Raw genomic sequence first — 288,358 nt, forward strand, 5'->3', positions numbered from 1 at the left:
ACAAAGTTGGTTTTATGGTTTTGGCCTGACCAACTAGACAGATGGAATTGTCATACACTGATGGAGAAGGCTATAGGAAGAACTTGTGTAGGGGAGGAATATTGGAAGTTTGGTTTGGAAATATTAATTTTGTGCTGCTTATTAGAAATTCAAGTGAAGATGTTAAGTTGAGGAGGAAACTGGTCTTGCAAGGCGTGTCAGGCCATAAAAACTGTGAACAATGCACTGCCCTGGAGGGGGCGGGGGGGGGGGGGCGGAAAGTCACTCCTGGCCCCAGGACAGATCATTGGATATGGCCTGGGGACCCCCAACACCTGGGGACCTTCCTGTAAGCCCACAAAAGGGGGTGGAACCATATCTGCAAGACAAGACCCCAGAAGGTTATAAAAAGTGAAGCCCTCTGCGTGTTACTTCACTCTGATTTGGAAATTATTCCCAGAGTCCACTAGTGTTAATAAACAGGGTCCCTCCCTTTCTCTAGGAAGCGTGCTTGGTATTTCTTTGGTCTTCTGCAACAGTTAAACATCACAAAATTCCTAGATACTATCCTACTGAAGAGGTATCTCTAAAGCTGTTGAGCCAAGAAACACTTCGGTCAGCATGTGAGAAAACCTCCGGCCGGTATCACTCCCGGGACCATGCTGATCATCCTCACTGGGCTCCACAGAGGCTACAGGGTGGTTTTTCTGAGGCAGCTGAGCAGTGGCCAGCTACTTGTCACTACTCCTCTGTCTCTTAGTTGAGTTCCTCTGCGTGGAACACACCAGAAATTTGTCATTGTCACCTCCACCGAAATTGGTATCAGTGGTGTTAAAGTCCCCAAACATCTCACTGATGCTTACTTCAGGAAGAAGTCGCTTCCTAGCTGGTTTTGCTCAGTGGTTAAAGCATTGGCCCACAGAGTGAACGGTCTTGGGTTCAATTCCAGTCAAGGGCCCATATAGGGAATTTAATGAACAAACTGAACTATCAAGTGAAATAGAGACAGACTCATAGGTAGAGAGCAGGCAGACAGCTTTGGAGGTGGGTGGGAAGGGAGGGGTTAAGCAAAAAACAGAGAGAGAGAGAGAGAGAACTCATGGACATGGACAACAGTGTGGTGTGGTGGGGGGCTGTGTGGAAGAGGGCATAGAAGGGATAAATTGTGATGAAGAAAATTAAATTAAAAAAATATTACTCATATTTTTTTTACAGATGAGGAAACTGAGTCACAGAATTAGGTTGGTATAAATGCAGATACCAAGCGGGCAGATAGGTCTAGCGTACAGGTGCTACAAACTCTTAAACTGAAGATACATATTTGGAAATAGCCTAGAAGTATGGAGATGTTAGTTAAAAAGAAGGGCGAAGTCCTAGCTAGTTTGGCTCAGTGGATAGAGTGTCAGCCTGCAGACTGAAGGGTCCCAGGTTCGATTCTGGTCAAGGGCACATGCCCAGGTTGCTAGATCCTCAGTAGAGGGCATGTGGGAGGCAGCCTATCAATGATTCTCTCTCATCATTGATGTTTCTGTCTCTCTCTCCCTCTCCCTTCCTATCTGAAATCAATAAAATATTTAAAAAATAAAATAAAATAAAAACAAGGGCAAAGCAAGAGGACAGAGAACAGAACAGGGCTGATGACAGAATCTGGGGAATACCACCGTTCATGATTACCAGAGGAAGAAAAACCCTTAAACATCTTCAAGGTAAAAATCAGAGAGACATTCATAGGCCAAGGAACAAAAGATTATGTGTTTTTTAAAAGGATCTAGAGTAGTGGTTCTCAACCTTCCTAATGCCGCGACCCTTTAATACAGTTCCTCATGTTGTGATGACCCCCAATTTCATTGTTACAAACTGAACATAATTAAAGCATAGTGATTAATCACAAAAACAATATGTAATTATATATGTGTTTTCCGATGGTCTTAGGCGACCCCTGTGAAAGGGTCGTTTGACCCCCAAAGGGGTAGTGACCCACAGATTGAGAACCACTGATATAGAGCAATATAAATACAGCATTCTGACATGGAGAGAAATCCATATAAAAGTATAGCTAAGACCAGGGGTTCTGGAGTCAGCTCTTCTTAGGTGTGTGTTTTTTGGGAAGTCATGACTCTTGCTCTAACTGTCAGCATCTATAATAGGGTAACAGTATCTCACCTTGTTTAATGAGAGTGCATTTATAGCAATTATCACAGTATGGTCACATAGTTGTTATAAATGTTAGTTTAGAGTCAAGTAAGATAATATTTAAGGTTACTGACTTAAACCATTTGCCCAGCCATTGACCTACCTGTGAACCAAGAAATCAACAGTTCAATTCCCAGTTGCAGATTCGATACCCAGTGTGGTGTGTAGGAGGCAGCCAATCAATGATTCTCATCACTGATGTTTCCATCTCTCTCTTCCTCTCTGAAATCAATAAAAAAAATATATGTTTTTTAAAATGTATAATTTTAACTAGCATCTCCATACCTCTAGGCTGACTATTCACAAATATGTATCTATAGTTTAAGAGTTTGCAGCACCTGTACTCTAGACATGTCTGCCCACTTGGTATCTGCATTTACTAGTATACCAACCTCATTCTGCAATTCAGTTTCCTCATCTGTAAAATAAATATGAGTAATAATTTTTTTAATTAAAAAATATACATTTCCAAAAAAAGAATGGAACCATTTATGTTATCTCTAAGAAGATAGGCAGTATCCCTCATCTCAACACCAAGAAAAACAAGTATTTCTTTTAATAAACTAATGAAGGATGAATGTAAGGTGATTTTAAAATTTTAGCTTTATTACAATGGCTTGTTAAGGACAGAAAATGGATTGCAGTGGATTGAAGATAGAGCAGGTTTTTTAAAAAATATGTATTTTTATTATTTTCAGAGAGGAAGGAAGAGAGAGAGAGAAATATCAATGATGACAGAGAATCATTGATCAGCTGCCTCTTGCACTCCCCACACCAGGGATAGAGCCTGAAACAGGGAATCCAACCGTGACTTCCTGGTTCACAGGTCGACACTCAACCACTGAGCCATGTGGGCCAGGCTAGAGCAGTTTCTTAATGGAGCTGGGTTATAGTCAACTTGGACTGAAGAGAAGATCACATAACATTGGATGTGTTATTTAAACTTCCCCAGGGAGGGATGGGCTGAAAAAACCTCCAAAACTTCCTGAGCTTTGGTTTCTTTACCTATAAATGATAGTTAATCTCAGAATGTAGCTTAAGGATCATGAGAAATAAAATTTACATTTTTTCATGCAAGAGAGTGCTGTATAAATGTAAAGGTGTTTTGTTTGTTTTTTAATCCTCACTCAGCGAGGGAGAGAAAGGCGAGGGAAAGGGAATGAGAGAAACATCGATGTGAGAGAGAAACATTGATTGGTTGTCTCCCTCACACACCTTGACCAGAGATTGAAACCACAATTTAGCGATGCGCCCTGATCCGGAACTGAACCGGCAACCTTTTGGTGTATGAAATGATGCTCCTGGCCAGGGCTGTAAAGTTCTCTTATAAGATTTTTTCCCCAAGTTGAAACTGACTTTATTTTTCACTGTTCTTTTGGAAGATGCAAGTGGCATAAGGAAAGAGTCATTGGCAAAGTTAAGAATGAATCATACTTCTCTAATCCTGATGAAGACTGATATAGCAGATATTTTTTAAAAACATTTTTTAATTGATTTCATAGAGCAAAGTAGAGGGAGAGAGAAACATCAATGATGAGAGAGAATCACTAATTGGCTGCCTTCTGCATGCCCTCTATTGGGGATCAAGCCCCAGCCCAGGCATGTGCCCTTGACTGGGATCGAATCCAGGACCCTTCAGTCTGCAGGCCGACTCTCTGTCCACTGAGCAAATTGTCTAGGGATGTAGCAGATATTTAAACAAGGAATTTTTCTTCATAGCAGCACTCGAAATCCATAACTCTTTAATTGGACATCCGTTGGTGACACCCATTCCAGCCACACAGGTATTCTGACCAACCAGTGAAAATAAATTCCATAGCTGCTCATCAAGCTAAGGACAGCTACTTTTGTGGCCAAAAGTACTTGCCCTCAGTGTTTCGAATAATACAAGCCTGTGTGGTTGTGTCCAGCTACCTTCCTTCTGCAGAACCCTGGCCCTACTTCAACCTCAAGTTCTGGTCCTCAGTCCTTGTACTTAGTTCTTGTCACCACACAAGTCAAAGAGATGGGTCATCAGAACATTGCAACCCTTTTTTCCCCACTTGCACCCTATCGTAAGTGCATTAGTATGACCCATTGCATGCCCCACGCTTCATGCCCTGTGCTTAATTAATTTGCTTCTCGCATCTCAGTTTGACCTGTGAGGTGTGTGTGTGTGAGAGAGAGAGAGAGAGAGAGAGAGATCTTTTGTTCGATAGCTTGTCTGGTAGTGTACATGGAGGTAGTGCTATCTTTAAAGTTATTTTCCAGGTATTTAACCTTCTAAAATTCTCAAGGACACTTCCTTCTAGGACCACAGAGTTGGTAACAACCACCCAGATACCAGGAATCCTTTAAGAAGAGACTGACCACCAGCTGCTGCTTCTTTTTAGTCAGGTTACACTTCCACCTCACCCCGAGGAACCTATTCAAATGCCTACATTTCGGTGTCCTTAGTCAACCAACTTCCTGTCCCGGAAGCTTTTGTCTGCCCCAACTGGCTTCTTTATTTAACAAATTCCCTTTATCTCCCGCTTGAGGCAAAGCTCACTTGGCCCTGGGAGCAGGAAAAGCCCTCCCCCACTTCCCTACCTCTGTCTGGCAGTTGTCTGCCTTTACCTTGGGTTTGCAGTCACAGCCCTACTTTTTCCTGTAGACACCAACCTTTTCCCTGTAGACACCAACTTTTCTGAAGAATAGCACGATTATTCCGAACAGAATTAAACGTGTCCTTAACCAGGAGAATTGGGTGCTTGAAATTCACTAGCAAACTATTTATTCTTCCCACTTCTGAGCTTCGAATCCAAACTATGAAAGTCAGAAGACGCCGCAAGGCAACTCAATCCAGTGTGCTTGTTTCCTTCAAGTACAAACTGAAATGGAAATGCAAGCTGAAAATCAAGACCCAGTGATTTTTAAAAGCTAAAATACAGGGTGGGACAAAAGTAGGTTTACAATTGTTTGTATGGAAAATAATACAATAAGTAAGAATAAACTCTGTTTTAAGTAGTCACAACTGTAAATCTACTTTTGCCCCACCTTGTATAATAAGGTGGCTAAAATAAGACATTGGAAGTAACAACCTTTTGGGAGGAGCCTGGAGAGAGCAAGATTTTGAAGAGAAAAGATGGGAGAGGATGGCAAGTGAATTTAGAATTAATTTTATTTTTACCTTGTGTCCTATTGTACTAGTTTATATTCTGATAAGTCTGTGACCAAAAGAGAGAAGCTGAAAAGCTTTGTACTTCTCCTAATTCATTTTGGCAGCCTCTTCCAGCTTTTGTGGTGGCCTACTTACCCAGATGGTGAATTTGGCTCTAATATCTATTAGCTTAATTCTCCAAGAGCAACCTTCTCAGATATTAACTATAAATGTTTAAGTTTTTAAAAACAAAAAGACTAAAACTTGTGTTTTTAATTACTATTACCTCATAGTGCTTTAATAAATTAGCTAGTTAACAGAATAAAGTGCCAATCCAAAAATAGTGTGCAATTTCAAGTATGAATTTCAATTTCTATTAGTTATGAAAACATTTTTTCCATATTTTAAAACATCTGTCTACATGTTTAAAATGACAAAATGTTAGTAGCAACATAATTTTTGGTGGCAAGTAACCAAAACAGAAACAACTTAAGTTGTGTTACATCCGTGATATAATATACTCTTTTTAAAAAATATATATATTTTATTGATTTTTTACAGAGAGGAAGGGAGAGAGATAGAGAGTCATAAACACCGATGAGAGAGAAACATCGATCAGCTGTCTTCTGCACATCTCCTACTGGGGATGTGCCCGCAACCAAGGTACATGCCCTTGACCGGAATCGAACCCGGGACCTTTCAGTCCACAGGCCGTCGCTCTATCCACTGAGCCAAACCGGTTTCGGCATATGATATACTCTTTATACAAATTAATTTTAAATTTTTAAATTGATTTTAGAGAGTGAGAGGAAGACAGAGAAATGTTGATTTGTTGTTCCACTTATTTATGCATTCATTGGTTAATTCTTGTATGTGCCCTGCCACAACTTTGGCAAATCAGGATGATGCTCTTACCAACCGAGCTACCTGGCCAAGGCTGTACTATGATATATTCTTATGTAGAAAAAGCAGACTGTAGAACAAAATGCATGATATAATTCCATATTTGAATAGGGCGAAGTGTGCTGTAATTCTGTTTATGTCATGTGCATGCATGAAAGTGTCTGGAAAGACATCAATGTTAACATGATGCTAACAAAGTTAACCACAATGATTTTGTTTTAATATTTTATTAATGGTTGTCGGGTATTTTTTTTTTTTTTTTTAAGGGAATGACTAAGTCACACTGAGATGTTAGGAAGAACCAAAACTTAAAATCTTTCTCTTCTTTAGCTACCTGAATTCCATTCATTTCTTCATACCAGAAATGCTTTGGTAGAGAATATTCGAGGAAGAAACCATCTCAACCTTGGCTAATACATTTAGGGAAAATAGGGAATCTTGTTATTTTATAATGTAATTACCAATAGTTAGATTCTTTCAAACAAATATATTTCTAAATTCTAATATGCAAAGAAGTTGAAGATGTGATGCTAAAACAAAAAGTTTTGAAAAGAGTGTAAGGCCTGGGCACACAGTGTACTAACTAGTGTGTGACTCAGTTGATTGATCATCTTCTCATCCACCAAAAAGGTCACAGGTTCCATCAATGTCTCTCTCGCTCACATCAATGTTTCTCTCTCCCTCTCTTTTCTCTGAAATCAGTAAAGAAAAGAGACACAGAGAGAGAATATATGGTATAATCCTGTTATAATATATCCATTAAAATTCACATGTAAAACCACCCATATACAAAATAGCTGCAGGAAATGTTCATCACTGAATAGCTATTTTCACTAGAATCTCTTTATTATGTATTTTCCCTGTTGCTTAAATTGTTTTTAACAGCAGATTTTAGTGTTGCGATCAGAATGCCTGATTTTATAAAAAATAAATCAAAATGTTCTTTGATGATTATGGATTTTACTATCCTCTGCCTTGTTTTTTCCATCTTTACTCTATATGTACCTTTTGGGTATAAGAAACAATAAATGAATGGCACTTCCATAAATGGCACTTCCACGACGTGGCTCAATGGTTGAGTGTTGACCTATGAAACAAGAGGTCATGTTTTGATTCTGGATCCCCACTGTGGAGGTGTTCGAGAGGCAGCCAATCAATGATTCTCTCATCATTGATGTTTCTATTTCCCCCTCTTTTCCTCTCTGAAGTCAATAACAATATATTTAAAAACACACACAAACCAAAGTGTTAGAGCCCAGTACTAAAACATGCCATGGTACAATTTTTCACACACACACACACACACACACACACACTGGACAATTGGGGACACCACGAGGAAAATGACCATATAGAGTAAAGATTGAAAGGAAAAGTGGGCAAAAGACTGATTTCTGATGTTAATAGTTTGCTTTTGGAAATTAGCCATTTATGGAAGTGCCATTCATTTATTGTTTCTTATACCCAAAAGGTACATATAGAGTAAAGATGGAAAAAACAAGAATCAAATCTCCTTGAATTATAAGACTAAAAAGGGGTGACTTAGAAAATGGCATTTTCATTGTTCAATGAATGCTTTCTGTTTCAATTATCTTCTGGGTTCATAATATAGTCCATGGCACACAACTCAAAAATAAGACAGCTTATAGGAATAGCATGTTGTCCTTAGATAGACAGAAGTTAATTATCCCTGCCTTCTTCTTCTGGGAATTGTCTAGATAATTGGGTTGGGTGAGATTATAGAGGAACACTGGACAATTGGGGACACCACGAGGAAAATGACCAAGAAAACTGCTCTGGCTATTCTCTGCATCTCTGATGCTCCAGAGAGGTGGAGCTTTCTATGGAGCAAAAGGCAGAGTAGTGAATGAAAGTGCCCCCAACCCAATGAATTTGGGGCAAGCCTGGATGGGGAAAGGACAGTAAAAAGGGGATTATTAGCATACTTTATAAAGGGCTGCTTAGATCCTGAGAACATAGTTTACCTGAAAAAAGAAAAGTCTATTTCAAATTAGCCCTAGAATTTACTTATGTATTGGTCTCTGATCCTTTTCTCTTCAGTGTTAACATCAATACACTTATAGAGCCATACATAAAAATGACACATTAAATTGTGCCTAAACCCTAGTCGGGTAGTTGGTCTACAAATTGTCAAAAATAAAAGTATTTTGCCCTAACTGATTTGGCTCAATGGTTAGAGCGTCAGCAGATGGACTAAAGGGCGCAGTCAAGGGCACTTACCTCATACCTGGCAACCTATGGATGTTTCTATCTCTCCCCTTCAGCTCTCTCTAGGAATCAATGGAGAGGGTATCCTCAGGTGAGGATTAACCAAAAATAAATAAACAAACAAATAAAAGCACATTATTTTTTAAATGTTTAAAAATAAGCTTATGCCTGGCAGGTGTGGCTCAGTGGTTGAGTGTCGACCTATGAACCAAGAGGTCATGGTTCGATCCCCTGTCAGGGCACATGCCCTGGTTGCAGGATCAATCCCTAGTGTGGGTATGCAGGAGGCAGCTGATCAATGCTTCTCTCATTATTGATATCTCTATTTCTCTTTCCTCTCTGATATGAATAAAAATATTTATTTTTAAAAATAAGCTTCTTGCCCTGACTGGTTTGGCTCAATGGATAGAGCATCGGCCTGCGGACCAAAAGGTCCTGGGTTTGATTCTGGTCAAGGGCATATACCTTGGTTGTGGGCACATCCCCAGTAGCGGTTGTACAGGAGGCAGCTGATGGATGTTTCTCGCTCATCGATGTTTCTAACTCTCTATCCCTCTCCCTTCCTCTCTGTAAAAAAATCAATAAAATATATTTTTTTTTAAAAATAAGCTTCTTTCTGGCAGGGTATAATTACACTGAAGAGCAATCACAGAACTACTCATACGTTTCAAGTTGACATTCTAGTATCTGCCTCTCCCCTCTGCTGCCCTTCATTCAGCCCCTTCACAGACCCAGGAGCTCTGCTTATGACGTTCCAGATCTTCCAGATGTGTCACTCTTCTTACAACTGAAAACGACCACAAATTAGTTTCACACACAAGGAGGGAGTGTTTGTTCAGGTCTAATTAATCAGTCCTAGCATCATATCCTGGTGACCTTTCCTTTGCTCATTTCGAAGATAGCAATCTCCCCAAAGGCTAAAGAAGATTTCAGTTAAACTCCCCCTCCCCCCCCCCAATAAAAAATCCAATAAATACCCATGCTTAGCAAATTTTTACTTATTATTAGACCACTGGGTGAAATCAGGGTAGAGCCAACTAATGGTAAAATAGACGTTTTATTTATTTGTATGTAAACTTATAAACCAACCAGCCAAACTGGTACTATTGTCATGACAGCAAAATACAAAAAAACATCTTCTACAAATACTTGAGTAATAAACAAATTAAAGGTTGTAGTAAAACAGCAAAAAGGGCAGAGGAAATCAGTGAAGCATATTATAGCTTAACCATTCACCTGAACTGAGGATTTTAACAAGACTTCCAATCCCAGAAAACTTGAGTAATCCTTTATCACACACCTTTGTTCTTTTACTTTCTATTTTTGAAGTTAAGATTCTAGATCTAGAGTTATCCAAATACTAGATCTAGCATTATATCTAATTATCTATAGCCAGAGGCATCTTTTATCATTTTTCTAACAGCAGCAAGACTACAGAAGCTTTTTTACTTAGACTCCAATCATACCCAACCCCCACCCTCCGAATTGGCCCAGTAGGCATAATGAGAAGCAGCATATCAAGGCAGAGATACATAGAAAAATCCTAGGAGAGGTAATACAGCCACTACCCAAACTGAGATTGAGTAATATACCCATCATCACACTATGTTCATGGCTATATGTTCGTAAACTCAGGCTATATGCTCATGGAATAATCTGGGAATAAATCCGTGGGTTGCTGGGAACCATAATACTTAGGGGTTTGCAGAATTGCATCATAGGTTTCCCCAGCAATTTCCAAGGAGGCCTCCAAATCACTGACAGGATTTTGCTGGAACTGGATCTGGGGCTGCACGGCTTCCTCTCCATAACTGAGGAATTGGTTGTTCCAGGCCTGGTTGTTCCAAGCCTGATTATTCCAGGCTTGGGGACACCAGGTCTGACCATTCCAGGCAGGGTAGTTCCAAGATGGGCTGGTCCAGGAATGGTTGCTCCACATGGAAAGGTTTCCAGAAGCGTTCACCAGGCATCCCTGGTGACAGGAGGAGAGGCCCAGGTAGTCTGTAGTTGCTGAGCTCATCTGAAAGAGAAGGAGAGGTTAACTGAAAGGGTGCAGGAACATCAGAATCGTCTGCGGCTGGGGTTTTATGCTTCAGCAATAGACAAAACCAGAAAGCCACTGTTACCTGGGTCACACGGTGGCTGTTCTTTGGCCAGTTGTATTTCTGCCACCTCTTACATTTCATTCTCTGGTTCTGGAACCAGGTCTTAATCTGTAGAAAAGCGTAAAATAATAGTAATGCAGATATGCTAGGGATCAAAGAATATTGTTAACATTTTTCCCCCCTGACAATTAATTACAACTATCTAAAGCTCAGGAATAAAATTTGGATTTCTAGTGTCTTTTTAAAAATCATGAACCACTATTCTATGAATGAATTGCCAAGCCCCTCAAATCATTTGGCTGCTTTTTGTATTATAAACCTAAAGTGCAATGCACATGTAAGTGTCTATTCATCTCCCTTTGGCTTACCCATGACATTGGTTACAGTTAATGGTAATCTGTTTGTAATAAAAAGTGCCCCCATATGAGCACATTACATATTTCATGATAATAGTGATATTTTAATTCAGAATTATGAAACATACAATTATTTAGAAAATATCACATTGTATTGCAGCACACAATAAACTAAAATTTCCATGTTGTTTATAAACTTCAGTTAGAAAATGAGATCACAGAGGGACAAGAATATATATACCTGTTTTAAAATCATGGAATAGAGAACTTTCTAAGTATAGCACCAATGATTAAAAAAAAACAAAACACCATAAAATATTTCACTGAATATAATACCAATAAATGTATGAAAAATGATTAACCTCACTAGTAATCAAATGCACAGAGATGAAAAACAAAAGATGCAATTTTTACTTTAATAAGAACCAGTGTTGGTTAGGGACTTCCTAACCTGATTAAGGCAAAATTGGAAACATTCTCACAATTTTGGTTTGTGCAACAGGGAACAATGTTAAATAAATTGAGACACAGTCATACAGTAGACTGTTTAGTGAAAGATGGTTATGAAATATGTTACAAAAAATCCCATTTTCATGTTAAATTATTGGGGGCGGGAGTTTGCATAGAAACAGAGTGCATAGAAAGATGTTAGCAATGCTTATCTGCAAATTAGTTTTCTTTTTTTTTAATTTCTTATTGCAAAGACAACAACAAAACAGCCTCACCTGTTTGTAGCTAAGGTTCAGGATGCTAGAAAGTTCTTGCATCTGCTGGAGGCTGAGATACTTCTGTCTTTGAAATCTCTCATTGAGTACACAGAGCTGGGTCTGTGAGAAGACGGTTCGGATCTTCTGTTTCTTGACCTGGGCTTTCTCCTCCTTCCCTGTCCCGTTCTCTACAGAAGTGGGTGGTGTTGCGCTGGGACTGCTGGGACTGGGACTGGTGGAAGAATCAGGGCTGTTCTGAATAAGCTGGTCCATGGAGGAAGGAAGAGGAGAGACTGCTGGGAATAAAAATGACACTTTCCTCTAAAGCTTTTTAAATATTAAACTTGCAAATTTATTATTTTCTTTTTTTTTTTAAATTTCAGAGAGGAAGGGAGAGGGAGAGAGAAGTAGAAACAGCAATGATGAGAGAATCATCAATCGACTGCCTCCTGCACACCCCCATACCGGGGGATCAAGCCCACAACCCGGGCATGTGCCCCACCAGGGAATCGAACCGTGACCTCCAGGTTCATAGATCAATGTTCAACCACTGAGCAACACTGGCTGAGCACAAATTTATTATTTTCAAAGCACTTTTAAAATCCTCACAACCTCAGAGCTAAGTAGTAACAATTCCTAAGCAACCCGAATAATAACTTGCCAACCTTTGTACAATCCAGTACGTGTACCAGCGTCACCACTTTATATACCATGGACATGGCTAATAATAGTGGATATGGCCAACACAAAGGACATGGCTAATATTGCTGGGGAACAGAGTGGGACTCAAACCTCTTTGACATCACCCTGGCTATTCAAAAAAGTCAAAACAGATTAATTGACACCCACCTACAGTGTCCCCTGGTAACTTCTTTTTGTAATTTTAATTATTATCTACATAATTTTTAAAACTGATCATCAGCTCTTTCAAGCCAGCACTGAGCCATGGACATCTCAGGATAACCCGCACAGGCACCCCAAGACAGGGGGGCAAGAGGAAGCCCCACCAGGAAAAGTGAAAATAGGAGCTGAGACACCCTCTGCCAACACTAAGATTGCCCCCTCTCATGCCCCCCCCCCCCCCATAAACACACCATCCCTCTTTTGGGGAGGCAGCAAGAGCTGCGCCTTGAGGCTGGACATGGGCAACTTCTCCTGGGACTCAGGGTGTTGTACTCGGAAAAACAAAGATTACTGATGTTGTCCACAACACATCCCAACAACGAACTGGTACCCACCAAGACCTTAGTAAAGAAATGCATGGTGCTCATTACAGCACATCACACCGACAGTGGTATGGGTACCACTAGGTACCCGCCCCTGGGCCAAGTTAAGGAGGAAAATTAAAAAACAACAACAGCAAAACCGATCAGAGAGCCCTCTTCCTTGGCGCTGCCCACGGAGGTGGCAGCCATCTCCTGCTCGGCACCAAGGCTGCCCTCAGACCCCTCGTGAAACCCAAGATTGTCAAAAAGAGGACCAAGAAGTTCATCGAGGCACCAGTCAGAACGATATGTCAAAATGAAGCGAAAATGGCGGAAACCCAGAGGCATTGACAATAGGGTGCATAGAAGATGCAAGGGCCAGATCTTGATGCCCAACATTGGTTATGGGAGCAACAAGAAAACAAAGCACATGCTGCCCAGTGTCTTCCGGAAGTTTCTGGTCCGTAACATCAAGGAGCTTGAAGTGCTGCTGATGTGCAACAGATCTTACTGTGCTGAGACTGCTCACAACGTCTCCTCAAAGAACCGCAAAGCCACTGTGGAAAGAGCAGCCCAGCTGGCCATCAGAGTCCCCAATCCCAATGCCAGGCTGCACAGCGAAGAAAAGGAATAGATAGGTTGTGTACACATTGTATTTGCATTAACGAAATCACAAAATTCTGCCGGAAAAAACACACACAAAAAAAAACCCGATCAGAGAAAACTCAGAAGAAATATGGTAAAGGAGAAAGAATGCCAGAATCATCCGTCTTCTAGAGAGCAGTTCCAGCAGGCAAGCTCCTGTGCGGCTGCGCAGAAGGCTCTGTGCTGGAGGGCCAGGAGCTGGAGTGCCCGCTGAGGAAAAGCAAGGCCCAGGAAGGCAAATAAAGCCTTCCTCCTGTCTTAGCTCATGGAATCCAGGTGTTTATTTTAAAAAATATAAAATAAAAATATAAACCAATGATCCGACTCTGGAAATCCTAAAGTCAACAGTTTACTCACCATTTCTAAATACCAGGACTAACAGGACACGTGAGTTTCAAGGCTTCCATTTTGACCCCCAGACTTTGTCCTTTTTTAAAATGTATCTTTATTGTTGAAAGTATTACAGATGTCCTCTTTGTTTTTTCCCCCTCATTTACCCTCTCCACCCGACTTAGTCTTTATTACCTCTGAAACCTCATTTCCAAAATTATTCCTCCCTCACTCAGTTTATAGCTTTTAAATTATTATTTTTTAAATCCTCACTCAAAGACTCTTTTTCCTTCAGTGATGAGAGAGGGAGAGAGGGAGAGAGAGAAAGAGAGAGAGAGAGAGAGAGAGAGAGAGAGAGATGGATCAGTTGCCTCCTCGGGTACCCCAACCGGGGATCGAACCCGAGGTCCACCAGTACAGGGACGACGGTCTAACCACTGAACACACAAGGCAGGGCTAAGCTATTGTTTTGTACTATGTTAAAAGTGGCACTCTTGGGTAAAAGTTGGTTTAACTTTTTCATTTTTAACAAACTGATCTCTAAAAAAAAAATGGTACCGGCTTTAAGTATCCCCAGCATTCCCCATACAGGTTTTGAAGCCAAACTGGGTATCACTTACAAACTCTAGCCACTTTGACTATCAGCAGATTAAATTATCCACCATAAAGTGGAATGAACACTTCTTTGGGATTGAGGAGATGTGAGCATCGCACATGCTCACAGAGCTGTAGAAAGGGAAAAACATCTCAACAAGGTGGCATTTGTATAATTAGCCATGCCATTCCTGGCATTCCAGGAAGAGACGGACCTGGAAGGTGATGCTCACCACCAGACACCCTGCCCCCCACCCCAAGCTGTGCTGTTCCCACTTCTGATTTAGTAGTATTTACTGTTAATGTGTGTTCAGACTTAAGCATCAGTTTATTTACCACAACGTATTTGTTTTCACTGTGTCTGCGCACAGAAGTTCTGAAACATGCAGCATACAGTTGATCTGAGTTCCACGTCCCCAGTCTCAGCCCACAACCCGACACCTGGCACGCAGGTGAAAGGGCATGCGCCACTAAATTATAATGGAAGGAGAGGTGTTGCCAGGATTAATAGATAATGACACCTGCTTCTATAAATGGGCTGTAATTGCTCAAGAGGGAAAATGATGAGCCTTACCCACCACCCCCTTTCTTTCTTCCCTTCTCCCTTCAGGAACTCAGACTTTTGAGGATTCCGTTTTTTCTTACCAGCCTCTGTGTGGAGTGTCTCAGCAGATGACATTTGCAAGGATGCATAGTTTTCTTCAGGCTCATAAATCTCAGGCACTGGTGAAGGCTCCCTAGAATTGGATGATTCGGAGCAGGGCAGGCTTTGGGGATAAGCCGAATCCACACTCATGTTGCTGAGTTGAAGGAAAGAGGAAAAAACACCAAAGAGCTAGATTGTAAGAAAGACCCAGGCTTCCGTATGTAGCGAGAAGAGCTTAGAGAAATATGAAAATCTTCAGATGTAAAAGTATCAAAAAGATGGGAGGAGATGGGTCAGCTTTGCAGGGACAGGACCCGACCAGCCAATTTTGCAAGAAGATAAAAAATTTGGAGGCTCCCGATTTATAAAGGAGGCTCAACCAAATTTAGGCCCGCCCTCTTCTGGCAGCCCCACACCCACACACACCCTTGCGAATTCTCAGTTAATCCTGTCTGCCAGGCTCACCAAGGCCATTGTAATGCAAAAGGTAGCTGCAGAATAACCCAGACTGGGAGGGGAAGGAGAAAGCTGGGGCCACCGGTGCAATGAACCCAGCAATCATATATTTCTGGATTCATCACGTTTCCACCTTTTAAAATCAAAGATGCACCTCCAGTTCCTGAGGCTATCTCAGGTGAATGAAACTCCCACCAGGAGAATTAATTCCTTGATCTTTAGACGCCTAGAAATTGGGCTAGATATGCAGAAGCTTCAACTGGCTCCAGTTTCCTCTTTGACTCACCCTGAGGTCACAATAAAACACACATTGTGTGTTAAATGGATGGCAAAAATAGTACTTTGTTTTCAACTTCCACTGAAGTTGCTTCTTGTTTTTTAGCTTTCAGAAAGACGAGTTAGTCCTTCCAAATGGAGTGTTGTCTGGTTCTCACCGAAAGCCAGAGGAGAGAAGCTGCAAACGGCTAAGACTCTTTGGTGACCTGTTAGTAATTATGCGCGTACTATTACCAGGGAAGATTTTACCTTTGTGTACACGCGTTACTGGATAGAATCCTGGTTCAGCCACTTTAAAAAGGCTCAGTTTCCTCATCCATCAGTAGAGACAAAAGTACCTTCTCTGTGTTGCTGTAAGAATTAAAGAAAAGTGCTAAACGGTGGCTGCTAATAGAAATTGCAACAGGATCTTGTGCCCATGACCTTCAAGATTGAAATTACCTTTTGTAGTGATTTTTATTTAAATCCAGTGGCAAGGTGATAGAATGAAAGCACCACCTTTTAATTTTGCCCGGGGAATTACTCGGTGTAAAATAATGAAATGTATTGACCACCCCAATTGGAAGGAGTTAAAGAAGGACAGTCTGTAGGCAAATGATATTCCTATCGTGGACTTGCTGAAGTGTTTGTGATAGGTTCCTTTTAGAATCAATGGTTGCCCTCCTGTCTACCCCTTTCCCCCAAACAGTCATCATTTTCGGGTTTTCCCTCCCCTCCGCTGGCTCTTTCTTTAATCAGCTTTTTCTCCTCTGGCCTGGCAATCGGGTCATGTCCTTCAACCCACACTCCTTCCCCACACGGTGCTTTTTGATATGCCTTCCGAAGGGACAGTGTTTAGAGTTGGGTTCCAGCACTAGTATATTTATGACAACAATAATAACAGTCTACAGCAGAGGTTCTCAACCTGTGGGTCGCGACCCCTTCGGCGGTCGAGCAACCTTTTCACAGGGGTCGCCTAAGACCAACCTGCATATCAGATATTTACATTACGATTCATAACAGTAGCAACATTACAGTTATGAAGTAGCAACAAAAATACTTTTATGGTTGGGCCACAACATGAGGAACTGTATTTAAAGGGCCAGAAGGTTGAGAACCACTGGTCTACAGCGTTCAATTTTCCTCCCCATTTCCAAACTCAACATCCAAGAAATTTAAGATTTCTCCCCCTTTTCCAATCTCCCACCCCTACAATAAACCCTTAGCAAATCGCAAGCATATATTTCCCTAAAATACAACTCTTGACTAATTGTCCCATGCACTCTGCTACTTGGGTCTCCACCTACAGCTGCTGGCTCTGCGCCTGTGCAAGCCGGGTGGGTGTTGTTTTTTTTTTCACAATTCAAAGTTGCTAACTTGCGAACCTAAGACTATTGCCGGGTCCAAGCAAGGGGGCGGAAATTCTATGTAACCTTTTCTTTGTCTTCACAGACCACCATTCTGGAGCAGGAGGGTCTGGCATAGGGGAGTCAAGTACAGGGTGGGTAGAAAGACATGGTGCTTCAGGCAGATAGCCTCTGTCTCATTAGAAAAAGGATAGGATTTCTTTAAAAGAGAGAATGCGAGGTAATGGATGTTAACTAAACTTATTGTGGTAAATCATTTCGTGACATGTACATATATCAAATTATTATGTGGTAAGCCTTAAACTAATTCAATGTTATATGTCAGTTTACATCTCAATAAAACTGAGGGGAAAAAATAAATAAAGAGGAGCACCTGACTTCCTGGCTCTCAATTAGCAGTTTGGCAAATGAGAGCGATCAAGGCCACCAGGCTGAGTTTTCCCGCAGCTCTCTAAACTGCGGGTACCAGCAGCTTTAAAGTTCTTTGCTGATGGGGGTCTCTGCATGAAAGCCCGGGACAAATTCACCCCACCCCCCGGACCCGTGTTCCATTGTATCTAGTGGAAGAGCCTCCGGAATGAAAAACACAAAGGGAGGGGGTGGTAGCTAGAAGGCAGACTTACTACATTCTTTGCCCAGGAAAGCAATTTGAATAAAGCCGAGAATGCTTCAGAAGCTGTCGGAGACCTTGGTTTTGTTTGGGTAGACTGTATGGGTGGGGGAAGGGTGTGTTATAATGTGCTAGAGTCCAGGGCTGCAAATGTAAGTGATTCAATGAAACCCTTATTTTAGGTTTTATAGGCACACGTCGCAAATAATGTGGGTTCCATTCCAGACCACCACAATGAAACAAATGCCGCAATAACACGAGTTACACACATTTTTTGGTTTCTCAGTGCACATAAATGTTACATTTACTCGACTGTCACCTATTAAGTGTGCAATAATGTTACGTGTAAAATACAGTGTACATACATTAATTTAAAAATACATTTTGCTAACAATGTTAACCATCATCTGAGTGTTCAGCGAGTCATAATCTATTTTTTTAATTCTTTTAAAATTTTTTTTTTTTTTATTGAAGTAACATTGTTTACAACATTATACACGTTTCAGGTTTTCAACATTATAATTGAACATCTGTGTGTTCTACATCATGCTCACTATCAAAAGTCTAGTTTCCAGGCATCACCATACAATTGAGCCTCTTTATCCTATTTCTATCTTGTTTACATTATTTCACTCCACCTACTAAGCTCATTCAATATGTGACTAACAGTTCCTGGTTGATATGTATATATATATATATATATATATATATATATATATATATATATTGTAATCTAACAAACATCTATTGGCCAGGAAATATTTATTTATTTATTGCTCATTTTTTGAAATTACTAATATAGTAGAGAGACCAAGAAGAAGTGACCAGGAGTAAAAAAATACCCAGGAGTATAGTAGAGAGACCAAGAAGAAGTGACCAGAAGTAAGTCTTTAGTTGAATCTCCTCTTGTAATTATTTTGCACTGTTCTGATGTTCCTCCTACTAACCTGGTGGTTCTCTCTCATTTTCCTTTCTGGTTCTTCCTTATCCCCAGTATACTGGAAAGCTTATTTCTCAAACCTCTTTTCTATTTACATACACTACATTGGTGATCTCATTCTGCCATAGAACTTTAAATGCTTTTGACTTTCTATATGCTTCTGACTTTAAATGCTTTTGATTTTCTATATGGTTTGACATCTATATGCTTTTGACTTTCAAATGTGTATCTTTATCACAGAACTATTCCCCTATCTCAAGTTTCATACATCCAACTTCTTACTTTGTTGCAGAAGACCAAAGAAATACCAAGCATGCTTCCTAGAGAAAGGGAGGGACCCCGTTTATTAACACTAGTGGACTCTGGGAATGATTTCCAAATCAGAGTGAAGTAACAGGCAGAGGGCTTCACTTTTTATAACCTTCTGGGGGCTTTGTCTTGCAGATATGGTTCCACCCCCTTTTGTGGGCTTACAGGAAGGCCCCCAGGTGTTGGGGGTCCCCAGGCCATAACCAATGATCTGTCCTGCGGCCAGTGATAATGACCCCCCCCCCCCCCCGCCAGTGCATTGTTCACAGTTTTTATGGCCTAACAGGCCATGCAAGACCAGTTCCCTCCTCATTCCCCCCCACCCCCCACCCCCACCTTGTCCCATAAGCTTCTTTTAGCCTTGTGGAGCAAAGACCACGGGATGTTATGGTGAACAGGGGTGATGACCGCTCTTAGCTACTTCCTGCTGGAAAGGGACAATGATGAAGGGGTTAGCATCCTGCTTCTTCCTCTCAGAGGGGTTTGTAGGGAGTTCTTCTGGTTTCAGGCAGGCAGAGGTAAGCAGTGGTCTCAAACGCCTAGAATGTTCCTGCAGGAGGAATCAGGGGTAGGTGGTGTTTTCAGCCTTGGGGGTATAGTTGCATAGTTCATCTGGAAGGTAACCTGTTGGATGTTGGCCCTGCATACTGCTGAAACAAATAAGAGCAACATTAGTTAGCTGCACATTGGCTGTGACAGGTACTATCCAATTCAATACCCGACACCCCCCACACCACGTGCATTTGGTAGTAGAGTCATAACATGCCACAGGCTGATAAGTATAGCTAACAAAAATCTGGCTTGATTGGGTTTTCTCGTGGACTACTTGGTCTAGCATATTTGGGTAGCGAGTTTCTAAGCAAGGAGCAAAGGATGGCATGACAAGGTGTAGTCCAACAATTTATGATAAGGCCTTTGTTTCCTTGCTGTGTGGAGAGCAGTAATTTTATGGTGCTTTTTGTTATGCCCAGATTTCAAGATCCCCAATAGACCACCAGGGAGCCAGCCAAGTCCGATGCAAAAGCAGAGAGTCTTTTATTATTATTACAGACCCGGGACTGGCTCCCAGCCTCTACCGACGCAACAGCAAGACGAGAGTGACTGCCCGTGGGAAAAAAGGGGTTTTTAATAGGGGGTGGAGTGAGGGGAGGAGAGGTGACTGTGGTCCCTGCCGATTGGCCAGGTGCAAGTTGGGTCTTGTTACACAGGATGTGGTCATATCTATGGCGCGCATATCCTTTGATTGTTATTGGTTAGTTTAAAGAAATCCTGGGCATGGCTAGCAGAGGCTTGGACTTCCGGGAAGAAGGTGCTTTCCTGAGCACATGGCTGCCCAAAAAATGGAGGACACAGGGTAAGGTGGAGGGCGTAGTCCTCGCCCTTTCATTCCCCCCTTTGTCTTGGAACTTCCGGCTCAATCATGAGATGGACTGCATTTCTATTTCACCGTTGCTAGAGGCCCGTACTGGGTACACAGAACTATCAACTGAATCCATTTTTAGCTTTAATAACTTCTATTGAAATAGGATTTTTCTTCTTAAACTTCCTCCATGGCTATCAAAAAGCCAAATCAAGATTAATTTATCTATTGTCCTGATGTTTGCATAAACATAACAAGAATGGCAACTGACTACCTTTGCTGGAATTTCATAGTTGAATTTTAGCAACTCCACCTGAGCCCACGCTCTAGCTCTAAGTCTTTAGAGCTCAGACAGGGCTCCTTAAAACATGATATTCCAGTCAAAGTTTTTCGTTAATAAAACCACTATTAAGAACCAGTCTTATTGAATCTATGCAAAGAAATGTATTGCCATGATTTATTTAGCATTGCCAGATTTTGGAGGAATTACATAAGGAGAAAAACATACTGATCTGCCTTGTTAATTTCTTTTTATGGATTTATAACAAAACAGTAACTGTTGGCATAAAAACCTTTTTTTATACATAACCATGCCTCAGACCTTTTATTCTAAACAGGTTTTTTCCAGCTTTACTACCCCTGACATGGACATGGTTACACAGGCCTGCAAGACAGTATGCAGGCTGCCAACCGTTAACTGTCTCTCAACAGAGACCAAAACCTGATGGGCACCCTTCCCTACTGAGTTGGGCACCTGCCCTCTTGGCAGCTAGACATCTTTTACTTTTGGGGTTCACCCCACACAGTCCCCTTCCAGGATAGCTAACATACGTAGCTATAACAATATCCCTCAGTGTGGGAGACTGGACACTTGCCAGTTATTCCCAAAGACTACTAAGGACTGTAGACCATCATCGGTCCACAGCTACAGCTACATCTAAACCTGTAAGAGAATTGAAGGTTAATACAACATATCAATACAATGAAACATAATATTGGCATCATGGCCGCTTCAGGCAGCCAAATATTCTGCTACTAAATATGTGATACTAAAGTCTATTCCTGGGAGAAACCAAGATGGTGGCATAGGTAAACACTGGAGTTTGCTGCCTTGCACAACCACTTCAAAAATACAACTAAAAGATGGAACGGACATCACCCAGAACCACAGGAAGGCTGGCTGAGGGGAAATTCTTCAACTAGAAGGAAAGAGAACAGCATACCGAGGCTCAGAGGAGGCACAGTGCGGAAAATAAAAAGGTGCGGAGGTGCGCGCGGAGTGGGCTGGTGGCTGAGGGCGCGGTTGTCGTTTTCAATCGGGAGGGAGTCTCAGATTCTGAGCTTCAGTTCTGGGCGAGTCTCTAGGGACCCAGACTCAAACGGGAGAAGCGGGACTGTCTGGCATTGGTCGGAACGCGAGGGCAGCTTTCTCTTCGAGGTTTGCAGTGGTTGCTGGGACTCTGAGAGGCAGGTCCTCCAGGGACAGGACTGAGAGCAGCCATAACTGCTCCCTCCACCCGCCCTGTTGATCCCGTGCGACCCGCCCTGCCCAAGCCCCGAGAAGAGCCATTTGCCGGATAGCCTCAGGCAAAGGCTAGATTAGCACCTCCCCAGAGGACAGAAGTTTTCCCACTGCAGACACATCTGATTCGCACAGCCAGTTGGCCTGGAAGTCAAATCCCCCTAGTAGTTAAACAACCAAGGTTTAACTACAACAAGACTGCGCACAAAGACCACTAGGGGGTGCATCAAGAAAGCATAAAAATGCGGAGACAAAGAAACAGGAAAAAATTGTCAATGGAGGATATTGAGTTCAGAACCACACTTTTAAGGTCCCTCAAGAACTGTCTAGAAGCCACCGATAAACTTATTGAGATCTACAAGAAATCTAATGAGACCCTCGATGTTGTGATAAAGAACCAACTAGAAATTAAGCATACATGGACTGAAATAAAGAATATTATACAGACTCCCAACAGCAGACCAGAGGAGTGCAAGAATGAAGTCAAAGATTTGAAATGCAGCCGAAACCGGTTTGGCTCAGTGGATGGAGCATCGGCCTGTGGACTGAAGGGTCCCGGGTTCGATTCCGGTCAGGGGCATGTACCTGGGTTGCGGGCACATCCCCAGTGGGAGATGTGCAGGAGGCGGCTGATCGATGTTTCTCTCCCATCGATGTTTCTGGCTATCTATCTCTCTCCCTTCCTCTCTGTAAAAAATCAATAAAAAAATATATATATATAAAAAAAAGATTTGAAATGCAAAGAAGCAAAAAAACACCCAACCAGAAAAGCAAAATGAAAAAAGAATCTGAAAATATGAAGATAGTGTAAGGAGCCTCTGGGACAGCTTCAAGCGTACCAACATCCGAATTATAGGGGTGCCAGAAGATGAGAGTGAGCAAGATATTGAAAACTTATTTGAAGAAATAATAACAGAAAACTTCCCCTTCCTGGTGAAAGAAATAGACTTACAACTCCAGGATGCTCAAAGAACCCCAAACAAAAGGAATTCAAAGAGGACCACACCAAGACACATCATAATTAAAATGCCAAGAGCAAAAGACAAAAAGAGAATCTTAAAAGCAGCAAGAGAAAGAAACTCAGTTACCTACAAGGGAATACCCATACGACTGTCAGCTGATTTCTCAACAGAAACTTTGCAGGTCAGAAGGGAGTGGCAAGAAATATTCAGAGTGATGAATGCCAAGAACCTATAACCAAGATTACTTTATCCAGCAAAGCTATCATTCAGAATTGAAGGTCAGATAAAGAGCTTCATAGATAAGGAAAAGCTAAAGGAGTTCATCACCACCAAACCAGTGTTATATGAAATGCTGAAAGGTATCCTTTAAGAAGAGGAAGAAGAAGAAAAAGGTAAAGATACAAATTATGAACAACAAATATGCATCTATCAACAAGTGAATCTAAGAATCAAGTGAATAAATAATCTGAGGAACAGAATGAACTGGTGATTATAATAGAATCAGGGACATAGAAAGAGGATGGACTGACTATTCTTGGGGAGGAAAAGGGTGTGGGAGATGCGGGAAGAGACTGGACAAAAATCATGCACCTATGGATGAAAACAGTGGGTGGGGAGTGAGGGCGGAGGGTGAGGTGGGAACTGGAAGGAAGGGAGTTATGGGGGGGAAAAAAGAGGAACAAATATAATAATCTGAACAATAAAGATTTAATTTAATTAAAAAATAAAATAAAGTCTATTCCTGACCTTTCTATGAATTGTTCTCATCTTTTTGGAGCCATGTCCATGAAGATGCAGGCATTATCTAAGTCTATTCAATGTTACCAGCATCAGGCAGGTCAAGCATGCTGTAACTTGAGCTTGAGAGGGTTGCGTTGATCTCGATCGATGCTCCATTTGGTGATGACGTCTTTCCGGATCATGGATGGGTCCGCTGACTGGACGTGAGTGTGATGGACCCAGGTCACGACGCAGTCTACCTTGAGAGTGGTAGGGGTCATCAGCACTACAGTGTAGGGACCCTTCCAACATGGCTCAAGGGTCTCTTGGTGGCTGGAGACTCATCTCTTTCTTGCTGAACATTCCTCACCTTGGCCAAATTAGTTGGCTTCCTAGCAGCCATTCGGAGACCCCCCATTAGAGTCTGGCGGTAGACCAAAAGCCTCTCCTTACCTTCTGCCGTGTTGAAATCCCATTCAGGCCTAGTTAAGCGAAAAGAGACATCTATCTGGGCCTGGTTTGTGGATGGGTTTCCGTCTACACCAGGAACCATCTTCCGGGCCTCATTGAGGATCCTTTCTCTCTCTTCCGTCGTGAACAGAACCTGTAAAAGCTGTTGACAGTCTTCCCATGTGGACTGATGGGTGAAAAGAACAGAATCTAGCAAGTCAATAAGTCTACCCGGCTTCTCGGAGAACTTAGGGTTCTGTGCCTTCCAGTTATAGAGGTCGCTGGTTGCGAAAGGCCAATAGTAATGGGGCTGGTTGCCATCTGCATCCGGGGGTCCAGCGGCCCGTAAGGGCAGGGTCTTGATAGTGGAGTCGGGTGCTGCGGCAGACAGTTCCCACTGAGCTCTCTGCCGGGTGAGAGGCGGGCCTCCTACCGGAACCACGGCCACTCCCAGAACTCCGCCCCCAGGCATTCCCGGAACTCCGCCCCCAGCCATTCCCGGAACTGTGTCAGCTTCCCGCAACGGGGCAGGATCGAATCTCTCCAGCATACTGTGGAAATGATACAGGGGAGGAAAAATTAATTCTTCTCCAGTTCCCCCCTGCAAAACCGGGTAGGGGGTAGCTGGAGCTGACAGCAGGGTGGCTTTCTTCTCCTCCTTCTTCTCTGCTTCCTGCAAGGCAAGAATGGGTTCTGGCTCTGGAGGTCATGGAGGTAGGAAGGGCCTAAGCCAAGATGGTGGGTTTTCCACGAGGTCCTGCCAAGTAACAATGTAAGAGAGTTGACCAGGATGTCCCTCTTTGGGTTGGGAGATGACGTCCCTAACCCGGTGGATGGTGGGGAGATCAAAGTCCCCTCTGGCGGCCACCCGACATTAAAAGTCAGCCACTCCCTGGAACAAAAAGTCTGCCACTGGTCCTTCCGGACCTCCGCACTGAGGTAGCTGGCTCTTCCCTTTACCTCTTTAAAATGATTGACCATAATGCTTAAAGGAGTAGTTTGAGTCTGTCCCATAATGACCGTCCTGTAAGTCCACAAAATAAAACTGAAAAAACACAAACACAAACAACTAAGGGGCCCGAGAATACAGTGTTCCAACTCCATGGAAGCGAAACCAAAACAATCTTCCAACTCCATGGAAGCAAAAACCGAAATCTAGACGATGGCTGTGAGCCAACCAGCGGGAGCAACCCGCCTGTCTCAGATTGAGGGGTTTCTACAGACCTTCCGACTCCGCAGAAGCAAAGCTACACCCCTTCAGATGGAAGAACAGGGCGTCCCCTGACTCCTCCCGCCCGTGATCTCCCAGTGCGTCCACTTAGACCGTTGCGGGCGATTACAGATTTCAGAAGTGAGCTCACACAGGACAGATACAAAACACACAACGACACAGACACCTACAGCGATCAGTCAGACTCTTCGGATCGGGGATCCCTCGATGGTCTTGGGGATCCCGGATGAGCCCCCAAATGTTATGCCCAGATTTCAAGATCCCCAATAGACCACCAGGGAGCCAGCCAAGTCCGATGCAAAAGCAGAGAGTCTTATTATTATTACAGACCCGGGACTGGCTCCCAGCCTCTACCGACGCAACAGCGAGACTAGAGTGACCGCCCGTGGGAAAAAAGGGGTTTTTAATAGGGGGTGGAGTGAGGGGAGGAGAGGTGACTGTGGGCCCTGCCGATTGGCCAGGTGCAAGTTGGGTCTTGTTACACAGGATGTGGTCATATCTATGGCATGCACGTCCTGGGCATGGCTAGCAGAGGCTTGGGTTTCCGGGAAGAAGGTGCTTTCCTGAGCACATGGCTGCCCAAAAAATGGAGGACACAGGGTAAGATGGAGGGCGTAGTCCTTGCCCTTTCACTTTTGTGTCCCAGCAAGAGCAGATGAGTTCTCCTCCTGGTACTAGCCTTGGAATTTACTGGCACTCATAAAAAGACAAAATAAGAATTATTAGATAAAACCAGTGATTATCCAGAAATACTAGAGCATGTTACATTAGGAGATAAGAAAGAAAGATTAGTGTTATGGAGAATTCAGCAGGGTGTTATCTGAATTCCTTGGAGCAGGTTGCTTGGCCAGGTCTGCTGTCTTCTTGAGGGTGATCTCCAGGGGGTGTTTCTGGTCAGAGGTCACCTTCCACTCAGACTGAATGTCACTCGGCTGGTGGGCTGCCTTCACCCGGGAGTGGTGGATCCAGGTGTTTAGTCCTGCAACCTTAAGAGCTGAGGGGGTGGTTAATATGACTCGATAGGGTCCCTTCCAGGTAGGTTTGAGGGGCTCCTTTTCACAATCCTTTACCCAAACCTGGTCTCCAGGTTTATAAGGATGTACAGCTGTTCCTAGAGAGATGAGTAGTCAGTCAATAACCCACCTGTGGACCTCAAAGACAGTTTTTCCAAGTCCTGTAGTTGTTTCTGGATTTCTAAGTTCTCTATTTCCCCCAAATATCCCTTTGGAAGAATTAAGGGAGGGGGTCTACCATATAGAATTTCAAAGGGAGAGAAACCTACCCTGGCCCTTGGTGCACAGCATACCCGCAGGAGTACAAGAGGCAAGATATCTGTCCAGGGAAAGGTTGTCTCTTGGCATAGCTTAGCCATAGGCTGCTTTAGAGTCCAGTTCATGCACTCACCTTCCCTGAGGCCTGTAAGCTGTATATAGATTCCATTTAATTCCTAAAGCCTTGGCTACCTGTTGTACTATTTCTGCTAAAAAGGCGGGGCCATTATCGGACCCTGTGGTCAGAGGCATTCCATACCGTGGAATTATATCCTTCAGCAATGCCTTAGTAAATTCTCTCACCTTTTCAGTGCAAGTGGGATATGCCTCGACCATCCTGAAAAGGTGCAAGCACAGACTAGCAGGTATTTACTCCCTCTGCTAGGGCCTATTTCTGTAAAATCTACTTCTAAGTCCTCAAAAGGAGCTTTCCCACAGCACTGAATTCCTATCAGTCCCACAGGACTCTGTTTAGCATTGTTCTGAGTACAGAGGAGGCAACACTGAGAGACTGAAGTACACAAGGAGGGTAGATGGGCAATTAGGTAGTACCTGCCTAACAAAGCTTCTAGGGCAGCATTTCCTAAATGAGTGAGTTCATGCTGCTGGAGGACTACCTGATGGGCTAACTGTTCTGGGATATAGACCCTATGCTCTGGGAGTATCCACCAGCCTTCCATTGTTCTCTTGCTCCCTTCTTTCTGGGCCCATTTCTCTTCCTGAGGAGTGTATTTTGGGGGTTCAGTTAATTCGGGGGCCAAGATGATCCATGCCGGTGCTGCTTGTTCTTTAGCAGCCAGCTTGGCTGCACCGTCAAACATGCTGGTTTCCTTCTGATACTGAGTCTTTCCCTTCCTGGTGTTTTTATGGCCCCAAGAAGAAACTTTGAGCCCTGGCAGGTAGCTTATTTGGTTAGAGTGTTTGCCGGAAGCTGGTCCGTCCTGTTACACCAAGGTTTCGGGTTTGATCTCCCCTCAGGGCACATACAAAAAGCAACCAATGAATGCATAAAGAAGTGGAACAACAAGTCAATGTTTCTTTCTTTCTCTCTCTCTCTCTCTCTCCCTCAAGTAAATAAATAAAAAAAAGAAAAAAAACTTTTTACCCATTAGAAATCACTCCCTATCCTCAGCTCCTTCCTAATTTCCTCCCTTAGTTTCTGGGCCACCACTAAGCTACCTTCTTTCTCTCTAGAATTGCCTGTTCTGGAAATTTCATGTAAATGGAGTCATATAATATGTGGTCTATTGTGACTAGCTTCATATTCTTATGTTTTAAAGGTTCATCCACAGTATGTATCAGTACTTCATTCCTTTTTATGGCCAAATAATATTGCATTTATGGATGTGCCACTTTTGTCTATTCATTCATCTGTAATTGCTATAAGGGTTCCAATCTGGGGTTATTGTGAATAATGCTGCTATGAACATTTGTGAACAAGTTTTTGTGTGGACATATGTTTTTATTTTTCTTGAATAATAGACCTAGGAGTGGGGTTGCTGTGTCATATGGTAACTATAATAATAAAAGCACAATATGCTAATTAGACCTGATGTCCTTCTAGACAAAGCTGGACAAAGCCGGGGTTGTGAGGGAAGCCCGGGTCTCGGGTGCTGGCCGGCAGTCGGAGGTAAGGTTCCGGGTGCCAGAGGGAAGCTGATGCCGGCAGCCAGGGGAAGGAAGGCCTACTCTTGCACGAATTTCATGCATTGGGCCTCTAGTTTTATTTATAAACTCCTTTATTTTGTCTTGTTTCTTGTCCAAGACATATTCTTTTCAAAATATTCCTCACCTGATTTATACAAATGGTTCACAGATAAGTATAAATAGCTCCTAGCCATGTGAAAAAACTCAATCTCAATTTAAAAAAAAATGCAAACGTAAAGTACAGGATCCCTTTCTCACTTCAGATTGATAAGGATTGAATGTCTGATAATAAAACATTTTGGTATTTTGGTAAAAGTGTGTCTAAACTGGCACCCTTGTAGCTTGTTGGCTACTTAACTTTATTCCAGTCCTTGAGCGTTCAGCTAAAGACAAAGGTGCCAGTTCCAGATGAGAGAGAGAGAGAGAGAGAGAGATTTGAATTTAAGAATTTAATCTCTGAAATCTATCTTACCAATGAAGTCACAAAGCTGAGAGCAATTCAGGAAGGGAAAATTCACTTCGGAATAAAAATGGCAGGAACTACCTGCATTTGAAGGTTTGCTCCGTTCCAAATAAATCCTCGGTCAGAGCCAGAAATGGTTTTGGTGTCATGATCTTGAACAAAACAGGATGACAGGTTCTTGGGCCACTCACGCCTGCGCAGTGAGGGCGGTTCGGCTTGCGGGAGACGCAGCCTGGCAGAGCCCGGCTCGGTGCGGGGCTGTGGATGCACCGGTACCCTGCGCGGCCTCCGAGACCGCAGGGCCGGGGAGCGGGGAGGTCGCGCGCCTCGGGTTGCCCAGCGCGCTGTGTTCTCTGGCGGCCGCAGCCCTGGCTGGGACTGTGAAACCGCAGGACCACGACAGCGACACGCTTGGCAGGACTCGTATTTAGCGGTGCCACTGCAACCATGGTCCGCGTCAAGGGCACAGGTTTGTTGTTAGATGATTAGTTGGTGCTACTCTTTGGAAACGGACACCAAGAGGTTCTCCGTGGCGATAGGGGACGGTGCAAGGTCGTCGCGCAGCTCTGTGGCTCCAGGATGAGGCTGCCCTTCGCCTTTTTCTTGGGCAGAACGAGCTCTGGGCAGACCCGCTGGCTCAACCTCACCTGGAGCTATGCAGGTGGAACCTTGGCCAAATTTCTGCAGCAAACACTTGTGGTTTAAAAAAAAAAACACAAAACAAACGAGGGGCGGGGGGCACGTTTCAATTGGAATTTTATTTCAAGTCCAGTGGCTTTGGGAGGTGTGGAAGGAGGAAATCCTTTCAACCAAGGACCACATCTTCAGCCAGCCACCTAACAATTATTGTGCCAGGTATCTGTTGCCTCTCAGCTCCAAATTTACCCTTCAGTGGCGCTTGGTGGTAATGGATATAATTCCTTTAAATCATTTCTTTTTTAGAATGTTAAGCACAATGAAGAGTTCTCAGTGGATGGTACTGGACATCGTAGGAAGAAGGGATGTCTCCTGCTGGTTCACAGGTGAAGATGACAGAACCTTGGGTGGTGCCCTGCCCCAGCCATGCACCCCAGCAAGCTCCCTCACACACCTCACACAGGTGATGGGCCCAGGTCTCCCACCCATATTGGTGACCTGACTCCCTCTTAACACTCACATATTTGACTACCAGCTGTGGCTCACCTGAAGCGTTGCCTTCTGCTTGCCTGGGGAATGAATGCTCACCAGCTCTGGTTCGTGCAAGCCAGCCCATTTCTCTGCTCTCTAGTGGGATTGCCACTATGCCTTTTCTGTTAAGACCTGAACCTCTGCACTTGGGAGGTGGCCTCCCTCTGGTGGTCCTTATTTGGATACTCTTCCCAGCTCTTGGATGCTATATTGAGTTCACAGAGAGGAAGGGAGAGGGTGGGAGGGAGGGAGGGAGGAATAGAAACATCCATGATGACAATCATTGATAGGCTGCCTCCTGCATGCCCCCTACTGGGGATAGAGCCTGCAACCTGGGCATGTGCCCGGACTAGGAGTTGAACTGTAACCACTGAGCTACACTGGCTGGGCACATCTTTTATATTTTACTTACTCTTATTATAGCTTGATTTTTTTATAGTAAACATTCCATGTTTAAATCAATGTGTGATTCTGTTTTCAGATAGGAGTCAGACTGATACACTTAATAAACATCAATTATATGTCAGGCATGAACATGTAATGTTCTAGGCATGAACAATACAGATACTTGCTTTTATGGAACTTACATTCCACAGAGGTAGTGTTAACTAAGACCTAACTCACAAGGTAGACAGCCATGCAAAATCTTGAGGCAGAATATTTCAAGCAAAAAAGGACAAGTGTAAAGACCTAAGTGATAATGAACTTGATATGTATGAGAACTAGAAAGACCAATGGATCTAGACTTCAGTGAACAAGGAGAGCAACAAGAAATGAGGTTGACACAGCAAACCTTGTAAGTAGGTAACCACATCTTGTTGTCAGGCAGTTTTGAGAATGAATGAAAGGAATATACTAAAAGTTACACTAGGGTAATAGGAGCAAACTGGGACTTATATAGTCATCCAATATATAGGCCACAGTAGAGGAGTCTGGATACTATTTTTTAAAAAAATATATTATTATCAATTTCAGAGAGGAAGGAAAAGAGAGAGAAACATCAATGATGAGAGAGAATCATGGATCAGCTGCCTCCTGTATGCCCCACACTGAGGATCAAGCCCACAACCTGGGCACGTGCCCCAACCGGGAATTGAACCCGAGATCCTTCAGTCCACAGGTCGACGCTCTATCCATTGAGCCAAACCGGCCAGGGCTGGATACTATTTTAAGTGTGACAAGATGTAATTGGAAGGCTTTAGGCAGGGAGTGACATGATCTGATTTTTTATTATTTAAAAAAAAATATTTTTATCGATTTCAGAGAGGAAGGAAGAGGGAGAGATAGAAACATCAATGATGAGAGAAAAATCATTGATTGGCTGCCTCCTACATGCCCCCTACTGGGGACCGAGCCTGCAACCCCGGGCATGTGCCCTTGACCAGAATCAAACTTGGGACCCTCTGGTCTGCAGGCTGATGCTCTATCCACTGAGCCAAACTGGTTAGGGCATGATCTGATTTTTAAAAGCTCTCTCTAGTTACCTGGAGAATGAACTATAAGGAAGCAAAGGTGGGAAAAGGGAGTGAAGACAACAGTTATGAAGAATACTAGAGGCCCGGTGCACAAAATTTATGCACTCGGGGGAGGGGGGGTGTCCCTCAGCCTGGCCTGTGCCCTCTTGCAGTCCGGGAGCCCTTGGGGGATGTTGGACTGCCGTGAAAGTGGGAGAGGCTCCCGCCACCACTGCTGCACTCGCCAGCCATGAGCCTGGCTTCTGGTGCACTGACCACCAGGAGGCAGCTCCTGCATTGAGCATCTGCCCCCTGGTGGTCAGTGTGCATCACAGTGATTGGTCGTTCTGTCATTTGGTCAATTTGCATATTAGCCTTTTATTATATAGGACTAGAGGCCTGGTGCACAAAAATTTATGCACTCGGGGGGGTCCCTCAGCCTGGCCTGTGCCCTCTTGCAGTCTGGGACCCCTTAGGGGATGACCACCTGCTGGCTTAGGCCCACTCCCTGGGTAATTGGGCCTAAGCTGTCAGTCCGACATCACTCTGGCAGCCTGGGAACCCTCGAGGGATGTCCACTTGCCAGCGGGGAGCAGGCCTAAGCTGCAGTTGGACATCCTTAGTGCTGCTGAGGAGGCAGGAGAGGCTCCCACCACCACTGCTGTACTGGCAGCCATCAGCCTGGCTTGTGGCTGAGCAGAGCTCCCCCTGTGGGAACGCACTGACCACCAGGGGGCAGCTCCTGCATTGAGCATCTGCCCCCTGGTGGTCAGTGTGTGTCATAGTGACCAGTCATTCCCAGTCTTTCTGCTGTTAGGGTCAGTTTTCATATTACCCTTTTATTATATAGGATAGAGGCCTGATGCATGGGTGGGGGCCGGCTGGTTTGCCCTGAAGGGTGTCCCAGATCAGGGTGGGGGTCCCACTGGGGTGGCTGGCCAGCCTGGGTGAGGGGCTGATGGCTGTTTGTAGGCTGGTCAAGCCCCCCCCCCCCCAATGGGGACCCTCACCCCATGGAGGTTTGGCCAGCCTGGGTGAGGGGCTGATGGCTGTTTTCAGGCTGGCCACACCCCCTTTAGGGTGGGGTGGGGCCCCCACTGGGGTGCCTGGCCAATCTGGGTGAGGGGCTGAGGGTCATTTTCAGGCTGGCCAAGCCCCCCGGCGACGGAAGCTCCCAGCCTCTCCTTTTTTTCTTTTTTTTAATTCTGGGATTTATCTACCTTCTATAATATAAACTTTGGCCGAAACCGGTTTGGCTCAGTGGATAGAGCGTCGGCCTGCAGACTGAAAGGTCCCAGGTTCGATTCCGGTCAAGGGCATGTACCTGGGTTGCGGGCACATCCCCAGGAGGAGATGTGCAGGAGGCAGCTGATCGATGTTTCTCTCTCATCGATGTTTCTAACTCTCTATCCCTCTCCCTTCCTCTCTGTAAAAAATCAATAAAATATATTAAAAAAATATATATATATAAACTTTGTTGCCTTCAGTGGAGCTCAGAGCTGGCCGCGGCAGGCGGAGGCTTGGCTTCCTCCATCATTGGGGTAACCAAGCCTCCTGCTCACTTCAGCTCCGTGGTTGCTGGCTGCCATCTTGGTTGGGTTAATTTGCATATAGTCACTCTGATCAGCTGGTGGGCGTAGCTTAAGACATAGTGAAGGTACAGTCAATTTGCATGTTTGTCTTTTATTAGATTGGATGGTGTGCTCACTGAGGCTCTTTCCTGACAGTCAGGGGGCAGTTCATTTTTTCATTCGGTCTAATACACAGAGTGCCATACTGTAAAAATTATGTTGGGAGTAAGGAAGGCTGTACGGAGCTCATGCTTGGGCTGAGTGAAAATTAAAAGCAGCCATTCAAATTTTTAATAAGTGAATGGAAACAGGAATGGGGGTGTCCAGACTGCATAAATGAAGGCATGGAGGTGTCAATGGTGCTGTAGTGGGTGAGGCATTTTCTTATATAATTGGGAGCTAAGTCTTAGGAAACGCCGCAGGGACCTTGCATTAGAGTGGTTGTGCCCACTATGGGGTGTAGGATATTTTTTCCTATAGTTGATTGAAATCTACTGGAGGATTTTAAGGCGGATAGTGTCATATATATATCATATGGATGCCCTGACATCAGTGTAGGATGAATTTTAATGATCAAAGACAGAAGGAGAAATGAAGTAGGAAAGAAAGTGACAATTTGTTAACTATGCAAAGCAATGCACCAAGACATTTTAATTTCATGTGCGTAACAAACAAGGAGCAGTATCTTCATTTGTTCGAGGCTGTCTTATAAGAAACTGACTCTAGGTTACAACAGGTACTGAATGGCCAAACTAGGACTTAAAGTGGATTTTGTTGAGGAAGGACCAAAACAAAACAAAAAACCCAACATGTACATTCAGAATTTTTATTTCAAAACGAAGAACCACAGTAACATTAATAATATAAAACGTATTTGGAAATATTCACAATCTGGTCACTGAGAAATGGGAAAACTTCATACTGCCCACCCATGGTTTTTGAGGAGCCAGAAGTGGAGGTGCAGTTGGAGGAAAGTCACCTGTCCCAGCAAAGTCCCACGTCATAGCTCGGAGTTTTTATCCAAAGACTCAATGACCAGAGGGGATGGTAAGAACTGAGAACTAAAATATTGTCATAGGCAAGGATTTGGCTGAAGGGCCTCAAATGTATAAGCACCAAGGAGGGGGTGGGAGGTCAAGCAACATGAAAAAGGGAAAAGAGGGTGTCACCATTTATAAAAACACAGGGAACTAGACAGTGGAGGTGTCTGTGACCTATGGCAAGTGTAAATACCTTCATCTCATCTAACTCTGAAACCTTCCAGATTTACAAGCCTTAGTGTATTTCTCATCCCCTTGAAAAGAATGCCTCCCCCCGCCCCATGACTTCCTTCAAGCTCCCCTAGGAGGCCACATGTCCTGATTTCACACTCTCCTGCTCCCATTGTCTGAGTCTAGAGTGAGGCAGAGTTCTCTACATGTTAGGAAGAAAGCCACAGATGCAAATCCCACCCAGCAGAGGCAGTGCTACTTATATACCCAGGGATACACTTTAACACATTCCATCCAAAAGGGGGCTGTAGGAACACAGAGGAAACAAGTTACCAATAAACGACTTGCACCCAGAGCAAAGTGACAGTGCACATACATTCATACTCTCTCAAGTGTGGGCTACACTGCACATTTACTCATACCATCTCCAACGTGGTCTATGGGAAAGATTCAAGTGCCCTTAGGGCACTTGATATAATACTATGGTAACATGATAACAAGAGTAACTTGACATGGAAACAGACCAAAACAGGCACGGGCTGACCCTAAAGCAGTAACATACTTCAACTAGGTAACAGTCATTCAGGAAAAATCCTCTCCCAATGCTGAGGTTATAAATCCAAGTTAGCTATAAACACTCTCCTCTGAATTCTTTTAAAGCTATGGCTTAAAACTAAATAAAAAAAATCTAAACATCTAAAATTTCCTAAAGCACAAAATGCAGAAAAACCAAACCTTTACCAAGAACCAATATTTTAGGTTGCTCTCCCACCAGATGAATGGTAGGAAAACTTAAAAAAAAAAAAAAAAAAAAAAAAAGTGAGTCCACCCTAAGAGGAAGACGATTGATTTGAACAACCTTCCCTTCTCTGGACTCCATCCAAAATCAGAACCCATCAACCACCATTAACTACAATGCCCACCTTAGTAATAATCCTAGGTTTCAAGTAATACTACATATAATCTTAAACAAAGAAAACGTTCCAAAGGAAACCAGTAGCTTCTTTACATAGGCACATGACTTTTCTGAGAAATTGAACTTGAGAATTTCCATCTGAAGGACAGAAATTGTTAAAAGGCAATCTGCAAACCTCACATACCTCATCATATACCTTCCAATAACACATTACATTTCTGTGTAAATCTTCCCTTATTAAACTATAAACCTCTTCAGTATCAAATCTTCCACCCTATAAACTCTATAAGTACCTCCCTCTAACCTCAATTTCCTTATGTTTTCATTATTTGGTAAAATTACACTTAAAAAAATAAATACTTATGCAATAAAACCAGAAGATAAAATAAATAAAACTCAAATTAATTTGCTCTGCAGAGTTGTATGGAAGTGAGGAAGGTGCTCTTATGGAATTCCTCTCTGCCCTCCACACTCTCATGTCTATCTGTTTCCTGGTGAGTCTGAGGTTGGGGAACTCTTTCTCCCCTACATGCCCTCATGAAGCAATATTAGAACTTAAAGGAGGAAGAGCTGGCAAAGTTGTCAAATGCCAAGTAGCCAATCCCTCCTGAAATGAAGGTAGGTTCACTTGGTCTCTTCCAAACAGAAGAGAATGTCCAAGAAATAAAATGTTTAAAAAGCCACTGAAGATACAACTAACCCCAGCACTGGGGTCCTGTGAGTGCTCATGGAGTGTGGGGATGAGAAAGGAATCAAGTAGCAGCATTCAGAAACAGTCCTGGGTTACAACCTGATGAGGTCTCTCCCCATTCAGGGAGAGGTTACTTTTCACGTTGGGAGGGAGGTGGGAAGGAAGCACGGCTTAGACGTTGGTGGTATCCTTATCAGGCTGCATGCTATTCATCTCCATGGCGGCCTTCTCAGCTCTGCCAGCCATGTGTGCCTGCCCTTCAAAGCCTCGTGTAATGTCCTCAAAAGTCCTGCCGCGGGTCTCAGGGACTTTAAAGTAGGTGAAGACCAAGAAGATCACGAGGAAGCCGGTGAAGACAATAAACACATAGGGTCCTAAATATTTCTACAAAAGGATTAAAAAAAAAAAAGTGTTGATATGAAAATCGCGTCACTGGCAAACTTCAGTTTCCTCACATCCATATTTCCAATAGGCTTCAAGCCATAACCCTCTCATAGTTCATGAAAACAGTAAGGTTTCACCAGAGACTCACTTATTTTTTAAAAAAATATATTTTATTGCCCTAGCTGGTTTGGCTCAGTGGATAGAGTGTCGGCCTGCGGACTCAAGGGTCCCAGGTTCGATTCCGGTCAAGGGCATGTACCTGGGTTGCCGGCACATCCCCAGTAGGGGGTGTGCAGGAGGCAGCTGATAGACGTTTCTCTCTCATAGATGTTAAATCAAATATTTTATTGATTTTTTACAGAGAGGAAGGGAGAGGGATAGAGAGTTAGAAACATCTATGAGAGAGAAACGTCTATCAGCTGCCTCCTGCACGCCCCCTACTGGGGATGTGCTGGCAACCCAGTTACATGCCCTTGACCGGAATCAAACCTGGGACCCTTGAGTCCACAGGCCGACACTCTATCTGCTGAGCCAAACTGGTTAGGGCAGAGAGACTTACTTATGAATCCCATTGCTAACTTACTATATTTCTCCGCAACTTTTTTTAAAAAAATATATTTTATTGATTTTTTTACAGAGAGGAAGGGAGAGGGATAGAGAGTTAGAAACATCGATGAGAGAGAAACATTGATCAGTTGCCTCCTGCACACCCCCAACTGAGGATGTGTCTGCAACCAAGGTACATGCCCTTGACCAGAATCGAACCCAGGACCCTTCAGTCCGCAGGCTGATGCTCTATCCACTGAGCCAAACCGGTTAGGGCTCTCCGCAACTTTGTGTCACTCCTTTCCCTGTTCATTGAAATTAGCTGCTTCCTAATCCCTATTGAGTATTTTCGGATTTTCAGTTATCACTGTTAAAGTCTATGTTTATGAAAGACTCACAGAAATAGGAAATGATTATAGATGTCCATTACAAATTCCTTTATCCAAATCAGCTCCAGTTCATTTTATAATAGAACTCACTTCATTCATTAACATCCTATGCTTTGTGAGCCTTTAAGATCATGAAGCCAAAATGCTAATTCAAATGATGGATTTTTAAGTATTAGTTTGAAATCCTTTGAGGCTTGGCTTATTCCTATCATTCTGTTTCTATTACTATCATTTCAGACCAGTGGCCTTTTAACGGGTCCCAGTTTTGCACTCCTACTTCAGTCTTTTCTGCTCTCATTTCTTCTTTTTCTATGTATCATTAGAAATGGGGGGGGGGGGGGGGGGAGCTCAAGACACAGTTTAAAGCCTTTGAGATATAATCCTTCATTCATATTGTAACATGGCTTATGTGGGTTGATTTCAAGATGGGCAAGGTGAGTTGTGCTTTGATTTACTTACTGCAGCTGAAGGGAAGAGTAGTCCAACCAAAAAGTTGGAGGTCCAGTTGGAGCAGCCAGCCACTGCCATTGCAGCTGGGCGGGGTCCCTGGCTGAAGAGTTCGGCCACAATAAACCAGGGAATGGGGCCTGGGCCAATTTCAAAGAAGGCCACAAACACCAAGATAGCCCCAATGCAAACAAAGCTCATCCAGCTATAATTATCCTGTGTGAGAAAGGAACAGAGGAAAGTTAATGTTAAAGACAGCATGACCAGGCAGGATCTAGCTTCTCAGACTTGAGCACTGACTGACACTGAAAAGCCCCTTTATGTCCTGGGGTATAATGGACCTACCGGACTTAGAGTAAAAATTTGAGGTTTTTGAAACCCAGCTATATGATCACACATATATCATTTTTACTGAGATAATTTCATCAATTGTAAATGGAAATAGCCTCAAAATTACTTTAAGAATTAAATTGCATAATGTATTTTATAAGCTACATGTTATATAGGTGTAAGGATTATAGCAATTTAATTACCTATCGGTGGTGATCTACTTTTCTTAAAACTCTGGGCATGCTGCTTCTCCCAAATTTGACTTTATCAGTCTCCAGTCTCAACTGTTCACTGCCTTCCCAGAGAGTCAACATGACCTCTCCTTTCCCCCTCCCCGCCCTTTTCTTCATTCAAAGAGCACTCACCTTTAATAACAGGGAAATAGTCATGAGGATGGAACAACAAGCCATTCCTCCAAGGCCAATCATATGTAGAGTCCTCCTTCCTGCCCTTTCCACTAGAAACAGCTAAAAGAAGAATATAACATGACACTTCTGATTTCCTTTTCATGAAAACACTATGTAAGCTACCTGAATCTGCCTTAATAATAGCGGATAGTTGTTATAGTCACACTTCTTCTTTTCCAGTTCCAAATTTAATATATCCTATATAACCCTTACTATAACCTTCATCTCTCCCATCCATTCTAGATTTGTTTGAAAAAAGTGACTACTTACACCCCTCATTCAATATTTCTCCCCACCAAAGAGGAATTAAACAACAACAGAAGATTTAAATATATGGTAGGGAGCCCGGCCGGTGTGGCTCAACGGTTGAGCATCGACCCATGCATCAGATGGTCACCGGTTTGATTCCCAATCAGGGCACATGCCCGGGTTGCGGGCTCTATCCCCTGTGAAGGACGTGTAGGAGGCAGCCAATCGATGTTTCTCTCTCGCTGATGTTTCTATCTCTCTCTCTCCCTTCTCTCTCTCTCTCTCTCTGAAATCAATAAAAACATATTTTAAAAAAATAATAATGGTAGGGAGGTGGAAGTACTCACAACCCATCTTTGAACATTCGTAGCAAGAATTCCTCTCCCCGCTAACTCCTGTCTCCCAAAAATTATCAAACCATCCAACTTACAGATACTACAGTGAAGATGGTATTAACCACACCAGCACCAATGGTGGCATAGATTGGCTCTTTAACACCAGCATCTTTGAAGATTCCTGTTGAGTAATAGAATACCTACAAGGAAACAAAAGAAGGTGCAACTCTGAAACAGCAATTGTGCATGGCAGCTGAAAAATAGGACCAACGTACTATTTTGAGTATCAAGTGTGTTTTGCAAAATGCAACAAAATGGTTTTATCACATCAATCAAAGACTGATGAAAAACTGTCAGGGCATGAATCAGTATTTAAAGAGGTGGGACAAAAGTGTTCTTTATATTCAAATATTTTACCTGAAAATGGATAGAAGGTAATATCTTCTCTTTTCACAACCAAGACTCAAAAGCAGGAAGTTGGTATTTACATAGAATATAAGGGATACCTGCCAATTACTAGCTTCCCATTTTGCACCCTATCTCAACTATCATAGTCTCTATTCTAGTTGTAAAAAATAGATACAATGGTAAGGCCCCCTCAGTCTAAGTTGCTACTGTGCTTCCACATTTCTTGATTTTCTAATGGTTCCCCAGGGCTTTACATGGATTTTAGGATGTCAAATCCTAAAGAAAAGCCAAGGCATATAAATTCTCAGATATCTACTTTGGTTGTATGGCCTACATTGTCACTGATGATATCATATAAGGTAGATCAGAGTTAGAGAGGGCTGGAAATAAAAAATGAGTGGACAAAAAAATCTGTTGTATTATATAGTGAAAAAAGCCTAGAAGAAGACAAAAATTAACCATCTGTTCTAAGACAAAGTATAAAAATTTTTCATTTTTATTTACTTTCTCATTTTTCCACATGGAAAACATGTACTATAAATTTAAGAAATAAAACCAAATCAAAACTTGAATAAACAACATTTTCTGAGTAGCTGCTACATGCCAAACATTGTGAGGGGCTATGTAAGTAGGTGAGCTATTTACCTCTGGTCAGGTGTTTTAAGTGAAATATTGAAGGATATTTTGGACACAAAAATTGATACTCACAGCATTGATTCCAGAAAGTTGCTGAGAGAGCTGGAGCATGATGGAAATCATGATGGGCTGCTGGTAGTTCGGTGATCTGAAGAGCTCCAGCACAGTGGCTTGTTTTTCTTGTGACATCCGAACACTCTCATCTTTCATCTCCTGGATGTCCTGAGTCACGTCTTGGGTGCCCCACAACCGCTGGAGGACTGGGGAAGAGAAGGAGAGGAAAGGATAAAGGTAAGGTGCTATCCCAAATCCATGACAGCTAGGGAGAAGCCACCCAAGATGAGCCCCAGACATGGCTAATCAAAATCAGCATCCGTGTCTTAATTTACCTCCTCACCTCATTCTTTAGGGGTTGAAAGTTCCTAACTTAATAGTAATTAGGAAACTCTTCACTTGGGTTCTGAGATAACAAAAAATAGATCCAATATCCTCACCCTAAAACAAATCACAACCCTACGATCCTTACAGTAAACATGTGAAGGATACTCACTCTTTCTAGCACTGTCTTCTTCCTTTCTGTTAATCAGCAAGAATCTCGGACTTTCTGGGCAAAATGGAAGGGCTATGATTTGTAGGAAAGATGGAAGGATGGTGAAGCCCAACAGCACGGGCCAAAGATCTTCAGTTCCCAAGATGATATTCAGACCAAAGACCTAGAAACCAGACAAAGGCAATACTATAAATCCCATATTTAATAGGCCACAAATTAAATGAAATAAAGAAAAATTTCAGGAAATTATCCATTCTTTTACTATCCTGTTGCTTTTTCAGTTGTCTGTGAGCTATAATATCATCTGAAACTTACATATAATTGAATATGTGCCATTTTTGAGTACTTTACCTATGTTAACTCTTTTTAAATTAAATTTTCTTTTTAAAAAATATATTTTTATTGATTTAAGAGAGGAAGGGAGAGGGAGAGAGAGATAGAAACATCAACGATGAGAAGGAATCACCAATAGTCTGCCTCCTGCATGCCCCCCTACAGGGCGATCAAGCCCCCAACCTGGGTATGAACCCTGACCAGGAATCAAACCCATGATCTTCTGGTTCACAGGTCGATGCTCAACCACTGAGCCACTCTGGCCAGGCTATTAACTCTTTTTAAAAATTTCTTATTTTTTTACTTCATTTTTAGAGAGCGAGAAAAAGGGAGAGGGAGAGAGAAACATTGATGTAAGAATTGCATCCTGTACACCCCCTATTGGGGTTGGAGTCCACAACTCGTGCGTATGCCCTGGCAAGGAACCAAACCAGCAACCTTTCGGTGCACAGGACAATGCCCAACCGAGTCACACCAGCCAGGGCTATGTCAACTCTTAATGAGTCTTAGAAACTAACACTCGTTAAGTTCTAGCATACCTGGGCGACCAGAATCCCGATAACGATGCCCAGCTGGTTCAGAGTGCCAAAGGCTCCCCTCAGGGCAGTAGGAGATATCTCTCCAATGTACATGGGCACAAAACCTGTGCAGAGTCCGCAGAAGAGGCCAATGATCAACCGGCCCAGGATCAACATTGCAACTGACTCCGCTATTTTGCAGAATCCCATAAGGCAGCCACCAGTGATAGCCAATAGATTGACAATAAGCATTGAATTGCGCCTGAAAATTTAAACAAAAACAAGTTAGCAAAACAATCCCAACTTCCCCTTCTTTCCTTATTATTCAATTCCCCAAGCTCAAACATCTTAAAAAAATTTTTTTTAAATTTATTGATATTTAGGGAGAGAGAGATGGAGAAGGGAAGGGAGAATGAGTGAGATCAATTTGTTTCTCCACTTATTTATGCATTCATTGGCTCAATTTTATATGTGCCCTGACTGGGGATTGAACCCCCAATTTTGGCATTATCAGGACGACAGTCTAACCAACTGAATTACCTGGACAAAGCATACATCTTCTCTTTTTATTTAACTTTTCTATTTTCTATCATTAGAACATTTCTAGTTGGGATAACAGGATCAGTGGTCATTATACCTCTATATGCATAAAATTCACCTAGAGAACATGTTTTAAGATTCTCCTCTTTTAAGTTGTACCTGTAGCCTAGCATTTTAGCAGGCACTTTATTTTTTTAATTGAATTTATTGGGGTGATATTGGTTGACAAAATCATATGTTTCAGGTGTATAATTCTATAATATATCACCTGTATATTGTATTGTGTGTTCATCACCCCAAATCTCTTTCCATCTTCATTTATGCCCCCTATACCTTCTTCTACCTCCCCCTACCCCTCTTTCCCTCTGGTAATCACCATGCTATTGTCTGTGTCTGAGTTTTTTGTTTGTTTTGCTTAATCCCTTTTTCACCCAGCCCTGCAACCCCCATCACTTCCGACAGCTGTCAGTCTGCTCTCTGTATCTATGAGTTTGTCTCTTAGTTTATTTTATTCATTAGATTCCACATATACATGAAATCATGGTACTTGTCCTCTGACTGGCTTATTTCACTTAGCATGATGCTCTCCAGGTCCACCCATGCTGTTGCAAAGGGTAAGATTTTAGCAAGCACATTAGGCCAGTAGTTCTGAAAGTGGTCCATACATAGATTTTGCTAGAAATTAAAATTATCCCTCTCCATATTTATCAAATAATTAGGTTTGACTCTAGGGTGGGGGTCCAACAATCTGTGTTCTAAAAAGTCCTCGAGGTGATTTGGTGCAGGCTCAAGTTTGAGAACTACTGCCCTAGGCAAGTCTGCCCTAGCAGGTCTATGAACATACCCAAGAGATATTTTTGGACTAATGCTTCTTACTGCATTTAGTTATAATGCAGTTGCTTAGGTATATCACCAACATACTGATGATGATAGATTATTTCAGACCAAGTTTTTCCACATCACAAAAAAAAATAATGCAAACAGCAGCTTCAGCTCTCCTTTGGGTGGACTGTGGTGATGTCATTAACAGTTAGTGTTGGTAACCAGTATCAAATAATAAATTACTACATTTATGTACTAAAAATGTGGCAGATGGAGCCACTGAAACAGCTGATAGAAGACTGAAATAAAAGATTAACACTGAAAAGTTACTAAAGCTGTTGGGAAGAACCAGCACCATGAACTTCAACAATGAGTCTCAACTCAGGTGGCCACTGAAATTACTTTGGGAGCTTTGAAAAATACTGATGCACAGGTCCTGGCCTGGCACTTTTAAAAGCTTCCAAGGAGATACAGTAGAACACCCTCTCAAGAGAAAAATCTCATTGTTCATTCTCAATTTTACCTTTTTCTACATTCCTTTTCCTGTTCCCCCCTCCTTTATTGGTTCTCTTGCTAATAAAATAACAGGAAGAAGCCATGTTAGTTCTGGAAAACCCACGTTAAAATTTTAATGCTTTTAGTAGACAAAAATTTAATCCCTTCAAAAACAAAAATAAAATATTATCAAATAAAATAGGTTGCTTTCATTTATTAAAAACCTGAATTTGGCCAGGCCAGTGTGGCTCAGTAGTTGAGCGTCAATCTATGAGCCAGGTCACAGTTGATTCCTGGTCAGGGTACATGCCCAGGTTTTGGGCTCGATCCCTAGTAGGGGCATGCAGTAGGCAGCCAATGGATGATTTTCTCTCGTCATTGATGTTTCTATTTCTCTCTCCCTCTCCCTTCCTCTCTCTGAAACCAATAAAAACACATTAAAAAAACAACCTTGAATTCCATTTATGTTTCCAGAATATCTAATCAGCAAACTAAATGGTTCTTTCACTAATCATTACTGAAAGTATTCTACCCTCTAAGATATTTATTTTATTAAGCCAGTATAGGGTGAGAAGATACAATTTTCTTTTTTTTTTTTTTCCAGGAAAAAAAAAACATTTCACGTTAGTTATTTGGCCATGATTTAGTTATTTGCCAAAGATTAAGGATTAAAAAATATTTCCTCCCTATCCTGTCGTGTAAAATAATGAAGATATTTGCATAAAACCCCCCAAATTTTAAAGAAAAGCAAACAACTGACCTTTTAAATAAAGTATGTTTCTGAGACACTTCAATGAACTTTATTAGTAAACAGAATTTGTGTAAACTGGACTGCAAAGCCAATCATTCCCAAGGCCTACCTCTTGATGGCTGGGTGGAAGCTATGCAGGGCAGTAGAGCCCCAAGCAAGAGTAGTCAGTGTCGATTAGACTAGGTTTCCCTTGGTCAGAATTTGAGGTGCTCTCATTCAAATGTGTAATTACCATCACATCCTAATTCTCAATACCTGTCCTCAGTACAACCAGAATAGCCCCCCTCCCTTGTCCAGTTTCTGGTCAATACCTGCCAAAGCGGTTGACAAAGAGTCCAACGGAAAAGGATCCAATCATACCACCAACGGAGAAGATAGCCACAGACAAGGACCAGAGGGATGTTAGCAACACGTCACTGGGAACATTTTCTAAATGCTCTTCCAAAGTGTAATTGATAAAGTCCTTTATGATCTGCAAATTAAAATAATTGGTGGGAGGGAAGATTGTTACAGTTGGATGAGAAAAGAGACAAGTATTGGGGGTCTTCCCTTCCCTAAAATACAATATTACAATTACTGCTTTATAGGTAGAGAACCAAGGGAATAACTAGATGGGGATGGAAGAGAGGTAACAGATTGGAGTTAATGTTTCTCTGAAAAGAATTTTCATTTGTTCTGAAAATCCCAGTAGGTAGTAGTACTGATATTCAGTGAATATTCCATCCCTCTCCCAAGTGCCTTCTTTTTTCTTTGTAATTAACTCCTAAGGGATAATAAAGTTAGTATATCACCATAGGGTGAGAGAAAGAATGGGTACAGTACGGGATATAGGGAATAACTGAGTTTTTGTTTTAATGGTTCAAGTAGACTTCCTTACCAATAATATGTATTCATTATAATTCTAACTCTAGTTGCCTGGTACTCACCACCTCAGGGGCATTGATGACTCCAGTGTTGTAGCCAAACTGGAAAGAGCCTATTGTAGCAATGGTGATGGCAAAGATCAGAGGTGCGGTGACCTGGGGGTGGGTAGGGGAGGAAGAAACAGTACTTAAAACTCTTGAGAAAAAACCAAGATGGCGGCATAGGTAAACACCGGAGATTGCTGCCTCGAACAACCATTTCAAAAATACAACTAAAAGACGGAACGGACATCACCCAGAACCACAGGAAGGCTGGCTGAGGGGAAATTCTTCAACTAGAAGGAAAGACAACAGCATACAGAGGCTCAGAGGAGGCGCAGTGTGGAAAATACAAAGGTGCGGAGGTGCGCTCGAGGAGCGGGCTGGTGGCTGAGGGTGCGGTTGTCGTTTTCAATCGGGAGGGAGTCTCAGACTCTGAGCTCCAGATCCGGGCGAGTCTCTAGGGACTCAGACTCAAACGGGAGAAGCGGGACTGTCTGGCATCCCTCGGAACGTGAGGGCAGCTTTCTCTCCGAGGTTTGCAGCAGTTGCTGGGGTTCTGAGAAGCAGAGCCTCTGGGGACGGGACTGAGAGCGGCCATAACCGCTCCCTCCGCCCGCCCTGTTGATCCCGACCCGCCCCGCCCAAGCCCTGCACAGAGCCATTTGCTGGATAGCCTCAGGCGAAGGCTAGATTAGCACCTCTCCAGAGGACAGAAGTTTGCCCAAGGCAGACACAGCTGATTCTCACAGCCAGTCGGCCTGGAGGTCAAATCCCTCTAGTATTAACTACAACAAGACTGTGCACAAAGACCACTAGGGGGTGCACCAAGAAAGCGTACAAAATGTGGAGACAAAGAAACAGGACAAAACTATCAAGGGAGGATATTGAGTTCAGAACCACACTTTTAAGGTCTCTCAAGAACTGTCTAGAAGCCGCCAATAAACTTATTGAGATCTACAAGAAATCTAACGAGACCCTCGATGCTGTGATAAAGAACCAACTAGAAATTAAGCATCCACGGACTGAAATAAAGAATATTATACAGACACCCAACAGCAGACCAGAGGAGTGCAAGAATCAAGTCAAAGACTTGAAATGCGAAGAAGCAAAAAACACCCAACTAGAAAAGCAAAATGAAAAAAGAACCCGAAAATACGAAGATAGTGTAAGGAGCCTCTGGGACAGCTTCAAACATACCAACATCAGAATTATAGGGGTACCAGAAGATGTGAGAGAGCAAGATATTGAAAACCTATTTGAAGAAATAATGACAGAAAACTTCCCCCACCTGGTGAAAGAAATAGACTTACAGGTCCAGGAAACGCAGAGAACCCCAAACAAAAGGAATCCAAAGAGGACCACACCAAGACACATCATAATTAAAATGCCAAGAGCAAAAGACAATGAGAGAATCTTAAAAGCAGCAAGAGAAAGAAACTCAGTTACCTACAAAGGAATACCCATAAGACTGTCAGCGGATTTCTCAACAGAAACTTTGCAGGCCAGAAGGGAGTGGCAAGAAATATTCAAAGTGATGAATACCAAGAACCTACAACCAAGATTACTTTATCCAGCAAAGCTATCATTCAGAATTGAAGGTCAGATAAAGAGCTTCATAGATAAGAAAAAGCTAAAGGAGTTCATCACCACCAAACCAGTATTATATGAAATGCTGAAAGGTATCCTTTAAGAAGAGGAAGAAGAAGAAAAAGGTAAAGATACAAATTATGAACAACAAACATGCATATATCAACAAATGAATCTAAGAATCAAGTGAATAAATAATCTGAGGAACAGAATGAACTGTTGATTATAATAGAATCAGGGACATAGAAAGGGAATGGATTGACTATTCTTGGGTGGGGGCGGGGGAGGGGGGAAGGGGTGTTGGAGATTCAGGAAGGGACTGGACAAAAATCGTGCACCTATGGATGAGGACATTGGGTGGGGAGTAAGGGCAGAGGGTGGGGTGGGAGCTGGAAGGAGGGGAGTTATAGGGGGAAAAAAAGAGGAACAAATGTAATAATCTGAACAATAAAGATTTAATTTAAAAACAAAACAAACAAAAAAAAACTCTTGATAATTGCCTCTTATTAATTAAGGAGATGTATTACGACAGCTTGTCCTAGGAGTGGTATAAAAAGAACAAGCCTGGCTGGCATGGGCCTATGAACCAGGGGTCACAGGTTCAATTCCCAATCAGGGCACATGCCGGGGGCTGTGGGCTCCATTCTCAGTGTGGGGCATGCAGGAGGCAACTGATCTGATGATTCTCTCTCATCATTGATGTTTCCACCTCTTTCTTTCCCTCTCCCTTCCTCTCTGAAATCAATAAAAATGTATATATTTTAAAAAGAACAAAAACTTAATGAGATTTAGGTAATGAATAGGAACACAAAGGAACAGGCTATCACTGAAGGACCTTATCTAGAAATGTATGGACAAGCATTGTAAACTTAAGAAAGGCGGCAAGAAAATTTAGAAAGTAAACAGTGAAGAGGAACTGAGTTAGCCAGTTTGGAATTCAAAATATTGCCCCAGGTAACAGCAAACAGCAGTACCCGGAGGATGGAAAGAACTTAGCAGCGGTTCTCAACCTGTGGGTCGTGACCCCTTTGGGGAAAGAACGACCCTTTCACAGGGGTCGCCTAAGAACATCGGAAAACACATATATAATTACATATTGTTTACAGTAGCAAAATTACAGTTATGAAGTAGCAACGAAAATAATTTTATGGTTGGGGGTCACCACAACATAAGGAACTATATTAAAGGGTCGCGGCATTAGGAAGGTTGAGAACCACTGACTTAGGAAGACAGGGGTAAAGACATTTAGAATTCCTAAGAACAGATTATTTTGGAAACAGCTAGATCCAGTGCAGTCTCTCCTGTACCCTGGATTCCACAGAAGCCCCAGAGTGGTGGCGGTGCATATATGTTTATCACTGAACTGCTCTTTATCTCTCTTTGGGTCATATAATCTATGGTGTCTACTATACCCATTGTATCCTGGCCCCATTTGTAATTCTGCCAGTTTACTGTACTGCTATCCCCCACCCAGCAGGGGGAGAGCACAAGCTCACTCCCAACCCCACATACAGGAGACATTTCTTGGGGGAAGGGGACAGAAATCAACTCAGTCATCTCTCAGCTTCCCAGGAATAACTCAAGGGGTTGTTATCTTAAATTTCCACCTCAAAGTAGCTCAATATCTATGCCTGAGTCCATCTTCAACATCCCCCAAACATTTCTTAAAAACTCCTCTCTCCAGTCTAACAAGAGTGGCAGGCTGAGAATTTCAATTGCCCAAAATGACCTTGCCTCCCAGGCAACTAGGTATAAGGACTCCGGAGGACCCCTGCCACTGCATAGCTCTTTCTTTCTGATTAATTCTTTTCCCCTTAGTTAAAACCTCTTTTCCCCCTTTTCTTCTTCCTTCACATGTTTCATCTCTTATCTTCCTTTATTTTCAAATTTGTTTAACCTTAATGAAAATGCCTTTCTCCCTAAATATACTGCATACATAATACACAATAATATATAACTGTATCATGTGCTCACAATCATAACCACACTAGGGAGAACAGTGACAATTCTCTCTCCTTAGTACCCAGAAAATCCCATAGGTCATAGAACAGATGGCTGGACACCTGGCCTCCAAACAAATCTCAGGTCTTTTCAAGGCCCAATGCTTCCAGAGAAACCCTCATACTGCACCTGGCCCCACAGTGTAATCAACAGAACTGAGCATCCGCGGATCCCCTGTACACTCCATCAGCTCATCCTCAGTAGAGTGTGATTATGATAAATAAACCTGAGAAACAAACACAACTTCTCCAGGTGACTTTCCCTGAGACAGGAAGGTGATGGAGCTGGAATAAATCCTTTATAGGATCTGAGAATCAAGGGGAACTGGCGAAACTGTGGCACTGCAGGCAGAAGGAAAGGGCCTGAAGATGGCTAGATGACAGAATAAAATAGAACACCGCAATCACCATCATGGTTTGCCTTTCGGAGTGTACCCCAAACATGCAAAAATAACTGGTAATTGTATCATCCTTACCTTATGTGTCCCCATGGCCCTAATTTAATTCTTTTCGAATCTTCAAGAAAGATCTGGAGGGGGATTCCAGAGACACCTTTTTCAGCCAACAAAACCTTAAAAATGTCCTCCTCTGGCAGCAAGTCTCTCTTCAGGTCCTCAGGATTGCTCCACGTCTCAGCCTCACACTCACTCTTATGGTTAAAAGTGCACACCAGTCACCAATTTATAATCCTGGAAAGGGTGGAGCCAGGAAGGGAGGCGAGCCCCCAGCCCTTCCCCTGCTCCTCCCCCAAATAATCTCGTGATCTCGTAACATCAAATTCAGACCTCACCCTAGGCAGCACCTCCCTCTGCCCACTTTTAAAACCACATCCTTTTTCATACCCACTACGTCTTCTTGAGTCGTCCTTCCCTTTTCTAAAGCAGCTACAGCCTCTTAGTTTCACAGACAAAATGCTACCAGAAAAGCCTGCAGGGAAGGGCAAATTCACTTTATTTTTGCTCTCACAACTGCTCAGAATTGAATCAATCTGTCAGGAGACAAAATGCCTTTTCCCCTATATGTGTGTAAGTGCTGCATATGTAAGGCCAAGTGGAGTGGGTGTTATCTGAGAGTTAAGGTTGTTTGAAGGAGTGTAAGCAGAATTCACGATCCTATGAATTTATCAGCTGCTTTTTGATTGTTGACTGGGTCTACAATCTTGAAGGGGAGGAAAGGACAGTCTGGGAGAAGAAAACAGAGGGAAGAACTGAGCCAATTTATGTCTCTAGTTGTCCTCTAATTGGCATAATCGCCCCAGGTAGGACGGAAACCTGAATATCCAGAAGCTAGAGCTAGACCAACTCCCCTAAGCTGCAGGAAGGAGAAAACTAAATGCCTATAGGATAAGATCCAAACTTTTTTGTTTGTTTGTTTTGTTGTTTTTATATTTGGGGGATCCAAACTCTTTAATATTGCATCCACCAAACACCCACTTTTAATTCTACCCTTTCTGCAAGCTTTGCCTCTAGTCTCAGGTTTATAGCATGTAGTGATAGGACAATTATCAAATTCAGCTAAACAAGTATATGCTGATACTCTCCAAGGAACTGGGGATTCATGAGTATATAGGACAAAAGAGTCCTGGCCCTTAAGGAATTTATAATGTTTCTCTTCTTCTTCCACGTAAAAAAAGGGGAAAGAGCGTGGAGGGGACAAGACCAATTGATTTTTACACAACTGGAGATAATTATCAATATCTATTAATTATGCACTGAATTTTTTGAAAGAAACATGTGAGTTAAATATCTCATTACGTATTAAGTTTTACAAGAAAAATGAGCAGATCAGTAGAAAAAAACAGATAAATATATGAAGATAGGAAGGTGAAGGATAACAGAGAAAGAAGAGGCTCCAGTGTGAGAGTAAACAAAGCAAAACAAACTAGTTGTGGTTAAAGTGCCAGATAATATCAGGGATTTGAGGGGGTTGGGGAGAGAAATACCATTGGTCAAATTCCTAATGCCCATTACTTTGTAGCCCAGCAACCCCTTAAGTAGTGGGGGCAGGGGGTGGGAGGGGGAGAGGGAGTGGGTTGAGGAGAAGCATAGTTTTCTAGGTAAATCAAAGGAAATGTATATTCCTTTGGGGGTTTGGATTGAGGGCCTAGAATTCAAACTGAAACTACTGGACGTGAAACAAACCGCATTATCTCCTTTCCTTGAACCAGGATATTTTCTAAAGGGAGAGAACTGAGGACCAGTGAAAATCCATGTCTAAGGAAATGTTCCCTGAGGGTACACCTCCCCTCCCCCATCTCATCCTGTTTTCCAGGAAACATGGAGCCTAGAGGCCCCTTTAGTTACCACAGCAACTGAATTAGCAGGTGAAGGACAATGGATATCCCCTTTGGCAGCGCTAATAGAAATATAATTTGAGCCACTTACGTAATATTAAATTTTCTAGTAGCCACATTACAATTTTTAAAAGAAACAAGAGAAATTTATTTTAATAATTATTCCACTTGACCCAATATATTCAAAATAATATCATTTCAGCATGTAATCAATGCAAAATTAAGTTAATTCATTTTTTTCTGCCAAGTCTTCAAAAGACAGTGTATATTTTACATTTACAAAACATCTTCATTTTAGATTCTAAGTTTTCTATAGTTCAAGTAATCTGTTTTTCTATCAAAACAATAAAGTTGTGTTTAATGGAAAAAAAAATTTTTAATTGCTTCAATTTAAAATTAGTGATTCACTCCCTTCGTCCCACTGGCCATGTGAAAGTACTCAACAGCTACCCGAGGCTCATGGCTGGACCTTGCAGCTAACAGTAAGACCACCACACCACACTGCCCTCTTTCCCGTAGTCTTTCCTCCATTTTCTTTTTTTATCTTTGGCTTTATTATATGTCTTACAATGTCATTCTTTTTTTTTAAATATATTTTTATTGATTTCAGAGAGGAAGGGAGAGAGAGATAGAAACATCAATGATGAGAGAGAATCATTGATCAGCTGCTTCCTGCATGCCCCCTACTGGGGATAGAGCCTGAACCGAGTTACATGCCCTTGACCAGAATCAAACCCTGGACCCTTTAGTCCACAGGCTAAGGCTCTATCCACTGAGCAAAACCAGCTAGGGCTCACAACGTCATTCTTGACTCTAAGTCACTTGGTCTTTTCTTTCTCCTTCTCCCTAGACTTAGAATAATTATTCTTTAATGTTTTCCAAGAGCAAATGGCACCAGTGAAATTAAAAGTAGGCCTGTCCTAACCCTTTTATTTACTCAATGTAATTCAGAACACAGTGTTTGCCCCAGTAATTATTTTTCTCCAATATTTATTGAAAGAATAAGTGAAATAATTGTTAAGGCCCAGGATTATAACTGTCCCAAAATAACCTGTGTGTAACTGCAATGACATCTGTAGAATATTTTCTTCTTGGTAAAAAGGAGGGAAGGTGAAAGGAAGAGAGATATGAAAACTTTCTCTGGTGAAACTCAGTCTGAGGAAATCACCTTTAAAAATTCTACCTAGACAATTTTAGTAGGGAGAAAGACTACTTCTAGCAGTATCTATTTGAAAGGTTACAACTGGAATTCAACTGAAATCTAAAAAATCTAAAAGTGTGCTAATTATATTGAGACAAAGGTTTCTTAAACAAGTGGGATCTACTATTCAGAGGCTCAGAAACCAGTTCAGTACAGACATGCTGGGGTCCAATCCCAGCAGGTCCAGGTGTCCCCAAAGGTGTGGACAGAGTCGGCGAAGAAGGAATGACATGGAGGCAGCGTTCAGGTGATCATCATAGCCAGGTTCCTCAGCCAAGTTCTGTAGCCAGGTTCTCTTGCCATGTTCTCTCACTAGGTTCTCTAGCCAGGTTCTCCAGCCAGGTTTGGTCACCAGGTTCTGTCTTTTATTGTCTTGTTACATCTGTATTTATACCAGTTGATTTTAATCCTGTCAATTTCTATTCCAAAGGTTAGGGCATTTCTTATCTCCATTCCAGGGAGTAAAGATTATGTAGCTTAAGCGTGATTGTTCGTAGTTAAAGTGATTAACTACCCGCCTGGCACTTAGTTAAGGGATTTTATTCCCTCCCTAACTTCAGGGAAAAATCCCTACCTGGGGAAACAACCTTTCTTGGAGAGGTGACCTTGGTTAAAACACATAGCGCCAAGAAGGGGAGCAAACATATTAAGAACAGTATGCCATATACGCCAGGTCCCTTGAAACATATGCTGTGCAGATGTTTCTTCCCTGCAGCAACTGTGTCAAGCAGCAAGGATGGACCTGCTTCTGGCATTGACAGGTACAAGTTAGGTAATCTCCATCCTGGGCAACAGATAATAGTTGCTCAATACAATTATTTGATGATGCCATTGGTTGGTTGATTGGAGTCTTTGATGTACTTTGGGAGTAGGTCCCACTAGATTCCAAGCCCCACTCAGGAGTCAGCTCTGGTGATGCTCTAGACCAGTGATGACGAACCTATGACACGCATGTCAGGGTGACACGCGAACTCATTTTTTTGGTTGATTTTTCTTTGTTAAATGGCATTTAAATATATAAAATAAATATCAAAAATATAAGTCTTTGTTTTACTATGGTTGCAAATATCAAAAAATTTCTATATGTGACACGGCTCCAGAGTTAAGTTAGGGTTTTTCAAAATGCTGACACACTGAGCTCAAAAGGTTCGCCATCACTGCTCTAGACTCTAGAGGAGGTATGTTAAAGTAGGTCAGGAAGGTAAATGTCCTAAAACATGTAGCCTGTGTCATTTGATTCCTGGGACTTGTTCTTCCACTTTTACTGAAAACAGAAGAGGAGGAAATATGGTGAATAAATGATAAAATGGGGTAAGTTGGGGAGGAACGTTATGAAATTCCTACCTCATAGTTAATGTAGGGCTTCTCAGAATAAAGACAATGAACGGACTAACAGTCTGAAATCCTTTTGATCCAAAGATAAATATCTGCAGATGTAAATCTTAATCCTAGTGTCACAGTTACTCTGTGGGAGGGTGTCTGCTAGTGTGATAAAGGCAGGGAAAACTGCCTCTATCACAGAACAATGTAAATGGCATTTCAGGGCACACAAAAAGCTAGTAACATCCTAAAGTCTGCCAAGGGTAATTCCACTCATTGCTTGTATGTATTTGTAATATTTTCATAAGGAACGACTTTTGTTTCAGCATACTCTTTTTAATCTTTTATTAGTTTAGTTATAGGCAGAGTTCATATTGAATTTGAAAACACTTTAGAAAAGACACCTTCAGGGTGAAAGAAAAGAGAGAAATGTTGATTTTCCTGTCTACCTGGCTTTCAACTATTCATCACTCCAATTTACCCTGAGGGATGTATTCCCAGCTCCCAGACCCTTATCACTTTCTAAAGGGTCTTCTCTCCTCCAATTCCTCCAAAAATTAATACATCACACCCCAGTGTTAGATAAATTATCCTAAATTAAATTTTTAATTATATCAATCTTCAATGTAAAAAATCTTCAATCGTTTTTTTTTTAATACTCACCCGAGGACATTTTTCCATTGATTTTTTCTAGGGAGAGTGGGAGAGGGAACGACAGAGAGAAATATTGATGTGAGAGAAACACATCGATTGGTTGCCTCCTGCATGAACCCCAACCACGGCCCAGGCCTGGAAGGAACCTGCAACCGAGGTACATGCCCTTGACCAGAATCGAACCCGGGACTCTTTGGTCCACTGAGCTAAACTGACCAGGTCTTCAATAGTTATTAAATAAAATCTAGATCAGTCCTGCCCAGTAGTTGAAAATTTCCAGTAGCTACATTAAAAAATAATGAAAACAAACAAGTTGCTATTTATGTATTTACTTATGTTATCCTCACCAAAGGATATGTTTTATTGATTTTTAGAGAGAGGAAGAGGAAGAGAGAGAGAGAGAGAGAGAGACTGTTCAGTTGCTTCATGTACACGCCTGGACTGGCATCCAAAGCGCAAGTTAGGTATGTGCCCCGACCAGGAATTGAACCCTCAACTTTTTGGTCTACAGGACAGCACTCCAACCAACTGAGCCACCTAGCCAATGCACAAGTTGTTAATTTTAATTTTATTTAACCCAATATATCGCAAATATTTTCATTTCAGCATGTGATTAATATAAAAATTATTAATGAGATTTTTTTTCTCTCTCTTGGTACTAGACCTTCAAAATCCAATCTGTATTTTACACTTAACAGCACATTTTATTATTTATTTATTTATTTAAAAATATATTTTATTGATTTTTTACAGAGAGGAAGGGAGAGGGCTAGAGAGTTAGACACATCGACGAGAAAGAAACATCGATAAGCTGCCTCTTGCATACCCCCTCCTAGGGATGTGCCCGCAACCAAGGTACATGCCCTTGACTGGAATCGAACCCTGGACCCTTTAGTCCGCAGGCCGACGCTCTATCCACTGAGCCAAACCGGTTAGGGCTGCAGCACATTTTAATTGAGACATTAAATTTTCAAAAATAGAGTTGAAATGCTGTCCTATTAAAATAATAAAGCTTGTTTAACAAAAATATTTTATACTGCTTAAAATTTTTTTTTAATTTAAAATGTCTTTATTCATTTATATGGTAAATACTGTCTCCTCCTAAAAAACAATGACATTTGTCTTTCAATATGTCAAACTTCAAAATGTCATGTGTCTTTTTTTTATTTCATATGTTAACATGATCTAAGATGCAGGACACAAAAATCAATTTTAATAGGCATTATTAAATAATTTCCCGAATACGAAGAACTTTGGAAGATGGTTAAAATTAGAGATGAGTGTTAAATGTGGGCACATGAATGTTCCGTATACACCAATGAACTTAACAGAAGATGAGTTCCCACTGATCTCTGGTAACCAATTTGCTTTCTGTGACTCTTTAAATACCCAATTCCAAATCTTCCAGCTCCTGGAGAAGGGCTTTCTCTTTTTGAATTTTCTCCAACTGATTTTTTTCTAGCTGTTTTCCAGTTGCTGCTTGTTCTTTCAGTTGTTCGATTGCTTTCAGTTTCTTCTTTAGGTTCTTGATTTTTTTGTCTACCTCAGGGTCTCCAGAAATTGGCTGAGAGACCGTATTTTGAGCTGAGCTCTGTGATGTAGGTGTAGGTGACAAATCCAGACTCTTGACACTTCTTGCTTCCTGCTTTGCAGCTTTCTTAGCTTCATGTTTTCTTTGATTTTTAAGGGCTGTTTTTGATAATGGCTTATCATTTCCTGGTTGTGGTTTCATATTCCCTGCTTTAAATTTTTAAAATACAAACTCAAATGAATTAAAATATGATGAAATTAACAATTAAATTCTGTAGTCACACTAGCCACATTTCAAGTGCTCAATAGCCACATGTGGCAAGTGCCTTATCTATTGGACAGTGCAGATCTGGACTCCTTAGCATGATCTGGAGCACAGACTAAACACCCAAGAAGTATCTCTCCCCTTTGCCCAAGCCAAAGTGAACTATTTGTCAATTTTAAAAAAGGCTCCATTTCCTGTCTCACAGTCTTTGCTTTGCTATTGTCTCTCTTACAAATCTCTTTCATCCCTAGTTGTGAAAACAATTCCTATGATTCAACAGTCAATTAAAATCCCCCCAGGCAAAGAAAATCCATTTGAAGATTACAAATGACTTATGATACGCCATTCTATCTTGAGTTTTAGATATTTAGGCTGGAACTTCATAGAAGCATCATCTGGTGTGGTTGTTTTGTATGGCCCAGAATAGAATAGGGTTCTAATAGATGTTAGCTGAATGCATATAGCAAGGTTGCAAGATACAAGCTTGATATACAAAAGTCAATCACTTTCCCATATTGCTGGAGTCCAACCCCAGCGGGTCCAGGAGTCCCCAAAGGTGTGGACGGAATCGGCGAAGAAGGAATGACACAAAGACAGCCTTCAGTTGATCAGCAGCCTAGTCAGGACCTCTAGCCAGGATCTCCAGCCAAAGTTCTGGTAGGAGTTCTGGTTAGGAACTGATGAGGATCTGATGTTTATTGTCTTGTTACATCCATATTTATACCAGCCGATTTTAATCCTGTCAATTTCTATTACAAAGGTTAGGGCGTTTCTTATCTCCATTCCAGGGAGTAAAGATTATGTAGCTTAACTACCCGCCTGGCACTTAATTAAGGGGTTGTATCCCCTCCCTAACCTCAGGGAAAAATCCCCACCTGGGGAAATAACCTTTCTCAGAGAGGTGACCTTGGTTAAAACACATGGCACTAAGGAGAGCAAACATATTAAGAACAATATGCTATATATGCCAGGTCCCTTGAAACATACGCTGTGCAGATGTTTCTTTCCTGCAGCGACTGTGTCAAGCAGCAAGGATGGACCGGCTTCCGGCAAGGAACGGGGGGTGGGGGTGGGGGGGTGGGGGGGTGGGGGGGGGAGAGAGATAGAAACATTAATTATGAGAGAGACTCACAGATTGCTCCCTGCAAACCTCACACTGGGGATTGAGCCCGCCTGGGAATCAAACTGTCACATTGGCCAGGCAGTGATGACTTTTTAGATACAACAACAAAGGCACCATCCAAAAAAAGCACTGAAGAGCTATTAGAATGGCCAAAATCTAGAACACTGACAGAATCAAACACTGGTGAGGATGTGGTGTGACAGGAACTCTAATACATTGATAGTGGGATTGTAAACTAGTACAGCCATTTTGGAGGAGAGTTTGGTAGTTCCCTATAAAATTCAGCATACTGTTACTATATGATCCAGCAATCACACTCCTTGATATTTACCCAAAGGAGTTGAAAACTTACATCCACACAAAGATGTTTATAGCAGCTTTATTCATAACTGCCAAAACTGGGAAGCAACCAAGATACCTTCCAGTAGATGAGTGTATAAATAAACTGTGGTATACCCAGACAATGGGATATTATTTGATCCTAAAAAGAAATGGAGAGACTAACTTACAGGAGCCTGGAAGGGACCTGATGTACTTTTAACCTGGGGGAGAGGATATGCTTGTATATTTCCACAGGACACAGACTCACCTGTGTGGATTCCAGACCGTCTAGTCCTACCTTATGTCACACCACCCTCCGTCTCTGCCTCATCCTCCCCGGTATCATCCATATCAGCCGACCCAGAGGGCACAGCTGACTCCTCCCCGGACACCGACACCACCATCAAGCGAGGCCCTGATGGACCGTGTGATCCAGCCATTCAATGCGCTGACGCTTTGGGAAGCCCGTTGCCAATGACGCTGCCCGCTAGCCAGATCAACAAGGACAACCAAACCACCAACTTGAGGACAGCTGAAATCGCTTGACTGAAGAGGCCAGCAACCTTCTACAGGAACAAGGCTCCTTGTGCACTCCATCCACTATGTTTATAGCTATGCTCGCTATCTTTGCTTGTCAATCTTCTTCCAAGTCTTAACCCAATCCGAGAGGTGGCCACTGATTTACATGTGCTATCATTTAAAAAATAAAAAAGGGGGAATTTGCTGGAAGCCGGTCCATCCTTGCTGCTTGACACAGTCGCTGCAGGGAAGAAACATCTGCACAGCATATGTTTCAAGGGACATGACATATATGGCATACTGTTCTTAATATGTTTGCTCACCTTCTTGGCGCTATGTGTTTTAACCAAGGTCACCTCTACAAGAAAGGTTGTTTCCCCAGGTAGGAATTTTTCCCTGAAGTTAGGGAGGGAATAAAACCCCTTAAACTAAATGCCAGGCGGGTAGTTAATCACTTTAACTACAAACAATCACCCTTAAGCTACATAATCTTTACTCCCTGGAATGGAGATAAGAAATGCCCTAACCTTTGGAATAAAAATTGACAGGATTAAAATCAACTGGTATAAATACAGATGTAACAAGACAATAAAAGACAGAACTTGGCTGGAGATCCTGGTTAGAGAACCTAGCTAGGCTGCTGATCACCTGAACACTGCCCCTGTGTCATTCCTTCATCGCCGACTCTGTCCACACCTTTGGGAACCCCTGGACTTGCTGGGGATTGACCCCAACAAATTAGAATTTAGATATCTGAATATGTCATTTAATTTCTCTCTCATTTTCAGTATTTAAATTGGAGGCTGTAATATAAAGCTCATGGAATTATTGTAAGAATTTAAATGAGATAATGCAAGTAAAAAACAAACAAACCCTAGCTCAGCAGGCATGGCTTAGTGGTTGAACAGCTACCTATGAACTAGGAGGTCACATGCCCAGGTTATGGGCTCCATCCCCAGTGTGGAACATGCAAGAGGCAGCGGATCAATGATTCTCTCTCATCATTGATGTTTATTTCTCTCTCTCTCTCTCCTTTCCTCTCTAAAATCAATTAAATTTTTAGCCAAAACTGGTTTGGCTCAGTGGATAGAGCGTCGGCCTGCGGACTGAAAGGTCCCAGGTTCGATTCCGGTCAAGGGCATGTACCTGGGTTGCGGGCACTTCCCCAGTAGGAGATGTGCAGGAGGCAGCTGATCAGTGTTTCTCTCTCATCGATGTTTCTAACTCTCTATCTCTCTCCCTTCCTCTCTGTAAAAAAATCAATTAAAAAAAAAAATTTAAAAAAACCCTAAAGTCCTAGCAAATATTAATTCAGTCAGTTGGTCAGTCATTTATGCATTTTCATCAACTGTTTATTGAATTTTTCACTTACTGTATGCATGGTATAGTCCTAGGTGCAGGCAATGCAACTGTCACTAAGAGAAAGTCCTTATCCTCACAGAGCTTACATTTTAATATGAAAGGCCTATGTGATGGTTAATTTTATGTGTCAACTTGGATAGGGTTCTCCTATGACAGATACCTAAAAATGTGAAGGTGGCTTTGGAACTGAGAAATGGTTAGAGGCTGGAAGAGTTTTGAGGTGCATCTGATGATACTCAGATAAGACTTTAGCTTAGAATTGATGTTGAAATGAGATAAGACTTTTGGGGTCAATTGGGATGGAGGTGAATGTATTTTGCATGTGAGAAGACCATGAACTTTGAGGGGTGAGATCGTGGGGTGTTATGCACCAAATTGTGTCCTTCTAAAATCCATATGTGGAAGCCCAAACCTCCAGTTCCTTAGAATGTAACTGTATTTGGAGACAAGGCTGGGCTGGAGACAAGGATGTTAAAAAGGTTATTAAGGCCCAGTGGGCGTGGCTCAGTGGTTGAGTGTCAACCTATGAACCATGAGGTCATGGTTTGATTCCCGGTCAGGGCACATGCCTGGGTGGTAGGCTTGATCCCCAGTGGGGGGTATGCAGGAGGCAGCTGATCAATGATTCTCTCTCATTGATGTGCCTATCTCCCTTTCCCTCTCCCTTCCTCTCTGAAATCAATACAAATACATTTTATATTTTTTAAAAAAAGCTTAAGTTTAAACGAGGTCATAAGAAATGTCTAGTGTCCTTGTAAGTAGAGAAAGAGACACCAGGAATGTGCGCACAGAAAAAAAGGCCTTGTGAGGACACAGTGACAAGGTAGCTATCTGCAAGGAAAGAGCTCTCAGGAGAAACCAGCCCGGCTGGCAGCCTGATTTCAACTTCCAGCCTTCAGAACTGTGAGAAAATACATTTTTTTGTCATTTAAGCCAGCCAGCCTATGGTACTCTGATGTGGCAGCCCTGGCAGATCAATACAACAGACAACAAGCAAATAAATACATAATGTCAAGTAACAATAAGGGAACACTTTGAAAAATAATATTGTAAAGTAAAGTGGGGAAGGAGAATCATTTAAGGTACGGTGGTTAGGGTTGATCTCAGTAGAGATGAATTTGAACAGAAACCTGAATAACAAGAGGGAGCAAACTTTGAGAGCATTTGTGAGGACAGCATTTCAAACAGAAGGCATTTAAAATACAAAGACACCAAGAGAAGAATGTGTGCTTGGCATGGTGCCAACAGGTTGATATTTGCAGGCCTGGAGTGAACCAGGGGCAGAGTGGCAGGAGAAATGATGTTGGAGAGATACGTGCAAGTCTGACCATGCAGAGCATTGTAAGTGATGGCCAGCATCCTGGATTATATTTTAAATGTGACAGAAAGCCCAGAAGCTACAAAGCCATTTTAGGTTTGGGGGCAGAGTGACAAAAACACATTGATTTGTGTTTTTAAAAAAATATTTGCTGTTGAATGGAGAAGATACTGGAGTAGAGCAAGTGTGGAAACATAGAGACCAATTAGGAGGCTACTGGTCCAGGTGAGAAATGATGAGAGTAGGAATAGTGGAAGCAGTGAGTTGTTGGATTTAATATATATTTTCAAGATAGAACCAACAGGGCTAACTGAAAGTCTAGATGTTGGGTGTGAAAAAAAAATAAAGAAGCCAAGAATGACCTTAAGGGTTTTGGCCCCAGAAAATAGAGAACGGGAGTTGTCGTCGCTTCAATCAGGAAAGCATAGAGATGAGCAGGTTTGAGAGGTCAAATCAAGAGTTTTGTTTTATTTTAAAAAATATATTTTTATTTATTTCAGAGAGGAAGGAAGAGGGAGAGGGAGAGGGAGGGAGGGAGGGAGGGAGGAAGGGAGGGAGAGAGGGAGAAAGAGAGAGAGAGAGAGAGATATCAATGATGAGAGAGAATTATTGATTGGCTGCCTCCTGCATGCCCCACACTGGGGATCCAGCCTGCAACCCAGGTATGTGCCCTGACCAGGAATCGAACCATGACCTCCTGGTTCAAAGGTCAACACTCAACACTGAGCCATGCTGGCTAGGCAAAAGTTTTGTTTTAAACATGTTAAGTCTGAGATATTGTTAGGGTATGCACTAATAAGAGAACACTTCTATTTCACCCCTAGATTCTGGGAATGAAAAGATACAGAAGATATGTTTCTTGCCTTTAAGATCTCATGGAAGGTGATAGAGACATATAAACTGTGGGTGTTCTGTTTTTAAATTAATATACTTTATTTTGGGGGAGCAGTTTTAAATTTACAGAAAATTTGAGTGGAAAGTACAATTAGTTCCCATATACCACCTCAACTTCCCTATTGTTAACATCTTACATTAGTGTAGTGCATCTGTGACAACTGATGAACCTACGTTGACACATCATAGTCACCCAAATTCCATATTTTACATTAGGGTTCATTCTTGACAAATGTATAATGACAAGGATCCATCATTACAGTATCATGTAGGATAGTTTCACTGCCCTAAAAATCCTCTGTGCTCTGCCTATTCATCTCTCCTCCCCACCCCCAGTTCTCTAGTTGCCCCACCTCCTGGCAACAGTGTTTTCGCTGTTTCCATAGTTTTGTCTTTTGCAGAATGTCATACAGTTGGAATCGTGCGGCATGTATCCTTTTCAGATGGGCTTCTTTCAGTAATATGCCCTTAAGTGTCCTCTATGTCTTCCCATAGCTTTATATTTAGCACTGAATAATATTCCATTGTCTGACTAGACCAGAATTTATCTCTTCACCTATGGAAGGACATCTTGGTTGCTTCTAAGTTTTTGGCACTTATGAATAAAGCTGCTGTAAACATTTATGTGCCAGTTTTGTGTGGACATAGGTTTTCATCTCATTTGGGTAATTACCAAGGAGTATGATCCCTGGATCATAAACAAGTATTTTATTTTATATTTTATTGATTTCACAGAGAGAGAAAGGGGGTGGGGGTTGGGATGAGAGACGTGGATTGGTTGCCTCCCATACACAACCCACCCAGGGATTAAACCTGAAACCTTTCAGTGTAGACAAAATTCCAACCAACTGAGCCACACTGGCCAGGGCCATAAACAAGTATTTTAAATGGCAATACAAGTGCTAACAGGGAACAAAGACTATTGCTTTCAGGAAACAAAGAGCTTTCTCTGAGGTCCTTAAGTTTACTCTAGCAATGCTCTAAAACTGTAAATGTCTTCCTTCTCTGTGTGGTTATTAATTGAACCTTATCACCAAGACACCCTTTCCTGGCTCATTTCCAGAAAGACAGTTACTGAATACTGATAGCTGAAGTGGTCACGCTGACTCACATCCACCCTTTCAAAAAACCATAAGCGAGTGTCAATCTGTGGATTGAGGCAATGAGCAAAGCCACATTTCAATACAGTGTTTCACAATTAAAGGTCTGTGTTCTTTTAGCAGGTCTATGTTCTCTTCCCTAACTTTGGTGACCCTCCAGACCAGCAGAGCCAACTCCGAGAAGAAGAAGAAAAAAAATCCATCAAGTTGTCTAGGAAGAAAAAGGCTATTTGAAGCTCTAGGGTGGTGTTCATTAACATGGGGTTCTAAGATGGACTAGGCAGAAGCACAACCCCCTGAAAGTGGTGCAAATGTATTTCAATGTACCTTTCCTAGGGGGAGGGGGACCATAAGCTCTTACCACAGACTCAAAAAAGAGGACAGGACCCAGAAAACAGCCAAAGGAGCTGCCAAAACATGGGTGAGTAGAAAGGGGGAGAAGAATCTGACCCCTCTTGGGTCATCAGAAGAACTGTAGTGTGGAAACTACAGGTATTGTCTGCCTTCACAAAGCTTCTCCTCCCACTCTTAAGAGATGGTCTGGGCTGCAGGTGGAATCACAAAGAACAAGGCTTTTTCAAGCCGGAGGCTAATTCCCTCCTAGCAGGGGGCAGGATAAGAAAGCAGTCCTCTCAGAGTGCAGAAATGGTGCCACTTATTATTAGGGTGCTTTTGCAAGACCTACAGCCCATTCTCAGAACAGGGCATAATTTGAAGACACTAAAAATACTCCACGCTTACTCATTCAAGTGGCAATATTTTAGCATTTGCCTTTAGTACCTCAAAGAGGAAGAGATGTAAAGCAGTGGAGTTCAGCTCTCTTGAGCTAAACAAAGAACCATGTATTCTCCTTTTCAAAACTGTCCATCTACAAGTTTTATCCAAACCCCATTATGCACACAGTGTTTTAACCACTATATTTGTAATAAATTTTACAAATACAAATGATTTTACAAATATAATAATATTGCAGATTTGTAATAGTCTCCTCTATGTGCTTCACATACAAGTGATATGTGATCTTTCTGAATAGTAAAATGATAAAAAAAATCATCTCTCCTAATTTATACATCTTTCTCGAAAATAACCAAGGTCATTGGCTTTCCTATTTTCAGCCTCAGAATGAGTCACGAATATTTGGATGAAGCGGGCCCAGAAACCAAAGAATTTCTTTTAGTCGTGTGGACCCTGTAGGTTAGCTCCGCCTGCTTCAGGGGCTACGTAGTGCGGACGTGCTTTGTTGAGCATCAGCCAAATCTCCTAAGCGACCAGTTCCATCACTCAGAGCTGACCAAAGGCTCTGGTCTCTTCATTATTCTGCTGCCCCTTTCCCCTCCCCCATAATTATTTTCATGATAATGCTACCCAGGGATGCAGGCAATATCTTTATCTCCCTTCTCCTGTTTATCCTCATCCACTTTGGTTCTGGATCCTTATTTGACATGACTCTCATGATTTCATGGGTAAAACCCCAAGTGCTTCTTGTATGGCTGTATGCAAACTTACTGAATGACTATGTACCTGTTTCAAAAGTGTTGGCTTTGATGGCCTGACCATATAATTCTATAACTGTTTAGTGTTGAAATGTTGGGAAGTTACTCATTATAATCACAGTCTAAATTCAAATATTAGGTTCCAGGTAGACTTTTAAAATCCAATTTAATTTCAATTACATATAAATAGCTGTTTTTTTGGTAAATAGCTGTTTTAAGCTAATTATAAATAAACAAATTTATACATGTTTTTACAAAATTAAGAGGAAACAGAATAGCCATTAAATCTTGACAAATGGCCCTTTAAGAGCTTTGGGCCTTAGCTTTAAGGGGAAGCAGAGTTTGCTACCCAAGATACGCCTTTTGGGATATTAATTACTTTAAGATGGTTATTTAGAAAGACTCAGGAAAAACCTTTGCCCTCCCCACTTACTGCCTAAATGAGTTTAGAGGACCTGCACCAGAAAGGGAGCTATCATCCCAGATAACTATGGTTTAATATAAACTAGTGTGTGGTAGGCAGGGAGAAACCTAGCAAGGCCTGTTTGATCAAAGTCCTCTCTGTGTCTCATTGTTAAGATGGCCTAGCAAACATTTATTTACCAAACATTTGCTTTTCTATCTCCATGTGAATTGCCTTCCTCACCTTTGAAGTACCAAGCCATAACTGTCCCCCTTCTCCTTAGCTCAAGATGGCCTATAAACCTTAACTGCCCTATCGGTCCTGTGCCCCGTATTCTTTATTTTTGCTATACTTACATTTTGCTTTATTTAGTGTCAGGATATTTTTTTCTATAAACCTACATGCAAACATTATTAAAAAGATGGATTGTTTGTTTATATTGTTTAGGTTCTGCTTTAGTAATAATATAATCTGAACATTTTCCAATAAGACTAATTGTTTTGGGGTGTTTTTTTTGAGGATCTGGACAGATTGTTTTATTTATTTATTTATCCCTTTTATTGAATTTATTGGGATGACATTGGTTAACAAAATAATACAGCTTTCAAGTGCACAATTCCACAACACATCATCTGTACATTGTATTGTGTGTTCACCACCTGGTCAAGTCTCCATCACCATTTATTTCCCCTAATGGACCCCATATCCTTACAGAACCCCCACATGCATGTAATAAGTTTGGTTATTTTCTTCGGTTACTCTGTCTGATGTCAACTTAATCAAAGTAACTTCCCAACATTTGAACACTAAACAATTATAGGATTACTAGAGGCCCAGTACATGAAGTTCATGCACGGGGGGGGGGGGGGGGGTGGGGGGTGGGGGTGGGGGGGGGTTATCCCTCAGCCCGGCCTGTGCCCTCTCGCAGCCCAGGACCCCTTGGGGGATGTCCAACTGTCGGCCTAGACCTGATCCTTACAGGATTGGGCCTAAGCCGGCAGTTGGACATCCCTCTCACAGTCTGGGACCCCTCGGGGGATGAAGCAGTGCGCCAAGCAGCAGGCACTCAGGGAGGAGCCCAAATCAGGGCCAGCACGGTGCCACTCACGTTCATCCTGGCCCATTGCACCTACTGCCCCGTGGAGTCAGAGTCCGGAGAGGATCTCGCCATGGCAGCTGCGCTCGCCAGCCATGAGCCCAGCTCAGGGCTTCTGGCTGAGCAGCACTCCCCCTGTGGAAGTGCACTGACCATCAGGAGACAGCTCCTGCATTGAGCATCTGCCCAGTGGTGGTCAGTGCACATCATAGTGACTGGTTGTTTCACTGTAATGGTTGCTCAGGCTTTTATTATATAGATTAGAACAGCCAGAAGAACTGGAATCACAAAGAACAAGCCAGAGGCTCTCTTTGTTTTCCTGTTCGAATAGAAGGAAGATTCTTTTTCCTCCCCCAAAGCTTGACATTCTTTGGCCTGCTCCCTCTCCTTCTCAATACTATTAACAACCAGCAACAGATCAACATACTGGCAGCAAGAGTGAAGAAGAAAGACCAACAGCCTGAAAAATCCACAATGAGATATAGGTCTGGGTTAACTCATTTCTTCATTCATACAGTTCTACTATGTTGCCAGGTCCAGTTTTTGTGTGTGTGTTGTTTTTTTTAAAAAATTGATTTTTAAAAGAGGGAAAAAGAGAGGGAGAGAAAGATCGACGAGAGAGAGAAACATCAATAGGTTGCCTCCTGCACCTGGGATCAAGCCCACAACCTGGATATGTGCCCTGACCAGGAATCAAACTGGTGACCCTTCAGTGCATGGGAGGACATGTTTTATTTATTTGTTTAAATGTTTATTTATTGGTTTTTAGAAAGAGAGGAAGGGAGAGGGAGAGAGAAACATCGATTTATTGTTCCACATATTTATGCATTCATTGGTCAATTTTTGACATCAACCAACGGAGCTACAGGCCAGGGTCAGGCTCAGTTTTAGATACTGAGGAGCCTGTGGGTGAAGGTGGTAGAAATCATCCATTCCCTGCTTGCATAGGACTTATATTCAAGTGGGTTAGGGTTACATACACATTTTTATTTTTTATTTCTATTTTTAAAATCTTTTAAAGCAAGTGTAATTAAAAGCACATATCTGGAGCCAGACATCCTGGGTTCGAGTCCTAGCTCTACTACTTACATTGTGCGATCATTTAGCCTCACTGTGCCTCTATTTCCTCAGCTGTAAAATGAAGGTAATGGTAGAGTCTATCTTTTTCATTAGACTTGTTATGATTAAATTAAATCAGTTAATATGTGCAAAATACTTAGAATAGTGTCCAGATTTATCAAGGACCCTACTATTACTGCTGCTATAGAGAATATTTCTGTGATGAATTGTTTGAACTTTTCACATGTAATTGAAGACTTTTTAGAAAGTCTTTAGGTTCTTACTAGTAAAAAGAATTGGGATCTAGACTTTAATATATGACCAGTAGTAACTTCTTTATCTCTGAGCGTATATATTCAAATATAAAATTAAATAGGTATGGTTGCTTCTTTCTTTTTTTTTTTTAAATTTGACAAATAGTTGTCTGACACTTGATATATACAAGTTTATTCTCTTCTTTAATGCCTCCACTATTCTCACTGCTCTTCCAACCCCAGTCGTGCTGTGACTTTCTCATTCTCTTGATTGGTTCAAAGTAATTGCTTTTCTCCGCATCCGCTCTGTCCACTAACTGCTCTCTCTCCCTCTTTTTCGAGCACATCCCGCCATTCAGTCTTTTCCTTATAATCCCTCCATCCCTTTTCACGTTCATTCTTTTCTTTTGCGTCTCTCCCTCCTTGGCTAAAATTGGCCTAAGATAGAGACCGAGAGCAGACACGGAAGAAAAAAAGTGTGTGCGCGTGAGAATGTAGGGTCTGGGCGAGGCTGAGGATTTCAGCCGCAGGCTCCAGTTTCGGCCGCGGGTTCGGATTCGGAGGGAGGGGAGGGGAGGGGAGGGGACAGGATGCGAGCGCCGTGCCACTTTGCACGTCCTCCGACTGGGGCGGAAAGGCAACCATTACTCATCCTGTCAGCCTGCCATCGCCGCCACCCCCTCGCCTGCCTCCGCTGGGGACAGATGCGGAGAGGAGCCCACAGGCGAACCCGCACAACTGCAAAGAGAAAGCTGCCGTTTCCAGGAATGCGAGGCATCTCTGCGGAGATGCGCAAGGTTATACAGGGCTTTGCCTCAAGGGCAAATATTTTTGTTCCAGGCAACTAATCCCCAAACGTCCCCACTAAAAGCACGACTCAGCAATGTCAGTCAGCACCCCTAATGCTACCCCGACCACCATGCCTGTTTAACCACAGATCTTGTCTTCTCTTCTTTTGCCAGGCCCCCGCCCGCCCCTTCTCTCTTCTACATTTCATTTCACATTTCACACTTCCACAGGGCCTCGGATCTTTACAAAATCTTCCCATTCTTTCTGCTCCTGCAGCACCCCGATTCTATTTAAGTCCATTTATTTTTGGTATAAAATGTATACAACAAAGTTCACGCATTTTAGACTTAACAGCTAGATACACACTCCTGTGCAGCCACCGCCCCACGGATTTGCACCTTCTCAGAAAGTTCCTCGGCACCCTCATTCTTGCTGATGGTCACTCTGTCATTTTTCAATAACACCTCATAGTTTTAGTCTCATGCACTCATCTTTTTTATATATTGGCAACTATTTACTACGGACCCTCTGTGAAACAAACACTGATGCCTTTACAGAAATACATAAGAAATCAGAGCCACTCAGTTTAAAGAAAAGGCACATGTAACGTGACTCATGCTTTCTGCTCTCCCTCCACTTTTATATTTCTCATAATTCCCTGTTTTTAGTCCCTCCGACTACTTGATCAGCTGACTAATCCTTCCAGAGAAAGAAATGTTTTGTTTTCCTAAGGAAGCCCGAGGGTGACTAAAACACTGTAGACCAGAGCAGCAGCTGAGAAGAATGCCGGGCGGGAAATTACTAAAAAAGGGATTTCCTGAAGGCCTGGAAGTGGACATGTCCAACTAGTGGGAATGTCACAGGCACAGTTTTGAAAACAAGTAGATAAAAGTCTGAGAATGCAGCTGTAAAGGCTACTGGATGGCTCCGCGGCAGAGGGTCAGGATGAGAGTCCCTGGAAAAGACTCCTAAGAGAACATGTCAGCATGGGCTGTTTGAGTTTAATGAGATCCATTAGAAAATATGGGAAAGTAGGCTACGGAGGGGAGATGGAGAAAATTTCCAGACTCCCTTCCCTAAAAGGTAGGTTGCCCTGCCGGTGTGGCTCAGTCGGTTGACTGTCGTCCCGAACATTGAAAGGTCGCCAGTTCGATTCCCAGTCAGGGCACGTGTCCAGGTTGCAGGTCCGAGCCCCATTTGAGTTTATACAAGAGGCAACCAACTGATGTTTCTCTCTCCCTCTTCTTTCTCTCTAAAAATCAAGAAAAACATTTTTTTAAAAAAGGTATGTTGTATGAGGGGAGGGTGAAAAATCTAAGAAAAGTAGGACACAAAGATGAAAAAGAAGAAGAAAAAAAGATTCGTTGCAATGTTGATGTAAGCCTGGCCCTCTTCCTGAACCAGTGACACAGGGTTTCCACTTCCCTTATCATCACGTTGCTCAAGTCTAGAAACCCATGTTATCTGAGCACCAACTCTGAGTGAGGGGATACCTTCTATCTAGGTCCACATATCACATGCTCACATTACAAAACTGAGCCTCTTCAATAGTGCACGGGCAATTAGAATTCAAACATTTCAAGAAAAAGAACTTGTCTTTTAGTGGTGTTAGAACTGAGGGTGAGTTCTTTCTTTTGTGTTTTTCTTCTTTTAAAAAAATATATTTTATTGATTTTTTACAGAGAGAAAGGGAGAGGGATAGAGAATTAGAAACATTGATGAGAGAGAAACATTGATCAGCTGCCTCCTGCAAACCTCCTACTGGGGACGTGCCCACAACCAAGGTACATGCCCTTGACCGGAATTGAACCTGGGACCACAGGCCGACGCTCTATCCACTGAGCCAAACCAGTCAGGGCTGTGTTTTTCTTTTTTACTGAAGTATAATATAGATATAGTAAAGCAGGTAAAATGCACTAATGTTAAAGTGTACAGCTGGGTGAATATTTACATTTGTATTTACCTGTATAAACACAACCCAGATAGAGATCTAGATTCTAGAATACTCTTAGCTCCCCAGAGGTTTTTGTGGGCCTAATTCAATCCATAGCCTCCCTCCCCAGTGGTAACCACTGTACTGACTTCTACCACCATCAATTAATTTTATTGTTCTTGACTTATATAAAAATGGAATCATAGTATGTACTTTTTTTTTGCTCTTTAAAATATTTATTTACTTTTTATTTTATTTTTTATTGTATTATTATTTTTTTAATTGTTTTATTGCTCAAAGTATTACAAAGAGTATTACATATGTCTCCTTTTTTTCCCTGCCCTTGACAATCCCCTGGCCTCCCCTACCCCCCAGTGTCTTATATCCATTGGTTATGCTTATATGCATGCATACAAGTCCTTTGGTTGATCTCTTACATCCCTCCCTCCTGCCCCCCAACCCTCCCCAGCCTTCCCACTGCAGTTTGACAATCTGTTTGAGGCAGCTCTGCCTCTGTATCTATTATTGTTCATAAGTTTATAATGGTCTTTATTATCCATGAATGAGTGAGATCATGTGGTATTTTTCCTTCATTGACTGGCTTATTTCACTTAGCATAATGCTCTCCAGTTCCATCCATGCCGTTGCAAATGGTAGGAGTTCCTTCTTTTTAACAGCAGCATAGTATTCCATCGTGTAGATGTACCACAGTTTTCTAATCCATTCATCTACTGATGGGCACTTAGGCTGTTTCCAAATCTTAGCTATGGTGAATTGTGCTGCTATGAACATATGGGTGCATATATCCTTTCTGATTGGTGTTTCTGGTTTCTTGGGATATATTCCTAAGAGTGGGATCACAGGGTCAAATGGGAGTTCCATTTTCAGTTTTTTGAGGAAACTCCATACTGTCTTCCATAGTGGCTGCACCAGTCTGCATTCCCATCAGCAGTGCACAAGTGTTCCTTTTTCTCCACATCCTCTCCAGCACTTGTCGTTTGTTGATTTGTTGATGATAGCCAGTCTGACAGGTGTGAGATGGTACCTCATTGTTGTTTTGATTTGCATCTCTCGGATGATTAGTGACTTTGAGCATGTTTTCATATGTCTCTTGGCTTTCTGAATGTACTCTTTTGAAAGGTGTCTATTTAGGTCCTTTGCCCATTTTTTGATTGGATTGTTTATCTTCCTTTTGTTAAGTTGTATGAGTTCCCTATAAATTTTGGAGATTAGGCCCTTATCAGATATGACATTGGCAAATATGTTTTCCCACGCAGTGGGCTTTCTTGTTGTTTTGTTGATGGTTTCTTTTGCTGTGCAGAAGCTTTTTATTTTGATGTAGTCCCATTTGTTCATTTTCTCTTTAGTTTCAAGTGTCCTAGGAGCTGTATCAGTGAAGAAATTGCTTCGGCATATGTCTGAGATTTTGTTGCCTTTGGATTCTTCTAGAATTTTTATGGTTTCCCGTCGTACATTTAAGTCCTTTATCCATTTTGAGTTTATTTTTGTGTATGGTGTAAGATGGTGGTCTAGTTTCATTTTCTTGCATGTATCTGTCCAATTTTCCCAACACCATTTATTAAAGAGACTATCTTGGCTCCATTGTATGTTCTTGCCTCCTTTGTCAAATATTAATTGAGCATATTGGTTCGGGCCGATTTCTGGGCTCTCTATTCTATTCCATTGATCTATATGTCTGTTCTTGTGCCAGTACCAGGCAGTTTTGAGAACAGTGGTTTTGTAATACAGCTTGATATCTGGTATTGAGAGCCCACCTATTTTGTTCTTTCTCAGGATCGCTGCAGCTATTCGGGGTCTTTTTTTATTCCAGATGAATTTTTGGAGAGTTCGTTCTAGATCTTTGAAGTATGCCATTGGTATTTTAATGGGAAGTGCATTGAATTTATAGATTGCTTTGGGTAGTATGGACATTTTAATGATGTTGATTCTACCAATCCATGAACACGGTATGTTCTTCCATCTGTTTATGTCTTCCTCAATCTCTTTTTTCAACATCCTGTAGTTTTCTGAGTAGAGGTCTTTTACCTCTTTAGTTAAGTTTATTCCTAGGTAGCTTAATTTTTTTGGTGCGATGGTAAATGGAATTGTTTTTTTTAGTCTCTCTTTCTGAAAGTTCACTATTGGTGTATAGAAATGCCTTAGATTTCTTGGGGTTAATTTTGTATCCTGCTACATTGCCAAATTCATGTATTAAGTCTAGTAGTTTTTTGATGGAGACTTTAGGGTTTTGTATGTATAATATCATGTCATCTGCAAATAAGGACAGTTTTACTTCCTCTTTTCCAATTTGGATGCCTTTTATTTCGTCTTCTTGTCTAATTGCAATGGCTAATACTTCCAATACTATGTTGAACAGGAGTGGTGAGAGTGGGCATCCCTGTCTTGTTCCTGTTCTTAGGGGAAATGGTGTTAGTTTTTGTCCATTGAGTATGATGTTGGCTGTGGGTTTGTCATATATGGCTTTTATTATGTTGAGGTATGATCCTTCTATTCCCACCTTGCTGAGAGTTTTTATCAAAAATGGGTGTTGGATTTTGTCAAATGCTTTTTCTGCATCAATTGATATGACCATGTGATTTTTTTCTTTCAATTTATGTGATATATCACGTTTATTGATTTGCAGATATTGTACCATCCTTGCATCTCTGAGATAAATCCTACTTGGTCATGGTGTCTGATCTTTCTGATGTACTGCTGGATCCGATTTGCTAAGATTTTGTTGAGGATTTTGGCATGTATGTTCATGAGGGATATTGGCCTATAATTCTCTTTCATTGTGTTGTCTTTCCCTGGTTTTGGTATTAGGGTAATGCTGGCTTCATAGAATGAGCTTGGAAGTGTTCCTTCCTCTTGAATTTTTTGTAGTAGTCTGAGGAGGATAGGTTTTAGTTCTTCCTTGAATGTTTGGTAAAATTCCCCTGTGAAGCCGTCTGGTCCTGGGCTTTTGTTTGCTGGAACATAGTATGTACTTTTGTACCAGGATTTTTTCCCCCCTCAACATAGTGTCTATGAGTATTACTGTATGTGTATCAGTGGTTCCTTCTTTGTGATTGCTGAGTAGTATTCCATTTATTGATATGCCAAAATTTACTTATCCATTGTCCTGTTGATGCACACATTATTGTTTTCAGTTTTGAACTATTTTAAACATTCTTGTCATTTGCCACAATATGTGAATTTTTTTCTCTTGGATGTATACTTAGGAATGAGATTGCTAAGTTCTATTATTTTGCAATATATAATAAACTAGTGGCCTGGTGCATGAAATTCATGCATGGGGGGGGTTCCCCTCAGCCCAGCTGCACCTTCTCTAATTGGGAACTCCTTAGGGGATGTCCGACTGCCGGTTTAGGCCTGATCTCGCAAGGTTCAGGCCTAAACCGGCAGTTGGACATCCCTTTCACAATCTGGGACCACTGGCTCCTAACTGCTCACCTGCCTGCCTGCCTGATCACCCCTAACTGCCTCTGCCTGCCTGCCTGATCGCCCCTAACAGCCCTCCCCTGCTGGCCTGATCTTGCTCCCAATAGCCCTCCCCTGCTGGCCTGATCTCACCCGCAACTGCCCTCTCTGCCTCGGCCTCCACCACCATGGCTTTGTCCGGAAGATGGCCGGTAGACCCGGTCTAAATAGCATATTACCCTTTTATTAGTATAGATTATAAATAAAAACAAGTATCTCTGTTGTAACATATGTATGGCATTTTAATGAAAACCTTTTATATTATATACATTGTTTCCATTGATCTTCAAACATTTTTTGTGAAGTAAGTAGAGTAGGTAATACCATCTCCATTTTATGGACATAGAAACTGAAACAGAGAATTTAAATGCCCAATTTAAAGTCATAACTTAGTAAGTTGTGAATTAGGATAGAAAGCACATTTTCTGATTCCTAGCCAAGTTCATTTTTTTCTTTTACATTCCTCTTAGTTCACTGGCCTCATGAGATTGGAGAGGTCACCTTAATGTCCAGTTTGCCTGGGACTATCCCAGTGTTAGCACTGAAAGGCCCTGGGAAAACTGGGATGGTTGTTCCTTCCGTAGAATGAAGAAAAGAGTCAAGTGGATATCATGGCTTGAGAAAAACAAAACCTGTCTGATTTAGCCCTGGATGGTGTTGCTCAGTGGTTCAAGCATCAGTTGTCAAGGGTATGTATCTGGGTTGCAAGCTGCAGGTTTGATCCCAGGCCCTAGTCGGGGCATGTGCATAAGCAACCAATAGATGTATCATTTTTTTCTCTCTCTCTGCTCCCCTTCCCTCCTTCCTTCCCTCCTTCCCACTCTCTAAAAATCAATAAAAACCACCTGTTTGATTTACCTCAAACATGCTCTTCCATCCCCAAGGAAAAAGATATATTTTTTATTGATTTCAGAGAGGAAGGGAGAGGGAGAAAGAGAAACATCAATGATGAGAGAGAATCATTGATTGGCTGCCTCCTGCATGCCCCACACTGGGGATCAAGCCCGCAACCTGGGTATGTGCACTTGGCTGGAGTCGAACCTGCCCTTCAGTCTGCAGGCTGAAGCTGTATCCACTGAGCCAAACCAGCTAGGGCGAAAAAGATATTTTAAATCAAAGAACAATGGAATAGCCACACATTTATGTTCTATGTATGTCAACTGTATTCCTTGATTTTGGAAATCCTCTAGACCAGTGTTTTTTCAAATTGTGGTCCATGAACCAGCAGCAGCCACATCTCCAGGGAGCCTGTTAGAAATGCAAATTCACTTTTTGTCCAACAACTTAGAGAGGGTGCAGTAGCAGCTGCTCTCCAAATTCCTCTATGTCACCCAAGGAAGACAGAAGAAAGATGCTGGGAAGCCAGCCAAGAAAGACAAAGACCCAGTGAACAAATCTGGGCACAAGGCCACAAAAAAGTGGAACGAAGGCAAAGATGGGGACAAGCTCAACAACCTAGTCTTGTTTGGCAAAGCGACATTATGACAAATTCTTTAAGAAAGTTTCCAACTATGTTCGTAACCACAGCTGTTGTCTCTGAGAGACTGAAGATCCCCAGTTCCCTGACCAGAGCAGTCCTTCACGAACTCCTTGGTAAAGAATTTATTAATTGGTTTCAAAGCGCAGAGCTCAAGATATTTACACCAGAAACAACAAGGGTGCAAATTCATACTGCCTCCACCACCTCCCACTCTCCAACCCCAGACCAACAGACTCAGAATCTCTAAGGGAGGAGCTCAGGAATTTGTTTTAAAAGCTCTGCAGGTTGAAGTCAAGGGAAGCAGTGGGAAAGGGAGCTAAAGTTTGAGAAGCACTGATCTTTAAAGCCAAATTCCTTTACAGCTATATGGTTATCTGTTGGTTTTAAAGACCTTGGGCAGAATGATTCCATTACCTCACTGAGTAAAGTTTCTCTAAGTGAGTGGTTCACAACCTTCTGGCCCTTTAAATACAGTTCCTCATGTTGTGACCCAACCATAAAATTATTTTCGTTGCTACTTTATAACTGTAATGTTGCTACTGTTATGAATCGTAATGTAAATATCTGATATGCAGGATGGTCTTAGGTGACCCCTGTGAAAGGGTCATTTGACCCCCAAAGAGGTCGTGAACCACAGGTTGAGAACCGCTGCTCTAGGTAAAACAAATACCATTGTAGATAAAATCTTCTATCTTGCTTATTGACTGTCTTATCTAGCATTCTAGTCTTAAAAGAGTGTACAGAATCATTTCATAGTTGATTTTTTTTCCCTTTTCTAAGGCCATTTCAAGTGTTCTCTATTATCACTTAAATTATGGTGTCCAGAATAAATCCTACAGAATACTATAGTACATTGAAAAGCAGATCTTGCCCAAGCTGGTTTGGCTCAGTGGATAGAGCGTTGGCCTGCAGACTGAAGGGTCCCAGCTTTGATTCCGGTCAAGGGCACGTGCCTGAGTTGCAGGCTCGATCCCCAGTGGGGGGCATGCAGGAGGCAGCAGACATAAGCAAACCCAGAGACTTGAAATATATGTAGAGACCCTGGAGGAGGGAGACACTATCAGGTGTTGAACTATATCATACAGGATTCTGGAGAAAGCAGTTGCAGACAGAATCTTTTTTTAAAATTGATTTTAGAGAGAGGAAGGGAGAGAGAGAGAGAGAAACATTGATGTGTGAGAAAAACATCAATTGGTCACCTTCTGCATGCCCCCTGACTGGGGATTGAACCCGCAACCTGGGCATGTGCCCTGACTGGGAATCAAACCCATCACCTTTTGGTGTATATCCCATACACCAACAACCAACAGCCACACTGGCCAGGGCAGACAGAATATTTTCTTAAAAATATATCTTATTGATTTTTTACAGAGAGGAAGGGAGAGGGATAGAGAGCTAGAAACATCCATGAGAGAGAAACATCCATTAGCTGCCTCCTGCACACACCCCATCGGGGATGCACCCGCAACCAAGGTACATGCCCTTGACCGGAATCGAACCTGGGACTCTTCAGTCCACAGGCCGAGGCTCTAGCCACTGAACCAAACTGGTCAGGGCAGACAGAATATTTTTTTAAAATATTTTTTATTTAAAATATTTTTGATATTTTTATGAGTTTGTTTGAGCCAAATTTACGACATATGCCAGGGAGCATGACCTCAAATGTTCTTGCAGACAGAATCTTGCTAAGAACAGAATTTCAAGGAAATCTTTATTTATCCTATTTCCAAGGAAGAGACCAGTGGCACTTATAAAGAGGGCCTTTACTTCTGTATTGTGTTTCACTTCCTTTTTTTGCCTGTGGTCTTTTGAAGTGCAAGGAAAGGAACATCCCAAAGACAACCAAAGGAACCTTCCTTAGACACAACCCTTTTAATCTCTTGACTATTCCTCCTTCCATTTCTTTAATATTTGTATCTCAATGTTCCTACAATATTTTCTTTCTTGGTCCTTTTTCTTTTCTTTCCATTTCCCCCAGGTTATAAGACACCATCTTTTAAAAAATTTTTAATCCTCACCTGAGGACATGCTCAGAGAGAGGAAGGCGGGGGGGGGGGGGGGGGGGGGGGAGAGAAACATCTATGTGAGAGAAAATCATTGATCGGTTGCCTCTGTTCCCACAACCTAGGTATATGCCCTGACCATTAATTGAACCAGCAACCTTTCGGGGCACAGGACAATGTTCCAACCAAGTGAGCCCCTTTGGCCAGGCTATAATTCATCATCTGCCTACCCATCCTCTTTTCCAATATCCGCCTTAATGTAAAGTCACACTTGACCCCACATCCTAGTCTGAAACTCTGTTTCTTACAATTCCATTTTTGCCCATTAGCTGCATTCTTACTTGAATCTCTCAATCTTTGAATTAAATCTAATGAAAGCAATAAGAAACAACAGTTTTCTAAACCCAGAAAGATTTTAATGAGTTTTTTTAAAAGGTAATGCTGAGAAAATTTAAAATACATCAAGAGAGCCTATAAAATGCATAACACTTTGCTGAACAATGGAGAGGACCCAAAGTCCCTGCCCTCAAGTTGTTTATAAACAAAGTGCTGAGGAAAGCCAGAGAATGAAGACTTTACACATTGAATGCGGGAAACGTATTTATACGTTTTACATTGACTGGGAGTAAGTAGAGAGCAGGACACGTATTAATACGTTTTTTTTTTATAGACTAGCGGTAGAATGCGGGTAACGTATAAATACGTAAACTAAAGTTATCATAATTTTACTGAACGTTGCCATTTGCGCAAAAAAATTAGCAAAAATGGCCCGCGCCACGTGCCACCTGTTAGCGTCTAATGAAAACTACCCGCATACAATGTGTTTATTCATGTGGGAACAATCCAGAAAGGCTTCATGAGGTTAGAATTTGGAATGGATCTTGAAAGATAAGTAGTATAAGAGACAGACAAAGATTAGAGAAGGGCATTTCAGGGAGATTAAGTGGCCTAGGCAAAGGTATGGTGGTAAGAAATTTGTATGGAAGGTTGGGGAATAATGCTTTGCCAATTTAGCTGAAGAGTAGGGTACTCATAGGAGTCTAGTAAGAGGCAGTGCTGGAAAAGCAAGTTTGGGGTATGCTGAGAAGTCTTTGAACACCAGATCTACTATTTGAAGTGTGAACCCTTAGGTGGAGAATGGAGCAAAATCTTATTGTGTATTTTTCTTTTCTATAGCAGCAATGTACCACCTGTACTCCAGAGAGATCAAATATAACACTTTTACCTTACATGCTTTGCCTTAACTAAAATCTTCTCCCTATTCTGTGCTTTTATTAATCTCCCCTTTCCATAGCTTCTCTCAACCTCAATCCTGACCCCCAACCTCTGTTGCTTCCTTTCATTATCCTACATATTGCTTCAGTCAGAAGGCTTTCTGGGTAGAAATCAACTTGGTACAATGGTGGAAAGTATTTTCTGCAAACGATCTTCTCTCACTTCTATTTTTTTAGTAAAGAAAAGGCTGAAAGTTAGAAAACTCAAGTGTCAGCTCAGACTATGGTACTGACTTGCTGTGTTACACACTATGCTAATAATTAAGTTATTAAATCTGTGTCTCAGTTCTCTAATTCGGAAAAGTGATCTCAGGGCTGAAGGAGAAGGATCTTAGCTGTTTTATTCTCTGCAATCTCAAGGGTCCCCACAAATACTCTGCCTATACAAATACTTAGCAAATTCGCACATGTAAACAATCATTACTCCATTAAAGAAAGATAATTATATGAAAAATTTCACTACGAATTAGGTATTCACTTATCATTCCTCTTACAAATAAACACTTGACATTTTCAAAAATTTAATTTAGATGCTTTTCCTAGTTTATTCATGTCTGATACATATATAAATATTTGAATGAGTGAATGAATCTTTAGCTTTCAACATAAAGGTATAGGGGAATGGTTATTTTTGCCCCTAGATTCTTAGTGGTGAAACAGTTGGAATTTAAATAATTAGAAGCATCTGAAAAAGACCCACCTAGTTGTTGTTTCTGGGTAGGGCTGAGGAAAGAATTTGTTTTTCCCCTTTCACTTCAATCCCCATCAGAAATTGCTCCTGGCAGGTACCCTGAGAATGAAGCTATTTACTCCTGCCTCATTACTTTCTCTTTGATCTTGACAGCTGCAGTCAATGCAAAGAAACGAAACAGCCCCAGGAAAAGATTCACATGTTCCCACCAGGGAGGACGTGCAGTCAACAGCATTCTTCGTTGTCCCCCACACCTCTACCTCTAAGTACAACCAGTGATTGGATGGTGGCTTCTACCTCCACCTCTCTCACTTGTAATAAACTACAGAGCATTGTTAGGATAGTCACATCCCAAAATAGCTGCATGCTTCACCCAGGCACCTGCAAGATAAGAGGAGCAGAGTGTGTGGTCAAGTTGTATGGCATTTATCTAATATTAAGAGATGACAGAAGGAAAGCAGGATTATTCCTCTTCTCAAGGCACATGACCTTTCAATTGAGAGAATGAACAAAATATGGGGAGGAAAACCCAAAGACTAGAAAGGAGAATGAGACAGGAGAGGGTATAATTTTGCTTTAAATAAAAGCATTTGAAAATAATATCCAAATTTGATCGCTGAACATTGTTAATATTCTAAAAATTATGGCGATTGGAATACATGACAAAAGTAGATCCATGATAACATTTTCTTATTGAAAAAATTAGTGCTTCTTTATTTTCCCATTAAATTATAGAAAGATTATTAACAGATGGTTGGCATGTTATAAAAGGAGAGAGTAGTGATTAGCTGGAAGCTAAATTAAGTCATTAAGTTTTAATTGTGTTGATTTTTTAATATAAGATTGTACTCACTTTTTTCAATAAGGGTAGTAAACAAAATCAGGGAAATACAATAGTTCAGGGTTTCTAAACTTAGGTACTATTAACATTTGGGCCAGATGGGTCTTTGGGGCTTGTCCTGTACATGGTAGGATGTTTAGCAGCATCCCTGGCTTCTACCCACAGATGTCATTAGGATTCTCTTAGCCACAAATCATCACAACCAAATATGTCTGCAGAAACTGCCAAATGTCCCTGGAATGCAGAATCACTGCTGGTTGAGAGCCACTGCCTTAGCCTGAGAAGATCTCGTCGAGATCCTCCTGTAAAAGACTGGAATACCTCGCCCATCTGGAACTCAGCTATTTGAAAACTCACTTATTCTGAATACACGTTAGAACAACAAAGTAAGAAAAAAAGATTTTCCCACTAGAGTTCAAAGCTTTTCATAGGAGGACTCCACTGCCCCCTCCCTTTTTAAAAATTATTATAAAATATTTCAAACATACAAAGCAAAATGTTACTATTTGATACAGATCATAACTTGGTTATTTTATTTTCAAACCAACAACAGATTAAATAAAAATGAGAAGAGATATTGTATACCACAGGCAGGCACCCTAACATACTAATAAAAGCAACAAAGAAAACACAAATTATAAAAAGTGAACATATTTCTGAAAAAATAATACATCAGAGGGGTAACAGCCCTACATTTTTGAGTGTGTTATTCAGATCACTCTATCCCAGTGATGGCGAGCCTTTTGAGCTCGGCGTGTCAGCATTTTGAAAAACCCTAACTTAACTCTGGTGCCGTGTCACATATAAAATTTTTTTGATATTTGCCACCATAGTAAAACAAAGATGTATTTTTTTAATTTATTTTATATATTTAAATGCCATTTAACAAAGAAAAATCAACCAAAAAAATAAGTTCGCGTGTCACCTCTGACACGCGTGTCATAGGTTCGCCATCACTGCTTTAGTCCTTGGCATCCTACTTCAGAAAGGATATGACACACACACACACACACACACACACACACCGCAAAAAAAAAAAAAAAAAAAAAAAAAAGGATATAACCAGGATGATAATGGCAACAAGGTCATGAAGGGCAGCTGGAGAAGTAGGATTACTGGGCTTAGTGAAGAAAAGATATTGGGGGAGAACATAACTTTCTTCAAATATTTAATGTATTCCTAAAAATGTATTTTTCAGTAACCCAGATGGAAATGGGAATCACATTTATATTACATTTGTAAACATCTCAAATTAAGCATAGCCAAAATAGAAGTCCCAGGTTCTCTTCCCCACCCCCCACCTCCCATTTTTTCTTTCTTTGGTCTTCTCCCTCTCAGTAAATGTTATCACTATCCAAAAGCCAAAATGCCAGGAGCTATTCAGGATTTCTCTGTTTTCCCACATCTAAATAACAGCAAGTACTGTTAGCTTTACCTCCAAAATATACCCAGATTCCTTCCACTCTCCCATTTCCACTAAATTAGGCTCCTAGGCCCAATTCTACTATGTGTTTGGGGGAGGAGTTTCCCCACAACAACAAACAATTCTCAGACACATGCAGTGTGTCAAAGAATTTAACTCAATTCCGACATTATCCAGAGATAGCATCAGATTCCACAGGTTAAGGTCCAGTCCTATAACATTGCTCCCCCACTCGCATACTTCAGATGCCAGATGCAAGCCTTGTCTGAACAACTGGCCACCGATTGGAGATAACAACGACCCCCTGCAATTCAGAATGCCAATCACAAGTCCAGGTTGTCACCCATACTTCTGAACAACTGGCTATAAATCAGAGGTTCCCACAACCCTCTCCTTACGGTTGATTCATTTGCTAGAATGGCTCCTAGAACTCAGATTGTAAAAGGCTATAACTCAGGGACAGCCAGATGAAAGAGATACAGAAGGATAGGCTTTTAGAAAGGGGTGTGGAGCTTCCATTCCCTCTCCAGGTGTGCCCCTCTCCCCCAATTTTCATATGGTCACCAATTAGAAAGCTCTCCAAACTCCATTTTTTAAAAATACATATTTTTATTGATTTGAGAGAGGAAGGGAGAGGGAGAGAGAGACAGAAACATCAATGATGAGAGAGAATCACTGATTGGCTGCCTTCTTCACATCCCCCACTGGGGATTGAGCGGCAACCTGAGCATGTGCCCCTGGCCGGAATCGAACCCGGGACCCCTCAGTCCACAGGCCCATGCTCTATCCACTGAGTAAAACCAGCTAGGGCCAAACTCCATTTTTAAAAAAAATATATTTTATTGATTTTTTACAGAGAGAAACGGAGAGAGATAGAGAGTTAGAAACATCGATCAGCTGCCTCCTGCACATCTCCTACTGGGGATGTGCCTGCAACCCAGGTACATGCCCTTGTCCGGAATCGAACCTGGGACCTTTCAGTCTGCAGGCCGACGCTCTATCCACTGAGCCAAACCGGATTCGGCCAAACTCCATTTTTAAGTGCTTTCCAAAAAGCACCTCATTAAGATAAGATACCTTTTTCACTCTCAACACTTACATAATTCCAAGCATTCAGAGAGTTGAGAGTCAGAAATTGTGGATGAAGATCAAATATATATGAAAAATATGTTTTGGTCAGGTGAATCTGACCACAGGTCACAATATCACAACCACCTTTGTTAAAACCATCATCATTTGTCACATGACCTATTGCCATAGTTGTCAATCCTCACCCTAGGATATTGATTTTTAGAGAGAGTGGAAGGTAAAGGGAGAGACACACAGAGAGAAACATCGATGTAAGAGAGACATCGATTGGTTGCTTCCTGCACACGCCCCCACTCGACCAGAGCCTGCAACCAAGGTATGTGCCCTTAACTGGAACTGAACTCGGGCCAACTCTCTATTAACTGAGAAAAACTGGCTAGGACTATTGCCATAGTCTTTTTAAAATTTTTTTATTGCCATAGTCTTTTAATCAGTCTTAATAACTTCATTCTTATTTTTCTACAACTCATTTTTCACAGAGGTACCAACAAAACTGTCTCTCTCCTTCTTGCCTTATTGTTTACCACTATTCCCTTGACTCACTAAGCTCCAGCCATATAGGAATTTCTCTGTCTCTATTAAACCAAGTTCATTTTTTAAAAAAATTAAATCTTTATTGTTCAGATTATTACAGTTGTTCCTCTTTTCCCCCCCATAGCTCCCCTCCACCCGTTCCCCCCCCCCTCCACCCCCCCCCCCACACCGTCCTCATCCATAGGTGCACAATTTTTGTTCAGTCTCTTCCTGCATCCCCCTCACCCCTTTCCCCGCAAGAATAGTCTGTCCACTCCCTTTCTATGCCCCTGATTATATTATATTCACCAGTTTATTCTGTTCATCAGATTGTTTATTCACTTGATTTTTAGATTTACTTGTTGATAGATGTGTATTTGTTGTTCATAGTTTGTATCTTTACCTTTTTCTTCTTCTTCCTCTTCTTAAAGGATACCTTTCAGCATTTCATATAATACTGGTTTGGTGGTGATGAACTCCTTTAGCTTTTTCTTATCTGTGAAGCTCTTTATCTAACCTTCACTTCTGAATGATAGCTTTGCTGGATAAAGTAATCTTGGTTGTAGGTTCTTGCTATTCATCACTTTGAATATTTCTTGCCACTCCCTTCTGGCCTGCAAAGTTTCTGTTGAGAAATCAGCTGACAGTCGTATGGGTACGCCCTTGTAGGTAACTGATTTTCTTTCTCTTGCTGCTTTTAAGAGTCTCTCGTCTTTTGCTCTTGGCATTTTAATGATGATGTGTCTTGGTGTGGTTGTCTTTGGATTCCTTTTGTTTGGGGTTCTCTGCGCTTCCTGGACTTGGAAGTCTATTTCTTTCACCAGGTAGGGGAAGTTTTCTGTCATTATTTCTTCAAATAGGTTTTCAATATCTTGCTCTCTCTCTTCTCCTGGCACCCCTATAATTTGGATGTTGGTATGCTTGAAGCTGTCCCAGAGGTTCCTTACACTATCTTCATATTTTTGGATTCTTTTTTCATTTTGTTTTTCCGGTTGGGTGTTTTTTGCTTCTTCATATTTCAAATCTTTGACTTGATTCTTGCGATCCTCTAGTCTGCTGTTGGGAGTCTCTATAATATTCTTTATTTCAGTCAGTGTATGTTTAATTTCTAGTTGATCCTTTATCACAACCTCGAGGGTCTCATTAGATTTCTTGAGGGTCTCATTAAGTTTAACGGCAGTTTCTAGAAAATTCTTGAAAAACCTTAAAAGTGTGGTTTTGAACTCTATATCCAGTAGTTTGCTCTCCTCCATTTCTGTCATTTGTGTCCTGTTTCTTTGTCTCCACATTCTTTTATGCTTCGCTGTGTCGATAGATTGGCTTTCTGTGCTATGTGTCCTATAGGGCTCAGCCTCCCCAATTACCTGAGGTAGACACTCTTGGTGCACCCCCTTGTGGGCTTTGTGCACAATCTTGTTGTAGTTAAGCCTTGATTGTTGTAGGTAATACTGGGAGGGATTGACCTCCAGGCCAATTGGCTGTGAGAATCAGCTGTGCCTGCAGTGGGAGAACTTCTGTGCTGGAGACACCCCTTCGGGGCGAGACTTGCTTCAATGGGGCTTTGGTGGTCACTGAGTCTGCCCCATGAGTGTGTCCTTTATGGATCTGAGGAGCTGCAATCTGGATGGTCCCACTTTGACCACCGGGCACATTGGCTCCTGGATCTCTAAGGAGGTGCTAATCTAGCCTTTTCCTGAGGCTACCCAGCAGGAGCCAGCTGTGACACAATGCAAGTTGCCCTGGGGCCTTGGGCCAGCTGCAGTTCTTAGGTAATTATCAGATTACAAAGGGCCGGGCCTTTCATATGCAAAAGCCTCCATGCACTTGGGTGGGGCGGGGTCCCAGGGGATCAACAGGGCGGAGCGAGCAGTTATGGCTGCTCTCAGTCCTGCCCTCAGAGGCCCTGCTTCTCAGTGTCCCGGCAATCGGCAATCACTGCAAGCACCTCCGAGAGACAGCTGCCCTCGAGTTCCGACCGATGCCAGACAGTCCAGTTTCTCCCATATGAGTCTGGGTCTCCAGAGACTCACCTGGAACTGGAGCTCAGAGCTTGAAACTCCCTCCCGATTGAAAAGGACAACCGTGTCCTCAGCCACCAGCCCTCTCCGCATGCGCCTCCGTACCTCTGTATTTTACTTCCGCACCGCACCTCCTCTGAGTCTTGGTATGCTTTTCTCTTTCCTTCTAGTTGTAGAATTTCCACTCAGCCAGCCTTCCTGTGGTTCTGGATGATGTCCGTTATGTCTTTTAATTGTATTTTTGAAGTGGTTGTGCGAGGCATCAATCTCCGGTGTTTACCTATGCCGCCATCTTGGTTTTCCCTAAACCAAGTTCATTTCTGATACAGGGCCTGCCTGGAGATGTGTGCACAAGATCTTGAAATGTCTGATTCCGTTTTGTCATTCAGGTCTGAGCTCAAAGCCACTTCCTCAGAGAAGTCTCTTTGTCAGGCTATCTATGTTGACTTTCACCATTTATCACATTTCCCCATTTTAATTTTTTTTCATAGGTCTTATCACTTTCTGGAATTGTTTCTTTAGTTATTGTCTCTTCACATTATAACAGGGACCTGTCTACTGACATATTTGTCCCATATATTTAATGTCACTACAAGTTGTATGAGTTTTTAAAATATTTTGGATGTTATCATTGGATAATATCTTCTCCCATTCAGTAGGCTTTTTCATTTTGTTGATTATTTCCTTTGCAGTGCAAAAGTTTCTTAGTTTGATGTATTCCCATTCAAAAAAAAATTTTTTTTTTGCTTTTGTTGCCTTTACCCTAGGAGACATATCCAAGAAATATATATATTGTTAAGAATTACATCAAATAATTTTTTCTTCCAGGACTTTTATGGTTTCTGATCTTAAATGTAAGTCTTAAATCCATTTTGAGTTTATTTTTGTATGGTTTAAGAAAGTGGTCCAGTTTTCCCATCACCATTTGTTGTTGCTGTTTTTTTAAAATATATTTTTTATTGATTTCAGAGAGGGAGAGGGAGAGAGAGATGGAAACATAAATGATCAGAATCATTGACTGGCTACCTCCTACATGCCCCACACAGGCAATCAAGCCTGCAACCTGGGCATGTGCCCTGACCAGGAATCTAACCGTGACCTCCTGGTTCATAGGTAAATGCTCAACACTCAACCACTAGCTATGCTGGCCGGGCCCCACTGGTTTTTATACCCCAAAGTTATGGGAACTTCTCTTGGGACTGGGACCCCTTGCTCCTCAAGTAGACCTCCACAGCCAAGATATCCCTCCTGATTTAAAAAAATGTCACACATGGGTATCAGACCAGCCAGGTGGGGTCTCTGCCCCTCCTACCAGTCTCAATGTGGTTTAATTCTCTAGTTGTAGGACTTCCATTCAGCCAGATTTCAGGGGGTTCTGAATGACAGTTGTTCTGTGGTTTAGTTGTAATTTTAATGTTGTGGATGTCAGTGCTGTGTTTACCTATGCTGCCATCTTGACCGGAAGTCCCCCTTGCCATTACTTTTAAAAAGGCAGTGGCCGCCGGAACCGGTTTGGCTCAGTGGATAGAGCGTTGGCCTGTGGACTGAAAGGTCCCAGGTTCGATTCCGGGCAAGGGCATGTACCTGGGTTGTGGACACATCCCCATTAGGGGATGTGCAGGAGGCAGCTGATCGATGTTTCTCTCTCATCGATGTTTCTAACTCTCAGTCTCTCTCCCTTCCTCTCCACAAAAAATCAATAAAATATATTAAAAAAAAAAAGAAGGCAGTGGCCAAAAGTACTGTTAGAATGATCTTATTCTTTCTTTCTTTTTTAAAATATATTTTATTGATTTTTTTACAGAGAGGAAGGGAGAGGGATAAAGAGTTAGAAACATCGATTAATGAGAGAGAAACATCGATCAGCTGCCTCCTGCACACCTCCTACTGTGCCCGCAACCAAGGTACATTGCTGGGGTCCAGCCCCAGCAGGTCCAGGGGTTCCCAAAGGTGTGGACAGAGTAGGCGAAGAAGGAAGGACACGGAGGCTACGTCAGTTGATCAGCATAGCAAGGTTCTCCCGCCAGATTCTGTAGCAAAGTTCTGTAGCCATTTTCTCTCGATAGGTTCTCCAGCCAGGTTCTCCAGCCAGGTTCTATCCAGGTTCTTTTGCCATGTTCTGTCTAGGTTCTCCAGCGAAGTTCTGTAGCCAGGTTCTGTCCAGGATCTTTTGCCATGTTCTCTTGCTAGGTTCTGTCTCTAGGTTCTTCAGCCAGGTTCTCTCGCTAGGTTCTGTTTCTAGGTTCTCTGTAGGATCTCCAGCCAAGTCCTGTCTCTAGGTTCTGTCTAGGATCTCCAGCCAAGGTTCTGGTCGGAGTTCTGGTTAGGAGCTGATGAGGATCTGATGTTTATTGTCTTGTTGCATCTGTATTTATACCAGCCGATTTTAATCCTGTCAATTTCTATTACAAAGGTTAGGGCGTTTCTTATCTCCATTCCAGGGAGTAAAGATTATGTAGTTTAACTACCCGCCTGGCACTTAATTAAGGGGTTGTATCCCCTCCCTAACCTCAGGGAAAAATCCCCACCTGGGGAAATAACCTTTCTCAGAGAGGTGACCTTGGTTAAAACACATGGCACTAAGGAGAGCAAACATATTAAGAACAATATGCTATATATGCCAGGTCCCTTGAAACATATGCTGTGCAGATGTTTCTTTCCTGCAGCGACTGTGTCAAGCAGCAAGGATGGACCGGCTTCTGGCAGTACATGCCCTTGACCAGAAGTGAACCTGGGACCCTTCAGTCCGCAGGCTGACGCTCTATTCACTGAGCCAAACCGGCTAGGACCTTCCTTTTTTTAAAAAAAATCCTTACCAGAGGACATTTTTATTGACTTTTAGAAGAGGGAAAAGGAGAGAGAAAGAGAGAGAAACATACATTGGTTGACTCCAGCACGCCCCTCCCCCAACTGGGGCTAGGGATTGAACACCACTACCCAGGCACATGCCCCCTCCAGGAATCAAACCCAAGATCCTTTGGTGCACAGGACGATGCTCCCACCAACTGAACCGTATGGGCCAGGACAGAATGATCTTTCTTATAAATAAATGATTTATATATAAACACATGCACATGTACACAGAGAAAAATATGGAGCATTACACCCAATGATTAACTTTAGGGAGTGAGATTAGAGAGACCTTTCATTTTATATGATATGTACTTTGCTATGAGAAACATTTTTATAATTTAATTTATTGATTTTTTAATTTAGTTTTTGAGAAAGAGGGGAAGGGAGAAAGAGAGGGAGAGAAACATAATTTGTTTTTCCACTCATTTATGTTTTCACTGGTTGCTTCTTGTAAGTATCCTAATCAGAGATTAAACCCTTGACCTTGGCATATCAGGATAACATTCTAACCAACTGAGCTACCCACCCAGGCTGAAATATATTTTTTTAAAAAAAGCATGCTTTTTTTTATAGTGAAAAATATTTTTAAACACAGATCTGACTATATCACTGTTATGCTCATAACTCAATAATTTGCTGCCTACAGAGTAAAATTCATATCCTATATAATAAAAGCCCAATATGCAAATTGACCAAATGGTAGAATGACCAGTGGAACAACTGGTCACTATGACGTGCACTGACCACCACGGGCAGACACTCAATGCAGGAGCTGCCCCCAGCCCACAGGCCCCAGGCCAGCCAAGGCAGGTGCCAGTGGGGGCCCCCCGATTGCCTCACCAGTCGCCCCACAGATCAGCCCTGATCACCAGCCAGGCCTAGGGACCCTACCCATGCACAAATTTCGTGCACTGGGCCTCTAGTTGATTAATAAAACCTCAAGGCATTACACAATTTATCTTACTTTCCATCCTCCTCATTTACGCATATCTAATCTGGTCACACAGATTACCTTTAGACTCTTTTTATTTTTATTTCCTCTGCTTGAAATATAGTTATTTACCTTTTCTGCCTATTGCTATACCTGTAAGGCCCAGTTTAAATATCCCTCCACTTGAGCTCTTTCCAATCCTTAGAAACAATTATATTTCCCTGAGTGCTTACACGGTAATGTTAAAAAATATTTTAATTGATTTCAGAAAGAGGAAGGGAAAGGAAGAGAGAACATGGATGTGAGAGAGACACACCGATGGGCTACCTTCTTCACCTCCCCTACTGGGGATCAAGCTTGCCACTGGGGCATGTGCTCCAACCAGGAATCGGACCCTGGGACCTTTTGGTGCATGGGATCACACTCAACCAGCTGAGCCACACTGGCCAGGGCAAGAACTAACCATAATCTCATTATGTATTGTAGTTGAGTGCAAACATTAAATCCTTTATTTTTCTTTTGTCTTCTTCTAACACTCAGTAGAGAGCCTAGAATTATAAAGGTTAAAGTTATGGGGGTGGGGGAGAATGATAATAGGCAATGTCATTACAGAGTATTAAAGACAGAAGCATAGGAGACTTATGGGACTCATGAAGTACAGTGGGGCCATTGTGCAGATTGCGTCTGCACAGAGTTTATGGGAATGGTGCTCTCTGGTAACCTGGTGGTGCACAACTTCCTGTCTTGCACAGGGTGAGGGCGGGGACTTGGGGGAGAGAAACAAAGTTCAGGCAGGAGGAAGGGGTGTGGTAGTGTCCGGGAAGGTTTCCTCTTTGAGAAGACAAGTTGAGAAAGACCTGAAGGCTTTGTGGTAGTTGCCCTGACCAAGTAGGAGGTAGAGAGCTTGACTGGTGTAGCTCAGTGGTTCAGCACTGACCTATAAACCAGGAGGTCACAGTTGGATTCCTGGTCAGGGCACATGCCAGGGTTGCGGCTCAATCACCAGTGGGGGGTATGCAGGAGGCAGCCAATCAGTGATTCTCTCTTATCATTGATGTTTCTATCTCTCCATCTCCCTTCCTCAATGAAAGCAATAAAAATAGATTTTTTTAAAAAGTAGGAGGTAGGTTGAGAGAAACAGTTTTCTAGGTTGTATGAGAAAGGCTTGATCCTATTAAAATTTCAGTATAACTGAAGTATAGAGGTGAGAAGAAGCCAGGAAGTAAGCCGGGATCATATCACAAGTGGCCTAATATGCTAGGTTGAGTTTGGATTTTATTCTGTGTACAACAGAGAACTAGTAGGTTAAGCATATTAATAACATAGGCAGATTGGAATTTTCAAAAGATTAGTAACTGTACTAAAACTAGTCAGAGGCTTTTATACTAATAGTTGGCAATGACCTGGAATTGTACTGGCAGTGAGCTCAGAATAGCAGGTATCAAAAGGACTTAAAAAAAAAAAAAATACACCTAGTCCTGGCCAGTTTGGCTCAGTGGATAGAGCATCGGTCCTGGGACTCAAGGGTCTCAGGTCTGATTCTGGTCAAGGGCATGTACCTTGGTTGCAGGCTCCATCCCTGGTGCCGGTCAGGGCACGTGCAGCAGACAACTGGTTGGCGTGCCTCTCTCACATGGATGTTTCTCTCATCCTCCCTTCTGCTCTCTCTAAAAATAAATGGAAAAATATCCTCATGTGAGGATTAACAACAACAAAATAATACATTTAATGTAAACCTCTGTTTTTGAGTAAATTTCCTTGAGAGGCAGATGTCATGGTTTCTTATTTGATTTTTTTTTTTTTACACTTCAGATGGGAAAAAATGAGACACAGAAATCCTTGTGACAAAGCAGGAAAAATAATACAGAATCTAACCTTAGGGTATTTACTCAGTAAACAATTCTTGAGCAATTACTCTATATTGGGCCCTCTGGTACAATTCTCTGTATACCCACAAAGATATCATGTTGTTATGGCTTAAAGCCACTGCTAAGCTTCTAGATATGTGCTATCTGATCTTGGATAAGTGCCTTTCTCAGGAGGCTGGTGGCCCTTCCTGTAGGAGAGTCATTTAGAAACGGTTTCAGCTAATCTCTGTTTCTCCAGAACAAAAGCAAGGTTACATATTCATTAGAAGATTGGGTACTCACTAACTTGGTATTTGTTCCTCTTTAGCATTCTTGACCTTGGATTCTATTGGTTTTCAAGAATAATCTTGTTTTTCCACTGCAAGAAGCCTGTGTGGGTTAACCTCTCCCTTCCTTTCTCCTGTGTCGGAATCAACTATTCTTCCTCGGCCCTGTCACAATTTTCACTAAGAGGCTTTCCCCATGTTTAGGGCTTGCTCATTTCCATCTCTAATTTTGTTTCATATCACTTCTTCTCTCCTGCTTGACTCTTATTACCACTACTTTGGAATCACAGATACAACACTTTATAACCTAAGAACAAAAGATATTTGGAATGATGGGTAGTCAGACAAGAAGAGGTATCTGGGAGGAAGCACAAAAAAGAAAAGGGGAGAGGTGGGACAGGTTCCCCTCACTCCTCCTGCAGCGGCTAAAGGAATCCCCATCTACAAAGTCCTCTCATTGCCTGGAGGCCCCAGTTCTTGGTTAAAATTCAGAGTTAGATTCTGGAAACTTTAAGAATTAGGTAATCTCTAAAGTAGCTTCAAGTTTTAAAATTTTATAATTCTTGTAAGATTTCACGAACATATCTATTCACAAGGTTGATTTGAAAGAGAACTAAGTAATTATTTATTAAAATTAGGACTAAGGACATGAGACTCAGATCAATCTGGGAATATTAGAAGTTAAATTTCTGAGATTTCCTACAATTCCTTCAGTAGAGTCCCATAAAAATTATCCAAAACATTAGCAACCTTTATAATCCAGCATCACAGCACAAGAATATTAGCTAAGGAATTTAAGTTGTGCAATGTATTTTATTTTATTATTATTATTTTAAAAAATATATTTCTTTATTGATTTCAGAGAGGAAGGGAGAAGGAGAGAGAGAGATAGAAACATCAATGATGAGAGAGAATCACTGATTGGCTGCCTCCTGCATACCCCACACTGGGGATCAAGCCCGCAACCCAGGCATGTGCCCCCAGCTGGAATCGAACCTGGGACCCCTCAGTCCGCAGGCTGATGCTCCATCCACTGAGCCAAGCCGGCTAGGGCTGTGCAATGTATTTTAAAGAAAAGTAATTTATTCTTCAAATGAGGGATAAAAGAAACAGATTTAGCAAAAATAAACAGAATGCCATTAAATTTGCATTTCAGATTAACAAGGAATACTTTTTTTTTTGCCCCAGCTGGTGTGGCTCAGTGGATAGAGCATGGGCCTGCTGACTGAAGGGTCAGGGCACATGTCCAGGTTGCGGGCTCAATCCCCAGTAGGAGGCATGCAGAGGCAGCTGATCCATGATTCTCTCATCATTGATGTTTCTATCTCTCCCTCTCCCTTCCTCTCTGAAATCAATAAAAAAAATATTAAAAAAACAAAAAAAGGAATACTTTTTTAGTATAAACACAGTAGTTCCCCATTATCCATGGTTTCATTTTCCTCAGTTTCAGTTACTTGTGGGTAACAGAGATCCAAAGAAATAAAAAATTCCAAAATAACTCATAAGTTTAAAATTGCTTGCCATTCTGAGTAGCATGATGAAATCTCATACTATCTCGCTCAGTCCCACCCAGGGCATGAATCATCCTTTCCTGCAGTATATTCATACTATATATGTTACCTGCCTGTTAGACAGTTAATAGCAGTCTAGGTTATCAAGTTGGTTATGAGAGAGAATATTCACATAACTTTTATTTCAGTATATTGCTATAATTGTTCTATTTTATTATGAGTTGTTAATGTCTTACTATGACTAATTTATAAATTAAATGTTATCACAGGCATATATTGTTTAGGAAAAAATATAGTATAGATAGGATTTGGTGCTATCTGCAGTTTCAGGCATCCACTGGCCATCTTGGAACATATCCCCTGAGGATAAGGTGGGGAGGGAAGGGCTGCTCGCAATGTTTTGGACACACCTATAGCAAAACTTATTTTATCTGACAACCCTAAACAGAGATAGCTAAAGTTCTGTCCCATCTCCTAGGTTCTTAGGAGGATTAAATCAGATAAAGTGGAGGAAGGACCTAATAAAATATTAATAAGTAAAAGTGGTTTTTTTTTGTCTTCTCCCTAGGTTAAGGAATATGATATTGATGATTTTCAAAAAATATGTTGGTTGTTTTGAATAAACAACCTCAGTCACTCAGCATAAATAAATCTCAGTCACCCAGCATACTTCTGGTTCATTTTTCCCTACTGTCCATCTGGCTTAGCTATAGAGATGAAAAAAGAAAATAGTATTGGATGAAACATGATTAGAAAGGGAGATCTGCTTGAGGATATGGAAAAATTCATAAATTACAGTTCAGTCATACAATAGCTTCCATTAGCACAAAATACTGGCTTTATATTGGGCAGCTTCAGCTATTAGAAAGAATTCATTATATAAAGTTGAAAGGCCTACTACAAGCTGTATAGCTTGACCAAGTTGTGCTTTATGGCTCAGATCTGCAGAATGGTGATAGGCATTGAGTTGTTCGAAGGATTAACTAATAGATGTTAAAGTTCTTTGGAAATTGTGAAGTACAAAGTTGCTATTGCTCTCAGTCCACACAATTTAGAAAGTGAGGATTCTTGAGTCATGCAATAGCTCATTCTACAGTCAGACTTTCCTCAAAGGCATTTCAGTTTGTGGGGAAATCAATGAGTGTCATTTGCCCAGTAAAATGACTTCATCACTTACCAGGGTAATCTCTTAACCCCAATCCAGACATCAGGCAACCTATTTGTACATCCTCTTAAGATAGTTATGTCAATTTCAGTCCCTATTTGTTTTCTGAAGACTGTTCCTGCCTTGCTCCCCAAATGGCTATATTAGGAATATTGGGACCATAAGAAGAAATCTAAATATGTCATGTAAAACACAAACAGCTTTATATTCTCCTTCAGACTGTGATGCCCTCCTTACTCTAAACTTTTACCATTGTTCCTTCCAATCCACAAATGCTCCTCCTTAATGTACTAGCCCCGTGGTTGGCAAACTGCGGCTCGTGAGCCACATGGGGCTCTTTGGCCCCTTGAGTGTGGCTCTTCCACAAAATACCACATGTGGGCATGTATGTAGAGTGCGATTGAAACTTTGTGGCCCATGCGCAGAAGTCTGTATTTTGTGGAAGAGCCATACTCAAGGGGCCAAAGAGCCGCATGTGGCTCGCGAGCCGCAGTTTTCTGACCACTGTACTATCCTAATAACATAAAAAAATACATATATGCCACACCATTCTGAAATATATATATACATATATATATATATATATATATGCCATACCACTTTGCACACAGTTTTACATTTTTAGTAAAAAAATAACATTTAAAATTTGACTACTTTGGTCACATGTTTTTAATTCAATAGCCTTCAAACTTTTTTTTAAAGATCATTGTCAATGTCCCCACAAGAGTGACACAGTTGTTACAGTTGATGAACCGACATTGACACATCACTATCATCGAAGTCCATAGTTTACATTATTAGGGTTTACTCTTGGTGTTGTACATTCTATGAGTCTGGACAAAAGTATAATGACTTATATCTATAATTATAGTATCATACAGTGTCATTTCACTGTTCTAAAAATCCTTTATGCTCTACCTAGACAGCCCTGCTGCTCCCCCTCACCCATTTTTAATAAAGTAATTTTTCAGATCTTAAACTTTGTGTTTTCTTCCTAAAATGTTCTTATAAATACATCTGGCTTGCTCCTTTTTCTCTCCCATCTTTCCTTTTACTGCTTTCTCCTACTTCACACAAAAAAACTGATCTCTAACCCATCTTAAATTTTACTATGGTGCAATAGGCACAATTTGAGAGTGCATAGACCCTGAGTGAGAGTGCTATGACAGTCAGTATAGCACTGATGAACAATATTAAAAGGGCAACACCATATTTTATCCAGTGCTATTCAAAGTGTAATCATCCAGGGCTGGATAACATCAGCATCTCCTGGGAGCTTATTAGGCAAGCAAATTTTCAGCTCCATTCCAGATCTGCTGAGTCAGTCTCTGCAGGGTGGGACCAAGAAATCTGTATTAATAAGCTTCCAAGTGATTTTTTAAAAATATATATTTTTATTGATTTCAGAGAGGAAGGGAGAGGGAGAGATAGAAACATCAATGATTAGAGAGAATCATTGATCGGCTGCCTCCTGCACGCCCCCCACTGGGAACCGAGCCCGCAACCCAGGCATGTGACCTTAACTGGAATCGAACCCGCGACACTTCAGTCCGCAGACAGACACTCTATCCACTGAGCCAAGCCAGCTAGGGCCCAAGTGATTCTTTAAATAAAATTTTTTAAATTGATTTGAGAGAGAGAAAGGGGAAGGGAGACAGAGAAACATCAAATCCACAACCATGGCATATCAGCACGATGCTCTAACCAATGGAGCTATGTGGCCAGGGCCAAGTGACTCTTAATTGTTCTCAACTCTTAAAGTTTTAAAAGGATCATCTGGTAAAGAAACCCTAAGCAAAGGTATAGCATCTCTATATCTTAGGATTAAGAAGATGGTTGGCAGAGGGACATATATTTACAATTTTAATTGAAATAAAAAAGAAACTTAGGCCCTAGCTAGTTTTGCTCAATGGTTAGATTGTCAGTCTGCAGAATGACAGGTCTTGGGTTTGATTCCGGTCAAAGGCATATACTTATAGGCTCAATCCCCAGCCCTGGTTGGGGGTGCTTGTGGGAGGCAACCAATCAATGTGTTTCACATTGATGTTTCTCTATGTCTCTCCCTCTCCCTTCCACTCTCTCTCTAAAAAAAAAAAAAAAAAATCAATGGAAAAAATACCCTTGGGTGAGAATTAATGAAAAAACAAACAAACAAACAAAAAAACTTAGACTTTTTCTGACAGAAAGGAAGTCTGATTCAAGCTTACTGGTTTGTCCATGAACTGTGGCTTTGTCATTTCATGTATATTTCCACAAATTGAATGAGTTATAGCTATATTCAAAGGTTTTTATACACACACACACACACACACACACGCGCGCGCGCACACGCGCACACGCGCACACACACACACGTCTACAAAAGCTTTGTGTGGCTGTACAGTTTAAAGATTAAATGGAGGCTGAAACCTAGTTGTCCAGTTTCTTGGGATAAGTGGGAGCTGAAACACACACATCAGGCCTGTTTTTCAACCAAGAGGGGCACCTTTTTCTTTGCACAAGGGTACTGAGGGTTTGCCATCCCAAAATATGCCTTTTTGGATTATTATTTTAAGCTGGTTATTTTTAAAAAACAAAAGACTCAGAGAAAAAAACCACCACAAAAAACTGACTGTCTCCCCTTAACTGCCTAAAAGAATGTAGGTGGTCTCTCTCTCTCTCTGGCTCCTTCTTGGGGCCTTCACTTACAAACCCCATCCTACCCCTCTCCTGAGACAACTTCCTTTTACCTTCTTCCTCATCTTTTGCCTAAATGCTCTCAAGCTTATTCTCTGCTCTTGAGGGTTTTGTCACTTCATTGCTGGGGTGATGACAACACTTCCTGGCCTAACTAAATACACCAAATCCACACCTCACTTGCCTAACCTCAGAGCTACAGCAGTCTCATTTCCTGCCACCACAACCCCTCATCCAGTACTAGGAAGGATGCCTCAAAGCTATGCACTGCCACCTGGTGGCCTACTGCTGAAGAGACCTGGCAACACCAGGATGTTATTCGCAACAGCAACTGGCCTGAATGAAGGTGGATTCCAAAAGCACTAGAAGTGGGTGGAACCCACAGCGTTAGCTTCCTCTTCTTTGGTAATAGAGTTTTCTCTGGCTGAAAATATCTTCCCAAATCTATTTATTTCAAAATTATTTTCAGCTTTTGGACTTCAGTGAAAATGCCAATTTTCCTCTGATCCCCCAAGTTAGAGCACTTACTTTTAGAAAAACGAGATAGCGTACTGAAGTTCAGCATTCCATTTGTACCTCTTCTGGAGCTTCTTATTGCTTATTCCAAACTATTTCTTATCCTCTTAGAACAGTGGTTCTCAACCTTGGCTGCACATTAGAATCACCTGGGAATCTTTTTAAAATCCCGATTTCTGGGCCTCATCCTCCGGAAATTCTGTTTTTTTGTTATGGGGTGGGGCCATGCTGGGGTCCAATCCCAGCGGGTCCAGGGTTCCCCAAGGGTGTGGACAGAGTCGGCGAAGAAGGAATGACATGGAAACTGGTTTCAGTTCATCAGTATAGCGAGGTTCTCCCTCCAGGATCTCCAGCGAAGTTCTGGTTAGGAACTCCAACCAAGTTCTGGTCAGGATCTCCAACCAAGTTCTGGTGCCATGTTCTCTCACTAGGTTCTCCATCCAGCTTCTCCAGGTTCTCCTGCCAAGTTCTGTCACCAGGTTCTTTAGCCAGGTTCTATCCAGGTTCTTTTGCCATGTTCTGTCTAGGTTCTCCAGTGAAGTTCTGTAGCCAGGTTCTGTCCAGGATCTTTTGCCATGTTCTCTGGCTAGGTTCTGGTTAGGATCTGACGAGGATCTGATGAGGATCTGATGAGGATCTGATGAGGATCTGATGTGGAGCTGATGAGGATCTGACGTTTATTGTCTTGTTACATCCGTATTTATACCAGCCGATTTTAATCCTGTCAATTTCTATTCCAAAGGTTAGGGCGTTTCTTATCTCCATTCCAGGGAGTAAAGATTATGTAGCTTAACTACCCGCCTGGCACTTAATTAAGGAGTTGTATCCCCTCCCTAACCTCAGGGAAAAATTCCTACCTGGGGAAACAACCTTTCTCGGAGAGGTGACTTTGGTTAAAACACATAGCGCCAAGAAGGTGAGCAAACATATTAAGAACAGTATGCCATATATGCCAGGTCCCTTGAAACAGCGAGGATGGACCGGCTCCCGGCAGGGCCACAACATTAGTAACAAAGAAACCGAATTTCTGGAGGATGAGGCCCAGAAATCAGGATTTTAAAAAGATTCCCAGGTGATTCTAATGTGCAGCCAAGGTTGAGAACTACTGCTCTAGTCCTTCAAAAACTCAGCTCTTTTGAAGTAGATGGCATCAGAATATTGCAATCATCTGCTGATCTCCTGAGTCACTTCCCCTCATTCCCTGGAAATTTTAAAAACCTGATTCATTCTCTTAGTTATACCACTCCTACTGTTATCATTCTTGGTGACTTTGTCATCCATGAAAACAATTCATCCCATATGCTGGTCTCTCGGTCTCTTGTCCACTCATTTTCAATATCTTGTTTTGCAGTCAATCTCAGTAATTATTACCATGGTGACACCCTCACCCTGGTCATTAATAATAAATGCACTCCTCTAAAACCTCTACTTCTTGCATCTCACACTGATTATCACATCATTTCCAACAATTTAATAGAAGTAGGATCTCTAAGCTATTAACCATATAAAATTTTCACTGCCTATCACCCTTCTTCAGTTTTTTAAAAAAATATTTTGTATATTTTATTGATTTTTTACAGAGAGGAAGGGAGAGGGATAGAGTTAGAAACATCGATGAGAGAGAAACATTGATCAGCTGCCTCCTGCACACCCCCTACTGGGGGTGTACCCACAACCAAGGTACATGCCCTTGACCAGAATCGAACCTGGGACCCTTCAGTCTGCAGGCCGATGCTCTATCCACTGACCCAAACCGTTTAGGGCCCTTCTTCAGTTTTTACTTTTCATATCACCCAACTTAAATTCTTTGATTCATCACTCTAAACACTCATTTGCATATACTTGCAACTCCCTGGCATTTCTTTGCCTCTTGTTATATTCATTAGTAAAACCCAAGCCTCGTTAGATCCAGCTCAACTTACTCTGCTTGCACTCACTAAGTATATAACTAAATAAAATGTATCTGGAGAAAAATCCACAAATGCACTAACTGTTCTCACATTAAATTTAGATGATAATTTCCAGGGGATTCTCAGCAATGTTCTGAAAAGCTTTATTTTCTCAAATCAATTCACCACCTATTCTCCAAGAAGACATTTCACACCCTTTCTTCTCCTCAAATTTCCAATATCTCCTCTTTTTTTTCACTCTTTGCTGACAATCTTATTTCTTATTTCCTTTGAACACCTAGAGAGAGAAATTTTGCATATTCCTACTTCTAATTTGACTGAGTATTCACCAACTTATGTTCCCTCCTATTGAAATGGATAACTTGTCTCCTGTTCCCAACTCAACACCAGCCTCTCCACTAGAGAGCTGGATCCCTTTCCCTCTCACCTTACTCAAGAATTTTTACCTACCAATCACTGCAAGTGTACACGTCATAAGCAAAATACAGAGAAGAGCAAAGAAAGCCAAGCAAAGAAAGGAAAAGGAGCAGAATGAGGTTGAAGAAAGAACTTCTAGGTGATTGGGGGAAAAGGGAAAATATTCGTTAGAAATTTGTTTAGGGTCCAGGTGATGTGTGTATTTTTGTTATCACTTAATTTGTAATGTTTGTTTCAGAAGCAAATATTTATGTTGTATAAATTTCTGATTGCTCTTGATGTAGAGACTGATAGGGAAAGAATGATGGGTTTGATGTTTTTATCAAATCATCAGCTATGGAGAAATATTTTTTAGAAGTGTTAAAATAAATGTGCCTACTGTATATTTAAAATGCAAAGAAAAAAAGAATTTTGTCCTAAAAGTATCCCCCTTATATCATTAACATTTCCTTTATACCAAATCCATGCTATAATGTGTGCACAAGGTGTCCCCTTAAATAAAGACAAAATTCAGGAAAATTGATAGTTCTGGCATGGTGAGATTCTAGAGGAGACTATATAAGATTCTATTTCATAAGCAGAGTGGAAGGTATCAAGGTGTTCATTTTAAGAATTCTTTTTTTTTTTTTAAATATATTTTATTGATTTTTTACAGAGAGGAAGGGAGAGAGACAGAGAGTCAGAAACATCGACGAGAGAGAAACATCGACCAGCTGCCTCCCGCACATCCCCCACTGGGGATGTCCCCGCAACCCAGGCACATGCCCCCGACCTGAATCGAACCTGGGACCCTTCAGTCCACAGGCCGACGCTCTATCCACTGAGCCAAACCGGTTTCGGCTCATTTTAAGAATTCTTGCCTTTTTCACAAAAAATGGTGCTGAAAGCAAAGAAGGATGCCCCTGGCCTTTCCTAAAGTTAAAGTCAAAACAAAGGCTTTGAAGGTCAAGTAAGCAGTGCTGAAAGGGGTCTATACCCTGTGGTGAAGGCAGGCCCCAAATCCTCACATGCCTCATGAGAACAAGCTTGACTACTATGCTATCATCAGATTCCCCCTGACCACCAAGTCAGCTGTGAAGAAGACAGAAGGCAACACTTGTATTCATTATGAATGTCTAGACCAGTGGTTCTCAACCTGTGGGTTGCGACCCCTTTGGGGGTCGAACGACCCTTTCACAGGGGTCGCCTAAGACCATCGGAAAACACATATATAATAACATATTGTTTTTGTGATTAATCACTATGCTTTAATTATGTTCAATTTGTAACAATGAAATTGGGGGTCACCACAACATGAGGAACTGTATTAAAGGGTCGCAGCATTAGGAAGGTTGAGAACCACTGGTCTAGACCAACAAATACCACATCAGAAAGGTTGTGAAGAAGCTCTATTACAGCCCTGGCTTGTGTGGCTCAGTTAGTTGAGCATCATCCCATGCACCAAGAGGTCATAGGTTTGATTCCCAGTCAGGGCACATACCCAGGTTTCAGGCTCCATCCTTGGTCCTTGGTCCAGCATATAGCAAGCAACAGTGTTTCTCTCTCTCCCCCTTTCTCATCCTTCCTCTCTCCTAGACTCAGTGGAAGCATATTCTTGGGTGAGGATTAAAAATAAACCCAAAACACACACAAAAAAACCCACTATGACATTGATGTGGCTAATGTCAACATCCTTGATCAGGTTTGATGGAAAGAAGTCATATGTTCAACTGGCTCCTGACTGTAATGCTTTTTTAAAAATATATATATTTTATTGATTTTTTTACAGAGAGGAAGGGAGAGGGATAGAGAATTAGAAACATCGATGAGAGAGAAACATGATCAGCCGCCTCCTGCACACCTCCCACTGGGGATGTGCCTGCAACCAACGTACATGCCCTTGACTGGAATCGAACCTGGAAACTTTCAGTTCGAAGGCCAACGCTCTAACCACTGAGCCAAACCGGTTATGGCCTGACTATAATGCTTTTGATGTTATTAACAAAATTGAGATCATGTAAGTTGAGTCCAGCTGGCTCTTGCTCTTTCTTATAAGTACCGTGCGCTAACCGATTGCGCCACTGGAGCTCCTTGCTCTTTCTAAATGTAAATATTTCATCTACCTGGCTTGGGGCTGCCTCCCCAGCCTCATTCCTATCATTCTTCTTCATGTACCATACTCCTTCCTTGCTATTGTTTGAGTGGTATGTCAGCAAAATGCAGCCTACCATTTTATACTGCTATGTGTTTGTTGTTTTAACTTTTTTTATTTTGAAACGATTACAGATTCACATGTAGTTATAAGAAACAACGTAGAAATATTAGATAGGCATATAAATAATACAGAGATCCCACATACTCTTCACCTAGCTTTCCAATGGCAATATGTTGCACAACATAACCCAGTATCACAACCAGGAAATTGATATTGGTAAGTCTTCTCATTCTAATTTTACCAGTTTTATATGCACTCATTTATATGTGTGTTTAGTTCTATGCAAATTTTTAAAATATATTTTTTATTGATTTCAGAGAGGAAGGGAGAGAGAGAGAGAAACATCAATGATGAGAGAGAATCATTGATCGGCTGCCTTCTGCATGCCCCACCCCCTCCGGGGATCAAACCTGAAACCCAGGCATGTGCCCTTGGCCAGAAATGAACCCAGGACCCTTCAGTCCACAGGCCAATGCTCTATCCACTGAGCAAAACCAGCTAGGGCAGTTCAATGCAATTCTATCACATGTGTACATTCATTCATATCATGGTCAAGATACAAAACAGTTCTATCAGAAGGATACTTCAAAAAAACAAAACAAAAGGAAGATCTTTTGCATTTCCCTTTTATAGCCAGTCATCTCTCCCCCTATCCCAACTAGTGGCAATCATTAATCCTTTCTCCATCTCTGTGATTTTGTCATAAAAAAATGTTATATAGCCCTGGCCAGTGTGGCTCAGTTGGATAAGCGTAGTCCCATGCACCAAAAGGTTGCTGGTTTGATTCCTGGTTGGGGCACATGCCTGGATTGTGGACTTGATCCCCAATGGGGGTTGTGAAGGAGGCAACTGATCGATGTTTCTCTCACACATCGATGTTTCTCTCTCTCCCTCTATCTTCCCCCCTCTCTAAAATCAATTAAAATATTATAAAAATATTATATAAGTAGGATCTCTCTCAGTGTGGGCTGCTATAACACAATACCACCGACCAGTGATTTAACAACAGTTAATTCTCACAGTTCTGAAGGTTGGAAGTCCAAGATCAAGGTGCCAGCATGGTTGGGTTTGGTGAAGGTCCTTTTCCTGGTTTACAGACAGCCATTTTATCATTGTATCTTCACAAGGTGGAGAGAAAGCAAACTAGCTCTCTGGCCTCTTCGTACAAAGGCACTAATCTTACTCAAAAGGGCTCCACACTCATGACCTAATTACTTCCCAAAGGCCCCACCTCCAAATGCCATCACATTGGGGATTAGATTTAAATATATGAATTTGGGGGGCGGGGGGGACACAAACATTCAGTCCATAACAAAAGCATATCTACTCAGCTTAATTCCCTTGAGATCCATCCAAGTTGTTGTATGTATCAATAATTTGTTCTTTTTTAATGCTGAATAATACTCTATGGTATAAATGTACTATAGTTTGTTTTATCATTCATCTGTTAAAGGACAAGAGTTAGTTCTTTGCTATAACAAATAAAGCTGTTGTAGCCCTGGCCAGGTAGTTCAGTTGGTTAGAGAATCATTCTGATATGCTAAGGTTGCAGGTTCAATCCCTGGTCCCAGCACATACAAGAATCAACCAATGAATTAATCAATAAGTGGAACAAGAAATTGATGTTTTGTTCTCTCCCCAAGATCAGTAATTTTTTTTAAAAAAAGCTGCTATTAAGTCTCAATTACAAGTTTTTGTATGATTATGATTTTATTTTTCTGGGGATGATATGATAAGTGCATGATTTTTAAGAAATTGTTATATTCTTTACTAGAGTGACCATACCATTATACATTTCACCATTAATGTATGAAGTAGCTAGTCTATCTGTACCTTTGCCAGCAAATGGGGTTATCATTTTTCATTTTAGGAATTCTGATAGGTATGTAGTTATGCTTATTGCGGTTTGATTTTGCATTTCCCTAGTAGCTAATATTGAACATCTTTTCATGTGCTTATTTGTCATCTGTGTATCTTCTTCAGTGAAATTTCTGTTCATGTCTTTTGCCCATTTTTTTTTAACTACTGAGATTTTTAAATAACAGTTTTATTAAGACATAACTCACATACTATACAATTCACCATTTAAAGTGTACATACAATTCAGTGGTTTTTCTTTTAGTATATTTACAGAGTTGTGTAACCACCACCACAATCAATTCTGGAACAATTTTGTACCATACCATTAGCAGGCACTCTCCAATTTCCCCCAAATTCCCAGCCCTAGGCAACCACTAATTTACTTTAAAAACAACAACAAAACTTCATCTGAGCATATGTTCTTACTGGTTTCAGAGAAAGGGAGGGAAAAAGGGAGAGAGGGAGGAGGGAAAGAGGAAGAGGGAGAGGGAGGGACAGAGAGAGAGAGAGAGAGACCATATGGCCCACAAAGCCTAAAATATATACTATCTGGATCTTGACAGAAGAGTTTGTGGACCACTTCCTCTAATCTGATAAGCCTCGAGGCCTTTACATGTGTTGTCCCCTCTGTCTGAAATACTTTCCTTAGATCTTCTCATGGCTGGGTTATTATTTTTATTCTGGTTTCTGCTCACACTCACCTTAGAGAGGCCTTCCCTGACCACATAATTTAGAATATTCAACCCTCCCCCAAATCCTACCATTTGTGTGCTTACCTTGCTTTAATTTTCTTCATAGAATTTATCACTTCTTTCACTAGACTATAAGATCCATGAAGGTATTCCCTGGTACAAATAGAGCCTGTCTTATAATAGCACTCAAGAAATATTTGAATGAATGAATGTGTCATAGAGAACTATCACACCTTTCCAGATAAAATAATCCTATTTATTTCCCCATGTTATTTTTATTAGAGAAACAGAACTTGAATAAAAAAAAATGTCTGATTCCCAAATGTCTGATTTGTAGAAGTGACAGTTGTCATTTACCTCCATGATATTCCCTAACATATCAAAATGAGATATTACACAGGGCTAGAGAGCAAGAATGATTGAAAGCATTTAGATTTGGCCTGGCTGGCATGGCTCAGTGGTTGAGTGTTGACCTATGAACCAGGAGGTCATGGTTAGATTCCCGGTCAGGGCACATGCCTAGGTTGCAGGTTCAATCCCCAGTGTGGGGTGTGCAGGAGGCAGCTGATAGATGATTCTCTCTCATCCTTGATGTTTCATCTCTCTCTCCTCTTCCTTCCTCTCTGAAATCAATAAAAATACATTAAAAAAAGAAAAAATATTTAGATTTGTTTTCTAACTCTGTATTCCTTTCTGATCTCCTCTTGAACTTGAACTGAAACAATGAGTGAATGATAATGTGGGTTATCTTTTTCACATTATAATTGACTGCTCCTGATTCTTTGAGTTCTGAACCTCTTGATCTGTCTACTAGGGAAACAAGGTAGAACAGAGGAAAGGAAACAGAACTTTGATATAAAAAAATTGTCATAGGTCAGCTCTAGCACTCACTAGTTATCTGACCTTAATACCTTATGTCAAGATCTTAAACCTTGATTTCAAATATCTGGCTCACAAACCAATGTATGTAAATAATAATAAATTCCAAATTATTGAACATCTTTTATGTGTAAATATGAGATAATAGATAATAGATATATTAGTCTCTGCATCACCTGCCTCAAGCTCCTAAAATCCTTGTAATTTCCTGTGATCAGAACACTAGGAGCATCTATTATTTTCATATTTGTCTTTGATCCCATCCCTGACACAGGGCCCCTAAAATCCTTATAAATTTCCAAGTGAGGAAAGCATGAGGACCATCTTTTGTTGTAAGGAGGTGACTCTGGGTGGGCTCCTGGATGGCTCCTAGATGGGGGCTGATCACCAGAAAAACCAAGCTATGATTATTAGAAGCTTGGAATTTTTAGCCCTGCTGCCTATCCTCCAGAGAAGAGGGGTTGGATATGCAGTAAATAATTGATCATGCCTACATGAGAAAGCATCCATTAAATCCCAATAGTATGGGGTTCAGAGAGCTTCCAGTGAACATATCCACACCAGGAGTGTTGACATATCTCAGCTCCAAGGGGACAGCAGCTCCTTCCAGACCTCGCCCTAGGTATCTCTTCAACTGGCTGTTCATCTGTATCCTTTATCATAATCCTTAATAAACTGGAAAATATAAGTGTTCCCCTGAGTTCTGTGAGCCTCTCTAGCAAATTAAGAAAACCCAAGGAGGGGGTCGTTGAAACCTCCAATCTTTAGCTGGTTGATCAAAAAGAAGCATACGTGATAACATGAACTTGTGCCCGGCATCTGCAGCATGCACATGGGGCAGGGGCGGGGATTGAAGGGTGAAGGGGAAGAAGTTCTGTGGGATTGAGCCCTTGACCAATGGGATCTGACACTATCTCTGAGTGAATAGTGTCAGAATTGAATTACATTGCAAGACACCCAGCTGGTGTCACAGAGAATTGCTTGGTGTGGGGAAAGACCTCCACACATTGGATAAGAAGTAAAGTATTTTGTGTTAGTAAAGGAGACTCACAGGAGAGAAACACAATAGGGAGCACTTGGTTTTTCCCTTCATAAGGAAAAAATTTTGAGTTTCTTCCTTTACACCAAATATTTTGCTAAGTGCTTAGAATACAGAGGTGGACAAAAGTAAGTTGATAGTTGTTTGTATGGAAAATAATACAATAATTAATACAAAATAATCTATTTTGCATACTCACAACTGTAAATCTACTTTTGCCCACCCCCGTATATTATTTACACTAATAAAAGAGAAACATGCAAATTGGTGTCACTCTGCTATGCCCACCAGCCAATCAGAGCGACCATGCAAATTAACCCAACAAAGATGGTGGTTAATTTGCATATGCAGGTGCAAAGCAAAGACTGAAGGCTCCAGCTGGAGTGAAGACTGAAGACTGAAGCCAAGTCTCACTGCAGCTGCAGCGGAGAAGCCAAGCCTTGCTGCGGCTGCAGGGGAGAAGCCTGGCCTCGAGGCTTGGCTTCTCCACTGTGGTCAGACCAAAGGCCTGGGTCCCGGGTGCCGGAGGAAAACTGGTGTCAGCAGCCAGGGGAAGGAAGGCCTATTGTGCGAATCTTCGTGCAATGGGCTTCTAGTCTAATTTAATTGTTACAATTGCTACAAAGATAAATGTCACCCAAAAAGCTAATTACAGTGTCTGATTAATAGGTATGAAATAGGACAAATTTTCACAGCCATTTGTATCTGGGTTTGTCAAAATAACCTCGTCAAAAAGTAAATTCACTGTTTTTATTTATTTTTATTTTTTAAAAATACATTTTATTGATTTTTTTACAGAGAGGAAGGGAGAGGGAGAAGGATAGAGAGTTAGAAACATCGATGAGAGAGAAACATCAACAGCTATCTCCTGCACCACTCCCTACTGGGGATGTGCCCGCAACCAAGGTACATCCCCTTGACAGAATCGAACCCGGGGCCCTTCAGTCCATAGGCTGATGCTCTATCTACTGAGCCAAACCGGTTAGGGCAAATTCACTATTTTTAATGCCAGTAACAACAGCAACAATCATCTTAACTTTTACTTATCCTTAATTCCCACCAAAAGTCAGGGCACTATGTCCTTTAATTTCTGTATTATTGGGATGTTTCACAGGCTTTTAAAATAAAACAATGATATATTTTAATAATGATAAGGTTGGCATAATTAGGAAGCTCACAAATAACAGAGATATATGATTTTTGAAATGAAAAACAAAATAATTCCTATTCTTAAGTAGTTACATCTAATTAGTAAATAAAAATGCAGCAGGGGGAGCTCCGGAGTAGCTAGGGAACACGGTGGCTTTGCTCTTGATTGGTAGAGGAGAGAACACGTTTTAAAAGGGACCACTGACTAATTTCTGTTTCCTATCTCGCTCTTTCTGTGCTTCCCCTAAAAGTCTTCCTAAAACAGTCTTAATAATTGCCACTCAAAAGTATCACCTTTAAAAGTGTGTTGACTCTTTAGATTTTTAAAAGATGCATCGTTTGCATTTTGGAAAATGTGTTAAGGAAGAGCCATTATACCCTCTGCTTTTCCCCCTTGCTCTGCTTCTCCTAGTATGGACTGTTAAAAAGTTCAGGAAAAAGACTGGCAGTCTGAAATGACAGTCATTCGAGATACCAGTGAATTCTCAAAGAAAAGTTCATTTAAAGTCTTTCTCGGTATGATCATATTATGTTGGTAAACCTTTGATTTCAGGCAATACATGATTTAGCTACCAGATGATGCCTACCCTGCCCCTCTATCATTCCAAAAGCTCATATATTTCTTAAAAACACCTTTCTGTGGCTCTTCATCACAATGTTGTGCAAGTTACATGACTCACACTCTAGACCAGGGTCCTCAAACTTTTTAAACAGGGGGCCAGTTCACTGTCCCTCAGGACCATTGGAGGGCCGGACTACAGCTTAAAAAAAAAACTATGAACAAATTCCTATGCACACTGCACATATCTTATTTTGAAGTAAAAAAACAAAACAAAACGGGAACAAATACAATATTTGTATTTGCATGTGGCCCGCGGGCCGTAGTTTGAGGACCCCTGCTCTAGACTCTGCTCTATAGAAATCGTTATCATTGCGCACATTCATATACCACTCATATGCCATGGCTCTTTTCAGGGAGATTGCCTCAAGACCACTTGTGCATAAATTAACTGAGGCCAGTCTGCAGTTCACAGTGCTGAACGCGGTTAGTCATTCTTATCATGCTTGATAACATTACAGCACAAAATGCCACACATGGCTAGTACTAACTAATTAAAAGTGAATAGCAGTGTGGGAAGGTACATAGTCTCTTGGCTGCAATAGTCTTATGTGTATGTCATACATTGTTCAAGACAACAAACGTTTAGGGAAGGGTTCGATATTGTGATTATTAACATAACCATGTCGAAACAATTTGATTCCAATCTGCCATACGTTCTTAATACTCACATCCTGTTTGGACCTCTCCATTTCTCTGCTATACTAAGAATGGACTCTCCCTCCAATTCCTCTTCCAGGTACTGCTGCCTGTAAATTGCAATTAGCCAGTTACTTATTTGCTCCACTTACTCCTCTTAGGAGGCTGTGACTTAGCCCCCTAACCAATGGGCACACCAATAAATACTTGTGGAAGAAGGTAAAACCTCATACAACTAACTCTAATGTTGTCTGAGACGAACTCAATTCTCAGGTCCTCAACAAATCTCTTTCCACTTGTTCAGTAGCCAATGCAAATAATGTTATCAAGTTAAGGGTTCTGGGGAAACAAAAGAGCTGAATATGTTGAAAACAGAACCTCTACATTGAGTCATTGCTCTTTCATCAACTAGCCCAGTCTCCCCATTAGCAAAATGAACAGGGATCGAATTATGTGATCCTGCTGATATAAAATTCTGCAATTTAATGTGGCTTATTTTGCCATATAAAATTTAAAACATTTTATATAAGCCATCTCCTCCTTGCTTCACCTTAGCCTCTACCACCTCAGTGAGCGGCAGGGTGTGGGAAATGGTGATTCTGCTTAACTAGGTATCAAGTCTGAGTGTGTTTCCTTCCTCTGTCAGCTCCCCTGGCTTGGGTGGGGAGCTCTGAGGATCTGCTGAGATGCTGTATGTTGAAGCACTGGTATTACTTCCTGAGTTTATTTGGAGGAGGAGAATCAGGACAGACTATTCCTTAGCCTCCCTATTACCATTTCCTTTTCCTCATTTGGGAAAAACAAACAAACGCCCCAAGTTCCCACATCTCTTTTAACTCAAATACCCCCCCCCCTTTTTTTTTTAAAGGGAGAGGTTACTTAGTGATCTGTAACATGAACTCAGATGAAGTCTTCATGAAAACCAATGGACATGACAAATGTAGTCAACATATTTAAACGGGGACAACATGAATAACAGTATTTTGCCAGAAGCACGGGGGCTTACCCCCCTTCTCTCACAGTTCAGCACTGAATGAAGGGATGATTTCCATCTGGCAAAAGCCTACAAAGCTGACCTCACTGCATCGCACTTACACTCCTGGTGGACGGACACCTCTGAAGGCCACCGCAGTGCTCTCTCCCCTGGTCCGGTTCCCTCCTACTCACCCCCCTCGGGTCTCCGGTGGAGAGGACTTCTCAGACCCTCCTCCTCCTCCCCCCACGGCAATACCCCCGCCCCCCCTTCCCTGCTGCATCTTCCCTTCCGAAGCGGTGGCTCTGCCAGGCACGTTATGAGCCACCCATGCATCTTCCCTTGCTGGTCAGCTCCAGGAAGGCGGGGCCAGAGCCCACCTCCTCCCCGTGGGGACCCCCGCGCCCAGAGCAGAGCTGGGGGCCCAGCAGGGGCTCCGGAACGAAATATTCTGACACCCCGAGGCTCCGGGCCAGTGTCTCCAGAGCCGCAGGACCCCCTCTCCCTGAGCTCAGCCCCCGACGCAGGCACCACCCACCTCCGCCCGAGCCCGGCTCGGAGGCTCGGAGGCTCGGAGGCTCGGAGGCTCGGAGGCTCGGAGGCTCGGAGGCTCGGAGGCTCGGCCTCCCGCCGGCGGGCCCCCGGGCAGCGCAGCGCACCCACCACCCGACCGCAGGGCCCCGCGGCGCCGCTCAACCGCCCCCTCGGGGCCGCCCGCACCTGCGCCGGGTCCAGGCCGCCGCCGGGAGACACAGCGACGGCGCCCTGCGCTCCGGCTGCCCGTTGAGCAGCCGTTAGGCCCCGCGCTGCTCCGAAAGGCCAAGGTTCAGTTCGAACGATCCGTTGACCTGGAGGAAAAACGTGACTCGGTTTATCCGCGCCCTCCGTTAGCCGCACGCATGCGCCCCGCGCGGCGGAGCGAGGTGCGGCTCGCGCCCCCCACCCCCGTCCTCCCCCCGCCCCCCACCTCGCACCTTCACACCCAACTGCCCCGCGGGCCTCCCGTCCTAGGAACCCTTTATGGGGAAGCGGTTCTGGCCCCCCCAACCCCCGTAAAGAGGGGGTGCATGTCTGCTTTAGCAGATACCCGCCCCCCTCGCCGCCTCCCGGGTCGCTGCGGGGTCTGCCCCGGTCGGTCGGGCTGAGAAGGCCAAGGGCAACTGCGGGTGGTCCTTTGGCCCCAGTCGCTCTTTGGTGATGAGAACCCAGTGCCTGTCCCTCCACCTCCGGGAAAGGGCTCTGGGGTTTGGGGGTTGGGAGTATAAAGGCCCCGCCGCCTGGAGCGCCCCAACAGAGCGCAGGGGTGTTTTCAATGGATCGTTCTCCTCTGAACCCAATTATTTGGAGCCCCACCCAGGGAGCCTGGCCTTCTCGGTAAAGGGTTGAGTCAATAGTGACAAGGTTTTTGAAGGGAGAGAGAGAAACATGAATGATGAGAGGGAATCATTGATCCGCTGCCTCCTGCACGCCCCACACTGGGGGTCAAGCCCACAGCCCCGGCAGGTGCCCTGACCGGGAATTGAACCGGGACCTCCTGGTTCATAGGTCGGAGCTCAACCACTGAGCTATGCCAGCTGGGCTGCATTGCTTTTGCCTGAGCTCCAAGGGCCCGTCTTTAGCGCCTGTAACTTGTTTCCTGAGCCTATGCAGCCCAGCCGGCTCACGTCTACTACCTTTCTAACTTTCTAAATAAATTTTATTATTTGGAAAAAAAAAACCATATTGAATGATTCCATTTCTATAAAGGTCAAAAACAGGCAAACTAATCTATGTTGTCATAAGTGTAGATTGTAGTTACCCTTTGGGCTGCTGTGACTGGGAAGGGACATCAGGGCTTCTGAGGTGTGTTCTGGGATTAGGTCTGGGTGCTGCTAGCTTTGTAAAAACAATCATCCAATGAGACATTTTCCCATATATCTTTTACTTTAAGAAGTTTTTAAGAAAAAAAACAAACCTGAAGTATTAATTTGTCCTAGTTACGCACTATTCAAGATATATTTGTTTTATTTTATTTTATTGTTACCTTTTTATTTTATTTATTTTTTTAAAATATACTTTATTGATTTTTTACAGAGAGGAAGGGAGAGAGAGAGAGAGTTAGAAACATCGATGAGCGAGAAACACCGACCAGCTGCCTCCTGTACACCTACTGGGATGTGCCCGCAACCCAGGTACATGCCCTTGACTGGAATCGAACCTGGGACCTTTCAGTCCGCAGGCCGACGCTCTATCCACTGAGCGAAACCGGTTTTGGCTTTTTTGTTACCTTTTTAAAAAATTCTCACCTGAGGATATTTTCCCATTGATTTTTGGAGAGAGTGGAAGAGAGAGGAGAAGACAGAGAGAAATATTGATGTGGGAGAAACACGTTGGCTGGTTGCCTTCTCCATGCGCTCTGACCAGGGCCGGAGGCGGGGAGGAGCCTGCAACTGCGGCCTTCAGTCCGCAGGCGGATGCTCTATCCACTGAGTCAAACCAGCGAGGGCAACATAAATTCATTTTATAATCATGATATTTAAGGCACTGACAGGCACCATGGAGTCCTGGAAAGATGTTTGTGCTTTCAGGAGTTCGTAATTGAAGAGGTGGCACAAACATAAAAGGCATTGCTTGGGCATAGTGTTTGATACTATGCTAATTGTTAAGGAAGTCCAAAATAATTACTTTGGAAGAAAGTTGGGAAAAGAATGTGCATCTAGGCAGAGTTTCTGAGTTAGAAGGGATTTATTTACTTACTTATTTACTTATCCTCACATGAGGATATTTTTTCCATTGATTTTTAGAGAGGGTGGAAGGTAGGGAGAAAGGGGGAGAGAGAGATAAAAAAAAAACACATCGATGTGTGTGAGAGAGAGACACATTGATTGGTTGCCAGAGTTCAAACCTGCAACCCAGGTACATGCTCTGGACCGGGAATCAAACCAATGACCCTTTAATGGCGCTCTAACTATAGAGCAACACCAGCCAGGGCAAGTTTATCCAGTTTTTAAATTCTGAGATTCTAACCTTCCCACCTTTTTGGTGTTACAAATGTTACTTCTTTTATGAAATGATGGTTATAGTAAATAGTAACTGGTAATGTCCTTAATGTGACAATATAAAAAATTCTCTGCTCCCCTTAAGTCACAATTGGTTTATAAAATGAAAAAGTCTGAAACAGACTTTTGTTTCATTCTTGTGCTGCTCCTGGCTCAGAATCCTTTCTCTCTACTTATTACCAAGGAAATTTTAAAAAAATGTAAATTCATAAACACTTGTGATGGGTATGGCTGACTTACATACTATCTCCTTTTTATATAACTTGTTAAACTGCAAAGGCTGGAAATCTAAAAACGGTTTTCCAGATTTTATTGCACCTAGGAGTGAGTCTAGTAAATTTTCATGTATCAATAATTTGCACACCCAAGAGACTTGGAAAGTAGAAGTGAGGCAGGGGCCATCTCCTGGCTGCTTTGGCTGTTGCTGGCCAGCACGGTCATGGGATGTTGGGTTTTCTGCAGCAGTGCCCAGCATCCCTTCACCAGGCAACAGCCAATTCCTGGATCATAACTAGGGCAATATGATTTTTTTGTGTTTTGGATCCTCACCTGGGGATATGTGTGTTGATTTTAGAAAGAGGAGAGAAAGAGAGAGAGAGAGAGAGAGAGAGAGAGAGAGAGAGAGAGAGACATTGATTCCTTATGTGACTGTACTGGGGATGGAACCTGAAACCTAGATATGTGTCCTGACAAAGTGCACTTTTCTCTCATGAACACAATTGAAAAATTTCTTTTTTTGTTCTAAACCCTCCCTCAAGGATGTGCTTCTTTCTTTTCGTTTTTTGTTTGTTTGATTGTTTGTTTTTTACAAGCAGTAATAAACACTTTATTATAACTTTACAACATACAAATAGCTTGGGTCAAATCTGTGCTTTCTGGCAGCTGGCATGTCTCCGCCCTTGCAGGCACCTGCCGTCCTTCACATTGCACTGTTCCTTGGGTGGCTCTGGCCCTGGGGCGCGGTGGTTAGAAATTGGAGAGAGAAGGGCCAGGCAGCCCAGTTCCACCTCCTCATGTAGTGGCCTGTGCCTGTCATCTGCTGGGGGTGCGGCCGGTGAGGAAGGACCGCTCCTCAGGGGTGAGGCCAGCAAAGAAGGGGTGTAGCAGGGCCTCCGCCAGGGTGATGCGCTGGGCAGGGTCAAACTCTAACATCCTCCTCATCAGGTCAAACAGCTGCACGTGCTCCAGGGAGTCTTGGAGCATGTAGCTCTTCAGAGGTGTGTAGTTCTCCATCACATACTGGACATCAGAGCTGTCCTCATGCCAAACCAGGGCCCCTTTGTAAAAATATTGCTGCTTCCTGGTACGCTGGATCATGTGTGATGGGATGGGCCCTAGGATCTTCTCCATCATCACCAAATGCTCTGGGTCTTCGAAGGTCTGGAAAAGTACGAAGCCCCGGTAGTACTCGAAGAGAATGCAGCCAATGCTCCAGACGTCACAGGGCTGTGCCCAGCCCAGCTCAAGGATCACCTCAGGTGGGCGGTAATAACGAGTGGCCACAATGGTGGTGTGATGCTGATGGTCAAAGGTAGCACCGCCGAAGTCAGCAACTCGGATGCTGGTGTCCTTCACTGACTTCTCCTCACAGCCCGTGTGCTCATTGTAGAGCGTTTCAAACTCAGAATTGACAAACAGGATGTTCTCTGGCTTCAAGTCTGTGTGGGTCAGTTGGTTTTCATGTAGAAATCTCAGGGCGTGGCAGAGCTGGTAGGCCATGTGCCGCACCTGCGGTAGGGGGTAAGGCTGGAAATCGTTCTCCTTCAGGAACTCAAAGGTGTTCTTGCCCAGGAGCTCAAAGGCGATGCACACGTGACCGTGGAAGTTAAACCAGTCGTACATCCAGACGCACAAGAACTGGTTCTCTGGGTCCTTTTCCTTGATTTTTTGGAGAGCATTGATTTCCAGTCGGGCAGCCTTCCGGTACTTGTCCACGTTGCGAATGATCTTCAGGGCAACCGGAGACTTCCCTCTGGCATGGTCCACGCACTCCACCACCTTGCCAAAGGTGCCTTTGCCCAGGTCCCCCACAATCTCATATCGCTCTTGGAGCCAATCGCCCACCCGGCACACCAGGTGGCCCTGCTTGTCATCATCCACGCTCCGGCGGCTGCACTTACTGCTCTGTTGGCTTCTCGAGGACGCACTGCTACCAGACTTGGGGCGGCGTCTGTGGCAGTGGCAATGGTGGGCATGGTTGCGAGTCCGGTACGGCTCCCTATCCCGGGACCGTCGACGGAGATGGGAACGTGACGACCCATAGTAGTCTTCTCCAAAAGATGGGCTCTGCTCCTCACATCGGTATGTGGCGCTATCACTGCGCTTGCGGTACCGCCTCTGGTAGGGTAAGCGGTCATGGTTTCTGGACCGAGATCTCCAGGGTGGAGGCTCCCATCGAGATGGGTATTGCAGTCTGCCTTCGTGCTCCCGATTGTAAGGCCTCCTTCTCTTCCATCTGTAGCTCAGGTACGGGTCTGGCTCGGGGGAGAGGTATCGCTTACAGTGATGCATCGTCTCCCAGGCTCAGGCGGTGGCGGCGACTAGCAACCGCCTGCCTTTTAAATATGCCCTATCCCAGTCTGGATTCCTTTTCGAGGTACGTGTCTCTCTGGCGGGCGCAGAGCAGGCCCTCAGGAACACACAGGTCTTCCCTCACTCTGGCCCTGCGAACCCACTCGGTCGGATCTCTGGACTCACCAGGAGCAGACGGCTCTTGTCCGGTTCCTAGCTCCGAAAGCGAAAGGAGAACCTCCCACAATGCTCTCCCTAGACAGTCTGGCACAGGACTGCGGGAGCCATTCCCTGACCCTGGTATATATAGGCCATTACCAGGACGGGGTTATTAACCACGCCTACCAAAGTCCAGTGGCTCCGCCCCACGGAGGAGGGATGAACCACAGAGTAAGAGGATTTTCAGTGCTTTCCTGAAGCCAGAGAGGATTAAGTGTTAAGAAGCACCATCTAATTCGCCCCTGGTATTCTCTCTCCATCCTGCCACCATTTATATATTTACTTATTTTCTTTTTTTAAAAATAATTAAATCTTTATTGTTCAGATTATTACATTTGTTCCTCTTTTTTCCCCCCATAACTCCTCTCCTCCCAGTTCCCACCCCACCCCCCGCCCTCACTCGCCACCCACTGTCCTCATCCATAGGTGCATGATTTTTGTCCAGTCTCTTACCGCATCTTCCACACCCCTTTCCCACCCAAGCAGAGTCACTCCATTCCCTTTCTATGTCCCTGATTCTATTATAATCACTAGTTCATACTGTTCATCAGATTATTTATTCACTTGATTCTTAGATTCACTTGTTGATAGATGCGTATTTGTTGTTCATAATTTGTATCTTTACCTTTTTCTTCTTCTTTCTCTTCTTAAAGGATACCTTTCAGCATTTCATTTAATACTGGTTTGGTGGTGATGAACTCCTTTAGCTTTTCCTTATTTGTGAAGCTCTTTATCTGACCTTCACTTCTGAATGATAGCTTTGCTGGATAAAGTAATCTTGGTTGTAGGTTCTTGGCATTCATCACTTTGAATATTTCTTGCCACTCCCTTCTCGCCTGCAAAGTTTCTGTTGAGAAATCAGCTGACAGTCGTATGGGTATTCCCTTGTAGGTAACTGATTTTCTTTCTCTTGCTGCTTTTAAGATTCTCTCTTTGTCTTTTGCTCTTGGCATTTTAATTATGATGTGTCTTGGTGTGGTTGTCTTTGGATTCCTTTTGTTTGGGGTTCTCTGCGCTTCCTGGACTTGTAAATCTATTTCTTTCACCAAGTAGGAGAAGTTTTCTGTCATTATTTCTTCAAATAGGTTTTCAATATCTTGCTCTCTCTCTTCTTCTGGCATACCTATAATTCTGATGTTGGTACGCTTGTAGCTGTCCCAGAGGCTCCTTACACTATCTTCATATTTTCGAATTCTTTTTTCATTTTGCTTTTCTGGTTGGGTGTTTTTTGCTTCTTCGCATTTCAAATCTTTGACTTGATTTTTGTGCTCCTCTGGTCTGCTGTTGAGAGTCTGTATAATATTCTTTATTTCAGTCAGTGTATGCTTACTTTCTAGTTGGTCCTTTATCACACCATCGAGGGTCTCATTAGATTTCCTGTACATCTCATCAAGTTTATCGACAGCCTCTAGAAGCCTCTTGAGAGACCTCAAAAGTGTGGTTTTGAATTCTATATCCAGTAGCCTGCTTTCCTCCAGTTCTGTTCTTTGTGGCCTGTTTCTTTGTCTCGGCATTTTTTTATGCTTCCCTGTGTCGATAGAGTGGCTTTCCGTGTTAAGTGTCCCAATTACCTGAGGTAGACACTCTTGGTGCACCCCCTTATGGTCTCTGTGAGCAGTCTTGTTTGTTGTAGGTAATTACTACTTGACCTCCAGGCCAACTGGCTGTGAGAATCAGCTGTGTTTGCAGTGGGAGAACTTCTGTCCTCTAGGGAGGTGCTAATCGAGCCTTTGCCTGAGGCTATCCAGCAAATGGCTCTGTGCAGGGCTTGGGCGGGGCAGGTCCCACGGGATCAACAGGACGGAGGAGGGAGCAGTTATGGCTGCTCTCAGTCCATCCCCAGGGGCTCTGCCTCTCTGTCCCAGCAACCGCTGCAAACCTCGGAGGGACCGAAGCCAGACAGTCCCGCTTCTCACATTTCAGTCTGGGTCCCTAGAGACTTACCCGGATCTGGAGCTCAGAGTCTGAGGCTCCCTCTAAATTGAAACAGACAACCACACCCTCAGCCACCAGCCCGCGCTAGGCACACTCCGCACCTTAGTATTTTACTTCAGCACTGCGCCTGCTCTGATTCTCGGTTCCTCCTAGTTGTAGAACTTCCACTCAGCCAGCCTTCCTGTGGTTCTGGATGATGTCCGTTCCGTCTTTTAGTTGTATTTTTGAAGTGGTTGTTCGAGGCAGCAAACTCCAGTGTTAACCTATGCCGCCATATTGGTTTCTCAGGAGAACTCTTTAAGATCCTCTTTTGTTGGGGTCCAGCCCAAGCAGGTCCAGGGGTTCCCAAAGGTGTGGACGGAGTCGGCGAAGAAGGAATGACACCGAGGCAGCATTCAGTTGATCAGCACAGCGAGGTTCTCTCTACTTATTTTCTTGAATTCTTTATTAGTTAAGGTATTACAAATGTGTCCTCATCCCCCCCCATTAGACCCCCATGCAACCCCCCCTCATTTTTTAAAAATACATTTCTATTGATTTGAGAGAGGTAGACAGAGGGAGAGAGAGACATAGAAACATCAATGATGAGAAAGAATCATTGATTTGCTGCCTCCTGCATACCCCCCAGGGGGATGGAGCCCACAGCCCTCATGTTCGTCTTGACGGGAATCCAACCAGTGACCTCTTGGTTCATAAGTCTGCACTTAAACACTGAGCCATGCCGACCAGGCATTTATTTTCATTTAAATCTCTAGGGTTGAGCCCTATCGGGTTTGGTTCAGTGAATAGAACCTCAGCCTGCAGACCTAAGGGTTGGGGTTTCATTGCATTCAAGGGCACCTAGCTTGGTACTGACAGTGATTAACTACCCACCTGGCATTTAGTTAAGGGGTCTTCTTCCCTTCCTGACTTCTGGGAAAAAGCCCTACCTGGAGAAACAACCTTTCTTGGAGAGGTGACCTTGGTTAAAACACATAGTGCCAAGAAGGTGAGCAAACATATTAAGAACAGTTTGCCATAGATGCCAGGTCCCTTGAAACATATGCTGTGCAGATATTTCTTCCCTGCAGCGACTGTGTCAAGCAGCAAGGATGGACCTGCTTCCGGCAATCTCCCTGTGAATGTCACCATGTATCACCAGCCCCTGGCTAAAGTTGTTAAATAACTAAATACTGACCTGGTCTCCGGGTCTCCATTAGGGACTGAGTGACTTTGGACCACCTGCTTATACTGTGGGTGGCTCTCTCGAGGCCAATAAAGGAAGATCCAATCAATCTGGTTCTAACCTCACCCCTGTCCTCCTATACACACACACTCTCACTTCTCTCCACCTGTACACAAACCCGGCCTCACTGAGACAGAAGGGCAGGTAGTCCACATGCACTTTCTGACCAGCACCGGGATGCGATTGTCACCCCCTTCGTTCAGGTTGACATCCTGGTTCCTGAAATTTTAGCAAAAGCATTTGATGCCTCAGGAAGGCTCCGAACCATGATGCAAGCATGTGCCCTAAAATAACCTGAATCCGAATGAGCATTCCCTGGCAAAGTGCCCACTGGGCCCTTCCAGGGCTGCTGCACAGAAAGCGAGGTTTTTACTGCCCATGGCTCTGGGCCACTCTGTGCAGCGGGTGTTGGAGGACCTTTGCCTTGGCTTTACCCCATACAAATGTTTCCGTTCCTGACTCCTCGGGGCTTAGATCTGGATGTCTAACATTTGATAGGGCATTTAGGTGACTGAAGGTTCGGACGGGGGACAGGAACACATAATTAACCGCTTGTGTTTGAAAAGAAGCCAATCGCGAGTGTGGGTTCCCTTTAGAGGTACATGTCTGTCAGCAGGGCACTGCTCAGGTGCTCAGGAACCCACAGGTCTTCCTCACTGTGGCCTCCCGCACCCACTTGTTCCCATCTCCGGTATCACCAGCAGCAGATGGCTCTTCTCCGTTCTGAAATGCCAAAAGGGAAAGCTGAAACTCCCACAAGGATCTCTCTACACATTGTGGCACAGGACTCCAGGATGTGTTTCTCACTGATTTCGGAGAGAGAGAGAGAGAGAGAGAGAGAGAGAGAGAGAGAGAGAGAGAGATTCCTTATATGACTGTACTGGGGATGGAACCTGAAACCTAGATATGTGTCCTGACAAAGTGCACTTTTCTCTCATGAACACAATTGAAAATTTTCTTTTTTTTTTCTAAACCCTCCCTCAAGGATGTGCTTCTTTCTTTTCATTTGTTTGTTTGTTTGCTTTTTACATGCAGTAAGAAACACTTTATTATAACTTTACAACAAATAAATAGCTTGGGTCAAATCTGTGCTTTCTGGCAGCTGGCATGTCTCCGCCCTTGCAGGCACCTGCCGTCCTTCACATTGCACTGTTCCTTGGGTGGCTCTGGTCCTGGGGCCCAGTGGTTAGGAATTGGAGAGAGAGGGCCAGGCAGCCCAGTTCCATCTCCTCATGTAGTGGCCTGTGCCTGTCATCTGCTGGGGGTGCGGCTGGTGAGGAAGGACTGCTCCTCAGGGGTGAGGCCAGCAAAGAAGGGGTGTAGCAGGGCCTCCGCCAGGGTGATGTGCTGGGTAGGGTCAAACTCTAACAACCTCCTCATTAGTTCAAAAAGCTGCACGTGTTCCAGCAAGTCTTGGAGCATGTAACTCTTCAGAGGTGTGTAGTTCTCCATTACATACTGGACATCAGAGCTGTTCTCATCCCAAACCAGGGCCCCTTTGTAAAAATATTGCTGCTTCCTGGTACGCTGGATCATGTGTGATGGGATGGGCCCTAGGATCTTCTCCATCATCACCAAATGCTCTGGGTCTTCAAAGGTCTGGAAAAGTACGAAGCCCCGGTAGTACTCGAAGAGAATGCAGCCAATGCTCCAGACGTCACAGGGCTGTGCCCAGCCCAGCTCAAGGATCACCTCAGGTGGGCGGTAATAGCGAGTGGCCACAATGGTGGTGTGATGCTGATGGTCAAATGTAGCACTGCCGAAGTCAGCAACTCGGATACTAGTGTCCTTCACTGACTTCTCCTCACAGCCCGTGTGCTCATTGTAGAGCGTTTCAAACTCAGAATTGACAAACAGGCTTCAAGTCTGTGTGGGTCAGTTGGTTTTCATGTAGAAATCTCAGGTCGTGGCAGAGCTGGTTTGCCATGTGCTGGACATTTGGTAGGGGATAAGCCTAGATATTATTCTCCTTCAGGAACTCAAAGGTGTTCTTGCCTAGGAACTCAAAGGCGATGCACATGTGACCATGGAAGTTAAACCAGTCCTACATCAAGACGCACAAGATTTTTCTCCAATTGCTGTTCAGTTTGGGTTTCTTTTGCTTCCTTGTCTTCTAATTCACTAATTCGATCCTCTGCTTCTCCTAGTCTACTGTTGAAACTTTCAATGGTGTTGTTTATTGCAGCTATATTGCTCTTCATTTCTTCTTGGTTCTCTACCTAAGTTATTGATTGTTTCTTCCATTTCTTTTTGATTCTTACTTAAGGTATTGATTTTTTCATCTGTTTCTTCTTGCTTCTTGCATAAGTTGTTGATTTTTTTCCTCCACCCGGTTTATGCAATCTAGGACCCTTAATCTGAATTCTTTTTCTGTCATGTTGCACGCCTCTGTATCACTTAGCTGCTTTTCTGGCTAGGTCTCCTTTTCTTTCCTTTGGGGGTTTCTTTGTCTACCCATGTTTGATCTCACTGCCATATCTAGATGTTGAGTTGTTTAGTGGCTTCTCCCTGGGTGAAACCTAGATATGTGCCCTGACTGGGAATCAAATTGGCAACTTATTATTATTTTTTGGTCTTTAAAACTCAAATTTTATTTTATTTTTAAAATTAAATCTTTATTGTTGAAAGTATTACATATGTCCTCTTTTCCCCCCATTGACCCCTTCTAGCCCTCCACTCCCACCCCATGCCTTCACCACCCTATTGTCTGTTTCCATGGGTTATTCATATATGTATACAAATTCTTTGACCACGTCCCACTTCCAGACCCTCCCTCGGAGATTCAACAGTCTGTTCTATTCTTCTGTGTTTCTGGATTTATTTTGTCAGTTCATTTTGTTCATTAGATTCCACATATGCATGAGATCATGTGATACTTGTGTTCCTCTGACTGGCTTATTTTGCTTTGCAGAATACTCTCCAGGTCCCTCCATGCTGTCTCACAGGATATGAGAGCCTTCTTTTTCACTGCTGCTTAGTATTCCATGGTATGAATGTACCACAACTTTTTTATCCACTCATCTACTGATAGGCACTTGGGCTGTTTCCAGATCTTAGCTATTGTAAATTGTGCTGCTATGAACATAGGGATGCATACATTGTTTCTGATTGGTGTTTTTGGTATATTCCCAGAAGTGGGATCACTGAGTCAAATGGCAGTTCCATATTTAATTTTTTGAGGACACTCCATGCTGTTTTCCATAATAGCTGCACCAGTCTGCATTCCTGCCAGCAGTGTACTAGGGTTCCCTTTTCTCCACATGCTCACCAGCATTTTTTATTTGTTGATGGTAGCCATTCTGACAGGTGTGAGGTGATATCTCATTGTTGTTTTAATTTGCATCTTTCTGATGTTCAGTGACTTTGAGCATTTTCTCATATGTCGCTTGGTCATTAGTATGTGCACTTTGAAGAAGTATCTGTTTAGGTACTTTGAAAACTGGTAACCTTTTGGTGCACAGGATAATGCTCTAACCAACTGAGCCACACTGGCCAGGACTGAAAATATTCTTAAAATCTCCCCTTGCCCTTTGGCATAAGCAACTTATACCTTATGCTAGAATTGCTTATAGCCTAGTAATAATTTTCCTATGATACTTTCATTACTGCAAATATAGTTGCCTCCTGTTCCTCTCCTTATTTGTAAACTATTGCCATAATGATATTGAAGAGCCAGTACACTCTCTTGTACTTGTAAATTATTTGGCCTAGAAGATCCCATGAAATCATAAAAAGGTGAGATAGTTTCTTTTAAACAAAAGGTATTTACTTATTTACTATCTTGACCAAAAGCCCTTGCAGGGACCTGCCGTAGGGATAGTTACAATACTAGTGGGAAGTTCTTGCACCATTCCCTCAGTTTCAGAGCACAGTTTTGGTTTGTTTTTAAATATATATATATATTTTTATTGATTTTAGAGAGGAAGGGAGAGGGAGAGATAGAAACATCAATGATGAGAGAGAATCATTGATTGTCTGCCTCCTGCATGCCCCCAACTGGGGATGGAGCCTGCAACCTGGGCATGTACCCTTGCCTGGAATCAAACGGAGGACCCTTCAGTCTGCAGGCTGACATCTATACACTGAGCCAAACCGGCAAGGGCCAGAGCAGTTTTTATGCCATGTTAAAGCATTGCTGAAATCTAGCTATACAAAAATATGTGGCCTGGCCACTGTGATGGGCATGCACACTTAGCATCATATGGTGAAATGGGTATAGATATGTAACCTTTAACTGATGTAAAGAAAATTTTGTAACTTCTTTGTACTCTATGTATCTTGATGTCAATCTGTACAAAGAGTAGGTAGTTTCCACTGGATTGTTCAAAGAATGGGTTGTGGTTAAAAGCTCCAGCCAGGTGTGACACAGCACTGGCCGCTGTCGAGCTTGTGACACCCTTTAAAAAGGCTATTAGAGAAAGGCTTGGGGCTGCAGCAGGTTGGGGCTCCCTGTGTGGAGGACCTGTTGCAGTCGCTGACCAGCTTTCAATAAATCCTTGCTTGCTGCTAAGACCTGATTGGAGTCGGTGGTCTCATTCTCATGAACAGTGGTCCACAACAGCCACAGTTGGCTAGAGCACCATCCCAATACGCCAAGGTTGCAGGTTCAATCTCTGGTCATGGCACATATAAGAATCAACCAACGAATGCATAAATATGTGGAACAACAAATTGATGTCTCTCTCTCGCTCTCTCTGTAAGATCAATAAATATTATATAAAAATATAAAAAAGTTTGGACTCTTTGTGAATATTTGTGCTGGAAAGCAAGTGACTTAATAATTTATAGTACAGATGGTATCTTTCAACACAAATAGTAAATCCTTCCCACCCTCGAATCTCAGATTGTAGGTTAAAGACTTCATTTTCCATTCACTGCATGTAGAGGATATCTTTCCATCTATTACCATCTACCTTTTCAATCTTTCTAGGAAGGCAGGTTGATGGGAAATCTGCTTTCAATTTTAAAGGCCTCGGGGTAAGGAGAAAATGGTAGTATTTTTGCAGGCAGGTAGGTAGGTAGCTTCCCAGGTGGGTCTGGGAAGTAGATCTACATCTCAACTTAAGGCTGGATGAACTCAGGTGGTGAGTGTCAAACATGTTTCCAGGATCATAAACTTGGCATAGAAAAGGTCTGACATGTCTAGAATTTGTTCAGCATACTTTATAAAAGTTTATCTTTATGGCTTGGTCCCCATCACCCACAATGTATCGGACAATGCCAGGCACCAGAGATACAAGGATGAATAAAACCTACTCTCTCCTCAAGGCATGTGCATATCATTAATGCCCTTCCTTCAGATAAATCTCTGCAGTTCTCGTCACCTGCACCCACCCTCTCCAACCATTCTGTGAATGGTTTCTTTAGGAACCCACCTGCTTGGACACTGTGATCCAGGGCCACCCTTAGCTTCCCACGCGAGAGCCTCAGATGTCCTCTCTCTCCCTAAACGATGGCTAACTCCCTCGCTTTCCTCTGTCATTCATTTTGTTGGGTAAGGAAATGGGAAGTCTGGGACCAGTGACTCATAAGACTTGAATTTTCACGTATATTCCAGAAAGCCGGGGGACACGCAGACTCGGTTGAGTAAACAGGAAACTAACGATCCCAAGCAGGAAATGACCTTCTCGGAGGGCAAGCGAGGTTTCCCTCCTCCTTCCCTCAGTGCCCTTTGAAACTCATTCCGGGTCTCACTCTCTTCGGTCCTCAGCGACTATAACAGAGTCCCGCGGGCTCTGCCCAGTCCCTCCGCGGACAGCGTCCCCCGCGAGCACCGCCCACAGGCCTTTCCCTTCAGCCGACTTCTTCACGCCTCGCTTCACATCGCCGCAAATCCCGACCAATCAGTAGTGGGGGGAGGCGGTACCAAAATAACCCCCACTTCCTCCCCAAAGAGCCACCCCCCAGCGTCGCGTCATCCTGATGGATGACTGAGGTAGCCAATCAACAGGCAACCTCGGTCCCAGCCTACCTTAAACCCAATCAATTAAAACCAAGAAGGGGAATTGGGGCGGAGAATGGAAAACTTGCCCCTCTTTTGGAAATGGCTTGAAAAGGTGCGTCCGGACCGCGTGAACCTACATTTTTTTAAAATTTGTTTTAACTAGGAGTCACTGCATAGTGTCTATCTCATAAGCCCCAGTTCTGTCCCCCTTCGACTCCACCCCAAGATGAGCCCCACCCCTCACTTCTCCTCCACCCCAATTTAGTAGGACACATCCCCACCCCGAGTACTCCGGGAAAGAACCCCAATGCCGGGTGCTCTACACGCTCCTCCCCGGGCGGGTAGAGTCCGGGGAAGGAGAGACCCTGCAGCCCTGGCGCCAATCTTTCCATTCAGTGCGCCTCTCCCCCTGTCCCCACGTTCCCGGGTCGGAGCTGACACGGGAGTGGGCGGAGCCGAGTGCCTCTTGCTGCGGGAGCGGCAAAGGCTTCTTAAGGTGGAACAGAACTGTTAGGTGGCTGGGACCCAGAGTAAAGGGTGTGACCTTCTGCTTCTCAACCTTGCTTTCCACACAGTGTCTCATCGCTGTCACCTACCCTTAGTTTTAGATTTATTATTTTTTTTGCAAGAATAAACAGGTTAGGTAGAGGATATAAAGTTAAATTAGTAAAACTTAAAATAATAGTTATGTAAAGGAAATACAAACTGGAGAGAACTTTCCCCTTATGATTTAATCCCTTCTGCTGTGTTCCATTCTTCTGAGATGGCTTTTTACAGTAGCAGCTAGGATTTTTCCTGATGTGCAAATGTGAGCTCAACTTTTGTCGGATAAGTCTCTCTAAATGAATCATTCTCTCCCTCCTAGATCTGACTACAGCCATTAAGGAAGCAAGGACCTTGTGGCAGTGGCTGAGGGGACCTCCTGTCCTTTTACCACTGAGTTCTCTGTAGCTGGCAAAGTGGAGGTGGTATATTTCCTGGGCTTGCAGTCTTGTCTCTGGCTCAGTCTTCTCATTTATAAAATGGGCATAATAATACCTACCTTCTAGTTTAGTGCGAATACCAGAAGACATAATGTAAATAAAAACACGTAACCTGAAAGGTATAAAGGAACATTAGATAATATTATGAATACAAAGCATATAATAATAGTAAAGATTTACAACATCCTTACTATGTTCTAGCACTTTTAAAAACAAATTATTTTGTACAACTTCAGACACATACAAAAGTAGAGAGTATAGTAGTAAAAAACAAACAAAAAAAAAACCATGTTGTAATAAACAATGGGAAATCTTTCATCATCTATGCCATCACTTTATTATTTTGAAGCAAATTTATGACAATAAATTGGTCATGAAGCATTTCATGACGATACTTCTGTATACATTTTTAAAAGATAAAGATTCTTAAATAATAACAATTTCATTAGCACATCTAAAATATAACAATAATTCCTTGATATCACCAGTCAGGATTGAAATTTCACCAATTGCTTCATAATATCTGTTCCAGCTGCTTTTTTCAAATCAGGATTTCCCCCAAATGTCCACATATTGTATTTCACGGGTATGTCTCTTGATCCATATATGTTGCATTTGGTCAATATATGTTTTAAGCCTCTTTCAATCTCTAGGTTCCCCTTTCCTCATGCACTATTGACACATTACACGCACGAAGTAGGAATTATTATTGTCCCCATTTACTGATGAGATAGTGAGTAACAGAGCAGTTTAATGACTTAAGTTCTTAGTTATTGAGTGCTAAAGTTGGGGTTTGAATACATGAATCATATCACTATACTATGTTTCATAGTTTCATATAACACACAGCTCTTCAATGCTTCCGAAATGTGTATTGTGCTGTATTAGTCACCAATATTATGAAGAAGCATTTTGCTCATTCATGAAGAATTACAGATATGTTCTATTATATAGAAGGGTGGATCCCTTCCCTGAGAAACATCAATGTGAGAGAGAGACACATCGATTGGTTGCCTCCCACATGTGGCTGGGGATCTAGTCTGCAACTGAGGTTTGTGCCCTTGACCAGAATCGAACCTGGGACCCTTCAGTCTGCAGGCTGACACTCTATCCACTGAGCCACATCAGCTAGGGCAAGACGTCCATTTGTTGTTCCACTTATTTATGCGTTCATTGGTTGATTCTTATATGTGCCCTGACCGGGGATGGGACCTGCAACCTTGGCACATCGAGATGACATTCTAACCAATTGAGCCAGGGCCTGTTTCTATTTTTTTAATGTTCCAGCAAATATATTGTATATTAGAAATAATTCTTAATCTTTTAATTTTTCTGAATTTACAGAAAAAATGTCTAATCCTTCCCTATCTTTTCAATTTTTAATATTTTTACCCCTGCTTCCCAAATTTCATATACATACATAGAAAATGTCAAAAAAAAGTTTGAAAAAAGAAGCATAATAAAATATCTAACTCATAGCAAGAAATATTTGATGGAAAATTATCTTTGGGTGGGGGAATGAGTTAATGTTTCAAAGTGTGTGTGTGTGTGTGTGGGGGGGGGGGGGGGACGAGCAGTACCTGGATATTAGAAGGGTACAGAGAAAGAAAAGGCTCCACAGGCCTTTACTTTTTATTTTATTTTACTGAGTTTTTTTACAGAGAGGAAGGGAGAGGGATAGAGAGTTAGAAACACCAATGAGAGAGAAACATCGATCAGCTGCCTCCTGCACACTCCCTACTGGGTATGTGCCCGCAACCAAGGTATATGCCCTTGACCAGAATCGAACTTGGGACCCTTCAGTCTGCAGGCCGATGCTCTACCCACTGAGCCAAACCGGTTAGGCCTTTAAGTTTAAGGATGACTTTAACAAAATAAAGGATGACTTTTAATTCTGACAGCTCTGGACAATGGGGTAGAAATTAAGAGCCGGGTCCTTAGAGTCATTTGGATTTGTTCATTTAAGCCCTGACTTTGCTACTTATTAATCATGTGAACTTAGACATAGTCAATATCTGTTAGTCATAGTTTTCTCATCTGTAAAATAGGCATAGTAACAATGCCTTATGGGACTTCTAGAAGATTTAAGTGCGATAACACATGCAGAGTGCTAAGCTCAATGCATGGCACATTGTAAATATAATGTAATTTTATATATGTAATAGTGGCCGGGTGCACGGATTCATGCACATTGAAAGGAAATTAATTAGAAGAAATATTGAGCTGATTCCTATAGCCAGTCGGCCTGGTGGTCAAACCCCTCTAGTGTTAACTACAACAATTAAGGCTTGGCTAGAACAAGACTGCGCACAGAGACCACAAGGGGGTGCACCAAGAAAGCATAAAAGATGCGGAGACAAAAAAACATGACAGAAATGGAGGATATGGAGCTAAGAATCGCAATTTTGAGGGCTTGCCATAAATTTGTGCAGAACCTCACGAAAACTAATGAGACCCTCGATGCTACGATAAAGAAATTAGAAAGTAAGCATACACGGACTGAAATAAAGAATATTATACCCAATAGCAGACCAGAGGAGCACAATAATCAAACAAAAGATTCGACAAAAAACACCCAATTGGAAAAGCAAAATGAAAAAAGAATCCGAAAGTGTGAAGATAGTGTAAGGAGCCTCTGGGACAGCTTTAAGCAGTCTAATATCAGAATTATTGGAGTGCCAGAAGATGAGAGACAGCAAGATATTGAAAACCTATTTCAAGAAATAATGGCAGAAAACTTCCCCCATCTGGAGAAAGAAATGGACTTACAGGTCCAAGAAGCGCAGAGAACCCCAAACAAAAGGAATCCAAAGAGGACCACACCAAGACACATCATCATTAAAATGCCAAGAGCAAAAGACAAAGAGAAAATCTTAAAAGCAGCAAGAGAAAGAGGCTCAATTACCTACAAGGGAATACCCATACGACTGTCAGCTGATTTCTCAACAGAAACTTTGCAGGCCAGAAGGGAATGGCAAGAAATATTCAAAGTGCTGAATACCAAGAACCTACAACCAAGATTACTTTATCCAGCAAAGCTATCATTCAGAATTGAAGGTCAGGTAAAGAGTTTCACAGATAAGGAAAAGCTAAAGGAGTTCATCACCGCCAAACCAGTATTATATGAAATGCTGAAAGGTATCCTTTAAGAAGAGGAAGAAGAAGAAAAAGGTAAAGATACAAATTATGAACAACAAACATTCATCTATCAACAAATGAATCTAAGAATCAAGTGAATAAATAATCTGAGGAACAGAATGAACTGGTGATTATAATAGAATCAGGGACATAGAAAGGGAATAGACTGACTATTCTTGGGGGGAAAAGGGGTGTGGGAGATGCGGGAAGTGACTGGACAAAAATCATGCACCTATGGATGAATACAGTGGGTGGGGAGTGAGGGTGGAGGGTGGGGTGGGAGCTGGAAGGAGGGGAGTTATGGGGGGAAAAAAGAGGAACAAATGTAATAATCTGAACAATAAAGATTTAATTAAAAAAAAAAAAAAAAGAAATATTTCAATATTGCTATTTGCCCTTTCTCTATAATAGAAGTGTCAACCAAATTCATGATCGACAATGACAGATTGAAACACATGTGTGTGATTGGCACCAGCGAGAGCTTTACATGTTTCAGGCATGCACGAGTCAACTTAGCCTTTTATAGATATAGAATAAACTTGCATAATTAGACCTGCTTTCTGATTTAGCTAAACTTTTTCCAGCCCAGTGAAGCACCCCAACTTTTCTTTCAGGTAATTGTTAGCAACACAGCAGTAAATATCAACACAAAGCAGATTATTATTGTAGATCACTCAGGGAGAACAAAGGGTAAAATATTTAACTGCAGCAGTGTTTGACTATATTCTGCGCAGTGAGAAAACCTGAAGTCATTTTCAAGGTCCACCATTTCTTCTTTTCAGTTGGGTCAAGTTTCTAAACTTTCTAAATCTCTATTTTCTGGCTAATGAAAAGAAAATAGGATTCTACCGAGTCTCCTATCTACCTACTCCAGGACTTCTGTGAGGAACAAATGAGATGAGGCATGGGAAAACGCTTCACAAACCTTTGGTTAAAGTGTAAAATATTTACACCTGGCTATAAAGCAAGTCGTGTTCCTGGGCTGAAGAAACTCCAAGGAGACTAGTTGCTGGGGAGAGGAAGCCAGGTGTCGCTTTGTGACATCATTACCGGGCGCCCACAGCTGGGCTGTGGACCACATTTTGTGCCATGGCAACGTTGGCTGTGATTTGGTGGGGTGTTGCTCCGGGGTGGTGGCGGGGCCTGTGTCCCACTTGGGAGAATCTAAGTGTTGCTTTGTCAGTGCCAGGTCCGTGCTTTTTCTCTGTAAATGGCCAGTGCACATCCTGGCAGCTCCCGCGTTGAGCGTCTGTCCTCTAGTGGTCAGTGTGCGTCCAAGTGACCGGTCGGACTGGCGGAGGGACACTTAGCATATTAGCCTTTTATATGTATAGACAATTTAAATAGAATACAGTATCATATATTTAGCCAGAGGACAAAAGACTGTCTAAATGTGAAATGTAGTCATCAAGCTGTAATCTTGGGTATGCAGTCTTTTTCTGAGCAATTGAAATAATTCATGGATGTTTTTGCTTTCATATCATTATATGAAAGTAGAGTAGGTTTAGAAAAGCTTGATAGTCTAGAGGATGAAATATATAAGAATCTGCAGAGAAATATGACTCTAAGAGGAAAAGTGGAGGGTAGATTCCCTGGTGTGGCATTTCTATCTTTGGGTGGGGATTACTCTTTAAGGGGCAGAAAATAAGAACGTTGTACACTCTGTGACCAAGATAAGATATGTTACAGGTTTTTCAAGCGAACTGAACAGTCATATTTTGTATACTGTGCAATTTAAAAAGCAACCCTTATTGGGTAGGCAAGGTGAGTATCAAGGTCCCCTCTTTGGTGACTGATTCCACAGAAAAAACTTATAATGCTAGACTTTCCTATGTTTAGTTCAGAGTTTTCTCAGTTACATGCTCATTTACTTCTTTATATACACTCACTTATCCAACAAGCATTTACTGAACTCCAGGATATCAGGGTAACACATTAACTCCACCCTCATCCCCAGAACCCTTTACAAACGATCTCAGGGGAAAGAGACGCCCATCAAAGATATTCCTGAGCAAAACGGACATGCATATGGAATCTGCAAATGGAATGCAACGGAATGAGGAAAGGTCAGAATTGGGGCGGCATTGACAGTCCCATGCACCGTGTGCCCGATGGGGAGCAGCGGGACGTCACTAGGGTGGATGGCGAGCTGCACGGAGCGAGGTGTCCTGGCGGCGGCTGGCGGGGAGTGAGGGTCTGCGCTCGGCCCGGGCTGTGAGCCGCGGCCGCGTCCCCGGGAGCCGGGCTGTGCGCCGCGGCCGCGTCCCCCGGAGCAGCCCGGCCCGCGGCCTGGAGCCGCCCGCTCCTCCTTAACCCGCGCGGGAGGCGGCGGCGCGGCCCGGCGGGCGGGGGCGGGGGAGGGGCCGGGAGCGCGGCGCGGAGGCCGGGGAGGAGCCGGGGCCTGCAGCGGAGCCGAGCCGAGCCCGAGCCCGAGCCGAGCCCTGGCACCGTCCGTCCGCCTTCTGGCTCCCGGGGAGCCCGGACTGGCCGGAGCCCGAGCGGTGGCAGCGCGGGGAGCCCCACGCGCCGAGCGAGCGGACCGGACGGGACGGGGCTGGAGGAGGCGCCGGCGCCACGGCAGCCAGTGACGGGGGTGCGGAGCCGCGGCCTCCCGGACCCCGCTGCCCAGGCCGCCCGGGCAGAGCGGGGAGTGCGAAAACCCCACCCTCTGGGGCACCCCAGCCGCGGAGGCGGGAGCGGGGACGCGGCCACCGCTCCCGGTGGAAGAGGAGACCCTTGCCGTCCGCGCGAGGGAAAGGGGAGACCCTGGTCGGGGGCGAGTGCCCCCTCGTTGGCGGCGAGGACGACCCCCGTGCCGGCCGGGAGCGGAGCTCCGAAGTAGAAGGGGGCGATCCGTGCAGAGCCAGCGGGGGGCGGCCGCCCGCCGCCTCCGCCTCCGAGCACACTCTCAGCAGCACTTCGGGACTTTGGAGGCAGAGCGGAGCGGGTGAGCTCATGGAGTAGGCGCCCTGCATCCTCTCCGGTACTCACAGCAGCAGAGGACGCTCCGGGGAGAGAGGAGCGGCGGCCCCCGGCCTGTCGGGAGCGGCGAGGACTGCCCGCCCCTCCACTTCCTGGTGCCCAGACAGTGGAACGGGGCAGAGCCCGTCCGCGCAGCTCCCCGGCGGACAGAAGGAGCCCTCCACTCCCGAAACAGCCAGCTTGGGGGGGAGGGGGACTCCCCCGAGGGGGAGGAGACTCCTGGTTGGGAGAGGCTCCTCCCCTCCTCCCCAGCGTCACGGGCAGGGTGTGGGGGGTGTGCCACCTTCCCCAGGTAGGACCTCCTTCTCCCCCTCCTCCCCCTCCTCCCCCTCCCCCCTCCGCTCCTCATCCTCAGGGGACCCAGATCCCCTCCCCAGCTTGGGAGGCTCCGCCAAGAACGGGAAGAGCCACCGAGGATGAGACTCTTCAGCTGCCTTTGAAGAGGGGGATCCCTCCAACCCCAAACTCCAGGACCAGGTGGTTCCCTCCCTTTGCTGGGGGAACCTTGGAGACAGGTTAGTGCATTCTTTCACCTTCTCTCCGTCCCTGCGCTTTAGGCACTAGTGGGTGTAGGGGTCTGAGATGGTGGCTGGTGGGTTTCATTGCTGGGGAAGGTAGAACGGTAACTCAGAGAAATGTGTTCTGAAGGAACGCCTGGGTTCGAAACCACCCCTTGCAGCAGAGGCTCTGGGAAGTGGGTTTCTTGGTGTTTCGGGATGGGGTTCACCTGAAGTCCCTAGGGAAGTGTATGTTTCCATGCTGACAGCAAAGGGACATGAGAAAACACCTGCATTTTCAGAATCCATCTATACTGTGTAGCAGCGATTGACACATCCCAACTGGACCCCCATATCACCCTGCATCCTTGGGGCCATCTCCCCTGGACAGTCACCTGGAGAGGGCCCTCACGCAAGTCGTGGTGGCGTTTCATGGCCTGCCCTTGTGTAGGGCTGCCACTGGTATCACATTTTCTCGTCTGTAACCCTAAGTTGTCTTTATGTCCCATCACTGTGATTACTGCTCCCTTGAAAGGAAAGCACCCCGTCCGCACTCACTGTACCTCAGACACCAAGAGGCCTCCTGTCATGATATTCCCATTCCTGGCTGGGAGCCTGCCTTTACCAATAAAACCCAAAGGGAAAATGGGAACTCCACACGTCCCGAGACAAGAGGCAAGGGCGCAGGGGAATGCCTGCTGCTGGGTTGAAGTTGCTCCCGAATGCTGACTCTGTCCCCCTGTCCCAGTCATCTGTCCAACTCCTGTCCTGGGCTGACGGTTCCTCAGGAAAAAGCAGGTCCTGCATAGGAAGAAGGGACCGGTTCAGCCTCCTTCCAGCTTTTCCTCTAAAGAAGTTGGCCACCAGGGAGATGGGACTTCTCAGGAGTTCCCTTTCCTAAAAGCACCTGTAGTCTCATCTTCTCCCTTCCTGTTTCTTGTTTGGTTCTGGGTCTCTGGAACCTTGTATTTAAGTTTTTCTTTGTAAGATTGGAGTAGGAATCATCCAAGTCCAGAATCTTTAGAAAATGCAGGAAAAAAGGGGCCAGGAAATTCTCTGGCTGAGCCCAGGCTGGTGTTTAGGAGAGCTCTGCCCTTCAACCTGGGATCCCTAACTGGGGGCCTGCCTTCTTGCCTTGTCATTAGGAAATGTCTTCTGTTCGGGGGATTACAGCCCATAGCAAGGCCAGGAGGGAGGCTTTATCTCTTTGGGGTTTTATGTTTCTTCTTTCTCTCTTTGTCTGGTCCATGGATGGGCTGTCTGAGTCCCTAAGTACATCCACTTGGCCCTGGAATCTACCTGTCAGTAGTGATATAGGAGTACAGGAGACAGGGCTACAGTCCAGGTTTGTATGGCTGTGCTTTAGGACAATGTGTGTATGTTTCTTAATGCAGGTGAGTGTGGCTCTGTCTGATCTCTGTCTGTGTTTCAAGTGGGTATGTTTCTGGAGACAGGTGCATGTGTGCTTTTCAGACCAAGCCTCCAGTGACCTAGAATTGTATGTTTCCAGGAGGCCTCTAAAAGCAGGTCCCCCTGTGCAGTGACCTGGGGAGGGTTCTGGTAAGGATGCCCAGCTGGAAGGAAGGGCTGGGCCTCCCCTGGCCCAGCGGGAGCCCTCATGAGTGGCTGCATCCCAAGCAGCAGGGCAGCCCAGCCTCAGGCTGGGATCACTGCTTATAGGGCTAATAAGAGAGCTTCATTTCTGGTATCTCGAGTCTCAAGAGCCATGAGGATCTTTGACTCTGAATCCTAGAACTCCTTCCCTAACTTTTGAAAACTGCTCTGCTGTAACAGCAGTTTATTTCTTACGAAGCACTTTACCAGATGCTGGAATGCAACTTGTTGAATGGTAACACCTCTAGGTGTACCACCACCACACAGCTTCACTGGCCCTGCTTGCTCTGAGTTTTCCAGTGCCTGCCTCTGAGGAATCAGTCAGAAGCACATGGCTCTGGGCTGAATTAACTGTGATTTAGAGAGTGCTATTTTCCAGATCATGTCTTATGGCCAGACCTAGCCCCCCCCGCACCCCCTGAAAAATAAGAGATGATATTCCCCCATTCCTTCATCCCTGGAGTTTACTTGGTCCTGACCCTGACATTGATCAGTGATACTATCCCCAAAGGAAAAGCTTGAGATTCTGACATCCTGCAAATGATTGCAAACTCAGTGCAGGCTTTGCAGTATAAACCATGGCAGGCTTTCTGCTTCCGGTCTTAGCTCTATGATCTGTCAGTTTTCTAATTTTTAATTTCTAGTATTCTTTTTCCCCCCATTCAAAAAAAATAATAGTTACACTTACTAAGTGCTTTAAGATATTAAGGTGCCTGGAGGGGACAGCAGCGGGGTGGAGGGAGTCAATGGGGGGAAAAGGGGGACATCTGTAATACTTTCAATAGTAAAGATAATTTAAAAAAAAAGAATATTAAGGTAATCCTCACAACAACCCTATGTAGGTATAGTTATCATCTTTAATTTATAGATGCAGAAACTATAACACACAGAGGTCAAGTAACTTGCCTGAGGTTGCAAGGCCAGTAGGTAGTGGAGTCAGGACTGAAATCCAGGCAGCCCACTGGTAATTGGTAATGTGGTTAATGCAGCCATTGCTCTATTAGTTTTGGCATTATGTGCAAAGCAGGAAATTATCACTCCTTAATGCCTGACCTTGGCACCACACAGAGAATAATTACTGGCCTTGCAGATAAAATGGGAAGAAAACTGTGCCTGTAATTTTGGATCTTACATGTCTCATCCAGAATCCGTCTTCCACTCCAACAGAATGTCTTTCTGTTTTTCTCTGCCTTTCTCCCAGTACTGTAGTCTTCCTTAGACGCCCTGTGGATGTGATGGAGCCTGCCCTTTGGCTGCCTTTCCCAGTTTCTATGGGTATTTCCTTTCAGTCTTCCAGCACGCAGAGAAGAATGTGGCCTGACTCAGGTTCTGCCCAAGCCCAGTGGCACGAGGCCCACCTGGAGAGAGAGGTCTGGGTAACTAGGTTGGTTGGACTGAGAAATGGAAGTACCTCTTGTTTGCCTTGCTAAGAATAGCCCTGAACACTAGCCTCATGCCATTATTTTGGGGAGCGTGGAATGTGTGGCAGCCACGAGCTCATTTAGCTTCATTCACTTCCCTCCAGGGATGGAGCCTTGGCAGTGTTTAGGACTCCATCCCTTTTATTAACAGGGGAAACTGAGGCATCAGGACTTCAGGGAGCCAGGGGCGGTTAGGGATATTTAGTGAGTCAGTGTCAAGGTTGGGAATGGAACACAGGAACCTCAGTGTCTGAGCTTTTTCACACTGGGTTGCTCTTCAAGAATGGGGAAGTGACGGGAGTGAGGAAGTGGGATGGGTTGAAGGAGAATGGTGCTGAAAGATCAGAAGGACCTTTTGCTGCAAGCTTCTTGTAGCCGATGAGACTGGGATATATTGTGAGTGCTGGGGCATATCTGGAAGGCTGACTGGGAGGGTGCAGGAGAAAGGTTAAATTTAACCCCGGTGTCCTAACCTGGTGCTGGGGTAAGGATAGGGAAGGGCACAGAACAACTCGCAGCAGGCTGAGAGTGCTTCCCTTTCCGGAAGTCACCGTGATTGGCATGTACCAAATGGGTTCTGTAAGCCCTCTGAACACTTTAAATCTACTCTCATGCTCCTGTCCAATGTTGGGGGAGTTTCAAATGAAATATCCACTAAAGGCTTCTGTGTTCTTCAGATGAGATTTCCTGGGGATCTTTAGCAGGAGATCATCGGAGTAGGGTAACATTTCGTTACAGACCTCCCCTGTGGGCATTGAGAACCTGCTCATTGTCACAGTATTGTCCAGCTGGGATAACCCCGGTTACTGGCCAAAGAGCCCTGCTTTATCAGAGGCTGTGGTGCTTTGACTTAGTATATATAGTGCTAGGAGGTCTGAGACTTCCTGGAATGATTCACTATCCCTATTAGTTTCCAAGTTTCTGTGGGTGGTGGGAGAGAAGATATGGATAAAAGGAAAACCCCTTTATAAAACTATTTATAAACATGATCCCCCCACCCCCCTTCTCTTGTCAAGCAATTCTTGGGTTGCAATTGGATCTCTGGCTGCCTAGGCCCTTGAGGCACCAAGGTGTTTCCTTCATCCCTGTAGAGTAGGCGTGTTGCCGGTGACGAGCTCAGGGCTGGGTGCTGGTGTATATGTGCAAAGATTGTGTAGGTGGGGACCTTGTCGGGGGAGAGAGATGACCATGAAGGCTGACCTTTAGGAGAAAGGGGTAAGTGTTAAGGGGGGATGAGCCACTGACCAGAAGAGTGACTGATAGCCTGAAAGATGTGTTGGAGTCGGGAGACGGGGAGGCAGCCATAGCGAGCACTGAGCTTTGGATGGCAAAGTGTGTGGATTTGTGTGTAGTTGTAAGTATACGCTTGTGCATAGTATCTGTGCGTGGATTTAGAGATGACATACATAAAATGTTTCTGTCCAGGATTCTGAAATCTGAGGCGTGTTAGAGAAATGCCCTGGCGGGGCTGTCTGCAGGGATAGGAGGAAGAAATACTAGTTGGAATCTGGAGGCTGTGCAGGCACAAACCTGTTAGGCAGCCAGTGCTTAGGGGGTTGCTGGCATCAGCTCTAGGGGAGTGCCAAATGGCTACCAAGCGGTTCCTGCCAGCCTTTCTAGACCCTGCAATACAGATGTCACCCATCGTTCTTCTCCTTCCCCCACCAAGATGTCACTCTAGCTACACCTCTCTGCCAGTAAGAGCGCCCAGGCTGTGTGGGTGGCAGCTGGGCGTGCACACATCAGGCGTGGGCGGTTTGGCAGCGCCAGAAGTTTGCATGGAGGTGCAGCGAGCGTGCGTGCCTGGCTGGGAAGGAAGGAGAGAGGAGGAGGGCGGGAGAAGGGGAGCCAGCTTTTAGCCCCAGCGTGGCTATTTTTAGCCAGGCTATCTGATTGTTACCGGTGTGCACTCAGCTGGGTGTCTCCCTGGCTTAGTGAAGCCCAGCAGGCCCAGGGAGGTGGGAGGTCCTTGCTGATGACTTCTTCCTGGTGTAGGTGTCTGTGGGCTGAGCTTGCAAAGGGGTAGCTTTCAAGGTGTGAGGGCAGGACTACTCAGGAGCTGTTACCTCTGCGTGTGTGACTTTGTGCCCTGTTGGTAAGGTATGCTGTGTAGCTAATTGTGATCTCTGTTTATGTGTCTGTCTTACATCTGTTCTTTGCTGGTAGTCATACGTAATTTATGCTTGGTATATGTCTAATATGCCTCATGCACATGTATGTGGGCTAAAAGGGGCAAATGCTCAAATATATCTGATACGAAACATCTTTAGAATGTTGGTATATGCTTCATCAGTGTGTATTTCTGTTTAGAATGTTTTTCTTCACATGCTCACTTGTGCTATCGGTATATGTTGTATGTAAATTACAGTAAGTGTCACATAATTGAAGAATAGATTTTGGCAGATGTTTCCTGCTATCTAAGTGTATTTTTAAAATTATTTTCTACATACTTTAAAGATATTATGTTGTAGGGCTTTCAGCAAGGAGAATAGAGGGGATGGCTCAGTTGGGTGGTTTGATCTCACTTTTAGTCCTACATGAAGGGAGAGACCTCTAGGCTATGTTCCACATTAAGATGTAGAATAAGTACCAATCTTTCATCTGGTAGATGATTGGTGATTGATCTATTTGGGTTCTAGGACCACATGGAGGGCTGTCTCATAAAGAAGTCTACTGAGGGAATTATAGAAGAAAGAAAGTACCTTCTTTAAAGCACTAGGATTCAAGTATTATTTGCCACCTATAACCAGAGTTAACACTCATTTTTCTATTTCCTTTGTGCATTTCTTTGCAGAACCCAGAAGAACCATGGCTTCTGATCTAGAGAGTAGCCTCACCTCCATAGACTGGCTCCCCCAGCTGACCCTCCGAGCTACCATTGAGAAGCTAGGGAGTGCTTCCCAGGCTGGGACTCCAGGGGGCAGCCGCAAGTGTCCACCAGGCTCACCCACAGATCCCAATGCCACCCTGAGCAAAGATGAGGCAGCGGTCCACCAGGATGGCAAACCACGATACAGCTACGCCACCCTCATCACCTATGCCATCAACTCCTCTCCAGCCAAGAAGATGACCCTCAGCGAGATTTACCGCTGGATCTGTGATAACTTCCCCTATTACAAGAATGCTGGCATTGGTTGGAAGGTGGGATGGCTTCTATTACCTGGGATTATTTTCAGCCTTTGACAACTTTCTTTCTCTACTTTTGTTTCTTTGTTTAATCTGGTCCAATGGACTGACCTGTCTCAGACATGTGGTATATACTTCCATCAGGTACATCAGGGAAACTCCAGTGATACTGAGCCTCTAAGTATAGTTATGGGGCTAGCAGGATGTTGTTACTCATTATACCCTCTTGTCTTCTGATTCCTCAAAAAGAATATCCATTCATTTCACAAATATTTATTGCCACTCTACTATGTTCAAGTCACTGTGCAAGGCATAGCATTGCTCCTTCCTACTTGGTAGTAGGAATCTCATCACATTTCCAAAGCTTCATTGCACACAGTCATCATCTTTTTAAAAACTGTACACCAAGAAAAAGAAATATAATTAGGTCCTTCACCAACAGCTCATCTACCAAGCAAGTAATGAGAGGATAAGTCATTTGGCTGGAGATAAAAAAAAAAAAAAAGAAGGGGACTCCTCTTCCAAGCTAAGAAGGAAGATTGATGTTCTCAGTCTTTTGGAGTACCAATTCATTTGCCAACTGCAGGGTAGAATGGGGTTTTAATAGAGTTCTCTCCCTGTATGAATCACCAGTTGATACACAAACCAGATGATGAGCTGAAGACTGTTGAAAGCATTCAGTTTTTTTCCTTTCTGCATATGCCCCTGTTAGCTACCAAAACCTCCAACACATTTACACAACAATATTTCTTTCCTTCAAATGTGTCCAATCTCTGGGCTGTTGAGAAAAGAAAGGTAAACTGTGCCTTTGTTTTACTCATAACTTATATCTGTTATTATTAATAGAAACAGTTTTAAAACTTTTATAAACAGTTTATAAACAGTTTTTGTTGTTAATCTTCACCCGAGGATGTTTTCCCATTGATTTTTAGAGACAGTAGAAGGGTTGGGGAGAGTCAGAGAGAGAGAGACATTGATATGAGAGAGACACATTGATTGATTGATCGCCTTCCACATGCCTCCAACCAGGGCCAGGGTTCTAGCTTACAACCGAGGTACATGCTATTGACCAGAATTGAACCTGGGACCCTTTAGTCTGCAGGTCAACACTGATTTATCTACTGAGCCAAACTGGCTAGGGCTAAAACTTTTTTTTTTTTGAACTACAGATAGAATGGTATGAAAATTGAGAAGATGTGATTTTGAGGCATTTATATATACTTATTATCAATTGGGTGGAAAGATTGAAAAACTATATAAACAGCTTTCCAGAAGCACGCGGTAGCCACATTTATAGCCATTACTGCTCATCAATATAATTTCTGCATCTCTTTTTAGTTCATTGTTCTTGCTATCTGATAGGTATGCTCCCTCATCAGTAAAGCTGAGTGGTGCTGAGTTTACTCTAATACTTGAACTTTGTTTTGTGTTATGTCCTTTTGGGTCCCTTTGTATCCTATTGGAAAATGTTCTGCTTTGCACAGTGCTCAAATCTAACTTGTTTTTGTGCTTCCCCAGAATTCAATTCGGCACAACCTTTCTCTCAACAAGTGTTTCCGGAAGGTGCCCAGACCCCGGGATGACCCTGGGAAGGTGAGATACTGCTTGCTATAAGCACTGAAGGAGGAACAGGAAGGAGAGAGACAGCCCAAACTCTTGTGGTTGTTTTAATTACCCAGAAGAGGAAATCATGTTAGAGAAGCAGCTTTATTTTTTCTCTCAATGGAAGAGCTTGGTAATCAAGCTTGTAGGGCCCCACTAAAATGAGTGACTAAGGAAGATTGTAAAATCTTTTTAAAAAAATATATATTCTTATTGATTTTAGAGAGGAAGGGAGAAGGAGAGAGAGATGGAAACATCAGAGATGAGAGGGAATCATTGATCAGCTGCCTCTTGCACCCACCATACTGGGGATTAAGCCCACAACCTGGGCATGTGCCCTGATCCGAAATCGAACTATGACCTCCTAGTTCATAGGTCAACGCGCAACCACTGAGTCACACCAGCCAGGCGTGAAAATCTTTTATAAAAAATAGAAATATTTATGTTAAAGTTGACTTTGCTGCCCTGTGGGTTTTGTGTGTGTGTGTGTGTGTGTGTGTAGCACTCATTCTAGATGTAAAAGGCGGTCTTAATAACCTTTGTAGGAACTTTTTATCTTTAAAAAGAAGAAGGGGTAGGTCATTCTCTTGGTTTGACAGATTTGGATGCTAACATCCAAGAGAGTCTTGCCTCAGATCACATAGAAGAGTAGCTGTTTGAACTAGATACCATTGTTCTGTCCCTCCAGAACAATAGAGGTCTGAGTTTGCACCATCTGGGGTATCTCTGATATCCCCTATTAGGCCAACCTTCTCCTCAAAATTAACCAGTATCCTCAAGCTTTTGTGTGAATTTTCAGTCATTTTTCTTTTGTCCAGACATTTAAAAAATATATATTTTATTGTTTTTTTACAAAGAGGAAGGGAGAGGGATAGAGAGTAAGAAACATCAATGAGAGAGAAACATCTATCAGCTGTCTCCTGCACACCTCCCACTGGGGATGTGCCTGCAACCAAGGTACATGCCCTTGACCGGAATCGAACCTGGGACCTTTCATTCCGCAGGCCAACGCTCTATCCATTGAGCCAGACCGGTTAGGGCTTGTCCAGACATTTTGCTTAATATATAGAACTGTTATTTTATGAAAAAAAATCCTCCCAAATATCTGCTTTTCCAAAGGTGAGACTTTTCATTGAAAATGATTTTGTTCTCTTGGTGCTGGTTCTCCTTCTAGGGTTCTTATTGGACCATCGACACTTGTCCTGACATCTCCCGGAAGAGGAGACACCCACCAGATGATGACGTAAGTCCCCACCTCATGGAGCAATGTCTTTTCTGAGCCAGCTGCTCCTTCCACACTCTTTCCTGAGTTTTCAGTCCTTTCATATGTCTGGGCAAAGGGCAAATACCAGCAGAGGTGAAACCATGAGTCTTGGGAGGAAGTTTAGCTTCTGCTTATGGATTTCCATTCTTTCACACCGCTCAGCTATCCCAGGACTCACCAGAACAGGAGGCAAGCAAGAGCCCTCGGGGAGGTGTTCCAGGGAGTGGAGAAGCCTCACTGCCTCCAGAAGGGAATCCTCAGATGTCACTGCAGAGCCCCGCATCTATCACCAGCTATAGCCAGGTAGGAAGGAGAGGTGGAAGAGGGCATAGAGGCAGATGGATGGATGGGTGAGTTGGTGGCTGGGTGAATGGATGGATAGGTGATTGGGTGGTTAAATAGATTCATCTGTCTTTCAGTTCAAAATTATGTATTGAGTATCTGTGATACAGCAGGCTGATCAATTGGTAATGAAGGGGAGAGCAAAAGAGGGAAGCTGAGAGAGAGAGAGAGAATGAGAACAGAAATTTGAGAAAGATCAGGGAAAAAAAGGGATGAGAAGAAGGGGGGCAAAAAAAGTTTATAAGAGAAATAAGTACATGGATGTAGCATAGGGAAACCACAAGAGACTACATCAAAATATGAACATATGCTGATTCTTTGCAAAGTTGGTAGAGGATAAAGACAGGCAGGAGAGCTTGGGGACCACGAAAGGGTAATATTGGTCCCTCATTTGGGACGTGGATCAAGTCTTTCTTCTATTTGTAGGGCCCAGGATCTGTGGATGGTGGAGCAGTGGCTGCAGGGGCTCCAGGCCGAGAAAGTGCTGAGGGTCCCCCTCCCTTGTATAACACCAACCATGACTTCAAATTCTCCTACTCAGAGATCAATTTTCAGGATCTGAGCTGGTCCTTCCGCAACCTCTACAAATCCATGCTGGAGAAGTCCTCTTCCTCCTCTCAGCATGGTGAGTCTGAAGTTGGGGTGGGAGCCTGGCCAGCCTTGTATTTTTGAATAGGTGGTGACATTCTCTTTTCTCCCTTCTTTCTTATTTTTAACACAAGGAGAGGTTGATCACTGGTCAGGGGAAGCATGTCATGAGTCAGTACTGTTTGGAGTTGAGCTCTTCTGGCATAGTTCTGAAGGACAGCTGTTTCAACACACAGTCTGGGTTATTAGCTTCAGGAAGCATCCCCCTTCTAGAGGGAAGGGCAGTGATTTTATTGCTGTAAGCAAGTCATTTAGAGAATGACCACTAGGGGACAGCAGTTCTCTTTCCTTAATCGTCAGTACCCCCCTTTCCCCCCAACGTTTCTTTGTGAGAACAATTTAATCTTATTTTTTTTAGCATATTTATATTTGTTAATTTTTATTAGTAAAAATTTCAAACAGATGTAAAAATAGAGAAAATAGTGTTGTAAACCCTCATGTTTCCATCTCCCAACTTAAACAGTTACCAATATTTTGTTAAGCTTGTTTCATTTACCGCTCAGCTTTTTTTTTTTCTTCCCATCACCATTGGGCATCACCTGATGCCCTCTTCTACCTCCACCCCTCCCCTTCTTTTTAATTGGAGTATTTTGATGCAATTCTCAGACATGTCATCTACCTGTAAATATCATTGCAACATGCATCCTTAACAAAAAAGACATTTTTTTGGTTATTTATATCTATTAACCTACCACAATTTAATATTAGTTTATAACTTGTTCATACTCAATTTCCTGAATCATCAATTGGAAATGATTTAAAGTCTTTATTGGGAGGCTCGATCTGGTTCAGCCTTCTGTAATTCCTTTTTTGTTGTTGTTTTTTTTTAAAGAAATTAGAGGTAGGGGGAAAGTCAAGACTTTTTGGTGAGGGGGTGGGTAGAAGTGGAAGAGGGTATATGGGGGATAAATGGTGATGGAAAAATAAATAAAATAAAATGTAAAAAATAAAAGACATTAGGTGAATCATCATATCTTCTTGTTCTGTACTGTGGCCTTGTATAGACAGCAGGAGGTGAATGGAATGATTAAAAGTAGTTAGGACTTACTGTTTGGAAATTTATATTAATTGTCATGAATTTCTTTAAAAAATATATTTTTATTGATTTCAGAGAGGAAGGGAGAGGGAGAGATAGAAACATCAATGATGAGAGAGAATCATTGATTCTCCCTGGGCATATGCCCTGATCTGGAATTGAATCCAATCTCCTGCTTCATAGGTCGATGCTCAGCTACTGAGCCACATGGCCAGGGGATTTGAATCAAGAGTCGTGTTCTAAGATTGTAGCATTTGCATGAGAAATTGGTCCAACTCAGGTGATTGGTTGATTGGAAAGGAAGAACATGGAGAAGCTTTCAGAAACAAAGTAAAAAGCTACATTGGTGAGGACAGTAAAGTGTTCACTGAATTTTAATATTGGCTGAAAGCCCCTAGCCTCAGTTTGTTGGAGAAATTCATTCCTTATGTACTCCTCACTGAAGCTCCATTTGTTGGTAGTGAATACAGTAGAAGGGTGTAGAGCAGTGGTTCTCAACCTTCCTAATGCCGAGACCCTTTAATACAGTTCCTCATGTTGTGGTGACCCTCAACCATAAAATTATTTTTGTTGCTACTTCATAACTGTAATTTTGCTACTGTTATGAATCGTAATGTAAATATCTGATATGCAGGATGTATTTTCATTGTTACAAATTGAACATAATTAAAGCATAGTGATTAATCACAAAAACAATATGTAATTATATATGTGTTTTCCGATGGTCTTAGGCGACCCCTGTGAAAGGGTCGTTCGACCCCCAAAGGGGTCGCGACCCACAGGTTGAGAACGGCTGGTGTAGAGACAATAAGGAAGAGGAGAGAATAGACTCCCATGGCTTTGTTTTATTTATGATTTACTTTTAAAACTTGACCTGATGTCTGGTGTCTTTTGAAACTATGATTAAGACCTACACTCAAATCCTTGTACAAAAACATAAAAAGGGCCCTAACTGGTTTGGCTCAGTGGATAGAGCCAAAGGGTCCCAGGTTCGATTCCGGTCAAGGGCATGTACCTTGGTTGCAGGAACATCCCCAGTAGGAGGTGTGCAGGAGGCTGCTGATCATGTTTCTCTCTCATCGATGTTTCTAACTCTCTGTAAAAAATCAATAAAATATATATTTTAAAAAAGCATAAAAAGGTACATGCTGACCTTTTGCTAAAATTTCAGTGGTGACCACAATGTCAAGGCCCTCCCTCTGTCTGCTTTACCTACCAGGGGGCCAATGCCATCCCTGCTGTCCCAGAACAGCCTTATCTTTGAAGTCTGTGGTTTCCATCTGAGGCTACCCACCTCAACCGAGTGGAAATCCTGTTTAGTGAAAATGCATTGCCCAAGTGACTCGCCTGCTTCCTCCCACCCTGCAGGCTTTTCCTCTCTCCTGGGGGACATGCCACCCTCTAACAACTACTACATGTACCAGCAGCAGCAGCCGCCTCCTCAGCAGCAGCAGCAGCAACAGCAGCAGCAGCAGCAGCCGCCACAGTCACAACCCCAACAATCACAGCCACAGCAGCAGCCGGCACCAGCCCAGGGCCCCTCAACAGTAGCGGGTGCTCCTCCACTGCACACCCCAAGCCCAGATGGTTGTGCCCCACCAGGGGGGAAGCAGGCTGGTGCTGAAGGCTATGGGCCTCCCTCTGTGATGGCCATGCATCCACCTCCACTTCAGCATGGAAGCTACCTCCCTCATCAGCACCATCCCCACACCCACCCTGCCCAGCAGCCGCCGCCACCACAACCACAGGCACAAGGCCAGGCTCCTATCAATAGTACTGGTTTTGGTGAGTAAGAGGGTACAGGGAGATGCTGGGGGACGGATGGGGGACAGGACAGGGGTATGAATGACTCCTTTTTCTGACTCTGGCATGGAGGTCCAATTGGTGAGGAAGTAAATACCGAGTCTAGCCTCTCCTCCGTGAGAGCTCATCTGAACTAACAAGTTGCTACTTCAAGCTCTGTATTATAGAAATTGTAGGTAAATTGGGATTGTTTTGTATATTCTCCTGCCTATGAGCTGAGCTGTCAATACCTAATGCATAGGTAGCTTTACTTGTCCTAAATCTCCAGGGAGGGAGATTCTAAAACTGTCTTGGTAATGCAGTCGATAACCTATATAGATGCAAGAATCTCACATGTAGTCAGTCTGCTAATGAGCTGACTGCCATCTTACACTTGACTCTCTCTTATGCCCCACGTGTCCTCTTTACAGCCTTTCCTCCTGACTGGTGCTCCAATATTGACTCCTTAAAGGAAAGCTTCAAGATGGTGAATCGGCTCAATTGGTCCAGCATTGAGCAGTCACAGTTCTCAGGTTAGTGATGACTGAAGAGAGGAGGGAGCCATTGGAAGTAGACAGACCCAATAGAAATCAGTACCAGAAGGAGATGGTTAAGTGAAGTTTGAAGATTTTATTGATTCCCCTCCGTATTTCACAAGGTAGATGATATTGGTATAATTTGCAAATTAGGTTTCATAAATTTAGCCTTATCTCAAAACATGACCATGGTTTATCCTAGCCAATTCTGTCTCTGGGAGAGAGGGAAGGCTCTCAGGAATTCAGAAAACCTGGACCAGTGGTTTGAATTTTTGTCACCATTTGCTGACAGTATGACCCTGGCTAATTCCTTCAGCTACTTTGAAACTTTGTTTTACTCATCAGTAAGATCAAAATTAAAATACGAATTTAGTAACACACAAGTAGAATGAGAATTTGAACCTGTAGAGCTCTAACGGATGCCGGTTATAATGGACAATGCATTTAATTGGTGGTGTTGATTTGTGATGTGGTTGGAACAGCGAGATGGGATAGATCCAATAGGGGCTCTGGGCCTCTGCAAGGTTAGCCTTTCTTGCTTCTCTGCTTGTAGAACTGATGGAGAGTCTGCGACAGGCAGAGCAGAAAAACTGGAGCCTGGACCAGCATCACATTGCCAATCTGTGCGACTCCCTCAACCACTTCCTTACTCAGACTGGTCACGTGCCCCCTCAGGGGGGTTCCCACCGGCCACCAGCCCCTGCCCGAATTGCTGACTCCTGTGCCCTCACCAGTGGCAAACAAGAGCCAGCCCTAAACCAAGGTAGGAACAAAGCTAGTGGCCAAGGAGGTGGGGACTGTGATGAAAAGGGAGGGGGAGGAGAAGGACAGAAGAAAATGGAGAGAAATCATCTAATGGGCAGTTATCCAAACTGAGCAACAGGACAAGACTGTTCACCACATTGACTGAACATTTATCTGTAAAGTCCTGAAGAATGCCCAAGAAATAGACCGTGTGATTCCTGGATGTGGAAGATGAGAGTTCCGTAAGAAAAGGGAGGAGAAAGTCTCCATTCCACATTTGTGCTCAGTAGCCCATAGCTGAATCATAGCAGGTCAAGTCTTCATTCTCTACACTTACATGATCATCAAACCAGTGACAGAGAGACTCAGTGACCCTATTTCTACATTTGTCATCCTTCTAATGCCTATGTTCTTCCACAGTTCTCCTTTTGGGGTCCTTTATACCCTCAGGGGCGAGGATTGATAGCTTCTGCAGAAAGTCTTCATGCCCTTGGGGGCTATAGAACAGAGCAGGGGAGGGGAAGTAAAGGGGAGGGAGAGGACTGTTCTTTCCCTCACTGTGGGACCCTGCTTCATTGAGTAGAATGATCCCACTCAAGTAACTGTGTTCTTGTTTGGCAGTGAACTCTTATGGGCACCCACAAGCCCCCCACCTATACCCTGGCCCATCACCGATGTATCCAATCCCCACCCAGGACTCAGCAGGATATAATCGCCCAGGTAAGAGCCAGGAAGCTTGTTTTCCCACCAAGCACTCTGTTCCCTGACCAGGTGTCTCACTTTCTTGTCTCTGGGTCTGCATTCCCTGCACCTCCTGGCAGGAATGAGCCTTCATGATTCTAAAGGCCGGAGTCCGGGTCACCTGCTCCTGAGGTGTGTGTCATGGGAGACTAAAGTAGACATTTACTTTGAAATTATCTGGTACCTGTGATAATAAAAGGCAGTAAAAGCATGACTATAAATAAAAGATAGATACACAGAACATTTATGTCTAGCTTTAGAAGCTGAGAGAGATATACTCAGGCAAATAAATGAACATGATATGCAAAACATAAAACATAGCTGCTTTGTGTCCATGGCTACTTTCCTGTTGCCTGACCTCTAGAATCAGGGGTCTGGGATGAAACTATCTCCGATGGTAGGAGTGCCAGGGGAGACCCAAAGTTATCAGAAATAGTACAAAACGAACTGTTCCACTTCAAATCCATTTTAGAAAAATCCTGCCAAACCACAGGCATTTTCAATTTTGGGAGTGACATTGGAATCTTTGTCCTTGTATTCCTTACACATATAACACACAAATTTCTGTAATGCTTTTCAAATATTAGTACATCTGTATGTTTTTGGTCATTATTACATAGTCTTTGTAAGTATAAGTGTAATGGCTGCAAACTGTTATATTGGCAAGGAAGCTGGTTTGCTCTAGTTTATTTCCTGGGGCCTCACTGAAGTTGTGGTTGGTAACAAAAATAACTCAGGGATGATAAGAACAATAGGTTCACCAGACATCCCTCATGGTATTTTGGGGCTGAGCACTGTCCATCTAACTGATAGAATATCTTCCCATCTATTCCCCTTTTAATGTCTTTCTCTCTTCCTGATAGCACACCATATGGTCCCTCGGCCGCCGGTTCCACATCCTGGTGCCAATGAGGAGATCCCTGATGACTTCGACTGGGACTTGATCACTTAGTGCATCACAGAGTGTGACTCTCAGCCCAGGGCTGGGTGGTGAAGCCTGGCAGTGGGGAAAGAGCAGCCCCAGCCCATCCCTTCTCCCCTTGCCTGTGTACAGATATACTATATATCCTCTTGTTTTGTTCTTTCTCTGTCAGAGAAGTCACCGCAAGATGCTGCCGAAGATAACCCCTTTGTCCTGCCTCATTCTTCCACTTTCTTCTTGTTTTCCCCCTGATTCTTTTATTCTTATTATGTTACTATTACGATTATTGGTTATATGCGGTCCCCGGTCTCCTATCCCTATACCATCAACCATGTGCACCCCTTGCTAATTTAAAATCATCTGGCTGGAAGGCGAGGCCATGATAGCTACAGAGAAAGGTTTCAAACTCGGATTTACCTTTCACTCTGAGATATTCAATGCTAAACATACCTTTCGACCTTAAGTTGTTTTCTGTTCTTATCAATTCAGTCCAGGACTGGAGAGGCCACATTACCAAGTAGAAGGACCTCAGACACTGCTTGGCAGCCAGGACTTTGCAGGTTTTACTCAGTGGTGCTAATTTTGTCCTCTCAGCTCTTCCCTGTCCCTTCATATTTTCAGTCCTTACTTCCGTTGATCCTCATTCCCCATTAAGGGCAAGAGTGATGGCGGTGGTGCCAGAAGGTGACAACAGAACCCTAGTGGAATAAGAGGCCTGGGTTGGATGGAGTAGAATACTGCAGCGGGGCAATGGACTGTAAAACATTCAGGAATTGGTATATAATACTATATCAAATCAACGTCCATTGGCTTGTTCCTAAGCCAACGGTTCTCAACCTGGGTCGCGACCCCTTTGGGGGTCGAACAACCCTTTCACAGGGGTCGCCTAAGACCATCGGAAAACACATATATAATTACATATTGTTTTTGTGATTAATCACTATGCTTTAATTATGTTCAATTTGTAACAATGAAATTGGGGGTCACCACAAGATGAGGAACTGTATTAAAGGGTCGCAGCATTAGGAAGGTTGAGAACCACTGTCCTAAGCCATTCTCAAAGGGAGATAGGGCGGGTCTGAGTCAGAATCTGTGGCTGTGGTAGGAATGAGGACAACTATTCAGCATAGGCTTGGCTTTTTGGAGATGTTTTCAGTGTAACCGTTTTGGCTTTTTAAACAGAATTTTTTCTGGAAATGTACTGTGGTTCTTATCTGCATTTACAGATTAGTCTTCAACCCCCTTTCCCACTCAGCAAATATTATGTTGTCCTCCTTTGGTTGTTGGCTCAACTCTCCTACTCACCTTATTTTCTTCCCTCATTTTCCGGCATTCTCAAGATAGAAAAGTAACCCGTCATCACTCTTCGTGTCATCATGTCCTAGGGCAGATAGGAATCTCTTTCCACCGATCATAGCAGAACCAACCGGAATTGGTAGTAGGAGGGTGGGGAAAGGAAAACGGAGCTGGCACAGACACAGGAAGGAACTCTCAGTTCTTTAATTATCTAGGCAAATGCTCTGTTGGAATCCAGACCATTGGGGCTGAAACGTTTACAGTGGTCTTTGGAAGGGGTGAAGGAGCTTGGTAGTGTGGAGTAAATAATCTAGAGGGAAGAGTTCAATGAGAACCAAGGGAGACCCCTCAGAAAAAGGTATACGGATAACTTCTCTCCTTTAACAAGGAGTGGCCATGATTTATGGCTGCAGAGTCCTTAGTATATATTGATATTAACTGTTGAATTGTAGTTATGGGTGGGAAGAACAGTTTTACTTCCATTTTTATTTCGCTGAATGTTTAGTTTCTGAAAGCTACAGGACATAACGTATGGACTGGACAGGGCCACTCTCTCTGTGATTTCTGCTTTTTCTTTGTTCATATTTCTTTATTTACTGATGATTTCCAAAAGATTTAGCCTTCCACTCCTGCTTTTCCCCCCTCTCCCACCCCCTCCTTCTTTAGAAGGGGGTTCTACATGAGAGTTTGTTGAAGATGTCCAGTGAGGCTGAAGTAAAGGGGCAGGAAAGGGCAGTTGACTAAAGAGCACTTTATTTCTTTGAAGTTCTTTGTAAGAAGTGGGGGTGTGAGTGGCTTGAATCCCCCATTGTGTTGGAGGGCAGTTAGTGGGGTTGAAGTATGACATAATATTTTAAAATTGGGGGAAGGAGAATTTCTCATAGAGGGTGGCACAATGCCTTTGCCCAGTGTTTCTATTTTGGGCATCTTTCTTATTTCTTCCAATCAAGGTGCCTCCTGCACACAACTTCCTATCTGTTCTCCCTAAGATGCCCCCTTTACATGTCATCACTCCTCTTTTGTAAACTCCTTTTCTACTCAGATTCAGACAGAGTTTGCAAGGGTAGACTAAATCATCCATGTAAATGTCCCTTGTTTAGAAATCATCTGTGTCTTAAAGAAAACTAGTCTCATTAAGAACTCTGGTGGGCTGCCAGAGTAACTGAAGTTTGGGGCTAGGGCTGGAGATTGGCTGGCAGGCCTCCTTGGACTTAAGGTCCCCTTCACTCAACTCAGCCTTGCTCAGTGGCACAGGAAAAACCTGATCCTCTTTGGGCCTGAGTTCCCCATTCCCCACCATGAAATGGAAGAATACTACTTTTTCTTGTTGGTTCAGCATTGCTGGGCTGGAAGTATAGTCATTGTTGTTGTATTGGGTGATGTGTGCAAAACTGCAGGAGCTCACTGCCTGCAAGATGAAATACGGGGGGAAAGTGGAGGAGAGGGACAGAAGGAGCAATTAATTACTTGGTGTAGATCCACCCATCCCTGCCTTCCTCTCTTTAACCTCTATGTTTCTGATTTGGTGAGTCCTTCCTCCCACTCGTAATGCTTTGCATTGGTGCAGGCTGGGAAGGGGGGGTATGGTCTCACAATTGTTGTTGTTGTTTTTTTGCATGCTTTCATAATAAAAACCAAGAAGAATGTTTACGGTTTTATCTTATTGATGCTGGTCTGAAGTTTCTTCTATGCCAGGGTAGGAGGGGAATGTGAAGTATTTGTTTTCAATTGGTCTTTTGCCCCTCCCCACCTCATACCACAGGGTTTGATTAGTAGACTATTTTTTTGGGGTGGGGAGGGGAAGATGGATGAGAAACAAGAATGTACAGTATGCCATTAATGTTCTCATTTTCAAATGCTATTAAAAATAGTGAAATATTGTTGAGAGGGACAGTCACCCTTTGCAACTTGGTGTATGGACAATGTTGCCTTGCTTTAATGCTGGGATATTTTAAAGATTAAATGTACTATAATTTGGGGAGGAATTGGGTCATAATTATAGGTACTCCCCAGAGTTTTTTATAAGCAATGAGGGAATTTCAATTTTAGGAATATTTCAGATTACGTTTCCAAGGTAAATGGTAATCTAGAAGGAGTCCAGCAATGCCAACTATTCATTCCTCCTCATATCCTGTACTCTAACCTCAGGAGTTTGGGACTTACACCTAGGGTCTTGGGAGATTTGTTGGGAGTTCCACAAGCCTAGCCAACTGCTAATACAGCAAGACTACAGCTATTCCCAACAAGATTTATTTGCTGCATGTCTAGAGATTATGATATATTGAGTATCACACAATGAAAATAATCCATGAATCTCTGAGTCTTGCAAGGAATCACAAGAAAGGAAGCATTTATTCCCATCAAATATATAAGCAGATTAAAATAAAAATTAGCATTGCAAATATACACCATATTAGACATTACCTTACAAGTGAAAGAATTCCTAGTTTTTTGAAATTTCCTGTATAATACTTTATTTTTTTATATATATATTTTTATTGATTTTTTACAGAGAGGAAGGGAGAGAGATAGAGTTAGAAACATCAATGAGAGAGGAACATCGACCAGCCGCCTCCTGCACATCTCCCACTGGGGATGTGCCCGCAACCCAGGTACATGCTCTTGACCGGAATTGAACCCGGGACCCTTCAGTCCGCAGGCCAACGCTCTATCCACTGAGCCAAACCGGTTTTGGCCTGTATAATACTTTATAACAAATTTGTAGTCTAGACCCTCTCTCAACTTCTAATTTTCTATTTTTAGATTAAATTATTGTATTCAGCATAGATGAAGCTATATTTAAGTACTAACAAACCTGAAATTTTAAAGGTTTAACACATACAGGCTTATATACAGAACAAATGAGAAGGTAATAGGGAGTTGAACAGTGCTTTTATAAAATGAAAGAAGGATAGATGGAAAGCCATATGTATGTATGTATGGTTGGAATGGAGAGAGAAAGTGGAAGAAAATATGTGGTCATGAACAAATGAATGTGATGGTTAATGAATATTGGAACTCTGGATAAACAAATGTGAATATGTGCTTGGATAAAATTCTTCATTTTGCAAAATCAGAAGTCATTTTAACATTATCTACAAAAATGATCAGCATAAGTTCATGACTTAGAAACATCATGGCAAATATCAGAAGGAACATCTAAAATTGTGCAACGGTTATTTCAGAAATGGGCAGAGTGTGGCAGGAAACTTGTCATATTTCATTATAAACCTTGAATGGCTTTAAACTATGTGTATGTATTACTTTGATAAAGTTTAATTTAGAAGCCTAAAGATGTATACATCTGGTAATTATAACATGAATGATACCTGTAGTCATGTTTTAATAAGTTTGATGGTTTTCTTGGAGGGTACTCAGTTGTTTTCAGCGATTTTAAACTTTTGACATTAGAGGTTAATAAAGGTACAAATTCTAATATGAAAGAAGACTTAGGAGCAGAAGAGAAATAAGGGAGTTAAGGCATTTCACACAAAGAGTGGAAGGCAGATGGCTCTACCAATAGGCAAATAGAAAAAACAGATAAGAGAACTCCTCAAAGGGCAGCTTACATTACAGATCACGAGTAAGTTGTTAGATGCCTTAGTAGTCTGTGTTTACACAAGAGATCTTATTTAGTTGCAATAAAGGAAACTTGAAATTGCGTCCTGTATCCATGAGTATAAAAAATATATTTATTGATTTCAGAGAGGAAGGGAAAGGGGGAGAGAGATAGAAACATCAATAATGAGAGAGAATCATTGATAGGCTGCCTCCTTCACCGCCCCCCCCCACCCCCCACTGGGGATCAAGCTTATAACCCAGGCATGTGCCCCTGACAAGAATCGAACCTGGGACCCTTCAGTCTGCAGGCTGAGGCTCTATCCACTGAGCCAAACCGGCTAGGGTCATAGACTATTTCTTTAAAAAAATTTTTTTTATCTCACTAAATGTATTGGGGTGACATTGGTTAATACAGTCATATAGGTTTCAAGTGTACATTTCTATGATACATGATTTGTATATTGCATTGTATGCCCACCAACCAAAGTCAAATCATCTTCTGTCACCATATGTGGCCCCTTTACCCTTTACTACCACCCCCACCTGCACCTTCTCTTTATTTAAAACCATCCCCCCCACCAACAACAGTATAACAATAAAGCCATAGAATAAATTATCACCTTTCACTCAGAGCTAGGATAATTGGTTTTAAAATGAACCTGGAAGGGAATTTCGATATACTAAATAAAAAATTTAAGGATGGAAAGAAACATTTTACAACAGACTAGATTCTCATTTATCTCAGGTGGCTTAGTTTGGGATAGAAGTAGATTAATTTGTGCATTGTCTCTCAGACATAGCTTTCATCAGAAACAAGAGAACTTGTTTTCAAGTCAGGTTGGACCAGAGAGTTTCCAGGTGATGCTGATGTCACTAGTCTGGGACCACACTTTGAAGGCCTCAAGATTGAGTCTTTGGTGTTTTCCGAAATCCCTGTTCACCATGTCCCTTGCTCTTTTAGAAACATGTCACACTTGGTGAATATCTAAGAAGCTCTGCTTGAGTCAAGTGCTTGGGTAAAATGCTCCAGATTCTCACACAGCTGTACTGCTGTTTCTTCCATAAAAGCCTTTGCTTTGGGTACAACTGGTAGAATGTGTGTGCCCCTCACTGAAAGCTGCCTCCAGAATGCCCTGCACAGACTGCCTTGCTTTCTTCCTAAAATCTTTTCCCATAAGGGCATAGAGGAAGGGATTGAAGCAACTATTCGCAGATGCTAGGGCAATGGTCACAATGTCCCAGGATAGCAGAGCTGTCTCTGAGCCAGTAAACAAAAAGAGGACTCCAAAAATGTGGTATGGGGCCCAGCAGACAATGAAGACAACCACCACCACTATGGCCACCTGGAAGGTTTTGCTCTGAGCCTTGATAGAGCGACCCCACATTTGGAAGATAATAAGGCTATAACAGGTCACCATAACAATACAGGGCAGCAGGAAACCAATCACTAACCTAGTGATGGTTATTATCACCTGGGGTGTTGCAACTTTATTGTTATATTCAATGTAATCTTCAGTATAGTCCTGGAAATCTTGTGATGGCTCAATTGTGTATAGGGCATTACTAGAGGTACTAGAGAAAAGCTCTAAATCGGTAGAGAGGAAAGCATCAGAGTCATCCGATGAGTTAATTCTGTGATCTTCAATGGGAAGGCCAATGGGGATTGTTGGGGAGGCCTCATCATCAGGTTTAATTAAATTATAATATGGATGTTGATTAGGTAATCTAGTTGAATCCACAGGAACTGAATCTCCAGGAGGTCTTTGAAATGTTTCAGCATGGAGGAGCATGGTACTTGTCCAAGGATGATCATTTCTTTCTGAAGAGAAAGCATCTGACCTGTCAACCAATTCTCCAGGCAACTGAACGATGGGGTTGTCAAGAGATGCATTTTCCGGTTGATCGTAAGTGTAGTATGAATAATCTAATGAGCCACTGGTACCAAAATTGTAGCCACACATAGTATGGTTGCCTATGGTGAACATTTCCCGGTACATGAACACAGGTATACACATTGCAAAAGCCAACACCCAGATACATCCACAGATAATGAAGGCTGTCCTTACATTGCGGTGATTCTGGCACCAGATGGGCTTGAGTACCAAAAGGCAGCGGTCCAGGCTAATGGCAGTCAGTAGGAAGACGCTGGCAAACATGTTGAGGATGATGATGGAAGGAATGAGCTTGCATAGGAGCCAACCATAAGGCCAGTGTCCTTTGAGAGCCAAGTGAACCAAGGAGAAGGGTAAGGAGAGACAGCAGAGAAAGTCTGCCAGTGTGAGATGGAGAAACCAAACAGTGTTCACGGTCCACTTCATCTTTAGGCCAGCTACCCACAGCACCAGCCCGTTGCCTGGCAATCCCAATAAGAAAGTGAGGCTGAGAATGACCATGGACAGAATTACTGGGGGGTTATACCAAGGCTGGTAGTGTATGTCAGTTGAATTGGTCTCATCCGGGAAATACGCCATTGCTAAATTTCTGCAAAAAGAGAAACAAACATATTTAAAGTAACATTATCTTTTTAAAAATGGGTATCTTGGTGCTGGGGTCCAACGCCAGCAGGTCCAGGGGTCCCCAAAGGTGTGGACGGAGTCGGCGAAGAAGGAATGACACGGAGACAGCCTTCAGTTGATCAGCAGCCTAGTCAGGACCTCTAGCCAGGATCTCCAGCCAAGTTCTGGTTAGAATCTGATCAGGATCTGATGTTTATTGTCTTGTTACATCTGTATTTATACCAGTTGATTTTAATCCTGTCAATTTCTATTGCAAAGGTTAGGGCGTTTCTTATCTCCATTCCAGGGAGTAAAGATTATGTAGCTTAAGCGTGATTGTTTGTAGTTAAAGTGATTAACTACCCGCCTGGCACTTAGTTAAGGGGTTGTATCCCCTCCCTAACTTCAGGGAAAAATCCCCACCTGGGGAAACAACCTTTCTCAGAGAGGTGACCTTGGTTAAAACACATGGTGCTAAGGAGAGCAAACATATTAAGAACAATATGCTATATATGCCAGGTCCCTTGAAACATGCTGTGCAGATGTTTCTTTCCTGCAGCAACTGTGTCAAGCAGCAAGGATGGACGGCTTCCGGCATCTTGGAAATCTAACCTTCCCACATAATGATGTAGAACTGCACAGGCCCTTATACTGTTTTAGTTTGTATTCCTTGATTTCACATTGAATAACACAAAACTTTCTCTGATAGACTATTTACTTACTTATTAAAAAATTGTGTATATATATATATATATATATATATATACACATATATTTGATTTTAGAGAGGAAGGAAGAGGGCCAGAAAGATAGAAACATCAATGATGAGAGAGAATCATTGATTGGTTGCCTCCTGCATGCCCCAGACTGGAGATCAAGCCTGCAACCCGGACCTGTGCCCCAACCAGGAATCAAACTGTGACTTCCTGGTTCATAGGTGGACACTCAACCACTGAACCATGCTAGTCAGGCTCGGATGGACCATTTAAAATCTACTGTATCTATTTAAGTGTGTATCAAAATAACCTAATTTGAAAGTTTATATCAATGTAAATTTCTCCCTTTTTTTTTGACTTTTAATCTCTCATTCTCCACTGATTACTTTCCTTACTTAATATTCCCTATTAAAAACAAACAAATGAGTCTAATGGACAAACAATAACTTTTAATTTTTCAAAAAATATATTTTTATTGATTTCAGAAAGGAAGGGAGAGGGAGAGAGCGATAGAAACATCAATGTTGAGAGAGAATCATTGATTGGCTGCCTCCTGCACGCCCCACACTAGGGATCGAGTCCGCAACCCAGACATGTGTCCTTGACTGGAATCGAATCTGGGACCCTTCAGTCCACAGGCCGCCACTCTATCCACCAAGCCAAACCAGCTAGGGCAAACAATGACTTTTATATTAGGGGTTCCCAACTTTAAATCCATGAAAGGGCTTTTAGAACCCCCATTTTTACCTCAAATGATAGGGAAAATTTTAACTTTAATATTTTCATTTCCTTGAGGGCAGAGGTCCATCTATTCCCTACCAGATTTTCAAAGGACTCACCACCAGAGAAAAAGGTCCTAGACTCAATTATATCTTTAGATACAACATCAACTTTTCCTTTTGCTGTTCAGTTTCTCAAGAGTTGTTTACACTCTTGGCATTGATTTTTCTCACCACCCATTATTTCTTTCTTGTCTTTTGTTTTGTATTGAATATAACAGAAACAATAACTTTATATTAACAGAAGCAAAAATATGCATAAAAATATAGACAAATAAGAATAAGAAAATAGCCCGGCAAGAGTGGCTCAGTCGTTGAGTGTTGACCTATGAACCAGGAGGTCATGGTTCGATTCCCAGTCAGGGCACATGCCTGGGTTGTGGGCTTGGTCCCCAGCATGGGGCTGTGCAGGAGGTAGCCAATCAGTGATTCTCTCTCATCATTGATGTTTCTATTTCTCTCCCTCTCTCTTTTCCTCTCTGAAATCAATAAAAATATATTTAAAAAAGAATAAGAAAATAAAAATCCCATATTCTACCAGTCATTGATTATTACTTTAGCACCTTAATACCTTCTGGATCTTTTATATACATATGTGTGTGTGTGTGTGTGTGTGTGTGTGTGTGTGTGTGTGTGTTTACATTCACACTTTTATATATGTATGAATGTATATATGTTTTTTTGTTATGCACAATTTAACAAAATAGATCAAATTACATGTTGGTTCATGAGCATTTTTAATTGCAGTAAAACACATGTAATAAAAATTTACCATCTTAACCATTTTTAAGCATATAGTTCAGTAGTGTTAAGTATATTCACATTATTGTGTAAAATACAGGACTTTCTCACATTGCAAAACTAAAACACACACAAATTAAGAGGCTGAAGAATTAATTTCTGATTTATTTGACAACTCCCTACTTCCCTCTCCCCCATCCTATGGTAATCACCATTCTATTTTGTTTCTATGCAATTGACTACAGTATAGGTGGAATCATATAGCACTCATCTTTGTTGTGACTGGCTTATTTCACTTAGCACAATATCCTTAAGATTCATCCAAGTTATAGCATGTGTTGGAATTTCCTTCATTATTAAAATTGAATACTATTTCATTGTATGTATTGGTCACATTTTGTTTATTCTTTCATTAGTCAATGGATATTTGAGTTGCTTCAAACTTTTAGCTATTGTGAATAACAGTGCTATGAATGTGGGTATAAATGCATATTGTTTTATAAACTGCTTTCTTTTATTCAGTTATCAGTCTCCACATTATACAGTATGATTGTACCTTAAGGAATACTCAATCTTGATTCAATTCTTCCAACTGTCCCCAAAATATCTTTTATAGCTGATTTGCCCACAATTATATCAAACTTAGGATCACACTTGCCTCAGAATGTTGTGTTTCTTAAGTGTCTTAATTTAGTCTAGTTTCTCTTTTTCAAAGATACTGGCTTGTTTGGTGGTCTGTTGTTCTGACCACTCATTTCTCAACCCTGTGTACTTTGCCTTCTGCTCCTATCACTTCATTAAAATTACCTCTAAATAACAAATCCAAGCATCTTTTTCCTTGTCTCCATCCTCTAATATAATATGTTTCATTTGATACATTAACTCCTTGACACTCTCTTCTTCTTTTGGCCTCTGTGACATTGCCCTCCCCTAATTCTGAATGTACCATCCTTTATAGTTTTCTTGAACAGCTCACTATTCCAAATTAATGCTATTTTCTGTACCTTAGTTAATGAAGTTTACTTCTATCTGAAATTATGTCCTTTACCTTAACCCCCTCTTTCCTCCATCTTTAATTCCTACCTGTTAAAATCCTAGTTATTCTTCAAGATCAGTTCAAATATTATATTTTCCTTGAAACTTCCTCTAATAATCCCAATCAGAAATTAATTCTTCAGCCTCTTAATTTGTGTGTGTGTGTGTGTGTGTGTGTGAGAGAGAGAGAGAGAGAGAGATTTGAACCTCTTTGCATAGTCTCTGTGCAATGACACATTTTATCTCATATTGAAATTATTATAGTGGCTGTCCTATTTATCATACTGGCCTTAAATTTCATGACAGTAGAAATGAGTCTTGTTCCTAAAAGCTTGTTCCACAGAATTTAGCACAATGCCTTATATGACAGAAAGATTAAATATAACTTGAATGGATGGATGTTCATTTGGGGGGGGGGTACTTTTTAATCTTTTTTAACTAAGTTTAAAATTCTTATTTTATTCATTTACTCCAGTAAGGATGCCGTCTCTTCTAACTTCCTCTTTGTTTTCCAGTTCCCAGTTTAGTAGCTGTAACAGCATTTTATGTTTCCCTTTATAAAGGCCCAATATATTTTTGTTACTTGGAAGTAGTTCTGCTGAGTTAACCCAATGTTGTCATAGAATCTTAAATATTTAGCGGAAGTTAAAGTAACTGAGTCAACAAAATAATACTTTTAAAAAAGTTATCCTCATTCCCTTTCCCTCAGCCTTATCTATTCAAATATTCAAGTTCTGTTAGGGTCTCTTCTTTTCTTTCTGTGCATGACAGTGACCCTGATCCCACGTCCTACCCCAACACACGCATTCATGTATAGATCCATAAAACACCAAGAGAAGGAGAGAGTCAGAGAATGCTAGGACTGAAAATAAACTTAGCAATCATCTCTCGTTGTCTCTATTTTTATTTTGCAGTTTTTTGACACTGATACTCAGCAAATGAGTTGACTTTTACACATGCAAATAGGAGGGTTCCCAAATCCTAGGTCAAATAGCTGTCAGGCTGATTCTCTCTCTCTCTCTCTCTCTCTCTCTCCCTCTTTTGACATTTAGTGTTGGGCCTGTAGGGCAACACAATCCTTGAGGGCCATTTGTGAGTCCCGCCACAGGAGAACAAAACACCAGGAAAAACTTGCAGGGCACCAGGTGTCAGATCAGACCACACAAGGAATTGGAAACTGTCCTAAAGGCACTTGATCACACTCGAGCATTCCATCTGCATTCCAAGCCCACTAGCTCAGCCCCTAGACCAGTGATGGCGAACCTTTTGAGCTCGGCATGTCAGCATTTTGAAAAACCCTAACTTAACTCTGGTGCCGTGTCACATATAGAAATTTTTTAATATTTGCAACCACAGTAGAACAAAGATTTATATTTTTGATATTTATTTTATATATTTAAATGCCATTTAACAAAGAAAAATCAACCAAAAAAATGAGTTCGTGTGTCACCTCTGACACGCGTGTCATAGGTTCGCCATCACTGCCCTAGACCCACCAGTGACTGCCTATAAGGATGAAAGTCCAGCTCCTGGGTGCTGCTCTCATTGACCCAATGTCCCTGTGGCTGGGTGCTGTGCAGCCCTTCCCTTGGGATATCCTAACCCCCACCCCCTTCCCTTAAATACATTCATTTTCCTTTACTCACCGACTGAGATGGTTGTTTAGCCTGCCTGCATCCACCATCCACCATGTTCCCCTTTCATTTGGTGGCTTGTAAGGGGATATCCAGAAGGGAAACTTTCTTCCTTCCCTTCCCCTCACCCCACCCCTACCCTCAGAGATTAACAGCAACCAAGGCCTCCCCAACTCCCCAGCAGCGGCAGGAGTGCCAGATCATCAGACCTTCTGATTTCTACTAATGGGTGAGTTATTTCATTTCTGGGAAGAGGGCACTAGGGACCAAGACTCTCGGCTCCCCATGGGGCCACCACTTGTGGGCGTGGGTCAGCCTTTTAAAAGCCTCTACTGTGGCTGCCACTAGAAGATTCCCGTGACAGGATAAACTTGGCTTGGGATGGGCAAGATTTCTCTAGGCAGCTCGCCGGTGGCAAGCACACATCCAAGCAATGGAGGCACACTATGAAAACCACACACCGCCCAAATCCTTGTCCAAAATGCCCCGTCGGATTTTATTTGGGGGACTGTGAGATTCGGCATGTGAGTTTTGGCATAGCGGGGGCACCCCTCTTTATCCCTAGCCACTGGGGGTCACTGAGTCCCGAGCAGAGTCTTTTCTAGTCATCGAGGGATGCCTCCTGGAATAAGCTTCAGCACAAGGAAGGTGCAGCAGCCAGGCTGGGACACTGGCCCTTGTTTTCTCCCTGCAAATGCCCGTATGGCAGTAACACCATGGGCAATTCAACCTCAATCCTTCCTAGGGACTCACCTCTGGCCTGCCTTTTACAGACGCTTAAGGCCCTCCATTTAGGAGACAGAATTAGACACAAGTGCCTCTTTTTTTTTTATTGCAATACAGCATGGCCACACATTGTCTAATTTATTTTTTAAAATATATTTTTATTGATTTCAGAGAGGAAGGGAGAGGGAGAGAGAGATTGAAACATCAGTGATGGGAGAGAGTCATTGATTGGCTGCCTCCTGTATGCCCCACACTGGGGATCGACCCACAACCCAGGCATGTGCCCTTGACCGGAATCAAACCTGGGACCCTTCAGTCCACAGGCCGATGCTCTATCCACTGAGCCAAACCAGCTAGGGCCCATGACTGTACATCAGGAGATCTGGCCCCAGGATGGCACTCTTAAGTATCCACCATTCTCCAATTGGATTTATACTGCCACTGCCTGGGCAAATGGTCTGAGATTCCCTATGTTCAGGGCTTCTTTGAGCTCCATCACCACGCTGATCTCTGCTTCTCCTGTCCTATTGTTTATGCCTCCACTCCCAGCCCCCTAAAACCACACGAAACCCCTGATTTTGCCTTCTTGCCACCTCCCTTCCCAAAGAGCAACTTTCTTTACTACAAAACTGCAAACACATAACAGTCAGGCTATTATCAGAAACAGAACTCATTACCACACAATTTAGCATGTTATCTCTAAGGAAAAATGTGGCAGTTTATTTATTTTTTTAATTTTTTTAAAAGCATGTTTAATTTTGTTTGCCTTTTCACTTTCTTTTTTAAAAAAAATATATTTTATTGATTTTTTACAGAGAGGAAGGGAGAGGGATAGAGAGTTAGAAACATCAATGAGAGAAACATCGATCAGCTGCCTCCTGCACACTCCCTACTGGGGATGTGCCCGCAACCAAGGTACATGCCCTTGACCAGAATCGAACCTGGGACCCTTGCGTCTGCAGGCCAGCGCTGTATCCACTGAGCCAAACCAGTCAGGCAAAATGTGGCAGTTTTAAATCCAAGCTGCTGGAGGCCTGGGAGCCCGCAGCGAGGCCTGCTCCCTCCTCTCCCTGCCCGCCTTTTCTCCAGCCTCATATGCCTAAACATAATTTTCCAAAGTCTTTGTAACTTAAAAGCTTTGGAGCATTGCTGAGTTAAATGATAAATATCTAGATATTCTAAAATAGCATGAAATTCCAAAACATTACTGCTAGACAAGTTTTAAGTTCACCTGATTATAGCTTTTGTTACAGAAACTCTATAAAGTAAATTTGGAGCAGTTGATGTAATGTCTAGTGCTTTGTGGAAGGTGTGTCTTGAAGTGAGTGTGTTTCAAGTGTGTTCATAAATGTCAATCTAAGAAATGCTGGTTTTTATGGTCTTCATGTATGTGTCTGTATGTTATGTGTAATGTTTGGATGGCACTACTAGGGTATAATGTTTTATTGGCCTACAGAAATTGAATACTTACATAAATTCAATAGAATCCTATGGTCTAGACAAAATATTTAATATCAAAACTGGTTTAAGTTTAATTAACAGCCTTTAAAATTGTTACCATTAAGCTATATGCCTTTTGTGGATGAAAAGGAGCCACATGCTAATCTGACTAACTCAAGGAAGGCCTGCATGGTGGCCTTGCAAATTCATAGACCTAAAGTAACCACAAAGGATGGTCTGAAGTTAAAACCTTTTCATTAAAAAGCAGTTTATAATGGGTATTCATGTCCTAGGCCAGTATCTTCCCTGACAAAGATCAACTTCGATCTTTACTGAGCTTGTTGTCTTTTTGCATCTAAGATACCATAACTGTGAAATGTCAGGGTAACTTGTAACTTCCCTTTTTCTGACCGCGAAGGGCACAACAAATGGTGCCAGGGCACAGATCGCAAATTCCCTCAGTATTATTGTTGTTATCTTATTAATTGTTGAGTGTTAATTATGCTCACCTATGTAAACGAAGCACATGTCTAGCATTTAACTTTTTTTCCAATTCCAGAGGTTCCATCCCCCCTTTACTTTCTCCAACCTCCCTAATCTATACCAACAAATTTCATGTAACCCACTTACATCTCCTCCTTTGATGGTAATTTATAAAAATAGGTGAAAAATCACCTTTCTCTGGAGCATTATCTCAATGTGTTGAGATTCTGCTTCCCAGCAATTGATGATAGTTTGACTCAAATAAATGCACAAAATTTTTTTAAGATTTGAATGTTTTTTTTGTTAACATTTTGTTCTGCCTAGATTTACAAAAGATTTAAAATATAATATGTTGGTTAAGTATATATGACAACCTTCCCAAAGTTTAAATTTCAAAAGACTTTTTCAACAGAGAAACAACTTTGACCTATTCCACGGGCCCTGGAATACCTCAAGGATTCATTCTCTTTCCTAAATTTTTAAACTAATAAGGCCCATTTAATATGCTTGAAAAATTACATGGGAAGTTTTGCCAAATAATAATATATATATATATTTTTTTGTTAATATGAATATTCTAGAAATTTCAGTCTCCTCTAGGAAGGAACTTGCAAAGATTCAGAGTCAAGTTCAAAAGGAAATTTTCAGGAATAACAGGTTTCTTGTCAGTGACACTGGACAAGCCTAGAGTAATGTTTCCCTATGGGAAGCATCTGGCAGTAGTACTTCAGATGTTTGTAATCCACACATTGGGGCATTTATAAATTGTCTCCAGTGCTCAATACTTTTAAAACCTTGCATCTTGTTTGATATATATATATATATATATATATATATATATATATTTAAACTCTAAACTTTATATTGTTTTTTTATGTCATTTCATAATAATTATTATTTACCAAAAATTGTCTTATGTGATATCCTACAGAAAAGCAAGATTCTTTGTCAATTGTTTTATGGTCAAGTCTATAACAATGTCACTCAAGTTTGTCATTTACAGACCATCATTATTTTGCTCTGATGCATTTACAAATACATTAGTTAAGTCTTTGGAAAGATTCATAACAAGGATTCTGACTTACTCTAAATTATAGGTTTCTAAGCAGGTCAGGTCATCTCTTCAAAATATAAGAAAGCTTGTTTTCATTCCCTAAAACAATTTGATAAATTAGACCTTCATAAGCAATATGGGAACTTTTATATTTTTCTCCCTATCTTATCCCTCCAGAATTTGGTAATTCTTTTTTTGTTGTTTGTTTCCCTTTTTTTGTTTATTGCTTAAAGTATTACAAAGGGTATTACATATGTCTCCTTTTTCCCCCCCCGCCCTTGAGAATTTGGTAATTCTTAATGAGTAAGTCATGGCAATAAGTTTCTTTGCATGAATTCAATAAAACCAATTATGGTTTTATTAACTTAAGACTTTGACTGGAATGTTATGTCTGAGAGAGACATGCTTAGACTCTGGGCATCACCAGAAAGCATTCTCAAAACAGATTGAAGCCAATCAAAAGTCACTTACAAGAAATGGGCTGGTACCTTGTTTGATCCCGTGGTTCATGGCAGTCTTTCCAAGTAAGGAACAAGGGTTGCTTTCCTGAGAGATGGCAAGGAAGGAACCTCAAGACATCATTGGGAACCTCAAAAACTTGAGGGATTCACCCCATTCTACAGGTATTGCAGGCAAACTTGGTGGCAAGTAGGTGGCTCATCATCTTTGCCCTAGAGGCTAATTAAGGCTCAATCTTGAGATTCCAGCAAAGCAAGTTTTTGAAAGCCTATATAATCAATTGCTATTCTTGTGTTCATGCAAACAATCAGGCCATATTGAAACTAAACTAAATACAGTAAATAAATTGGTCTTAATTTGGCTATTTAATAAAAATGAGGGTGATTTTAGGGGGGGGGGGAATGTGTTTCAATAGATTCCATATACACAGTCGCAATGTTAGACTCTAGTTCAGTTCATTATCTTCAAAGTTTTATTTTTCACCCATGAGCTAAACTAAACTAGATTCTGAATTTTTTCCTAGTTTTCATAAATATTTGGCTGGATTCAATCCTCCAAACTAATGTCTCTTTCCTTTCACCACACCATTTGCCATAATTCTTATTGTTCTAGCTTTCCCCAATAATACTAAAATTTATAAAACAGTTTGTCTCCACCAGGTTACAAGCCCTACTTGTACTCAGGAGATACCACCCATATATACCATCACAACCTCCTTTTATACCCAGGCCTCATCTTCCCTCTGACAGAGAGCAAGGATTTTTGGCTCTAAAGGAAAATATCTCCACCTTCCAGGAGAAAACGTCTATAGAAGAGACCTGATGCCCCCTTTTCTCTGAAAGAATTCAGGACCAAAAATCTTTATGGGGGGAAATGTTAGCCAGACCCCGAGAATGTTAGACCCTGAGAGCAAGGACGATGGGCCAGATGCAGAAACTCAGCTGGGCAGAAAGCTCCAGATGCCTAGCAAGGGACAAAACTGGAAAAACAAGAACCTCGCTCCCAAGGTAACCAATCCTCCCCTTTCATATCACTAGTCAGGCAGTTTAGACCCCCTGACATTTTCTTGCCTAAAGATAACGTCTAGGCCTCAGTTGTATTTCAGCTGCAGGCCCAGAAAAGCGGCAAAACTAGATAGATGACTCTGTGACTGCCTCAGGACCCAAATCACTCCTCAGGTTTCCTCAGCCTTGGGTATCACATAAAACTCTACCCAGCATCTTAATCAAACACTGACTGTAATTAATGGTTAGACATGTGCTAGGGATTTTTCCCCCCCTACGTTCCTTCTTAGCAGGAGACAGAGCTCTACTCAAAACATGGACGATCAACATGGACAGGAGCCTGGGATGTGTCTGTCACCACTCCAGCTACTCTGAAGCTGGCAGGGGTAAAGCCCAGAATCCATCACACCAAAGTGAAGAGGGCGCCAGAGGGGAAGAATGGGTGACTGAACCCAGGGAACACCTCAAGGAGGGACCGATGTAGAATGGCCCTTTCCATCTTGCCTAGTAGGACTTGGAAGACCTATTGCTAATATACAGAATTATACTCATTCTATTCATTTTGGGAAGAAAGTCACATACAGGGGCCTTTATGCCTTGGGACCCACTGTCCTGGAAAAGGATGTAGGATTGTTTTCTCTTAGGGTTGCTATAGTAGCTCCCTGTGGCGAATGTTGGACTTTTACTAGGTGTTCTAGTTATTGTTTTTCAGTCTCTAGTAACTACAATATGAATTGTTCTGATAATTTCACCCCTCCTTACAGCAATGGACATACTAAGCTGCCAGCTGGTTGGTTTCTGATATGTGGGGTAACTTTATTCATACATGCCCGCCCCCTTCACCTTTGGTATTGTTAGCAAAGGGAAAGGTTCTGAGAGCTGCACAAACGGAAGTATTAAAGACTGACAAAAGCAAAATTCCAATATAAAGCAATTGAGTCATCCAGTGTGAGCTTTTTTAAATATCACATATTATCTGTCTTGAAATGAAGTAAATATAAATCAGAGTTTTAAAGTCTTTCAGAATAAGATGACTTTTTATGATTCTTCAAGTGTTTTGACTATAAAATACCTCTACATTTAAGATAAATAGAGAGTAAACTGATGAACAAAAATAGACCCAGAGACATAGAAACAATGAGAAGACTGTCAAACCTCAGAGGGAAGTCAGAAAAGGGTGGAGGAGGAAAAAGAGATCAACCAAAGGACTTGTATGCTTGCGTAACCGATGAACACAGACAGCAGCGGGGGAGGGCATGTGCTGGGGGTGGGAGTGGCTGGGGAGAAGTCAATGGGGGAAAAAGGAGACATATGTAATACTTTCAACAATAAAGAATTTTAAATAAAAAAATAGAGAATTTCTTTATTTTATTTTAAATACTGAGTTGACTGCAGTAACTAAAAAGATAAGTAAGATTTAAAACTAAAATTCAACTATGGTAGGAAAAGTAGATTCCAGAATCAAATACTAATGATAGGAAAGGAGTCAGTAGCAAGAAGGAAGAAGAAAAAGGATAAATAAAAATAAGAGAAATAGAATAAGAATATATATGCATATATATGTATATAACAATGTGTCTCTATATACTAGGCAATCAATGATTTGCAAAACAAAACTTTTGGAGAAAATGGAAATCAAAAGTCAGAAGGTGAATCATAGCTGATTTAAGAGAGGGAGGAAAATGATATAAAAATTCACTATTAGTTCAGAATGAATATATTAAAAGCAAAGATATATAGAATGTGGAATATTTAGAAGAAGAAAGGCGCACATGTAGAAAAAAGAAATGATGTATAAGTTGGGAAGGAATAAAGGGAAATAGAAGATAATGACCCTGCAATCATCATGTATAATAAGCAAAACAAACTAGGCTCAAGTCATCAAGTGGGTCTAGGGCAGCGGTTCTCATATTGTTTTTGTGATTAATCACTATGCTTTAATTATGTTCAATTTTTTTAAAAATATATTTTATTGATTTTTTACAGAGAGAAAGGGAGAGAGATAGAGAATTAGAAACATCGATGAGAGAGAAACATCGATCAGCTGCCTCCTGCACATCTCCCACTGGGGATGTGCCCGCAACCCAGGTACATGCCCTTGACCGGAATCGAACCTGGGACCTTTCAGTCCGCAGGCCGACGCTCTATCCACTGAGCCAAACCGGTTTCGGCAATTATGTTCAATTTGTAACAATGAAAATACATCCTGCATATCAGATATTTATGATTCATAACAGTAGCAAAATTACAGTTATGAAGTAGCAACGAAAATAATTTTATGGTTGGGGGTCACCACAACATGAGGAACTGTATTAAAGGGTCGCGGCATTAGGAAGGTTGAGGGTTTCTTACCAGAAAGCTGAGATAGTAGCTGAAGGCTTTAGCACGGATCTGGAGCCCTCCACCTCCTGTCTGTCACGTCCTCACACTTAATAGAGTCATGAAGTATGTTTAGGAAATTTGCTGAGCTCTTCCTCTTTCTTTTCTCTTTTCCTTTATGTTGATAAACTCCACATTTTTGACGACTACTTGACTTTACAGGAAGTGTTTCAAAATGAGTCATTTCTAAATGTTATCAGATAAGAAAAGTAATAAACAGAGTGGGAGAGCATACTTCTCAGAAATTTTCTGCAGGACACAGCATTGTTAGGTAGAGAATACTCTGTTCATAAGCTACTCACTTTCTAAATGTTTGCTTTTGTTTTGTTTTAGAAATGCACCAAAATGACTCTATGGTATGTGAAGGTGCAGGTTGGGAATGGTTGGGAGAAATGACCTGCACAACACCATGTAATGAATCTCGAATAACATCTTTTAAATGCTTAACATGTGTAAAGAAATGTGCCATGCCTAAATCAGATAAATTAAACTATGTCCTTATTTCTTGAGATTCACAATCTAGTAGAAATATGCACCCATACACAAAAAAAATTGTAATACAACTCAGGCTGTAATAATATAAATGTAGAAATAAAATAGTAGAGCATAAGTATATTTAAATAGGCAACAGTATATTTAGCCTGGGACAAGCTAGGAAAGTCTTAAGATAGAAATAAGATAAGGTAGAAATACGGTCCCCCCCCCCCCCATTTATTTATTTATTGTTAATCCTTACCTGAGGATTTTTTCCATTGATTTTTTTTATCTCCTCTTACTGTGTCTTGTGATTTTCATTTTTTTCTTTATTGATTAAACCATTACATATATGTCCTTATCCCCCCATTGCCCCTCCACCCCCCGCTTGTGCCCTCACCCCCCTAGTGTCTGTGTCCATTGGTTATGCTTATATGCATGCATACAAGTCCTTTGGTTGATCTCTCCCCCTTCCCCGCACCCTCCCTTGCCTTCCCTCTGAGGTTTGACGGTCTGATCGCTGCTTCTCTATCTCTGGATCTGTTTTTGTTCATCAGTTTATGTTGTTCATTATAATCCACAGATGAGTGATATCATGTGATATTTATCTTTCTCTGACTGACTTATTTCGTTTAGCGTAATGCTCTCCAGCTCCATCCATGCTGTTGCAAATGGTAGGAGTTCCTTCCTTTTTACAGAAGCATAGTATTTCATTGTTTAGATGTACCACAGTTTTCTAACCAACTCATCTGCTGATGGGCACTTAGGCTGTTTCCAAATCTTAGCTATTGTAAATTGTGCTGCTATGAACATAGGGGTGCATACATCCTTTCTGATTGGTGTTTCTAGTTTCTTGGGATATATTCCTAGAACTGGGATCACTGGGTCAAATGGGAGTTCCATTTTTAGTTTTCTGAGGAAACTCCATACTGTTCTTCACATTGGCTATACCAGTCTGCATTCCTACCAGCAGTGCACGAGGGTTCCTTTTTCTCCGCATCCTCTCCAGCACTTGTCATTTGTTGATTTGTTGATGATAGCCATTCTGACAGGTGGGAGATGGTACCTCAATGTCATTTTGAGTTGCATCTCTTGGATGAATAGTGATTTTGAGCATGTTTTCATATGTCTCTTGGCCTTCTGTATATCCTCTTTCGAAAAGTATCTTCTAAAGAGGACATACATAGAAATAAGGTTTTAAAAAACTATAGGACCTCTAAAGGCAAAAAGGATGACAACCTATTTAGAGTGTTTATGGGGAGCATAGTCAGAGGCAAGTAGGAGGAGAGTGCTTTAGGGATTGGAGAATATATAGGAGTTTGGGGGATTAGACTGTGTCTCATCAGGAGAGTGCAGAAGATTGAAGCAGGACCTTGAACAATGATTCCTGCTTTCAGTATACATTGTAAGGAATTCTCACCCACATTATTCTTTTGCATATATGCATGTGAAATAAAGTTTATTTGGATCAAAAGTATTTGAACACTCTTGCCTGTGTTAAGGACTTTCTATGTTAATCAACTTATTGTCCAAACAATAGTATCTGCTCCTCCTTTATTTGCAGTCAAATCACTGAAGAATATTTTTGTGGCAGAAAGACCCAAGAAAACATGCCAAGAGTTGAGTTTATTGTTCTATCTATCATCTATCTATCTATCTATCATCTATCATCGCCTATCATCTCCATTGTTATTATCATCTAATTACTAGAATAATACATGCTTATAAAAAGACTTTTGGCCAGGTGCATGAAATTCGTGCATGGAGGTGGGGGGGGGGGGGAGGTTCCCTCAGCCCAGCCTGCACCCTCTCCAATCAGGGACCCCTTGGGATCAGGCCTAAACCGGCAGTCGGACATCCCTCTCGCAATCTGGGCCTGATCGCCCCTAACCTCTCTGCCTGCCTGCCTGATTGCCCCTAACTGCCCTCCTCTGCCGTCCTGATTGCCCCTAACTGCCTCTGCCTTGGCCCCCATGGCTTTGTCCGGGAAGGAAGTCAGATATCCAGAAGATGGCCGGTCGACCCGGTCTAATTAGCATATTACACTTTTATTAGTATAGATTAATTGAAATACAGAAGTATAAAGGGCAAAGGAGTGAAAGATTTCATTTCCAGTTTTACTGGGAGTAACTATTTTAAGGTTGCTTTCACATCTAACAATCTATAATTCTCTCATTGGATCAGGGCTTGAGAGAAGCTGAAAGGGCATTTCAAGCAGGGGGAAAACATGAGCACTTATTAAGGTGGAGGTGAGCCCAACATGAGTGAATGACACAGTAAAGTGGTTTAGTTGGAGTAAACAGGACATACCAAGGATTAATGAAAGGCAAGTAGAGGCCTGAGTTAGAATCCCAGCTCTGCCACTTACTAATTGTGTGACTAATTGTGCAGAAGTTATTCAAACTCTGTGTTTTTATTTGCTCACCTGCAAAATGGGGATTGTGTCAAATATTATCTATTGTCACTCAAGCTCATTCCCACCTTCCCACACTAACATTTCCTAGACCTTCTCTCTAGTGGGTTTCTGAAAAGCTCTGCTAGAGGGACGTGTCATGTGTTATTGAAAAGTGAAGAGAACAGAGAATCATTGAATTAGATTCTGGAACTTAGTTTGTGCAGAGAGATTGCAAATCCATTTTAAAAGTAAAAGAAAAAACTATAAAACAGAAGAAACATTTAAACTATGAGAGAGAGAGAGAGAGAGAGAGAGAGAGAGAGAGAGAGGAATCATTTAGTTTTTGGTTTCTGCAGAGGCAGAAAACTGCTGGGCTCCTATAGTAGAGATGCCACGTGTGGCCGTGGCAGCTGCTGGCAACTGTGGGCTCTAGCAGAACTAGTAGTTTCAGCAGCAGCCACAGGCCTGTGAGTTCCTAGATTTCTGCTAAGCAGAACAAAAGCCCCAGTCTCAAAGACAAGGACACACTTGCCCACTCTGGGTAACTTCTTTTTCCACTTTTTTCTTCCAATTTTATGGAAGCAGCCTCTTGTGGTTATATTATTTTCTCCTTATTTATTTCTCTAGTCCTTTCAATACTTTTGTACCCAAATCCTTGTATTCAATACCATGTTTGAAATATCTACAATGGTTTCTATCTTCCTGGCTGGGGAGTGACTAAATCAAATATTTGCTGTGCCTACTCTATAGGATTGTTAATATAAATAAATTAATACATGCAAAGCACTTAAAACAGTGCCTGCCTTCAATAAATGTTAGCAATTATTATATCAAATACTAATGTGGCTTCCATTTACCTATTAGATCAAAACTAATCTTCCATTGCCCTGGCGGATGTGGCTCAGTTGAGTGTCATCCTGATAACTGGAATGGTGAGCCAAGGTTTTTTTTCCCAGTGGAAAGTTTATTACAAGCAGATTCAAACACAGGAATTCTGTGACACCAGCTACATTTCACACCATTTAACTTATTTCTAACACTATCTACCTGGAGATAGTGTCAGATACCACATTACATGAGCTCAGTCCCTCAAGACTGCCTCCAGCTTAAGATGCCAATCTCAGCTAGTGGGTCCCCAGGTTACCCACAAGTTCTGCCCGATTTATGCTGAACCACAAGAGGCTGCTTCCATAAAATTGGAAGAAAAATGTAGAAAAAGAGGTTACCTAGAATGGGCAAGTGCGTCCTTGTCTTTGAGACTGGGGCTCTTGTTCTGCTGAGCAGAAATCTAGGAACTCACAGGCCTGTGGCTGCTGCTGAAACTACTAGTTCTGCTAGAGCCCACAGTTGCCAGCAGCTGCCATGGCCACACCTGGCATCTCTACTATAGGAGCCCAGCAGAGTTTTCTGCCTCTGCAGAAACCAAAAACTAAATGATTCCTCTCTCTCTCTCTCTCTCTCTCTCTCTCTCTCTCTCTCTCTCTCTCCTAGTAGATTCAAACTCCCCAATAATGGGCTGCCCCCCCCCTTGAAGCTTTGTAGTCCTCAATTATTCTTGCCCATCAACGAACCTGAACTTTCCCTGTTTCTATGTGTTCTCCCCCTGTTCTTATGCTGAACTTTCTCTGTTTCTGTGTCAGTACACCTTATTGTTGCAGGCCCTCCCGTGGTCTCCCATGCCTCTAGTTTTGAGTCCAGAAACATTTTATTATTTCTGCTTGGTTGGTTTCTGTGATTAGGCTGGCTCAAACTGCTGTGTCTGCCCTGCCTATGTTCCACCTGCCTTTGTTTTCCACTGGACCTCTGCCCTATCTGCCTGCGTTTCAAGTTAACCCTCTCAGTCCCATGCACTGAAAGGTGACTGGTTTGATTCATAGTCAGGGCACACACCCAGGTTGCGGGTTTGATCCCTGGTAGGGGTGTGTACAGGAAGCAACCGAATGATGTTTCTCTCTCACATCGAGTTCTCTCTTTCTCTTTCTCTCTCTCTCTCAAAATCAAAAACATTTAAAAAAATAAACTAGTCTCCCATCTTGGACATGTAGCAAATAATCTACAGCATGTTCCCTTCCTAGTGTTAAGTCACAACCTTTATGTCTAATCAAATCCCAACCCATGTCCCTCAAGGATGCAGATTAAATGTACTCTGCTCCCTACAGCATAGCTGCCTAATTTTGCACATGTAGTAAAACCAAGTAGGAACACAAATTGAAGAACAAAGTCACCCAGAAACTAATATAACAAAACTGAAACTGTATAACATAATAGCCGATGAACTTATAACAACAGATATCCCATGCACTTATGCTTAGATCTTGAATAAATCAGCCATATTTCAAATCTGAGTGGTTTAAAGAAAATTTAACCAACTTTGCTTCTTCTAATAATATATTGGTTGTCTATTATAGTTGTATTCAGGACAGCCAAGGAAGGAGACTAGAGGGGAAGTAAGCTGAACTTCATTAGCACTTTTTGTGAGGTTAGTTACAAAATAATGAAAGTAAACAAGAGCATGAAGCTTCATTTTGTGTTTATTTAATCTAATAGGAAACCTTAGGCACTTTTTTGCGGGGGAGGGGACAGGATTCAGAACTATTGAGGGGTAGATGGCTTTCATAAATTTTGTAGGTCTAGATAAAATTTCGAGTACATTTTAATTGTTATTTTAGGTGAGCTATCCTATTTGTGAATTATTTAGAAAATGTCTTCTTAAATTTTGTCACTTTTGCCTTTCCTTCCCCTTTTCATGTCTAGTAGTATGCATGTAAAAGAATATATAAAACATATTGGGTTAGAACACACTCATTTTTCCCTTTTGTAGGGAAAACCCAGTTCTTCGTCTCCAGTGTGTCTCTTTTACTTTCACAAATTAACAGCACTTCTAATACTGGTAATCCAATGTGTGGGTTTCCCACACACACACACACCAAAAAATTCTGTGACACCAGCTACATTTCACACAATTTAACTTATTTCTAACACTATTGCCCTGGAGATAGTGTCAGATACCACATTACATGAGCTCAGTCCCACAAGACTGCCTCCAATTTAAGATGCCAATCTCAGCTAGTGGGTCCCCAGGTTACCCACCGGTTCAGCCTGACTTGGCTGCAAAGCAGAGTTTCCCGTGACCTCCTCTCCCTTGGATTTGATTATTTGCTAGAGTGGCTCATAGAACTCAGAGAAACACTTACCTTTACCAGATTAAGGGATATGATAAAGGATACAGATGAAGAGATACAGAGGGTGAGACCTGGGAGGGGCCTGAGCACAGAGCTTTTGTCCATGTGGAGTTGGGTTTGCACCACTCTCCCAGTGTGAGTGTGTTCTCCCACCTGGAAGCTTTCTAAACCCTGTACGTTTGAGAGCCAATGTGGAGGCTTTATCAGGTAGTTACGATAAATTATTAACTTCATTTTCAGCCCTTTTTCTTGTGTTTTAAAAAATATTTTTATTGATTTCAGGGAGGAAGAGAGAGAATCATTGATTGGCTGCCTCCTGCAGGTCCCACACCGGGGATCGAAACTGCAACCCAGCATGAGCCATGACTGGGAATTGAATCATGACTTCTTGGTTCATAGGTCGACGCTCAACCACCGATCCACACAGCCGGGCAGCACCCACACTTTAGGTCTTAATATTTTGCTATATTTAGTTCCTTCCCCCTCCAATTTTTTATCTCCCTCTTTTCTCAGAGATAATCATTTTTCTATACTTTTATTACATACTAGAGGTGGATGCATGAAATTCGTGCAAGGGCCGTGGCCACCTCTGCATGCCCCCTACTGGGGATCGAGCCCACACCCTGGGCATGTGCCCTTGATCAGAATTGAACCTGGGACCCTTCAGTCTGCAGGCTGACGGTCTATCCTCTGATCCAAACTGGCTAGGGCAATAGTTATTGATTACTCTTACAAGTAATTAATATTATTATTATTATTGACTTTAGAGAGAGGAAGACAGGGAGAGAGAGACATATCCATGGGAGAGAGAAACCTCATTGGTTGCTTCCTGCGCACACCCTGACCGGGGATTGAAGCCACAACCCAGGCATATGTCCTGAACAGGAATTCAACCCACCACACTTTGGTGTATGAGATGACACTCCAACCAACGGAGCCACACTGGCCAGGGCAATTATTACTACGATTATAAGAGTAACAGAAAGAAGTGTATAAGATAAAAAAAGTTTCCTTTCCTTTCCCTTTTCCCTGAAGTAACAGCCTCTGTTAAGACTCTTGGCTATATCTCTGGCCTGGTAGCTCAGTTGGTTAAAGCATTGTTCTGATACACCAAGATTGTGGGTTTGATCTCCGGTGAGGGCACGTGCAAGAAGCAACCAATTAATGCACAAATAAGTGGAACAAGACGTAGATATCACTCTCTCTCTTCCTCTCTCTGATGCTTTGTATTTCTCCTTTCCTCGCTCTCTCAAATCAATCAATAAAAAAGCCTTGACTATAGTTTCAAAACTAATTTATGCCTATCACATCTAAATATTTCATATTCATTTTTATACCAATGACTTAATATTTTTTCTTCCGTAACTTGCGGTTTTCACTTATCAACTTACCTTTTCATACCAGAACATATAAATCAACCTCAATTTTTAACAGGTACACAAGACTGTATTGATAGATGTACCATTTATTTATGGAATTGATCAATTCCAGATAGCTGGATATTTAGATTGCTTCCATTTTTAAATTACAAAATTACCATCTTTGTATAGATACGAAGCTATATTTAAGGTTTATATTAAATAAAAAACATAGATGGGCATACAAAACTATATAAATGTGCTATTTTTTAAAAAATATATTTTATTGATTTTTTTACAGAGAGGAAGGGAGAGGGATAGAGAGTTAGAAACATCGATGAGAGAGAAACATCGACCAGCTGCCTCCTGCACACCTCCTACTGGGGATGAGCCCGCAACCAAGGTACATGCCCTTGACCGGAATCGAACCCGGGACCTGTTGGTCCGCAGGCCGACACTCTATCCACTGAGCCAAACCGGTTAGGTCTAAATGTGCTATTTTTAAACTAGTATCTTGGGTGCTTCATATGTTAGATAGTGTGGTGTGGTGAAGAATGTTAGTTTGTAAATCATAAGTCCAATTCTGACTGTATCATCAACTATCCTTAGACAAATTATTTAATAAGTCCAGGGTTCAAAAATGCAAAATATGAGATGGGCAGTAAGGTCCATTCTTAGTAAGAAAGATCTGTAAACTATGCTTCAATCTCATTACAATTTTTATCAATGCATTTGTAGCAATCCCAGTATTCAGTGAAATTATACTTTGACAAGTACCATTTTATAATGAAGTACCTCTGAGCGAAGGTAAACAGAATTTAAAAATCTGTGACAAATAACTTTTTGTGTGTGGACAAAGAAGGAAGAGCTGGGAAATACGTTACTATGTTGTATTACTACTGTTTCATACACATATTACATATTACTTCTATGTGGAGATAAGTAAAGAAAACCATGACTGGAGGGACCTGGAGAGTATCATGCTAAGTGAAATAAGCCAGTCAGAGAAAGACAAGTATCACATGCTCAGTCGTAGGTGGAATCTAAGTAACGAAATAAACTGATGAATGGACTGGATCCAGAGACATGGAAGCATGGAACAGAATGAATGAGGAATCTTGGAGGGAAGATGGCGGAGGGTGGGTGGGTGAGAGGTAATCAACCAAAGACCTTGTATGCACATATGCATAACCTATGAACACAGACAATAGGGTGGTGAAGGCCTGGGGTGGGGGCTGGGGTGGGCTGGAGGGGTTCAATGGGGGAAAAAGGAGGGGCATATGTAATACTTTCAATAATAAAGAATTATTTAAAAAAGAGAAAACCATGACTTTTATTTATAGGTTTAAATTATATGTAGAGGCAATTGAGATTTGAGGTGGATGAGGCCTCCATCATTTCCCAAAAAAGGTGCTTAACTTGGTTAAGTTACAAATGCTTACCTTTATTTCTAAGGCAATTAATCTCTTCTTCATCCCAGAAGTTTGGAATTGTGTAGCTACTACCCCCCAGTGGTGGGTAGAAGTAAACTCCTGCCAAGGTATAGTATTTTAAATTTTCTTGATTGGGAAAGAACAAATTAATTATCTGCAGGATTTTCTATGTATGTAATGATGTCATCCATGAGTCAAGGCAGTTTTTTTTCTTTTCTCCTTTTTTTTCAAGGCAGTTTTATTTCTTCATTTCCAAACTGTACACTTTTTACTTTTTTATTTCCCTATTGTATTGCCTAGGATCTCTAGGACAATTTGTTCTTGATCTTAGCAGAAAAGCATTCAATCTTTAGCCATTAAGCAAGATGTTAGCTGTAGATTTTTCATAGATGCCCTACATCAGACTGAGGAATTCCCCTACTTTTCCTAGTTCGCTGAGAGTTTTTACTTTCACAAATACTGAATTTTTTCATGTTATTTTTTATGCTTCCATTGGGATGATTACATACATTTCCTTTATACGGTTAATACCATATATTATAATTATTGGTTTTTGAGTGTTAAACTAACTTTAACTTCTTAGGAAGTAAATCCCAATTTGTCATAGTATATTGTTCTTTTTACACATCGTTGGCTATAATTTGTTGGTATTTTGTTAAGAATTTTTGCTCATGAGGAAATATTGGTCTACAGTTTTCTAACATCTTTGTCTGGTTTTGGTATCAAGGTAATGATTGTCTCATAAAATTCAGTTGAAAGGTTTTTTTCCTCTTCTATTAGAGAGTTTGTATAGGATTTATATTTCTTTTTAAAATGTTTGATCAACAATGAGAAGGTTGGCTGAACCAGTTCAGAAGGTTTTCAGTTATGAATTCAATTTCTTTAATAGAGATATTCAGATTTTCTATGTCTTATTTAAATGCTTGCCCTGACCGGTTTGGCTCAATGGATAGAGCGTCGGCCTGGGGACTGAAGGGTCCCTGATTCGATTCTAGTCAGGGGCATGTACCTTGGTTGCGAGCACATCCCCAGTTTGGGGTGTGCAGGGGGCAGCTGATCGATGTTTCTCTCTCATCAATGTTTCTAACTCTCTATCCTTCTCCCTTCCTCTCTGTACAAAAAAAAAAAAAAATGCTTTATTGTTTAAAGTATTACATAAGTCTCCTTTTCCCCCCATTGACCTCTTCCTGGCCACTCCCATACCCCCAGCACATGCCCTCACCCCCCTACTGTCTGTATCCATTGGCTATGCTCATACGCATGCATACAAGTTCTTTGGTTGATCTTTTATCCCTCCCCCCACCTCCCCTGCCTTCCCTCTTAGGTTGGACGGTCTGTTCAATGCTCCTGTCTCTGGAACTATTTTTGTTCATCAGTTTATGTTGTTCATTATATTCCACAAATGAGTGAGATCATGTGATATTTATCTTTTTCTGACTGGCTTATTTTGCTTAGCATAATGCTCTCCAGGTCCATCCATGCTGTTGCAGATGGTAAGAGTCCCTTCTTTTTTACAGCAGCCTAGTATTCCATTGTGTAGATGTACCATAGTTTTTTTTTGTTTTTATTTTTTAAAAACTCTTTATTGTTTAAAGTATTACATGCCCTCCCTCCCCCATGAACCCCTCTTGGCCATTCCCACCCCCCAGCTCATGCCCTCACCACGCCCCCCCACCCCCTTAGGGTCTGTGTCCATTGGTTATGCTTATATGCATGCATATAAGTCCTTTGTTTGATCTCTTACCTGTCTCCCACCCTCCCCTGCCTTCCCTCTGAGGTTTGATGGTCTGTTCAATGCTTCTCTATCTCTGAATCTATTTTTGTTCATTAGTTTATGTTGTTCATTATATTCCATAAATGAGTGAGATCATGTGATATTTTTCTCTGACTAGCTTATTTCACTTAGCATAATGCTCTCCAGGCCCATCCATGCTGTTGCGAATAGTAAGAGTTTTTTCTTTTTTACAGTAGGGTAGTATTCCATTGTGTAGATGTACCACTGTTTTTCAATCCACTCATCTGCTGATGGGCACTTAAGCTGTTTCCAAATCTTATTGTAAATTGTGCTGCTATGAACATAGGGGTGCATATATCCTCCCTGATTGGTGTTTCTGGTTCCTTGGGATATATTCCCAGAAGTGGGATTACTGGATCAAATGGGAGTTCCATTTTTAATTTTTTGAGGAAACTCCATACTGTTATCCACAGTGGCTGCACCAGTCTGCATTCCCACCAGCAGTGCACAAGGGTTCCTTTTTCTCCGAATGCTCTCTAGTACTTGTCATTTGTTGATGATAGCCACTCTGACAGGTATCTCATTGTCATTTTTATTTGTATCTCTGAGATGATTATCTATGTCTTCTTGAAGTAATTGTGTACATCAATGATCATTTCACTTAAGTTATTGATTTGTTGGCATTAAGTTACTAATAATATAGAGACATGGACTTCCAGTTTTCATTTGATACCCTTCTGTACTCTGACTTTTTTGTAAAGTGTATATAAAGTGCCATTAACCATGTCCAAACATGGATGACTTAGGGCCAAATTAATGTTAAATGATTAAATTTAAATTAACATTTTGTATTATTCAACAATTATTGCCTACTATGTGAAGGCCATTGGGTACTGCAAAAGCAAACTTCTTGCCCTTATGCAGCAGGAGATATTTGAGGTATGAGGTACAACAAAAAGGTATAACAGAAGCAAGTGGAAGCATTAGAGAAAATTCATCTAAAAGTCCCAATGAAGTCATAGAAGAGTTATTATTTGAGCTGATATGTGACTGTATCAGTTTGCCAAATTGACAGGCTAGGGTAGAGTGTTTAAGGTAGAAGGCTTAATGCATGAAAAGAACATGGATGACTTAGGGATCAGGATTAGTTGAGGATTACTGAAATTTTTTTTTTTTTTTTAAATATATTTTTTATTGATTTTTTACAGAGAGGAAGGGAGAGAGATAGAGAGTTAGAAACATCGATGGGAGAGAAACATCGACCAGCTGCCTCCTGCACATCTCCCACAGGGGATGTGCCCGCAACCCAGGTACATGCCCTTGACCGGAATCGAACCCGGGACCTTTCAGTCCGCAGGCCGACGCTCTATCCACTGAGCCAAACCAGTCTTGGCGATTACTGAAATTTTAAGTAAAATTTTGCTGAGTTTTGTTTGTTTTGTTTTAAATCTTGGATTTCTTCCTATGGCTTTAATATTGAGGTTTTAAATATATGTATATTTAGTGCAAAGCATACAATGGTAATGAATATGCCATTAACCATGTCCAATTGATAGACATTCATTTTGTTTCTATTTTTTTCACTATTCCAATGTTGTAATAAATACTGTATATACATTTTTGTGCACATAAGAATTTCTCTAAAATACCTCTTAGCAGTTTTGCTAAATGAAGGTAACATGCAATATTTTGATCAATTCTGCTAAATTTTTCCTAAAAAATGTTGTACTAATTAACATTCCTGCCAACAGTATCTGAGAGTAGCCAATTCTCCACAACCTTGCTTGGGATATATAATTCTTTTTTAATTTAAAAATATCACTTGTCTACCTAGTTGGATAAAAAGGGGCCACATGCTAACCTGCTAACTCAGGGAAGGCCTGCGTGGCAGCCTTGTAAACACAGAGACTTAAGTTAACCAAGGAAGGGGGGAGGAAAATGGGGGAGTCAATAGGAGAGAAAGGAGACATATGTAAAACTTTAGACAATAGCAAAATAAAGTTAACCACAAAGAATGGTCTGAAATTAAAACTTTTAAACTAAAAAGCAGTTTATGATGGGTAGTCATGTCCTAGGCCAGTATCTTCCCTGACAAAGGTCAATCTTTACCCTCACTGAGCCTATTATCTTGTTGCGTCTACAATAACATATTGCTGGAATGTCAAAGTCATTTTCCTTTTTCTGGACCCCCTCAAAGCACAGGCACTGCTCTGGGGAGACCACAAATCCCCTCATTGTTATTAATTGTTGAGTGTTAATTATCCTGAACCCACCTAAACAGAAGAAGTATATGTTTATCATTTTACTCTTTATCCACTCCCAGAGGTCCCCGCTCCTTGCTTTCTCCTGGCTCCCTATCAGAATGGATTTCACGCAACTCACATCTCCTCTTTTGATTGTAATGTATAAAACAAGGCGCAAAACTGCCATTGAGATCCTGCTCCATGGTATTGTGGATGGTTTGGCTCAAATAAACTCACAAAAACTCTTCACAGGTTTGAATGTTCCTTGCGTTGACACTAGATAAGTTAGAGACAGATTAAGTGGTGAAGTTCACTGCTTTTATGGTCAGACGGACTTGCTTCTATTTTGGTTTCGCCATTTGCTGTGTGCTAATTCAATCACTTTAAGTGATACTGTTGTGGCAAGTTTACACTTGGAGTCTACAGGAACATATTCACAGAGAGATTCAGTAGGCTTTTTATCATCATAACAGAACTGGTGACCAACAGCAGCCACTAAATAGTTCATTATGCTTCCTGAATGTGTCAGGGGTTGGGCTGATCCCACGTTAAAAGTTTAAAAGGGTCAAATTTCCCAAAAAGATAACGAGAGCACACATCTGAAAGTATGGCATACTATTTCAACAGATTCTGTTGTGGAGAATAAGACAGAAAAAAGGGGGGGGGGTGTTATTTGTAATTAATCAGGCTGGGCATTTTTAACGTTTAGATTCCGACGGGTTAAAATCCACCACGTCCAGGACTGGATCATGCAATATTCTGTCGGTTGGGGATTATCGACGGGCGGATTTCTGCCAGGAAACTACGGTCAAGAAGTGACTCTTGGAAGAAAAACACAAGGAGGTCCTCGTCCTTCCCAAGCATCGCGGGTACCGGCCGGAAGCAAGATGGCGCCTTCCCTCACCGACTGAGCCCCTGAACGTGAGTCACGCACGTAGGGGAGGCAGTAGGAGGGCATCTTTGCTGTTACCTAAGACGGTGAGCCGCGCAGCTTCACCATTTCCAGGTCTCCATAGGCCTTCCCAACCCGCGCCACCAGAGGTTAACCTCCGAATCCAAGGTACCCTGGAGCGGAAGTGGCGTAAGCGGAAGTGGTCGCGTAGCGCCAGTCCCCGCCCCCACCCCGCCCCGGTCTCTACGCCCCGCCCCCAGCGGCGGCGGAGAGCAGAGCCAAGATGGCGGCGGAGGTGGAGTACGAGTCCGTGCTGTGTGTGAAGCCCGACGTCAGCGTCTACCGGATTCCGCCGCGGGCCTCCAATCGCGGTTACAGGTAGGAACCCGGGCACGACGGCCCGCGCGCACCCGGTCGGGAGCCACAGCGTCCTCCTCCGGTAGCACGCCGCTCGCCCAGGCCACTGCCCACCTCTGGGCTGTCACCTTGCTCGCCCCCCCATCGGGGCCGTTATCACCCTGTGCTCCCTCCCTCCCCCGCCGCCCCCCCCCCCCCCCCCGCTCTAGACTGTCATCGTCTTTGTTTACGCCGCTTAGAAACATCTTCCCATCCCGCACGCGCCCATCCCTCCTCCCCCGGGCCCGTCAGGGTTCCCCGTCTGCTCCCCATCATCCCCCTCCAGTGCCGCCTGCTCCTTCGCCAGTCACCCTCCGTTCGCTCTTCCCTGCGCCCTTCAGTTTGTCACCCTCATCCCCCCCACCCCCGTTTCCAATCCTCCGTGCACACGTGTGGATAGCCATTGCGTTCTTGATCACTCCCTGTAAGATCCAGTTGATGTTTTGTGCAGTTGTCCGTCTTGCCACCAAATATCATCATCCACCGATTGGTTTTCCTTCCAGATCTCTTGCCGGTGGGCACAGGTTATGACATAGGTTTTCCAGTGGTTGTCCATTTTGTTGCTTCTCAGTGTCTTCTGTTGATGTGTATACAGTATTTTCTATCATCATCCCCTCTCTTCCCTCCCCCTTTTCCATTTAACCTCTCCTCTGACTTTTCCCTTCAGGTTTAACGCAGCGTTTTCTCCGCAGGGCTCACCAGCTGCCTTGCTATTCCGTGACCGTGGGTCTGAGGATGCTGTAGGAAGTTAGGAAGTGGAAAGAGGAGCGTGTAACTCAATGGGTTACGTGAGCCCTGGCACTTTAACAGCTGTATCATTTCTGGACCAAGCGCTTAACCTCTCCAAGCCTCAGTTTTCTCATCTGTAAAATAGAAAAGAAAAAAAGTTAGTGATAATAAAACCTGCTGTGGTTCTGTACCCCGCAGAAGCTTTTGGAGGGTTGTCTGAAATTGTATAATGTGAAAGAATTTAGGCAACAGTAAAGCAGTATATAAATATGTGACACTGTTTTTGTTCCTCCCTCTATCAAAATCATGATTTTCCTTTTGGCATTTATAGTTGTCTTGGCTGAAAAGCTATCTCTCCCTCTGCCCATTATTTTGCCTTTGCAGCAGAGGTTCATTCCTCTTGAATCAATATCTTTGTGCTTGCTGACCTGTGCACTAAATAAACACTGAGAGTTGTGCCCTTTTGGCAAAGAGACAGTCGTAATTTCAGTCTCTCTATCAGACCCCAATTGAGCATGACTAGCAGCCTGCACACTGTATGTGCGACTCACCTAAGACATTGCCCTCCTTGGGAAGCCCTCCTGGACCCTTCCATCCTGGCTCAGACTGCTGTCTGCGCTTCCATGGCACCTGTGCGTGTCTCTGTCACAGTGCTCCCGCTCCTGTGCTGTAATGGATGGCGTGGTCTCCTGTATCTCCAGACTAGACTATGAGCACTTGACCTTTTTTCACTTTACATTCCCAGGGGCCTAGCACAGTGTTTGGCACATCGTGGGAGCTCTGTACATGTTGACTGTAAGAAGAAAGTAGTAGATTACATTTAATCACACACATTAGCATTGATTGAAAGGGTTAAATAAGGAAAATAGCTTAAGCCCATGGTCAGCAAACTGCAGCTCTCGAGCCACATGCGGCTCTCTGGCCCCTTGTGTGTGGCTCTTCCTAAGCCTTAGGAGTACCCTAATTAAGTTAATAACAGTGTACCTACCTATATAGTTTAAGTTTAAAAAATTTAGCTCTCAAAAGAAATTTCAATCGTACTGTTGATATTTGGCTCTGTTGACTAATGAGTTTGCCGACCGCTGGCTTAAGCCTTCCAACTTTAGGTGTTAAGATTTCCTAAAGGATGCGCTACACGCTGAAGTGGGTTTCCATTCCTTTTCTTCAAGCTTTTTAAAAGACCTACCTTCTCTCACTCCTCTGCATTCTCTGTCTTCATTTCCTAGTTTATCCACAGCCTTTATCCTTATGTCAGTTAAGTTAACTGCACTGAGCCATCAAAGCAAATTTTTTTAAAGCAATTTCTTAATTTTCCTCTGTTAGTATAGTGAGTGAGTGGAGCAGAACTAAGTTTGAATTGTGATTCTTATTTATTTGCTGGGTTACCTTTGCCAAGTCACTGAACTCTTTTGAGCTTTAGTTTCCTCCTAAATAAAAAAAAAAATGTAGTAAGAATGACCCTGCGAGATCTTCTCACTTAATTTTCACAAGAGTGGGCATGATGACTGACACATAATAAATGCTTGATAAGCATTATTTTTCTGTCTTGTTGCATAATCTTTTTCAGTTGTGTACCAGAATCCACTTTACACAATGAACATGATTTATTCGCTAGGCTACCATTAAAGGAAAAACTGTTTTTGTATGTTTGTTTGTTTGTTTCATTTTTAGGAAGCAGGAGAAATCCTTTCTTTTAGTGATCAATAATATCAGAGGGAAGAAATGACTTTGATTTACTTAGTGTAAGCTGTTGCTTTCCAGACTCTCACTGACCAGACTAATGGAAGGAAAATTTAGGTTGTTGAGAAACTTTATAAATAATTAGAAAATGGTTTCTAAAGCTATAAATTGATTACTACTCTTCTCCCCAGCTAAATTAATATTAAATACTATAGTCTGTTTTAGTGTAATGGAAAGAATACTGGACTTTGAACTTAGACATTATTAGTTACTGTGTTATTGTCCTTCCCTTCACTTAGAGAGCAAAAGACAGAGAGAGAGAGAGAGAGAGAGAAGGGTAGGGTTTTCATGCCTATTTCGTATGACTACTGTAAGGATTTATTAAAAGTTAAATGAAAATTTGTGAGGTCAGTTTAGAATATTGTCAGAAAACCAGAAAATACAAGAACTCTTCAGGCTAGGTCTTGGGAGTAGGAGAGGAACTAAGGCTGAAGGCTGAAGGCTGAGGGAAACTGCTGCCATGAATATCCATTCACTTATTCAGAATTTGTTAATTGTTGCTCACTAGACAGACACGATAAATAAGACAAGGAAACACTCCAAAGAAACACATCTAATAGGCTGGTTCCTAATATTTTCAATAGCCATTTCACTATATCTAGCTCTTTGTAGTCTGGTAGAATAAGTAACAACTAAATTAAAAGTTAATAGCTGGAACCGCTTTAATCTGGATCAGATTCAGGTACTGAGGGTCTTTGAGAGCAGGGCATCAAGAGAGAAGGGTATGATAAGGATTTATCTTAAAAATCCTGTAAAATCTGTGCAAATTTTAATTTTCACATTCCTTCTTTCCACCTTTTGCTTATCCTGTTGTTAAACTCATTCTTGTTCAGATATACCCTTTTGTTACCTTTCTAACCTGGAAGTATTAATCCTGAGGTCCCAAAGGGAAGGGTTATTAATAACTTTTACTTTGCCCTCCCTTTTCCACACTCCTGGCAAAACAGAATCACAAATGCAATGTTTTTCAAAATTGGTCATGTTTAAATGTCTTAGATTGCATTCAAATTCATTTATAATACAGATGATAACTATTCAGTGTTTTCTGTTGTTTCATGAACATTTGTAATTCTAGCCCACATGTCTTTTCTGAACTCTAGACTCATATATTCAGCTCTCTACTCTATATTGTCTCTTGAAAATCTACTGGACATCTCCAATTCAGCATATCCAAAACTCCTGACCATCTTCCCAGACATGCTCTACCTATATATAGTCTTCCTTGTCTCAGTTTTTTGGCAACTTCTTTGCTAAGGCTAAAAGCCTTGGAGTCATCCTTGACTTCTCTCTTTCTCTTCAATCTGTTTGAAAATCATGCTGCCAGTATTTCCAGAATCTAGCTACTTCTGCTACTATTTGTTTTTGGTCACCATTGTGACTGTTCTAGATTGCTACAATAGTCTGCTAACTGATTCCTCCTGCTTCAGCACTCATAGCCTTACACCCTTTCTACACCCAGCAGAAAAGGAATTCTATTAAAATAAAAGGGAGAGCATGTCAGACCTCTGCTTAAAACCTGTAAAGGCTCCTCTTTCACTCAGAGTAAAAGCTAAAGTTCTACAATGGCCTATACGGTCCTGCATGACTAAGCCTTCCCTTAGCTCTCCTACCTATCTCTTACTTTATCCTCACTACAGTGGCTGCCTTGGTTGAGGGCAAACATTCCAGGTAGGCTCCTATCTTAGCATCTTTGCTTTAACTGTTCCCTGTACTTGGAATGCTTTGCCACCAGTTACCTGCATGGGTAGTTCTCATTTCCTTCACATTTTTGCTCACATTACACTTTGCTAATAAAGCCTACTCTGGCCCTAGCTGGTTTGGCTTAGTGGATAGAGCATCGGCCTTCAGAATGAAGGGTCCCGGGTTCGATCCCGGTCAGAGCACATGCCTGGGTTGTGGGCCCTATCCCCAGTGGGGGGTGTGCAGGAGGCCTCTGATAAGTGATTCTCTCTCATAATTGCTCTCTCTCTCTCTCTCTCCCCTTCCCTCTTCCTCTCTGAAATCAATAAAAATATATATTTTTTAAAAAGGCCTACTCTGACCACCCCCTTGATTGTTGCAGCCTGTTTACTCTCCCACTACCCTCCCAATCCCCCTTTTCTTTCCTCTGTGTTTTCTTTTTACCTTTGTACTTATCTGAGATACTAGTTATTTTACTTATTATGTTAACTTTTTATTATCTACTAGAGGCCCGATGCACAAAATTCGTGCAAGAGTAGGCCTTCGCAGCCCCGGCTGCCTCGTAGCCCTATGGCCCTGCCTCCCGCCCACTGGTTCCGGAAAGTCGTTTTGCCCTCTGGTCTAATTAACATATTAGCTCTTTATTATATAGGATTTTCTATTCGAATGTAAGCTTCACAAGGGCAGGAATCTGTTTGCTGTAGTATCTCAAACACCTAGAATAGTGCCTGTAAATATTGGTTGGATTCAATGAAAGGTAGTATTATTGGACTCCAGAATCCTGGACTGTGTGCAACAGGAGACACCTTATAGAGGAGATCATGAGCTATTGTTGGTTATTTAATAAGTAGAATAAATAATCCAGGATAGGAAAATAGAAACATGGCAAATGATTCTGTGTAGGTTGTTACTATATTAAAAACATGGACCTGAGGCCTGAGGCTTCCCACTTTCCTATCATAGGGCATCTGACTGGAAATTAGACCAGCCTGATTGGACTGGTCGCCTCCGAATCACTTCAAAAGGGAAGATTGCTTATATCAAACTCGAAGACAAAGTTTCAGGTAATCTATGCTGGTAACCCTCTAACACTGGTTCTCAACCTTCCTAATGCCGCGACCCTTTAATACAGTTCCTCATGTTGTGGTGACCCCCAACCATAAAATTATTTTCGTTGCTACTTCATAACTGTAATTTTGCTAGTTATGAATCGTAATGTAAATATCTGATATGCAGGATGTATTTTCATTGTTACAAATTGAACATAATTAAAGCATAGTGATTAATCACAAAAACAATATGTAATTATATATGTGTTTTCCGATGGTCTTAGGCGACCCCTGTGAAAGGGTCATTCGACCCCAAAGGGGTTGCGACCCACAGGTTGAGAACCGCTGCTCTAACATATTAAGGATATTGCTTTGGTGTGCTTTTGTAAGTACCTTCAAGTTGGGGACTGAAATGGAAATACTTGTTAAATGGAGTTTTAGGTTCTTGCTTCCTTTGCTCAAAGAAGTCTTTTCTTACCTGCCAGGGGAACTTTTTGCTCAGGCACCAATAGAACAGCACCCTGGTATTGCTGTGGAGACGGTGACAGATTCCAGCCGCTACTTTGTAATCCGGATCCAGGATGGTACTGGTAAGGGATCTGAGATTTGGAATGGGATGATTAGGGAAATAGTTCATGCACTTCAGTGAAAATGTATCCCGATTGCATTTATCTCACTTCAGTTTACTAATTTTTTCTCTCCCTTTTCTCTAAAGTTAACTATAATTGCTAAAGGAGAAGGATTAACATATATTTGTAATAAATATGAACACAAGTTCAAGATGTGATAATTAATAGGTAGATGTAAATAAAATGTATATCTAACAAAAGAATTTACACATATTGCCCATTTGTTCTTTTTTTTTTTTTTTTTTAAATATATTTTATTGATTTTTTACAGAGAGGAAAAGAGAGAGATAGAGAGTTAGAAACATCGATGAGAGAGAGACATCGATCAGCTGCCTCCTGCACATCTCCTACTGGGGATGTGCCTGCAACCTAGATACATGCCCTTGACCGGAATCGAACCTGGGACCTTTCAGTCCGCAGGTTGACGCTCTATCCACTGAGCCAAACCGGTTTTGGCCCATTTGTTCTTTTTTAAAAAAAAAAAAAAATATTTTATTGATTTTTTACAGAGAGGAAGGGAGAGGGATAGAGAGTTAGAAACATTGATGAGAGAGAAACATCGATCAGCTGCAGGAGGCTAGGGATGTGCCCGAAACCAAGGTACATGCCCTTGACAGGAATCGAACCTGGGACCCTTTAGTCCACAGGCTGATGCTCTATCCACTGAGCCAAACCGGTTAAGGCACCCATTTGTTCTTTGTGATGGGTTTTGGTGATACTATCTTAAATCACCTATATCTGGGGCAACCATTACCTTTTCTCCATAGTCAATATCAGAGGTTGGCAAACTTTTTCTGTAAAGAGACAGATAGTAAATATTTTAGGTTTTGTGGCCCAACTAGTCACCATTGCAGCTACTCAGTTCTGCTGTTACAGTGTAAAAGCAGCCATAGATTTTATGTAAACAAATTGGTATAGCTGTGTTCCACTAAAATTTTATTTACAAAAACAAGCTATGGCAGCGTTTGGGCTAGGCGCAGTGGTTCTCAATCTTCCTAATGCCATGACCCTTTAATACAGTTCCTCATGTTGTGGTGACCCCCAACCGTAAAATTACTTTTGTTGCTACTTCATAACTGTAATTTTGCTACTGCTATGAATCGTAATGTAAATATCTGATATGCAGGATGTATTTTCAGGGGTCGCAACCCACAGGTTGAGAACCGCTGGTAGGGGTTTTATGTAGTTTATGGACACCTGGTCAGGGAAATGATTCATATTCCCAGACTTCAGGTAGGGTAACTGTTACATTTTCTTTGGGTAGAATTTTCCATAGGGACAGTCCTATTCTGAGTATTCCTATTTTTTTCCCAGGACGTAGTGCTTTCATTGGCATTGGCTTCACAGATCGGGGTGATGCCTTCGACTTTAATGTCTCTTTGCAAGATCACTTCAAGTGAGTGAAGCTCGTCCTTACTTACCAGGTTAAATGGTTTGGGGAAAGCTGCTTTTCAGTTGAATGGGTACTATCTCCTTTACCTTCTTTATTTGGTAAACTAGTTTATTGTGAATAGAAATTTTCCCATTCACTCTGTTTCTTTACATTATCTTCGTATCTGTTGTATCCTTTCCTTATAGCCAGGAATATGTTTTTGGTTCCTTGTACAATGGTTTGAGATGATGCTTTTGTTTATGCCTCTGGGGAATTAGCCGTTATTTTTGGTGGCTGAGAGAGGCATGCAGTGACAACAGGGCTGCATGAAAGATATGTGGAGAGTTAAGTGCCAATTTTGCTGCTTCATGTAACTGACTTGTTTTGTGCTTATTGCACCATTCTTCAGCTCACCTGACTTTGGCGTAGCTGTAGTAGAAAGCACCCTGCACACTGCCAGCTTTCCTACTTCAAGGGCTGGTATTCCTTTGCTTTTCTGCCTCTGGGCTCTCTGACATTGTGCAAGGTCACTCAGTTAACAGGGGTGCAACCTGGAAGAACTGAAGAGTTAACACCCACTCAGGGGCAGCTCTCAAGCATGGGGGATGGGAATTGGTGGCCAATTGCTCTCCTTTGGAGGGACAAGTTTAATACATATTCTGTTTAGTTCCTCAGTGGTTTTGAGCCCCAGTTATCCTCTTACTTCGCTTTTCTTTTTCTTTTTTCTTTCTCAACTCTTCATGTTCCTCACTTTGCTTTCTGGAATCCTGTTTTACATAAATTAGCTTCACTCATATCTGTGTGTCAAACTCTGCTGTCAGGGAATCCAAATTAAGATGACTTACTCTTTTGCTGAAGGTGGGTAAAGCAGGAATCTGAGATTTCCAAAGAATCTCAGGAAATGGACACACGCCCCAAGCTGGATCTGGGCTTCAAGGAAGGACAGACCATCAAGTTGAGTATTGGGGTGAGTATGGCTTTTTTCTTTCCTTTCTTTATTTTCATAAGCCTATGACTCTTCCTTTTTTCTCTCGCTTTCCCTCTTTTTTCTTTCATAGAATATTACAACCAAGAAAGGAGCCACTTCTAAGCCCAAGACTGCAGGCACTGGAGGCCTAAGCTTACTCCCACCCCCACCTGGAGGCAAAGTCACTATTCCCCCACCATCCTCCTCAGTTGCCATCAGCAATCATGTCACTCCACCACCCATTCCAAAATCTAACCATGGAGGTAGTGATGCAGGTAAATCTCTCTAATACTTTAAACACACACACACATTTATATATATATTTTATTGATTTTAGAGAGGGAGAGAGAGATAGAAACATCAATGATGAGAGAGAATCATTGATCGGCTGCCTCCTGCACTTCCCCTATTGGGGATCCAGCCCATAACCCGCACGTGTGCCCTGACCCGGAATTGAACCGTAACCTCCTGGTTCATAGGTCAAGGCTCAACTGCTGAGCCACACCAGCTGGGCTCTCTAATACCTTTCACTTTCAGAAATCATACATTAGGTTGTAACTGGATAACACCTGTTTGCCAAGGAGAGTGCTGATGTTTTTTCTATTAAATGGCACTTGGTACAGAAAAGGTAGTTCAGGCAGCCTCTAGCAAGGTATCAAAGCTTTTCCAGTGAACTGAGATAATGGTATCTGGTAGGTTCTTTACAGAAAATGAGTGTATAGCCCAGCTGGTGTGGCTCAGTGGTTGAGCAGATCAATGAACCAGGAGGTCATAGTTCGATTCCAGGTCAGGTCACATGCCCGGGTTGTCATCTTGAACCCTAGTAGCCGGGAGTGCAGGAGGCATCCGATCAATGATTCTCTTTCATCATTGATGTTTCTATTTCTCCCTTCCTCTCTGAAATCAATAAAAATATATTAAAAAAGAAAAAGGGTGGGTATTAAAAAGATGATTTCCTTCATTGTGCCTCGGTTAGATGCGAGTAGGCCTGAGAGTCAGATGGACCCAGTTTTCAGTCATGGCTCTGCTACTTTATATCTGAATGTGCTTGGTAACATTACTTAAGTTCTTTGAGTTTCAGTCTCCTTCTCTACAAAATGGAGAAGTAAACTACCCCAGGACTGTGAACATTAAATGATGGACTGCACCTAGCACAGTATTTGGAACATAGTAGCCATTCAGTAAATGTTATTTCTTAATCCTTTCCATTTCTTCAGGAGGGCAGTTGGGAGGAGATGAGACATCTAGGTTTGGGAATGCATTTTTGTTCTTCCTTACTATCTGGTGGGAAAAAGAATAGATATAGTTATTTACTTTTGAAGAATGAGAACATTAGAGCTCAGAAAGTAATTTTCCTAAGACTAGCGAAGCAGATAATACAATCTGTGAGTTAAAAAAGTGTCACCAGAAGGCTAGGGATAATATCTAAGATTAAACATTTTTTTTAAGTTAATCTTAAAAAATTATTTTTTTCCTTTATTGGTTTTTAGAACAAGAGGGAGAGGGAGAGAGAAAGGGAGAAACATAGACGAGTGAGAGAGAGAGAGAGACACAGAGAGAGAGAGACAGAGACATCGATCAGTTGTCTCCTGTATGTACCTCGAATGGGGATCAAACCCACAACCTGGATATGTACCCTGACCGGGAATCAAACCCATGACTTTCCTGTGTACAGGATGACACTCCAACCCACTGAACCACACCAGGGCCAGGGCTTAAATGAAACTTTATTTTGAGATTGTAGAGTCACATACAATTGTAAAAATAATGCAAAGAAATCCCTTATACCTGTTACTCAGTTTCCTTTAATGGTAACATTTTGCAAAGCTATAATACCACAACTAGGAAATTGACATTGATACCACCTACCAATCTTACTTCTGATTTCACCAGTTTTATGTGTTCTCTTTTGTGTGTATTCATTCTGTGCACTTTTATTGTGTGTAGGTTTCTGGATCTACCACCATGGTCAATTCTATCGCTCCAAGGATCCCTTGTGTCATTCTTTTATAAGCACACCTTCCTCTTAGCCTCTTCTCTCCCTCATCCTCACACTCTCCCCAGTCTCTAACCCGTGGCAATTACTAATCTGTTCTGCATCTCTGTAATTTTGTCACTTCAGGAATGTTTTATAAATGGAATCATATATAACATTTTGGGTTGGCTTTCTTCACTCAGCATAAATTCCCTTGGGATTCATCCAAATTGTTGTGAATATCAATAGTTTCTTCCTATTTATTGCTGAGTAGTACTCCACGGTGTGGATGTACCACAGTGTGTTTCTTTACATGGATGTACCACCCATGTAAAGAAATCTGGGTTGTTTGCAGTTTTTGGCTATTATAAAGCTGCTGTGTATAGATTGTGTGAACATAAGCTTTCATTTCTAAGATTTATGTTATGTTTCTCCTTTTCTTTTTCTTTTCTTACCTTGTATTCAGATATCCTTTTAGATTTGGACTCTCCTGCTCCTGTCCCCACACCAGCACCAGCACCAGGTCCAGTTTCTGCAAGCAGTGACTTGTGGGGAGACTTTAGCACTGCATCCAGGTATGAGCATAGTGAAACCAACATACTCTCAGTCAGGTATGGATGGTGTGTACAGTCAGATGAAGTCTTTGATCTGGGAAGATGGCATTTGTAGGTCATAGAGAGTCTTTGGCAGGAATTCTGGGTAAGGAATATTGGAGTGCTGGAGGAGTGGAATAAAACTGTGGAATGAAGTTTGAGTGGGATATTTTAGGCCTTGGTAAGTAGGATTGCCTTGAAATATACTTTCAAAAATTCTGGGTAGCGATTTCTTTGAAACTGTTAAGTAAACAATGGAACAGCTATCCTAATATTATGCCTTTGGCTTTCTCTCTGTTTTGTCTTGCAGCTCTGTTTCAAACCAGGCACCACAGCCATCCAACTGGGTCCAGTTCTGAATAGCATTGGCAGGATATTAAGGACAGACTTGAAGAATAAAATGACCTTGAGGGCACCAATCTGTGAGGGAAGTTAGGAATCTCTTCTTTCCCCAGAACCAAAATTACTGGACAATCTTTTTCATAGCTTCTCCATTGCGTTCAGGCTGGTTTATGTCACTCCCCTATGTTGTTATTTGTACAGCCAAGAAAGTATCTCTTATCTCCTCTTCACTATCAAGGCAGGGGAATAGTAGGTCTTATCATACTGTGGCTGACTATGAAGGGCTCCAAGGCCAGGGTTTCTGAGAGGGAAATGACCTTTAACATCTGCAACATTTTTCTCCATCTTTTAAATGCTTAAACATATTTCAGAATCATCGCATGACCCTTGTGCGCCTCTTCGTGAAGCCCTATTTAGCAATTTCAGGGGAGACTTCCTTTTCCACTTACCCAAGACTCTGAAAATAGACAGAATGACCTCAGTGTTTACAAATACAGAATTTTGATAGAGATAGGAATGAAGAAAAACCTATGTCTTGAGTCTCTGCTATCTATCCTCCAGGTTTATCCTATTCAGTGAACATCCAGTGCTGGATGAAGTTTCATCACCCTCTCATGTGTTTACATGTCTCTTCCTATGATAAGAGGGTTGTGTTGGTGGCATCTCCACTATTCTTTTTAAAAAATATATATATTTTATGATTTTTTTTTTCTTTAGAGAGGGGAAGGATAGAGAAATAGAAACACTGATGAGAGAGAAACATCATTGATCGGCTGCCTTTTGTGGGCAGGGTATCGAGCCCACAACCCGGGCATGTGCCCTGACCGGGAATTGAACTGGTGGCCTCTTGGTTCCTGGCTTAATGCTCAACTGCTGAGCTGCACCAGCCGGGCTCCACTGTTCTTTTGTTTGTTGAATAGCACAACATCTTTGTTCAGTGGGTGTCTCTTGGATAAAAGAGGTTCAATTATGTTCCAAGTTATATTCTAGAGAAGTGTTTACAGTAAGTTCTTGGTTAACGATGTCGATAGGTTCTGCGACTGTAAGCCAAACCACTTATAACAAAACCAGTTTGACCATAGGCTAATTGATATAAACAAGAACTAAGTTCCTACAGCGTCTCATCAACAGCATAAAAAGACGTTATTAAAGGACCTGCTGTACATCCTTGCAGCTCCATCTAATTGCTGCATTATGACCTAAACTTGAGAGGTTAGAGTTTTTAATCTGATTTGTAGAGCAGAGAGGTTGAAAACATAACTCTTGTTCAGTACCCACATTGCCTTGCTGCCTGGGTATCTGGCTGTTTCCATAAACTTTGTTTCAACCCATCTAGCTCTTCAATAGAAGAGCAGCTATTACATGTATCACCACTTAAGAAGGAAGCTGGAGAGTCACCACTTTAGCTATGATAGGTTTTGCCCAAATGATGGCTGTGATGCCCATTACTCAGGGTATCTCAAAGGCAAGTTGCTCTCTCACCACTTTCCTTTCCCTCTGCCCCTCCGTTCCTTTTACAATGCTGTGAAGAGCGTTCCCTTTCCTAGATGATTGGGCGCTATCTATTTTGTTTGTTCATAGACACTTTTGAGGATGAAATGAAAAGATATTTCTTCCCTTAGTCCCTATTTGGATGTGTATACTCTGGCTGAAGGGAGGGAGTCCTTATGTTTATTTTCAAAATACATTTTCTCTTGGATTTCCTTCTTGACTCCTTTTAACTTTGGGTCCATTTCTTTTCATTGCCTCCCCTTCCAGGAAGCTCTATTCTTACAGAGCTGTGGCAGGGCATTTTTTAAATTCCATAGAAAACACTAAAAGGAAAGTCTATAGAATCACTAGTGATTATTAGGAACCTATTTTCTCAATCTTCCTCCATGTTGTGTTCTTTGTATTCTTAAGATGATAATATATTATGTATTTGAATTGCTGAAAAGTTGATAATGAAGTTTTAAGATATATGTATATAAAGCATATGCTGTATTGGTGCAATAATGGTAATTAAAATATGGAAAAAGGCGGTGTCTCTTTTATCTTTAAACTAGTGGTCCGGTGCACGAAATTTGTGCACATTAAAAGGGGATTAATTAGAGGAAATATTTTAATACTGCTATTTGCCCTTTCTCTATAATAGAAGTGTCAGAGATGAAAGAAAATTAGTAAAATGTACATGAAAATCTTCCTCCTGTCAGAGTCTGGGGCACACCATGGGACCCAGAGTCAAGTCGCTGCCCACCCACGTGTGCCTCAAAATCGTGCAAGACCCAGACCTGGCCGCCCCCCACCCATTGGGCTAGATCCAGACCCGGCTGGTCCCACCCTTGTCAAGCCCCCGGGTGGGAGGTGCAGCCTCAGGTCCCCTGGCTCGGCGCCAGGGTGGAGGGCGTGGCCTGAGGTCCCCCAGCCCAGCCTGGGGCAGGGAGCGTGCCTTGAGGTCCTGTGTCAAGCCCTGCCAGGCAGGGGGCAAAGCCTCAGGTCCCCTGGCCTGGTGCCATGGCGGGGGGCATGGCCTCAGGTACCCTGGCCTGGCGCCAGGGCCAGGGGCTTGGCCTGAGGCCCCCCATCAAGCCCCACGGGGGTGGGAGGGGGCGTAGCTTCAGATCCCTGCTGATTGCTCATTAAGGCTTGTTACAGGAACTTGGCTTCTGCTGTGGGTGCAGCCATCTTGTGTTACAGAACCCCACCTTCGCTGTGGGCACCGCTATCTTTGTGTTGGAGCGACGGTCAATTTGCATATCCCCTCTTTATTATATAGGACTTGCCTATTTCATTGCCCTTTTTGTTTAATGCAATATGAATGGGGTAGTAGGTAATAAAAGGACATTTTATTTATTTTTATTTTTTATTTATTTATTTATTTTTTGTAAATATATTTTATTGATTTTTTACAGAGAGGAAGGGAGAGAGATAGAGAGTTAGAAACATCGATGAGAGAGAAACATCGATCAGCTGCCTCCTGCACACCCGCAACCCAGGTACATGCCCTTGACCGGAATCGAACCTGGGACCTTTCAGTCCGCAGGCCGACGCTCTATCCACTGAGCCAAACCGGTTCTGGCTAAAAGGACATTTTATAGTTATTCTTTTTTCAAGAAATAGGGACTCTTAAGGAATTGAGGCTATACTATACCTCTGCTCATGGTTCTAAACCCACAGAACACTCCTGATAGAGATTCATTATCTATTTGCTAGTACTGTTCATTTCATTTGCTTCTAGGCCACCTCAGAACTATAATCAACATAAATGAAAGGAATCAGTGTAGAAGATAGAACTAAAGTGAGTCATAGACTTTGGCAGCTAGAGAATCTTGAAGTTCTCATTCAGTGATTATTACAGGAGATGAATCACAATGATTTGGGTGCTTGCCTCTTTTTTTTTTTTTTTTTGTAAAGTAACAGAGATTCTGTAAAGATTTGATCTCTAAGGGGTAGGGGTTTGATGGCTTCCCTACCATGGCCTTTCTTACTGAGGTTGTGAGGCCATTGATAGAACTGTATCCTAATCTTCAGATTCTGTTTGGGGAAAAATGTAGAGTTTTTTAGCCCCACCCCCTCAGTTACACATTGACATATGCCTTCATGGTTGAAATGTGAACCTTGATTGCTCCTCACTTCCTCCATCCTGATAACCTTCTAGGTAGTCACTTGCCTGTAGCTTTCTTAGCTCCGGTTCAGTATACATATTGTCACCAGAATAATCTTCCTAAAACCAAGCCCTGCTCATGTCCTTTCCTCCCGGCTCATTGCCTTTAATGATTTTCCTTTGCTCACAGAATAAAGTTCAAATACCATTTCATCATCCACACTCAGTTTTCCCTTTCACGCACAATACACTCCAGTGAACCAGGGTACTAGTCATTCTTCAAATGCCATCAGCACCATGAGCTTGCTAAACATTCCCTTTGCTAAAATACCTTTCCCTCTACACCTGCCTGTTGAAATTCTTCCTACCCTCCCGCTCTGAAAGATGGTCTCCCTTTTCTTTGAGTTGCTGTTGAAGTTCATTTCCTTATTAGTTTGTAAGGTCTGTGAGTATAAGGACTATGTATTCATTTTTACCTACTTACTGTACTTCCCATATGCCTTTCTAGATAGTAGCTGCTCATTAACTACTTATTGGATTAACAGTGATTTCAGTGAAGAGGGACTAGAAATCAGTAAGTTGGGTATTTTCCTTTTGCTCATTCTCATGTGGGTTGTTCCTAGCTACATGACAAGCATTCCTCATATGTTTTGTCAAAGTTGCAGAAAATCTCATTTATTTGCCCCACAGTCCATTAATATTTGAGATCAAGGAAGCCGTGGAGAAGACAGATTTTACTTTAGCGCATAGACCCTACCGCCTGGGAAAAGGAAAATTGGATACCATGTAGCATGGCTGCTGATAAATTTGGTAGCTTACTGTCTCCTTTTAATGATCACAACTGGCTAAAGATTGCATTGCACTTTTGTTCTGGTTATTTTCTAGTTTCTAAAAAAGTCATTTCTGTCATTGCCTCTTAAGTGTACTGGTACATGAAAATAACATGGCTTGTGACTATAGAACTCAAACTCAAGTATTCTCCATCAATCACATATTTTGTAATGAGAAAGAAAGGAAAAAGGGTTACCTTTATTTGCACAGGGTTACCTTAACCCTGGGGGATGTATGGCTTGTTATAATTTTCACAGAAATTTTTAAAATGAATTTAGCCTAAAAAAAAAAAAAAAAAAAGAAAAAAAAGAATTTAGCCTTAAATAGTAGAAAGTGTTTTTTAAAAAATGTTTTTATTCTTTCCCACTCTTTCTCTTTCTTTCTTTCTCCCTTTCTTTCTTTCTCTCTCTCTCTCTCTCTCTCTCTCTCTCTCTCTCTCTCTCTCTCTCTCTTCCTTCCTTCCTTCCTTCCTTCCTTCCTTCCTTCCTTCCTTCCTTCCTTCCTTCCTTTCTCTCTTCCTTCTCTCTCTCTCTCTCTCTCTCTCTCGCTCTCTCTCGCTCTCTCTCTCGCTCTCTCTCTCTCTCTCTCTCTCTTTCTCTCTCTCTCTCTCCCCCCCCCCCCCTTTCTTCCTTCCTTCCTGGAAGGGAAAGAAATAGAAAGATAAAAACATGAATGAGAGATGCCCTTGCCAAGTTGGCTCAGTAGATAGAGTGTTGGTCTGCTGACTCAAGGGTCCCAGGTTCAATTCCAGTCAATGACACATGCCCAGGTTGTGGGCTTAATCCCCAGTAGGGGGCATGCAAGAGACAACTGATCAATTATTCTCTCTCATCGTTGATGTAGTTTTATCTCTCCCTCTCCTTTCCTCTCTGAAATAAATTAAAAAATAAATAAATAAGACCACTTAAAAAACAAAACATCAATGAGAGGGGAACATCAAGCCCACAACCCAGGTGTGTGACCTGACTGGGAATTGAACCAGTGACCTCTTGGTTCCTGGGTCAGCGTTCAACCGCTGAGCCACACCAGCTGGGCAGGAAGTGGTTTTTAAAAAATATATATATTTTTATTGATTTCAGAGAGGAAGCGAGAGGGAGAGAGAGAGATAGAAACATCAATGAGGAGAGAGAATCATTGATTGGCTGCCTCTTGCATGCCCCACACTTCGGATTGAGCCCGCAACCCCGGGCATGTGCCCTGACCGGGAACTGAACAATGATCTCCTGGTTCATAGGTTGACATTCAACCACTGAGCCATGCCAGCTGGGCAGGAAGTGTTGTTTTTATTAAATTTTAAATTACAGTTGACATACAATAGTATATTATTTTCAGGTGTACAACACTGTGATTAGTCATTTATGTAACTTACAGAGATTACCCTGATAAATCTCGCACCCATCTGACACCATATGTAGTTATTACAACATTATTGAATATATTCCCTATGCTGTACTTCACATCCCCATGACTATTCTGTAACTACCAATTTGTACTTAATCCCTTCACCGTTTTCACCCATTTCCCCAACCTGCTGAATGCCCTGTATAACAATTGTGAAAAGGTTCTCTGTATCTATGAGTCTGTTCTGCCTGTCTGTTTATTTTGTTTTTTAGATTCCACATATAAAGTTTTCACAGCAATTTAATGGTCTGGAATTATTTTAAAAATTTGCAAGAATTGCTATTTTAAGCCCTTTTGAGGGCTATCAAGATATAGGGATGGTATCTTTTTAAAAAAGCTTTGGCATACTTGAATTGCCTACATCTGAACCAGGAGTAAAATAATTGTCCGTGTGACCTCGTATTTTGTTCTATCAATCTAAGGATAGTGTCACCACCTAAATTAAACACCATAATGCATTAAGATCTATTATAGATTTTTTGAAACTTGCTTTTTAATATGATGGGTGCTCTGCCCCTAAACCTATAATAGAAATGTCATTGAGGCTCTTTCTGTGAATGTTTTATCTGACTGCATGTCACCAGAAGGCCACTAGAGGGCGTGCTCCTTGTAGCAACTAGCACAACTAGAAGCTACTGCTCATTCTTCCTGCAGACGGGAAGCATTTAAAAAAAAGACATAAAGGAAGACTGCCAAGGGACATTTTGTCTAGGGAATCTAAATATGCATCTGAGCCAAAGTTTGTTGGGAATGTGAAAAAAGATGTTTGGGTGGGTAGAAAATGAAGCACAGAATACTTACTTTAGATTTAATACTTAAATAAATATTTGAATGGGGATTATACTTATTAATGACCACCAAGCCCCACCAAACTAGATGATAAATGGTCTGTAAAGAATAATGGTTATGAGCATGGATTTTGGAGGAGGCAGATTGCCTTGGTATAAAATTTTGCTCTGCTACTTATTGTCTTTTTAAAAAAATTGATTTTAGAGGGAGAGAAAGAGAGAAACAGCAATCGGTTGCCTCCCTGATTCCCTCCTTCGGGAATTGAACTGCAACCTGGGCATGTGCCCTCACTAGAAATAGAACCTGTGACCTTTCATTGCTCATGACAACGCTCCAACCAATTAAGCCACACCAGCCAGGGCACTTATTGTCTTTTTGACCTTGGATAAGTTATTTAAAAGTTGTTTGCCTCAGTTTCCTCACATGCAAAATGAGGATAGTAGTTTCTACTTTATAAGGTTATTGTGACAAATAAGTTAAAATTTTAAAGTGCATAGACCAGGACTTAACATATGGTAACCTCTATGTCAGTACTATTACTACTGCTATTTGGCTCAGTATCCTAATTCTGGCCATCAGGATATGTAATAAGATGGCAAATATAAGGACAAAATGATGAGAGTTTCATTTCCTTTAAAAATATTTAATTTTTACTGAGATATACCTGACATATAACAATATATACATTTTGGTGTACAACATGCTGATTTGATACAGTTATATATTGCAATCATTACCACCATAGTGTTAGCTAATATGGCATCACATAATTCTTTCTTTTCTGTGGTGGGAACAGCTAATTAAGATCTAGTCTGTTAACAACTTTGAAGTTTATAATACAGTATTGTTGTCTATAAAGTCTATGGTGTTCATTCATCAGATCTCCAAGACTTATGTATCTACTGGTTACAGTTCACATCTCCCAAATTCTGTCACTGTTCCTATGAATTTGGCTTTTTTAGATTTCACATATAAGTGAGATTATATAGTATTTGTCTTTCTTATCTCACTTAACATAATCCCAAGAAGTCCATCCATGTTGCAAATGGCAGTATTTCCATTTTTCTCATGGCTGAATGATACTCTTGTATACATATTCCATATCTTTATTCATTCATTGTACAGGGACACTGGTTGTTTCCCTATCTTGACTATTGTGAATAATACTGAAGTAAACATGGGAGTGCACATACCTCTTTCATATCCTGTTTTCATTTCCTTTGGATATATATCCAGAAGTGGAATTTCAGATTATGTTATAGTTTTATTTTTAAATTTTTGAGGAATCTCTATATTGTTTTTCATAGTTGCTGTACCAGCGTGTATTCTCACCAACAGTGCACAAGTGTTCCCTTTTTCCACATCCTTGCCAACAATTATTATCTCTTGTCTTCTTCATGATAGCCATTCTAACAGGTGTGAGGTGATGTCTCGTGGCTTTGATTTGAATTTTTGACTACTGATTTTGAGCATCTTTTCATGTGGATGGGCCAGAAACACCACTCCTTCCTGCCATTTTGGGCCCCAACTCAGTTCTCAGAATGGAGTTCCTTTCTTCCTCTCTTCTTCTGGGACTCTAATGATGTGTAGATTATTTATTTTAGTGGTTTCCCATAAATCCTGTAGACTTTCCCCCCTCTCTTTTCATTCTTTTTTCTTTTTGCTCCCCTGATTGGATAATCTCAATTGATCTGTATTATAGATAATTGATTCTGTTTTCTGCTTGGCTAAATCTGTTATTGAAGCTCTCTACTGAATTATTCAGTCATTGTATTATTCAGCTCCGAAATTTCTGTATGGTTCTCTTTTTATGTTCTATCTTTTTGTTGAACTTCATTTTTTTTCTTGTATTGTTTTTCTGATATCATTAAATTGTTTACCTGTGTTTTCTTGTATATCTCTGAGCATATTTAGAATAATTATTTTGAAGTCTTTGTCAGGTAATTCCTGGTCTCCATTTCTTTGGGGCCAGTTATTGGAGGTTTGCTGCATTCCTTTATTACTTTATTTATTTTTGTTAGAACAACTCAACAAAATAAAATTTTCATTTATTGTTGGGCAACACTATTTCACACATACCTCAAACATGCCCAAAGTGAACAGCAACTTCATAGACAAAAAAAAAAGGAAAAAAAGAAACCTTTTTCTCTTTGGCCTTTTTAACCATTTCATACAAACCAACTACTTATAGTACAGCTAAGTACATACACAAAAAGTTACTGGAATGCTCGGAATAACATTGTTTGTTGTTGTTTTGCTTTGTTTACAAGTTTTTTTCTCCTTTGAGATTATTATGAACATAGGCACACCACAAGTAACGTCAGAAGTAGGACAGAGAACATTCCAAGGGCTGGTTTGGTCATCCCAAGATCATAGAAAATGGCTGACTCCATTTTTTATATGTACAAAAATATAAAATGTAAATAAAAAATACAAACAAATTTTCCTTTTTAAAATACTTTTAAGAAAAAGAGCAGAGCCCAGCTGGTGTGGCTCAGTGGTTGAGTGTAGACCTATGAACCTAAAGGTCACAGTTCAATTGCCGGTGAGGGCACATGCCTGGGTTGCAGGCTCAATCCCCAGTGTGGGGCATGTAGGAGGCAGCTGATCAATGATTCTCTCTCATCATTTATGTTTCTATCTCTCTATCCCTCTCCCATCCTCTCTGAAATTAATTAAAAAAATCTATTGCCAGCATTGGTTTGGCTCAGTGGATAGAGCGTCGGCCTGCAGACTGAGGGGTCCCAGGTTCGATTCCGGTCAAGGGCATGTACCTTGATTGCGGGCACATCCCTGGTAGGACATGTGCAGGAGGCAGCTGATCGATGTTTCTCTCTTATTGATGTTTCTAGCTCTCTATCCTTCTCCCTTCCTCTCTTTAAAAAATCAATAAAATGTATTTTTTTAAAAAAGATTGTTAAAAAAATGTATTAGAGAAAAGGAAAGGAAAGAAAAGAGAAGGAAAGGAAAGGAAAAGAAAGGGAAGGGAAGGGAAGGGAAGGGAAGGGAAGGGAAGGGAAGGGAAGGGAAGGGAAGGGAAGGGAAGGGAAGGAAAGAAAAAGGAAAAGGAAAAGGAAAAGGAAAAGGAAAGAAAAAGAGCAGGACCTTGGAAGTTTTGGTTCTTTTTTCCTCCCTGCTGCAAATTCACATGGTTTTGGTTGGGTGGTGGAGAGTAGGTGTCATCTGCGGGTGGTGTTGCCCAAGGTGGGTGGGCAGGCACGTGGGAGTCTCTACTCGAAGGTGACCACATTTACATTCTGAAATGGAAAGTGGAAGGTGAGTAGGTCATGGAGACCTTTTATTTAAAAAAAAAAAGTTTAACTTTTCCTTTTTTGCTGTCTGGTCATCCTCTTTGGTCTTCTGCTTCTTGGTGTCAACATCCTCCTACTCCTCATCTTCAGCTGCCTCAGCCTCCTCATCTTCATCTCCATCCTCTTCCTCACCATCACCTTTCTTCTCCTCCTCCTCCTCCCCTCCTTCTTCCTCCTCTTCATCTACCTTATTGTCAGTCTCCTGCTCCCCATTTTCCTCATTAGCATTCCCATTCGCAGGTGTATCTTCCATTTTCAGCCTCCTCCAACTTCCTTCTCCTTTAAGACCTTGGGGTGACCTCGGAGCTGGCGTCCTCAGCCATGTCTGACATGTGGGGCACATCAGTGATTGATGCAGCAGATTTTCTTTAAAAAAGCGAGAGTTGGAGGACTCTGGTGAAGAAGCTCCCAGAGTGGCTACAGCGAGCAGAGAGGCAGCCACAGGAAAAATGCAAAGATGGCTTTTCTGAGCATCCAGTGGTGTATTCCTTTAAATGTTCCCCTGGTTCTGTACTATTCCTGTAGTTAGAGCATAGCTGTCTGAGTATTTGAGGAAGCAGTCACCTCTTTCAGATTGATGACTGACTGATAAAGGAACACTTTCTAGCTGGATAGTTCCCTCTTGGTGCTGTGCAATGCTGGCTTGGGAGTGGCATGATGCGGGCTAATGAAGCTGTCTTCCTTCTTTTCTTGTATGGTTGTTCTTGGCTTTTTGTTTTATTGTGTTGCTGTAGTTTTTTAAATGGGCCCCAGAGCTGTGCTAGAGCTGTTTTTTATTCATGGATAGCTGTCTAATTGTTGATCTTTCGTGGGGACAGAGACCGTGGTCTCCTAGGCCACTATTTTGGTGACACTGAAAGATAATTTATTCAATTCTGTTATATTTGATGGAACATATATTCCTTGTACTTTCCTACTGGCTTTTCTTTTCTAATCTCGAACCCAGGGAGAGGTAATACGGATGGGTGGTCTCTTTCTAGTTTCACTCTCACTTAATTTACAGTTTTACAAGAATTCTGAATTAGGCAGAGGTCTGTTTCAACTCCTTGCTTAGTGCTTGTCTGAGGCCTTGTTTTATCCCCCTTATGTGCATTTGAATCCAATGGAATCTCCCACTCAGATCCTCTAATAGTTGGTCTTTATGGCTTCACCAGTCCCCATCTTGAGTCATCTGGTTAGCATAAACTATCTAGGGGTCCACTATGAGTGACTTTATTAATATAACATATTAAGGCTCACCATAAATAACCAAGACATTCCTATTACTCAGGAAATATAAGGATTTAGTGGCTACCTTCCAGGAACTGGGTAAAAAGGCCAGCCAAACTTGTGATTGCACATATTTGATGCCACGTGCAGAAAGTGAATGAACAAATAAAGGTACAACATCAACTTAGAGTTGTGGAACCTCCACTCTTTTTCCTTATGATAGTTCCACTACTACACATGCCGTGCAACCTACACTCAATCCATATGATATTAGTAAAGTTTATTTTCCTTAACATTTTAAATACATATAAATAGAAGTTCTAGTATTTTATTTCTGTGCCCTAGAGGATCCTTTTTTATACCACCTGGTGCACTTGGATGCTCCATTTTGGAGATTACTACTCTAGAGATCCCTTGGCTAAATAATTTAAAGAATGCTATGGACTGGCTGTTTGCGTCCCCTAAATTCATATGTTGAAATTTTAACCCCAATGTGATAGTATTAGTAGGGGGAGGGGCTTTGGGAGATGATTAAGTCATGAGGATGGAGCATTCGTGAATGGGAGCTTTCATGAATGTCCTTATAAAAGACTCCATATGAGGAAGCAGTGAGAAGATGGCAATCTCTGATTTAGGAAGGGGTAAGAGTGTCACCAGATATTGCATCTTTTGGCACCTTGATCTTGGACTTCCCAATCAATAGAAATGTGTAAAATAAATGTTTGTTGTTTAAGCCAACCTGTTATGGCAAACCAAATGACAAAGGGATTGGGGTAGATTGTATTGTTCTCAAGTGTTTCTTTCTTTCTGTGAGAAATTTTGCTGCCCTTGATATGACTTTCTGTAGGTAGAGTGTATTTCCCTGCCCCATTCACAGGTTTGTTCATGTGACTTGCACAGGCCAATGGAGTCAGAGTGGAAATAATGTACATATTATCTGAATAGAGGATTTGAATGTTACTATATGTTTTAGTTTACAAGAAGCTGCTCTATGATCCTAGGTTCCAGAATCAGAAAATACTTGGTGAAGTGCCAAGCAGAGTTACAGTAAACCTGAAGCGGACTCTAAGCCCACATGTCATGTGAAGGAAAAAATAAATGTTTGTTGTGAGACACTCAAATTTTGGGGTTGCTTGCGATATAATGCAATCCAGTTAGAATGTGACTTACTCCATGGAAAGAGAGATGCCTTTAGGAATATGTATTGCCTTCTCCTTATAAGCTTAGATAACTAAGCCTCTGACAATCAATGATTACTATTGGGAGGAGGGAGGGTGTGTGCATGCACACCTGTTCACATGCAAGTGCTTGTTAGGTCCAGTAGAATTCGCTAGAAAAAAATTTTAAGAATTAGCTCTTCCTTTCCCTTACTGCTGTGGGTTTCAGAGGCTGGCAGGATAAGGAGGCTGTCCACATGGTGGGGCAGCCCAATGTGAAGAGGCAGAGCCCAGGCAGGGAGAGGAGGACTTATACACATGAGGATGTTAGAGCCTAAGTGGGGTAAGGATGCACTCCAAGTGGAGGTTAGGGGCTATCATCAGAATCAGAGTCCAGAGACAGCAAGGAGTGCTTTCTTACTAGCATAGGGTGTCAGAGCTGAGCAAGGTGAGAACGATGTGTCTGGGTGTTGACTGGACTTGTGCAAGAATGCCCAAGAAGAATGAAGAGGCCATCGATAACAGTGGGAGCCTGTATTGGGGAGTCAGAGCCTGTTCAGGGAGAGAAGACTTCTCAGGGAGGAAGTGGCAACAAGAATAGAAGATTGGTTATATCTAGAGGATTGATCAAATAAGGAAGAAGTTCAAGATAATGAAAGCAGATTTCTTACTGTCACAGAAGGGAGTTGTAGAAAGGGAGAAAACTGGAATGAACTCTTTGGTGTTGGATTAAAATTAGAGATATTAGTGCGAACTCATATATTCAATATATTTAGATATAGAAATAAATATACAGGTGTGTGTGTGTGTGTGCATGTGTGTGTGTGTGTGTTATAGGGGTGGGATGAGTTAGTAAGTGGGAGGGATTCAAAGGAGGATTATTTGGGGGAAGCTAAATTAGGTGTGAGCCGGGAGCCAGTTTGTGGAAAGATTTCACACAGAGGATTTAATTTTTGGAGAGTTTTTGTCATGGCCTTTGGAAAAAATCATATTTAGCACTAAGTTTATCTCCTTCTAAATTGTGATTTCATTAAATTATCCTAACTGTTAAAAAGTAGTTGTATATACCTGTATAGTCTTTTGTTGTGCTGTTGTGGGTATTAAAGTGATAGAGAAGGATGGACTAGAGAAGGGTGGCCTACTCCTTTAACATCCAAAAAAGAGAGCTGCTTTCAGAAGTTGCTGGATGTGACTGTGGCAAAATAAATGGAGATTCATGATGGAGTTAGTTAAGAACAGGGAAAAGCAGACAGCACTGAGGAGAAGATTCAGAAGGCATACCATTTACAGTTTCACTTCCCCAATACATTAGAAGATGCTGACTGTTGAAAGCGGGAAGTTGATGTAAATTTTTGTCAATGATCCTCTTAGAATGTGGCCTCTAAAAGTTGCCTAATAAGCCACAAAAGGTGAGGAAAATGCAGGCTAAGTGAGTATATGCCAAGATTCGTTGGTCTACAAATAATTATGTTTGCATGTGGATGCGCACAAATACTTGAATTTTAATTCTTGCTGGTGAGTTCAAAGTACATAGTTCTCATGAAAGATTTCTCTAATTGTTTAGTTCCTCTTTTCTTGTCCTTCCTATTTCTTTCTTCTACTTTTTGAGATCCTACTTTTATTACTTTTGCTAGCGTGTGTTTAAAGACTATAATTTCCACTATGCTGGTCCTGGAGAATGAGCCTCTGCCTTGAGGTTTTAAGTTCTCGTGAGAGTCCTCTCAGGGAAATTTGCATATCTGTAGCCGCTGTTCTCATCTACTGGTAGTTGCATGATAGGAAGTACGACAAGTTACCATCATGTTTAATTTTCATTTTAAGATGTTTTAAGGAAGAGGTACCAAGGATTTTTTGAAGAGAGCAGACAATCTCAATATGACTTCAGAGATCACTTATGCTGAAGTGAGCTTCAAAAATGAATCTACGTCTTTAGGCACCAAATCAGAGCCTCCTGCAGGTAAGAAACATCTTCTGGTGGTCAGAATTAATGATGAGATGAAGAATGAAGAGAGAATACTATAAACAAAGCATAGGTGATGATAGATGCTGGTTTTCTGATTGATCACAGTTTGGAAATATAGAATTCTCAGAAGATTATGTTGCCTGAAGATAAGTATTAAGGACTGCACATTTGTACTATAACAAAACTGAGATGTGAGAAGTCCGCTATAGTCCTGAGTTCAGGAGAATGGTAATTATGGGGGAAAGCTGTCCTCCTGTAAGGCTCAGTAAGACTGCAGTCAGAAATGACAAAGCCCACTAAATTATCCATAGCCCCATAGAGTGATGAACTTTGTTTCTTGACCAGTTAAAGGAGAGAAGTGTGGGGGAAGAGTGCTGTAGGTGCATTAACAAAACCTTGTTAATACTGGACTAAAGGGGAACAAAAGATCATTGCAGATAAAAGACTAGAAAGTTGTATAAAGAAAGTCCCTTATATCTCAAGGGAAATTGCTCTGTAATGAGAAAATCCATTGCATTCTGAATCTCTGAGATGGATTCAACTTAGTTTTGGAGTAGATAAAATGTAACTTGAGTAGCATCTGTGATATCTCAGGTATAGAGCAAAAGAGAAGAAAAACGCGTGTAGAGTCTAAGCAGCTGTGAGAGGGCAGTCATGATTGCTTATGTATTCTAAAACTCTTCTGTGGAGAGATGGAGAATACTCAGAAAACTGTTTTAACTCTTAAAATGTATGAAACTTCTTTATTATATGTTAAAATGTTCATTGTAGAAAAAAATTAGAGGCACATAAAAATTTAAATTTTGTTCTTACCACCTAGTAATAACTATAACTTACATTTTTAGTGTATATCCTCCCAGACATATATATGTATATTTATATATACATACATAAATGTATATATGTATTTTTTTCTAAAAATGAGATCACAATATACTTGGCAATATATAATTACTTGGGGAAAATAATTTTTAGCCATGAAATAGTGACTAAAAAGGACTGACCTTATCCTATGAATGTGAAAAGGGATGATTATAAAGATGTATCTGCTATGGCATTATTTAAAGTAGTTAAAATTGGAAACAAAATGAAACAAACTCATAGACAGAGAACAGACTGACAGTTGTCAGAGGGGACGGGGCTTAAGAGCCTGGGTGAAGTAAGTGATGAGATTAAGCAAAAACAAAACAAAACAAAACAAATAAACCTCATAGATATAAAAACAGTATGGTGGGGTGGACACAGGAATAAGGGTAAAGAGGTGATAAAGGTGATGAAAAGAGACTAGACTTTGGGTGATGAACACAAAGAGATGATATATTATAGAATTGTATGCTTGAAACCTATATAATTTTATTAACCACTATAACCTCAAAAAATTCAATAAAAATGTAAATAGTCTGGAAGATCACTTAAATATATAATGAAATACTATGCAACCACAATAGAGAGTGGAGTAGAAGAAAATATGGAATAAAAGTGTTTATTAAATAGCATATAAGAAAATAATAGGTCAGAAACTAGTATATATGGTGTGTCAATCATCTGAGAAAATGTGCATGTATATATAAACACTCTAAAAATTGCTGAAAGAATATATACCAAAACATTAACATTAGTTGTCCTCAATAGTAGGGATTTGTGCTTTTATTGTATTTTCCAAAGTTTATGCAATGAACATATTTCCTTTCCATTTTTATATTATTTCCAATGTCATATTGTTAGTAATAGTATGCCACCCAAGAAAGGGGAGAAGAAGAAGAGAAGGAGAAAGAGTAAATAATGATCAAAATTTACTATTTATATATATATATATTTTTTTTATTGATGTCACAGAGGAAAGGAGAGGGAAAGAGAGATAGAAACATCAATGATGAGAGAGAATCATTGGTTGGCTGCCTCCTGCATGCCCCCCACTGGGGATCGAGCCCGCAACCTGGGCATATGCCCTGACAAAGAATCAAACCGGCGACCTCCTGGTTCCTGGGTCAATGCTCAACTGCTGAGCCACACCCGGCCGGGAAAAATTTACTATTGATAAAACTAATTTAATTTCTTCTTTAGCTCCCAAAGAGAAGACCAGCCTTCACAAAAGTAACCCTGGTTTTCCCAAGGCACTCTTACCCTCATTGCTGATACTTCTGCTATTATTGGCAATCTCATTTTTTATCGCTTTTATCAGTAAGTATCCCAATGAAACTATAATGAATGTCTGCCTTACACAAACAGAGGGTATCCATTAGATTTTTATAGTTAACAAGGGGTTTATTCAGAAATCTGGTAAAATGTGTTCTCTGAGGGATGGTATAGTTAGTGGGAATCTATTACAAATGCTGCTTTTAAATTTGAATTGAGTCACTTTTCTATAAAAATAATGGAATTCACTCTATAGACTATAGAAATTTAAGAGTATATGTGTGCCTGTGTGTTTGTGTTATAGAGTGAAATAGGGTACCATCTTCACACTAGACAGTTGTATGAGGACAAATTTATATTTCCTTAGTGTTTCTAAGGCTAGGACTTTTTGAGTGCACACATACATATTTTGAGATGAGCGGGTGAACAAGGATATGGGAAGAAATATTCAGGAAGAGTTTCCCATTGAATTTTTACCTTAATTATTTCTGTCCTACCCAAGACATGAGATCTAAAAGGCAACTTGGCAAACAGATAGATTTCTGCATATCTTAGGCTTTAAGAATTTATCAAATTGATAAGAGGAATAAAAAACAGTATATATCTGGGTAGATATTTTATTCATTCATCTGGTCATTCAATAAGCAATGGTGGTCATCCGCTTTATGTCAGACAGTGTGCCAAAGTCCAAGCCATAGTCATTGAAGTTCAGAAAGTGATAGTAACTGGTCACATGAACCAGTGGTTACAACATTGTATGGTAGTGTTGTACAGATAACAGCAATGGAGGCTGAGATAGACTTCCTGAAGGAGGTGGCATAGAGATGTGAGAGAACATGGGAAAATGTGAGGAAACCTAAGAATAAATGATTGGAACATATGGTGCTAAGTGAACTGTGAGAAATGAAGTTGTATGTTGAAGAAAGAAGTGAGGGTCAGATCATGAAGAGTGTTGTGTACAATCCTAAAGTGGGTGAATTTTCCCCCTGAAGATGATTGTATCAATTATCTTTGGCTGCTTCATAAACCAATCTAAAACTTAGTGGATGAAAACAACAGCTACTTATTTAGCTCATGATTTTGTGATTTGGCAGTCTGGACTGGGCTCATTGGTCCTGGCTGAAAGTGGGGAGAGAACTAGGGTCAAGTATTGCAGGAGGTCAAAGAGAAAGAAAACTAAGAAGGAACCCTGGGATATTACTGATAACCATTGCAAGGGTGGCAGCCATCTTGTAGCAGCCATCTTGTGATGACGTGAGGGTGTTGCACGAGGGCATGAGGACCACCTAAGTTTTTATTAGTATAGATTGAATATGGGTGATAGGAAATCTTTCCCATAGTCAGTCAGGATCTTTCTACTCAAGTAACTTGGCATTGGTAGATGTTGTTTCTATAAAGCATTCAAGAAAGTAATAATAATAAGCAAATTCATAACACTATCAGGAAAATGAATGATTTTATTGTCTGTTTCAGTTTTTTTTCAAAAGTATTCTCAGCTTCTTAAAGAAAAAAAGGCTATAAAAGAAGTTACTCACACAGCATTGGAATGTATGAAAGAAAATTTGACCATGGAAGGTAAAAATTAATGTGTCTATAATTTAGTTGTTGACTATACTGTGTAAATATCCCCAATCAATATTTCTGAAAAGATTCACAAGTATATCGCACCAAGAGGTTGAGTCTCATGATCATTTCAAGTTTTAGGTATATAAATATATAGGATATAAAATTCATATATGAATATCTTTAATATAGTTGTATAAGAAAATACTCTTTTTTTAAAAATATATTTTATTGATTTTTTGCAGAGAGAAAGGGAGAGAGATAGAGAGTTAGAAACATCGATGAGAGAGAAACATCGATCAGCTGCCTCTTGCACATCCCCCACTGGGGATGTGCCCGCAACCCAGGTACATGCCCTTGACCGGAATCGAACCTGGGACCTTTCAGTCCGCAGGCCGACGCTCTATCCACTGAGCCAAACCGGTTTCGGCAAGAAAATACTCTTTTAAAAAATGTTTTTATTAATTTCAGAGAGGAAGGGAGAGGGAGATAAAAACATCAATGATGATAGAGAATTATACATTGGCTGCCTCCTACATGCCCCCTATTGGGGATCAAGCCTGCAACACCAGGCTGGTGTTGTGCCCTGACTGGGAATTGAACCATGACCTCTAGTTCATGGGTCTACACTCAACCACTGAGCTACACTGGCCAGACAAGAAAATAGTCTTAAATGTTTTTGTTTTTGTTTTAAATTTTCAAGTACAGTTTACATTCAATATTATTCTCGATTAGTTTCAGGTGTACAACATAGTGGTGAGACAATCATGTACTTTACAGAGTGTCGTCCCCCCCCACCTCCCGATATTTCAAGTACCTACCTGGCCCCATATTTCTACCAACAACCCCTTCAAGGCAACGTACACTTTTTCTAGCATGCACCTCAAAAGTCTTCTAGTGTCTACCCACCACCTAGTTTTAAAGCAAGATGTATGCTAAGGTATTAGAAGAACCTACGAGAGGTTATTCTGCGGGGGACGGGGTGGTCTGGAAATACTGGAAAATTTTTCTACATAAATTAATAATAATTGCTTCTTCAGTTTATACCATTTCAGTTTACAAAAGATTTCATAAGAACACTTTACTTTTGGATAGTGGGAAAAACCTGTATTACAAACTGGGTGGTTTAAACAACAGACATTTATTTTTTTGCAGTTCTAGAGCCTGGGACTCTAAGGTCACTAGCAGTGTTAGTTTCTGTTGAGGCCTCTCTCTCTGGTTTACAGATGGCCACCTTCTCTGTGCATATAGAGATAGAACTTCAGAGAGAGAGAGAGAGAGAGAGAGAGAGAGAGAGAGAGAGAGAGAGAGAGAGAGAAGAGGGAGAGAGACAGAGAGACAGACAGAGACAGAGAAACTGAGATATATATATCTGGTGTCTCCTCTTCTTATAAAAACACTAGTTCTATGGATTAGGGTTTCACCATTTGACCTTATTTAATCTTAATTATCTTCTTAAAGTCCCGACTACATTGGAGATTAGGGCTTCAACATATGAATTTTTGGGGAACACAATTTAGTCCATAACATTCTACTCCAAATTCATATCCTTCTTGCATAAGAAATATATTCACTCTGTCCCAACAGGCCCCAACGTTTTAACCCATCCAGTATCAATTCAAAGTCCAAAGTCTCATTTGAGTGTTATCTAAATCAGGTATAGGTGAGACTCAAAGTATGATTCATCCCGAGACAAGATTCCTCTCCAGTTGTGAACCTATAAAACCACATGAGTTATATGCTTCCAAAATTCAGTGGGACAGCCATAGCATAGACATTCCCTTTCCAAAATGGAGAAATCAGAAAGAAGAGAGGATAAATGTGTTTCAAGCAAGTTCAAAACCGAGCAAGAAAAAGGGCCATTGTATCTTTTTAAAATTTTATTTTTCATTACAGTTTACATTAAACATTATTTTGTATTAGCTTTATGTGTATAGCATAGTGGTTAGATAATCATATACTTTACAAAGTGTTCCCCCTGGTATTTCAAGTACCCACCTGGCACCATACATAGTTATTACAAAATTGTTGACTATATTTCCTTTGCTGTACTTTACATCCACGGGACTATGTTATAACTTCCCATTTGTATTTCTGTTTTTTTTCCATTTGTATTTCTTAATCCCTTTACCTATTTCACTGCCCCCCCTACCCAGTGTTTTGTTTAGAGTCCACACATATAAGTGATATCATATATGCACCACTATGTTCATTACAGCATTGTTTACAATAGCCAAGGTGTAAAAGCAATCCATATGCCCATCAATAGACAAGTGGATAAAAAAGTTGGGGTTCATGTATAGAATACAATTGTATATTTGGCCCTCAAAAATAATGAAATCTTACCATTTTCGACAGCACGGGTGGACCTAGAGATTGTTATGCTAAGTGAAATAAGCCAGACAGAGAAAGACAAATATCATTGTATCTTAAGGTTGGAGAACAATCTCCTTTGGCTTGATGCTTGGGCCAACTTGAATGACAGTGTCACCTGCATGGTCCTACATGGTGGCTCTGTCCTGTGGATTGTGGGGATGCCTTGCCCCTGAGGCACTGGGCAGTTGTATTCTGGCCCACTGAAGCCGAGAAGATTGCCCCACTTTCCAAAACCAAGGAGGAAATTGCCTTGCTCCCTTGGCCTGTGGTTTGGAGTAGCAATCCTGATGATCTCCAAGTCATCCTTGGGTCATTCTTCCCTTTTCTTGAAATATAACACATGTTAATTAAAGTCAGTAGCTCTATTGTCTCATGCTGTAGAACAACAGAAGTCCAAATAGCTTTATTCATTCTGTCCCATTTTCTCAGTTCCCATTAGTCCCAGCTGGCAATATATATATTTTTTCTGGTTTTAGTGCATTCTTTCTTTTTATGAAAACAACAACACTTTTATTGTTTAAAGTATTACATTTGTCTTTTTTTCTTCCATTGACCTTTCCTCCACCGTTCCCACCTCCCAGCACATGCCCTCTTCCCTGTACTGTCTGTGTCCATGGGTTTTGCTTATATACATGCATATAAACCCTTTGGTTGACCTTTTAACACCCCCCTCCCACCTTCCCTCTGAGGTTTGTCGGTCTGTTTGATTCTTCTATGTCTCTGGATCTATTTTTGTTCATCAGTTTATGTAGTTCATTATATTCCACAAATGAGTGAGATCATATGATATTTATCTATCTCCAACTGGCTTATTTCGCTTAGCATAATGCTCTCCAGACCCATCCATGCTGTTGCAAGTGGTAAGAGTTCTTTCTTTTTTACAGCAGTATAGAATTTCATTGTGTAGATGTACCACAGGTTTATAATCCACTCATCTGCTGATGGGCACTTAGGCTGTTTCCAAATCTTAGCTATTGTAAATTGTGCTGCTATGAACATAGGGGTGCATATATCCTTTCTGGTTGGTGTTTCTGATTTCTTGGGATATATTGCTAGAAGTGGGATTACTGGGTCAAATGGGAGTTCCATTTTTAAATTTTTGAAGAAACTCCATACTGGTTTCCACAGTGCCTGCACCAGTCTGTATTCCCAACAGCAGAGCACGAGGGTTCCTTTTTCTCCACAACCTCACCAACTGGCAATATTTTTGCTGGTATAATCTTATTTCAATTCCTTACTTCAGCTGAAATGGCTGATTAAATCCATTGGGAATTTTTTTTTTACATTTTTTTCTTTCTTTATCAAGGTATTACATATATGTCCTTATCCCCCCATTACCCCGTTCCTCCCGCTCAAGCCCTCAACCCCTGGTGTCTGTGTCCATTGATTATGCTTATATGCATGCATACAAGTCCTTTGGTTGATCTATCAGGGAATTTCTTTATGAAGTAAATGTCTAGCTACATCCTTGATGTTCTCTTCAGAACATGCTTTCTCATCTTTTACGATATAGACAGGGTAAGAATTTTCCAGATCTTCAAGTTCTGGTTCTTTTTTGTATAACACTTTTTTCAATTTATCTCTTTCATCTTGCATTTTACTATAAGCAGTAAGGATAAACCAGGTTGTAGCTTTAATGCTTTGTTTAGAAATCTGCTCTGCTAAATATCCAAGCTTTTCACTCACAAATTTTACTTCCCCCAAATATTAGAACACAATTCAGCAAAGTCTTTGCCATTCTTTTTTAAAAATATATTTTTATTGATTTTAGAGAAGAATGGAGAGAGATATAGAAACATCAATGATGAGAGAGAATCATTGATCTGCTGCCTCCTGCACACCCCATACTAGGGATTGAGCTCACAACGTGAGCAGGTGCCGTGATCAAGAATCTGTGACCTCCTGATTCATAGGTCGATGCTCAACCACTGAGCCACATGGCTGGGTTCTTTCCCATTCTTGAACAAGAATAGCCTTTCTACCCTGGACAGGTGGCTTAGCGTCCTCCCATACACCAAAAGGTTGTGGGTTCGATTCTCAGTCAGGGCACATACCTAGTTCATGGCTTGATCATCTGTACAAGAGGCAACTGGTCGATGTTTCTCTCTCTCTCCTCCTCCTCCTCCTCCTCCTCCTCCTCCTCCTCCTCCTCCTCTCTTTCTAAATCAATAAAAATATATCCTCAGGTGAGGATTTAAAAAATAAATAAGAATAGTCTTTCCTCCAGTTTCCAATAACATTTTTTAAAAAAATATATTTTATTGATTTTTTACAGAGAGGAAGGGAGAGAGATAGATAGTTAGAAACATCGATGGGAGAGAAACATCGACCAGCTGCCTCCTGCACATCTCCCACAGGGGATGTGCCCGCAACCCAGGTACATGCCCTTGACCGGAATCGAACCCGGGACCTTTCAGTCCGCAGGCCCACGCTCTATCCACTGAGTCAAACCGGTTTTGGCCCAATAACATTTTTTAATTTCATCTGAGACTTCACCAGAAGCATCTTTAATGTTTATATTTCTACCAACATTCCATTTAATTGTAATATATGTGCTCTCCAAGATGACAGAAGCTTTCTCTACAGCTCTCTTCTTTCTAAGGCCTCACCAGAATAATCTTTTACATCCATATTTCTACCAACAGCCCTTTCAAGGCAATCTAGGCTTTTTCTAGCATGCACCTCAAAACTCTTCTAGCCTCTACCCATCATCCAGTGTTAAAGCCACTTTCATATTATTATAGTAGCCACCACGTTTGTAGCTAAGTTTGTAGTAGTCTACTTAGCCTTCCATAATAAAATATTACAGACTGGTGGCTTAAACAACAGAAAATTTCTTTCTCACAGTTATGGAAGCTAGAGGTCCAAGGTACTAGAAGAGTTGGTTTGTGGTGAGACTTCTCTTCCTCATTTGTACAGAGGCACCTTTTTGCTGTGTCTTCACATAGCCTCTTTTCTGTGGGCATGTTGAGAGAGAGAGAGAGAGAGAGAGAGAGAGAGAGAGAGAGAGAGGTGGGGGAGGGAGAGAATGATTTCTGCTGATTTCTTTCTCTTCTTATAAGACTTATAAGACCCAGGTCCTATTGGGTTAATGTCCCTATGACCTCATTTAACCTTAGTTTCCTCTTAAAGACTCTAGCTAGCTCCATAATCATATTGAGAGTTATAGCTTTAACATATGAATTTTGAAGGAACACCATTAAGTCCATAACAAGCATCTGTATAATTTATTTGAAATTTTTGTGCATGTGAGATTTGTCTCTTCTGCCCTTGGGTTTGGTTCCAGGGCACTGAAATATAGTGAATATTGCAACAAAGTGAATCACACAATTTTTTGGTTTCCCCATGCCCATCAAAGTTATGTTTACACTATAAATTAGTCTATTAAGTGTTCAATAGAATCCTATCTAATAGAAGACAAAAAGGGTAATTAACCGTACCTCTGCTATGCTTCCCATTGGCCAATCAGGGAGACATACAAATTAACTGCCAAGAAAGATAGCGGCCGGCATCCACACAGCTGAAGCGAGCAGGAGGTTTGCTTGCTCCAGTGATGGAGGAAGCCAAGGTTCCCCACCTGCCGCGGCCTGGCTCTGAGCTCCAAAAGCAACAGAGTTTCAATTATAGAAGCTAAACAAACCCCAGATACCTGCTTTCAGCTGGCCGCGGCCTCAGAGCTGGGAGTGCCAGTGACGGCAACAATGTTTTAATTAGAGAAGGTAAATAAATCCCAGAATAAAAAAAAAGAAAGAAAAAAAAGGAGAGGCTGGGAGCTTCAGTCACCTGCCAGCCTGAAAATGGCCCTCAGCCCCTCACCCAGACTGGCCAGGCACCCCAGTGGAGACCCTCACCCTGAAGGAGGTGTGACCAGCTGCAAACAGCCATCAGCCCCTCACCCAGGCTGGCCAGGCACCCAAGCGGGACCCCCACCCTGATCCGGGAAACCCTTTAGGGCAAACCAGCCGGCCCCCACCCATGCACCAGGACTCTATCCCATATAGTAAAAGGGTAATATGCAAACTGACCCTAACAGCAGAAAGACTGGGAATGACTGGTCACTATGATACACACTGACCACCAGGAGGCAGATACTCAATGCAGGAGCTGCCCTCTGGTGGTCAGTGCACTCCCACATTAGGGAGCTCTGCTCAGCCACAAGCCAGGCAGATGGTTGCCAGTACAGTGGTGGTAGTGGGAGCCTCTCCTGCCTCCTCAGCAGCGCTAAGGTTGTCCGACTGCAGCTTAGGTCTGCCCCCGCTGGCAAGTGGACATCCCCTGAGGACTGCTGGGCTGCCAGAGGGATGTCTGATTGCCATCTTAGGCCCAATCCCCCAGGGAGCGGGCCTAAGCCAGCAGGTGGTCATCCCCCGAGGGGTCCCAGACTGCGAGAGGGCACAGGCCCGGCTGAGGGACTCCTCCCCACAAGTGCACAAATTTTTGTGCACCGGGCCTCTAGTTATATATATAAAAAAGGTATAAACCTTCATTAAAAAGAGTTTATTGCTAAAACATTTTTTGCTGTTATCTGAGTCTTCAGTGAGTTATACTCTTTTTAAAAAAGTATATATATTTCATTGATTTTTTACAGGGAGGAAGGGAGAGGGATAGAGAGTTAGAAACACTGATGAAAGAGAAACATTGATCAGCTGCCTCCTGAACACCCCCTACTGGGGATGTGCCCACAACCAAGGTACATGCCCTTGACCGGAATTGAACACGGGACCCTTCAATCCGCAAGCCAACGCTCTATCCACTGAGCCACACCAGATATGGTGAGTCATACTCTTTTTGCCGGTCTTACAGCTGCTGACTGATCAAGGTCATGGTGACTGAAGGTTGGGGTGGCTGTGACAATTTCTTAAAATAAGACAAGAATGGCCCTAGCCAGTTTGGCTCAGTGCATAGAGCATTGGCCTGCAGACCGAAGGGTCCCAGGTTTGATTCCCTTCAGGGGCAGGCACCTCAGCTGCAGGCTCCTGCCTGGCCCGGGCACTGCTCAGGGTGCAGAAGGCAACCAATCGATGTGTTTTTTTGGCATCGATATTTCTCTCTGTCTTTCCCTCTCTCTTCCACTCTCTCTAAAAATCAATGGAAGAATATCATTGGGTGAGGATTAAAAAAAACACAAGAATGAAGTTTACCACATCTATCAACTCTTTCTTTCACAAATAATTTCTTTATAAGAAAATATATTTTATTGATTTTTTTACAGAGAGGAAGGGAGAGAGATAGAGAGTTAGAAACATCGATGAGAGAGAAATATCGACCAGCTGCCTCCTGCACATCTCCTACTGGGGATGTGCCAGCAATCCAGGTACATGCCCTTGACCAGAATTGAACCTGGGAACTTTCAGTCCACAGGCTGACGCTCTATCCACTCAGCCAAACTGGTTTCAGCCACAAATAATTTCTATGTAGCATGTGTTTGATAACATTTTACTCACAATAGAACTTCTTTCTATATTGGAGGCAATTCTCTCAAACCCTGCCATAGCTTTATCAACTAAATTCAATAATATTCTAAATCCTTCGTTTTCATTTCAACAATCTTCACAACATCTTTATGGGAGTAGATTCCATCTTAAGAAACCACTTTTTCTGCTCATCTATGAGAAGCAACTCCTCATCCATTAAAGGTTTGTCACAAGATTGCAACAATTGAGTCACATCATCAAAATTGAGTTCCACTTCTAATTTTGATTCTCTTGCTATTTTCACCACATCCGCAGCTACCTCCTTCACTGAAGTCTTGAACCCCTCAAAGTCATCAATGTGGGTTGGAATCAACTTTTTCAAAACTCCTGGCAGTGTTGATAATTCGATCTCTTCTCATGAATCATGAATGTTCTTATAGCATATGGCATATAGAATGGTGAATCCTTTCCAGAAGGTTTTCAATTACTTTGCTCAAATCCATTGCTTATTATTATTATTAGAGGCCCTGTGCACAAAAATTTGTGCACTGGGGTGGGGGGTGGGGTGTCCATCAGCCCAGCCTGTGCCCTCTCGCAGTCTGGGGCCCCTCGGGAGATAATGATCTGCTGGCTTAGGCCTGCTCCCGGGTGGCAGAGGGCAGGCCCAATCCCTAGATGCAGCCCCTGGTTGGGCTCAGAGCAGGGCCGATTGAGGAGTTGGGGCGCCGCCCCCTGTCATGCACAGAGCAGGGCGGATCGGGAGGTTGCGATGCCACCCTCAGTCATGCTCAGGGTAGGGCCGATTGGGGGGTTGGGGCACCGCCCCCTGTCACACTCAAGGCAGGGTCGATGGGGAGGTTGCGGCGCCACCCCCTGTGACTCACAGAGCAGGGCTGATCAGGGGGTTGGGGCGCTGCCCCCTGTCACACACAGAGCAGGGCCAATGGGGAGGTTATGGCTCTACCCTGTCACACACAGAGCAGGGCCCGTGCGGGGGGGCTAAGGGGGCCGCACCCTGTCACACACAGAGCAGGGCCGATCAGGGGGTTGGGGCGCCTTCCCCTGTCATGAACAGAGCAGGGCAGATAAGGAGGTTGTGGCCCCGCCCCCTGTCACACACAGAGCCGCAGGGCGATCAGGGGGTTGGGGAGCTCCCCCCTGTCACGCTGATCCCGGTGCCGGGAGGCATATTACCCTTTTACTATATAGAATAGAGGCCGGGTGCATGGGTAGGGGCTGGCTGGTTTGCCCTGAAGGGTGTCCTGGATCAGGGTGGGTGTTCCCACTGGACTGCCTGGCCAGTCTGGGTGAGGGGCTGAGGGCTGTTTTCCGGCTGGCAAGTGACTGAAGCTCCCAACCGCTCCTTGTTTTCTTTATTTTTTTTTTTTTATTCTGGGCCAGCTTTAGCTCTGAGGCCTCGCTGCTGAAAACAGCGATACAATGTTGCAGTCCGGCTGGCTTTCAGTCCAGCTGGTTTCTGGGGTTTTGTTTACCTTCTTATTTGCAACATAGTACATAGTTGCCTAGAGTTGCCGGCAAGTTAGGCAGGGAACGTTGGAGTCCGCAATCACTGGAGCAAGCAAGCCTCCCTGCTCGCTTCAGTGCATGGCTGCCGGCCGCCATCTTGGTTGACAGTTAATTTGCATAAGGGTATGCTGATTAGCCAATGGGAAGGGTAGCGGTCGTACGCTAATTACCATGTTTCTCTTTTATTAGTGTAGATTGCTAGAGGCCCGTTGCATGAAGAGATTCGTGCAATAGGCCTTTCTTCCCCTGGCTGCCGGCACTGGTTTTCCTCTGGCATCCAGGACCCAGGCATTTGCTCTGGCCGCAGCGGAGAAGGCAAGCCTCTTCAGTCGTCCTCAGTCTTCAGTCTTCAGTCTTCGCTCCACGCCTGCATATCCAAATTAACTGCCATCTTTGTTGGGTTAATTTGCATACTCCTCCTGATTGGCTGGTAGGCATAGCAGAGTGATACCAATTTGCATGCTTCTCTTTTATTAGTGTAGACTAGAGTCCTGGTGCACAAAATTTGTGCACTGGGGGATTGTCCCTCAGCCCAGCCTGCACCCTCTCCAATCTGGGACCCCTCGGGGGATGTCCGACTGACAGTTTAAGCCCAATCCCAGGAGGATTGGGCTTAAACTGGCAGTCAGATATACCTCTCACAATCCTGGACTGCTGGCTCCCAACTGCTTGCCTGCCTGCCTGATTGCCCCTAACTGCTTCTGCCTGTCAGCCTGATCACCCCCTAACCACTCACTGCCAGCCTGATTGACACCTAACTGCTCCCCTGCCAACCCGATTGCCCCCAACTGCCCTCCCCTGGCAGCCGGATCATCCACAACTTCCCTCCCCTGCAGTCCTGGTCCCCTAAACTGTCCTCCTCTGCTGGCCTGGTCTCCCCTAACTGCCCTCTCCTGCTGGTCTGATTGCCCACAACTGCCCTCCCCTGCTGGCCATCTTGTGGTGGTCATTTTGTGACAACATGGGGGTGGCCATCTTGTGATGACATGGGTGTTGCCATCTTGTACAAGGGTATGATGGTCAATTTGCATATTATCTCTTTATTATATGGGATTATTATATTTTTAATTTTTATTGTTGAAAGTATTACACATATTTCTTTTTCCCCACATTGACCTCTTCTAGCCTACCTCTGCTGCCCACCCCAGGCCTTTACCACATTATTGTCTGGGTCCATGGGTTATGCATATTTGCATATAAATATATATATATGCAAACTTTTGGGTTAATCTCTTCCCACCCACCCCTGCTTTCCCTCTGACAATCTGTTCCATGCTTCTATGTCTCTTGATCTACTTTGTTCATCAGTTTATTTTGTTCCTTAGATGCCACATATGAGTGAGATTATGTGATATTTATCTTTCTCTGACTGGCTTATCTCACTTAGCATAATGTTCTCCAGGTCCCTCCATGCTGTCTCAAAGCGTAAGAGATTCTTCTTTTTGAACAGTAATGTTTCCAAGGAAATCTTTTTTTCTGAGCAGTAGGTCCCAACAGTGGGCTTAGAATAATCAGTAAACCACATCGTAAGCAAATGTACTGTGTTATCCAGGCTTTGTTGTTTCATTTATAGGGCACAGGCAGAGTGTATGCAGCATAATTCTTAAGGGCTCTAGAATTTTCAGAATGGTGAATGAGCAAACTACATTAGCCCCTAACAAGAGATTCAGTCTGTTCTTTGATGCTTTGAACCCAGACATTGACTTCTCTGTAGCTATACAAGTCCTAGGTGGCATCTTCTTCTGCTACAAGGCTGTTTCATCTACATTGAAAAATTCGTTGTTTAGTGTAGCCACTTTTATTAACTATCTTAGCTATATCTCCCCGATCATTTGCTGAAGCATCTATATCAGCCCTTGGTGCTTCACCTTGCACTTTTATGTTATGGAGATGGCTTCTTTTCTCGAATTTTATATACCAACCTCTGCTAGCTTTAATTTTTAAAATATGTTTTTTTAAGTTGATATTTTCGAGAGAGAGGAAGAGAGAGGGAGGGAGGGAGGGAGCAAGGGAGACAGAGAGAGAGAGAAAGAGAAATTTTGATGAGAGAGAAACATTGATCACCTGCCTCCTGCACACAACCCACTGGGGATCAGGCCTGCAACCTAGGCATGTGCCCTAACCGAGAATCAAACCAGTGTCCTCCCAGTGCATGAAACAATGCTCAATCCACTGAGCCACACTGGCTCGGCTTACACTATTTTTCTAAAGCTTCCTCATTTCTCATAGCCTTCATAGAATTTAAGAGAGTTAGAACCTTGCTCTGGATTAGGCTTTGGCCTACAGCAGCAATTTTCAACCAGTGTGCAGCATGAATTTTTAAAACATGCAATACCTGACCTCTTTTTCCTTAGATTGTTAAAAAAAAATGGCAATACCCAACACAACAATAGCCACCTGCTGTGAAGGAATCAAAGTCATACTATTTTTTGTCATATTGGAAAAAAATATTTTTTTTGGTGTGCCACAGAATTTTAGTAATTAGTTTATGTGTGCCACGAGATGAAAAAGGTTGAAAATCGCTGGCTTAAGGGCATGTTGTGGTTTGTTTGATTTCCTATCTAGACCACTAAAACTTTCTCCACATCAGCAATAGGCTGTTTAGTTTCTTATCACTCATGTATTCACTGAAATAGCACTTTTAATTTTCAACAAGAACTTTTCCTTTGCATCACAACTTGACTAACTGTTTGGGGTAAGAGGCCTCACTTTCGGCCTGTCTTGGCTTTTTGACATGCTTTCCTTACTAAGCCTAATTGTTTCTAGCTTTTGATTTAAAGTGAGAGACGTGTGACTCTTTCCCTTGAACACTTAGAGGCCAAGGTAAGATTATTAGTTAGCCTTATTACTATATTGTATTGTATCTCAGGGTGTAGGGAGGCCTGAGAAGAGGGGAGGAAACGGGGAGATGTGGAGCAGAGCACACACATCATTTATCAATTGTTCGCCTTCTTCTATGGGCACAGTTCACGGTGCCCCCAAACAATGACAGGGGTAACATCAAAGGTCACTGATCACACATCACCATAACAAATGTAATAATAATGAAAACTTTTGAAATATTGTGAGAATTACCAAAAGGTGGCACAGAGATACAAAGTGACAAAAGTTGTTGGAAAAATGGTGCTGATAGATTTCCTGAATGCAGGGTTGCCATAGACCTTCAATTGATAAGAGATGCGACATCTGCAAAGCTCTTGATGAATAATCTTTTTTTTCTCTTTCTAACATGAGGAAACGTGAGGGAGCATGAGGGAGCATCGATGAATAATCTTTTGAAAGTTGTAGACTATATATTTTGGGCAAGGGAACTCCTCTATAGCGGTCTGTGTTTTAAAATGCTTCCCCACCCCTCTTTTCCTTTAGTCTCTGTGAGCAGTATTTTAGTTACCTCCTGGGGTGTTTACATTTAAAAGATGTGATAAGATTTACAACTTCCAGGGACAATTGGACACAGACACTAGGGGGATGAGGGCATGTGCTGGGGAGAAGGGGTGACTGGGGAGAGGTTAATGGGGGGAAAAGGGGACATATGTAGTACTGTATGTAATACTTTAAACCAGTGGTTCTCAACCTTCTGGCCCTTTAAATACAGTTCCTCATGTTGTGACCCAACCATAAAATTATTTTCGTTGCTACTTCATAACTGTAATGTTGCTACTCTTATGAATCGTAATGGAAATATCTGATATGCAGGATGGTATTAGGCGACCCCTGTGAAAGGGTCGTTCGACCGCCAAAGGGGTCTGTCGAGTATGTTTCCCTCCACGTTCTGGGTGGAGTAGGGTTCGGTATCTGAAAGAGGGGCCGCACACAAATGAGAGAAAAATGACACGAGATAATTTTGGAATATTGGGGGACCAGGCGGGCAAGTCCGGAAGGACTTCCACCGATGCTCAGGCCGCTCTAAGCTTTTATTTGATCTGGGGTAGCCCTAGGGTAAGGTGGTTTGTCTGGGGTAGCCCTAGGGTAAGGTGGTTTGAATGACACATGGATTAGCTCATCGGTAGACAATTTCCAGAAATAGGCAAAATATTTGATCAACAATAATCAACAAGGATCTACACAAGAATCTAAGGAATTCAGTGAACTAAGGTGGGGATGATGCTTCAGCTACCATTATCTAGATTAACTGGGTGGTGTCTAAATTAACTGGGTGGTGCACAGTCCTGACCTTTTCTAGGACTTTCAAAGGTTACTAGCTTTTGGGGGTCTCTGTCTATACTCAGCTAGTGAAGACAGTAAATGGTTCGCGACCCACAGGTTGAGAACTGCTACAGTTTAAACAATAAAGAATTAAAAAAAAAAAAAAAAAGGATGGCCCTAACCAGTTTGGCTCAGTGGATAGAGCATCAGCCTGTGGACTGACTGTCCCAGGTTCACTTCAAGTCAAGGGCATGTACCTTGGTTGCAGGCACATCCCCAGTAGGGGGTGTGCAGGAGACAGCTGATCGATGTTTCTTTCTACCCCTCTCCCTTTCTTTCTGTAAAAAAATCAATAGAATATATTTTTAAAAAAGAATGCAAGATTTCTCTTAGGAATTTTGGGGTGTATTTCTCTATTATCAGAAATCTAATTGCTACTTAAAATTTTACGGTTTGGACAGCATGTCACTCTGTTTCACTGTCAATCACCCTGACATCCTCCTTTTTCGTCTCCTCAGTTTCCCAGGGATTCTACTTCTCAGCATCCTAATCAGTGTTCAGACCCTAATCTGTGACAGTTTGCACGCTCCTGGCTTTGCAAAATAGCATGCTAAGTTCTCCAATGTATTATTCTGCTCCCCCACCTTGTCTGTTAGCCCTGAAGATAAGAGAGTAGTGGACACCTGTATGAATTTCTCTAACTTTAGCTTTTCTTTAAAACATACACACACACACACACACACACACACACACACACACACACACATTATTGATTTTCAGAGAGGAAGGGAGAGGGAGTGAGAGATAGAAACAAAAATGATGAGAGAGAAGCATTGTTTGACTGCCTCCTGCACCCCCCACACTGGGGATTGAGCCTGAAACCTTGGCATGTGCCCTGACTGGGAATCAAACCGTGACCTCCTGGTCCATAGGTGGATGCTCACCACCGAGCCACGCTGGCTGGGCTAACTTTAGCTTTTCTTCTAACTTTCTAGCTCCAGCTTCAGACTCTAGCTGGACATTGGTTGCCAGCCTAACTGCCCAGAGTAGACGCCAGCCCATGGCGGCAGCCATTTGTGTCCCTTCTTTGCCATCAAACCAGCTGGTATTTGTTTCCCCTCAAACAAGTACATCAAACCAGCTGGCATTTGTTTCCCCTCTTTCCCCTCAGACAAGCACATCAAACCAGCTGGTATTTTCAGAGTGTCCTCATACTCATGTGGCTGTCCATTAGCATCTGATATGGGGGCTACCTCTCCCCACATAGAGGTCAATGTCAGACTTGGAATTCCCCCCATGGAAGTCTCTTTCCTAAGGCCCATTTCTTCAGTCTTCTGACTGGCTTGCCAATTGTTAGTTTGTAAACTGACCCCCCTACATGGAGGGCAAGGAAAGTTCTAAGAAAAAGGCAGAGCACTCCAAATGATAGGTGGTACTTTTTCTTTTTTTAGAGAGAGAGAGAGTGGAAGGAACAGGGAAAGACAGAAAGAGAGAAACATCAATGTGAGAGAGACATATGGATTGACCTCTGGCACAACCCTGGAATCAAACCCAGGACCCTTCAGTCTGCAGGCCAACGCTCTAACCACTGAGGAAAACCAGCTAGGCGATAGATGGTACTTTTAATGAGCAAGGGAACTTACTGATGGGGCTTATCTTGAGTGGCACCAATATGAATAAATCACCCCCCTCGCCCCCCCGCCAACACACACACCAAAATGTTAAGTTTATATAGAGCCTTTAACTGGGCCCAGTATACCATCCAGAAGGGTCTCAATACCACATTATTACCTCAAGGCTATGTCCTTGGGGCAGCTTCTAGTAAGTAAGGGGCAAGTGGAATGCACATTCCAAAGACAGGGGAGGGGCAAGGAGGCTCTGATTGACTGGATCCAGCTCACAGGTCAACTGGCAGTCATATCCTCCTGATGACCTCCTCCAACAGAGCCTCGTACATGCTCCACTGAAAACTGGAAGTCTATTTATTTATGTTGTTTTTTTCCCCCCAGTTTATTTTGTCTCTGTATTCAACTGGGTAATTTCTGCTATTCTGTCTTTCAAATTACTGATTTCTCTGGGCTCTCGACATTCTGCTGTTTAGCCCATCCACTGAGCTTTTTATTTTGCTTATTATATTTTTCAATTATAAATGTCCATTTGTTTCTGTTTTATATCTTTAAGTTCTTTGCTGAGATTTTCTATTTCTTTGGTTCTATTTTATCACTTGGTTCAAACATGTTTGTACTTTCTTGTTATAGCATCTTTGTCATTGTTTCTTTAAAATCTTGGTCAGATAATTCTAATATTTCTGTTTTCTTGGTATTGGCATGCATTTATTATTTTTTGAAATTAATTATGAGAACTTTGCAGTTCTTATATTTTTCCATTGAAATCTGCCCTTGGAATCTGGACATTTTTGTATTTTGTTCTGAGCATCTAAATTTTAATTCAACCTTCTGTTTTAGTTGGCTTTTCCTGACACCACTCTGGAAGGAATAAGGTGGCCTTGCTTTGTACTGCCTGATGTAGATAGACTTGACCTTGATATCTAATGGGTGGGGCTCCTTGTTACCTCTGGACAAAGATGGGAGTTCCAGTTTCCAAGTGGTTCCTTAATTTTTTTCCAGAGTTATTGAGATATTATTGACATGTAAGTTTAAGGACTACAGTGTGATGAGTTGATACAGGTACATTTCAAAGTGATCTCCACAATAAGGTTAATTATCTCCATCCCCTCACATAGTTACCTTTTATGTGTGATAGTAAATTTTAAAATATACTCTATTAACAACTTTAAATTATGTAATACAGTCTTATTAATTATAGTGACTAAACTGTACATTAGATTCCCAGAACTTATTCATCTTAGAGCTGAAAGTTTATACTCTTTGACCAACATCTCCCCATCTCCCACCCCCAGCCTCTGGCAACAACTATTGTACTCTCTGTTTCTATCAGTCTAGATTTATTTATTTTTATTTATTTAATTTTAAAAGAATTTTATTTTTCAATTACAGTTTACATTCAATATCACTTTGTATTAGTTTCAGGTGTACAGTATAGTGGTTAGTCAATCATATACTTTATAAAGTGATCCCCCCAATATTTCAAGTACCCACTGGGCACCATACATAGTTATCTACACTAATAAAAGAGAAACATGGTAATTAGCGTACGACCGCTACCCTTTTCATTGGCTAATCAGTGAGTATATGCAAATTAGCTGTCAGCCAAGGTGGCGGCCAGCAGCCAGGCACTGAAGCGAGCATGAGGCTTGCTTGCTGCGGACTCCAACGTTCCCCGCCTCACTTGCCGGGCTCTCAACTGCAACTCTAAGCAACTATGTACTATGTTGCAAATAAGAAGGTAAACAAAACCCCAGAAACCGGCGGACTGAAAGCCAGCCGGACCAAAACATTGTATCCATGTTTTCAGCAGCGAGGCCTCAGAGCTAAAGCTGGCCCAGAATAAAAAAAAAAAAAAAGAAGAAGAAAACAAGAAGCGGTTGGGAGCTTCAGTCACTCGCTTCAGGAAAACAGCCCTCAGCCCCTCACCCAGGCTGGCCAGGCACCCCAGTGGGGACCCCCACCCTGATCCAGGACACCCTTCAGGGCAAACCAGCCGGCCCCTACCCATGCACCAGGTCTCTATCCTATATACTAAAAGGGTAATATGCCTCCCGACACCAGGATCAGCATGACAGGGGGCAGCGCCCAAACCCCCTGATCCGCCCTGCTCTGTGTGTGACAGGGGGCGGTGCCCCAACTCCCCTATCAGCCCTACTCTGTGAGTGACAAGGGGGAGCTCCTCAACACCCTGATCGGCCCTACTCTGTGCGTGACAGGTGGGAGCTCCCCAACCCCCTGATGGGCCTTGCTCTGTGTGTGACAAGGTATGGAGCCCCAACCCCCCGGATGGGCCCTGCTCTGTGAGTGACAGGGGGCAGCGCCCCAACCCCCTGATTGGCCCTGCTCTGTGAGTGACAGGGGGCAGTGCCCCAACCCCCTGATTGGCCCTGCTCTGTGCATCACAGGGGGTGGCACTGCAACCTCCCCATCGACCCTGCCTTGAGTGTGATAGGAGGCGGTGCCCCAACCCCCCAATCGGCCCTACCCTGAGCATGACTGAGGGTGGCATTGCAAACTCCCAATCCGCCCTGCTCTGTGCATGACAGGGGGCGGCGCCCCAACTCCCCAATCAGCCCTGCTCTGAGCCCGACCAGGGGCTGCACCTAGGGATTGGACCTGCCCTCTGCCACCCAGGAGCAGGCCTAAGCCAGCAGGTCATTATCTCCCGAGGGGCCCCAGACTGCGAGAGGGCACAGGCCAGGCTGAGAGACCCCCCCCTTCCCCCCCGAGTGCACAAATTTTTGTGCACCAGGCCTCTAGTTACAATATAATTGATCATATTCCATATGCTATACTTTACATCCACAGGATAATTTTATAACTTCCCATTTATAATACTTAATTCCTTCATCCTTTTCACTATGCCCCCCAATCCCCTTCCCTTCTGGTAACTACCAGTCTGTTCTTTGTATCTCTGAGTATGTTTCTATTTTTTATTGTATATGTCTATTTTTTTATTATTTTGTTTTTTAGATTCCACATGTAAGTGAAATCATATGGTATTTGTCTTTCCAAGTCTGACTTGGTTTTCGTGTGGTTCCCCTTGATCCTCAATTGTAATATACATTTTGTAAATTACTTTTCTTATATTGCACTTACATGTTCTTCTGTCAATACAGAGAGAGATTGGAGCTGCTGTCCAAAGAATTGGAAGCCATTTAGTTTGAACTGCTACTTTATTTCTACTGACACCAAAAATTGGACGGAGAGTAAAAACAACTGCTCAGCAATGAATTCGCACCTGCTGGTGATCAACACCAAGGAAGAGCAGGTATGTTCTAATAGATAATGAGGTAAGCAATCCTGCCTGGGTTTTGTACACCTATCTTGGCTAAGGAGGATGTTTTTATTGTTTTAGCATATTGGTGCTGTGGAAAAAGGCTTTCAATGAAATAGGAAAGGCTACTTAAGCCTCTACATTTCACACCTTCTTCTTGCTTCCATAAAACTAAACTCCCCCAAAATAAATGAAGACATTTAAAATATAATATGTGGGAGTTGAGTGGAGAGATAAAAGAATTTCAGCCTGAAATATCAGTTTATTATTTTAACATGAAAATGTTTTATAAATTACTTATTTATTTTTAATATATATATTTTTTATTGATTTCAGAGAAAGGAAGTGGGAGGGAAAGAGAGATAGAAATATCAATGAAGAGAATCACTGATCGGCTGCCTCCTGTATGTCCCACACTGGGGATTGAGCCCTCAAATTGGGCATGTGCCCCAACTGGGAATCGAACCTTGACCTCCTAGTTCATAGGTCGATGCTCAACCACTAAGCCATGTCAGCTGGGCTATAAATTATTAACTAATAGAGAGGTGGTATTAAGTAAAATAGTGGAATAAAATATGTAAAAGAATCTCCGAGGTTGTGAAAAGAAAAAGATTCAATATGCAAAAAGTTTACTCATGCATAAGTTCGAAGAATAGCCTCTCTTAGTGAATAAGAGAGTGGGAGTGCGTCTAAGATGAGAATTTATTATGATTATGGATAGAAATCACTTCCATATAAAATGAACATTGCTATGTTCTGAATGTGTGTGTCCTCTCCAGATTTACATGTTGAAATTCTAACTCTCAAAGGTGATGGTATTAGGAATTGGGGGTTTGGGGCAGTGCTTAGATCATTAGGGTGGAGCCCTCATGAATCAGGTTAGTGTTCTTATTAAAAGACCCCAAACAGCTACTCCACCTTCCATCATGTGAGGACACAGCCAGAAGGAGTCAGCTATGACCCAGAAAGAGGGATTTGACCAATCATGCTCCTACCCTGATTGGGGATTCCAGCCTCCAGATCTGTGAGAAGTATGTGTGTTGTTTATAAGCTACCCAGTCTGTGGTCTTCGTTGTAGCAGCCTGAATAGATGCAGACAAACAGCAGGCTCACAGGATGTCCATGACCCTGTACTGCAGAGCCAGAGAAGGCCTGGCCTCCTGGGCAGGGCCTCCTGACTCTTCCTGGATCCTCTCCTTCCCTGCTCTCTCCCTAAGGCGATAAGGAACTCAGTTCAATCTGAGTAATCCAAAGGCCATAATTCCTTTTTTTCTTTCCTCAGGATTTTATCATTCAGAACCTGTATAAAAGCAGTGCTTATTATGTGGGGCTGTCAGACCCAGAGGGGAATAGAGACTGGCAATGGGTTGATCAGACACCATACAATGCAAGTGCCACGTGAGTATAGAATTTGATAAGGGAATGCTGAGTCCTGGATCATCAGGCATTTTAGAGTGTACAAAGTATCGGGTTTGAAGATAAAATAGCTCAGGCTTCTTGTAACGCTTGGCACTAAGTTAAATAATTTTATTTATTATCTCATTGAATCATCACAAGAACCCTATGGAGCACAGATTATTATTTATTCATTGTAGAGCAGAGGAAACTGCATTTAGAGAGTTTAGATAACTCAGCATATGTTATCTGGCACTGGTGACAATGGTCCTTAAACCCAGGTCTATTTGATACCAAACTTTGTATGTTTTATTTTTAAGTCCCCCCCACCCCCTTAAATATGTTTCAATTGATTTCTGAGAAAGGAAAGGAGAGGGAGAGAGGGACAGAAACATCAATGATGAGAGAGAATCATCTATTGGTTGCCTCCTGCATGTCCACAATGGCAATTGAGCCCACAACCCGGGCATGTGCCCTGACTGGGAATCGAACTGTGACCCTGGTTCATGGGTCGATGCTCAACCACTGAGCCACACCAGTTGGGCCAAATTCTGTGTGTTTGACCAACCACACATTTGTATCTCTAAATAAACGAGTAGTCATGTTAATTAAAACCATAACCAATTGTTAATACAGTAGGTCCTCGGGTTAGGTGGGAGATTTTCACTGTAAGTTGGAACCCACCTACATAAGCACCTAAGTCACTCACATGGAGCACATACACAGCAGTAATGAAGTGAAACAGTAAAAAAAAAAATTTAAAAGAAAGAAAGATAACAATTCCTGACCTTTATTTGTGGTAAATAAATAATAAAAAACATGGGAGATGGCGGCTTAACCACAAAACGATGTACATCGAGTCTGCTGTAACCCGAGGACTGTTGTATTTATTATCTCTCATAAAGCAAATGAACTAAATTCTGATAGTTTTACAACATCCCATATTTGTGTAGGTCCTTTAAAACTCTTAAGTACTTTAGTACATTACTATTTTTAAAAATTCATTTTTATATTTTTGTTAATACTCACCTGAGGATATTTTTCCATTATTTTTAGAGAGAGTGGAAAGATGGGGGAGAGACAGTGAGAGAGAAACATCGATGTGAGAGATATGTATTGGTTGCCTCACGCACACGCCTGGCCCTGCACTGAGTCAAACCGGCCAGGGCAGTACATTACTATTTTTGATCCTTATATCAACTGCATGAAATATATAGCGATCTTACTCTATTCTTTATTTTTTTAGATGTGTAAATAAAGGAAATTAAATAACATGTCCAAGATAACAGGCATAAGAGCAGATTCATAGATTTTAACTATTTCTTTAGACTTCAAAGCAGTTAGTTAAAAAAAAAAAAAAAGGAATAAACTACATTAAGACTTGGGACCAGAGTAAAATGTCATCATTTAAGGAAGCTTGTGGCTGACAATCTCCTAGAACAGGGCATGGACAAATAGAAGGGCCTCTGGGATATCTGCTGGGAAGGTGTTTAATGCAATAAGATGACACCATACTGGGGGGGTGTGTAGGCACAGTTTTCAAGGGAAATGCCAAAGACACAGATGGAGAAAAAAACCTGCCTAATAGGAGAAGAGAAATGATTGGGGACTTCTGCTTTGACTTCTGTACAGTTTAACCCCAGCCTCCTACCTCACTGTCCCTAACCCTTCTCACTATTTGAAGTCACATCCACATTTTTCCCCTTTCAGATTCTGGCATCCAGGCGAACCCAATAATCAGTGGGAGCGCTGTGTTATGCTGAATAATCCTTCACAGAGATCGTGGGGCTGGAATGATGTTTCTTGTGAGGTATCTGTCAGGTCAATTTGCAAGATGATGAAGATCCACTTAGGAGTGGGAAATTCTCCATGAACATGCGGTTGAATTAGTTGCCACCAATAAAGAGTTAAATAATTTTCTTTTTAGAATTCGTGTGTAAACTTGTGTAAGTGATCTCCAGAGAATTTTCCAATAGGCTGTTACCTATTCAACTTATATAAAATAAGTGTACATATTAATTCATGTATTCATTCACACAATGAACACCTATGGAGCATTTTGTAGTATACTGTATACTGGAGAGCCTATTCGCAGACAAATGGAGGGAGCATGAGCCTCCTCCCCCAATTTTTGTCTAATTGTTAAGGATTTATCAGGTGTGGGAAAAGTCCGGCCCACAGGCCATATAAGGTACCTTAAATCATTTGGTCTGGTCCTGCCAAGGCATTAAGGGGTGAGTTAATTAAATGTTTGACACATTTAATTACATTTAAATACAGCAAGCTTATTTTTAAGTTGATAATTTTATATGACCCAAGAATGATGTTATAAATATCCAAATGGCCATTGGCAAAAAAAGGTCCCCCGCCCCTGAGTTAGATACTGATATAATATGATGTGGCTTCTCCATTTATCTGGATTTATCTCTTTACTAGAGGCCAGATGCATGAAATTCATGCTAGCGGCTAGGCCAGGGGTGGGCAAACTTTTTGACTCAAGGGCCACAATGGGTTCTTAAACTGCACCGGAAGGCTGGAACAAAAGCATGGATGGAGTGTTTGTGTGAACTAATATAAATTCAAAGTAAACATCATTACATAAAAGGGTACGGTCTTTTTTTTTTTTTTTTTTTTTTTTTTTTAGTTTTATTCATTTCAAACGGGCCAGATCCAGCCCGCAGGCCATAGTTTGCCCACGGCTGGGCTAGGCCCTCACAGCCCTGGCTGCCTTGGCCTTTGCAGCCTCAGCTACCTCGGCCCTTACAGCTCTGGCTTAATCCAGAAGGTTGTCGGAACTGTCGTTCTGCCATCTGGTTTAATTAGTATATTAGCTCTTTATTATATAGGATGGGCTGCTCAAAAGCAAAACAGTACCAACTATTCCATTCCATTTCTCTCAGACAGATTCATTATTTTCATTAAAAACATATTACATGTCATTTGGAATATAATGCACATCAATGGAAGATAAGTTTCAGCTTTGGTCCAGTAGGCTCTTGTGCTTCTTAACATTCTCTTTTTGAACTTGAAGTGTCATTTAATATCAGAGTTCAGGCATAGGATAATCAGAGATTGAGCATTGGATATTCAGAATTAGAGAATTAGAAGTCATTACTGGTGTAAAAACAGATCCACTTTAAAATGGAGTCAGAACTGCCACCCCATTGAAACTGCCCTGCAGGTCTTATTTCTCAAACCTTTGGAATATTAAAACTTGCAAAATAACCTTTGGACCGGGCCTCAAGCAGCACTGTATCTCAAACAACGCTTTACAAAAGCAACAACAAAGCTGATGTAATGACTCCTGACTGAAAATTAAAGGAATGCTTTAGAATTAGCACCACTGTGTTAGTCTGTCTGCACCTGTAGCAATCCCTTGCTTCTATCCGACATTTGTTCCTATTACTTTCTCAAATACCCCTTGCCATCAACTCCTACAAAGAATATGAAGTTTCTTCCTGAATTCATCAGTGCTTCCAGAATAGCCTTTGGGTCCCAAATAAATGCTTTTTGCTTCTCACTTTGACCTTATATTTTTAGGTTAACACTGGTGAGTTGATATAGGTTTGTATTCATTAGTTTTTCTGATACTTTTTTTTTTTAAGTTTTATAATTTCCATGTGTGGATTGCCACTCAAAATGAATCCTGGCATATTTGTGTCCCCCCTTTTACTAAAGTTCTTACATGTTGGGGTCCAACCCCAGCAGGTCCAGGGGTTCCCAAAGATGTGGAAGTAGAGGGTGAAGAAGGAATAACACAGAGACAGCATTCAGTTGATCAGCAGCCTAGCCAGGTTCTCTAGCCAGGATCTCCAGCCAAGTTCTGTCTTTTATTGTCTTGTTACATCTGTATTTATACCAGTTGATTTTAATCCTGTCAATTTCTATTCCAAAGGTTAGGGCATTTCTTATCTCCATTCCAGGGAGTAAAGATTATGTAGCTGAAGGGTGATTGTTCATAGTTAAAGTGATTAACTACCTGCCTGGCATTTAGTTAAGGGATTTTATTCCCTCCCTAACTTCAGGGAAAAATCCCTACCTGGGGAAACAACCTTTCTGGGAGAGGTGACCTTGGTTAAAACACATAGCACCAAGAAGGTGAGCAAACATATTAAGAACAGTATGCCATATACGCCAGGTCCCTTTAAACATATGCTGTGCAGATGTTTCTTCCCTGCAGTGACTGTGTCAAGCAGCAAGGATGGACCGGCTTCCGGCAGTTACACATTATTTTCTTTCTAAAACAATATATAATATTTACAATAAGGCCTGCAATTCATGCTTTATTATAGCAGTTATAATTAATCATGATAAAGCTGGTTTTCTCTATGACTATCCCTATGTGGCCTAGAATTATACCCTGATTTTCTTTTTTAAAAAAATATATATTTTATTGATTTTTTTCAGAGAGGAAGGGATAAGGATCGAGAGTTAGAAACATGGATGAGAGAAACATTGATCAGCTGCCTCCTGCACACCTCCCACTGAGGATGTGCCCACAACCAAGGTACATGCCCTTGACCGGAATTGAACCTGGGACCTTTCAGTCTGCAGGTCGACACTCTATCCACTGAGCCAAACCAGTTAGGGCTACCCTGATTTTCTTGATTTAACAGTGTAGTTAATTATATTTACCACTCATTGCTTCCCTATATCTCAATTGAGTTATTTTTTTAAATTCTTTTTTGTTTAAATATTATGCATGTCTCCTTTTCCCCCATTGACATCTCCCCAGCCATTCCCACCCACCCTCACCCACCTACTGTCTGTGGCCATGGGTTCTGCTTATATGCAGGCATATAAGTCCTTTGGTTGATCTCTCACCGACCCCCCCACCCCCATCTCCTACCTTCCATCTGAGTTTGGACAGTCTGTTTGATGCTTCTGTGTCTCTGGATCTATTTTTGTTCATCAGATTATGTTGTTCATTATATTCCACAAATGCGTGAGATTATGTAATATTTATCTTTCTCCAACTGGCTTATTTCATTTAGCATAATGTTCTCCAGGTACATCCATGCTGTTGCAAATGGTAAGAATTCCTTCTTTTTTACAGCCACGTAGTATTCCATGTGTAGATGTACCAATCTACACTAATAAAAGAGAAACATGGTAATTAGCATACGACCGCTACCCTTTTCATTGGCTAATCAGTGAGTATATGCAAATTAACTGTCAGCCAAGATGGCGGCTGGCAGCCATGCACTGAAGTGAACAGGGAGGCTTGCTTGCTCCAGGGACTGGCGGACTCCAACATTCCCCGCCTGCCTTGCTGGCCTCTAACCTGGCAGTTTGACACATTGTAACAAATATAGAAGCTAAACAAAACCCCAGAAACCAGCTTTCAGCCACTGGGATCTCAGAGCTGGAGTTATACATTGTTTCGATTATAGAACACAAACAAACCAGGCAGCGGAAGCCTCAGAGCTAGAGCCAGAGCTAAAGCTGGCCCAGAATAAAAAAGAAAAAAAAAAGAAAAAAAGGAGTGGTTGGGAGCTTCAGTCAACAACCGCCAGCCTGAAAGCAGCCCTCAGCCCCTCACCCAGAGTGGCCAGGCACCCCAGTGGGGACCGCCACCCTGAAGGGTGTGTGACCAGCTGCAAACAGCCATCATCCCCTCATCCAGGCTGGCCAGGTACCCCAGTGGGGACCCCCACCCTGATCCAGGACACCCTTCAGGGCAAACCAGCCGGCCCCCAGGCCTCTATCCTATATAGTAAAAGAGTAATATGCCTCCCAGCACCAGAATCAGTGGAGCCGGGAGGCCTCCTGGCACCAGATCAGCGTGACAGGGGACAGCGCCCAAACCCCCTGATTGGCCCTGCTCTGTGTGTGGCAGTGGCAGCGACCCAAACCCACCCCCCCCCCCCCCCGCCCACGGGCCTGCTCTGTGTGTGACAGGGTAGAGCCATAACCTCTCCATCGGCCCTGCCCTGAGTGTGACAGTGGTGGCGCCCCAACCCTCTGATCGGCCCTGCTCTGTGTGTGACAGAGGGCGGTGCCCCCAACCCCCCCCCCCCCCCCCCCTCAGGCCCTGCTCTGTGTGTGATGGGGTAGAGCCATAACCTCCCCATTGGCCCTGCCCGGAGAGACAGTGGCGGCGCCCCAACCCCCTGACCGGCCCTGCTCTGTGTGTGACAGGGGGCGGTGCCCTAACTCCCCTATTGGCCCTACTCTGTGAGTGACAGGGGGGAGCTCCTCAACCCCCTGATTGGCCCTACTCTGTGCATAACAGGGGGGAGCTCCCCAACCCCCTGATGGGCCCTGCTCTGTGCATGACAACGGGGAGCTCCCAACCCCCTGATTGGCCCTGCTCTGTGCGTGACAGGGTACGGAGCCCTAACCCCCTGATTGGCCCTGCTCTGTGCGTGACAGGGGGTGGTGCCGCAACCTCCCATTGACCTTGCCTTGAGTGTGACAAGGGGCGGTGCCCCAACCCCCCAATCGGCCCTACCCTGAGCATGACTGAGGGTGGCATCGCAACCTCCCAATCCGCCCTGCTCTGTGCATGACAGGGGGCGGCGCCCCAACTCCCCAATCAGCCCTGCTCTGAGCCTGACCAGGGGCGGCACCTAGGGATTGGGCCTGCCCTCTGCCACCCAGGAGCAGGCCTAAGCCAGCAGGTCATTATCTCCCGAGGGGTCCCAGACTGCGAGAGGGCACAGACCGGGCTGAGGGACCCCCTCCTTCCCCCCTGAGTGCACAAATTTTTGTGTACCGGGCCTCTAGTCTAATCTAATAAAAAAGAAACATGCAAATTGACTGCACCTCCACTATGCCCCAAGCCACGCCGAGCAGCCAATCAGAGCGACTATATGCAAATTAACCCAACCAAGATGGCGGCTGGCTGCCACAAGCCTGGAGCAAGAAGGATGCTTGGTTGCCCAGGGATGGAGGAAGCCAAGCTTCCTCCCTGCCCTGACTGGCTGTGGCCTCTGCTCAAGGCAACAAAGTTTCAATTATAGAAGATAAATAAATCCCAGATATCTGTTTCCAGCCAGCCTCCACTGGGAGTTTGGGTGGCTGGGGGCCGTGGCCAGCCTGAAAACAGCCATCAGCCCCTTACCCAGGTTGGCCAGAAACACCAGAGGGGACCCCCACCCTGAAGGGGTTGTGGCCAGCCTGAAAACAGCCCACAGCCCCTCACCCAGATTGGCCAGGCACCCCAGCAGGACCCCCAACCCTGAAGGGGCTGTGGCCAGCATGCAAACAGCCATCAGCCTCTCACCCAGGCTGGCCACATCCTCATGGGGTGAGGGTCCCTGCTAGGGGGCTTGACCAGCCTGGAAACAGCCATCAGCCCCTCACCAAGGCTGGCCAGGCACTCCAGTGGGGACCCCCACCCTGAAGGGGCTATGGCCAACCTGTAAACAGCCATCAGCCCCTCACCCAGGCTGGCCAGGCACCCCAGCAGGGACCCCCACCCTGAAGGGGCTGTGGCCAACCTGCAAACAGCCATCAGCCCTTCATTCAGGCTGGCCAGGCACCCCAGCGGGGACCCCCACAATGAAGGGGCCGTGGCCAGCCTGAAAACAGCCCTCAGTCCCTCACCCAGGTTGGCCAAGCATTCCAGCAGGACCCCCACCCTTATCCGGGACACCCTTCAGGGCAAACCAGCCAGCCCCCACCCATGCTCCTGGCCTCTATCCTATATAATAAAAGGGTAATATGCAAATTGACCCTAACAGAAGAACAACTGGGAATGACTGGTCACTATGACACACACTGACCATTTGGGGGCAGACGCTCAATGCAGGAGCTGCTCCCTGGTGGTCAGTGAGCTCCCACATGGAGGAGCTCTGCTCAGCCTCAAACCAGGCTGATGGCTGCCAGTACAGTGGTGGTGGTGGGAGCCTCTCCTGCCTCCTCAGCAGCACTAAGGATGTCCGACTGCAGCTTAGGCCTGGTCCCCGCTGACAAGTGGACATCCCCCGAGGGCTGCCGGGTTGCCAGAGGGATGTCTGATTGCCAGCTTAGGCCCAATCCCCTGAGGAGCGGGCCTAAGCCAACAGGTGATCATCCCCAGAGGGGTTCCAGACTGCGAGAGGGCACAGGCCGGGCTGAAGGATCCCCCTGAGTGCACAAATTTTTGTGCACTGGGCCTCTAATGTTTTATAATCCACTAATCTGCTGCTGGGCACTTAGGTTGTTTTCAAATCTTAGCTATTGTAAATTGTGTTGCTATGAACATAGGGGTACATATATCCTTTCTGATTGGTGTTTCTGTTTTCTTGGGATATATTCCTAGAAGTGGGATTACTGGGTCAAATGGAAGTTCCATTTTTAATTTTTTGAGGAAACACCATACTGTTCTTCACAGTGGCTGCACCAGTATGCATTCCCTCTAGCAATGCAAGAGGGTTCCTTTTTCTCCACATCCTCTCCAGCACTTCTCATTTGTTGATTTGTTGATGATAGCCATTCTGACAGGTGTGAGATGGTACCTCATTGTCATTTTGATTTACATCCCTCAGATGACTAGTGATTTTGAGCATGTTTTCATATGTCTCTTGGCCTTCTGCATGTCCTCTTTCCAAAAGTGTCTATTTAGGTCCTTTACCCATTTTTTTAGATTGTTTCTCTTCCTTTTGTTAAGTTGTATGGGTTCCCTATACATTTTGGAGATTAGACCTTTAACAGAGATAACATTGGCAAATATGTTCTCCCATCTTGTTTTGTTGATGGTTTCTTATGCTGTGCAGAAGCTTTTGGTTTTGCTGTAGTTCCATTTGTTTATTTTCTCCTTAGTATCCATTGCCCTAGAAGTTATGTCAGTAAAGATATTGCCATGACAAATGTCTGTTATTTTGCTGCCTATGGATTCTTCTAAGATTTTTATGGTTTCCCATCTTAAGTTTAAGTCTTTTATCCATTTTAAATTTATATTTGTATCTGGTGTAAGTTAGTGGTCTAGTTTCATTTTTTTGCATGTATCTGACCAATTTTCCCAACACCATTTATTGAAGAGACTGTCTTGCCTCTATTGTATGCTCTTGCCTCCTTTGTCAAATATTAAGTTAACATAATGGCTTGTGTCAATTTCTGGGTTTTCTGTTCTCTTCCATTGGTCTATTTGTCTGTTCTTGTGCCAGTACCAGGCAGTTTTGAGGACAATGGCTTTGTTGTAGAGCTTGGTATCTGGCATTGTGATCCCTCCAACTTTGTTCTTTTTCAAGGTTGCTGCAGCTATTCGGGGTCTTTTTTTATTCCAGATGAATTTTTGGAGAGTTTGTACTAGGTCTTGGAAGTATGCCATTTGTATTATAATGGAGATTGCATTGAACCTATAGATTGCCTTGGGAAGTATGGACATTTTAATGATGTTGATTCTACCCATCCATGAATATGGTATATTCTTCCATTTGTTTATGGCTTTCTCTATCTCTATTTTCATGGTCCTGTAATTTTCTGAATATAGGTCCTTTACTTCCTTGGTTAAATTTATTCTTAGATATCTTAATTTTTTGTTGCAATGGTAGATGGGATTGTTTTTTCAATTTATCTTCCTGTGAGTTCATTATCCTATATAATAAAACCCTAAAATGCAAATTGACCTAATGGCAGAATGACTGGAGAAACAACTAGTTGCTATGATGTGCACTGGCCACCAGGGGCAGATGCTCAATGCAGGAGCTGCCCCCAGCCCACAGGTGGTGGTGGCTGGGGGCAGGGCAGGCGAGTGGGCAGCACCAGGCTCGTCAAAGTGTGTGGGAGCAGGGGCCTCCACATAGCCCCACCAGTCACCCTGCATAGGGAGGCAACTGGTGGTGGCGGGGGCCAGGTCTGATGAGCGGGCAGCGCCAGGCCAATGTGGGTTCAAGTGGAGGCCCTGATCACACCACTGGTCACTCCACAGATTGGCCCTGATTGCCGGCCAGGGACCGTATCCAAGCATGAATTTAATGCACCGGGCCTCTAGTTGGTGTATAAAAAAGCCATAGATTTCTAGGTGTTAATTTTGTATCCTACTACATTGATGAATTCATTTATTAATTATAGTAGTTTTTTGATGGAGTTTTTAGGGTTTTCTATGTACAATATCATATCATCTGCAAATAATGACAATTTTACTTCTTTCCAATTTGGATGCCTTTTATTTCCTCTTCTTGTCTGATCGCTATGGCTAGCACTTCCAGTACTATGTCTACTGGGAGTGGTGAAAGGGGGATCCCCTATCTTGTTCCTGTTCTTAGGGTAAATGGTTTTAGTTTTTGCACATTGAGTATGATGTTGGCTGTAAGTTTGTCACAAAGACTTTTATTTTTTTTATTTATTTTTTATTTTTTAATATATTTTATTTATTTATTTATTTATTTTTTACAAGTCAGAACTCTTTTTATTTTTATCATTGAGCTAACATTTCCATTCAATGTGGTTATCATCCTTTTTTTATTTTTATTTTTTATTAAATCTTTATTGTTCAGATTACATTTGTTCCTCTTTTTTCCCCCCCATAACTCCCCTATTCCCAGTTCCCGCCCCACCCTCCGACATCACTCCCCACCCACTGTCCTCATCCATAGGTGCACGATTTCTGTCCAGTCTCTTCCCGCATCTCCCATTCCCCTTTTCCCCCGCAAGAATAGTCAGTCCATTCCCTTCCTATGTCCCTGATTCATTATAATCACCAGTTCATTCTGTACATCAGATTATTTATTCACTTGATTCTTAGATTCACTTGTTGATAGATGCATGTTGGTTGTTCACAATTTGTATCTTTACCTTTTTCTTCTTCCTCTTCTTAAAAGATACCTTTCAGCATTTCGTATAATACTGGTTTAGTGGTGATGAACTCCTTTAGCTTTTCCTTATCTGTGAAGCTCTTTACCTGACCTTCAATTCTGAGTGATAGCTTTGCTGGATAAAGTAATCTTGGTTGTAGGTTCTTGGTATTCAGCACTTTGAATATTTCTTGCCATTCCCTTCTGGCCTGCAAAGTTTCTGTTGAGAAATCAGCTGACAGTCGTATGGGTATTCCCTTGAAGGTAATTGAGTCTCTTTCTCTTGCTGCTTTTAAGATTCTCTCTTTGTCTTTTGCTCTTGGCATTTTAATGATGATGTGTCTTGGTGTGGTCCTCTTTGGATTCCTTTTGTTTGGGGTTCTCTGCGCTTCTTGGACCTGTAAGTCCATTTCTTTCACCAGGTGGGGGAAGTTTTCTGCCATTATTTCTTCAAATAGGTTTTCAATATCTTGCTCTCTCTCATCTTCTGGCACCCCCCATAACTCGGATGTTGGTACGCTTGAAGTTGTCCCAGAGGCTCCTTACACTATCTTCATATTTTTGGATTCTTTTTTCCTTTTGTTTTTCCGGTTGGGTGTTTTTTGCTTCTTCGCATTTCAAATCTTTGACTTGATTCTTGCGCTCCTCTGGTCTGCTATTGGGTATAATATTCTTTATTTCAGTCGTGGATGCTTAATTTCTAGTTGGTTCTTTATCATAGCATCGAGGGTCTCATTAGTTTTCGTGAGGCTCTCATCAAGTTTATTGCAAGCCCTCAAAATTGCGATTTTTAGCTCCATATCCTCCATTTCTGTCATGTTTTTTTGTCTCTGCATCTTTTATGCTTTCTTGGTGCACCCCCTTGTGGTCTTTGTGCGCAGTCTTGTTCTAGTTAAGCCTTGATTGTTGTAGTTAATACTAGAGGGATTTGACCACCAGGCCGACTGGCTGTGAGAATCAGCTGTGTCTTCCTGGGGAAACTTCTGTCCTCTGGGGAGGAGCTAATCTAGCCTTTGCCTGAGGCAATCCAGCAAATGGCTCTGCACAGGGCTTGGGCGGGGCGGGCGGAGGGAGCAGTTATGGCTGCTCTCAGTCCTGTTCCCAGAGGCTCTGCTTCTCAGAACCCCGGCAACCGCTGCAAACCTCGGAGAGAAAGCTCCCCTCACATTCCAACTGATGCTAGACAATCCTGCTTCTCCTGTTTCTCCCGTTTGAGTCTGAGTCCCTAGAGACTCACCCAGATCTGGAGCTCAGAGTCTGAGACTCCCTCCTGATTGAAAACGACAACTGTGCCCTCAGCCACCAGCCCGCTTTGCGAGCACACCTCCGCACCTTTAAATTTTTCACACTGCACCTCCTCTGAGCCTCCGTATGCTGTTGTCTTTCCTTCTAGTTGAAGAGTCTCTCCTCAGCCAGCTTTCCTGTGGTTCTGGGTGATGTCTGTTCCGTCTTTTCGTTGTATTTTTGAAGTGGTTGTTTGCGGCAGCAGTCTCCAGTGTTTACCTATGCCGCCATCTTGGTGGTCCTCCGGTTATCCTATTTTTGTTGATTTTTTACAGAGAGGAAGGGACAGGGATAGAGAGCCAGAAACATCGATGAGAGAGAAACATCGATCAGGTGCCTCCTGCACACTCCCCACTGAGGATATGCCTGCAGCCAAGGTACTTGCCCTTGACCGGAATTGAACCTGGGACCCTTCAGTCTGCAGGCCCATGCTCTATCCACTGAGCCAAACCGGTCAGGGCCATAAAGGCTTTTATTATGTTGAAGTATAAACCCTCACTTGCCACTTTGCTGAGAGTTTTTATCAGGAAAGGGTGTTGGATTTTGTCAAATGCCTTTTCTGTATCATTTGATGTGATTATGTGATTTTTGTCTCTCAATTTGTTTATGTGATCTATCACGTTTATTTGTTGGGAGCCATTAGAAATCACATATACATCTCCAGTTTACAGCCCAATAGGTTTCTGGCTCCTCCAAGCCAACTCCCGGTTTGGCCTGGAGTTAAAAGACAACCTTGCAGTTTAGCCTGGAGTTAAAAGATAACATACCCTCACCCTAAGCACACAGCTGCTACATCTCTGCTGATAAGCTCACAGCTGCGACATTCCAGAGCCTCCTACATCCCTGGTGATAGGCTACGCCCATGGACCTCCTTGCCCACCCCCTCCCTCTAGAACAACATAAATTCTACCCGCTGTAAAAATAAAATTGAGGCTTGATCAGAACTTTGTCTTGCCTCCATTTCTTCGCGTCTCCTATCCTCTCATTCCTTTGCAGAATTTGGTGCGGTGTACCCACGAAGCATGCCCTGCAGGTCGGGGCATTTATTGAGTTGGGAATATTGTACCAGCCTTGCATCCCTGGAATAAATCCCACTTGGTCATGGTGTATGATATTTCTAATGTAATGCTGGATCCAATTTGCTAGAATTTTGTTGAGGATTTTAACACCTATGTTCATGATGGATATTGGCCTGTAATTCTCTTTCTTTGTAGTGTCCTCTTCTGGTTTTGGGATTAGGGTGATGCTGGCTTCATAGAAAGAGCTTGGAAATGTGAACTTCCTCTTGAATTTTTTGGAATAGTCTGAGAAGGATAGGTTTTAGTTCTTCCTTGAATGTTTGGTAAAACTCCCCTGTGAAGTCATAAGGCCCTGGGCTTTTGTTAGCTGCAAGTTTTTTGATGGCTGCTTCAATTTCCTCCTCAGTTATTGGCCTTTTGCAATTTTTTGATTCTTCTTGGTTGAGTTTTGTAAGGTTGTATTTTTTTCTAGGAATATGTCCATTTCCTCTAGGGTGTTTAGTTTGTTGGAATAGAGTTGTTCATAGTACTTTTTTTTACAATACTTTATATTTCTGTGGGGTCTGTTGTTTTTTCACCTCTTTCATTTCTGATTTTTCTTATTTGGGTACTCTCTTTGCTTCGGTGAGGCTGCCTAGAGGTTCATCAATCTTGTTTATCCTTTCAAAGAAACAGCTCTTGGTTTCATTGATCTTTTGTATTGATTTTTTGTTCTTTATGTCATTTATTTCTGCTCTGATCTTTATTATTTCCTTCATTCTGCTTACTCTGGGCTTTTCTTGTTGCTCTCTTTTTAATTCTTTAAGTTCTAGAGTTATATAATTTATTACCTTTTTTTTCTTGTTTTTTGAGGTAGGCCTGTAGAGCGATGAACTTCCCTCTCAGTACTGCTTTCACTGTGTCCCATAGGTTTTGGATTGTTGTATTTTCTTTGTCATTCATTTCCAGGATGTTTTTAACTTTTCTTTGATCTCTTTGGTAACCCAATTATTGTTTAATAGCATGCTATTCATCCTCCAAGTGTTTGAATTTTTTTAAAAAATTAAAATGTTTTTTAGTTTATTTTAGAGAGAGAAGAAGGAAGAAACATAACTCAACTGACTCCTGCACACCCCTACTGGCACCTAATCCTCCACTTCTGTGGATGAAGCCTGCATGCCCTAACCTAGAATAGCACCAGTGACCACTTGGTGCATGGGACAATGCTCATCCAACTGAGCCATACCGGCCAGGGCAATACTTTCTTATTTCTACTTTCTCATCTTTCATGCACTCTTCAACCCAGCCTAATCTATTTCCCATTCTTGTGTCTCAAATACATCCTCTGGACAGCCAAAAGGGAAATCTGCCCAACCTCAAATCGTACCATCTCTTCTATGGTGAGACCTCTGTCACTTAGGATAGAGTTCAGTTCCTGGTTGGGCATAGGAGGCACAGGGCCCTCCCTGACTGGCTTCCACTAGCAATGCCTCAGACATGACACTCCAGCAGCCCCAAAATGCAGTGGTTCTGAGCACATGCCAAGCCTTTTCTCCTTTCTGTGCTTTTGTTCCTACTGGCTTCTCTCCCTGCTATGTATCATTGTATGGAAACACTAATGTACATAAATGCTTCATGTGGTGTCTAATTCAAATGCATTTCTGCTTTCTTTGCATAGAAATCTAACAGGACTTGGTTTCCACTGTAGATTAGAAGCAATAAAAGGATTATAAAAGTAGATACGAATCAAGAGCATTAATAACGCTATACACAAAGGCCCATTATCTAAAGTAAAGGCAGAAAAGGAGTCAGAAACTAATGTAAGATTTCAAAGACCAATTTTGGGTGTTTTAGTGTAGAAACAAATAGTCGTCTATTTTTCTATTGATTCTGGGGTAATGGCTATAATAAATTTCAGAACAGTAATTTATATCCAAACTAATTAACATTTTTTTAACGGAATTCCAAGGGAAACAGCTTTTAAGGTAAGAAGCAAATCATAGATTTTAGTGAGGGAAAAAATTCGGCTCTTTAAATTGATTTAACCTCCAAGGGTTCTAGATAACTTCGTTTGAACTAAGATTCTGTGAAATAATGAAACACATTTACACGTTTATACTGCTGCCTCTGAAAAGATTAGTAACATTTTAATACTGAGAGTAGATTAATTGTACTATCAATAAATAAAGTGCAATATTAAAGTGTTCAGTTTTTATATAATTTAATTCATATCATTGTACAGTAGGTTTGTTATATTACATGATAGGTGTGGTTCTTTTGTTTTAAATATTTTTTTTCATTTTTAACTTTTATTAATAAATTCATTAGGTTTGACGGCATCCGTTTGTCATGGATGGAAAGGACAAACAGATATGTAACAGGCAACGAGAAGCACTGGGATCTGCTGCTGGGAGGACTTGCAAGGGTCTGTGCAGAGGGAGCCTGCAGAAACCTGGGCCCCTGTGGTGCAGCGTGGCGGCAGGGAGCACAGGACTGGCTGGGAACACAGGACCGGCTGAGAACACAGGGCCGGCTGGGATGCAGGGCCCGCAGGCGCAGGCCGGGGCTGAGGGGCACACACTGCCGGTTCCTGGGGCCCAGCGTGGGCTCCCTGGCCTTCCTCCCCTCCCAGTCGCTCCAGCCTGCAGTCTTTGGCCCTGCGGTTCTTGAGCCACACCTGCACTTGGTGCTCCTGCAGGTTCAGCCTGGCCGCCAGGGTCTCGCGTTCCTCATAGGTCCCATAGTGTTTCCCCGCAAAGAATTCCTCCAGGGCCCGCAGCTGTTGTGCGCTGAACACCGTGCGCCGCCGCCGTGTATTCTTCTTCGGGGAGCTTGGGGACAGCGAGGAGCCGGTGGGAAACCCGGGTTCTTGCATCCTGGCTGCTGTGGCCGGCAGCACAGGACTGGCAGGAAGCACAGAGCTGGCCGGCAGCACAGGGCTGGCAGGCAGCACAGGGTCCTCCTGATACGCAGGGCCCGCAAGGTCAGGAGCAGCCTGAGGGGCGCAGACTCCCAGTTTCTGGGGCCCAGCGTGGGCTCTCTCACCGGGATTTTCTCGCAGTCGCTGCAGCCTGTGGTCTTTGTCCCTGCGGTTCTGGAGCCATGCCTGCACTTGGTACTCCTGCAAGTTCAGCCTGGCCGCCAGGATCTCGCGTTCCTCATAGGTCCCGTAGCGTTTCCTCTCAAAGAATTCCTCCAGGGCCCGCAGCTGTTGTGCGCTGAACACCGTGCGCCGCCGCCGCGTCCTCTTCCTCTGGGCGTTTGGGGACAGCGAGGAGCCGGTGGGAAACCTGGGTTCTTGCATCCTGGCTGCTGTGGCCGGCAGCACAGGACTGGCAGGAAGCACAGAGCTGGCAGGCATCACAGGGTCCTCCCGATACGCAGGGCCCGCAGGCTTAGGAGCAGCCTGAGGGGCCCAGACTCCCAGTTTCTGGGGCCCAGCGTGGGCTCTCTCACTTGGATGCCTGCGTAGTCGCTGCAGCCTGCGGTCTTTGGCCCTGCGGTTCTTGAGCCACACCAGCACTCGGCACTCCTGCAGGTTCAGCCTGGCCGCCAGGGTCTCCCGTTCCTCATAGGTCCCATAGTGTTTCCCCCCAAAGAATTCCTCCAGGGCCCGCAGCTGTTTTTCGCTGAACACTGTGCGCCTCCGCCGTGTCTCCTTCCTCGGGGAGCTTGGGGACGGCGAGGAGCCGGTGGGAAACCCGGGTCCTTGCATCCTGAATGCTGCTGGGCCCTCTTAGCTTGAAGCTCTAGCAAACCGCCCTGGAGTGCCGCCTTAAATACCTGGTAGGCACTCGCCACCTACCGGTCCCGCCCTAAGGAACTCTAGGCGGCCCTGCCTTTAATTGGATCTTGTAATTTATTTATACTTATAGATTATCTCCACTTCCGAGTGCTTGCGTTTTTATGTTTTCCTGAGTGTTTTAGTGTTGGGGAACCCCAGCAAGTCCAGGGATTCCCAAATGTGTGGACGGATTTGGCGAAGAATGAAGGAATGACACGGAGACAGCGTTCAGTTGATCAGCAGCCTAGCCAGGTTCTCCAGCCTAGTTCTCTAAATATTTTTTTTTATTGATTTCATAGAGGAAGGGAGAGAGAGAGAGAGAGAGAGAGAGAGAGAGAGAGAGAGAAGCATCAATGATGAGAGGGAATCATTGATCAGCTGCCTCATGCATGCCCCCTACCAGGGATCGAGCCCACAACCCCGGCATGTGTCCTTGACTGGAATCAAGACCTGACCTCCTGGTTCATAGGTCAACGATCAACCACTGAGCCACGCCAGCTAGGCATAACTGTGGCTCTTAAATACACATCCAATATTAAGTGTTCATATAGTAATTTTTCTACTATTCAGGATGTACAAGAAAAAATTATTTTGAGATAACTGTTGTAGAAAAATGCACATATAAATAAATAAATCTACCAATGCTCCAAGCTCTTTTGGTCAAACTGCTACTTAGTAAATGGAAGAGGAGGCAGAAACTCTGGAATGTCCAGTACTGGGAAAATTCTGTTCTCACTGGGATTAAAATGATCAACCTGTGCTGGAAGCCGATCCACCCTGGCTGCTTGAAGCAGTCGTTGCAGGGATGTTTCAAGGGACCTGGCGTATATGGCACACTGTTCTTAACACATTGTATGCGGGGAAACGTATTTATACGTTTTACGTTGACTGTAAGTAGTGTAAGTAGTAGAGCCACCTGTTAGTGCTCGATAAAAACTACCCGCAAACAATGTTAATATGTTTGCTCCCCTTCTTAAGCACTATGTGTTTTAACCAAGGTCACCTCTCCAAGAAAGGTTGTTTCCTCAGGTGAGGATTTTTATCAGTAAACCCTTTAACTAAGTGCCAGAGGGGTAGTTAATCACTTTAACTAGGAACAATCACGCTCAAACTACATAATCTTTACTTAGAATAACCTCCTTCAGTTACTTCCTTGTAGCTTAATAGAATAGAGTAACCTTGGAATGGAGATAAGAAACTCCCTAACCTTTGGAATAGAATGAATGGGATTAAGATAAAATAGTATAAATACAAATGTAAGAGAACAATAAAAAGAGGAACCTGGCTAAGAGGAACCTCGCCATGATGATCACCTGAACACTGTCTCCGTGTCCTTCATTCTTCGAGGACTTCATCCACACCTATGGGGAATCCCTGGACCTGTTGGGGCTGGATCCCAACAAACCTGAATGGTTTCTCTAAGGGTGGGAATCTTCTGACACCTGAAAATTCTTCAAGGCTGGCATAATGTTAATTTTTGTACATGATCTCAATACCAAAACATCAACAATTCTGTTTTTACCAATATGGAAATCATCAAATCTGCACACTTAGTTGAAGATAAATTTAATGACTCTAGGATGGAAGAAACAATGTGACAATTCAACTGTTAAATCAAATGTTCATTATAAGGATTCAATTAATAATATTCTGTCCACAAAATAAAATGTTCTATAAGTTAAAATAGTTGCAAATGTTATTTTATAATTATGACTTTGGTGCATATTGTTCTTTATTTATCCCTTCTTCCTTGCAAGCAAAACTTCAGTGTTGTTTATTTGATTTATTTATTTTCTCAGAGATTCTCAAATCTTAATAATATGTGCTATACACACATTTGTTACTAAAAATTGAAATAGCACATCAAAAAATTTGTTACAACTCAAGTAAGTACAAGAATAAGGTTTTTATCTAAATCTACTCCATGTTGATATTCTCAATGATGATATCATCAGAAGAATCTCCATGTAATAGGCAATAACTACAGCTACATCTAAACTTTGGGCCTCCTGATTGAATCAGAAACTTGGTGTGATATGTCATAACTTCAGTCATTGTTCACATTCTTTCTCACATACTCTTTCTGAACACTTGCCATTGTCCTCATGGAGAGCAGGCCTGGAGTCAGCCCCAGTCCATATCCCTTTAAGTTTCTGCATCTGTTTTGTTGTTGGTGTGCTAGGGGGAGGAAATGAAACATGAGAAACTTACTGAATGTGTTGCGGGGAGGGACTGCGGCCTGGAAAAGGTTACCGATTGTGTCAGGGTCAGGGACCATGCAAGAAAAATGGCTAGATTGTCTTAGAAAAACAAGGTGTTATGATATGTTCCAGCCAGTTGTGACTCTGTTTACCTCCCCTTTGTGCTTATGAACTTTCTGTGAACTTCTAAGGAACAGCTAATGAAATGCTTTGTATTTTTTAACACTGTTTTGCTATAAAGGATCATACTGCACCCTTGGTCTCTGCCACATGCTGCAAACCTTCCCAGATGGGGAAGGTGTGAGCTATGATCAGCTGGCCAGCTCAATAAAGGCTCTTAAATTTAAATTCTGAGTCGGTGGTCTATCTCACTGAACCAACCCATAACAGTTGGGGTGAATGTTTTTCGTAGAAGGGAAGGAAGGGAATTTGGTACTAGGGTTGAGAGTCAAGTTACTAAGGTTCTTTGCTAGAACTTCTGAGACAGCTTGAGTGCTAGCTGAATCTTCTTCCCTGGGCATCTGAGAAAACTCCCGGTTGAGGATGAGTTAAACTTCTTTGGTGCGTCCATTGGAAGTCTAGTCACAGCTGAAGTTCCTCCTGGATTCCATCCCCAAATTCTTCAAGCATGAGGTGATGCTCAAAACTCTCAACTTGCTACAAAATAGCTCAGAGAAAACCATATAGCCTCGAAACAGAGAGAAAATCCCAAATTCCCACTTCAGTGTTGTTTAGAGAGTCACCTTCCTCATGCATCCCAGGTGCCTTGGGATGCTAACCGCATTTTCAGCTCTCCGGGTGAATATTGATTAGCCAATCCAAAGTGATCAAAATAACCACTTAGTGGTTGGGGTAGCCATAGGCACAAATTGCAATTTATTCCCGTCAACTACCTCTCCTCTTTCTCAGAGAAATTATGGAACCCATCTCCCTTCTCCTAAGAGTATGAACAGAGAAGTATGTAGTTCTCCCTGCTACTGATAGTCATGCTGTGATCATGATGGGAACTTGCCTTAGGATAAGAGGAACGCAGTGAATATGAGTAGAACAATGGAAAGAACCTGATACCTTAAGGGTCTGTTGAGCAACTGAATCAACTATTCCTGAAACACATTCTACTGGTACTCTGAATTTTTAATAATGAAAGCTAAAATTGCTAATTATTTAAGTCTGATTGAATCTTGGTTGATATAAGAAACATTATTATTATTATTATTATTATTATTATTATTACTAGCGGCCCTGTGCATGAAATTCATGCATGGGGGTGGGGGTGGCCTCAGCCCAGCCTGCACCCTCTCCAATCCGGGACCTAAACCGGTAGTCGGACATCCCTCTCACAATCTGGGACCACTTGCTCCTAACTGCTCACCTGCCTGCCTACCTGATCACCCTTAATTACCCCACCTGATGGCCTGGTCACCCCCAATTGCCCCCCTGCCTTCCTGGTTGCCCCCAACTGACGCCCCCCCGCCCCCGCCAGCCTGGACTCCCCTAACTCTCCCCCACCCAGCCAGCCTGGTTGCCCCTTACTGTCCCTCACCCCCCGTTGGCCTGGTTGCCCTACACAGCCTCTTGCTCAGTCGTTTGGTTGGCCCTCACTAACCCCCCTGCTGGCCTGGTCACCCCACGCAGCCTGCTGCTTGGTTGTTTGGTCACCCCTCACTAACCCCCCTGCCAGCCTGGTTGCCCCACGCAGCCTGTTTGGTCATCCGTTCTGTTGAGACGGTCACTTAGGTTTTTAAATAGATAGATTTTAAATTGATTTCATAGAGGAAGGGAGAGGGAGAGAGAGATAGAAACATCAATGATGATAGAGAATTATTGATTGGCTGCCTCCTGCATGCCCCATGCTGGGGATCGAGCCAGCACCCAAGCCATGTGCCCTGACCTAGAATCAAACTGTGAACTCCTGATTTATAGGTTGACGCTCAACCACTGAGCCATGCCAGCCAGGCAAGAAACCATATTATATTTAGTGAGAAAACTTCATTGATGTTTAATTTACAAACAGTAAAAAGCTAACATTTTCAGAGTACAATGTAATGATTTAGACAAATGTATACAAACCTGTAACCACCATGTCAATCAATATAAGAACAATTTACACTATTGTCATTCTTTTGTGCCCTTACCCTAGAAAAGTAGTAATTTGATTTCACCAATATATATGTTTTCCAGCTCTAAAATTTCATATAAATGAAATAATAAAGTATGCACTTTTGTTTCTAACTTCTTTTGCTAAGTGTGTTTGTGACATGCATACAAGTTTTGGTATTTTTTCAGCAATACAATAAATTTTATTGTTGACTGGTATTCTATTGTTTAAATAGATCAAAATATACTAGTCATTTTCCTTTGGCAACCTTTAAGTTCTTCCTAGGCTTTAGTTGATATGAATAAACATGCTGTAAACATTCTTTCATATCTATTTTGTGGATGTGTTTTTAAAAAATATGTTTTTATTGATTTCAGAGAGAGGAAGGGAGAGGGAAAGAGGAATAGAAATATCAATGATGAGATAGAACCATTGAGTGGTTGCCTCCTGCACACCCCCTATTGGGGATCAAGCCCATACCCCGACATGTGCACCCACCAGGAATCAGACTGTGACCTCCTGGTTCATAGGGTAATGCTCAACCATTGAGCAAAACTGGCTGGACTGGACAAATTTTTAATGACATGTATCCAAAATTATAATATCATACAGAGTATTTGCACTGCACAAAAAATTCTCTGTGTTCTGCCAATTTATCTCTCCCCACCTCACCTTGCAACCATTGATCTTTTTCTTGCCTTTTCCAGAATCTACAATAATAAAAACATAATATGCAAATCAACTTAACAGCTGAACAGCAGAATTACAGTCCGGATGACCACGCTATGACACACACTGGCACCAGGCCAGCCAAGGTGGGTGCGATGAGATTGGTCGGGGGGCCCCGCCATTGCCCCACGATCACCCATAGAGGAAGACCCAGGCCACTGGCCTGTAGGTCGATCAATCGGGGACTCCGTGATCCCCCAAAGATGGAGGCCCAGGCCACCAACTGGTGGGCCTCCCTCTGTGGGGCGATCAATCACAGAGACCCAGCTAAGTGAGTGGGGCCTACCTCTCTGGGGTGATTGATCGCCCCACAGAGGGAGGCCCAGGCTACCTGACTGGCAGTGCTGCAGTGGGTGGGCAGGGCCTCCCTCTGTGGGGCAATCAATTGGTGGGGATTCCACGATTGATTGCCCCACAGAGGGAGGCCCAGGCCCGCAGTTGGTGTTGCTGCAGCGGGTGGGTGGGGCCTCCCTCTGCTGGGCGATTGATCAATCACGGAGCCCTGTGATCAATTGCACCACAGAGGGAAGCCCAGGCTCCCTGGCCGGCGGTGCTGCAGCGGGTGGGTCAAGCCTCCCTGTACAGGGTGATTGATTGCGGGGCTCCTGGACTGCAAAAGGGTGCAGGCCAGGCTGAGGGACCTCCCCCGAGTGCACATATTTCATGCACCGAGCCTCTAGTCTATATGTATAAAAGCCTAAGTGACCGTTTCAATCAATTGACTGAATGACTGGTTGACTAGTAGCTATGACATGCACTGACCACTAAGGGGGAGATGCTCAACTCAGGAGCTGCCCCCTGGTGGTCAGTGCGCTCCAATAGCCAACCTCCCCTGGCCAGCCGGCCCTGATTAGCACTGATCACCAGCCAGGCCAAGGGACCCCACCTGTGCACAAATTCGTGCACTGGGCCTCTAGTGTTATATAATGGGAATGATACAGTATGCAACCTTTTCAGATTGGCTTCTTTCACTTTGTAAAATGCATTTGAAGTTCCTCCTCGTCTCTTTGTGGCTTGATAGCTCAGTTCTTTTTAGCATTGAATAATAGTCCATTGTCTGGATGTGCCACTATATATTATTCATTCACCCACAGAAAGACATTTTTGCAATTATGAAGTAAGTTGCTATAAATACATATGTGCAGGGTTTTGTGTGGCCCAAAATTCTCAACTTATTTGGGTAAATACCAAACTGTGTGATTATTGGATTTCATGGTAAAAGTATTTTAGTTTTGTAAGAAACCATCAAACTGTATTCTGAAGTGCCAATTCGGTTCCATTTTTTTTGTGTGTGTCTGTTTTTCGGCCAGTACTATATTGTTTAATTATTGTAGTATAATTTGTAGTATAATTTGAAGTCAGGGGATGTGGTAGCTCCAGCTTTGTTCTTTTTTTCTAGGATTGTTTTGACTATTTAGGGTTCTTTGTGACTCCATAGAAATTTGATAATTTTTCTGTCCTATTTCTTTGAGAAGTACCATTTGGATTTTGATAGGGATTGCATTAAATCTGCATACTGTGTTGGATAATATGGGCATTTTAACTATTTTAATTCTTACAATCCATGAACATGCAATATTTTTTCATTTCTTCATGTCTTCTTCAATTTCTTTCAATAATGTTTTGTATTTTTCAGTGAATGATGCTTCACATTTTTTGTTAAGTTTATTTGTAGGTATTTCATTCTTTTTGTTGCAATTGCAAATTGAATTGTTTCTTTTTTCTTTTTTTCTGAAATTTCATTGTTAGTATGTAGGAACACTATGCATTTTTATACATTGGTTTTGTATCTTGCAATGCTACGACATTTGTATATTGTTCCTAATAGCTATTTGGTGGGGTCTTTTTTTAAAATTATCTTTATTGTTGAAAGTATTACAGATGTCTCCTTTTTCCCTCTATTGACCTCTTCTAGCCTCCCCTCATCTCCCACCCTAGGCCTTCATCACTCCATTGTCTGTATCCATGGGCATACAAGTTCTTTGTTGCAATTGCAACAAAAAGAATGAAATACAATGCATATAGGCATAATATGCTGGAAGCCAATTCCAGCATGTCATAATTTCAAAAGTTTCATCGAAAAGTTGATTGAACTTGGCGACTCAACAAGGACTGAGTCACATATGTTGTCACCTGTTGGGAATGGCTGAGGGCATTTCCTCAAACCTGAAAATGATGCCTGCTTGCTGCCAGACAGCTCAGGGCATTTCAATCTACATGTCATTGCCTCCTACTGGCCAAACACCTGAACAGCCGTAGGCAAATTCCCCCATTCTGACAATGCTTGTATAAACGGGAACCTTACCCTTTTGATGTGTATATCTCTACCTCACCTTAGGACAATTTGTGTTAATAAAAAGCAAGGGGTCCTGAGATGAGCAGAACTTAGTTTCTTTAACTAGGCTCCTCTGACTCCCTATAATGCCTTTCAAAATTATGTTTCATCTCTGGACTCTTTATTAAGTTACACACAGCCCTTCTCCAGATTGCTGAACCCTTCTTAATGCCACAATAAGAACCCCAGCAGGCATACAAGTTCTTTGCTTGATTTATTCCCACCCACCCAACATCCCCTGCCTTCCTTCTGAGGTTCGACAATCTGCTCCATGCTTCTATGTCTCTGGATCTATTTTGTTAATCAGTTTAATTTGTTCATTAGATTTGTTAACGTTAAAAAACCATTGAAACCTATAAAGAATTTTTGTGAGTTTATTTGAGCCAATGTGTCGACATATGCCAGGAAGCAGAACCTCAATGAATTGAGATAGTGCTCCAGAGAATGGCAGGGTTACATCCGTATTTATACATGAAATTCATTGGTGACAGATTTAAGGAGGTGGGTTTAAGCAAAGCGGGGTGAAACCTCAGTGATAGGATAAAAAGTAAAATGATGGACACATACTTAGGTGGGTGCAAGAACAATTAACATGATAAATGAAAGAATCTACTGCATCTGTCCTGGGCCCAGCACACCTGGTTGTGCCCCAGGGCCTCCAGATACAAGGAAATCACAGGTTACCCAGACATTTCAAGGGTATGTTATCATAGATGCAAAAAGACAGATAGGCTCAGTTAGGGTAAAGGTTGACCTTATCAGTGAAGATATCGGCTTAGGATGTAACTGCCCACCGTAACTGCTTTTAGTTAAGGTTTAATTTCAGACCATCCTTTGTGGTTACTTTAGGTCTCCGAGTCTGCAAGACCGCCATGCAGGCCTCTCCTAAGCTTGTCAGGTCAGCATGTGGCCCCTTTGGTCCACACATCCCCCTTTTGGTCATAAATCAATCCAAAGGATGCATTGATGACCAACCTTTTGGTTGGATAATGGAATCCCACATTGCTAGGAAGGCTCATTCCTAGGATGTCTCAGTGTCAACATGTCTTGCTGAACAGGTGGACCACTGGGGATGGGGCAAGACCATAACCTTAGATGGCATTTAAGGTCGAATTATTATTATTTTAAAAAGGGCAGGTAAATGGGAGGCAGTCAGGTCCTATACGTCCTTGTTAAAAAGTATTCTGGATCGTTTCTAATTTTTGAGCCATCATGATCCTAGTCTTTTTGCTGTTTGTCTTAAATTTTGCTTTTCTGCATCTAGTATAACATTTACATACCATGAACACAAAAATCTCAAAGGTTTTGATGACATCCCGGGGCTTGGAACGAGAAAACTAGTTCGCAAAAAAGCAGTTTACAGAAGCAGAGTTTAAGCATGTTAATTATAGTTTTGGGTCTCGGGGTTACGGAATTGACAGAAACACCCCATCTAGAGCCTCGGGTTCTGAGACCACCGAGTTGTCAGGAACTCATTATCTAGAGCCATCGAGGTAATTTAGAGTAAATGCACTGTCCTGGTCTTGGGACCACAGATTCTACATCTGAATGAGATAATGTGATACTTATCTTTCTCCGACTGGCTTATTTCACTTAGCATAATACTCTCCAGGTCCACCCATGCCATTGCAAATGGTAAGAGTTTCTTCTTTTCTATAGTGGCATAGTATTCCAGTGTGTAAATGTACCACAGTTTTTTAACCCACTCATCTGCTGATGGGCACTTGCTCTGTTTCCAAATCTTAGCTGTTGTAAATTATGCTGCTATGAACAAAGGGGTGCCTATATCCTTTCTGATTGGTGTTTCAGGTTTCTTAGAATATATTCCTAGAATTGGGGTCACCGGATCAAATGGGAGTTCCATTTTTAATTTTTTGAGGAAACACCATACTGTTTTCCACCGTGGCTGCACCAGTCTGCATTCCCACCAGCAGTGTACTGTGGGGAAGCATGGGACTTGGTTGGAAAGTCTGTAAGGAGGATTCTTTGAAGTGTTGGGGACTTCTGGGGGGACCTTGCCGAAGGTGGCAGCCCCTAACTTGACTTTTCCAAACAAGTCTGATCACCTGGGTGTTTTGATGGAATCTCTATGTTTACCAGTAGTCTTTAAGACCCAACCTTATAGAAGCATGAGCCTTCTGAGGATACCTAACCTGCTGATTGTATCTGGAGGTTAATTTTAGTTCAAGCTGTTGTTACAATGAAAGGCTAAGAAGGCAAACAATTGGGGCTGTTTTGATTCCTAAAGCCAAACAAGCCCCTTCGCCTTCTTTTTCACAGAAATATGTGTCAGAGTAATCTATTCATCTGTTGCTCAGGGTCTGCTGGTCAGCCACGGCAGTGTACTAAGAGTCCCTTTTCTCCACATCCTCACTAACACTTGTGGTTTATTAATTTGATGATAGCCTTTGACAGGTGTGAAGTGATATCTCATTGTCCTTGTAATTTGCATCTCTCGGATAATTAGTGACTTTGAACATTTTTTCCATATGTCTCTGGCCTTCTGTATACCTACTTTGGAGAAGTGTCTATTTAGGTCCTTTGCCCATTTTTTAATTGGATTGTCTTCCTTTTGTTAAGTTGTATGAGTTCCTTATATATTTTAAAAATTAATCCCTTATCAGATGTATCATTGTCAAATATGTTCTCTCATGCAGTGGGCTCTTTTTTCACTTTGTTGATGGTTTCTTTTGTTGTGCAGAAATTTTTATTTATCTTTTACAATCTTTAATTTTTTTGAATTAATCTTTATTGTTGAGATTATTACAGAGGTCCCTCTTTTTTTCCCCCCATAGCTCCCCTCCACCCTGTTCCCATCCTACCCCAGGCCTTTGCCACCCCATTGTCTGTGTCCATAAGTAATGCATACATGCATATAAAAGATCTTTGTCTAATCTCCTCCTGCACCCCCCCACACCTCCTTCCCTCTGAGAATTGTCTGTCTGTTCTATTTCTATGCCCCTGATTCTATTCCATTCACCAGTTTATTCTGTTCATCAGATTTTTTGTTTGATTTTTAGATTCAGTTGTTGGTAGATATGTATTTGTTGTCACTTTGTTGTTCATATTTTTTACCTTTACCTTTTTCTTCTTCTTTCTCTTCTTAAAGAATACCCTTCAGCATTTCATATAATACTAGTTTGGTGGTGATGAACTCCTTTAGCTTTTTCTTGTCTGTAAAGCTAATCAATTCTAAATGATAGCTTTGCTGGGTAGATTAATCTTCATTGTAGGTTCTTGCTATTCATCACTTTAAATATTTCTTGCCACTCCCTTCTGGTCTATATTGTTTCTGTTGAGAAATCAGCTGACAGTTGCATGGGCACTCCCTTGTCGGTAACTAACTGCTTTTCTCTTGCTGCTTTTAAGATTCTCTCTTTGTCTTTTGCCCTTGCCATTTTAATTATGATGTGTCTTGGTGTGGTCCTCTTTGGATTTCTCTTCTTTTGGGTTCTCTTTGCTTCCTGGACTTGTAAGTCTATTTCTTTCACCAGGTAGGGGAAGTTTTCTGTCATTATTTCTTCAAATAGTTTTCAATATCTTGCTCTCTCTCTCCTTCTGCATCCCCATAATTCGGATGTTGGTATGCTTGAAGTTGTCCCAGAGACTCCTTACACTATCTTCATATTTTTGAATTCTTATATCTTTTTGCTCTTCTGGTTGGGTGTTTTTTGCTTCCTCATATTTCAAATTATTGATTTGATTCTCAGGATACTCTAGTCCACTGTTGAATCTCTGTATATTATTCTTTATTTCAGTCAGTGTATGCTTACTTTCTGACTGCTCCTTTTTCATTTTTTTTGGCATTCTCACTAAAATCCTTGAAAGTCTCACTAAGTACCTTGGAGGTTTCTAGAAGATTCTTGAGTAACCTTATAACTGTGGTTTTGAACTCTATATCCAATAGTTTGCTTTCTTCCATTTCTTTCATTTATGAAATGTTTCTTTGTCTCTGCATTTTGGCTCCTTCCCTGTGTTTGTTTTTATGTATTGGGTAGATCTGCTAAATATCCTTGAATTGATAGAGTGGCCTTGTGTACTAGGTGTTCTATAGGGCCCAGTGTCTCAGCCTCCCCAATCAGCTGTGGTGGACACTCTAGGGGCACCCCTTTGTGGGCTGTGTGTACAGTCTTGTAGTTGAGCTTTTATTGCTGTTGGTGTCACTGAGAGGAATTGACCTCTTGGCCAATTGGCTGTGGGGACCAGCTGCGACTATAGTGAGAGAGCTACTGTGCAGGAGACACACTTAAGGAATAGAACTTGTTTCAGTGGAGCCTTGGTGCTCACTGACTCTGCCCCTTGAGTGTGTCACCTATGGATGTGAAGAGTTGTAATCTGGTATGGTCTGACATTTGCCACTTGGTACACTGGCTCTTGGGTCTCCAGGGAGGTGCAAAGTCAGCCACTGCCTGGGGTCATCCAGCAGGAACTGCAAAGTGATCTGCAGATTCTTCCTCTTTGTATTGGGTTTGGAAGTGCCAGATGAGGCCCAGCTGTGAAGCAAGGCAGGCTGAGGCTGGTGCTGGTGCCTGGTCTTGGGCCTTTTATTGATAGGGTTGGGGCTCCCTGACCCATCTGCAGCTTATTTGACAGGTTTTTAGCCTAAGAAAGGACAGGCCATTCATATGCAAAAGCCATTGCCCACAGCTTGGGTTTGGGTTGTAAATTGGGTGGAGTGGGTTGGGGTGGGGTCTCAAAAAATCACAGAGTGGAGCAAACAGAAATGGCTGCCAGTCAGCCCTGCAACCGGGGAGGTCCCAGCACAGGAACAATGACTGCTGCAAGAACCTCTATCTGGAAGAAAGCCGCCCCAGAGTTCCTGCCTCGATGCCAGACATTCCAGTTCCTCCTCGTATGTGTCTGGGTTCCCCAGAGCCATGACTGGCAAACTGCGGCTCGAGAGCCACATGGGGATCTTTGGCCCCTTGAGTGTGGCTCTTCCTAAGCCTTAGGAGTACCCTAATTAAGTTAATAACAGTGTACCTACCTATATAGTTTAAGTTTAAAAAATTTGGCTCTCAAAAGAAATTTCAATCATTGTACTGTTGATATTTGGCTCTGTTGACTAATGAGTTTGCTGATCACTGCCCAAGAGCCTCACCCAGCACTGGAGCTCAGAGGAAGTGGGAGCTTGTAAATTCAATTCATGGTGCCAGCCTTTTAAGAGGAGCAGCTGGGTCTCCAGCAGCCTGTATGTTACTCAGCCCCAACCCACACTGGTTTTTACAGCCTGTAATTCTTATTGCCCATAGGGAATTCTTTTCCCAGCTCTGGGACCCTGGGCTGGGCGTGTGGTGTGGGGCTGGGAGCCCTTGCTCCTCTGGATGACCTCCACAGAGGTGATCTCCCTCCTGATTAAAAAAGTGGCCCACGTGGGTGCTGGACCAGCCTGTTCCGCACCTCCGCACCTCCTACCAATCTCAGTGTGCTTCCTTCTTTTACTTTTCTAGTTGTAGTACTTCCATTCAACCAGTTTCCAGTGGTTCTGCATAATAGTTGTTCTGTATTTTAGTTGTAATTTTGATGTGGTTGTGGGAAGCAGCAAGTACAAGCATTTGCCTATGCCACCATCTTGGTCCTCTGAAACTTTTTATTTTGATGTAGTCCCATTTGTTTATTTTCTCCTTAGTTTCTTTTGCCCTAGGAGATGTATCAGTAAACATATTGCTACGAGAGATGTTTGAGATTTTGTTGACTGTGGTTTCTTCTAAGATTTTTATGGTTTTACAACTTACATTTAGGTTTTTTATCCATTTTGAGTTTATTCTTGTGTATGCTGTAAATTGGTGGATTAGTTTCATTTTTTTTGCATGTACCTGTCCAGTATTCCCCAAACCATCTATTGAAGAGACTGTCTTTATTTCATTGTATGATCTTACCTCTTTTGTCAAATATTAATTGAGCATAATAGCTTGGGTCAATTTCTGGGGTCTCTGTTCTGTTCCATTGATCTATATGCCTGTTTTTATGCCAGTACCAGACTGTTTTGAGTATAGTGGCTTTGTAGTATAACTTGATATCTGGTATTATAATTCCTCAAACTTTACTCTTCATTCTCAAGATTACTGTGGCCATTTGGAGTCTCTTTTGGTTCCATAAAATTTTTGGAGTGAGTTTTTTCTAGATCTGTGAAATATGCCATTGGCATTATAATTGACATTTCATTGAATCTATAGATTGCTTTGGTTAGTATGGGTATTGTAATGATGTTGATTCTTATTTGGTGGAGTATTTAAAGTTTTCTATATAAAGACTCATTATCTGCAAAAAGTGACAATTTTACTTCTCCATTGCCAATTTGGATGCTTTTAATTGTTTTTTCCCTTGTCTGATCGCTCTGACTAGGACTTCCAGCACTATGTGGAATAGCAGTGGTAAGAGTAGGCATCCTTTCTTGCTCCTGTTCTTGAAAAAAAAGCTTTCAGCTTGTCACCATTCACTATGACATTAGCTGAAGGTTTGTAACATATGCCCTCCATTCTGTTGAGGTACTTTCCTTCTATGCCCATTCTACTGAGCATTTTAATTATAAAAGATGCTGTAGCTTGTCAAATGTTTTTTCTGCATCTACTGATATGATCATATGACTTTTATCCTTTATTTTCAAGGTGGTATACCACATTGATCGATTTGTGTATGTTGAACCATTCTTGTGCCCCTGGAATGAACCTCACTGACGTGTTATCTTTTCAAATTAGTGTTTTATTTTATTTGTTAATATTGTGTTTAGGATTTTTGCATCTATATTTATCAAACATTGGTATAAATTTGTCTTTTTTTTGTGTGTTTTCCCTGCCAGGTTTTGGTATCAGGGTAATGTTGGCCTTATAAAATGAATTGGGATGTATTGACTCTTTTTACATTTTTTGGAAGAGTTTGAGCAGGATAGATATTAAATCTTCTTTGACTATTTGGTAGAACTCATTAGTTAAACCATCTGGTTCTAGACTTTTACTTTTTGGAAGGTGTTTAGTGACTGTTTCCATTTTCTTACTGTTGGTCAGTTTATTTAGATTTTCCAGTTCTTCATGATTCAGTCTAGGAAAGTTATATTTCTAGTAACTTCTCCATTTCTTCTAGGTTATTGAATTTGGTGATGTATTTCCTTTCATACCATTCTTCAATAGTCTTTTGTATTTCTGTGGTGTCCAGTGTAACTTCTCTTTCATTTCTGATTTTGGTGTGTGTGTTCTTTTTTGTTTTGTTTTGTTTTTTAGGTCTCTCTCTCTCTCTCTCTCTCTCTCTCTCTCTCTCTCTTTCTCTCTTTTAGTCTTTTCTCTTTCTTTTTCTTAGTGAGTCCAAAGAACCAACATTTTGTTGCATTACATTTTTCTATTGTCTTTTTTAAAAAATTAATTCTGCTCTAATTTTTCTTATTCCCTTCTTTTACTAACTTTGGCCTTTGCGTGTTCTTTTTCTTGTCTGATTGCTGTAACTAGAGCTTTCAGTACTAAGTGTTGGGGTCCAGCCCCAGAGGGACCAGGGGTCCCCAAAGGTGTGGACGGTGTTGGCAAAGAAGAAATGACATGGAGACAGGGTTCAGTTCATCAGCATAGCGAGGTCCTCACTCCAGGATCTCCAGCCAAGTTCTGTCCAAGATCTCCAGCCAAGTTCTGTGTACAGGTTCTCTTGCTAGGTTCTCCATCCAGCTTCTCCAGGTTCTCCAGCCAGGTTTGATCACCAGGTTCTGTAGCAAGGTTCTCTAGCCAGATTCTATCCAGGTTCTCCTGCCATGTTCTGTCTAGGTTCTCCAGGCAAGTTCTGTAGCAAGGTTCTGGCCAGGGTCTCCAGCCAAGTCCTGTCTCTGGGTTCTGTCTAGGATCTCCAACCAAGTCCTGTCTCTAGGTTCTGTTTTCTGTTGTCTTGTTACATCTGTATTTATACCAGTTGATTCCAATCCTATCAATCTCTATTCCAAAGGTTAGGGCATTTCTTATCTCCATTCCAGGGAGTAAAGATTATGTAGCTTAAGTGTGATTGTTTGTAGTTAAAGTGATTAACTACCCGCCTGGCACTTAATTAAGGGGTTTTATTCCCTCCATAACTTCAGGGAAAAATCCCTACCTGGGGAAACAACCTTTCTTGGAGAGGTGACCTTGGTTAAAACACATAGCACCAAGAAGGTGAGCAAACATATTAAGAACAGGATGCCATATATGCCAGGTACCTTGAAACAGCAAGGATGGACCGGCTCCTGGCAACTAAGTTGAAAAAGAATGGTGAAAGTGGATATTCTGTCTTGTCCCTGATCCTAAGGGAAATGCTTTTTGTTTTTCTCTACTGAGTATGATATTATCTGTGGGTTTGTCATATATGGTCTTCATTATGTTGAAGTCTGTTCCCTCTATTCCCACTGTACTGAGAGGTGTTACTTTATTTATGTGGTGTATCACATTCATTGATTTATAGATATTGTATCAACTTTGCAACCCAGTAATAAATCCCACTTGTTCATGTTGTATAATCTTTCTGTAATGCTGAATTCAGTTTGCAAATATTTTTGAGGACTTTTGCATCTATGTTCATAGGAATATTGAACTATAATTTTTTATCCTTGTAATGTCTCTATCTGGTTTTGGAATTAGGATAATACTGGTTTTGTAAAATGAACTTGAAAGTCATCTCTCCTCTTGAAATTTTTTTAATAGTTTAAGAAGGATATATGTTAGTTCTTCTTTGAATGTTTGGTACAATTCGCCTGTGAACTATCCAGTGCAGGACTTTTTGCTGTGAGTATTTTGATTTCTGCTTCAATTTTTTTTAAATTAAATCTTTATTGTTTAGATTATTACATTTGTTCCTCTTTTTTCCCCCCCATAACTCCCCTCCTTCCAGCTCCCACCCCACCCTCCGCCCTCACTCCCCACCCACTGTCCTCATCCATAGGTGCATGATTTTTGTCCAGTCTCTTCCCTCATCTCCCACACCCCTTTTCCCCCCAAGAATAGTCAGTCAATTCCCTTTCTATGTCCCTGATTCTATTATAATCACCAGTTCATTCTGTACATCAGGTTATTTATTCACTTGATTCTTAGATTCACTTGTTGATAGATGCATATTTGTTGTTCATAATTTGTATCTTTACCTTTTTCTTCTTCTTCCTCTTCTTAAAGGATACCTTTCAGCATTTCATATAATACTGGTTTGGTGGTGATGAACTCCTTTAGCTTTTCCTTATCTGTGAAGCTCTTTATCTGACCTTTAATTCTGAATGATAGCTTTGCTGGATAAAGTAATCTTGGTTGTAGGTTCTTGGTATTCATCACTTTGAATATTTCTTGCCACTCCCTTCTGGCCTGCAAAGTTTCTGTTGAGAAATCAGCTGACAGTCGTATGAGTATTCCCTTGCAGGTAACTGAGTTTCTTTCTCTTGCTGCTTTTAAGATTCTCTCTTTGTCTTTTGCTCTTGGCATTTTAATTCTGATGTGTCTTGGTGTGGTCCTCTTTGGATTCCTTTTGTTTGGGGTTCTCTGTACTTCCTGGACCTGTAAGTCTATTTCTTTCGCCAGGTGGGGGAAGTTTTCTGTCATTATTTCTTCAAATAGGTTTTCAATATCTTGCTCTCTCTCATCTTCTGGTACCCCTATAATTCTGATGTTGGTATGTTTGAAGCTGTCCCAGAGGCTCCTTACACTATCTTCGTATTTTTGGGTTCTTTTTTCATTTTGCATTTCCGGTTGGGTGTTTCTCGCTTCTTCGCATTTCAAATCTTTGACTTGATCCTTGCGCTCCTCTGGTCTGCTGTTGGGAGTCTGTATAATATTCTTTATTTCAGTCAGTGTATGCTTACTTTCTAGATGGTCCTTTATCACACCATCGAGGGTCTCATTAGATTTCCTGTACATCTCATCAAGTTTATCGACAGACTCTAAAAGCCTCTTGAGAGACCTCAAAAGTGTGGTTCTGAACTCAATATCCTCCCTTGATAGTTTTGTCATGTTTTTTTGTCTCCGCATTTTTTATGCTTTCTTGGTGCACCCCCTTGTGGTCTTTGTGCACAGTCTTGTTGTAGTTAAGCCTTGATTGTTGTAGTTAATACTAGAGGGATTTGACCTCCAGGCCGACTGGCTGTGATAATCAGCTGTGTCTGCAGTGGAAGAACTTGTGTCCTCTAGGGAGGTGCTAATCTAGCCTTTGCCTGAGGCTATCCGGCAAATGCCTCTGTGCAGGGCTTGGGCGGGGCGGGTCCCACGGGATCAACAGGGCGGAGGAGGGAGCAGTTATGGCTGCTCTCAGTCCGTCCCCAGGGGCTCTGCCTCTCTGTCCCAGCAACCGCTGCAAACTTCGGAGGGACCATAGCCAGACAGTCCTGCTTCTCCCGTTTGAGTCTGGGTCCCTAGAGACTCACCCGGATCTGGAGCTCAGAGTCTGAGGCTCCCTCCGGATTGAAACAGACAACCACGCCCTCAGCCACCAGCCCGCGCCGTGCGCACTTCGCACCTTAGTATTTTACTTCAGCACTGCGCCTCCTCTGATTCTCGGTTCCTCCTAGTTGTAGAACTTCCACTCAGCCAGCCTTCCTGTAGTTCTGGATGATGTCTGTTCCGTCTTTTAGTTGTATTTTTGAAGTGGTTGTTCGAGGCAGCAAGCTCCGGCGTTAACCTATGCCGCCATCTTGGTTTCTTGCTTCAATTTTTTGTTGTTTTAAATCCTCGTCTGAGAATATTTTCCCATTGATTTTTAGAAAGAGTAGAAGGGAGGGGAGAGACACAGAGAAGGAAACATCTATGTGAGAGACACATCAATTTTTTACCTCCCACAAGAGCTCTGACCATGGTCAGGGACCCAGCCTGCAACTGAGGTACAAGTCCTTTGAATCGAACCCGGGACCCTTCAGTTCACAGGCTGACACTCTATCCATTGAGCCAAACCAGGTGAAGCAATTGCTGCTCAATTTTGTTGGTTTTAATTTGTCTGTTCATATTTTCTGTTTCTTTTTTTATTCTGTTTTGAAAGATTGTATGGTATGTTTTTGGGAATTTACTTCTTCCTTATTATCTAATTTTTTGGCATATGGTTGTTTGGATGAACACTAATTTTCAAAAGGGCAATCCAATGCTGCTTACTTGGAAAGGGATTTGTCCTAATTGTTGGTTCACCAATCATGCCTTTTAAAAAAGAGTTTAAGCCAAAACAGAAGAATATTCACTTTGTCTAAAAGTATATGATTTGATATTCAATCAATACTAGTTATTATCTCCTCCATCGCTAGTTTTGCATTAGTCCCTGGCCAAACTAAAATATTATAAAATTGTTTGCACATTTGACCTGAACCTGTCCACATTTCAGCTTTTGCTCCAATTTGCCATTCTCCCTATCAATTTTTGTTTTATTTTATTTGGTGTATTGCTCCTTTATGACTTTGCTACTACCATTCAAAGGCTTGCCAGTAGCAATATCGAAATGTATATGGAACAGAGGAATGGAAAAAAGCAAAGATAATGGAACACAGGGTTGCCAAAGGTTAAGACAATTATGTGATTAGGAGAGCCTATATTGGAGATGATCAAGGAAGCAAAGAGGTCTTTAACTTGATTTTTCTGTGTATAGCTATGGAGAATGTTTTCTTTTTCCTGGAACAACAAGTGACTCAATCTGCGGGTTGTACTTTTTCATCTTTGAGGGGAACTGGAAACAGATTGCGATATTTTATAATCACTTCTTCTTCTCCCTTTATGAATGACCTGTTGCATCTCAAACCAACTTGGGAATAATTTTCTGGGTTTTTAAATCTGTCCTCAGTGTCTATTTCATGATTAGCCATAACTATCTACTTAAAAAGCTTGTTGAGTTTAATATTCATTTATCCATAGTAGATTTTTCTTGTATTCAAGATTCTCATTTGAGAATGTGGAGGTATTTTTGATGTTGATAGATATTCCAGAGACTTTATCTTAAGAAGGAGGGATCCTCAAGCCCTTGAGAAATGACAAGGAATTCATGAAGCCTGCCTCTAATGTTATACTACATCAAGCTTTCCTTTACCTAATCAGAGAGATTATAAGATACTAGAGGCCTGGTGCATGAAATTTGTGGGGGGCAGGCTGGGGGGATGAGGTGTCCCCCAGCCTGGATTGCATCCTCTTGCAATCTGGGACCCCTTGGGGGAAGTTAGGCCTAAACCAGCAGTCGGACATACTTCTCACAATCCGGGACGCTGCATGCACCAGTGACCATACTTTTCATACAGGTGAAAGGCATCTTGCTGTTGTATGGGCAGCTGCATTTTTTTGCCCTGATTATAAAAAGTAGTACATAACATGATCCATCTCAGGTAGTAGTAGCACTTCCCCATCTTATGGGTGGAAAACCTGAAGCAGAGAGAAGTTAAGTAATTGGCTTTGTCACACAGTTTTAAGTGTCAGAATCAGGACTGAGCACAAAATGTTCAAGCCAGAGTTCATGCATGTCATTGCTGCATCATCCTGTTTTTTCATGTTAGAGTAGCCTTGCCAGGTTTTAATTTTTAAATCTAAGAGACTGTTCCCAATATATAGGGCAAGGTCCCTAGGCCTGGCCAGTGATCAAGGCCATCTGTGGGGTGACTGACAGGTGGGGCGATCAGGAGCCCCTCCTGGCACCTGCCTTGGCTGGGGGCCTGGCACCACCCGCTGCCCCCCTGGTGGTCAGTGCTTGTCATAGAGACCAGTCGTTCTGCTGGTCGTTCTGCCGTTTGGTCTATTTGCATATTAGGGTTTTATTATATAGGATTACTCTAGCCCTGGCTGAGTTGGTTAGAGCATTGTCCCAATATGCCAAAGTTGTGGTTTCGATTCCTAGTCAGGACACATACAAGAATCAACCAATGAATGCATAAGTAAGTGGAACAACAAATTGATCCTTCCCTCTCTCTCTCTCTCTCTCTGTCCCTCATTCCCTCTCTCTCTCAAATCAATAAATAAAAATAAAAGACATTACTAATCTTTGCTCAGTACCAGTCTTGATTCATTAAGAATGTTTAATTACTTTTGTAGATAAATTCCAGAACCTTCTATTTTACAATCACATTCCTGAACAATGTCCATGGATCTTTAAGTAAAAATATTAACATATTTTTAAGCCATATCTATTCAATCAGACTTTTGCTCACTTCCTAGGACACTGTTCAACACATGGATTAAGCCTTACATAAAATCCAATGTAAAGATTGGCTAGGGAGCACTTAAATTAATTAGACATACACCTAATTAATTTAATACATTTCTTTTAGGATATATAAAATTTTCTATTTTGCATGCCAGAATAAATAGGAATCAGGGAGAAATTTCATGTCAGAAACTGAACAAGTGATCTCAACATTCGTGTCAAAGTTTTCATGAGCTGTTTTAGATGTGTTTCTCAATTTCCTCTTATTTTTCATGATATTTTAAAATCACTGGAAACTTTAGTCTAAACTAAAAGACTGAAGTTTATTTAGTCATTTGGTTATTTATTCTGATGGAGTTTCTTTTTCTTTTTTTTTTTTAGTCTAAACCACAACTTCTTCTTTTGAGGCATACTTTGTACTGGAAGTCTCTTAGCCTCATCAGAGTGTTTAGTTGTTTGTCTCATCTCTGACCTATTTGAATAAAGCCAAAGCTCTGGGTAGCATTTTCAGAGAAAAAGACACACAAGAGGCTCCTGGGCCTTCTGAACACAGGGAGTCCACATGATGGTGCTACAAGGGCAACCTCAAGGTAGAGGTGAGCATTCCTTCTCTTAATTCCAGAGAGAAAGAAGTATATGAGATGATGAGTTATCTGGAGAGAAGAGACAGACAATGGACAGATCGAAGGGATACAGATTGGACTACCATAGCAATCAAGAGAAGTTAGAAGAAAGACTAATTCCTCAGAGCCAGATGTACTTGTAAGAATGAGTAAACAAATATTAATACAGTGGTATGAGAAGGAGGAGACAAAAATGATGGATTAAGAAAGATGGGGAATCCATGGTGAATATAATATTTAAGAAGAAAGAAAAGAAAAGTAGAAAATACAGTTGATTGAGGATGACTTTTTCCTCAATTGTTTAGGACTTCAGAGCTACTACCTGGTTATTTATTCTGAGAGAGTTTCTTTATTTAAACATTTTATTGAATTTATTGGATTGACATTGGTTAATAAAATTATGTCAGTTTCAGGTATACAATTCTTCAATACATCATCTGTATATTATATTGTGTGTTTACCACCCAAAGTTAAGTCTCCTTCCATCACCATCTGAGGGAGTTTTTAAGCTCTCTCCTTCTTTTAGGTTTTTAACTAATATGAGATTCTTCACCTAGTTTCTTCATTGTTCTAAGTTTCTTAGGAACTCTGGCTTCTTGGCTCCATGGTAACTGCATTTGTCTTGCCTCTCTGACAGAAAAGCCAGTATGGTGGTCCCCTGTGAAGATCTGGTCTGTTGCTGTGGTTTCCATAGCATTCCTCAGTGCTTGTTTCATCGTGAGTTGTGTGGGTAAGCTCTTCACTGAGGTGACACTCTTGTGATTTCTTTCCCTGTCAAGTTCTATACACTATTAATATGTCAACTGTTACTTGGAATGCAATGCTTTTGTTGATTTCCCCTCCTCCTCTTCCTCTTTCTCCTCCTTTCCCTCCCTCTCTTTTCTCCCTTTTCTTCATATTTTGATAACTGATTCTGCTTCCAGATATATTCCACCTGGTTTTATTAGTATATTCTCAATCATGACCTCTCATATGGATGGATGTTAATTGTAGTCAAAGACATCATTTTTCACTACATGGTTCACTAGTGATCACATATTCTCTACTCACAAAAGCCCACTATTGAGAATGCAACTATAATTGCTTTTATAATCATAATCCTTTAGAATATCTTCTTTGATTTTCTTGTGAGAGTCTTTTCCAATATAAGGAGAATAAATATTCAAGTGAAATATTGAGGATGTAAGGGAATAAAATATTTCTTTTCTGTTCCATTTGCTTCCAAATAAATATTTCAAGTACATTTTGTGAGAAAGCTGCAACACTTTGTTCTCTCTAATCTACAATTTTGTTCTCCATTCTCTGCTAAGGCAATTAAAAATAGTTATAAAATAGTCTGGAAGGAAGTGAAAGTGATTTCATATGCCAGATGGGCCATGTTTGATGTTCCCTCAAGATACAAGTAAATGTCTTGGTTTTTACTAAAACACAGATACAAATAATTATCAAAAAGTTAGAATCTGTTTCATTTTTCATGGTCAAGTGCAAGAGGAAGAGCATTTAAGAACAGTTATTTTATTAATCAAGAGGAAGCAGATATTAAGGACCCCAAGGCATAAGCTAGGAGAATGGTGGGAAAGTAGTGAGCTTTAGTAGTAGAAGGCTAACACAGAAATGAGTGAAGAATCAATTCAGAACCCAAGAGAGAACAGGTCTTTCTCCCTGTGCACACCCTTGAACATAAAAGGTAATGTTTATTTGAGACATTTAAAATGTTTCTAAATGTTTAAAGGCTCCCATTGGTTTCTATTTACCTCATATGTTTATCTGTAGCTACTAACAGTCAGAACTTTTAGAAAATGTAAAAATAATCTGCATTCTTGCTTCATGATTATGAAAATTAAGAAGAAGCAGACAGTATATCAACGGATAGGTATGGATTATTTTTGACAGTCTCTGTTCTAGGTGTTTGCGATTAATATATGTAGAAAGAAAAATCTCTGTCCTAGAATATAGAACTTAAATTTCAATGGGGAAAGAGCAACAACAAAAAAGTACAGACTTATACACAAACAAATGAATAGAGGCAAGGAGTAATTGAACACAGTCTTTATTGTGTTTGAATAGAGAGAAGGAAATGGTTACAGTTGGAGGAAAGCCTGCTTGGCATAGATTTATAGAGCATAAGGTTTTGTAGCAAAAGAATCGATGGATACTAATCCTCCTTCTTCCTCCACAGCGACTTATCATATTACATATACAAACACTGACAGAAGGCTGTCTGAATTACATACATATCATCCAAGTCTAACCTGCTTCAATGAAGGGACAAGGGTGACAGGTAAGATGTTGCAATTCTTAACCAGACTTTCTCTTTTCTCAGAGAAAGAGAGGTCAGGGGTGAGCTAAAGATTGGTTTATTCTATTTTTTAAAAAATGGATATCTCACCCTAGTTGGTTTGGCTCAGTGGTTAGGAGCAATGAGGTAAGCAGGTAGAGTGGTTAGGGGCTATCAGGCAGGCAGGCAGGCTAGTAGTTAGGAGCCAGCATTCCCAGATTGCAAGAGGGATGTCTGACTGCTGGTTTAGGCCTGATCTTACATCGGGCCTAAACCACCAGTTGGACATTCCCTGAGGGGTCCCGGATTGCGAGAGGGTGCAGGCCAGGCTCAGGGATGCCCCCATGCACAAATTTCATGCACCAGGCCTCTAGTCTATCCTTACTAATAAAAGCCTAGGTGGCTGTCATGCCGTGATGCCCTCACACCATCAGAAGATGGCTGCGCGTATAGCAGGCACGCGCAGGTGGACGGGGCTGGGCTAGATGCTGCATGCTCGGCACAGAGCCTGCCTGGGAGTCCCGCCTCCACTTGGCAAGGCCTGCCTGGGGTCTGGCGAGGCCTGCCTGGGGATCCCCCGGCTCCATGCGGTGAGGCCTGACTGGGGGTCCTGGCTCCATGTGGCAATGCCTGCCTGGTGGTCCTGGGGGTCCCACCTCCTGGCTCCGCGCGGCATGAAGGAGGCAGGACCCCCAGCTCCAGCCTATGTCTTTGGGGCAATCCATCGAGGAGCCCCAGATGGGAGGGCGGGGCCTGCCTCTTTGGAACAATCTATCTTGGGGCACCTGCACTGTGACAGGGCACAGGCCAGGCTGGGGGACCCCCCTCCCCAAGTGCACAAATTTTGTGCACCAGGCCACTAGTTCCATATAATAAAGAGGTAATATGCAAATACACAAAAATAAACTCAAAATGGATAAAGGACTTAAATGTAAGAAGGGAAACCATAAAAATACTAGAGGAATCCAAAGACAACAAAATCTCAGACATATGCCGAAGCAATTTCTTCACCGATACAGCTCCTAGAGCATTGGAAACTAAAGAGAAAATAAACAAATGGGACTACATCAATATAAAAAGCTTCTGCACAGCAAAAGAAACCATCAACAAAACAACAAGAAAGCCCACTGCAAGGGAGAACATATTTGCCAATGTTATCACCAATAAGGGTTTAATCTCCAACATTTATAGGGAACTCATACAACTTAACAAAAAGAAGATAAACAATCCAATCAAAAAATGGGCAAAGGACCTAAATTGACACTTTTCAAAAGAGGACATTCAGAAAGCCAAGAGACATATGAAAACATGCTCCAAGTCACTAATCATCTGAGAGATGCAAATCAAAACAATGAGGTACCATCTTACACCTGTCAGAATGGCTATCATCAACAAATCCACAAACGACAAGTGCTGGCGAGGATGTGGAGAAAAAGGAACCCTCATGCACTGCTGGTGGGAATGCAGACTGGTGCAGCCACTATGGAAGACAGTATGGAGTTTCCTCAAAAAGTTAAAAATGGAACTCCCATTTGACCCAGTGATCTCACTTCTAGGAATATATCCTAAGAAACCAGAAACACCGATCAGAAAGGATATATGCACCCATATGTTCATAGCAGCAAAATTTACCATAGCCAAGATCTGGAAACAGCCTAAATGCCCATCAGCAGATGAATGGATTAGAAAACTGTGGTACATCTACATGATGGAATACTAAGCTGCTGTAAAAAAGAAGGAATTCTTACCATTTGCAACAGCATGGATGGACCTGGAGAGCATTATGCTAAGTGAAATAAGCCAGTCAATGAAAGAAAAATACCACAAGATCTCATTAATTTATGGATAATAAAGACCATTATAAACTGTGAACAAAAATAGATACAGAGGCAGAGCAGCATCGAACAGACTGTCAAACTACAGCGGGAAGGCCGGGGAGGGTTGGGACGGCGTGGGGGGGTGGTTTAAGGATCAACCGAAGGACTTATATGCATGCATATAAGCATAACGAATGGACAGAAGACACTGGGGGGTAGTGGAGGCCGGGGGAAGGTCAAGGGGCGGGGGCGGGGGGGAGGAGACATATCTAATACTCTTTGTAATACCGTAAGCAATAAAACAAAATTTAAAAAAGGAGGTAATATGCAAATTGACCATCACAACCTCACAAAGATGGCTGCCTATGACCAGGTCAGCAGCGGGGTTAGTGAGGTGGCGACCAAACAACCAAGCAGCAGGCTGCGTGAGGCGACCATGCCGGTGGGGGGGGGGGGGGGCAGTTATGGGCGACCAGGTCAGCAGGGGTGTGCAGTGGGGGCAACCAGGCCGGCAGGGGGGGCCAGTTGGGGGTGATTAGGCTGGCAGGCGGGGGCAGTGAAGGGTGACTAGACTGGCTGGGGGGCAGTTGGGGGTGAACAGGCCAGCGGGGGACAAGGCAGTTAGGAGCAACCAGGCCTGCTGGGAGGGGTCAGTTGGGGGTGACCTGGCTGGCAGTAGGGACAGTTAGGGGTGATCAGGCCGGCACACAGAGGCAGTGAGGAGCAATCAGGCTGGCAGGGGCAGGGGGAAGTTAGGGGCAACCAAGCAAGCAGGCAGGTGAGCAATTAGGAGCCAGCAGTCCAGGATTTTGAGAGGGATGTTCAACTGCCGGTTTATGGGGATTGGGCCTAAACTGGCAGTTGGACATCCTCCAAGGGGTCGCGGATTGGAGAGGGTGCAGGCTGGGCTGTGGGGACCCCCCCCCCCCATGCACGAATTTTGTGCATTGAGCCTCTAGTATATATATAAAAGGCTAATATGCAAAGTGTCCCCGTGGGAGTTCGACCAGGAGACTGGGATTTCTATCACTCGCTATAACGTGTGCTGACCATCAGGGGGTGGCACAGAATGAAGGAAGGCCCAGCCGGCAACTGGAAGCCAGGGAAGGGAGGAGGCCTTGGCCAGCACCCAGAAGGCCCTGATTGGCCCTGATCGCCAGCCAGGCCTAAGAACCCTACCCATGCATGAATTTCGTGCACCAGGCCTTTAGTATTTTAAGGAGACACATGGACTTTAAAAAATGCAATCAGATATACTTACTATTGAATAATATTACTACTAGAGTGAGGTAGAATTCAACATCAACTCCTTTCTTATTTTTCACTTTAGTGACACAATATGATAAATCTTGCTTATCTAAATAATTTAATAGAATAGAAAGTGTTCTGTTAGAATGACACCCAATTTTTTAGTTTTTTGCTAAAAATATAGTGATCTAGTATCAAAAATTATTTATAATAATCTGTTCACGAGAATTTGTTTAGGTAATTTTTCAATGTTGTTAAATATAAAGAATAATAAATAGAATAATTTACAAAAGGTTTGTTTTTTTTCTTAGTCAATAGTGATTCACTTTCTCAATTTCTGAGAATTACACCAAAAAGAAGATTTTATGAGTTTTATCAAATGACTATTAAATTCACTTCTTTTTATAATTACAAAGCAAAATTGGAAAAATAAAACATTATTAATGCCCATATATCTTTTTGACAAATGCTTCCTTTCATCACAGCTTTAAATAGTTTTATCAACCTTGGAGCTGGAGATTTAGCATATTTAACTTATGTAAAATGCTTCCATACATAACTTAACTGACAAAGCCAATTCCCACCATCAAAACAGTCCACCAAATTAGACATATTGTTAATACATACTTTAAGGAGTATTATGAAAAACAATCTATATATATAAAAGCCTAAGCGACCATTAACAATGGAACTACCGGTTACTATGATGTGCACTGACCATCAGAAGGAAGACACTCAATGCAGGAGCCTGCCAGCCAACCTCCCAGTCCCTCCCACCTGCTGGTAGGCCCCTGGGCTGGGCTGGAGAACCAGGGGTGGGTGGCAGCGGATGTGGCCCCTTTCCCAGGGGGGGCCGAGGGCCGGCTCCCTCCTTGGGGCCGGCAGCCAACCTCCTGGGTCCCTCTCTCCTTCCCTCCCCCCAGCTGGCAGGCTCCTATTGGCCCACTGCCCACCTGCCGCGGTGGCTGTTGGCCCCTCCCCCCCTGGCCAGCAGGTCCTGATCACTCAATCAGGGCTGGGCCCTAGGCTGGGACGGGGAACTGGGGGTTGGTGGTGGCAGACACGGGCAGCGAGGGAAGGAGGAGGTGGGGAGGCAGGGAATCTGATTGGCTCTGATTGCTGTCCAGGCCTAGGGACCCCACCCATGCACGAATTTCGTGCACCGGGCCTTTAGTATTTAATAATGAACAGAAAGCATAATTAAGATAAATTTCCAAAAGTGGCTAATAGTAAAATGATATAGATATGGTCTGTTTATTTTATTCATATTATAATATTATAAAAGGAAAAATAATTCTATAGATTGTTTCTCATCATTTAATATATAAATTTTAATGCAATAACATTTAAAAGGAATAACATCGAGCTATATATAACAACATGAATGAATCTTAGCAATGTGGAATAAAAAAATGAAGCCAAGAAGACCACATATATTATACTTTTTAAAAGATTTAAAATTCAACAAATCAAAACAACCTATTATTCAGGTATACATATATATGTGCTAAAATTGTATATAAACATGTAAATATACATATATGATCAAAACATGTCAGTGGATCTGTATTGGTTAGCTAGAAATGTTTAATTCTAGGATAATGGCAAATTGGTGTTTCTAAGGGGAAAGGAGAGAGAAGTGATCATTTTTAAAACTCTTATAAGTTTGATGCTGTGTAAAAATTAGTAATAGGTAATATTTATGAGCAATTATTCCATGATAAGCATCTTTTAAAGTGCTTTGCACATATTATGTGATTAAGTTTCCCTTTGGGTTTGGTACTGTTTTTATTTACACTTTAAAGACAAAATAACTAAAGCTCATGGAGGTTATGTAATTTGCCCAAAGGCATACATAATAAATGGTGGAGTCAGAATTTGAATAAGGCATAATTCTAATTTTCATAATCACCCTGTGAATAATTATCATTTCCATTTTAAAAACTTGAGACTTGAGACTTGTGGCTTGCCCAAGATTATTAAGTAGAATTGGCATTTGAGATACACCTTTATTAGTAATTTGTAACCCTGATAGAACTTGGTGCATCTAATGTATAAGGGATATAAAGAACAGAAAAAATTTTATAGTGATTTTTTTGCAAAAATTCCAGATAAATTCTGCAGGTAAACCTTGGTAAATATTGAGGACTTAATGTGAAAAAATGTTTATTTAAAAGCAGTCCTATGGCCCCAAATTATATAATTTAGGGAACAACAAATACATGACTTAAGAAGCCCATCTCTAGAAAACAACCTCAGATTTCACATATATGGAATTTACCTCTTTGATCTTATTTGTCTCATCTTGCACTCACTCTTCTATTTCATTCAACATAGAAAAAGTCTGGGGATGTTGCCCAAGTACTTGGAAATCTTTTGGTTCCAGCTGCTACTTCATTTCTAAAGAAGGTAATTTTTGGTCTAAGAGTCAGCAGAACTGTGTTCGGATGGGGGCTCATTTGGTGGTACTCAACACAAAAGCAGAGCAGGTACTTTTGTTTTCTTTATTTGTCATTTTCATTTAAATAAAGTAAATTTAATTAAAAATAAAATTTATCATCTTAGCTGTTTTTAAGTGTACAGTTCAATAGTTAACTATATTAACATTGTTGTAAAAAGATCTCTACAATTCTAGGAATATATCCTAAGAAACTTGAAACACCAATCAGAACGAATTTGTGCACCTCTATGTTCATAGAAGTGCAATTTACAATAGCTAAGATCTGAAACAGCCCAAGGGGGCTGCATGGAGGGACCTGGAGAGTATTATGCCAAATGAAATAAGCCAGTCAGAGAAAGACAAATATCACACGATCTTACTTATAAATGGAATCTAATGAACAAAATAAACTGACAAAGAAAATAGATCTGGAAATAAGGAAGCATGCAACAGACTGATGATTCTCAGAGGGGAGGAAGGGGAGCGGGAGAGATTAACCAAAGAATTTATATGCATATATGCATAACCCATGGACACACACAATAGTGCTGGTGAAGGCCTGGGGAGGAGCTGAGGGTGGGGAGGAGGGGAGTCAATGGGGAAAAAAGGGGGACATCTGTAATACTTTCAATAATAAAGATAGATTTTAAAAACTTAATTCAAAATTAATTGCACCTAATCTCAACCAGAAAACAATTCTGATAGATTAAGAAGGTGATACAGAGGCCCAGATGGAAAAATGAGACTAATAGTTGTTTTTTTTTAAGAAATCATCACTACTGTTATAAATATAATAAGCACTCCTTTATGTTTAACTTTTAAAAGTAATTAACTACTAGAGAATTACTACTTAGAAGAGAAGAGAAATTTGAATTTTGATAACTCAAATGCAATTTCATTGATAAACAATGAGAAATAAGCTAGAATACATCTGAACATATACAATTTTAAAAATGGTTGGAAGTGCAAAAATTGACATACATTTTAAAAGAATTCTGCCACTTGGTGAAGAAAAAAAAATTGTGATGGAAATTCATGAGTTATAACTCCCTCCTTCTTGTAATGATGTTGGTGTTTTGGGTCTGTTTTCTTGTCCAATGAGCTGTCTTGACACTGTTCCTCACAGCTGGCATTTTATTTTCTCTTTAAATCTCTAAAGAACTCTTACTCTATTCAATTTGGGAATTTCAGTCTATGGCTTCTTTTTCTTTATGCAGAATTTCATTGTTCAGCAGCTGAATGAATCATTTTCTTATTTTCTGGGACTCTCAGATCCACAAGGGAATGGCAATTGGCAATGGATTGATCAGACACCTTACACAGAAAATGTCAGGTGAGTAGAGACTCACATTAATGAACCATGGGCTTTGTTTACATAAAAATGTGGGGCAATTTTGTTGGCAGTGACTGTTAATGCTAATACTGATAATTATATTGATGATAACAGATTCTAACAATTATTAAGCTCTTACATGCACAATTATTAAATGCATGCATTGTCACACTTAAACTTTATGAAAACTTTTTTAGAACTCATTTTACTGATGAAAAGTGAATTAACTTCCCTGAAGTCAATAAGAAGTAAGATGAGAAACAGGGCCTCAACTCCATGTGTAACTCCAAAGATGGTTCTCTTATTCATTACAATTTGCTACCTCTAAAGTTGTGTAGACACTTCAATTACACTTTACTTCAATTAATAAGACTTAAAATACAAGTGTGAGAACTGTGTTCAATTCTAGGAGGATAATTATATAATAACTAGAGGCCCGGTGCACAAAAGTTTGTGCACTCGGGGATCCCTCAGCCCAGCCTGTGCCCTCTCGCAGTCTGGGACCCCTCAGGGGATGTCCACCTGCTGGCTTAGGCCTGCTCCCCAGGGGATTGTGCCTAAGCTGGCAGTGATACATCCCTTTGGGGATGTCCACTTGCTAGCGGGCGAAGCTGCAGTTGAACATCCACAGAGCTGCTGAGGAGGCAGGAGAGGCTCCCACCATCGCCAATGTGATTCCTTCAGCCTGGCTTGTGGCTGAGCAGAGCTCCCCCTGTGGGAGTGCACTGACTACCAGGGGGCAGCTCCTGTATTGAGCATCTGCCCCCTGGCGGTCAGTGTGTATCATAGTGACCAGTCATTCCCAGTAGTTCTGCTGTTAGGGTCAATTTGCACATTACCGCCCTAACGGGTTTGGCTCAGTGGATAGAGCATCGGCCTGCGGACTGAAGGGTCCCAGGTTCGATTCTCGTCAAGGGCATGTACTCTGGTTGCGTACACATCCCCAGTAGGGGGTGTGCAGGAGGCAGCTGATCGAAGTTTCACTCTCATCGATGTTTCTAACTCTCTATCCCTCTCCCTTCCTCTCTGTAAAAAATCAATAAAATATATTTGGGAAAAAAAATTGCATGTGCATATTACCCTTTTATTATATAGGATAGAAGCCTGGTGCACGGGTGGGAGCCAGCTGGCTTGCCCTGAAGGGTGTCCCAGATCAGGGTGGGCAGGGGACCCCCAGCTCCCTACGATCGCTCACGCCGCCCATGCAGCCTCAGCCCGCAGCTGCAGCCTCCCCCAATCGTGGGCTCCGCCCCTGCCCGGGCCTAAGGCCTCTGGCCGAGGCGTTAGGCCCGGGCAGGGGACCCCCCAAGCTGCAGCTGCCCCCCGATCGTGGACTCCGCCCCTGCCCGGGCCTTACGCCTCTGGCTGAGGTGTTGGGCCCGGGCAGCGGGGACCCCCAGCTGCAGCCGCCCCCACCACCCAGCTCAACCGCTCCCTGATAGTGGGCTCCGGGCAGCGGCAACCCGACAGCTGCAGCCACCCCAGGATCGCGGGCTCCGCCCCTGCCCAGCTCCCATCGCTGGCTCCACCCCTACTTCCCACTATCACTGGCCAGTGCGGCAAAGGCCAGGATTCTCCGATCATGGCTGGGGGGCAGGGCAAAGGCGGCCCTGGGGGCCGCCTTTGCCCTGTCCCCCGGCTCTTAGCTCCCCCCTGGGTTTCCGATCACTGTCAGTGCCAGGGGGCTTCTTCTGTGCTTTCCCTTTTGCCTTCCTGCATTGTGCCTACATATGCAAATTAACCGCCATCTTTGTTGACAGTTAACCGCCATCTTGGCTGGTGATTAATTTGCATATCTCGCTAATTAGCCAATGGGAAGGGTAGCTGTCGTACGCCAATTACCATTTTTCTCTTTTATTAGTGTAGATACTATTTATTTGTGGCTTTGAAATAAATCCAGAATTTAATTATACATTATTGCATGCGATGTTCACATACTTTTATAAGCTATTTGGGGATCTGCCTATGATTCCTATTTTTATAGGTGACAAATCAAATACCTGAAGAGAATAAATTACTTGCTTAAGATCAAAATGGGTCAGGAGGAAACCATGTCTCTTAATTCCAAAAACAAAGTCCTACCCGCCCACCCCCATCCAAACCTTGTCACCCTTACTACAGATTATATTCCTTGTAGGCAGGGTAACTTCTTATGACCAGACTCAAGCTCCATGAGAATACAGGTATTTAGGAAGGTGATAAGAGTACACAAATTAAGGAGGCAACCTCTTTATTATGCTACCAAGACACGAATTGTTTAACAACCCAGATCAGGATAAGGGCTCTTTACAGAGAAAAAAGTGAAGATCAGATTTTAGGGACAAGGTCAAGTTTACTCTGTTACATAAAAATTTGCCAGGGGAATGTTAGAGGAGCAATTATAAAAGTGTATGTTTACACTTGGGGGTTTTGAGGAAGGCAGTATGAGGAGAGCAATCATTGGAGTGTTCTTTCACCCTGAACCCCATTCTCTTCAAATCCCAACTCTATATACTTTCTAATTAATCACTGTGCATTCACTGACGTGTTTTTATCCTTTGTTTCTCTTTAGATTATGGCACCAGGGTGAGCCCAATTTCTCTGCAGAGGAATGTGCTTCAATAGTTTTCTGGAATCCTGGAGGATGGGCCTGGAATGATGTTTTCTGTGATTCTAAAAGAAATTCAATATGTGAGATGAAGAAGGTTTATCTATGAGTGGAACTTTATTCATTGTCACATTTAAAATGGAGACCTATCTTAAAATGATAATTTCCTCTTATAATTTATGTGTAATTCTTATCATAGAGGTTTATGGAAATATCCAGACGCCTTACTTCCTTGAGTCATCCCTCTTATAGTTTCTTCTTTTCCACTAATAATAGGGTGAACCCTTCCGTTTTTAAAAATTTGTTATGCATTCTTTACTTTTTTCATACTTCTTTTCACCCACATTCCTTGGGCAAGAGATGGTATTATTTTGTCTATCTGAAGACTCATAATGAGGTAACTATTGAAAATTAAGAAGGACTTTCCTCAAAACATAGAGAAATTCTTTGGGTCAAAATAGTAACTGTGACTGCCATCATGTGGAAGCCTGGCAAGAGCTGAAGAGTCTACTTCCTCGATGTCTCACTCACATGGCTGGCAACTTGGTACTGGTTTTTGTGAGAAGGCCTCCCATCCTCACCATAGAGAACTCTCCGTAGGGTTTCTTGAGTGTTCTCACGAGATGATGATTGGCTTTCCCCAGAGGAAGTACTCCAAGAGAGCAAGTGAAAGTAGCAATGTCTTTTATGATCTGGCCTCAGAAGTCAAACACTTTAACTTCTGGTGCAGTCCAATGGTCACATAGACCAAACTGATATACTACAGAAGTGGAATACCCAAAGGCATGACAAGCTCAGGATGAAAATCACTGAGGGCTATCCTTTTTTTTTAGACTTTTATTTTTATTTTTTAATATTTTTATTGATTTCAGAGAGGAAGAGAGAGAGGGAGAGAGAGTTACAAACATCAACGATGAGAGAGAATCATTGATCAGCTGTCTTCTGCTCTCTCCCCGCCGCCGCCCCCCCCCCCCCCCCCGCCCCCTTTGCTCAGGATTGAGCCAGCAAGTCAGGCATGTGCCCTGACCAAGAATCAAACTGCAACTTCTTGGTTCATAGGTCAATGCTCAACCACTGAGCCACACCAGCCGGGCACTGAGGGCTATGTTATAGGTTGGCGACCATAGCAGAATTTCTTTAAAAAGATACAAAATATGTGTACCAAGAAAGGAAGTAATTTATTCTTCTACATTAAAATTATGAACTTGTGTTCATTAAAACACTATCAAAATTTAAAAATTAGAACCAAAATAAGATATTTCAAATATTTGTAACTAACACAGTATTAATACAAAGAACATAAAATGGTCACAAATGAATTAGAAATACAAAAAATTGGGCAAGATATTTAAAAAGCATTTCACAGAAGAGGAATACCTAATCCAGTAAACATGTTTTATAGAGATGTTAAGCTTCACTCTGTTATACCAGAAATTCAGTAAGCTAAACAGAAAATGCTGTAATCAGAGAGCCAAATTTGGAATCTTTATTTCAAAAGCTGGTAGCCGCGGAAGGACTTGGATCTCTCAAATTCTCTCGGCCCTGAATGAACTTAGGGGTTAGCTTATAAAGGCATAAAAACCCCATGTGCTGGGATTGGGGCAGTGTGCTTAGCAGATATCTTGCAGAAAGCTTGTGGCCTTGAGCACAGCTCAGATAACCAGAAGTCACCTGGCATGGGAGGAACCAAGGATGGACCAGACACCCACACCGGCAGAGCGGCTTGCAGGACCCGATAAGTAAGAGGGGGCAGTGACTAGACTATAGGCTAACAAGGATGTGCATTAGGTTATTGGCACAGATTCAGATTGTTAGCCTCTCCCCCAAAATGTCTTATTTTCCCCATTATTCGAGCAAGCGTGCTTACAGAAGCTAGAAATAGCAGAGTTACTTCTATCAGGGAGGCTATCTGGTTTAGTCACTTCCTGGAATTAACAGAACAAAGGACCATCTGTGTTTAGTGAAAAAGTTTAAATGGAAGTTCTTACAAAATGGAGATTACGGGACCAAGATGGAGTGCCTATGGTTCAGATGGAGTGCGAGGGACAGGATGGAGTCAGTCCTTTCAAGGCCCATTGTCCAACTCTTAATTTGAGAACTGCAAGTAGAACCACAATAATGTGGGGCAAAAGTAAGTTTGTAGTTGTTTGTATGAAAAATAATACAATAATTAATAAATAATAATACAAGAATAAACTCTGTTTCTTGTACTCACAACTGTAAACCTACAGCAAACATTTACACAATGCAATACTATGTAGCTGTAAAAAAAGAGAAGCTCTTACCCTTTGCAACAGCATGGGTGATGATTATGCAAAGCAAAATAAGCCAGTCAGAGAAAGACAAATATTACTTGATCTCACATATATGTGGAATCTAATGAACAAAATAAACTGATGAACTAAGTAGGACCAGAGGCATGGAAACATGGAACAGACTGATAGATCTCAGAGGGGATGGGGGCTGGGGACTGGAAGAGATGAACCAAAGAACATATATGCATAGTCCATGGACACAGACAATAATCTGATGAAGACCTGGGGTAGGGCAGGGGCTGGGAGGAGGGGGGAAAATGGAGGGGAATGGGGGACATTTGTAATAGTATCAATAATAAAAATTATTTGCCCATAGGGTTTATTTCTGGACTTTCAGTGTTGTTCCATTGATCTGTGTGTCTGTTTTTCTGCCAATACCATGCTGTTTTGATTATGTTGCTTTGTAGTATAATTTGAAGTCAGGGAGTGTGATACCTCCAGCTTTGTTATTTTTTCCCCTCAGGATTATTTTGGCTATTCATGGTCTTGGTGGTTCCATATAAATATGATATTTTTGTTCTATTTCTTTAAAAAAATACCATTGGGATTTTTAGCTGAGGATTGCTTTAAATCTGTATATTCCTTTGGGCAATATGGACATATTAACTATGATGATTTTTCCAATCTAAAAAATCACTCATAGACGCAGACAACAGTATAGTGGTTACCAGAGGGAAAGGGCTGTGTTTCCTTAAGCCACTCTATACCTTTGAATTGCAGAATTTAACCATTTATATTTAGAGTAATTATTGATAAGTAATGACTTGTTATCAGCATTTTGTTAATTGCTTACTGATTGTTTTGTAGTTCATTTTTTCCTGTCTTCCTCTCTTGCTATCTTTTTGTGAGTCAGTGATGTTTTGTAGGGGTAAGCTTTGATTCTATCATTTGTGTATCTATTATAAGTTTTTGCTTTGTGATTACCATATGGGTTTCATAATAAACTAGATGCCTGGTGCACAAATTCGTGCACCAGTGGGGTCCTTCAGCCTGGACTGTGGGATTGGGCCAAAACCAGCTCTCTGACATCCCCCAAGGGGTCCTGGACTGCGAGAGGGTGCAGGCCAGGCTGAGGGACTCCACTGGTGCACGATCAGGGCCAGGGAGGGACCGCGGGAGGGATCCAGGGCATGTCCAGCCCATCTTGCCCAGTCCCGATCAGCCGGACCCCAACAGCAAGCTAACCTACCACTTGGAACGTCTGCCCCCTGGTGGTCAGTGTGGGTCATAGAGACTGGTCAAATAGTTGAACAAACGGTCAGACACTTAGCATATTAGACTTTTATTATATAAGATTATTTTTCTCCTCCGATTGGATAATATCAAGAGAGCTGTCTTCAAGTTCCCAGATAATTTCTTCTGCCTGATTGAGCCTGATGTTGAAGTTCTCTATTTCAGTTTTCATTTTATTCTTTCTATTCTTCAGCTCTAGACTTTTGGGATCAGTGTTGGTGAAGATTATAGTATTCCTCAGTAACAAAGGCTGCACACTTCCATGGCAGTGAGGCTTGCCGGGGTTTTCCCACAAAATTGTTCCCCAGAGGGTAAAATACCTCTGAGGGGATTCCGTCTGGTGCTGAGCTTTTCTGGACTGGGGGATGAGACGATGCAGTTAAAATGAGTCCTATGCTGGATGGACCTGGAGAGCATTATGCTAAGCGAAAAAAGCCAGTCAGAGAAAGATAAATATCACATGATCTCACTCATTTGTGGAATATAATGAACAACATAAACTGATGAACAAAAATAGATCCAGAGACATAGAAGCATTGAACAGACTGTCTCAGCTCAGAGGGAAGGCAGAGGAGGGGAGGGGTAAGAGATCAACCAAAGGACTTGTATGCATGCAAAAAACATAACCCATGAATACAGACAGTAGGGGGATGAGGGCATGAGCTGGGGGGTGGCAGTGGCTGGGAAGAGGTCAATGGGGGAAAAGGAGACATATTAATACTTTAAACAATAAAGAATTTAAATAAAAAAATGAACAACAAAAATAAAAGAAAATGAGTCTTATGCTTTTTTCTGCAGCGTCTATTGGTTTTTTAGCTTAATGGGGTTTCTGCTGCTTTTATGTTGCAGTCCAGACTTCCTCGGAGCTATTTTTTGTCAGTCTGTAGTTGTTTATTGTTTTTCTTGTTTTGTGGGGAGACTGTGTTGGGACCTCTTAACCCTCGATTTTGCTATCATCATCCAAATTTCTACTCTGAAGTCATGTATATGTGTACTTCAATGGTAGTAACCCTTTAACACACTATGTCCCAATTCTAGACTTACCAGTGTTAAAATACTCAGGGTTCAAAAGATGTATACTGGTTAATTAGCATCTTACATAATTATAATCTCTAGATTAATATTTTTAATTTTAATGTAAAAGTTTTCCAAACTATGAAAGAAAAACATGTGCAAAGGATAATTTATCAATATAATACTAAAATATATTATTCCCACTTCCTATACCATTAAGCAAATATCTAAGAATTACATTTTGAGAAGCATTAAGAATTTCTCATCTCTCTGCTTTGCTATTTCTGTGATATTTAAAATATATCTACTTTCTAATATGATGGTAAATAAGAAGATAATGAGAGTATGGGAGAGAAACCCAAGCTGCCTTATTATGTGAACTGAGAACATGTTGACTTAGACAAGTTGAAATTTTTTTGAGTGTTAAAAAAAATCTCAGACTTTAGTGAAATTTTAAAAATTATTAGCATTATCATTAACACCAGCTCCAGTTTAGTTTTTTAAGGTCAAGTGCTAGAGAAATGGGTTTGAGGACAGATATTTCATTAATCAAGAGAAATGCATAGAATTTGGATTGAGTTTTTACAAATCAGAAGAAAATAAACAAAAGGAGTAAAGAAATGAAGTGAGAAACTAAAAGAGATAATTTCATGTATTACCAAAGATAGTTTTCATTGCAAGATATCTAGGATATTTCTAGGCATTAAAAATTTACTTTGTTTAATTTACTCCGTATATATTTTTGTATTTACTAGTACTCAGAAAACTTTAGACACTTCTAAAAGACCCATGAGATTTTATTTTTTTGGAATAGTAAAATACAGAGAAGTAGACAGCCAGTGAATCAACATTTCTATTGAATAATTACTATATTCTTGGTACTAGGGAAGCAGTGAGGCCCCTAACAATCTCTAATTGTAGCTCTTCATTTTTATTCGATGGACATTAAAAAAAACATATAAAACTATAAATTAAAAAATGAAAGCACATACAAGCAAGCTCTGAGGTAGCAAAATTATTTATCGTGAGGTTAGGCACATAGAAAAGTGAGTATGTTTACCAGGTGTACCGGTTAATAATGCGGATTTTGTAATCAAAGAAAACACAATAATTTCAAGAGAAACATCAAAAGTGCTTTATTCAAAGTAATGTTCATCGCTAGCTACACATTTCCCCCATCTTTCAGGTAATTTGTGGATACCGTCCCAATAGAACTTTTCTTGTTTTGAGGCAAACCATTCAGAGACCCAATTTTCCACTTCTTCATACATTTTGAAGTGCTGCTCAGAAAGTGCACGTGCCATCAATCAGAACAAGTGGTAATCTGAAGGAGCAAGGTCTGGTGAATTCTGCGGGTGGGTTAACACTTCCCAGGCAAGATCTTTTAACTTGTCTTTAACTGGTTTTGAAGTATGTGATGGTGCGTCATCATGAAACAAAATTACTTTGCCGTGTCTTCTGGCCCATTCTGGTGGTTTTATGATCAAAGCGACATTCAAATTGACCTGGACGTTCTTTGTCTTTCACATTGAAATCATCACTTTTAAAGCATTTAAACCAGCGTCCACAAGTTCTTGAGATGGAACATGTTCACCATAAGCTTTCTGAAGTACATGATGACTTTCAGCATCACTTTTCTTCAAAATAAAGTAATGAATTAAAACTTCCTGCAAATGTTCTTTTTTGGCACGAAATTTGACATTTTTAAGCATAAAAATATCTATAATGTTAGCACCTTCAGAAAATTTGACATATGAAGTTTTGAAGCTTGTTGTCAAATACAACAAAATAGGATACATATCAAATCGCATATATATCAACATATGTGTAACTCCATCTATTGAAAAAAATCCACATTATTAACCGGTACACCTGGTAAGAGGATTAGAGAATTGGCATTAAATGGTCAGAATTATGATGACATATTTTAATCTTAAAACACACAAGAAAAAATAAATGTGGGAGAACAGGAGTAAAGAATCTGTGAGAGGGTTATGTTTTGGTGGTTTGTGAAAACATGAAGCTCTCTAGCCTGATAAGGACATAATAAATTGTAAGCGAACTAATCACCCTTCCTCTTTCCCAGTGACTTGTTAAAATTCTTCATAATGGAAAATTGTTTTTTTTTATGACTTGCTTGTGAAATGCCATCCTACTGAAAGATACCACTTTTTCATGAGTAATTAGACTTCCTGTTCTAATGTTCAAATTCCTATTTGGTTTGACCTCCATTCTGAGTTTCAAATAAGTAGGTCCTGCTGTTTCACTTGAAGATTATAAGTAGACATTTCAAACTTTGCATGTTGAAAAGAGGCCCTAGAATTTATGAAAAAAACTGTCTCTTCTAGTACTCCCCATTGCAGTTTCAACATATATCCAGATGCCCAAACTATAAATCTAAGAATCATTCTCAACAATTTTCCTTTCTTTACCCCCTGTTTTCTGCTGTCTCAGTCTACCAATAGTAATGCTATTGGCTAGAAATTCCTGAAGGCACTCATCTGGGCCTGCAGTGAGCCTCCACAGACATCTTCACTTTTATTTTATTTTAAAAAAAATAATATCCTATCTAATAATAGAGAAACATGGTAATTAGCCATACCTCCGCTACCCTTCCAATTGGCTAATCAGGGCGATATGCAAATTAACTGCCAACCAAGATGGCAGCTGGCAGCCAGGCAGCTTGAAGCGAACAGGAGGCTTGCTTGCTTCAGTGACGGAGGAAGCCAACATTCCCCGCCTGCCTTGCCGGCCTCTGAGTTTGCAGTTTAAGAAACATTGTTATAAATATAGAAGCTAAACAAAACCCCAGAAACCTGCTTTCAGCCAGCCAGGCTTCAGCCAGCAGGACCGCAACATTGTTTCAATTATAGAACAAATGCAGATCCTTGCTTTCAGCCAGCCAGGATCTCAGAGCTGGAGTGAGCAGGACTGCAACAGTGTTACAATTATAGAACCCAAACAAACCAGATACCTGCTTTCAGCAGCCGAGGCCTAAGAGCTGGAGCCAAGCCTCAGAGCTAAAGCTGGCCCAGAATAAAAAAAAAAGAAAAAAAGAACAGGTTGGGAGCTTCAGTCACCCACCAGCCTGAAAACGGCCCTCAGCCCCTCACCCAGACTGGCCAGGCACCCGAGTGGGGACCCCCACTCTGAAGGGGGTGTGACCAGCTGCAAACAGCCATCATCCTCTCATCCAGGCTGGCCAGGCACCCCAGTGGGGACCCCCACCCTGAAGGGGGTGTGACCAGCTGCAAACAGCCATCATCCTCTCATCCAGGCTGGCCAGGCACCCCAGTGGGGACCCCCACCCTGATCCAGGACACCCTTCAGAGCAAACCAGCTGGCCCCCACCCATGCATCAGGCCTCTATCCTATATAGTAAAAGGGTAATATGCCTCCCAGCACCGGGATCAGTGTGACAGGGGGCAGCGACCAAACCCCCTGATCACCCTGCGGCTCTGTGTGTGACAGGGGGCGGGGCCACAACCTCCCTATCCGCCCTGCTCTGTTCGTGACAGGGGAAGGCGCCCCAACCCCCTGATCAGCCCTGCTCTGTGCCTGATAGGGGGGAGCTCCCCAACCCCCTGATCGCCCTGCGGCTCTGTGTGTGACAGGGTGCAGCGCCCCAAACCCCCTCTCCTCCACGGGCCCTGCTCTGTGTGTGACGGGGTAGAGCCATAACCTCTCCATCAGCCCTGCCCTGAGTGTAACAGTGGTGGCACCCCAACCCCCTGATTGGCCCTGCTCTGTGGGTGACAGGGGGCGGTCCCCCAACTCCCCTATAGGCCCTACTCTGTGAGTGACATGGGGGAGCTCCTCAACCCCCTGATTAGCCCTGCTCTGTGCATGACAGGGGGGAGCTCCCCAACCCCTTGATGGGCCCTGCTCTGTGCATGACAGGGGGGAGCTCCTCAACCTCCTGATGGGCCCTGCTCTGTGTGTGACAGGGGGCAGCGCCCCAACCCCCTGATCGGCCCTGCTCTGTGTGTGACAGGGGGTGGCACTGCAACCTCCCCATCGACCCTGCCTTGAGTGTGACAGGGGGCGGTGCCCCAACCCCCCAATCGGCCCTACCCTGAGCATGACTAGGGGTGGCATCACAACCTCCCGATCCGCCCTGCTCTGTGCATGACAGGGGGCAGCGCCCCAACTCCCCAATCAGCCCTGCTCTGAGCCCGACCAGGGGCTGCACCTAGAGATTGGGCCTGCCCTCTGCCACCCAGGAGCAGGCCTAAGCCAGCAGGTCATTATCTCCCGAGGGGTCTCAGACTGCGAGAGGGCACAGGCTGGGCTGAGGGACCCCCTCTCTTCCCCGAGTGCACAAATTTTTGTGCACCGGGCCTCTAGTATATATATATATTTCAGAGAGGAAGGGAGAGGGAAAGAGAGATAGAAACATCAATGATAAGACAGAATTATTGATTGGCTACCTTTTGCATGCCCCCTACTGGTGATCGAACCAGCAACCCAGGCTTGTGCCCTGACCAGAAATTGAACCATGACCTTCTGGTTCACAGATTGTCACTCAACCACTGAGAAAACCAGTGTTGTGGCTGTACCTGATCCTGTGGTTCTTATTATGATTCCAAGACACCTTTAGCAATAACCATCAGAAATCTTTGAGGTGGATGCCTTAGCTCAACCACTTAAGGCACTTGCATTACAATAATAAAAGTCCAACTCTCAGGTGCTTACACACTACATCCTTTCATCTAATCTATTATCAAATCCTACTTGTTAAAGTTTAAAGGTGCTGATTAGTGACACTGCTCTCATTTCTGAATTCTGGAGAATTTATGAAATATATAAAGGAACCAGGAAGGAATCCAAATACTAGCTTTATTACTGGAAAATCTATACTAAAAAAGTATGGATTGGATTTTTAGTCAAAAAAGTTTTTTAAATTACTCTCCCAACTCCAAGTCTAAAATGGAAACCCCTTTTAGGGAGAAGTGTGTAGGCTACATGCAGAATAAAAAAGACCTCCTTCTCACATTCCTGTAGATAGCCAAGAGAGAAAAGCAACACTTGAATACTGTCCTTTGATGAATTAGTTCTCCCCAGTAGAAGCAATTAAAGCATCAGATCCTTTCTCAAGAGTCTAAGATACTGACCTAAGATGGCATTGGATTAGGTGGAAGCTACACTCACATCCTCCCAGAACCAAATTGGAAT

The 288,358-nt window shown here is 42.3% G+C and overlaps 8 protein-coding genes and 2 pseudogenes across 16 annotated transcripts; 5 read left to right on the top strand and 5 right to left on the bottom strand.

Moving 5' to 3' along the window:
- Window positions 1-10,040: 10,040 nt before the first annotated feature.
- On the bottom strand, window positions 10,041-15,163 carry NANOG (Nanog homeobox). The gene is given in 4 exon segments (XM_070408833.1): window positions 10,041-10,445; window positions 10,552-10,638; window positions 11,612-11,886; window positions 15,013-15,163. Coding segments are annotated over 4 exon segments (918 nt in total).
- On the top strand, window positions 12,791-13,432 carry LOC139005397 (large ribosomal subunit protein eL32-like; annotated as a pseudogene).
- An 18,417-nt stretch (window positions 15,164-33,580) lies between the features above and the next one.
- Window positions 33,581-108,987, bottom strand: SLC2A3 (solute carrier family 2 member 3). 2 transcript variants are annotated; one of them, XM_070410727.1, is made up of 11 exons: window positions 108,838-108,987; window positions 107,177-107,254; window positions 44,653-44,745; window positions 44,038-44,198; window positions 41,140-41,380; window positions 40,268-40,430; window positions 39,790-39,977; window positions 38,769-38,873; window positions 38,048-38,149; window positions 37,365-37,568; window positions 33,581-35,970 (listed from the first exon to the last, which is right to left on the bottom strand). In XM_070410727.1, the coding sequence occupies exons 2-11, from the start codon at window positions 107,195-107,197 to the stop codon at window positions 35,758-35,760; spliced, it is 1,491 nt and encodes a 496-aa protein (XP_070266828.1). In that variant the 5' UTR covers window positions 107,198-107,254; window positions 108,838-108,987; the 3' UTR covers window positions 33,581-35,757. The 2 variants fall into 2 exon arrangements, with proteins under 2 accessions (XP_070266828.1, XP_070266830.1); XM_070410729.1 differs by lacking the exons at window positions 107,177-107,254; window positions 108,838-108,987 and adding an exon at window positions 48,695-49,044.
- A 3,200-nt stretch (window positions 108,988-112,187) lies between these two features.
- Window positions 112,188-113,672, bottom strand: LOC139005694 (dual specificity protein kinase CLK3-like). 2 transcript variants are annotated; one of them, XM_070407901.1, is made up of 2 exons: window positions 113,187-113,666; window positions 112,188-113,120 (listed from the first exon to the last, which is right to left on the bottom strand). In XM_070407901.1, the coding sequence occupies exons 1-2, from the start codon at window positions 113,664-113,666 to the stop codon at window positions 112,188-112,190; spliced, it is 1,413 nt and encodes a 470-aa protein (XP_070264002.1). The 2 variants fall into 2 exon arrangements, with proteins under 2 accessions (XP_070264002.1, XP_070264003.1); XM_070407902.1 differs by having other exon boundaries at window positions 112,188-113,672.
- Window positions 113,673-118,296: 4,624 nt separating this feature from the next.
- Window positions 118,297-119,101, bottom strand: LOC139005695 (dual specificity protein kinase CLK3 pseudogene; annotated as a pseudogene).
- Window positions 119,102-129,513: 10,412 nt separating this feature from the next.
- Window positions 129,514-149,311, top strand: FOXJ2 (forkhead box J2). Of its 2 annotated transcripts, XM_070410731.1 has the most exons (12): window positions 129,514-130,607; window positions 133,493-133,587; window positions 136,419-136,765; window positions 138,269-138,343; window positions 139,527-139,595; window positions 139,779-139,919; window positions 140,385-140,583; window positions 143,011-143,427; window positions 143,856-143,957; window positions 144,514-144,723; window positions 145,326-145,424; window positions 146,309-149,311. In XM_070410731.1, exons 3-12 carry the CDS (start codon window positions 136,433-136,435, stop codon window positions 146,395-146,397), a joined length of 1,734 nt encoding a protein of 577 aa, XP_070266832.1. In that variant the 5' UTR covers window positions 129,514-130,607; window positions 133,493-133,587; window positions 136,419-136,432; the 3' UTR covers window positions 146,398-149,311. The 2 variants fall into 2 exon arrangements, with proteins under 2 accessions (XP_070266832.1, XP_070266831.1); XM_070410730.1 differs by lacking the exon at window positions 133,493-133,587.
- Window positions 149,312-149,911: 600 nt separating this feature from the next.
- Window positions 149,912-166,292, bottom strand: C3AR1 (complement C3a receptor 1). 2 transcript variants are annotated; one of them, XM_070410733.1, is made up of 2 exons: window positions 166,143-166,292; window positions 149,912-153,705 (listed from the first exon to the last, which is right to left on the bottom strand). In XM_070410733.1, the coding sequence occupies exon 2, from the start codon at window positions 153,693-153,695 to the stop codon at window positions 152,259-152,261; it is 1,437 nt and encodes a 478-aa protein (XP_070266834.1). In that variant the 5' UTR covers window positions 153,696-153,705; window positions 166,143-166,292; the 3' UTR covers window positions 149,912-152,258. The 2 variants fall into 2 exon arrangements, with proteins under 2 accessions (XP_070266834.1, XP_070266833.1); XM_070410732.1 differs by lacking the exon at window positions 166,143-166,292 and adding an exon at window positions 158,637-158,702.
- A 13,858-nt stretch (window positions 166,293-180,150) lies between these two features.
- On the top strand, window positions 180,151-193,371 carry NECAP1 (NECAP endocytosis associated 1). Its single transcript, XM_070410734.1, has 8 exons — window positions 180,151-180,259; window positions 185,390-185,490; window positions 185,961-186,065; window positions 187,419-187,500; window positions 188,335-188,443; window positions 188,535-188,718; window positions 190,885-190,993; window positions 191,322-193,371. Exons 1-8 carry the CDS (start codon window positions 180,165-180,167, stop codon window positions 191,368-191,370), a joined length of 834 nt encoding a protein of 277 aa, XP_070266835.1. The 5' UTR covers window positions 180,151-180,164; the 3' UTR covers window positions 191,371-193,371.
- An 11,586-nt stretch (window positions 193,372-204,957) lies between these two features.
- CLEC4A (C-type lectin domain family 4 member A) lies at window positions 204,958-230,982 on the top strand. 2 transcript variants are annotated; one of them, XM_070407904.1, is made up of 7 exons: window positions 204,958-205,149; window positions 205,456-205,591; window positions 207,662-207,778; window positions 209,207-209,308; window positions 227,507-227,658; window positions 228,947-229,062; window positions 230,770-230,982. In XM_070407904.1, the coding sequence occupies exons 2-7, from the start codon at window positions 205,510-205,512 to the stop codon at window positions 230,930-230,932; spliced, it is 732 nt and encodes a 243-aa protein (XP_070264005.1). In that variant the 5' UTR covers window positions 204,958-205,149; window positions 205,456-205,509; the 3' UTR covers window positions 230,933-230,982. The 2 variants fall into 2 exon arrangements, with proteins under 2 accessions (XP_070264005.1, XP_070264006.1); XM_070407905.1 differs by lacking the exons at window positions 204,958-205,149; window positions 207,662-207,778 and having other exon boundaries at window positions 205,293-205,591.
- Window positions 230,983-266,731: 35,749 nt separating this feature from the next.
- Window positions 266,732-279,571, top strand: CLEC6A (C-type lectin domain containing 6A). 4 transcript variants are annotated; one of them, XM_070407907.1, is made up of 6 exons: window positions 266,732-266,885; window positions 267,556-267,648; window positions 269,098-269,199; window positions 274,599-274,750; window positions 275,919-276,034; window positions 278,586-279,571. In XM_070407907.1, the coding sequence occupies exons 1-6, from the start codon at window positions 266,858-266,860 to the stop codon at window positions 278,728-278,730; spliced, it is 636 nt and encodes a 211-aa protein (XP_070264008.1). In that variant the 5' UTR covers window positions 266,732-266,857; the 3' UTR covers window positions 278,731-279,571. The 4 variants fall into 4 exon arrangements, with proteins under 4 accessions (XP_070264008.1, XP_070264010.1, XP_070264007.1 ...); XM_070407909.1 differs by having other exon boundaries at window positions 267,556-267,644; XM_070407906.1 differs by having other exon boundaries at window positions 266,733-266,891.
- Window positions 279,572-288,358: the final 8,787 nt, after the last annotated feature.

The sequence above is a fragment of the Myotis yumanensis genome, unplaced genomic scaffold, assembly GCF_028538775.1.
Source record: "Myotis yumanensis isolate MYYU_CA2020_CCGP unplaced genomic scaffold, mMyoYum1.0.hap1 SCAF_3, whole genome shotgun sequence".
NCBI lineage: Eukaryota > Metazoa > Chordata > Mammalia > Chiroptera > Vespertilionidae > Myotis > Myotis yumanensis.

What these genes read in the sequence shown, in the direction of transcription:
- SLC2A3 (XM_070410727.1), bottom strand. Translation starts at nt 107,197, where the DNA reads ATGGAGAGGTCCAAACAGGAT. An exon ending in CCATCTTCACTGTAGTATCT is followed by an intron (nt 38,150 to 38,768) that starts GTAAGTTGGATG and finishes TTCTTCTTTTAG; the next exon opens with CTGTTTCTAGTGGAAAGGGC. An exon ending in TACTCTTCCCTTCAGCTGCA is followed by an intron (nt 35,971 to 37,364) that starts GTAAGTAAATCA and finishes ATCCTTTTGTAG; the next exon opens with AAATATTTAGGACCCTATGT.
- LOC139005694 (XM_070407902.1), bottom strand. Translation starts at nt 113,666, where the DNA reads ATGCATCACTGTAAGCGATACCTCTCCCCCGAGCCAGACCCGTACCTG.
- FOXJ2 (XM_070410731.1), top strand. Translation starts at nt 136,433, where the DNA reads ATGGCTTCTGATCTAGAGAGTAGCCTCACCTCCATAGACTGGCTCCCC. An exon ending in CTCTTCCTCCTCTCAGCATG is followed by an intron (nt 140,584 to 143,010) that starts GTGAGTCTGAAG and finishes CCCACCCTGCAG; the next exon opens with GCTTTTCCTCTCTCCTGGGG. An exon ending in TATCAATAGTACTGGTTTTG is followed by an intron (nt 143,428 to 143,855) that starts GTGAGTAAGAGG and finishes TCCTCTTTACAG; the next exon opens with CCTTTCCTCCTGACTGGTGC.
- C3AR1 (XM_070410732.1), bottom strand. Translation starts at nt 158,674, where the DNA reads ATGGTGGATGCAGGCAGGCTAAACAACCATCTCAGTCG. An exon ending in CTAAACAACCATCTCAGTCG is followed by an intron (nt 153,706 to 158,636) that starts GTGAGTAAAGGA and finishes CTCTTTTTGCAG; the next exon opens with AAATTTAGCAATGGCGTATT.
- NECAP1 (XM_070410734.1), top strand. Translation starts at nt 180,165, where the DNA reads ATGGCGGCGGAGGTGGAGTACGAGTCCGTGCTGTGTGTGAAGCCCGAC. An exon ending in CCATCAAGTTGAGTATTGGG is followed by an intron (nt 188,444 to 188,534) that starts GTGAGTATGGCT and finishes TTTCTTTCATAG; the next exon opens with AATATTACAACCAAGAAAGG. An exon ending in CCATGGAGGTAGTGATGCAG is followed by an intron (nt 188,719 to 190,884) that starts GTAAATCTCTCT and finishes CCTTGTATTCAG; the next exon opens with ATATCCTTTTAGATTTGGAC.
- CLEC4A (XM_070407904.1), top strand. Translation starts at nt 205,510, where the DNA reads ATGACTTCAGAGATCACTTATGCTGAAGTGAGCTTCAAAAATGAATCT. An exon ending in ATTTTTTATCGCTTTTATCA is followed by an intron (nt 207,779 to 209,206) that starts GTAAGTATCCCA and finishes TGTCTGTTTCAG; the next exon opens with TTTTTTTTCAAAAGTATTCT. An exon ending in TCAACACCAAGGAAGAGCAG is followed by an intron (nt 227,659 to 228,946) that starts GTATGTTCTAAT and finishes TTCTTTCCTCAG; the next exon opens with GATTTTATCATTCAGAACCT.
- CLEC6A (XM_070407906.1), top strand. Translation starts at nt 266,858, where the DNA reads ATGATGGTGCTACAAGGGCAACCTCAAGGTAGAG. An exon ending in AGGGCAACCTCAAGGTAGAG is followed by an intron (nt 266,892 to 267,555) that starts GTGAGCATTCCT and finishes CCTCTCTGACAG; the next exon opens with AAAAGCCAGTATGGTGGTCC. An exon ending in TTTCATCGTGAGTTGTGTGG is followed by an intron (nt 267,649 to 269,097) that starts GTAAGCTCTTCA and finishes CTTCCTCCACAG; the next exon opens with CGACTTATCATATTACATAT.